The sequence below is a fragment of the Diadema setosum genome, chromosome 8 (assembly GCF_964275005.1).
Source record: "Diadema setosum chromosome 8, eeDiaSeto1, whole genome shotgun sequence".
Lineage (NCBI taxonomy): Eukaryota > Metazoa > Echinodermata > Echinoidea > Diadematoida > Diadematidae > Diadema > Diadema setosum.
In genome coordinates, this window is record NC_092692.1 from 9,199,659 (window position 1) to 9,488,016 (window position 288,358).

At 38.8% G+C, this 288,358-nt stretch overlaps 7 protein-coding genes and 1 pseudogene across 8 annotated transcripts; 3 read left to right on the plus strand and 5 right to left on the minus strand.

Annotated features, from left to right (window-relative positions):
- The first annotated feature begins 25,247 nt into the window (after positions 1 to 25,247).
- Positions 25,248 to 39,046, plus strand: LOC140231583 (putative 3-methyladenine DNA glycosylase). Its single transcript, XM_072311730.1, has 4 exons — positions 25,248 to 25,304; positions 26,109 to 26,165; positions 33,863 to 34,296; positions 36,707 to 39,046. Exons 2-4 carry the CDS (start codon positions 26,155 to 26,157, stop codon positions 37,081 to 37,083), a joined length of 822 nt encoding a protein of 273 aa, XP_072167831.1. The 5' UTR covers positions 25,248 to 25,304; positions 26,109 to 26,154; the 3' UTR covers positions 37,084 to 39,046.
- Positions 39,009 to 66,076, minus strand: LOC140231797 (uncharacterized). Its single transcript, XM_072311951.1, has 6 exons — positions 62,016 to 66,076; positions 45,354 to 45,474; positions 44,091 to 44,154; positions 43,320 to 43,475; positions 42,420 to 42,609; positions 39,009 to 41,637 (listed from the first exon to the last, which is right to left on the minus strand). The coding sequence occupies exons 1-6, from the start codon at positions 66,074 to 66,076 to the stop codon at positions 41,475 to 41,477; spliced, it is 4,755 nt and encodes a 1,584-aa protein (XP_072168052.1). The 3' UTR covers positions 39,009 to 41,474.
- Positions 66,077 to 66,743: 667 nt separating this feature from the next.
- On the plus strand, positions 66,744 to 73,472 carry LOC140231582 (putative 3-methyladenine DNA glycosylase). Of its 2 annotated transcripts, none has more exons than XM_072311728.1 (5): positions 66,744 to 66,769; positions 67,631 to 67,687; positions 68,448 to 68,881; positions 70,381 to 71,670; positions 72,434 to 73,472. In XM_072311728.1, the coding sequence occupies exons 2-4, from the start codon at positions 67,677 to 67,679 to the stop codon at positions 70,758 to 70,760; spliced, it is 825 nt and encodes a 274-aa protein (XP_072167829.1). In that variant the 5' UTR covers positions 66,744 to 66,769; positions 67,631 to 67,676; the 3' UTR covers positions 70,761 to 71,670; positions 72,434 to 73,472. The 2 variants fall into 2 exon arrangements, with proteins under 2 accessions (XP_072167829.1, XP_072167830.1); XM_072311729.1 differs by lacking the exon at positions 66,744 to 66,769 and adding an exon at positions 66,809 to 66,875.
- Positions 73,473 to 74,590: 1,118 nt separating this feature from the next.
- On the minus strand, positions 74,591 to 99,221 carry LOC140231384 (GATOR1 complex protein NPRL3-like). Its single transcript, XM_072311510.1, has 14 exons — positions 99,072 to 99,221; positions 94,045 to 94,144; positions 93,205 to 93,340; positions 92,581 to 92,649; positions 86,930 to 87,083; positions 85,932 to 86,007; positions 84,521 to 84,626; positions 83,763 to 83,954; positions 82,942 to 83,048; positions 82,020 to 82,140; positions 80,831 to 80,893; positions 80,037 to 80,214; positions 79,156 to 79,345; positions 74,591 to 78,397 (listed from the first exon to the last, which is right to left on the minus strand). The coding sequence occupies exons 1-14, from the start codon at positions 99,187 to 99,189 to the stop codon at positions 78,235 to 78,237; spliced, it is 1,773 nt and encodes a 590-aa protein (XP_072167611.1). The 5' UTR covers positions 99,190 to 99,221; the 3' UTR covers positions 74,591 to 78,234.
- Positions 99,222 to 101,888: 2,667 nt separating this feature from the next.
- Positions 101,889 to 199,744, minus strand: LOC140232341 (dynein axonemal heavy chain 3-like). The gene is made up of 69 exons (XM_072312471.1): positions 199,669 to 199,744; positions 198,100 to 198,201; positions 196,056 to 196,278; positions 194,152 to 194,239; positions 193,146 to 193,302; positions 190,209 to 190,398; positions 185,567 to 185,762; positions 184,795 to 184,920; positions 182,520 to 182,715; positions 181,333 to 181,512; positions 181,052 to 181,188; positions 179,439 to 179,723; positions 178,930 to 179,114; positions 175,224 to 175,414; positions 161,511 to 161,742; positions 159,446 to 159,657; positions 158,487 to 158,578; positions 157,797 to 157,911; positions 157,128 to 157,244; positions 156,066 to 156,245; positions 154,985 to 155,121; positions 150,238 to 150,439; positions 148,437 to 148,643; positions 147,752 to 147,866; positions 147,070 to 147,268; positions 146,138 to 146,246; positions 143,973 to 144,263; positions 142,624 to 142,917; positions 141,805 to 141,957; positions 141,351 to 141,573; positions 140,694 to 140,824; positions 139,724 to 139,970; positions 138,244 to 138,383; positions 137,269 to 137,430; positions 136,616 to 136,741; positions 135,490 to 135,647; positions 135,241 to 135,321; positions 134,866 to 135,049; positions 133,974 to 134,159; positions 132,649 to 132,881; positions 131,893 to 132,006; positions 131,140 to 131,363; positions 130,235 to 130,359; positions 129,414 to 129,599; positions 126,234 to 126,401; positions 125,265 to 125,398; positions 124,769 to 124,931; positions 124,073 to 124,195; positions 123,156 to 123,323; positions 122,164 to 122,381; positions 121,259 to 121,370; positions 120,282 to 120,638; positions 119,307 to 119,508; positions 118,598 to 118,800; positions 117,822 to 117,926; positions 116,977 to 117,243; positions 116,307 to 116,468; positions 115,595 to 115,755; positions 114,177 to 114,334; positions 113,094 to 113,663; positions 112,076 to 112,182; positions 111,181 to 111,324; positions 110,263 to 110,426; positions 109,826 to 109,979; positions 108,314 to 108,442; positions 107,063 to 107,328; positions 106,445 to 106,533; positions 105,667 to 105,788; positions 101,889 to 104,876 (listed from the first exon to the last, which is right to left on the minus strand). Exons 1-69 carry the CDS (start codon positions 199,708 to 199,710, stop codon positions 104,580 to 104,582), a joined length of 12,216 nt encoding a protein of 4,071 aa, XP_072168572.1. The 5' UTR covers positions 199,711 to 199,744; the 3' UTR covers positions 101,889 to 104,579.
- Positions 199,745 to 213,875: 14,131 nt separating this feature from the next.
- Positions 213,876 to 216,044, minus strand: LOC140231463 (uncharacterized). The gene has a single exon (XM_072311593.1). It carries the CDS (start codon positions 216,042 to 216,044, stop codon positions 213,876 to 213,878), a length of 2,169 nt encoding a protein of 722 aa, XP_072167694.1.
- Positions 216,045 to 225,975: 9,931 nt separating this feature from the next.
- On the minus strand, positions 225,976 to 228,144 carry LOC140231729 (uncharacterized; annotated as a pseudogene).
- A 9,920-nt stretch (positions 228,145 to 238,064) lies between these two features.
- Positions 238,065 to 241,369, plus strand: LOC140231954 (uncharacterized). Its single transcript, XM_072312102.1, has one exon. It carries the CDS (start codon positions 238,163 to 238,165, stop codon positions 240,314 to 240,316), a length of 2,154 nt encoding a protein of 717 aa, XP_072168203.1. The 5' UTR covers positions 238,065 to 238,162; the 3' UTR covers positions 240,317 to 241,369.
- Positions 241,370 to 288,358: the final 46,989 nt, after the last annotated feature.

The following is a 288,358-nucleotide window of genomic DNA, read 5'->3' on the forward strand; positions in this document are numbered from 1 at the left end:
CTTATTATTTAGAGAAAAATTTCTTGAAAGCGTTAGTGATTAAAACCTTTTATGGCAAATTGAATAGTGCATATAACCGAAAAAGTAAAATGCATGCATAAAATTGAAGAGAACACATAACACTGATCCTTCAGCCACTTTGCACTGAGTATTTATGTATAGTTTTAAAATTCTTTTAAGTGCAAAATGTTGCCCGGCACCCGCGACACGGACGCAGATCACATAATTCATATTATTCACAGCAGTTTTTGTTTTGTATTAAAACTCCGCACTTCATACGAGAATAATGTATGGACATTTGCTTATTATTTTGGATGTGTTTTCTGTAATATTTTACATTTTGAATAATATCAGTAGATAGTGATAGATGATAGATTGCTGTGAAGTATATGATGGGTGCTCTAACTTTGAGCCTGTTTTTTATTTTAACACTTGAAACATGTAAGTAGAAAACAAACATCAGTCAAGAAAAGAAAAACACTTTTAGAGAGCTTTGTTACATGGTACATGTACAAGCTCCAGGCATTTTCATAAAAAAGTAGAATTAGATACAACACAAAGTTTTGTTGTTTCATACAGTATAGTATCACTAAAAATGGCAGTGAACTGAAAGTAAGAAAAGTAAAATAACTGTTCTTGTATATCAGTACACCAACTTATATAAACAGCGATAGAAAAAACAACAATAGAAAACTACTTGTTCTTTTGTATATATGTGAACAGTATCTTATTATAATGATACCTTGGAATGAAGTAAGCATAATAAAAATTTACATGACACATTGCATTCATTGTCATAGTTCTTGGTAACACAGAATCAACTTAGGGCATTTTTATGAAAAAGAAAAATTGATAAATTTAAATGTACATATTAAACTTTTGTTGTAGTTTATATACAGTATCTTTAAAAATTGTCAGTTGAAAGAGAAATAAATGATTGGTTTGTACTGTACATATGAAAAGCACTAAGCAAAACTGAAGCAGACACCTTTTTCTTGTATGCCAATGGTATTTTATTACAAAGATATTACTTTTTCATAGCAGTTGTTGTTTCATATTAAGGCTGCATACTTCATACAAGAATAATGACATTTGCTTATTATCTTTGAGGTTTTTTCATGTTTTGAATAATATCAGTGGACAAGTGTTTTTAGGTATGAATGACACATAATACAGTGGTGTTATATGATAGATTTCTATGAGTTATATGATGTGTAGCAAATGATTCTAACTTTAAGCCTATTCTTAATTTGAAACACTTGAAACATGAAAGTAGATAACAAATATCTGACAAGAAAAGAAAAACATTTTTAGAGAACTTTGAATTTCCTATCTTATATTTCTCTATTACATAGCACAAGTACAAGCTAGAGGCATTTCTATAAAAAGCAAAATTAGATACATTAATTAAAAATTTAATTAAAATCAATTAAAATTAGAACACAAAGTTTTGTTGTTTTATACAGTATAGTATCACTAAAAATGGCAGTGAACTGAGAGAAAAGTAAATTAATGTAACTGTTGTTGTATAGCTGTACACCTACAGATATAATAGCAATAGAAAAAACAACATCAGAAAAGTACTTGATCTTTTTGTTTATAAGAACAGTATCTTATTATCATAATACGTTAGAATGCAGTAGCATAGTAGAAGTTTACAAGACACACTGTATTCATCGTCATAGTTCTCGGTAACTCAGAATGAACTTAGGGCATTTACATGAAAAAGAAAACTGCATACATTTACATGTACATATTAAACTTTTGTTGTAGTTTATATACAGTATCTTTGAAAATTGTTAGTTAAAAGAGAAATAAATGATTGGTTTGTACTGTACATATGAAAAGCACTAAGCAAAACTGAAGCAGACAATTGTTTCTTGTGTGCCAATGGTAATTTATCATTACGAAATTACTTGGGGGAAATGATGTAGTGGTATGATTAGGCCAAGAAGAAAGATAAAAATAAAGTGATGTGAAAGATCATGGATGAAAAGGATTTAACTGCAGTACATTATATGTTACTGTTATAGGATGAAGTATAGAAGTATACTCCTATACTTCATAAAGTATTAAAGTATAGAAGTACGGGTAGAAGGAAATAAGGTAATGAGTTGTTAAGTGTTAAGATGGAGTTAAGTAAAGTTTCCATTTTTATTCTTGTGCATCAAAAAGAGTCTGAGATGAGTCTTGGCTGGATTGCTGTGGTGATGCTTCTGGTGTAGTTGCTTGTGCAGTAGTTGCTGGATTACGTGGCGTTGGTTGTGATGCAACTGTGTCTTCAAAATCCAGCATCGATGAATACTCAGAAAATGAATCTTGGCTTCCGCACACTGTGCACAATGTGAAGTTGTCTTTTGTGTCTTTAGGTTTTTGGAGTTGTTTGTAGTAGTCTCTTTTGGCTTGATTGGTTTTCTCCAGTGCAGTATGCAATCGTGCAATTGTACCTTCCATTCTGTCTATGCAACAATCCATTTCTTCACTGATACGGTCGATCATGTCCAGAGCTGCTTGTGGAGATATTTTTTGTGCCTTCATTCTTGCTACTACTCCACTAAGTTTGTTTGTTTGATTTATTTTTCTTCCAACACAATTTCATACATAAATCAAGATTCTTTTCAGTAATATCACATCGAATATCAGTAAGCAGATTACAATGTACATGATTCAAAGAAGGAAAATCGATGTGTAAATTAATTTCATTAACAAAATATAGCTCGTATTACCAAATTTCCAAATAATTATCTGAGAAATTATGCGAAAGAAGGACTGCCACTATAAGCAAAAGCTTGAGCACGTGGCAGCCCAGGGACCTATCTACATAATACACAAACAATTATATTGTTTGCGGAATGGAGAAATACTACAAAAAAAAAAATAAGACACTGTAAATACATTATGTTTTTATATTCCTAGTGCATAGATACGAATAAGAGTAAAGTGAAATATGATGATGATGATGATGATGTATGATGATGATGACAGGGTAATGATGAGGAAAATGTGATAATAAAGATGAAAGTGATGGTGGTGATGCTGAAGATAATGGGAATGAAATGAAATGATAGACACAGAAACATTGCGTATACTTATTGTAGTTTTAAATCCAATTTACAGGAAAAGAAATGTGATCAAACAAAACAAAATACATATTCGAATGCTATATTCATAGATTGTAATCTGACAGTAATGTAGTTTTCAATCTAACCTTGAAAGGATATAAAGTTTTACATGATTTAACATAATCTGGGAGTGTGTTCCAAAGATTTGGTCCATTATGTCTTATAGATTTTTGTGCAATTAATAATTTGGGATTTGCTAAATGAAAATTTTGCGAATTACGAGTGGGATATGAATGAACGGTATAATTCAGTTTAAAGAAATCATGAAAATGTTTGGAAGTAAGTTGTTCAAATACTTAAACATAAAAAGCAAAGAATGAAAGGTATTTATATCAAATATTTTTAGTGTTTTTAACTGATAAAAAAGTGAACTGGTGTGGGCTAAGTATTGTGATCCAGTACAGATGCGAATGGCTTTCTTTTGTAATAAATAAATAGAGTTGAGTTTAGTTTTTGAGCTTGTAGCCCACACTAGATTACAATACATGATATATGGTAGGATTAAGGAATTGTTAAGCATAAAAAGAGTATGTTCAGGAAGATAACTTTTCATTTTTGAAATAACACCTATATTTCTCGAAATACAGGTTGTAACACAAACGTATATGATCATTCCAGGTTAGGTTTTCATCAATAAAAATGCCTAAAAACTTAGTAGAACTTTTACGTTCAAGAAATACATTATCAATCCTGATATTATTTACGAAATCATCTGTGTGAGTTTTCATATGCTTAAAATAAATATAATTTGCTTTATCAATATTAAGTGATAATTTATCATTCTTAAACCAGTTTGATACATTTGGTAACTCTGCATTAAGTGTGGATACTAATGTTTCTATATTATCGTGGGAATAAATAATATTCGTGTCATCGGCATATAATATAAATGATAATATAGACGACGAATTAACAATATCATTGATATATAACAAAAAGAGAAGGGGACCTGATATTGAGCCCTGGGGCACACCACATTTTATCGGTAAAAAATTTGACGACATGTCATTATATACAACATATTGTTGTCTACATGATAAATAATCCCTAAACCACGAGAGTGCAACACCGCGAACACCATAAAACTGTAACTTTTTGAGTAAAATATCATGTAACGTATCAAACGCCTTAGATAAATCCATAAAAACTCCTATAACATGTTTTCTATTTGCCATTGCGTTTGTAATTTGATCATACAACTGGACCAAAGCCAAATCTGTAGAATAATTCTTTCGGAAACCATATTGATGTAAATTCAAAACTGCATGATTATGCAAAAATTTATAAAACCTATCATATATCATTTTTTCAAGAATTTTGGAAATACTGGAACGAATAGAAATTGGTCTATAATTACTAATTTGACAAGGATCGTCTTTCTTAAACACTAGGTTTACCTTAGCAATTTTTAAAGAATTGGGTCATTTTCCAGACAATATGGAAAGGTTGAATATGTGAGTAAGTGGATCAGCAATTTGATATATGATTTGTTTAAGTACTAATGTGCTTATGCTATCACATCCACTTGCCTTGCTAGAATTCAACTTTTTCGTAATATTAATAATTTCTGTGGGATTTGTAAGGTTTAAAAATAACGATGAAGACATAGGTTCTGGCAAAAAATTCAAAAAATCTTCATTTACATCAGCAAATATATTTGCCAGATTAGGACCAACATTAACAAAAAAGGAATTAAATGCATCTGCTACATCTCCCTGATCAATAATACAATCGTTTAATTTAAAGTTTGTTTTTGGTAATTGTTGTTCTTTCTTCCCAACCAAATCATTTATAGTTTTCCATGTGGCCTTCATATTTGATTTAACTTGATTCAACTTATCAGAATAATATACTTTTCGCGAATCTCTTATAACAGTTGTTAATCTATTTCGGTATATCTTATATTTTCTCAAATTAAAATCAGTAGGATCATTTATATAAATCTTATAAAGCCTATTTCTTGTATGTATTGAACGTAATATCGATTTTGTTGTCCAAGGCCTCTTCCCATGTTTATTATTCTTTTTAAACTTTACCAATGGACAATTTTTATCATAATAAAATTGTATTTTTCTATTAAAATTATCATAGGAGGTGTTCACATCAAACTCACTGTAAACATCAAACTACTGTTCAGATGTCAAATCTGCTTTAAATGATTCAATATTTTGAGGCGTTTCCTTTCTGTACATTACAGGTTTGGATGAGTTTTCAACAAAAGACTCATCATAACATATAACAAATATGGGAAGATGATCAGATATATCAAAATATAATAAACCGCTAACAATTTCTTTATCAGAAATATTAGAAAAAATATTATCTATCAAAGTGGATGAAATATTATTAATATTTGTTGGTTTTTTTATATGTGGATAACATCCATTTGAATGCATCAATTGAAGAAACTTTTCAGAATTTCTATCACTGTCATAATCACATATCAAATTTAACATTAAAATCACCCATTAAATATATCTGCTTATTTTCACGTGATAACGCAGCAAAGCATTTTTTCAAATCTTCCAAAAATAATTCATTATGAGTATTCGGGGGTCTATAAATCAAACCGACAATCGTATTTTTATTTTTAGAACGTTCTATTTCTAGAAATAATACTTCACATTCTTCAAAACAAATATCAGCTCTTACTTTCTATTGCAGGTTTTCATGAATGTAAAATGCTACGCCTCCACCTCTTCTTCCTTCACGGTCTGCTCTAACCATATGATAATTTGTTAGATTAAAAAGATTTGTTGAAGTAGAATGCAGCCAAGTTTCTGTGATACCAATAACTGAAAAAGGAAAATCATCACAGTATGAAAAAGGTTTCAAAAGAATCAAAGTTCTTATTCAAACTCCTAGAGTTAACATGTAACAAACTAAAATTCTTCGAGTTTTTGAAATTCTCAACGAATTCCGTAGTTGTATAATAATTACTGTCAGAAGTTGAATTGTTTAACTCAAAGCATGATTGCTGTCTTAAATCCATTTACACAGTACGTAGCTGTATTTTGAAATCTTTTCAATTTGAATTGAATTCAATATGACGTTACACAAGAGGTTTCTGTGTGTGAAGGATGAATGAAAAGAGAAGTGAGTGACAATGATGAAGATGATAATGATGATGGGGATGAGAAAAGAAAACATGTATGGGATGATGAAAATGAGAAAAGAGAGGGAAATGACAAATTCGTCACTATACACGTCAACGAGCATATCAAACTTCTCGACCACTTAATGACAAAATGAGGAACCAGTTATTTGTTGTAATTTTTTTTTTTTTTGGTAGTCGGATCGTGTATCCAAAATAACTAATTCTATACCATTGGGATTTATAATCAGTACGAACAATTATATCAAAGTAATGCAAAAACACATACACAAAAAAAAATGCAGTTCCATTGTTATTGTTAAAAATTTCATCAAACTGTTATGCAAATACAAACAAAATTGCCCAAAATACGAGTACACAATGTGTAAATATATGAAATAATAAATAGCCCAATCTGTCTCACGAAGTGAGTACCCTAGATAGAAGAGCGAGGGAGGGAGAGAGAGAGAGAGAGAAAGATAGAAAGAAGTGAGTGAGAGGGGGAATGAAAAGAGAATCTAGACAACGAACCTTGACAAACTGAACAGAACGGCTATACAATTAACTAATAATATTCGTAGGTATACATGTGTCTATAGGTGTGTGTGCAAAAGAAGGCAAAAAGCAAAGCCGAGAATAGATGAAAAAATAAAGGCGAGTTGTCACCTGGGAAATATTTACACATTACCTCATTACACTCTTGCATAAAAATAACGTTGCATAAAAATAACTAAGTTGGAGTGTGCATGACCTCATCTTAGTACAGGTATCCATCTTATGCTAAAAACACAACAAATAACTCACATTTAGGCCCATTATGAAAAGACAGATGAATTTTTTATGCGTTTTCATTTCTTTCCTTTTTAGTTTGTCTTTCCATATGATCCTGTTGTTTGTTGACTAATAAAACAACAGAAGATAAGGAAAACTCATGGAATATAATGGTTGCAGGGGCAATGATTAAAGATGTGGGATTAGACTTTTGATAAGATGCCTAGTGTAATGTTTTTGTACACTTACAAGACAGTGATTTCTTAGTGTGAGCAAGCCTATTTTGATTAGATAAAAGTAAGGGATTCATCTGTCTAAAAAGTTACAAGAAATGAGATATAGTTGTATGATTATGCATACAAATAGAAATAAGAAAAAAAGTAACAGAACAACATACTAAACATTTGCCTTGGAATAAAGTACTGAATGTTGGTGTTGTTTTGAGTTTAAATTGTGGTCTGGAACTGTCCTGGCAACTTTGTAGTTTTGTAAGCAGGATCCTGGCTTGTTCTTATTCCAGGAAGAAAGCGTAGAATGATCTATAAATAACTATTCCATAGTATACAAATAATGCATTTGATTGGTTCATTATATCCATGCGAACGAAGCCAAAGGCTGAGTGCAATAGATACAGACAATCTGAACGAGAATAGATCATAAAATAAATGAATGAAGAAATGATCATGTTTTATTCAGCGATGTTTGAACATCCTATTATTTGACAACATAAAAAGCTATAAGTACATCTATCCTCAAACATTTCTTCTCTTACGGAAGATTTTTCAGAGACTTGGCAACCTGTGAAGGGTAAAGTGAAAAATAATAATATAGAGCTTAAAAGCAGCAATGTTTAAGAGATATGAGTAATTCTTATTGCAGTGATATTGTATGTGTGTGAAGATTAAATGTGTACTTCTGGTTGCAGTCCAGCTGAGGAGTCGTAGATGTTTTTTTTTTTTATAATGCACTGTCACAACCAGCCTGTTATTGTAGAGAAAAAATAATAAAACAAAGTTATTGGAAGAAGAAGAGTTAGTATCTTGTGGTAATTTGAATGTTTACTATAACAGTAACAGAATAAAGCATGCAAAAAGTTGATGAAAACACCAGATTTGAATGCTGAACATAATAACTGTAATAAGGCACGCACATAAACTGAACAAATTGGAATATTTTTTAGGAGACTTGGTAACGTGTCAGGGGTAAACTGAATAATTACATGGAGCTTGAAAAGTAAGCAGGTTTTTTTAACAGATATGAGTACTTTTCACAGCAGTGATACTGTATGTGTGTAAAGATTAAATGTGTTTGTGGTTCTGGTCCAGTTGAGGGCTCCTTGGTGATTTGTACAATGCAATCAGTTTATTACTGTAGAGCACAAAATAACAAAATAGAGTTTGTGGGAGAAACATAAGAAAACTTTTTGAAGATGAGTTAATGTGCAAATCTATGATGATATTTTGAATGCTGAGTATAACAGGAACAGTAAAAAAGCATGCATAAGATTGAAGAGAACACAAAACACTGTGATCCTTCAGCCACTTTGCACTGAGTATTTATGTATAGTTTAAATATTCTTTCAAGTGCAAAATGTTGCCCGGCACCCGCGACACGGACGCAGATCACATATCATATTATTCACAGCAGTTTTTGTTTTGTATTAAAACTCTGCACTTCATACGAGAATAATGTATGGACATTTGCTTATTATTTTGGATGTGTTTTCTGTAATATTTTACATTTTGAATAATATCAGTAGATAGTGATAGATGATAGATTGCTGTGAAGTATATGATGGGTGCCAAGTGGCTCTAACTTTGAGCCTGTTTTAATCTTAACACTTGAAACATGTAAGTAGAAAACAAACATCAGTCAAGAAAAGAAAAACACTTTTAGAGAGCTTTGTTACATGGTACATGTAAAAGCTCCGGGCATTTTCATAGAAAAAGCAAAATCAGATACAACATAAAGTTTTGTTGTTTCATACAGTATAGTATCACTAAAAATGGCAGTGAACTGAAAGTAAGAAAAGTAAAATAACTATTCTTGTATATCAGTACACCAACTTATATAAACAGCAATAGAAAATAAAAACAATAGAAAAGTGCTTGATCTTTTGAATATATGTGAACAGTATCTTATTATAATGATACCTTGGAATGAAGTAAGCATAATAAAAATTTACATGACACACTGCATTCATTGTCATAGTTCTTGGTAACACAGAATCAACTTAAGGCATTTACATGAAAAAGAAAACTGCATATATTTAGGTTTACATATATAGTATCTTTGAAAATTGTCAGAGTTGGAAAGAGAAATAAATGACTGCTTTGCACTGTACATATGAAAATGAACTTAACAAAATTGAAGCAGGCCTTTGTTTGTTTTATGCCAATGGTATTTCATCATAAAGAAATCATTTTTTTTTTTTGTAACAATTCTGGTTTTGTATTAAGACATTACATGTTTAGAATAATATCAGTAGAAAGTGGTTTTGGGAATAAATGACACATAGTAAAGTTGCAATATGATAGATTACTGTGAAGTACATGTATATGATGGGTGCCAAATTGCTCTAACTTTGAGCCTGTTTTTCATGTTAACACTTGAAACATGAAAGTTATACCACTCTGTTCATTTTCACAAGAGTGTTTCTATTGCAATCCATACTGGCTTGTGGTAGGAAAAATATGACTCCAATGTGCCATATTGGATGTTGTCTTCACTCAGTGATGTGTAGATATGATCTATTGTTGTCATACCTTTAGTAGTAGGTTCTTTGATGCGTTGTAGGCAGTCAAATTTGGTCATGTGTGTCTGCAGGATTCTATATGACGATGATGAAGGGTCAGCATCAATATTGAAGTCACCCACTATGACAGTTTTTTTATGAGGTGACAGATAGTCTTTCAAATTTGTGAGAGCCATCTGTATGTTTTTCATACGTTCCTTTGGCCGACAGTACATGCAGATGACTTGAAGGTTTACAGGACTGGATATGGAGGCTAGAGTGACTCCCACATTATTCACATTCAACGATTTACATGAACATGCAATGTTCTTTCTGTAATACACAATGCTTCCGTATGCTGTTCTTTGTGAGGAAAAATAATTCCGATGGATGAGGAACTCAGGAAGCTGTACATTACTATCTGGATCAGATGAACAGAGTCTTGTTTCAACAAACACATTCATATCTGAGTCATTGAAGTTCATATCAGCTTGCACATCCTTGGCATGTAGATGAAGACTGTACATTGTGAAAGCATATCTTAAACAGACTTTTGTCTACGTTGTAAAGGGGGGTAAATGACAGCTGAAGTCTGGCTTGTGTACGAAGGCGCTTCATTTCTGCTTGAACTTCTTTGGAGACCTGAATCTTGTCAGCATAAACATCATTTGGTACAAAAACATTGTCCAAATTTGTGACCCTACTAAAGGCTACATAGTGAAGGTGTTGTCTCCGTTTACTTGGCAACTCTATGACAGCGTTATTCATGGAATCTCCTTGACATCTGTGGACAGTTTTTGCAACTGCTAATTGAATTGGAAATTGTCGACGAAGGACTTTCGCATTCTTATACTTTCCAACTGGAAATTCTCTGGTAATAGTAAATATAGGTGTCCACATTTTCTCTATATGTCCCTTATAAAGATGTTGAGACTCTCCTCGAAGTTTCATTCCAATTTGGCTGTCATCAAATTCTACCCAAATGATTGAGGGTATTGTCTTCCCTTCTACATAATGGAAATGTTTGGTGATACATCCTGCACCATTGACTAAGCCATCAGCTGTATCTATATTTACTGTCATCTAATTCCGAAGACCAACAGCAGTTTTGACAAATTTACCTAATCCCATGGCTTGTCCTGGAAACACTGGAGCCCTTTCCTTTATTTTTTTCTTTAATGCTATTTGGAACATTTCCAATTACAATGTCTGCTGCCTCAACTGCAACCTTTTCAGTTGTGGCTGTGTCATAAGCATGGTCATTGTGTTCCTGGACTCCTTTATTGAAATACTTTATGTGTGTTGACTGAGGTGGGTAGTTTGAATCTGCTGAAGGAACAATTCTGGACCTGAGCAGGGTAATATCCTCTTCTGTTTGAAGACCTTCTCTCATACGATTCAAGAGCTGTGCAAATCAACGGCGTAAATCCATACTGAGGAGTGGGGGGGATGATCGGCGATAGTCACCATCACCACGATTACAAGCCCATAACCGAACCGGCGCAGCCTTGAGGGGGACGGGGGGTGAGAGAAGCTTGGTAACCCCCCCCCCCCCCACACACACACACACACACACACACACACTTTACAGGGATCGGATGTCTCACTCTTTTGCATGAAATATAAAGTGGGAGGAGAGTGATATATTTCTGACAAACTGTTACAAGCGAGCTTGAAAATTTTGACATTTTACAGACCCAAAACTGCAGTTTGTGACCGTATTTTGTCCGCTTTGGAAATTATAAGGGGGGGGGGGCACCGGGTGAAACTGCCGGCAATTACTGACAGCAACATCAAGAGAATGGCATAACAATTAAATGCGAGCGAGCGAAGCGAGCGAGCTTGAAAATTTTGACATTTTACAGAAAAAAAACTGCCGTTTTGGGCTGTATTTTTTCGCTTTGGAAATTAAGGGGGGCGCACAGGGCGCAATTGCTGGCAGTTCGTACTGGCAGCAACATCAGGAGAATGGCATAATGATTAAATGCGAGCGAGCGAAGCGAGTGAGCTTGAAAATTTTGACATTTTACAGTCCCAAAACTGCCGTTTGTAGCTTTATTTTTAGCTTGCCACCGGGCGAAAACTGCGGGCAATTACTGGCAGCAACATCATGAGAATGGCATAATGATTAAATGCGAGTGTGCGAAGCGAGCGAGCTTGAAAATTTTGACATCTTACAGTCCCCAAAACTGCCATTTGTAGTTATATTTTTCGCTTTGGAAATTAAAGGGGACGCACCGGTCACAACTGCTGTCAATCACTGGCAGCAACATCAGGAGAATGCCATAGCGATTAAATGCGAGCGAGCGGAGCAAGCGAGCCTTAAAATTTTGACATTTTGCAATCCCAGAAAATGTCGTTTGTAGCTGCATTTTTTCGCTTTGGAAATTAAGGGGAGGCACACCGGGCGAAAACTGCTGGCAATTACTGATAGCAACATCAGGAGAATGGCATAATGATTGAGCGAGTGAGCGGAGCGAGCGAGCTTCAAAATTTCGACTTATTACAGTCCCCAAACTGCCGTTTGTAGCTTTATTTTTAGCTTTGGAAATTAAGGGGGGGGGGCACCGGGTGAAACTGCTGGCAATTACTGACAGCAACATCAAGAGAATGGCATAACAATAAAATGCGAGTGTGCGAAGCGAGCGAGCTTGAAAATTTTGGCATTTTACAGTAAAAAAAAACTGCCGTTTTGGGCTGTATTTTTTCGCTTTGGAAATTAAGGGGGCGTACAGGGCGCAACTGCTGGCAGTTCGTACTGGCAGCAACATCAGGAGAATGGCATAACGATTAAATGCGAGCGAGCGAAGCGAGTGAGCTTGAAAATTTTGACATTTTACAGTCCCCCAAACTGTCGTTTGTGGCTGTATTTTTTCGCTTTGGAAATTAAGGGGGAGCACCGGGCGAATTGAGTGCTGGCAATTACTGGCAGCAACATCAGGAGAATGGCATAATGATTAAATGCGAGCGAGCGAAGCGAGCGAGCTTCAAAATTTTGACTTATTACAGTCCCAAAACTGCCGTTTGTAGCTATATTTTTCGCTGTGGAGATTAAGGGGGGAGCACCGGGCGAAAACTGCTGGCAATATAGCAACATCATGAGAATGGCATAATGATTAAATGCGAGTGTGCGAAGCGAGCGAGCTTGAAAATTTTGACATCTTACAGTCCCCAAAACTGCCATTTGTAGCTATATTTTTCGCTTTGGAAATTAAAGGGGACGCACCGGGCACAACTGCTGTCAATCACTGGCAGCAACATCAGGAGAATGCCATAGCGATTAAATGCGAGCGAGCGGAGCAAGCGAGCCTTAAAATTTTGACATTTTGCAATCCCAGAAAATGTCGTTTGTAGCTGCATTTTTTCGCTTTGGAAATTAAGGGGAGGCACACCGGGCGAAAACTGCTGGCAATTACTGGCAGCAACATCAGGAGAATGGCATAATGATTAAATCCGAGCGAGCGCAGCGAGCGAGCTTCAAAATTTCGACTTATTACAGTCCCAAAACTGCCGTTTGTATAGCTTTATTTTTAGCTTTGGAAATTAAGGGGGAGCACCGGGCGAAAACTGCTGGCAATTTATGGCAGCAACATCATGAGAATGGCATAATGATTAAATGCGAGTGTGCGAAGCGAGCGAGCTTGAAAAATTTTGACATCTTACAGTCCCCAAAACTGCCATTTGTAGCTATACTTTTTGCTTTGGAGATTGGGGGGGGGGGGCGCACCGGGCGCAACTGCTGTCAATCACTGGTAGCAACATCAGGGGAATGGCTTAGCGCTTAAATGCGAGCGAACGGAGCGAGCGAGCTTTAAAATTTTGACATTTTACACCCCAAAGACTGCCGTTTTTAGCTATATTTTTGCGATTTGGTTTGTCCCACTTTTATGGGGGAACCATCCCCCCCCCCCCATCGACGCCTCTGCATATGAGGGAGTAATTTGTTAAGTGAAAGATATGCTGCACACTCTTTGACAAATTAGGGAAATATACGTCAATCTCAACAGTGTACTTATCGAAAGGGATCCAGTATAGCGGAGCTTTTGCATGTTTATGATTGCAATTCAACGATTTGGTGCATAGTTCTGGCGGTATTTGGACAATAATTCCATTAAGAAAGTTCGAAATTTGTCCTCATCTGGGAAATTGCTTGGGGGATAAATGATTTGCCTGCCTAAACACTTTCGTAGGGGCGGGGCGAATGCCCTTTGCCCGCCCCCCCCCCCGAGATATTTTCGACGCCCCTGATCTTCCTTGGGTATACCCATAGATGTATCTTGACTGAATTATCAGTCACTGTCGTTCCTCATGAATGATTCAGGAAATGGAGGGGGTTCAATTATGACAATATAGTTTTGTTATTGTTTGTTTGTTTGTTTTCGTACATATTTTGCAGATGGTCCCAAGTTACTCTCGCCTTAGCATGTTTACACGTAGGCCTACACTATTTGACGTTGTCAACGTCTGAGCCATACCTTACAGTGTATGTCCATGTCCGCGAGCGAGCGAAGCGAGCGAGCGCTTGAGCAAATTATGCATTCGATTTCCTACAAGATAGAATACTGTTCAGCTCTGTTACCTCTCTGAAGGCCGGCGTACAAACGTCATGCAATATGCCAAAATTGATACAATCACATTTCTGCTTCCTCCATTTTTTTTTCTTCAAAATTCAGGGGGGGATGATTGTACAGGCCATCCCCCCCTCCTCCATTTCAGGGGGGGATATATCCCCCCCATCCCCCCCGGGATTTACGCCCATGGTGCAAATGACCAGTCATCTCGCTGCCTCATGATGTCTGTTAATTCATATAGTTTGAAATTATCAATCCAAACATTTGGAGCTAAAGCATAGTAATCAACCGATGATGTTTGAAAGAGCCACTTGTCCATAACTGGTTGTAGCTGAAAGAGATCCCCAACACATACTACATGAACACCTCCAAATGGAGTCTTGGTGCCCATGATTTCTTGAAGTCGCAAATTGATGAACTGGAACATGCTGGAACCACACATAGAGATCTCATCTATGCACAGAAATTCTAGATAACGGAACTTGCATCTCAAACTGTTCAGTGTGTCATGATTCAACTTCTTGTAATTGAACGACTGGTTGGCTGGTATGTTGAATGTAGAATGAAGTGTACTTTCTTTTATCAAATATGCTGCCTTCCTCTAGGAGCTGCTAGAAGAACACATACTGATTCAGGATTTTCTCCTTCTGCTGTGATGTAATACATGGCGAGCGCTTGATAAAGTGACTTCAGGACACGGGTTTTGCATACACCTGCTCCACCACTGATGAATATGAATTGTTGTTCAGCTGAAACTTTAGCAGTATGAAGAACATGATGAAAAATTTCTCTCTGCTTGGTGTTGAGGGATCTGACTATAAATGCTCTGAATTTCTCATCAGAAAGCCAGTTTCGGAGTGTCTCCTGGATTGTATCACAACTTGGTATTCCAAGATCCTGCCCCAAGTCATAGTGCTTATACAGATCCTCTGTGTCAGAATCATTGTCTGTATGTTTTTCTTTTGGATCAAGATGGATAGTGCATGGTGCAAGGTCATCCCATGGGGTTTCATCTTCCTCGTCTCTTTTTGATAACTGCTCTTCTGCATCATCTAAGTCTTGTGCCTTTTTTTCGTACTCTGCTTTCTTCTTGTCTATGTGTTCCTGAACTTCTCTGTATCTACCTTCAAATGTTTCACATTTACCAATTATTTCACCCTCTATCCTCCATGGAAAGAACAGCATCAACATTTCCCGATAGTAATTTTCAGGATCCTTTTTCACAGATATCTTCTGTAACGAATACATTTTGTTTGTTTGCGCTTCCTGACATATGTTCCATCCTTGAGTTTTACTCTATTTGTGCAGTTTTCATCATCTGCATAATTTTGTACATCATCATCAATGTTTGGTTCGTAGTCACTTTCTGGAAGTTCTTGTTCTGGTTTTTTAGTTTTCCTGTTTTGTTTTTCATTTCTCTTCACACAGTCAAATGAAGATTCAAAGTCTGCAAGGCACATATTTTCCAAGCTCTTTGGTCTGAGTGTATACCGTAAGATATTATTGCTACATTTGATGTCTTCAGAATCATCAGGTAAACTTTCCAACTCTTCAGCACTCTTCACGATGAATGGTCGTTCATCCAATGGGGCCGTGTTTATGAAACTAAATCCTCTACTTGACCTTCGAAAAGGAAGCTGCAAGGCTAGATATACTGCTTCTTGAGCACAAATTTCAACATGCCTCAAAAACTTGTTACCGATGCTCCTAACTTGATCTCTAATGGAAGACTTGTGATTCCTTGCCTCTTCACAAGCACTACGTAACAATTCACTCATGCCTTTTTGTGCCTTACTGACATATCCAATGACGTACATGGCACATGAATAATCACTGGTGATATACTGTATATCAATGTTTGCTTGCCACGCTTGCAGTACATGTTGATTGAAGCCATTTACTCTTACTGCATTTGGACTTCGTTTGAGGAAAACTTTGTCATCTTTTATGCTGGATCTCTTTAGAAAGAGACGGAAAAAGGCTTGAACTCTGTGATCAAACAAGCGGGAAGTAGTCACAGGATCTGAGCGAATGAGTCTGCATTTTGTTTCCCAAGTCATTGCCTTTACTTCTTCCTCTGTGTAGTGCACATTGTCTATAAGATATCCAAGAGATGTAAGTAATTCTGTCCATCGAGTCTCGGCAGCAGAGAGGGTAATGAACCATGTTGGTAGTCCAAGCTGACGGACCATAGCAAAAAGGTCACGTTTAGCAGTTTCCCAGTATGGTGGTTTGTTTGTTTTTTGTTTGTTCATTTTCCATCTGAGAAGATGGCTAGATAGCCCATATTCAGCTACGTTAAGCTGGTCTTCCATGGGGTCCAGTTGGATGTGAGGTGGTGATGCACACAAGGTCCGGAATATCTTATAACCCTCATTAAACGTGACAAGTTTCTCAATATTTGATGGATCTTTTAGGTCACCAGCTGTCAGTCTCATCCCTTTAGTCTTTTTCCTTTATAATGATAACCACACTCTGTCCTGAATTTGCTTGTTCTGTAATTTCTTTGCTTTGAGGAAAATGTTATTGATGTTCCTTGCTGCCCTTCGGTCAGATCTCCTAAGTTCACATTTAACTATGTCACTATACTTCAGATTAATACGCCTTTCTGCATTTGTTTGTCTCATTTCTCCACAGTATATTGATGGGAAAGCTAGCTCTTCTAAGTGTGGAGTGGCTAGACTGATGGGCTGATTTCCTTCACTTGGAGCAACAGAAAAGCATTGACTGGTATCAGTGCTGGAAATATCTTCTTGCATCATTGTATCTAAAATACCAGCTGGACCATGTGTGCTTTCTACAGTTTCATCTGTTTCACTCCACTCATCTTCTGAATCAGGTGTTTTGTCATGTCTCAAGTGTTCTTCACGATGAACTTGACTTTTTGTACTTGTTGTATTGTTACACCCACCAATACAACTTTCTTCATCATGCACTTGGTCTTGTTTGTGGGATTTGTCATGAGCAATTATTGCTGACCAATCACTTTTTCTCATGCGAGGAGTATGTTGTGTCAGCCATTCATTGTCTATTCCATTCAGTACATGTGATTTATAAAGTGGCTTCTTCAGGAGATATTTTGTCGCTGCCAGACATTTGTTTGGTCTGATATTTTGGTACATTACATGTGATTTGTATCTCAGTCGTCTTTTGAGTTTTAACAGGAACGGTTCCTGAATCATCCAAACGTCTTGGTAAGGAAGTTACACAATTCAAATTGTTGGCTGGTACATTCACAACATTGCCTGTTAGCCCAAACTGGCCACCTCTTGGAAGTTCTCTTATCTGCATAAATGGATTTATTGGGGAAACAAGCCTTTCTTCCAATGAATTTAGGTCAAGTTCCTGGGATCTATCGGGAAATGGCAGCAAATTCTCCGTGGATAAAGGCGGAAGTTTTTTCCGTTTAATATACAATGCACATGTGATACACATCCACTCCTTATTGTCATGGCTCAGTTTCCTGTTAAAGCACTGTTTGCGAAGCTTCTCATCATTGATATGCACTGTATTAGCAGGAATCACTGACTCTTTGAACCAAAGTTGTGAGCAACAGGTACAAACATAATTGCATCCAGTTTGGACAGCTTCTCTGAATGTTTGTATAGCCATGTCAGTATCTCCCAGTTTCTTCTTTAGGTACTCTTCTCTCCTATGCTTTTTCTTGATATTTTCTTGAGTTCGAAAGTCACAGTTTCTTCTTTTTCTTTTTTCTACCACGTTGCTCTACATGTCTTTCTTTATCTCTGAAGTGATAGTCTAACCTTTTGCTCCTTTTTCGTTTCACAGCTGACTGCCTCTCCTTATATCTGTATTGAGGATCCTTCCTCATAACTTTCTTGGTCACTGTTTCAGTTTGTCTATATATGCTGGATCATTTCTCTTTTTCCTTTTACTTTCCACCTCTGACTGCCTCTCTTTACCTCTGAATTCAGAATCCTTTCTCATGACTTTCTTGGTCACTGTGTCAGTTTGTCTATATTCTGGATCATTTCTCTTTTTCCTTTTACTTTCCACCTCTGACTGCCTCTCTTTACCTCTGAATTCAGGATCCTTTCTCATGACTTTCTTGGTCACTGTTTCAGTTTGTCTATATTCTGGATCATTTCTCTTTTTTCTTTTACTTTCCACCTCTGACTGTCTCTCTTGATCTCTGAAGTCAGGATGTGATCTCTTGAGCGATTTTCTTACTAAGTCTGACTGCCTCTCTTTACCTCTGAATTCAGGATCCTTCCTCATCACTTTCTTGGTCACTGTTTCAGTTTGTCTATATTCTGGATCATTTCTCTTTTTCCTTTTACTTTCCACCTCTGACTGTCTCTCTTGATCTCTGAAGTCAAGATGTGATCTCTTGAGCGATTTTCTTGCTAAGTCTGACTGTCTCTCTTTACCTCTGAATTCAGCATCTTCCCTTTTAGTTCTCTTGCTCAATACCTCAGACCATTTGTATTTGTCACTTTTACGCTTTTCCGACTTTCTTTGTTGGTCCCTCTCCTGTTCTCTCAGCCTTATCGAAGGATTACTTCTGCTCTTTTGCTTTCTCTGAGCTGCTGCTGTCAAATTAGCACTCTTTTTTACTTCTTGTCTCGTGTCTGTGCTAAAATTTCTTTGTACCTGAATGTTTATTGCTGTCGATGGACCTTCTTCTGGAAACTGCAATACCTGCTTTTGAGCAAGGCAATGTTTCAGGTGTGTCCGCATCTTGGATACAGCAAATGCGTGACTCTCTGGTTTATTTCCCAGAAAACAACTGAATGCAAATGCCACAGCAAATGCTCCACACGCTGGATCAGTTGTCTGCTGTTGGACAATAGGATACTGTGTGCACTCCGCAAGCTCTCCATACAATAGCTCTAACTGGGGCTTCATTGTTGTATCCTGTTTACTTGTCTTAAGCTGTCATATACATAAACAGCTTGTCTGTTTGGATCCAAAAATGAAGTGACCCAGTGGTTGTTAATATAATGAGAGTTAATAGGTGATTGTAACCCTGACTCTATGGGTCCACAACAAGTCTGCTCTTGCAGTGCTACTGTCATAGCTGCTGGGGTCATACTTCCAATGTTAAAATCATGTTTGGAGTCTTTGGACTTCATAAGTTTTGTAACAGCATCAATTACATCATCACTTATAAAAGTTCCAACATCTCCTACCAATGCTGCAATATAGTCAGGATTATATAACAACATCTGACAAGTACTGGTAGCCTTTCGCTGTTGAGCTGAACTTCTTCCAGTATTCGTTGACTTTAACCTGAATGAATCCTGACTGTTATGACTTTCTTCTGTCACTGGTTTGTTCTTTTTTGTATTTTCCACTTTATTCAAATGTGCATTTGAAGCTTGTTCACATTGGTCATGGGCATCTCGATTAGCACTTTCTGTGCTTGCTTTCATATTGTCACATACATGACCTTCCTTTCTTTGAAATGAACTAAATTGCTTTTTACACTTTGATTTGATTTGATTCATTTCTGCTTAATTCCGTTACATCAGATATGATTATGTACATGTCATTTATGACAAACAGTATATCGACACATAGTTTTTAGTACAATTATACAAAACAAATACAAACAGCTTATGGAACTTAAACAGAAGGGTATCCAAAATAAGCCGAGGCTTGACGGTATGGAGACTATATGCTTATCTACTCTGGATAGAATAGGGAATAGAGAAAGAGAGAAATAGGGAAGGGTATAGGGGGAAGAGGGAAAGTTACAGAGTGTATGTGTACCACTCCAACTACTTTACAATAATAGTAATGATGATAAATACAATATGATAATGATATTAAAGTTTACACGTTCAGTTGCCTTTGCCGGAGTAATGACCGAATATGCACTATGAAAATAATAATGTGTGAATACAAAGTATCCTATACATATTGTTATCTGATATGGAATGAAATATATCGTGCTTATTTTATGTACGCAGTAATGGTAAGGCACATCGTACACATACATATACATGCTCATATAATATACATGATGTACCTATCCTATACATACATATATATTCATATTCATAATATGGATAGATAAATAAATCGATATAATGTATGCACACATACATGCATCATGTACCACGTACATATTCATATACATTTGATTATAATACAATAAAGGAATCAGAATGTTATCCTGGGGAATACAAAATGTACAAAATGTACAAGAATGGCCATTAAGTCTGACTTCAGAGCAATATGTTTTGTTGCAATGTATACTGACATGAAAAAGAACCTATAGGGCCTACAAGAATGTGAATGCAACATTTGTTTGCTGGTAAACTGCTTCCCACATTTGTAGCAAATATTACATGAATGTTTCTGGAGGTTCGCTCTCAACTGGAATGACTTTCCACATCTATTACATGTATACGCCATGTTGCCATAAAATAAATGGGCTCCTTTGTTGCCTAAGAGGTAGTGCCTGCCTGTAAAACCTGTGAAAAACTGAAACAAACAAATAAGCAACTTTAAACAAACAGCATCAAAATCAGCTGCAAAATAGTGATTTTGAATAAATTTGCATAAATGTGGAGGAGTAATGTTTGTAAATCTACATCAGTAATGCTCACACAATTCTGTGCACAAGTTAGGAAGCCTTCACCTATCTTTATCAGTTGAAGTAATCAGATTCAACACTGGACCAAAAATGACAGAGAAAAAGCAAATTCAACATTTTGAGAACACCCAAACCTATGGATGGACACACCCACAGACACACCCGAGGACATACAGACACACCTGTAGATGCACACACGTACTGAGTCCATTTCATGTTCCCCTTGCCATAACCTCGTTGCATCAAGGGCAATAAAAGAGTTTTGCCGGAAAACTTTAACTCAAAACCTCGAATGACCTTCAACATCACTGCAAAGTTATTTGTCTTAGACTCTTGCAGCTAAGCTTTAATATATGACCTCAAATGACCTTTGACCTTACCATGTCACCCCTGATGGCAACATAATATGCAGGTCCCCATAGTGCATCTACAACCAAAGTTTGGTTGAAAGGGGAGCGATGGTTGCAAAGTTATCTATTATAGGGGAGTCCTGAAGAAAAACTTTAACATTGACCTGAAATAACCTTTGACCTTACCATGTGAGCTCCAACGGCACCATAACATGAATGTATTCCAAGTGCATCCATCACCCAAGCTGGATTGCCATTGTAGCAACATGTGCTGAGTTATGTGTGATAAGAGAGTCTTGCAAGTAAACTTTAACGTATGACCTCAAATGACCTTTGACCTTATCATGTGACCTCTTACGGCACCATAACATGAAGGTACCCCCAGTGCATCTATGACCCAAGTTAGGTTGTAATCCAAGCAACCTATATGTGAAGTTATTTGTCAAAAGAGAGTCTTGCAGGTAAACTTTAACATAGCTAGAAAAGAGAGTCTTGCACATACTCTTTAATGTATGACCTCAAATGACCTTTGACATCATCACATGACCTCCAACAACACCATAACATGAAGGTACCCCTAGTGCTTCTATCACCCAAGTGTGGCTGCCATTACTGTAACAGTTGCCAAATAAGTTATGCATCATAAGAGAGTCTTGCAGGTAAACTTTAACATTTGTGGCGGACGACGGACGGACGACGGACGGACGCCATTTGGATCCCTTAGTTTCGCCTTCACCTAGTGTGGGCGAGACAAATAAAAAAAAGGAGGCTGGCTCATGCACGAGTCCGACACTAACTATATACGTAAAAAGGCCCATATGTACGACACAGACACTAGGCAAACAATTAAGAACTCGAGTCCGACACACAGGCATAATGCAAGTCCACGACTCATTCTACTTAATTACTCTCTCAGAATACAGACTCGCTAATTAAGTGCAAATCAAACGCTAATCAAGCCCTCAAAATACGGCCCCGTAATAATAATAATTAACGATAATAATAATGATACTTTACTTACATTACTTTTCCGGAGCGATGCTGTAGGTCAGATCGAGCCTCTTCATCGATCAGGACTGTATCCTCGGCTGCTCCAACGATCCTTATATAGCCTGAGCTAATCTCATGCAATCATACATAATGTCGTCTTAGAATTCAAAAATAAGAATAAAAAGAATCCAAGGGAACTTCACATGGCAGGGAGGGTGAAAACTGCTTGAGACCAGGGAGGTCGTCACCTCCCTATTGAGACCAAGGACATACGTATAGCACTTACTCGTAATCATTGACACAGTTCTTCCAGTGTTCGTCCAGCTTATTCATAAAAGGCATTAAAGGGTGTGTACAGTTCTGGACGAGGTGAGGATTTAGCTTTTAACGTTTTGTGAGATATTCAGAAACCACTCTATGAGATGTCAAAGAGCATGCATTTCTACGGGGTATCAAAAGTTTATTCGATGAAAATCGGTTTGGAAATGGCTGAGATATCCAAAAACAAGGTGAAACAAAGAGATCCTAATAAAGTTGTGGCATGTCGCCTTTTATTATTAGCACTTTTTTGGATATCTCAGCCATTTGAAAACCAATTTTCATCAAATAAACGTCGAATCCTTCTTAAAATTACATGCTCTTTCATATTTCATTAGAGGCTTTTCATTATCTCACTTAGGAATGTTCAAAACATGAATATCCACCTCAACCAGTACTGTACAGTCCCTTTAACGGAGCACGCCGAGACTACATCTTCCATCTTCTGGAAGAGAATTCATTTCGACCACTCTGTTGGCAAGAAAAAAAAAAAAAAGGATTTCCTCGCATCCAATCTAGCATACCGTATTCCAAGCTTCATTTAGTGACCATGCATGAGTAATTCTCCCACCACTGTTTTTACGACTCAACATGTCAAACTTGATAATAGCCATGCAAATATTTGTACACATCAATCATGTCCCCTCTTTTTCGCCTGTAACTGAGAGATGGTGGGGATAGGTGATCGACGCAGACGAATAGAGTTAAGTGTCAAACTCCTGGAATCATTTTAGTGGCCCTTCTTTGAATTATACTTTCGAGCCTCCTTTGCTCCCCTAGTTTGAATGGCGACCATACCGCCTGCCCGTATTACAAGATAGGACATACAATGTCAGTTTCACTAGTAGTACATTATCCTCATCTGAATGTACAAACGACCTTCTAATGATTCATAACAGTTTGATAGATTTTGCAACAACTTGTGAAATGTGATCCTTATTGGAACGTCAACGTGAGAGTCCACTCATGGCCGGCGGTGCACCACTTACTTGTAAGGAATACAATGAGGTCAGTGAACAAGGGCGCCGGAAGCGTAGGGGTGGCACTTGCCCCCCCCCCCCCCCCCCCGTGCCCCCTGTAACAATCAATTATTTAAAGACCAACATGAAAAATAAAGGCACTTTTCTTGTCTAAAAATTGTCAATTTCATAACTGAAAATGCAAAATTTTCGCCCCGCGAAAATCATAATTCATAATCTATACACTAATATTTATGATACTTATGAGTAAATTTAGTGTATACATGGTAGCCTCGCGTCCTCGAGTTTGCCCTCTGAAACATACCTTTAGTAAACCTTACATTTTCCCTTTCGTCTGTGCTTTTTAGCAATATAAGAATAATTTTCATTGCTCGAACAATGCGATCACGTTTAAGCCTTTGAATGAATACATTTCAGACGAATGGCAAAGTGAAAGTGGCTCTCTGGCTCTGCCCGTACATGTATAGTAAAATGAACAGTTTTCATATTTATAAGTTACGATGATAGTCCTTCGCAGTGATGTTTGTTTTACTACGTTTAATTCCCTAGAAATTTGAATTAAACTGTTCTGTAAACGCAACGCTTATAGGAACCTAGCTATACATTCTGTTTTTACAAAAAGTCCCTACCGTGATACCCCCTCCCACACCCTCCCCGCTCCCTCGCCGAGGATCTCACATCGTCACAGAGGATATCATGTACCCCCGTATGTTATAAACGTGAGTGCTTTACACTATCTTTTTTCCGCCATGTTTAATTCCCTATAGGATAGAAATTTGCCTTTAAATGCTCTATAAACGCGATTTTTGTACTCTGTTTTACCGTACGTAAAACTATGATAAAATCATAAGGAACGCTACAGTACTGGTTGAGGTGAGGATTCAGCTTAACGTTTTTTCGAGATATATTATCAGAAACCACTCTATGAAATGTTAAGAGCATGCAATTCTAAGGGGAATCAAGTTTATTTGATGAAAATTGGTTTTGAAGTGACTGATCGAGATATCTAGAACTGAAGGAAAAACAAGGAGATAGGCCTAGGGTCTAATGAAAGTCGTGACCTGTCAGTTTTATCATGATCGCTTCTATCTCGCAGCCCTTTCAACAAGGCCAATTTTCATCAAATATCTACGTTGAATCCTTCTTGAATCATTCACATCCCCTTTGAGGTTTCTCATTATCTCACTAAAAAAAAAAAAAAAAAAAAAAATATTATTATAAACCTGAATCCTCACCTCAACCAGTATACTGTACTAGGCCTACGTCCAGTCCTGTTAACATGTCATCCCCACCTTGCCTTGAGAACTACCTCCGCCACCCCCCCCCCCTACCAGCCCCATCCCAAGCGGCGCCACAAATGCAAACGTCTACACTTACTTGCATTTTGACAAAGAATTTAATCATGTAATGCCACTGGTTGCATTGTTTAGATTTATCAGCCTTTCAGAATCCACGTCAAATTATTATAAAAATTTGCAGGGAAAATCTCAGTCACTTTTTTTTTTTTTTTGTCTATTAATGGATGTATGAAAAAGACTTCAATAATCATTGTCATCATCGAAGACCAAAGAGATTTTCCCCAGTGTACGTGGGGAGGGAAAAATTTTTGTCGAAGACACCAACGACACACACGGCATGCATACCATAATTCGAAGTTACCCAGCCAAGATCGCAACTTTCAGTCTCGAGATCGATCCCTTCTATACTGATACCCCCCCCCCCCCTCCCCCTCCCTCTCTATTTCTCTGATTATAGCTAGGTCCAAATTGTGAAAGTCTCCCGTCACTTCCTGGATTCGGACAGATAAAGGTAACGTACATTAATGTAGACTTTTAATGTTGTATGGGATGGGGTGGGCGTTTTCAGAGACGAAGCGCGTAGCCCCATGTATGTATTTCCATGACGTGACACTCGACTTTTGAAAACCTAGTCTAACGTTTATAGAACTCTAACTGCGACCAGCAGCCCCAACGTACAACGTACAGTGTTGCCCGCCGCAGAACGGCGGGTCTCCGGGGCTAATAGAACTCTAAAGTTAGTAGGGGGGGGGGGGGGCCTACAGTAATAATGTAGCGTTACAATCATTGCACATTGTATTCACGTGATTATCAGCTGAGTTGAGTCCTAGCCACCTCCATAGTAATCTACTCTCTTCTGTCTCCCTGTTCTAATGCATGTCAAGTCATAATAATCAGTACTAGAATTCTAGTTAACGTTACAGTTACTACTAGCACAGTAATTTATTGTGATTCAAAAAAGTGAATTAAAATTTACTAAATTTTGCCGGTACTTTAGGCAGACACAGACAGTGTAGATCTCTATATGTGTTGGATAAGATCCAAGTGGGTCTACAGGTCTAGCTAGACCAGTAGTACCAGATCTACAGATAAGTTACAAAGAAGAAAATGCAGAGAGAAAAAAAAAATTGTAGTTGCCATGATGCATATATAGCCTAGATTCTATACTTTCACAAATCATTAGGAACAGAATCAGAAAACTTTACACTACAGTGGATACCCAATTAGACACAGAGACTAGGCAATGTTTAATACTGTGATCTAGTATACAGAGTACAGTTTGTCGTAAACTAATCAAATTTCCTTTTCTTTTTAGCTCTGAAAGGAAGATCTCTGGATAAAGCATCTCCAAAAAAGACACAATGAGTCTAAGGCAAGATACTGGATTTTATATTTTATAGCAAATTAAATGTATGACTCATGAGTCATAGCTCAGTCATTTTGTTGAATGGCTGCTGTCAAAAAATATGTTTGATGTCTTAATTATTGACATTCCACAGCACTGCCATCAGTTTTTTAATATGTGTGGCGCTCCGTCGGAATGAGTCAAAAGTCGCAAAAAATGAAATCGTAGTTATGCCTATAAGCGAATTCTACAGACTCTAAGCTTTACACTGATATGTAATACAACTCATTTCGACATCCCTATAGATCATAAAAACGAATATTAACCACGTTTGTTATGTCAGTTGATTTTCTAAATAACGGAGAAAATCGCTCTCAAAGTTCAGGCTATGTTCATGCTCACAACCTGTTTCTTTCACGGGACGAAACAATACAACTGTCCTGCTTAGCGACGGCGTTTACGCTCCATCGCACGCACTACCGTATAAGGCGATAGCTTGGGTATGTAAGATAATCAACCAATCGCAGGACAGGTCTATCATTAACGATTCTGACCAATACGGCAGCCCGAATGTAAACTTCGGCGCGTTTGTGTCCGTGCCGCTGCCGCCGCATGAATGAGTCGGTACGCGTTGTGTGTCGGCTGCGTTGTGGTTTGCCGCAATTTTTAACTCATAAACAATAGGAAACAGTAGAAAGAAAAGAAGGCACGCAATGCGTCTTACGAGAAGCGTCTTTTAGCGAGGGCGTTGATCGCTTCCATTCTCCTCCCATGTTGTTGTCAATGGAAACTAAAGAGGATGCGTTTAGCAAGTACCAATACCTAAATAGAACCTGAGAACCTATTGTAGGCGGGCACGCAATGCGTCTTACGAGAAGCGTCTTTTAGCGAGGGCGTTCATCGCTTCCATTCTCCTCCCATGTTGTTGTCAATGGAAACTAAAGAGGATGCGTTTAGCAAGTACCAATACCTATTAAATAGAACCTGAGAACCTATTCTAGGCGGGGGTTCAAAAGACAGCATCGGCAGAAAAAGTCAATGAAGTTGATTAACGATAGTCGTCTTTTGAGATCGTGTTCTTTGCGTGTACTTAAAACCCTCAAATTACGCACATGGTCGTAATGTTGCAGAGCATCAAAAACTGCTTTCGCGTCTTTTCTGCTGCAGCTGTATACAGCCGTAACATTATGAATTCCCGCCATATTAAAGGCACATTTCCTTTATAGGCGTTGCGTGCACAGTAATTATCGCTTATCACGCTTGCCAATGCTGCACATATTATACATATCAGAAGCAAAGGTTGATGTAGGCTTGACAGCTTCACGTTGGGTTTACAATGATTCTCAGTCACTTTTCAAATAGCATAGCATATAAAAAACAATTAACTTGTAGCTTAAGCGGAATTATTTTTTTTTTACATCACATGTGCAGTTACAATCTTTCTGCGTTTGAGAAGTGGATCATAAATAATAATACTGAAAAATATTCGGAATTAATACTTAGGCCTTCTTCACTTCGTTTTGTATTCACAAACCTTATCAGAAAAAAAAAATGATTGCTTGATTACTTTCGGGTAAAGGAACTACCGGAAAGGAACCGCATTTAATTTTCTTGTTAACGAACCTAAGCTAATGGCAAACCATATTTCATTGTGTGATTAACGAACCTTCAGAATAATCAATTGTATTACCCCCCTCCCCCAAGGAAAAAAAAAGCATTTCAATGTCATGCGCTGCAATAGCGATAAAAGGCCCTTTTTATTTCGTAGTGTGTCTCAGTACTCCTGTGCTTATTTCTAAGGATGTGCCTCTCTTAATGATTGCGATTGATGTTCAACTATTTCTTTCACGCGAGCTTGAACAGGAAGAAGCTAAAATTCAGGCAAGGAGACGAGTTTTCTTCCATGAAATGCAATCATTAAGACACATCTATTCACGAAAGTTGTGTGATTGCTTATGTGCTAAAGAATTGTGTCCATTACATGAATCAGGCACTATACAAAACGGTTGAAATCTATTGAAAGTCGAACTTCGTTTTGTTTTTTGTTTTTTGTTCAATTTCATTTCAATTTTAAGCGGGGATAGACTAGAAATTAGTTTGTCTATACTGGCAGGAGACATTACAGTTTTCCAGTACATGCTCCGCATTTAAACAGTCGCCATATTTTCGTGGTCAGAATCAGATAATGGACACGTGATATATTATAAAAATGAAAATAGAAAACAACGAACACGCCATATGTACAAACATTATGAACTTCAATGAATTAAACTTACCTGTGATATTCTGCATAAAAAACAAGCACGCCGATTAAATGATTTAATATAATTAATAGAGCACACAGCGATATCATGCATGGCAGATCAAATCAAGTTCAATTGGTGAGAAAGCTAAATGAAGTTAAAAAGTTGACTTCTCTTCGTTTCTCTTTCAATTCATGAAAACAGAATTACATTGTATATCTATTGAAGAGGATTGTCTCTGTTGCGAACGATCGCCATATATAGCACTGTTAGTCTCCTGCGCAAATCCGAATCCCTAAATACTTTAATTTTTGCTTGATAATGTAATAGCCCTGCTCATAATTTCATAAAGGACTCGCAAATTCAAAGTTTCAAACCGTATACTAAAACATTATATTGTATACGGTGTATTTCAAACAAACATTTTGAATGCGTTGCGTGTTAGCATGTTAATAGCACCAATCTGCCTTTTATTTTCCGTATACGTAAAGCGCACAGAAACGTAACCAAATGTTACAAAATACAGTGAAATGCATTTTACGGCGTGGTACAATCATTAGAAGTATATCCCATTCCTTTTTACTTTTATTTGCTCGAACCAAACCATGTGTCATTTTCGTAGCGACATCACTAGGAATTAGAATGTATGAAGATAATCGTTACTCATTTTTTTTTTTTGCGCTACTATTATAGCATTTACATTTTCCAACTTTTATTGACATGCAGTACTATGTTACTGTATTATTACGATTACGAATGTTGGTTATGAATTCAAAAGACTGGTTTATTAATCGAACTACAAAGGTAATAGCTGTTTTGAAAGTAGTTCGATACAAGTTCAAAACGCGATCGAAGTCATTGTCATAGGGGGAACTGATAGCTCTAGAAAACTTGTTTAGGCTAGTAAAGATTGCCGTATAGGCAATCTTTGTAGAAAGTTTTGACTTAGGCCGTCTATTGAGTATTTTGAGAAATTTAATAAAGAATTATTTGTTTTGATTATGTCAAGAATTACACTGCAAAAAGTCCGGTGTTAAATAGTGAACACCGAGCTGGTGTTAAATTTTCGGTGCTCATTTATGGTGTTAAATCAACACCCCGGGTGTCATTTCCAAATTTTAAACTGTTTTTTGAAGAGTTTCTTAGTAACTGCACTTCTTGTTGATTTTTAATTTAAACAAGACGATCAAGAATTTTACGTTGAAATACTAGATTTTTGAAAAAATGTGAAAATAATTTTACACCAAAGTAACACCAGCTGGTGTGGTCCCTTATTGAAGCTGGACGGGTGTTAAACCATTGATATTAAAGGGAAAGGCTAGTAACTGATCAGTGGGAATCAGTGGAAATGCTGGGAGATGATTGTTCCAATCCTTATGGGATTCATTCAAGAGTTCATTGTATATCTAATGTTGTGTGAAAATGATTTGCTTCAGAATGGTCTCATATTGAAGTAATGTGCAGTTTAATGCTTCCAGGTTAGCGTCCCTGGTCAGTGACGGAGCATTAATCTGCACATTACTTGAATATGAGACCGTTCTGAAGCAAATCATTTTCACACAACAACAGATATACAATGGACTCTTGAATGAATCCCATAAGGATTGGAACAATCATCTCCCAGCATTTCCACTGATTCCCACTGATCAGTTACTAGCCTTCCCCTTTAACACCAACAAGTATCAAATCAACACCATGTGGTGTCATTTTTTAATTAACACCAGTACAGTGTCAAAACAACATCTGGTACAGTGTCAAATTAACACCACGAAGTGTCAGGTGAACACTTTTCAACACCATCACAGTGCATTTTTAACACCTCTGGGTGTGGTCCTTTATTGAAGTTTGATCGGTGTTAGGTTTAACACCCGTGGTGTTAAATCTAACACCCATGTTTTTACAGTGTAGTTTGAACTATGAGAATAAAAAGGCGCGGTTACCCAAACAATGTCGTAGTTCGATTAGACAGTCATGATGGGTAAAGTGAATTCATGACTTGACTAATCCTTACTGAATTGATGATCACTTCTGTAAACCATCAGTTATGTCTTGTAATCGTAGTCAAAATTCTTTTGAGCGATGAGACGAAAACCAACAAACAAAATGCCGTGTATCATCGCTCGAGATTCCAACATTTGGCGTCACCCGACCAACAATAAGTGACAAATCAAATGGAATATAATGTTGTGGGATAGCAGACTGTGTTACGATTTTTAAATGTTTCGAGCAATTGTTTAAAAAAAAAGAGAGAAAATGAGGGCAAAGTTCAAGAAATTAGAAAAAAGCACGTAAATGCAGGAGATCATGTTTGATAATCAAAGTAAGAGATTACAATCGGCCATGCGGATGTCTATGATTGCCTTATTTACATGTCTGATTTTTGTAAACTATGTGATATTTAAATTTAAGTTTCCTTCCCTCCTTGATAGAAGTTTTGTTGGGTTTTCGCTAAAGGCATTTATTAGGAAACGCTGTAAAAACGACAACAAATGCCTACTATACATCAAGATATGACCTATACATACATGAAACACAAAAAAAATCTCTACGTTCTGATATAAATCAACTGCTTGTTTGTTTGTTTGTTTGTTTGTTTGTTTGTTTGTTCTGAATTACCATGGTCTTTGTCGGGGGAAAGATGAAGAAAAGTAGTAGAGTGTATCACTCTCAAATCCGGATGATTGCGATAAGTGTGTATCCCCGCCCTTTCTATACAGGTAAACGATTTAAGCTTGGTATGCTATTATAAAAGCCTGCATGTGTCACGCGGAAGAACTGATTCCGTGATCACTTTTAGCCTTTCATAAAATTCACGTTTTAAGATGGTAACGATAGCTTGTAGGAGATAGAGTAAGTTAGCATTACTGACTGTGGTTCTGAACACAAAAGGAGACTGAAAAATTCCTTTACAAATTAGCAGACATAATGCCGATCCTCCAACACTGTTGCTCCATTCCGTCATTGATTCTGCTATCAATGGCGAAGAAAGAATACTGGTTGCGTGATTATCCACCCCTTGATAGCAGGAAGTTTACCTTTCATTGTTTAAGGCTTCGTTGATGCGGGGTTTACTCGGATACAAGGCGTGAACATTGCCGTCCGAGTTCTTTCATTCGAAATTCCTCAGAATACGCAATTCAATGGGCAATTAGCGCTGCTACTTGGCAAAGTTGTTAGCCAACCCAATTCTTTGCAGACTTGACCTCTCACATGTCAGCTACACGCAATACACGGCAAACAGCTATCATTACAAACATTCTGATTAAAAAACAAAACAAAATGAAGAAGCACACTTTTGAGTAGCGACACAGCTTTCTGTCCCTTTCTCAAATAGGTCCTACTTCTAAAAAAAATACACAGATGACTAGAGTCAGAATATCCTCCAAAGGGAACACGAGCTATCTGGGCATTAATAATGTTTGTCTTCCGATTTCTCTCCATGCCGTCACGGCCCAAACCATCATAAGTAATAAGGCAATAAGTTTCATTAACCAGGGAAATAAAAGTACGCATTACATACATTTGGCAAATTATCACACAAATTGTCGACTTTATAAAGACGAGAATAATTGACAACTTAGGCCCTACTATATCTTCAGAGATGAACTTTAAACAGCAAGTCACATACCAGGGAACGAAAGTTATGATTATTTGAACAAATTCATAAATGAAGCCAATTAATAACCGTTGTAAAAGTACACACACGCATAAAAAAGGTTTCGAGTTCGATATGTGATCATTGTATTAGTTCATAGATAAAGTATCATAAATTTTGCGTGATCGTTCGTTGGAATTATTTTTTTCAGTGCGATTTGTGCGTCATGTCAATCACCATGTCATTGAAATGGAGTGCGTGTATCAAACGAAACTCGCTGGTCATGCAATCAATAGCCTTGGTCAGCTCACTATTATTGCGTAATTCTATAGCCCTCGCCGCTTGGCCGCCGACGCCGCCGCGCGCACCATGCTTTGTTTTGTCTTCAAAGGGGTCAAGAGCAATGCCTCATTAGCATACACCCTAGCAACGGAGGCGGAGTCTCGATCTGGCAAGAACAATAGGTGCGAAACGCAACGCAAAGGCGAGCGTTCGAAAAAAATGTAACCGAAAAAAATTGTCTCAGAAAAACGGTGATTTGGGACACTTGTACTCATTTTCACACGCTGAAATTTTCTGTACAAACAGATAAAACATAAAGGAATCAAAATCCGTCATAAAAAAATTTCGGCCCGAGTAGTGCTTCCCCTTCATTTTCGGCTCATTACGGGAAAACTCCCCGTGCGACTTATGACTCATTTTGTCGGAGCGCCACACATATGTACAAATACAGTGTACATGCCCCAACCCTTATCTGATTTGCTGCAAGTTCTGGCTTGATCTAGACTAGGGCCTAACTGACGGCAATTCAAAAAGAAAAGAAAAAGACTTTTTGAGTAAATTTCTCCTTTGTCTTTACTCTTTCTAGTGGCTGACTTCAAATGTAAATAGTTGTGGTACAAAGACATCATGTAGGCCTTTACCAGCTGTGTATACAGTTTCACTTTAATGCATTTTTGTGCTTTGTCAAGAATCAAGCGCTACTAACTTTCATTTTGTTGCAGATATAGTGAAGACAGTGAAAGAACGCCATAGATTATAAATCCATTGCATCTTTTTAATACAAAGAGAGGGTAGAGGTTGGGTTTACTCTCATGCTCAAATTGACAAAATGATGTTCGTTCATGCTTTCTTAAAGGTAGGGGATACCTTTTACAGACCTCCCAAAATGCAGCAAAACATTAAATATGAACCTCAGGGGACTTGTTTAGGCCACTGCTGAGAAATTTGGAAGTCAACAGTTATCTACAATTTGAATAATGCACAAAACTCAACTACTCAGTAGTTCTGTGTGTCAGCCACACTTAAGCCTTTTTGTTGCAGTCTTCTGTATTTTTTATCTATAAACACAAATCTAAAAGTATAAGAGCTGACGTAATAGAGTGTGTGGCAAGAATATATATAGAAATGTTTGTAAGTTTTGATGAACTTTCTTCACAAAATATACATGATGGACACACATGCAGAGCATGGGTCTGCAAAGGTAGCCTAGTAATGTACTGGAATTTACGGTGAGCCCCGCAAAAAAAAAATTCAATTCAAAATCTAACGGTCAATAAAAATGTACTAAATGTTACCTTCCACTTTCAATACTTTATGGGAGTTTCTAAAATGATACTCTCTTCAACATACCACTGTATTTATACAACTCTTCATTTAAGGCATGCAAATGGGATTCCCTACCTTTAAGTGATTTTCACCTCAACAGTCCAGTCTCGTGTTCATAAAAATGTGTTGCATATTTATCTGTTATTACCAAGCTAATCACAAAAATAGGTCAGTTGAACAAGTGGAATCCTTCAACCAACTGTGCAAACTTCTCTCTTGATTATGAATACATACCTCAGTGAGTTTGGTGGTCTTTCCCTTTTTCTTCACTGCTGCAGGAAGGCACCCAAGCGAAAAGCTGCTAAGAAAGACAAGGGGACTGTTAGTGGAAGCACAAGTCCGTATTTTGATGCCTCTGTGACTTCATCAAGAGCTAAGATCTCACGAGAGACGCCCAAAGAGGCTGATGATCTGGGCAGAAACCAGATGCTGTCAAAGGGCTCAAAGAAGTTGGGCAAATCATTCTTCGATCAGCAGTGCATCAAATTGGCAAAGCAACTGCTCGGGCAAGTTCTGGTAAGGCATGTGAATGGGAAGCGACTGGCAGGAAAGATTGTGGAGACAGAGGCGTATGTGGGTGCAGAGGACACCGCCAGCAACACCTTCAATGGCCGTCAGACGCCTTCCAACAAGAGCATGTTTCTCAGCCCTGGCCATGCCTATGTTTACCTCACGTACGGAATGTACCACTGTATAAACATCACTAGTAATGGTGAGTCAATTGCTTCTATTAGATCTTCAGAATGTCAGTGATATATATTGATCAATGGATGAACCCACAGACACTGACACTCACTCTTTGAAAGATTGTGAAAGTTGACTCATCTTTCCTCCATAAGAGGTTGATAGTGCTTTGCAACTGCATTGTTTGTAATCAGTTGCTAAAATCTGCTTGGTTTCCACAGAGTATTTTGGGACAACAGCAGTGCGTAACCAAGGCATTATATTCATCCTACCAAAAAAGACCCCAGACCATAAAGAAAATATGGATTTCCAACCATCAAAAAAAAAAAAATTACATTTTGAGAAAATATTGTGTTTGTCAGAACAAACCCAACTTATACATCTACCGGTAGTATCAGTATGCACCAGATTGCATGATTTACCGGTACAGTTTGAAAATGCCAACGATCCTTGCCATGGGAGGACGATACACCCCCTTGCACACTCCCACTTGGTCACTTTGCCCCCTCGATCAGCGTGGACGGGTAATCTAACACCAAGCTGTTCTCCGACCTTGGCATTTCTGATACACACACACACACTCGTACGCACACAATCCTGCATCCTTTCAGTTGTATTTTCAGTTTTTCGAACAGGACCATGTGTCTCTTGTGATCACGTTTAAGACTAAGGGGTGATTTGGTGTGCTGACTGTTGTGAGGATCACAAGCAGGATGATGTGGGGATACAGTGGACTCTCGTTATAACAAAGTCCTCTGGAACGGCAGTTTTCTTTCATTATATCGAAATTTCACTATAACCAACAAATAAACAATAAAAAAAAAAAAACATAGAGAGGATAATGTTGCAGCCTGAATTTTTACTTCGTTATAACCAGAATTTCGTTATAACCGCATTTGTTATAACTGGAGTGCACTGTATTTTAATTTGTAGTCTATTGAAAGCACCAGTAGATTTGTTTTCCAGAAGTGGTACATATAATGGATGTAGTGGAGAATCTTTTTCATCACACACAGATGACAAAGCTTAAATTCTAAAGTTAGGAGAAGAAACTGAGATAGATTTATGACTTAAAGATCACACACAAAAAAAAAAAAAAAATCTAGAGGGTCACAAATGCACATTGCAAATTTAGTGAGGCAAATTTGACCTTCTTCGAGATGGATTATCTACTGGTACTGTATAAATGCTACTACAGTATTTGTCTTACTGTCTATTTTTGTGATATACAGTTAAACTCGCATAAGTCGATCTTCTCGGGACTGAGCAAAACACATCGACTTAGGCGAGTTTCGACTTGTGCGTAAGTCGAAAAAAAATCGACTTAACAACAGTCACACCACACGTACATTATGTATAAATGTACATGTATGTTGTCTACTCTGGAGCCGAGAGCTGGAGAGGCGTGCCGCAGCACGGGTCGCCCGGCAGGGCCGCGGCTAACTTTGCATGGACAGTGCATTAGCATTGGCACAGGTCCGATTACTTTACACCCTTGTTAAACCTTGGGGAAGTGAATATGAACGATATTCGAGCAGTGATTGATTCCAGTTTACCATACCGTGGCTTGAAATGCGTGTAGAGGTGTACTTCTGATTTACCCGTGCCCGTAACTTTCCCCCTACTTTCCGCTTTGAAAACTCAGCAGCTTCATCCATCCACTGCACAGCGCAGACTGCAAAACATACACAGACTATACACAGCCCAGTCGCTGTACGTACGTAGCGCGACAGGGCTGTACCAGCGGACCTCCAAACACGAAGAGAGTTCAACAATCGCATGCGATCGCTTTGAATGTTGATACTTTAGATTATTTTTTTTTTGTCACCTGTCTGGTCGGGCTAGTTCTTATGTAAACAAAAACTGGCGTCTAGTGATTTTGATAGTGATTTATTGCACAATAAAATCTTATTCGACTTAGGCACAGTGAATTTAATGGTTTTTCCATGAAAGTGTTCTTGGAATTTCATCGACTTAGGCGAGTATTCGACTTACAAAATTCGACTTGTGAGTGAATTATTACACGTAAGTCAATGGGGAAAAATCGGGACTTTTTAAAATCATCGACTTGCGCGATTATTCGACATATGCGATGTCGACTTAGGCGAGTTTAACTGTATCTGCATTTAATTAAGTGTGCATGTCTACATTGTATGTAAATTGCCATGTGTATTCAGTATTAACTTTCTGTAAGTGCAATGTTTATACATTAAGTGGTAATGTAAGGTAATTTGACATTATTGTGATAAAATATTTAGGTTTTTTCTAATCTCAGATATCTATATACTTAACTGTGTTTCCCGTAATCATAATTTTTCTCTGTACACATGGCAATATTAGTCTGTGGACTTGCTGTTATGCTCTTTTACTTTGCAATAAAACTGAAATTAACTTGAATTAAATTGTACGGCATTCCTATTCATTTTTTTGTCTTACAGGTAGTGGTGAAGCAGTTTTGCTACGAGCACTTTCTCCCAGTTTAGGAGAGGATGCTATGACTCAGTTCAGAAGTGAAGCCAGCAAACGACAAAATCTGCAGTTTAAGACAAAGGAGGTGTGCAACGGTCCTGCAAAACTCTGCCAAGCCCTAAACATAGACCGGTCCATGGACGGCACAGATTTGACAACCAGCAACACGCTATGGGTGGAGAGCGGCGACTGCGTCCCCGACGCCGACATCGTGAGCTGCCCGAGGATAGGTATTCATTCGGCGACCAAGGAATGGGTGGAGAAACCACTGCGGTTCTACGTGAGGGGAGAGCCTTGTGTTAGCAAGAGAAACAGAGCTGTTGAGGAGGCAACTGATGAGAATTAGTATAACACACACTTCAAGGCTCAAGACAGCCTGTGTCTGTGATGATTATCACATTTGATTCCCAGTGCTTTCAGTGTAATCAAGTTTGCCAAAGTCATTGAAATCATTGAGATGTAATGAGTTGAACAACTACATAATACAGTGTACACACTTTGTATATCAAAGCATATTGGCATATGGAAATGTACAAAACAGAGCCTATATAATGGACCAAAGTATGTCACTTGGGTTGACGTACTCAAATTTTTCAAATTTGTCTTACCTGGGAGAGTAATCTGTTCTCTACCTACTGTCAAAAATCGACAGCTTACAACAAAACTGAATTGTGTTATTAGCACTTTTTCAGAACCATTTTTTGGGGGACAGACAATGCTTCACTAGAAAATTGATATTTCTGCACAGCACGCCTGAGTAACCCTTACCTTTAAATCCTCTAGATCTTTTCTCCCTTTTCTTTAAAACTGCACCTCCCAACTCTTGGTTCACTCACTTTTAGAATGGGTTAGGATTGCCCAGTTTTGACAAGATATATACACATATTACTTTAAAGCTCAGAACCTGCTCTTTTAAACTATGTGGAAAAGAGGAAATTCATTTTGTGGGTTTTGAGCAGAGCAGTCGGGTATACAAGTAGAACCTGCTCATGCTGTCACTCCTTTTAAGTTTGAATTCTTGCCTCTGCACAAAAGGAAGACAATTCAGTGGACGAGTTAGATTTTGCATACATCTCACAATTCCCTTGGTTCACAAAGATTCAACTTCTGCAAGTCTGTCATTGAGTTTGACATGACATTTGTACATGAATGGATCTTAAGCATGAATGTCTAAACCACAGAGCTTAAGACTTAGCCAAGCCATAAAGAGTGAGGGTAAGTGTATGTTGCTAGTTGATAATTGTTGGAAAGGATGATTAATGGAGGTTTAATATGCATTAGTACAAGTGTACATTGTATATTTCAAACTCAGGTAATTACTGTAGTCTAGTACTGAAGAAAATTACCAGTATTGAAATTGTATGAAATACCTATATCCTTAAACGTAATATGCATGAATTTAGCTTGAACTATCCATTTAGTAATGCAATTTGGAAGGAAAACCTTGACTGCGAAGTGGCCTCTTTGAAATTAATGAGTAAAAATTCAAGGTCCAGGGTCAGTGTTTACATTTTATGGCCAAGCAGCTTAATTTTCCCATCATAACAAGAGCTCAAAATACCAAATAGAAATATAATTTGGCAGAAGGAAATCTAGAATACAAAGCAATAGAGTTGATAGGACAGGACTGAAAGGCTAAAGGTCATGGTCAAGGGTGCTTTAAATGTCACCTCAAAATGTCATTTTTTCAGTCGTAATGTCAGTTATGAAAGCCCATTGGATGTAACTTGATAAGTGTACGAGTACATCTATGTATTACACAGGAGATATTGCCCTCGTGCAGTTAGATTGAAGTTTGAACCCCAGACATCATAATTGGTGGACTTTGCTTGCCTCTGATGAAGGGCCTTCTGTTGGCAGAATAGGCCTTTAGTTATTGTATGAGATGACAGAGATGTGCAAGTCGACTGCACATGGCAATCATCATTTTAGATATCTGATAATTTACAATGAAAGAAACACAAAATATTAATGTCGGATTTCATACCTCCATGGAAAATAGATTGTCAAAACTTTTAACGAACCAGTTAAGCCCGAAGCAAATTTCAGTCAGGAATTAGGAAATCACAACTGTTATCTAACTCTGGTAATCGGAAGACAGTACATCAGCTTCAAATGTGGACAGCTTTGCATATGAATTTATAAACCATGTTTCGTGTACAATGTACATTTACTGCCAAACACTGATTTAAGTGCTTCATCGCAACAATTAGCATCTGAATAGATATGAGTAATTTTTACACATGTTAGAATGTTGTATGTGTGACACCAATAAAGACAATCAGAAAGAGTTGTTTCTGAGAAAATAATTTTGCAACATACAATGTACTTTATTTCACTCTATTACTTTAGAATTCCAAGATCTGTAGAGATGTGGAATACATGTACACTGTAAGTAAAACTCTTTGAACAACACACATCAAAATAGACATTGAACTTCCTCTGAAGTTCTTGTGGTAAGTTTCTCTGAAAAGCAAGCAAAAGGAGGGCTTCCTCAGTCAAGAACTGCTTTGATGCTGCTCTCTTAAGTTTCCATGAATATTAAATGTAAAAAAAAAAAAAAAAAAAAAATTTACAGTCAACCTTGCCTAAGTTGAAAATATCTAAGAGAATTAAAGAGGACTTAAAACCTTCAACTATTATTCACTTCTGGAAGGTCAACTTAAGCAAGCTTGACTGCATGCTTGACACAATACAAGTCATTTATATCACTATTATTATTTAATATGTGTGACTGTGTGTATATATGTATACACATACATACGCGATCGAAAGAAAGGTGCTTATATTTGAAATACATATGCCTTTTGAGCCTTAACCCATTGAAGACTAGTTCCGAGTATGCTCGGGCAAGTGTCGATTGGAAATGTGTGTTGTTGCAAAATCAGCCAGTCCTCAACGGGATAATATATCCACTTCAAGCTTAACTGGCTGAGAAATCATAATGATTATCAATCTACAGATTCACATTCATGTAACTGTGGGTCTTGAGAAAACAATAATGTTGTCTCTTTTAACATGTGGCATGAAGCTGCTATTCTGATGTGTCAATTCGTCTTCCTACTTGACTACATTAACTGAAATTAAAGCAGCATAGGTTTTCTAATCTGTTGATTTCTATCTTTTTTAGAAGTTTTCTGAGGACGATAAAAGAAAAAATCATGGGCATACATACAAGGGCTAATCACCAGACAGATGTTTTATTGTCGATGTCAATCAGTTGCAATAGAAACAACTTGGTAGAAGAATTTTATGAATTTGAACAAATGAGTTGTTACTGTATTCCAGACACTGGGACAGCATAATACATACACAACATTATGTGATGAAGTCTTTATCAGTGACAAAGCTGTAACATTTCCATAACAAGGGGAGGAAAACTATTTAACATTGTGATTAGACTCTTGAAATGGGAGTAATCACTATCCTCGACAACACAGGTATGACATCTGCAGACAATTACCAATGGCCTAGTAAGTTAGTACACTTCACATAACATTTCGTTGTATCTCAGCTTCATTCCCCCCCCCCCCCCATATATTCTTAATTATCAACATAATCACAAAATGATTTGTCAGTATGTTGGTAAAACTACAGGTACAGGTACCAAATATTTCACAAAACAGCTTTGGAGCTATGGATGTGCTACAGAGCAGAGTTCATGCCCCTACAACTGGCCTGACAAGGAATATCACGTACTGTATACATCAAAAATTTCAAAGGGTTTTTATTTTTGCGAATTTCGCGAGTCAAGCGCTGTTCGCAAATTTAAAGACACATGAAAATATTGACTCGGATCCTGACATGAAAATGACATGCACGTATACTGTACTTCTTTTCCATTCACGACTGTGTTCCACGATCGCGAATTTAGTCCAGAGGTCCAGATTCGCAAAAATTTAGACTCACTATATATGTGGCATATACTGTACGAGCTGAAATTTTCGCTGTGGTTTTATTTTCGCGAATTTCGCGAATCGCCTTCGAACCGCGAAAATAACAACGCGCGATTAACTAAGTTCAGTTAGACCCTCGTAACCGTGAAATTAACAACACGCGAAAATGTCCTCCAAGTAGCAATTCGCGAAAATATCTGTACGCGGAAATTTCAGCTCGTACAGTACAGTAAATTCAGAATATCAACATTAGGCTAAACCTAGACGAACTCTGACTGGACCTCGGTCCTCACTAAACTGCCCAAGCAATTTAGACTGGATTGTCATATGCCACATACTCTGAAACAGTACGTGTATGTCCTTTCTTTGGTCACGATACAAATTTCATATGCTTCAGTGTGTTTCTTATATGTGCATAATTTTTGAAAGGTGTCGTTACCACACCCCCAAAACCAACCCTCCTCTTTTTACCAGGCTTTACACAGTTCAAGTTGGGGCTTCCAGACATGGATGACTATAGCAATGCCACTCCACCCATAATACAACTTTGTGTGGCGGATGAGTTGTAGGAAGCCATTACGTGACTCGTGTCTACACTGAGGTAGGCTCTGCCAAGGCCAATGGTTGCCTGGCACTGCTACTCCTCCCATCCAGCTTAAACCGGATAAAGATTGACCACTGCCACACTTCTGTAAACTACTTCTACTCTGTCACTCAGAGGAGAGGCATGGCACATTGTATTAATGCCTGCTCCTGAGTAAAAGAATCATAGTGGACTGCCCGCAGTCCATTCATCGTCAGTGAACCTTGACCTTCACACAAGTCTCTAGGATGGCAGAGGTCACAAGAACTCTTTGTATTGGATGCTGGCCGCATCCTGATGGGAGCATGTCACGAGGACGTCCTTGAACTTGTCCAGGAGGGCATGCAGCTGAGACCTGTTCACATTTTCATAGTACATGATCTCCTCAAGATGGTGTCTTCCTCGCATGTAGGGGCACAACCTGCATCGAATGGAGTGTAAAGATTGGAAACAAAGACAAAAAGACTCTATAAAGCAATATTGTTGACTGCTGCACACAGTCAACTGGGATACCTCCACTCCCAGCCAGCTGAGAAACTTTGCATCTCTAATAACTTGTATTACAGCCTCAAATGCTATTAATTTAAAGTTTGATCATGTATTCTTCTCAGTAATCAACAAAGTCAAACCCTGGTCCCCTACTACACAAGTCCCTTTACAAGGCCTACTATCATCCTGACCAAAAAAAAAAAAAAAAAAACCGACAACAACTTTGATCAATTTAATTGAGCATTACCTAAGACTGCATTGCCCATCTTAATACACCATGCCCTCTATTATCATCAATGGTTTCTCTTCAACAAATTCAAGTCAAAATGCACAATTTTGACTGCAGGATAGGTGGTTTAAAGCCATTTAATGTCAAATACCCTTCCTCATTTCACACAATCAGTTACATTTCTAACTGATGAACATAGCAAATAAAGAACACATTGGTGACAATGACTGCCTTTATCAAGTATCAAAATGTAATCTTTGTAGACTTTGATCTGAAATTTAGATGAGGTGTAGCGAAGGACAAGGCTGTTTACAAGAGTGATGCTGATCTCTGTGTACTGTCATTGAGCAAGAATAATGCATGAGACTCCTGACAGGAAAAATACTGACATAATAAGAGTTACAGGATGTCTAAGGAGAAACTTGACAGACTGTGTCAAAGGCTCTGTGATTAATGTTACCATCTCTGCATGGGAAGATCCATACCTGGCAAACAACTTGAGGTCCTCGTTGATGTTGGCGTGGGGTACTGCCAGAACGCTCTGCTTCTCCTCCGCGGTCAGGTGCTCCGTCAGCATGTGCAGCACCCTCCGCCTCGGGTGGCCACGCCCCTCCTCCATCGGGTACGAGTCGTAGCTCGCGAAGCTGGTGCTGACGCTGAATTCGTCGGAGTCAACTGAGCAAGGGAGGAAGCCAAAATGATCTTTTTCCACATGTGAATAAAGCTCAACTCCAAGAAAGGAAATGAATATGTGTGCGCATCATCCACTGCCCTAAAATGCCTGATTAAGACAAGACGTGTAAAAGACTACTACACAAACTTTTCAAAATATATTTGCACCTACTGATGATTTGAAAGGTACTGTTTACCATTGGGAGCAATGATTTAAAAATATTCGAGCTATCACATTTGATGCATATGTGTAGGTCAGTTGCATCACAAAACATCCTATCATATAAACATTTTGCAAGAAAGCCTAAAACATAAGGAGATAGATATCACTATTTTTCTCACTAAACCATAACTGTAGATGGTTTATTTTAGAGACAATTTTATTATGACTATTATTTACATTTTGTACATTTAACAATACTTATGTAACATTTATCATATGATTAATATTTTTACATTGGTTGTTTCTATCCCTAACTCACATTTCAGAACTCTTTTGAAGCACTATAAAGCTGGATTTTTTTTTTTATCTCCAAATGGTAAATAATGCCTTTAATTTCCATCTATCTTTCTGCAAATCTCCCAATCCACCCTAATTAATTTTTGTGTCTAGGATTGCCTTCGTGTAACATCAACCACTTCCTGCATATGACAGTGCAAAAAATTCAGGGATTGGCTCTGCATTGCACTTACATGAAAGGTTTCCCCCTGACCACTGCCCTGACCACTCCCTGACCCAAGGGTGTAGCCCTTGCCCTTGTCCCTGGTGATGACTCCAAGGGTGGGGTGGACAGCTCCTTGTCCGGATCCTCCACAGGGGCATTCTTGTTTGTCACTTGGTTGGCAACAAGGAATATGTAGGTGTGGATCTGGATTCAGGAAAATATCAAACACATATAACACGTCAGCCCATAGATGGATGATACATGTAGTGACAAATGACGCTCTCCATGAAGTAAGTATCCTTCAAAAACAAAAACAAAAACAAACTAGAGAAACACTCTGAGAGCGCAGACCTCTGCCAAGCATGCAGCTCATTTCCACCACTGATCTTGTTCTTCCATAGAGATCAGTGATTTCCACCCATATGTATGTGTGCTGAAAGTCGCCCAATTTCCCAATATAGAAGCCTTTTGTTACATCATAAACCTCCAGCTGCGTGGCACGCCTACCTTAGCAGAAACAAGAGCATGCACTTTAGTGCCCGCATGCAAACCTCAAATACGCACAGCCTGAACTCCCAAATTCATTGACCCTACCTGCCAAAATATCAAAAATCCTTCATAAATTCCCTAAATATTTCCGGATCACTACCAAAAGTTAATCATCTGTTACTTGTGTCATTCTCAACCTTTCCTGTAAATTCATCCAAATCTGTTCACTACTTTTTGAGTTATTTTGCACACGGACAAACAAACAAACCAATGGTAATGAAAACATAACCTCCTCCCTTGGCGGAGGTAAAAATAAGATTTCCCACTTACCTGTACAAGCAGTCTTTTCCTGCAAAAGCCACATTATGATTTTGACCAGCTCTGCTTCAGACCTCTGAAGAGATAAAAAAAAAGTGAAAGAGAAAGTAAGTAAGTAAAGCCTACAGTATTACAATTACCTTCAAAGAGAAAGATATATCCATGCATGCAAAATCAAGGAATGCAGAGAGGCACGTAAAGCCCAAGTGCAGACAGATGAACATATTATATACATGTATATATATATACATGTATATACATAATATATATATATATATATATATATATATATATATATATATACATATATATACATACATATATATATATATATATATATATATATTCGAGGAATATGGCAGTGTAAGAGATAGTAACTCAATTTACATGGTGTCTCATTGCTTATCTGAGAATAGCCGCCCCAGTCATTTGATTGTGATATCATTTACATCATATTTCATGTACATCTATTCACAAGTAATTTCCTGATTTACCTTCCTGTGCATTTTTCCTCTAGTCTGTTAATAAATCTGTTAAAGGCATATCAAGGACCTTGCTGTATAATCTGATATAAGTTAGGCACAATGCAACCTTTACACTATTTGGGGGGAAATAGTTCACATTTATTACATTTTGCTTTTTATGCAAAGCATTATTTTTATTCTTATTATTTTCAACCTAGCCTTGTCAACTGATAAGCATCATATGCCTTTGGACTAACTGTAATGAATATTATATAAAACCTACTTGCAATTGTCTTACAGGAACTTCCCCATAAAATCCCATCACAGTTGCACACTAAAATCACCTGAGGTTTCCCAACCTATTAACAAGCTCTGAATGAATTCGTAGATCTCTAATTGAGAAGACATTAAACTAAAAGCATGACAAGAACTGCGGGACCCATATCTAGTATTTCATTATATCTGGGATAAAAAGGTAATATTACAAAAGAATGTGACCTCCAAAATACCTCATTACATCAGGTGCAACGTATCTAGCTACACCTGACCTCATTATATCAAGGTTTATAGTTGCCAGATGTATGAGCACATGACAGGGAAGAGGGTGAAATGAACTGAATTCTGATTTCTTGTCAAGACATGTTATCTCCAAACTGGAAGAGCTCCCCATGCTACATATTGTAATCACAGCTGTATGAGGTTCTACTGTAGTGGTCAGATGCAAAAGAATAAATAATGAATGGTAAGAGGATGAAATAAACTAAATTCAGATGACCTGGAGGAGAGAGCTCCCATAGCTGCATGGACTAACCTCTTTCTCTGCCAAGCGGCTCCTGTACTCACTGAGAGGAGTAGGAAGAGAGAAGTCTGCCAGGACCTTGAGCAAAGACTCGCCAAACCTCTGCCGGAACTCCCCTGAGAGGGCAGTGTCACTGCATAGGATAGGTGGGGGGGGGGGGGGGGGGGGCAGGAACAGAAAACACAAGGCAGATGTACAGTCACTTGCACTGAATTATTAATTACATGTATGATAACACCATCCCACAGGACCTGGATGCAGAGAGAGCTTTGACAAACTTATCCCCAAAATTGAATAAAAAAGAAGGGATTCATAAGGTAACACATAGATGTACATGTATCAATAGCAATGATTATGAGCTCTAACATACATTACCATCAGTATGCAAAAATTATCATTCTATAAAAGATAAAATACCCTTATCTTCCTAACGTACATTGTACAGTCTTTACAAATGAATACACAATATTTTAAGTCGCATCTTTTTATTCTATTAGAGCACAATGTGACAGCTTCGCAAAATTTTGTGTTTGGTGCCAAACTGTACATCCTCATTCCTGGCATAGCAAATCTACAGTCCATTCATCCCATATTATCTTGCAGTCAAGGGTAGAATCACAGACTGTAGCAGTATCAATGTGTGGTGTTGTTTGTTTCTTTTTCTTCTCCTTTTTGTTAACTCTGTCACAAACTATAAGAAGATTTACGTGACAGACCTTTTTCCCAGCTACTTGTCTGAAATAACAATATTTGTTTTGAATAACCAACAACGTTTAAGACTTTCATGTGACAAGATTGTTATACTACTCCATTTGGCTAAATGCTAGAACTTACAAAAATGTGCACATTCAGAATTTCTTTGCATACCATGTTGACTTGAACAATTCATACTCACGCCGAAGTCGGTGCACTAGGATCCAGAATGTAGACATTGCTTCCACAAATGGGATAAATGACCGTTGCTTTTCCCCAATATACCAGGTGACCCACAAGCTGAAACACCTACCAAAAAGACACCAACACAAAATTGTTCTGTATGTTTTTTTGTTCACTCCTTTCCAAAGATTTTATGTCACTAAAAAAAGTCTGAAAACAAACATTTAGTTCATAGTGTGCATGAATCATGCACATTTCTAATCATGCACACAAACAACCCCATATGATTAAAAATGAAAGACACAGTATCTTCATCATGTTTTCACCCATTCACACGATAACTTAACATTTACAAGGTGTTTGTAATATTGAAATACTTCTTCGTATAAGTTCCTAGCTTCTCAAAGCTCGCCCCCACCCCCCTCCACTTTTTTGCACCATAAATAGGAATACATAGGGTGTCACCACTTTGGACCCCCTCCCCCACTTCTTTTACCTTGGAAGAGCAAAAGTGGCTGTAGAAAAAAAAAAAACAGAAACCTTGAAGTGTGAGTGCAGTAAGGCCTTTGTTTTTGCGCTGACAATCTTTTTTCTCTTTTCTTTTTTTTTTCTTTTTCTGCTTGCTTGTTAGCGCGATTGATGATCGAGGAAGTGGGGGTGGGGTTCGCGACATGACGCGTTCATGAACAATCGAAAATGAGAGAGTGGTTGGATCCACATAGCGTGCACTCTATATAAGGAAAAATTGCCCTATCAAAATGGCGGTGGTAGCAAGTTTTGGTGGCTGCGTATTTCCTGGGTGAACACGCATTCCACTATGTTTTAGTTCGGTGACCCCACCCCCACTTCCTCATCAATCGCGCGCACACTGGTAACACGGGAGGTATCAGGCGCGGTGGAGCACCCCAATTTGCATCTCATTATCGCCCCGTTCTATTTGAATTTCCAACGGGCATCCACGGCTGCCCGAAACTGAGTGCATGAAAAAGTCAAATCTTTACCTTCTCCTTGTGCCGCTATGCGTGCCGCTAGTAAACTCAAACTTCCCACACTATCTAAGTTTTTAAAAATCTTCCTTTTGATGAAAAAATTATGAAATTTGCTGCACTAGAACTTGAGATATTAAAGCTTTTTGAAAATCACCTCTCGCAAAACATGCTCTCTGTTTTTTTACGACTGGACCATGGCCGGGCTCCAATGTGTCCGAAATTGGCAACATAAGTTCATCAGGCCTCAATCCATGTATGGTGAAAGTTTTCGCTTGATTCAACCTGTACTTTTTGAGAAATCAACTTGTTTCTACAGGGTTTGGAATAGAAAATTGTAGTCAGCGAAGCATTTGAAAATGACGTCATTTCTTTTCCCGTAACATGGGGATGCGTGCGTGGATACGTGAGATTCAGGATTTCGTGCGTTGTTGTTGGTTTGCATGTGACGCTGTGCGGCCGCAGTCAATTTTGCCAGCTGGGATTCTCGTGCTGTGTGATTTGGTAAGTAGGAAGTTTGATGAAATTTCATTCGTGATAATCATATTTGAATGTTGTATTTCTTACAAACATCTTAATGTTTCGTTTAAATGAGTAAAATAATCATAACAATGTAACGGTCTGACATGATGTGGTTTTGATCGGACTCTGCGGCGCGTCTCTGTCGAGGCCGAGCTCGAGGTTCGGCCCGGCCAGGCCGGCCCGGGCGGTGGACCTTAGCAGTTGGTAGAAAGCTGAGCGGAGCCTGTGATTGTGTTTGTGAATGTGTGAGGCCCGGGTGTGAAGCTTGTGATTTTGCGCGTTGTTTTTGCGATTTTGGTAGCACATGCGATTAACTTCTTCATAAAAATCATAAGCAGGAATGTGTTTGTTATGAAATTTTCTATTCCTAGTTATGAATTCAGCAATGACCATGGCCAGCAAAGCTGAATGAATAACACCGTATTTAAGTAACACTAACATTTAAACTCTAAATTATAATAAAATTCAAGTAGAAATCAAAGCACTCAATCATGCAGATCATCCCTCTGTTAACTTGTGAACTAGAATCTAATATTACTTCTCTCGGAATTAAAGCTACGGTCACAGATATCCCTGCAAATGCCGTACAAAGATTTTTGTCCATTTGGGGCTGTACAAATCGGTCATTTTTACAGTGTTCGTAAGGACTTCTGTGACCGTAGCTTCAGTGGGATGCATACTTCTGTTTATGCGTTTCTGTACGATTGATGTGCACCGAGTTGGAAGAGGCAATCATTGAGGAAAGTGATGTTGCTATTGGAATGTGTGAGAAGGATCTATGATACATGATTTTGTAAATGTGGACAACATCTGAGAGGAAATATGGAAGGATTTGTTGGAAGAAGGTGCATACACATAATTGTAGCAAAAATTACTAGTACTTAATAATACATAAAAACACTTTAAAACAATGTACGTAGGAAGAAAGACAGTACCACACACATGATAGTGATAAACACACACACACACACAAAATTAATGCCTACCTGCATGTACATCAATAAAGAACATGGCCGCTGAAAATAATTCAGATTTACATAAACTGGCCCCCATCTGCTTTCGTCCAACTATGCCATCCACCCAGTAGAAGGTAATCAAAAAAAAAAATAATGATTTGAATAATAATCATATAAATAAAAAAAAATGATAAAGATTGGATTTTCTGTGTCATCGCATATTTATGAACAAATAGTTTTTCCTCCTCCCCCCTCCCCCTTCCCTAGGCCAAATTTTCTTCTTCCTCACACATGCCATATAATGTGACACAGGAGTAGATTTTTTGCATTTAGATCTATATTGTCTCAGAACACAGTTCTCAGTTTTTAGATTAACATGTCAGCTCAGTTCAGTCTGCATACTTCTACTTTCTCGTGTTTTTGTTTCTGTTAAAATATCTCCTTCGTAGAAGGTAAGAAATTACATTTATTCGATCAAATAAAAGTGCAGTGGCCGAGTGTCGCACGGCGGTGACTGCTGAGCTGCTGCCGCGCACGCTGCATGCAGCAATGCGTTGTGTGTGCTGTGACATGCAACGCTACAGTGACGCGATTATATATACATGGGACCGACCTGTACGCTTAGCGTTCGTGTCATTTTTGACATCACCTTCTGGTTTTTTCCGACACAACCATGGCCGGGAATATTACGGTATGACATTTAAAATGCAAGCAGATAAATAAATGTCGGTGTACTTTGTCCGAATGGCGCTTTTGTTCCGCAATCACACTTCGTGAATCTTAGGATGATTTTCGAGGCATATTTTTGGTAATTTTGCTCGCCAGGTTTTCGCTAAAATTTCACATTTTATCATTGTCAAATCCTTTGATATGTTATATGTGAATATTCGGACATGTTTTCAAATTCAAACTAACCCAATTTTAATCCAAAAATAGGCTTCCTTAAATTGTTATTAGCTTGAGAAGTTGTTTACTTTTTCTCAACTACGCGAGTACATGTTGTTTACTTTATGCAAATGAGGCTCGGCTGCCGATGGATTTCTGCGAGATAATTGGGGTGCTCCACCGCGCCTGGTATATGGTATGATCAAGGAGGTATGCTCAATTCGGTGTAATAATGGCATAGATAAAAATGGCAGTGGTAAAAATGGCAGAGGTGAAAATGTCAGATGTAATAATGGCAGAGGTAACTAATTAAGACAGTGGTACAAATGTCAGAGGTAAAGTTGTCAGTGGTCGAAATGTCAGTGGTCAAAATGCCAGAGATAAAAATGTCATTGATAAAAATTTAGTCGTAGAAATGCAAGATGACGAGGTAAAAGTGACAGATGTTTTATTTTCCTTCATGTTTCTGACACCTTTCTAGCAATACGCGCTTTTCGTGCCTTCTCCTGAAATAATTAAAGCACGGGGGAGACCGAGGAGAAATGGGACACGGGGAGAAATATAAACTCATGTATAAAAGTTGAAAAATGGTCGGCAAGTCAACAATCCAATTATATCAGTATGAGCCTCGGTACACCTGAAAAAGGACATATTGACTACCATACAGCTCTACATGTATCTTGTCAGTAAAATATCAAACTTAGATCTCGTAGGTCCTATACTATGTTGATAGGTATTTTAATAAGACCATAAGTGTACAAACTTCTGAAAATAAAGTTGCTTGATAACAGACATGCAGATATGAAAAATTGGCGGGGATCTTTTACTGTTTTTGTTATCACTGGGAGAAATTTAATCGGGCATAGTGTTACATTTCTCCCCGCAGCACATGTAAATCCTATATACTTTGGTCATGATGGTAATCTAATTTCTCTCCAGGTTGTCTCATTTCTCAGCGCTTGATGTCCCATTTCCCCCCAAATTAGGGGTTAAACAAATCATTAATTACACGAAAATGTATATATATATATATATATATATATGTATATATAAAATAGGGGTATCACAAAATGCTCTACTAATGTTCCTACACTCCTGTGCTACATACTCTCTCTAAAAAAAAAAATCGAGTGAAAATATTCACTCTTAAAGGAGTGAATACAAAAAAGAGTGAATTTAGAGTGAAATTGGAGTGAATTTTGAGTGAAAATGTTCATTTTCACTCATTTTGGAGTAACCTCAGGGATCACTCCTAAATCTTTGAACAATGTAATGAAATATTTTGCATGAGCCTACTGATGTCTGCCGATACATCTAGCTGTAGTTTGTTTTTTGCGTTTTGTATTTTTATGCCTCCGCAACGAAGTGGCCGGAGGCATTATGTTTTCGGGTCGTCCGTCCGTCCGTCCGTACGTCCGTCCGTCCCGTTTTGTTTTTGTCGATATCTCAAGAACCGTGTGGTGGTTTTACATCAAACTTGGTATGAGGGTATATCCTTGGGGGATAATACTTTGTGTGGATTTTAGGGTCGCAGGGTCAAAGGTCAAAGGTCAAAGGTCAAAGGTTATTTTGTGAAAAAAAAAAGAAATTTCATGTTTTTCTCCATATCTCGCAAATGGTTCAAGGTATCTTCATGGAACTTAGTATATATGCTTGTACCGATGGGCAGTGATTATCTAGGGAAGTTGGGGGTCATGGGTCAAAGGTCAGGGGTCAAAGGTCAAGGTCAACTCCTCAAAATATCACTACTTTCCTTATATTTATGCAATGAATGAAGGTTTTTTTTTTTAACTTGATGTATACATGTATTACCCAATTATATTCTGTTGGAAGTTTCTTGCCAAAAGGTCAAAGGTCAGAAAGTCAAAGGTCAAGTGAAAGTGCTAAATTGCACTTTTTCCTCCATATCTCAAAAGTAACTCAAGGTATCATCATGAAACTTACATATTTATGCATGTTCAACCTAACAGTGGTTCTCTTTGGAACTGTGAGGTCAAAGGTCAGAGGCCAGGTTTAGATAATGCTATTTTCCCATTAGATACTGAAATTATACTTTTTCTCAATACCTTGAAAAATTACTCAATGCATAAACTTATAAAAGGGTCAAAAGTCAAGTAAAACTCATCAGTTCCCCCAAATACCTGCACTCTGACATTTTAATCATTCATCCAATTGAACCTAGTTCTAGGAAAGTGAACATTCAGCACATTTGTGTCAAACCTGTCATTTTGATATTTTGCCAATTGTTTGAAACTGTCATCACACATTGTCAAGACATTGTACTATAGACCTATTAGGAGAACCATGCATTATGGCGGAGGCATATCAGTCGTCGTAGCGATGTATCTAGTTACTTCTACATTATGTCGTGATCAGGTCTTGTGAGATAGGCTCCTACGAAACCTGAATGTGAGAAAATAACATAGAACAGGTGAAAAATTAGCGGTTCGCTTCGACAATGTCTCCTTCACTTCTTTACACTAAACAGTTCAAAAAATGAAAAATAATGACAATATACTAGCCTGGAAGTGAGCGGAATTCGTTTGTGTAAGAGTGTGTATGTGAGAGTAAATGTTGTATATCTGCGTATAGAAGTATATGTTTATACCAAAAGTGGGTTCGTGCGTGTGTGTATGTGTTTGTGTGTGTGTGTGTGTGTGTTTGTGTGTGTGATAATTTCATTGGGCGAAACAACGTATAGGATTATATTGTTTAAGGGCTATGCAGCATTGTTGAAACCCCCTTAAGTAATAATAATAATAATGATAATTTCCCATAGGCCTATACTAGGCTCTTTTTTGGCTGGTTTATTATTCCTCTGAACAGACAGATTACGCCATTGCACTTGAATCAAAGTCAGAATAATGAGAGAGCTGTCATCTTTTTAAAACATAATTCAATAAATATTCTTCAAATCTGCAATTTGGATTTGATAATTTGATAAAATACAGTTTGCTCTGGCTATATAGGTCATTATTCAAAACCTCTTCATACGTTTACCTCTGACGAAATCGTTCTCATTACTTCTGACATTTTACCTCTGCCATCCCTTTTTGCCTCTGCCATTTTTACCTCTGCCATTTCTACCTCTGCCATTTTACTATGACATTTTTACCTCTGTCATTTTTACCTCTGCCATTTTTACCAATCAGGTTCCATAGCTAGATAGAGCTAGGGCCTACGACAGTGACACTGACAGTGTGTAAATTTATGATGATTATCGATTGTGATGATGTTGATTCCAGGATATTCTTGTAAATTCCAGGAGTTTTTAGTGTTGATTTCAGGAGGACTGACCTTGAAAAGTGGAAGCACTGATGATATGAAGCAATAAGACAGACGCAGGATCTTGCCTGCTTTTGATGAGCAACTGAAACTCTGGGCCTAACTTCTTTTAGTGGCGAGCATTATGCCTAAATTAAAGTGCTTATTAATGAAGAAACTTGATTTATTTACGGTGCATATGTTATTCTAGAGTTAATAAAGCAATCTAGAAATTCAACAGCAAGACAAAAAAAAAAAAACGCCGCAGAACAAGTTAAAAGAACTAATGTGAGTCCTCCGCATAGCCGTCATACAGCCTACACACAGCGCCCGTGCACACATGATTTCGTCGAGCTCTAGACCCTTTTTATCGACTTTGTCAGACTAGCAAAAGATCGAGAAGTTTAACTCGAAGTTTTGCCAGTGTGACCGCAAACTTTCCACGTAACTTTCCGCCAAACTTCTCGATCTGTTTGCGGGCTATGTCTCCGAAGCGCAAGGCCATTGTCATGTACAAACATGCATTGTTACGTCATAATCACTAGCCACTGGACGGCGTACTCTTGCTTGCGCGCGTACCAGTGGCCCGCTGACCGCGCCTAAGCGTGCACTCCATAAAAGGAAAAATTGACCTAACAAGATGGCGACGCAACACGGTAAATTTGGCTGCACGGTCTCGTGTATGTTGGGAATAGGGACACGCATTCCACTATGTTTTAGTTCGGTGGGTATGTTACGCTGTTGGTGCCCAGCGGGAATAGGATGATTTCATGAATCATTTCGGCTGTAATCCTATACAATGTATGACCGTTGCGCCCGAAGGGATTACAAAATGCGTTCTTTATTTTCTTCCGAAAATCTCTTCGCGTTTTGTACACCCGTTCTTGAAAAATATGCGACAATGTTGAATTTGGAAGGTTGTTATCCTTTTTACGCAAGTCTGTCCCTCGTGGACCATTCTGAAAGAAAGAAAAATCTTCATTGTGAAATGCAGTGGTAAATGATAATGAATAAACCCAGATCTATTCAAACTGTTAAATGCGTTTATTTCTTTCTCTGAACACCAACTCAGTCGATTAACAAGCGCTATTCAACTATTTTTATACGCTACTGTCACCCGGCGGGATCGCGATGATTTCATTAATCATTTCGGCATTAATCATGCACACTCATATTTATATTATGTTTTGTTACATGATAATGAACAATCCCAGATCTATTCAAACTGTTAAATGCGTTTGTTTCTTTTTCTAAACACCGATTCAAGTAGATTAACATACATTATTCAACTATTTTTACGCTACTGTAACCGGGGAGATCGCTATGATTTCATTACTAATTTCGGCTTTAATCATCAACACTCATAGTTACTAGCCAGCAAAGCAACTGGAAGTCGGAACTAAAAATGGAAAGGATAGTTATAATGATGAGTTGCACACGCATTCCAATATTATTGTCCATTTTGGCCACGAGTGTCGCTACATGAAATTTAGTTCTTGAATGCGTTATATTTTTTTTCTCTCGCGTATCTCGCGAAAAACAAAATCAAATGATTTTATTCAATAACTAAATAGGAACGTCGGATGGTATAGGGCCTATTTCTGTGTCTTATCGCGTGGTTTAGAAGAAAACATGAACTACTCTGCAAAACGGGAGGGACATGGATAGCGTGAATTTGGTTTTCAATGTTCCGTTTGTCGCGTGTTTGAAAACGCCAAGTCAAGAAATGGAACTTCGCGAAGTGATGGAATGATTATGATTATGATTATGTTATGTGGTTTAGAAGAAACATGGAAGAAACGGACATCACGTATTGTTCTTATCTTTTTTCATATAAATTTTGGCGAGCGAGCGCAGCGAGCGAGCCGAAAATTTTTGTATTTCAGCTTACAAAACATGGAATTCTTGTCATTTTTTGCTTATTAAATCTCACAATTATAGTGACGACCTTATATAGATAACGATTTATACCAACAAACTGAGGACTTGAAAAAATACTCTAAATTAGTACGAGCGAGTGAGCCGAAATTTGTATATTTCTGCGTCATCATTATGTTTTTTTCTTATCTTTTTTGATTTTTTTTTTGCGCCCCCCTCCCCCGTATGTTCGAAACCGTTGGCATCCTCTTTTGATCCAATCGGCGATCGCTTCAGTACGAATGAAACTGCAGTCGCTGCTCCGTGTAACATTTTTCCTGCTAAATATAAAATGACATGAGTGAACACAATAGACATTATCATTTTGTCCGCGTCATCGTCACGTTTTGTTCTTATCTTCTTCTCTTTTTTTTATACAAATTTTGGCGAGCGAGCGCAGCGAGCGAGCCCCAAATTTTTGTATTTCAGTTTACAAATCATGAAACTCTTGTCATTTTTTGCTTATTAAATCTTACAATTCTAATCAAGATATAGTGACGGCCTTATAGATAACGATTTATACCAACAAAATGAGGACTTGAAAAAAATTCTCTGAATTAGTACGAGCGAGTGAGCCGAAATTTGTATATTTCCGCGTCATCATTACGTTTTGTTGTTATCTTGTTTGATTCGGGGTTTTTTGCGCCCCCCCCCCCCCGTATGTTCGAAACCGTTGGCGCCTTCTTTTGATCCAATTGGCGATCGCTTCAGAACAAAATTGCAGCCGCTGCTCCGTGAAACATTTTGCCTGCTAAATATAAAATGACACGTGTGAACACAATAGACACTGTCATTTTGTCATCATCACGTTTTGTTCTTACCTTCTTTTTTATATAAATTTTGGCGAGCGAGCGCAGCGAGCGAGCCGAAAATTTTTGTATTTCAGCTCACAGAACATGGAATTTTTGTGTGAACACAATAAACATTGTCATTTTGTCCGCGTCATCATCATATTTTGTTTTTATCTTGTTTGATTCGGTTTTCTGCCCCCCCCCCCCACCATTCTCCCTCCCCCCCCCCCCCCCCCCCCCCTTCCGGGCGAGTTTTTTTTTTTTTTTTTTTTGTTTCCTTCTTCTCCTTTTCTTTTCTTTTTTTTTTTCTTCTTCTTCTTCGTTTTTTTTTTTCCTTTTTTTTTCTTCTTCTTCGTTTTTTTTTCGTTTTTTTTTTTTGCGCCCCCAAGGAGTGGCGCCCGGGGCACGTGCCCCCCTTGCCCCCCCCCCCCCCCTAGATACGCCACTGCGTGATGATGACGAGGACATATACAAATTTCAGCTCACTCGCGCGCACTAATTTAGAGTATTTTTTAAAGTCCTCAGTTTTTTTGTATAAATCGTTATCTATAAGGCCGCCACTTTATCTTGATTAGAATTGTAAGATTTGGTAAGCAAAAAATGACAAGAATTCCATGTTTTGTAAGCTGAAATACAAAAATTTTCGGCTCGCTCGCCAAAATCTATCAAAATTAATTACATTTAAATCACCCTCAAAAGATCCCTTTTAAGTGCTTGAAAAAGCATCATGTGGACTTTGTTTAAAGTCCCTACCGGGATGGTGTTGGGGTTGAACACTTTTTTAGAAATTAGGGGCGCAATTTTCGTGCTTGCCCCGGGCGCCGTTTTCCCTAGATACGCCACTGTTTGAGATACATGCATGATCATGTGCTCTCAGGGTATCATTAGTTAAATTACTCAGCGATGTATACAGTGGAATTAGATGGAATAATTATTGTAATTCACAATAAAGATCCCCAAAGAACTATGTGTGCACAATAAGTTTTAGATCTTTTATTATTGATTAATAATGAGCCATTCATTAATGCAACAGTTACTGCTAGCTGAGTAAACAAAGTCCAAGCCAAAGTTGAGATGTCGATCAGAGTGGAGTGTTGTTCTTGTTGTTGACGTGGAGATCTTAGCCCGAGCGCGTATACATACATCGTGCGCGCGCACACACACACTCATAGGGTCCTACACTTTTATCTACACACAGAGTATTACTGTATGTACAGCACACGTTTACTGTCCTTCCGCGCTGACCAACTATTTCAACTCTCCACTCAGAGGGAATTAACCAATCAGAAACGCGTATTCGCGGCAAACTGAAATCTCGTCAAAAATTAACTGTGCAACGCAATGATTTATTCGATCACCTGACCCGTTCCAATAAGGCCAAAAAAAAAAAATTGTTTGTTTGCCCTTAATTGTCAAAACCCAAGAGGGTCGGTAGGTCGTTTTTTGTTTTTTGTTTTTTTTTTTTGTTTTTTTTTTTTTGTTTTGTTTTTTTTTTTAACAGGGTACCTTTTTTCCATGTCAATGCACTCAAAACTCCAAAAGATTCATTCAAATTTACGTCTTGCCAGGGCCCGGTACGCGAGGCAGAAACACTCACTGACAAACACTTATAACGTTCATCTTTGTTAAATTTTGCAAACAGCTCCAAAAAAGTACCTTCCAGTGAGATGCTGACAACTGAACTCCAAACAGTTTTGGTGCCATGACAGCTGGTAACAGATGCTGCAAAAGTAGCCATCTTGTGAAGGGCTGCACACTAACATTTTTTCTGCCGGTCCGACCTGTCTCTGTCGGACCGGTAAATGCCCCGTTTTACTATTTTTTACAGGTCCGAACAGAAAATTTACCGGTCAACAACGACAACATAAAAAACATTAAATGACTTGCAAACTTATTTTCTTGTTTTTTATGGATGTACCCCCCCCCCCCCTCATGTACATTTTACAGATTAATTTCTTTTTTTAAACTTGCATTATTTATTGCACAAGAAATTTAAAAATAAAGACAGGAAAACATTAGAATGTTTCTTTGTGAATTAGTGTAAAATGATAATGAACAAAATCAGATTGTATCAAATGCGTTTGTGACTTTTTCTAAACATCAGCGCACGAACTTGCTGCGTAACCTGCTCTTGGTGGTCAGTTGGATTGCGATGATTTAAGGAATTATTTTAGCTGTGATATTTTCTGATGCACGCGATACAAGGGGTTCTTTATTCTTCTCCCGATAATCTCTTCGCATTTGTGCATGCGTTCTTGAAAGGTACACGACATGCAGGGCCGAATTCGCAGTCCTTTTTGCGCCCATTTCCACCTCAAATATTAGCGGGATTGTGACGATTTTATAAATTACTTCGGCTGTAATATTTTACGATGCACGCGCCAAAAGGGGTTGAAAATTCGTCCTTTATTTTTTCCCGATAAACTCTTCGAATTTTGTAAGTGCGTTCTTAAAAGATGTACCACACGGCCGAATTCATGATACTTTTTTGCGCCTATTTCTACCTCAAATGTCAGCGGGATTGTGACGATTTCATAAATTACTTCGGATGTAATCTTTTGTGATGCACGCACCAGCTAGAATGGTTGAAAATGCGTTCTTTATTTTTCTCCCCATCATCTCTTCGCATTCCGTAAATGCGTTCTTAAAAGATATACGACACGGCCAAAAATCATGATTCTTTTTGCACCTATTGTTTCCTCAAACTTCAACAGGATTGCGATGACTTTATGAATTATTATTCGGCTGTAATCTTTATGATGCACGGGCCAAAAGGGGTTGAAAATGAGTCCTGTATTTTTCTCCCTATAATCTCTTCGCATTTCGTACATGCGTATACGACACGGCCGAATTTACGATCCTTTTAGCGCCTATTTCTACATCAAATATCAGCGGGATTGCGATATTTCGTTAATTATTTCGGCTGTAATCTTTTGTGATACATGCACCAGAAGGGTTGAAAATGCGTTCTTTATTTTTCTCCCGATAATCTCTTCGCATTTGTGCATGCGTTTTCAAAACTATACACTGCATGTAGGGCCGAATTCGAGATTCTTTTTGCACCTATTATTGTTTACTCAAATTTCAACGGGATTGCGAAATTTTCATGAATTGCTACTCGGCTGTAATCTATGATGCAAGCGCCAAAAGGGGATGAAAATGTGTCCTTTATTTTTCTCCCGCTAATCTCTTCCCATTTCGTACATGCGTTCTTAAAAGGTATACGACACGGCCGAATTCACGTTCCTTTTTGCGCCTATTTCTACCTCAAATATCAGCGGGTTTGTGGCGATTTCATTAATTACTTCGGATGTAATCTTTTGTAATGCACGCACCAGAAGGGTAAAAATGTGTTTTTTATTTTTCTCCCGATAATCTCGTCGCATTTGTGCATGCCTTTTGATAACCAACACGGCATGCAGGACTGAATTCAAGATCCTTCTTGCGCCTATTATTTCCTCAAATTTCAACGGGATTGCGTTGATTTCGTGAATTTTTATTCGGCTGTAATCTTTTATGATGCACGTACCAAATGTGTCCTTTATTTTTTTTTTCTCCTCTATAATCTCTTCGCATTTCGTACATGAGCTTTTGAAAGGTGTACGACGCGGCCGGCCGAATTCATGATCCTTTTTGGGACGATTTCTACCTCATATGTAAGCGGGACTGCGATGATTTCATGATTTTTTTTCTCCCTAGTATTATCTCTTCACATTTTGTGCATGCGTTCTTAAAAAGTACACGGAAGGGCCGATTTCGTGATCCTTTTTGCGCCTATCTTCATTGTGAGATCATTCTGAACGAATGAAAATATTCATTTGTGAAATGACTGTGTAAAATGAAACTGAACGCAATCAGATCCATTTACTGTATTGCTGAATATCGAATATGTTTTTACTTTTCTAAAAATCGACACAAGTAAATTAGTTCTAACATGTCAACTGCCACGCTGCTGCGAAGCCGGGATCGGATCGTGAGTAAAATGACCCAGAAATGCGTGAGCTTCTAATTCTATCAATGCTTCTTGTCTGGCATGACCGCCGATCGCAAGCAAACATAAAGCAGTTACACTGTACATGCTTTGCATGACCATTGTATTGCATGGCATGGCAGTGCGTGAGCAGCGCCAATGCGCAAGCTAGCGCGAATTACTGGTCGCCAGTGTGCAGCCATGTACTAAGTGCACATGCATTGATTGGATTTCGTGCGCGTGCACGCATGTGAGCCAAAAAGGTAGCTACATTGTAGCATGCAATGCATGCTATAAAACGTAGCCTGTGGACCCGCGCGGCCCGAACACAATTACGACGGGTCGATGAGATGATAAAAAAAAAAAAAAAAAAATTTAGCCTTTTTTTCATTCTTTCTCTAGCTTAAAATGGATAATTTTGGGTTTAAAACCATTCACAATCTGTAGAAGATGAAATTTGTGGAAAAAAATAAACTTGAAAGAGCAAAAAAAAAAAAAAAAAAAAAAAACGCGACCCGAAATTTCCGTGATTTTCGGTCGGTCGCGAAGGGCAAACAAACCATTTTTTTTTTTTTGGCCTAATCAGTCCACATGAAGTCATCATATTTCCATAGTATGATATTTCCTCTTTCATTTCATACCTCTTCGATTTTGGTCCACGTTTATTTCATTGTTCTAATGTACCCCCTAAGAAAAATGAAAAATATGCAAATTTTATATTTTATAATTTCCTTGTTCAGTATATTTTATATGTCACAACCTTTCAAGTAGTCGGATGTCATCAAAGTACAACTTTTCAGCTTTTTATCGATGTATTAATCAGGAAGATTGGTAATGTCGTTTAGATTTACAGGGACTCTGAAAATATGGTCTTCCAGCTCATTACGTATTCATGTCCGCAAGGTCCATGCATACGCGTACGATAAATGAGAAGGCTTGAACAGGGTGTTACATGCGGTCTGACTGGCATACCATAATTCGAAGTTACCCAGGATCGCAACTTTCAGTCTCGAGATCGATCCCTTCTATACCCCCCCCCCCCTCTCTCTCTCTATTTCTCTGATTAGCTAGGCCAAAATTGTGAAAGTCTCCCGTCACTTCCTGGATTCGGACAGATAAAGGTAGCGAACATTAATGTAGACTTTTAATGTTGTATGGGATGGGGTGGGCGTTTTCAGAGACGTGTTAGGGGAATAGTAGATCGATTATGTAGAACGATCACGATCACGATTGGTGGAGATCGATGTAAGAAAAGAGAGAGGAGGAACGACGATGTAACGACGAATTAGAGGTAAAGCTTGTGTGCCGTGCCGGCAAAAGTAAAAGAGAACAGATTGCATATTCCTGGTGTCGATATCAGTCATTCTGTGTGTTGTCTAACGAACCCTTACATTTTTGGCGCTGCGAGCAGGGTCAAAATGTAAGGGTTCGTACATAGACAACACCAAAGAGATTTTTCCTCCCCACCACTGGGGAAAATCTCTTTGGACAACACATGTAGAGTTGTGTGATTTGTGTCAGAGGCTAATAAATCTACTGACTACCAACTTGGACGACTCAATAAAGAGAAATATCACGGCGAATCTGGCGTTTCACTTCTGGCTATTTATTCTGCCATTTTCTGGTGTTCACACTACATTTCAACAACAGGGGGCGCTAGACCACATTAGTGGTCAACAACACTACATCACCCTTTTCCTTTTTTTTTTGTTTTGCTTTGTTTTGTTTTAACTCCAAACATCCTATCATTTTTTTTGTTTGTTTGTATTAAAACTTATCCAAAACCATTCTTTCAGAAACATATGAAATCTGTGCTGTGTCTGCAATGCACATTATCAAAAATATGGTTTCCAAATAATTCTTGTTCATTTTTTTTTTTCCAAAAGTTTCTTTCGAGATAACTCCAGAATTCCAGAAGTTTTGGCTTGAAACACTTGAAACAATTAAAACATGATAACTCTTAAAACACCAAAATGCTTGAAACACTTGACAGCATAAGGGTGAACTTCACGTTCCAAAAACTTCACAGTCCGGTGATTGTCTAACATAAGCGCCATGTCTTGAGAGTGTAAAAATATGTAACAATCTGGTGAATAAAACAGATTGTTGGGTTCACAGAAAAAAAAGAGTTCAGCATTTTGAGTTCAGAGTTCAGAGTTCAGAGTTCAGAGTTCCTGTGGTATACAGAGCAGGATGCTCGCAACCGGATCAGCATAGCGTAAAATGACCGCGGAATGTGGAGTCCAAAGTTCGTATCATGCAATCGTAAGTCCAGCATGAACTTTCATATAGTTTCTATTCAATCTTCCTGAATGTTCAAACTCTTTAGTTCACCAAATCTTTCCTTATGTTTCTTTTTTTTTTTTTTTTTTTTTTTTTTAGAAAAAAACCAAACAAGTAAAATCAAAAGGTCTAAAATCTACAAAAATAATACAGCAACCGCTCAAGGTTCATGGTCGTAGGATCGAACCGGCATTCGACGTCATCTACTGGATCGTCGCGCTCACATCTCGTAGTCCTGGAATCGAACTGGCATTCGACGTCGCCTACCAGATCGTCGCACTGGGGTCCTCCGGAACGGTCGTTGGGGTTGGTTGACATCGCCTGCGTTGTCGTCTGCAGGTAGGTCATCGATGTCGTCTCGTCGGTCTGCGATGTCGTCGACATCAGAGTCAGGAGGGTCGTCATCATGGCGTACCTCAGCATTCACCTTCTTGAAGAACGAAATGTTCCTCTTTGTGACGTAGTTACCTCTCCTGGCTACGACAGAGTTGCCTTTTCTGCTGACAACGATCAGTGGTCTGTGGTCAAATGGAGAGCTAGCCTTTGACGACTTTGGCTGCCTGACCAGTACAACATCACCTTCCTTCACCTCACTGTGTTTGCTGTTCATAGCTTTGTCAGCATTCTGTTTCATCCTTTTCTTTTGGATGCTGTCTCTGTTTCTCATGAGGCTCTCTGAGTCCACTTCATGCAGGGGGAGTGTGATATGTGGCAGCTCACACTTCATCTCTCGTCTGTTCAGGGCTTGGCACGGTGACAAATTTGTTGTCAAATGGGGTGTAGCTCGATAAGCTCTGAGAAACTTGAAGAGTTGCTGCTTCCAGCTTCGTCTCTCAGTATGAGCTGTTCTGATAACTTTCACAAGGGCTCTGTTAAACCGTTCAACAGCTCCATTAGCTCTAGGCCAGTACGGCGTCACCTTTCTATGGTTGAATCCCAGGTGATCGGCAAATGCACTGAACTCATGGCCACTGAATGGAGGTCCATTGTCACTTTTGACGGTAACCGGCACACCTTGTCGAGCAAATATTGCGTCGAGGGCAGGAAGAGTTGCTTTGGCTGATGTCGAAGAAACTATTTCCACTTCCGGGTATCTGCTGTAGTCGTCGATTACAACTAGCAGGTATTCACCTGATGGTAGTGGACCGAGAAAATCAGCCGAGACTTCTTGCCATGGTCCATCTGGGAGGTCCGTCATTCTGAGGGGTTCTGGTCTCTCAGCTCCATCTGATACGGCAGCTTGGCAGGGTATGCATGACCTCACCTTCTCTTCCACCATCTGATCCAGCCTTGGGAACCAAACCTTTTCTCTGAGGAGGCTCTTTGTTTTCACAATTCCTTGGTGTGAGGCATGGGCCAGGTCTACTGCCTTGTTGACCAATTTTGTTGGGAGTACTAGTCTGTTTCCCCTGAGGATCACGCCTTCATGCACCGAAAATTGCTCTTTGCTTGACTGGTATGGCTTCAGTTCTGGCCTGTTCCAATGTTCGTGTCTCTGTGTCTCAATGGCTGTCATCAGAAGTTGGAGATTCTCGTCTTCCAGTGTGGCTTGCGTCACTTCAGCCAATGTCATTGCTTTGGGTACTGCATGGCTGCAGACATAGTTCAGGTACTGGCTATCTCTGTCTGGTGAGCGTACTTCTACTTTGTCTGGGTGTCTGCTCAAGTAGTCGACTGGGTTTTCCTCATCTCTGCCAGGTCTGTACACCAATTTGCAGTTATACGGCATCAGTCTCAGTCTCCACCGTTCAATTCTGGCAGACATAGGGGTTTGCTTCTCAAAGATCCTGAGCAGAGGTTTATGGTCTGTGATGACCTGGAATTGAGCACCGTACAAGTAGAGGTGGAATCGTTCCACTGCCCACACAACAGCAAGCATCTCTCTCTCCGTCTGGGAGTATCTGGTCTCGGTGTCTGTCAAAGATCGGCTTGCATACGAAATCGGTCGGTTGTTTTGGCAGAGCATCGCACCAAGGCCTTTGGGGCTCGCATCCACCAGTAGTACTGTGGGTTTGGTTGGATCAAAGTATGACATTGTCTGTGCGTTTGTCAGTACCTCTTTCAGTTTCTCAAATGCTCTGATTTCCGGCTCACCCCAAGTCCACTGTACATCCTGATGAGTCAATGCTCGAAGGGGTGCTGTAAGTGCAGCATAGTCCGGGATGAATCTGGATATGTAGGATGCCAGGCCTAGTAGTGACTTCATCTCTTTAGCATTCTGAGGGGCGTCAGCATTGATTATGGCCTCGATTTTCCTGGGGTCTGGGCTCAATCCTTGCCTGCTGAAGACATGACCATAGAATGTCACAGAGGGTTGTGAGAATTGACACTTTTCTCTCTTGAGTCTGACATTGTGGGAGTTGAGTCGATCTAGCACTGCTTTCAGTCGGGAATCATGTTCAGCCTGATTTTTCCCGTAGATGATTATGTCGTCTGACACATTTTTCACACCATCTAGTCCACTCAGGAGTTCAGCCACTGCAGCCTGGAAAATTTCACTAGCCGAGTTGACTCCAAACATCAGTCTCTTGTATCTCCTGAGGCCAACATGAGTGCTGAATGTGGTGATGTATCTGCTGCTTTCGTGTAACTCAAACTGGTGGTAGCCTGCTGTGAGATCTAGAGTGCTGAAGACTGTTGCACCATTCATGTCCTCTATGAGTTCATCCAGCGTCGGCATTGGGTGTCTCTCTCGTTCTATGGCACGATTGGCTTCTCTCATGTCAATGCAAATGCGTACCTGTCCGTCAGATTTCGGTACTACAACAATGGGGCTGATCCAGGGGGTAGGTCCATCGATTTTCTCGATTATGTCCTCTTTCTCTAGTCTCTCCAGTTCCTTCTCCACGTCCTTTCTCGTGTGGAACGGGATACGACGATGCTTCTGTTGCTTTGGTCTCACCTCTTGATTGATGTGTAGCTTGATTTGCTTTCCCTTCACCTTTCCTGTGCCCTGGAATAGAGTTGCATACTTCGTGAAGATCTCGTCAGTCAGAGTGGTAGATACCTGGTTGATGGTGATCAATTTGAGCACAGATGCAGTCTCAAAACTCAGCAAATTGCCTGTGTTGGACTTCACGACAAAAAATTCTGCATCACAGCGTGTGTGTTGTTTCGTCTGGAGAGGCACATTCACAACACCAATGACTGGAATGGGTTCATCCGATCCATACGGAAAAATGTGAGAATGGGCCTTATGCAGTTTGAACTTGTGCGAGGTTTTCAGGTCATGGAATGTGGGTGCGTCCATGATATTCACCGTCGCCCCGGAATCGATGATCACCTCCATTCCTTTGTCACCAACCGTCAGCTGTGTAGTGGGTAAGTGGTTGTGTCTGTTCTGAGCACTGTAGATTTTGTCTCGAATGGTGAATGAATATTCATCGTCTGGTTGGTTGACACTGGTTCCAGTCGCATCATCGCCATCCTTTACATTGTTGATTTTCCCTCTCCGTGATGAGGAACGGCATACTTTGGCGAAATGGCCCGTCTTGTTGCATGCCTTGCACTGCTTTCCTGCTGCTGGGCAGGACGTTTGATGGGGGTATGGGCCTCCACAATAATAACATGTCCCAGAAGGCTTGGGTGTCGTTTGAGGACGTGTGGCATTTTGGTTATGGACATGTTGCTTCTGGCCGTCCTGTTTGTAACTTCTGAATTGGGATGACTTATTCGCCCTTGGGGGTCTGCGGCCTCTATTCCGCTGAAGACTGCGACCTCTTGTAGCGTTGACAGCATTGTGAGTGGTGTCTGTTGATTCGAAAGCTCTGGCCTGTACTTCACTGGCTTCCAGAGCCCGCCCAATATCCAGCAATTTAGTCAGTGTTAGATCGTCCCCTTTGCTGAGGGCTTGCCTACGGAGTTTAGGAGACTGACAGTGGGCGATTACCTGAGCCATTATCTCCCTGTCAGTATCTGTAAACTTGCAATTTTTTGCAAGCATGCGAAGGCGAGTGACATACTGGTCAAGGGACTCGGTTTGTTCTTGCTTTCCCTGGCGGAAGATGTACACTTCATACATCGAATTGGACTTTGGCTGAAAATACTTGTTTAGGGCATCGACAGCTTTTTCATAGTCATCGTCGTCACCTACGTGTTGGAGTGTATCGAAGATTTCGTCCACCTTCGGTCCAGCATAGTGGAGCAAGAGGGCTCTTTTTCGTTTGGCTGATGAGATGTCTAGTGCCACCATTAACCGTTCAAAGCGATTTAGCCACTTGGTCCACTGAGGGCCAGGATTGTTGTCGGTATCAACAAACGGTGGAAAAGCTGGTAAGGCACTCATTCTACTTGTGTAGGCCTACTTGTATTCAAAAACAAACGAAGACTACTGGTACTCACTCACTCACTCACTGCACTGTGACGACGTCATGCACTCGTTGACACCATGGAAGACAATGCATGGGACTACAGGGATGAATTACTGCATTGCTATCACGTACTGGAAGCATTCGTTGGGGCCCGCTGATCTGCAGCAAACATGGGCTCGTAAGCACATTACAAACTTCTCGTCGCCATTGTAGAGTTGTGTGATTTGTGTCAGAGGCTAATAAATCTACTGACTACCAACTTGGACGACTCAATAAAGAGAAATATCACGGCGAATCTGGCGTTTCACTTCTGGCTATTTATTCTGCCATTTTCTGGTGTTCACACTACATTTCAACAACAGGGGGCGCTAGACCACATTAGTGGTCAACAACACTACAACACACAGAATGACTGATATCGACACCAGGAATATGCAATCTGTTCTCTTTTACTTTTGCCGGCACGGCACACAAGCTTTACCTCTTCGTCGTTACACAGTGTCGTTACTTCGTCGTTCCTCCTCTCTCTTTTCTTACATCGATCTCCACCAATCGTGATCGTGATCGTTCTACATAATCGATCTACTATTCTCCTTACAGACGAAGTGCGTAGCCCCATGTATGTATTTCCATGACGTGACACTCGACTTTTGAAAACCTAGTCTAACGTTAGAACTCTAAAGTTTAAGTAGACACTATAATGTAGCGTTACCATCATTGCACATATTGTATTCACGTGATTATCAGCTGAGTTGAGTCCTAGCCACCTCCATAGTAATCTACTCTCTTCTGTCTCCCTGTTAATGCATGTCAAGTCATAATAATCAGTAGCCCGACCAGACGCTGTTAATACGCTACGCGAATCCTGTCGCGCTACGTATGTACAGCGGCGACTGGGCTGTGTGTAAAGTTAAATAATCAGTAGCCCGACCAGACGCTGTTAATACGCTACGCGAATACAGCGCTACGTATACGTATGTACAGCGGCGACTGGGCTGTGTATAGTTAAATAATCAGTAGAATTCTAGTTAACGTTACAGTTATAACCGTGATACTAACAATTACCGATAAAGTAACAATGTTAAGTAAATTTTAATTATTGTGATTCAAAAAAGTGAATTAAAATTTACTAAATTTTGCCGGTACTTTGGGCAGACACAGACAGTGTATAGACTGTGTTGGATAAGATCCAAGTGGGTCTACAGGTCTAGCTAGACCAGTAGTAGGCCTATAAGGCCTACCAGTGCCACCAGTGCCAGATCTACAGATAAGTTACAAAGAAGAAAATGCAGAGAGAAAAAAAAATTGTAGTTGATGCATAGGCCTATAGCCTAAAAGATTCTATACTTTCACAAATCATTAGGAACAGAATCAGAAAACTTTACACTACAGTGGATACCCAATTAGACACAGAGACTATTAGAGAGCTCAGCCTCTTTTTTTTGACTAAGTGTTCAATGTTTAATACTGTGATCTAGTATACAGAGTACAGTTTGTCGTAAACTGATCAAATTTCCTTTTCTTTTTAGCTCTGAAAGGAAGATCTCTGGAGAAAGCATCTCCAAAAAAGACACAATGAGTCTAAGGCAAGATACTGGATTTTATATTTTATAGCAAATTAAATGTATGAGTCATAGCTCAGTCATTTTGTTGAATGGCTGCTGTCAAAAAATATGTTTGATGTCTTAATTATTGACATTAATACAGCACTGCCATCAGTTTTTTAATATGTACAAATACAGTGTACATGCCCCAACCCTTATCTGATTTGCTGCTTAAGTTCTGGCTTTATCTAGACTAGGGCCTAACTGACAGCAATTCAAAAAGAAAAGAAAAAGACTTTTTGAGTAAATTTCTCCTTTGTCTTTACTCTTTCTAGTGGCTGACTTCAAATGTAGATAGTTGTCGTACAAAGACATCATGTAGGCCTTTACCAGCTGTGTATACAGTTTCACTTTAATGCATTTTTGTGCTTTGTCAAGAATCAGGCGCTACTAACTTTCATTTTGTTGCAGATATAGTGAAGACAGTGAAAGAACGCCATAGATTATAAATCCATTGCATCTTTTTAATACAAAGAGAGGGTAGAGGTTAGGTTTACTCTCATGCTCAAATTGACAAAATGATGTTTGTTCATGCTTTCTTAAGTGATTTTCACCTCGACAGTCCAGTCTCGTGTTCATAAAAATGTGTTGCATATTTATCTGTTATTATACCAAGCTAATCACAAAAATAGGTCAGTTGAACAAGTGGAATCCTTCAACCAACTGTGCAAACTTCTCTCTTGATTATGAATACATACCTCAGTGAGTTTGGTGACCTTTCCCTTTTTCTTCACTGCTGCAGGAAGGCACCCAAGCGAAAAGCTGCTAAGAAAGACAAGGGGACTGTTAGTGGAAGCACAAGTCCGTATTTTGATGCCTCTGTGACTTCATCAAGAGCTAAGATCTCACGAGAGACGCCCAAAGAGGCTGATGATCTGGGCAGAAACCAGATGCTGTCAAAGGGCTCAAAGAAGTTGGGCAAATCATTCTTCGATCAGCAGTGCATCAAATTGGCAAAGCAACTGCTCGGGCAAGTTCTGGTAAGGCATGTGAATGGGAAGCGACTGGCAGGAAAGATTGTGGAGACAGAGGCGTATGTGGGTGCAGAGGACACCGCCAGCCACACCTTCAATGGCCGTCAGACGCCTTCCAACAAGAGCATGTTTCTCAGCCCTGGCCATGCCTATGTTTACCTCACGTACGGAATGTACCACTGTATAAACATCACCAGTAACGGTGAGTCAATTGCTTCTATTAGATCTTCAGAATGTCAGTGATATATATTGATCAATGGATGAACCCACAGACACTGACACTCACTCTTTGAAAGATTGTGAAAGTTGACTCATCTTTCCTCCATAAGAGGTTGATAGTGCTTTGCAACTGCATTGTTTGTAATCAGTTGCTAAAATCTGCTTGGTTTCCACAGAGTATTTTGGGACAACAGCAGTGCGTAACCAAGGCATTATATTCATCCTACCAAAAAAGACCCCAGACCATAAAGAAAATATGGATTTCCAACCATCAAAAAAAAAAAAAAAAAATTACATTTTGAGAAAATATTGTGTTTGTCAGAACAAACCCAACTTATACATTTACTGGTAGTATCAGTATGCACCAGATTGCATGATTTACCGGTACAGTTTGAAAATGCCAACGATCCTTGCCATGGGAGGACGATACACCCCCTCGCACACTCCCACTTGGTCACTTTGCCCCCTCGATCAGCGTGGACGGGTAATCTAACACCAAGCTGTTCTCCGACCTTGGCATTTCTGATACACACACACACTCATACGCACACAATCCTGCATCCTTTTAGTTGTATTTTCAGTTTTTCGAACAGGACCATGTGTCTCTTGTGATCATGTTTAAGACTAAGGGGTGATTTGATATGCTGACTGTTGTGAGGATCACAAGCAGGATGATGTGGGAATACGGTGGACTCTCGTTATAACAAAGTCCTCGGGACCGGCACTTTTCTTTCATTATATCGAAATTTCACTATAACCAACAAATAAACAATAAAAAAAAAACATAGAGAGGATAATGTTGCAGCCTGAATTTTTATTTCGTTATAACCAGAATTTTGTTATAACCGCGTTGTTATAACGGGAGTGTACTGTATTTTAATTTGTAGTCTATTGAAAGCACCAGTAGATTTGTTTTCCAGAAGTGGTACATATGATGGATGTAGTGGAGAATCTTTTTCATCACACACAGATGACAAAGCTTAAAGGAGAAGAAACTGAGATATATTTATGACTTAAAAATCACACACACAAAAAAAAGAGAAAATCAAGAGGGTCACAAATGCACATTGCAAATTTAGTGAGGCAAATTTGACCATATTCAAGATGGATTATCTACTGGTATAAATGCTACTACAGTATTTGTCTTACTGTCTATTTTTGTGATATATCTGCATTTAAGTGTGCATGTCTACATTGTATGTAAATTGCCATGTGTATTCAGTATTAACTTTCTGTAAGTGCAATGTTTATACATTAAGTGATAATGTAAGGTAATTTGACATTATTGTGATAAAATATTTAGGTTTTTTCTAATCTCAGATATCTATATACTTAACTGTGTTTCCCGTAATCATAATTTTTCTCTGTACACATGGCAATATTAGTCTGTGGACTTGCTGTTATGCTCTTTTACTTTGCAATAAAACTGAAATTGACTTTATTAAATTGTACGGCATTCCTATTCATTTTTTTGTCTTGCAGGTAGTGGTGAAGCAGTTTTGCTACGGGCACTTTCTCCCAGTTTAGGAGAGGATGCTATGACTCGGTTCAGAAGTGAAGCCAGCAAACGACAAAATCGGCAGTTTAAGACAAAGGAGGTGTGCAACGGTCCTGCAAAACTCTGCCAAGCCCTAAACATAGACCGGTCCATGGACGGCACAGATTTGACAACCAGCAACACGCTATGGGTGGAGAGCGGCGACTGCGTCCCCGACGCCGACATCGTGAGCTGCCCGAGGATAGGTATTCATTCGGCGACCAAGGAATGGGTGGAGAAACCACTGCGGTTCTACGTGAGGGGAGAGCCTTGTGTTAGCAAGAGAAACAGAGCTGTTGAGGAGGCAACTGATGAGAAGACATAACACACACTTCAAGGCTCAAGACAGCCTAAGTCTGTGATGATTATCACATTTGATTCCCAGTGCTTTCAATGTAATCAGTTTGCCAAAGTCAATGAAATCATTGAGATGAAATGAGACGAGATATAATGAACAACTACATTTATATCAAAGCATATATTGGCATATGGAAATGTACAAAACAGAGCCTATGTAATTGACCAAAATGTCACTTGGGTTGACCTAATCAAATTTTGTCTTACCTGGGAGAGTAATCTGTTCTCGACCTACTGTCAAAATTTGACAGCTTAAAACAAACTGATTTGCATTATTAGCAGTTTTCTGAACCATTTTCTGGGGGACAGGCAATGTTTCACTGGAAAATTGATACTTCTGCACAGCACGCCTGAGTAACCCTTACCTTTAAATCCTCTAGATCTTTTCTCCCTTTTCTTTGAAATTGCACCTCCAAACCCTTAGTTCACTCACTTCTAGAATGGGTTAGGATGGCCCAATTTTAACAAGATATAGCTTTAAAGCTTACAGCCTGCTCTTTTAAACTATGTGGAATAGAGGAAATTCATTTTAGCCTGTTTTTGTTGTTGTTGTTGTTGTTTTTTTTTGTGGGTTTTGAGCAGAGCAGTCACATATAGAACCTGCCCATGTTGTCACTCCTTTGAGTTCAAATTCTTGCCTCTGCCTAAAAGGAAAAGTTAAATTTTGCATACATCTCACAATTTCCTTGGTTCATAAAGATCAACTTCTGCAAGTCTGCTATTGAGTTTGGAATGGCATTTTGTACATGAATGGATCTTATGCATGAATGTCTTTTAAACCAGACTTTAAGACTTCAAGCCAAGCTATAAAGAGTGAGGGTAAAAGGTTATGTTGCTACAGTGTAGTTGATAATTGTTGGAAAGGATGATGTATCGAGGTTTAACCCTAAAAAGGCCGGGGGGGGGGGGTTGAATCAACCCCCCCCCCCTCGACATTTTTCACCACTACTCCGCCGCGCGAAATTTTTTGACCGCGCCGTTCGCTGACTTTTTACTTTCAAGTCTCGCACATCTTTTGACACCATTTTCGCGAAAATCGTGCATACCGTTACGACGCTGCATAACGTTTTATACATGCCTGTCAGACCGAAAATGGCTCAAAAACGTGATTTTGTGTATAAAGTCTATGCAAATGGAGTTTTCTCTTCTTATTCATAAAGATATGATTATTTTCACTTTTATAGGCTGAAACTATTTAATTTTAGCATAATTATGCTTGATATAGGTTCTGTCATAAATTTTGCGAAAAAAAAATGATAAAACAAAAGGTCGAAAAAACAATGAAATACATAAGAAATTCATAAAACAATAAAATACATAAGAAATTGATTTTGATACCAAATTTTTTTTTCATGTACATTGTTAGGAATGCTACAAAGAATTTTTTCATCAAAAATTAGGATTCTAGGAGCTTTAATTTCTGATTTAGAGCAAAATGTATGATTTTATGCATATATTAGCATAATTAATCATTATGACGAAAATTTCCATTTCTTTTTGTATAGCTTGGTAGATTACGGCACAGGTAATGCACGTGCTAAATTTCATGGCGATTGCACGATCGACAGCCGAGATCTCGGGGGGGGGTTGAATCAACCCCTCCCCGGCCACAGAACACCCAAAAAAGCCCGGCCTGGTTAGGGTTAACATGCATTAGTACAGGTATATATTTCAAACTCAGGTAATTACTGTAATCTAGTACTGAAGAAAATTATCAGTACTGAAATTGTATGACATACCAATATAGATTAAACACACTGTAATGTGCATAAATTTAGCTTGAAATATTGAATCCAAAGTGGCCTCTGTGAAATGAATGAGTAAAATTTCAAGGTCCAAGGTCAGTGTTTACATATTGTGGCCAAGCAGCTTAATTTTCCTGCCATAACAACAGCTCAAAATACCTAATGGAAATATAATTTGGCAGAAGGAAATCTATTATTAGAATACACAGCAATAGAGTTGATAAGACAGGACTGAAAGGTTAAAGGTCATGGTCAAGAGTGCCTTAAATGTCACCTCAAAATGTCATTTTTTCAGTCATAATGTCAGTTATGAAAGCCCACTGGATATGTACCTTGATAAGTGTAGAACATGTATTACACAGGAGATACTGCCCTCGTGCAGTTAGATTGCAGTTAGATTGAATTTTACACCCCAGACATCATTATTGGTGGACTTTGCCTGCTTCCGATGAGGGGCCATTCTGTTGGCAGAATAAGCCTATAAGTATAGTTATTGTATGAGAAGACGAGAGATGTGTAAGTCGACTGCACATGGCAATCAACATTTTAGATATGTATGTATTTCAGATGAAAGAAATACGAAGTACTAATGTCAGGTTTTATACCTGCATGGAAAATGGATTGTCAAAACTGTAAATAAACCAGTTACACTGTAAGTCTGAAGCAAATTTCAGGCAGAAATTAGGAAGTTACAAATGTTGATAAACCCCAGTAATCAGAAGACAGTACATCATCTTCAAAATGTGGACAGCTTTGCATATGAATTTATAAACCATGTTTCGTGTACAATGTACATTCACTGCCAAACACTAATTTAAGTGCTTCATTGCAACAATTAGCATCAGAATAGTGTATGAGTAATTTTTACACATGTTAAAATGTTGTATGTGTGACACCAATAAAGACAACCAGAGTGAGTTGTTTTTGAGAAAATAATTTTGCAACGTACTTTATTTCACTCTATTACTTTAGAATTCCAAGATCTGTAGAGATGTGGAATACATGTACCTGTATGTAAAACTCTTTGACCAACACACATCAAAATAGACACTGAACTTCCTCTGAAGTTCTTGTGGTAGGTTTCTCTGAAAAGCAAGCAAAAGGAGAGCTTCCTCAGTCAAGAACTCCTTGGATGCTGCTTTCGTGGCTACGAATGTTTAAGGAAAAAAAATTACAGTCAACCTTGCCCAAAATGAATCTATCTAAGTAAATTAAAGAGGACTTGTAAAGACCTGCGACTTAGACAATTATTTTACTTCTGCAAGGTCAACTGAACCCTATTCTAACTGGGGGGGGGGGGTCAATTTGACCCCCCCCCCTCGACGTTTCGCGCCACAATTTCGCAACGCGCAAAGCTTTTGCCGCGTCGTTTCACGACTTTTTTCATTGAAGTCTCCCGCATATTTTGAGACCAAATTTGCGACGTCCGGGTACATCGTTTTGAAGTTACGTAATGTTTTGCATATGCATGTCAACCAAAAAACAGCTCAAATTCATGATATTGTGTGCAAATCCAATGCAAATTGTGTTTTTTGGTTAAATTGATATAAATTAGATTATTTCAACTTTTAACCATTGAAATTAATCAATTCTAGTGTAGATAAGCCTGAAAAAGTGCCTGCAACAAGTTTTGGCAAAAAAACAATAGAAAACAAAAGGTTGAAAAAACAATAGAATACATAAGAAATTAACAAAACAATAAAAAACAAAAGAAATTAATTTCAATTGAGCTATTTTTGTACACGAAAATTGTTTGATGTGTCTTGAGGAATTCTGACACAAAAATTTAGCAATCCTCCAGTCTTTTTAATGGAGTTATAGGTGAAAATATGATTTCATGCACAAATTTGCATAATTAATTTATTAAAAATAGAAAGGCAATATTTTTCTATTGTATGATGATGTAATCTTGTACAGTAGTTGACATCCAGCTCTATCTTCAGGCAAAATTTCGCGGTGATCAGGTGATCGGCGGCCGAGATCTGAAGGGGGGTTCAAATTGACCCCCCCCCCCCCCCCCCCCTCAGTAAAAACTTGGTCTCAAATAGCCCAGTTAGAATAGGGTTAAGCAAGGGTTGACTGTATGTTTGACACAATACAAGTCATATACACTGTATAGCACTAAATTATTACTATTTAATATGTGTGACTGTGTGTATATATGTATACACATTCATACACTGTATGCCTTTTGAGCCTTAAAGGGGAAATCCAGTCCAAAAATAAGCTAGTCTGATAAAAAAAAAAAGAGTAAAATCTTTACGAGGTCAATGGTAAAAAATTGACTGAAATCTGATGAAAAACGAGGAGGTTATGAGATTTTGAAGTTTTGCTAATTTCTGCAAACATTTCTTGTACAGTGGATATGAATATGCAAATGAGTGAGCATGACCATGTCATAACCCCACAATTTTCCATTGATTGTGTAAAAAAAAAAAAAGATGAAAATTTCTGTCGTTGAAATCTGAAACATGATGTTATTTCTGGTTGGATAACTTCTGAACTTTGGATACATCAGGATTTGAGCCTCGGGCAGAATTGCGTTTGAGTGAAAAACTGGAAATTTCAACATTTTATGTACAAACTATATGGCAAGTTGTGAGGGGATGACATGCTCCCTTTGCCATTTGCATATTCATATTGACCATTCAAGAACTGTTTCCTCAAAAATTATCGAAACTTCAAAATGTCATAACTTTCTTTACATTTTTCACCCGATTTTGATCAAAATTTCACTGTTGAACTTGTAATATTTTACTCTTTCTTATCAGACTAACTTATATTTGGACTGGATTTCCCCTTTAACCCATCGAAGATGAGTTCTGAGTATACTCGGGCAAGTGTCTACGGAAATGTGTGGTGTAGCAAAATCAGCCTGTCCTTAACGGGATAATATCCACTTCAAGCTTAATTTACTGAGAATTCATAATAATTATCAGTTTACATATATTCACATTCAGGTCTGTGGGTCTTGAGAACAACAATAATGTTGTCCCTTTTAACATGTGGCATGAAGCTGCCATTCTGATGTGTCAATTCGGCTTCACACTTTACTTCATTAATGAACTGAACTTAAAGCAGCGTAGGTTTTCTAATCCATTGATTTCCTTCTTTTTTGTAAGTTTTCTCAGGATGATAAAAAAATTCATGGGCATACATACACAGGCTGACCACCAGACAAATGTTTTATCGTCAATGTAGGGCAGGTTGTCAATCAGTTGCAATAGAAACAACTTGGTAGAAGAATTTTATTAATTTGAACAAATGAGTTGTTACTGTATTCCAGACACTGGGACAGCATAATACATACACAACATTATGTGATAAAGTCTTTATCAGTGAGAAAGCTGTAACATTTCCATAACAAGGGGAGGAAAACTATTTAACATTGTGATTAGACTCTTGAAATGGGACTTATCACTATCCTCGACAACACAGGTATGACATCTGCAGACAATTACCAATGGCCTAGTAAGTTACACTTCACATAGCATTTCGTTGTATCTCAGCTTCATTCCCCCCCCCCCCCCATATATTCTTAATTATCAACATAATCAAAAAATGATTTGTCAGTATGTTGGTAAAACTACAGGTACAGATACCAAATATTTCACAAAACAGCAATGGAGCTATGGATGTGCTACAGAGCAGAGTTCATGCTCCTACAACTGGCCAGACAAGGAATATCACATACTGTATACATCAACTAGATATATCGCTACGGCGACTGATATGCCTCCGCCATAATACATGGATCTCCTAATAGGTCTATAGTACAATGTCTTGACAATGTGTGACGACAGTTTCACACAATTGGCAAAATATTAAAATGACAGGTTTGCCACAAATGTGCTGAATGTTCACTTTCCTAGAACTAGGTTCAATTGGATGAATGATTAAAATGTCAGAGTGCAGGTATTTGGGGAACTGATGATATTTACTTGACTTTTGACCCTTTTATACGTTTATGCATTGAGTAATTTTCAAGGTATTGAGAAAAGTATAATTTCAGTATCAAATGGGAAAATAGCATTATCTAAACCTGGCCTTTGACCTTTGACCTCACAGTTCCAAAGAGAATCACTGTTAGGTTGAACATGCATAAATATGTAAGTTTCATGATGATACCTTGAGTTACTTTTGAGATATGGAGGAAAAAGTGCAATTCAGCACTTTCACTTGACCTTTGACCTTTTGACCTTTGACCTTTTGGCAAGAAACTTCCCACAGAATATATGTTGGGTAATACATGCATACATCAAGTTAAAACAAAAACAAAAACTTTCAGGCATATTGCATTTTAAGGAAAGTAGTGATATTTTGAGGAGTTGACTTGACCTTTGACCCCCCTGACCTTTGACCCATGACCCCAACTTCCCTAGATAATCACTGCCCATCGGTACAAGCATATATACTAAGTTCCATGAAGATACCTTGAACCATTTGCGAGATATGGAGAAAAACATGAAATTTCATTTTTTTTTCACAAAATAACCTGTGACCTTTGACCTTTGACCCTGTGACCCTAAAATCCACACAAAGTATTATCCCCCAAGGATATACCCTCATACCAAGTTTGATGTAAAACCACCACACGGTTCTTGAGATATCGACAAAAACAAAACGGGATGGACGGACGTACGGACGGACGGACGGACGACCCGAAAACATAATGCCTCCGGCCACTTCGTTGCGGAGGCATAAAAATTTCAAAGGGCTGTTCGCAAATTTAAAGACACATGAAAATATTGACTCGGATCCTGACATGAAAATGACATGCACGTATACTGTACTTCTTTTCCATTCACGACTATGTTCCACGATCGCGAATTTAGTCCAGAGGTCCAGATTCGCAAAAATTTAGACTCACTAAATATGTGGCATATACTGTACGAGCTGAAATTTTTGCTGTGGTTTTATTTTCGCGAATTTCGCAAATCGCCTTCGAACCGCGAAAATAACAACGCGCGATTAACTAAGTTCAGTTAGACCCTCGTAACCGCGAAATTAACAACACGCGAAAATGTCCTCCAAGTAGCAATTCGCAAAAATATCTGTACGCGAAAATTTCAGCTCGTACAGTACAGTAAATTCAGAATATCAACATTAGGCTAAACCTAGACGAACTCTGACTGGACCTCGGTCCTCACTAAACTGCCCAAGCAATTTAGACGGAATTGTCATATGCCACATACTCTGAAACAGTACATGTATGTCCTTTCTTTGGTCACGATACAAATTTCATATGCTTCAGTGTGTTTCTTACATGTGCATAATTTTTGAAAGGTGTCGTTACCACACCCCCAAAACCAACCCTCCTCTTTTTACCAGGCTTTACACAGTTCAAGTTGGGGTTCCAGCAATGGATGACTATAGCAATGCCACTCCACCCATAATACAACTTTGTGTGGCGGATGAGTTGTAGGAAGCCATTACGTGACTCGTGTCTACACTGAGGTAGGCTCTGCCAAGGCCAATGGTTGCCTGGCACTGCTACTCCTCCCATCCAGCTTAAACCGAATGACGATTGACCACTGCCACACTTCTGTAAACTACTTCTACTCTGTCACTCAGAGGAGAGGCATGGCACATTGTATTAATGCCTGCTCCCGAGTAAAAGAATCATAGTGGACTGCCCGCAGTCCATTCATCGTCAGTGAACCTTGACCTTCACACAAGTCTCTAGGATGGCAGAGGTCACAAGAACTCTTTGTATTGGATGCTGGCCGCATCCTGATGGGAGCATGTCACGAGGACGTCCTTGAACTTGTCCAGGAGGGCATGCAGCTGAGACCTGTTCACATTCTCATAGTACATGATCTCCTCAAGATGGTGTCTTCCTCGCATGTAGGGGCACAACCTGCATCGCATAGAGTGTAAAGATTGGAAACAAAGACAAAAAGACTCTATAAAGCAATATTGTTGACTGCTGCACACAGTCAACTGGGATACCTCCACTCCCAGCCAGCTGAGAAACTTTGCATCTCTAATAACTTGTATTACAGCCTCAAATGCTATTAATTTAAAGTTTGATCATGTATTCTTCTCAGTAATCAACAAAGTCAAACCCTGGTCCCCTACTACACAAGTCCCTTTACAAGGCCTACTATCATCCTGACCAAAAAAAAAAAAACAAATTGATCAATTTAATTGAGCATTACCTAAGACTGTATTGCCCATCTTAATACACCATGCCCTCTATTATCATCAATGGTTTCTCTTCAACAAATTCAAGTCAAAATGCACAATTTTGACTGCAGGATAGGTGGTTTAAAGCCATTTAATGTCAAATACCCTTCCTCATTTCACACAATCAGTTACATTTCTAACTGATGAACATAGCAAATAAAGAATACATTGGTGACAATGACTGCCTTTATCAAGTATCAAAATGTAATCTTTGTAGACTTTGATCTGAAATTTAGACGAGATGTAGCGAAGGACAAGGCTGTTTACAAGAGTGATGCTGATCTCTGTGTACTGTCATTGAGCAAGAATAATGCATGAGACTCCTGACAGGACATAATAAGAGTTACAGGATGTCTAAGAAGAAACTTGACAGACTGTGTCAAAGGCTCTGTGATTAATGTTACCATCTCTGCATGGGAAGATCCATACCTGGCAAACAACTTGAGGTCCTCGTTGATGTTGGCGTGGGGTACTGCCAGAACGCTCTGCTTCTCCTCCGCAGTCAGGTGCTCCGTCAGCATGTGCAGCACCCTCCGCCTCGGGTGGCCACGCCCCTCCTCCATCGGGTACGAGTCGTAGCTCGCGAAGCTGGTGCTGACGCTGAATTCGTCGGAGTCAACTGAGCAAGGGAGGAAGCCAAAATGATCTTTTTCCACATGTGAATAAAGCTCAACTCCAAGAAAGAAAACGAATATGTGTGCGCATCATCCAGTGCCCTAAAATGCCTGATTAAGACAAGAAGTGTAAGAGACTACTACACAAACTTTTCAAAATATATTTGCACCTACTGATGATTTGAAAGGTACTGTTTACCATTGGGAGCAATGATTTAAAAATATTCGAGCTATCACATTTGATGCATATGTGTAGGTCAGTTGCATCACAAAACATCCTACCATATAAACATTTTGCAAGAAAGCCTAAAACATAAGGAGATAGATATCACTATTTTTCTCACTAAACCATAACTGTAGATGGTTTATTTTAGAGACAATTTTATTATGACTATTATTTACATTTTGTACATTTAACAATACTTATGTAACATTTATCATACTGATTAATATTTTTACATTGGTTGTTTCTATCCCTAACTCACATTTCAGAACTCTTTTGAAGCACTATAAAGCTGGATTTTTTTTTTTATCTGCAAATGGTAAATAATGCCTTTAATTTCCATCTATCTTTCTGCAAATCTCCCAATCCACCCTAATTAATTTTTGTGTCTAGGATTGCCTTTGTGTAACATCAACCACTTCCTGCATATGACAGTGCAAAAAATTCAGGGATTGGCTCTGCATTGCACTTACATGAAAGGTTTTCCCCCTGACCACTGCCCTGACCACTCCCTGACCCAAGGGGTGTAGCCCTTGCCCTTGTCCCTGGTGATGACTCCGAGGGTGGGGTGGACAGCTCCTTGTCCGGATCCTCCACAGGGGCATTCTTGTTTGTCACTTGGTTGGCAACAAGAAATATGTAGGTATGGATCTGGATTCAGGAAAATATCAAACACATATAACACGTCAGCCCATAGATGGATGATACATGTAGTGACAAATGAAGCTCTCCATGAAGTAAGTATCCTTCAAAAACAAAAAACAAAACAAACTAGAGAAACACTCTGAGAGCGCAGACCTCCGCCAAGCATGCAGCTCATTTCCACCACTGATCTTGTTCTTCCATAGAGATCAGTGATTTCCACCCATATGTATGTGTGCTGAAAGTCGCCCAATTTCCCAATATAGAAGCCTTTTGTTACATCATAAACCTCCAGCTGCGTGGCACGCCTACCTTAGCAGAAACAAGAGCATGCACTTTAGTGCCCGCATGCAAACCTCAAATACGCACAGCCTGAACTCCCAAGTTCATTGACCCTACCTGCCAAAATATCAAAAATCCTTCATAAATTCCCTAAATATTTCCGGATCACTACCAAAAGTTAATCATCTGTTACTTGTGTCATTCTCAACCTTTCCTGTAAATTTCATCCAAATCTGTTAACTACTTTTTGAGTTATTTTGCACATAGACAAACAAACAAACCAATGGTAATGAAAACATAACCTCCTCCCTTGGCGGAGGTAAAAATAAGATTTCCCACTTACCTGTACAAGCAGTCTTTTCTGCAAAAGCCACATTATGATTTTGACCAGCTCTGCTTCAGATCTCTGAGGAGATAAAAAAAGTGAAAGAGAAAGTAAGTAAGTAAAGCATACAGTATTACAATTACCTTCAAAGAGAAAGATATATCCATGCATGCAAAATCAAGGAATGCAGAGAGGCACGTAAAGCCCAAGTGCAGGCAGATGAACATACTATATACATGTATATATATATATATATATATATATATATATATATATATATATATTCGAGGAATATGGCAGTGTAAGAGATAGTAACTCAATTTACATGGTGTCTCATTGCTTATCTGAGAATAGCCGCCCCAGTCATTTGATTGTGATATCATTTACATCATATTTCATGTACATCTATTCATCAAGTAATTTCCTGATTTACCTTCCTGTGCATTTTTCCTCTAGTCTGTTAATAAATCTGTTCAAGGCATATCAAGGACCTTGCTGTATAATCTGATATAAGTTAGGCACAATGCAACCTTTACACTATTTGGGGGGAAATAGTTCACATTTATTACATTTTGCTTTTTATGCAAAGCATTATTCTTATTCTTATTATTTTCAACCTAGCCTTGTCAACTGATAAGCATCATATGCCTTTGGACTAACTGTAATGAATATATATAAAACCTACTTGCAATTGTCTTACAGGAACTTCCCCATAAAATCCCATCACAGTTGCACACTAAAATCACCTGAGGTTTCCCAACTTATTCACAAGCTCTGAAGGAATTCGTAGATCTCTAATTGAGAAGACATTAAACTAAAAGCATGATAAGAACTGCGGGACCCATATCTAGTATTTCATCATATCTGGGATAAAAACGTAATATTACAAAAGGAATGGCACCTCCAAAATTACCTCATTACATCAGGTGCAATGTATCTAGCTACACCTGACCTCATTATATCAAGGTTTATAGTTGCCAGATGTACGAGCACATGACAGGTGAAATGAACTGAATTCTGATTTCTTGTCAAGACATGTTATCTCCAAACTGGAAGAGCTCCCCTAGCTACATATTGTAATCACAGCTGTATGAGGTTCTACTGTAGTGGTCAGATGCAAAAGAATAAATAATGAATGGTAAGAGGATGAAATAAACTGAATTCAGATGACCTGGAAGAGAGAGCTCCCATAGCTGCATGGACTAACCTCTTTCTCTGCCAAGCGGCTCCTGTACTCACTGAGAGGAGTAGGAAGAGAGAAGTCTGCTAGGACCTTGAGCAAAGACTCACCAAACCTCTGCCGGAACTCCCCTGACAGGGCAGTGTCACTGCATGGGATAGGTGGGGGGGGGGGGGGGGGGAGGGTGGAGGGGAGGGGAGGGGGGGGGGCAGGAACAGAAAACACAAGGCAGATGTACAGTCACTTGCACTGAATTATAAATTACATGTATGATAACACCATCCCACAGGACCTGGATGCAGAGAGAGCTTTGACAAACTTAGCCACAAAATTGAATAAAAAAGAATAAAAAAGAAGGGATTCATAAGGTAACACATAGATGTACATGTATCAATAGCAATGATCATGAGCTCTAACAACATACATTACCATCAGTATGCAAAAATTATCATTCTATAAAAGATAAAATACCCTTATCTTCCTAATGTACATTGTACAGTCTTTACAAATGAATACACAATATTTTAAGTCGCATCTTTTTATTCTATTAGAGCACAATGTGACAGCTTCGCAAAATTTTGTGTTTGGTGCCAAACTGTACATCCTCATTCCTGGCATAGCAAATCTACAGTCCATTCATCCCATATTATCTTGCAGTCAAGGGTAGAATCACAGACTGTAGCAGTATCAATGTGTGGTGTTGTTTATTTCTTTTTCTTCTCTTTTTTGTTAACTCTGTCACAAACTATAAGAAGATTTACGTGACAGACCTTTTTCCCAGCTAATTGTCTGAAATAACAATATTTGTTTTGAATAACCAACAACGTTTAAGACTTTCATGTGACAAGATTGTTATACTACTCCATTTGGCTAAATGCTAGAACTTACAAAAATGTGCACATTCAGAATTTCTTTGCATACCATGTTGACTTGAACAATTCATACTCACGCCGAAGTCGGTGCACTAGGATCCAGAATGTAGACATTGCTTCCACAAATGGGATAAATGACCGTTGCTTTTCCCCAATATACCAGGTGACCCACAAGCTGAAACACCTACCAAAAAGACACCAACACAAAATTGTTCTGTATGTTTTTTTGTTCACTCCTTTCCAAAGATTTTATGTCACTATTTCATTTCTGAAAACAAACATTTAGTTCATAGTGTGCATGAATCATGCACATTTTTAATCATGCACACAAACAACCCCATATGATTAAAAATGAAAGACACTGTATCTTCATCATGTTTTCACCCATTCACACGATAACTTAACATTTACAAGGTGTTTGTAATATTGAAATACTTCTTAGTATAAGTTCCTAGCTTCTCAAAGCTCGCCCCCACTCCCCTCCACTTTTTTGCACCATAAATAGGAATACATAGGGTGTCACCACTTTGGACCTCCCTCCCCCACTTCTTTTACCTTGGAAGAGCAAAAGTGGCCGTAGGAAAAAAAAAAACAGAAACCTTGAAGTGTGAGTGCAGTAAGGCCTTTGTTTTTGCGCTGACAATCTTTTTTTTTTTTTTTTTTTTTTTCTTTTTCTGCTTGCTTGTTAGCTGAAGAAACCTGGAAGTGCTGAAGTGGAACCAAAAGTTGCACTGTACCTGTAGGCCTTTTTTTTTTCGCTTGTTAGCTGATGAAACCCGGAAGTGGCACCGCAAGTATGAGGTGCCCCCCCCCCCCACTTTTGCACCATGCTACAGCCTAGTAACTATTAAAACTATTGTATGGCTGCAGCTCCTAAAGGGTTAATTAATTTACTCACTTGTGAAAGGGCCAGGTCGGCATCCTGTGAGAGTTGCTGGAGGCGTTTCATAGGGGTGGCCAGGTAGATTACCCGGTGAAGGGCCGGAGAGCAATCCTTTGGCAGTGAGGCACGCAGGGCGTTAGGGTCCTCCAGCAGTAGCATGGCGTGGTACGGCCGGATGGCCCTTAGGCTCTTCTCTATCGCATTGTGCTGAGGGAAGTTTTGAGGAAGGAGTAACAAAGGCAAGTCAAATTTCCTGCATTAGTGCAGTGTGACATAGATATACAAACATTTGAGGATTTGCCCTGGGCTTTAGTCTGTTGATAACAGATCTGAAGTTCATTTGCTTGAGAGCTCCATCATTTTCAAACTATTCTTAATAAAATATTTCCTTTACATGATATACACCGAAATTCTTCTTCATTCAAATATAAAACACTTATGTTGAACTCTATTGCTTATGATCATATTCCATTATTTCCTACATAAATTCACTTCGCTATGAATATAAGTTTTGATCAAAAAGAATGACTTAACTCAAACTGCTGTAAATTAGGCTACACTCAATATTATTTTTATATTTACTACTTAATGAAGAAAACATGATAGTGGGGCTTTTTTCTCCACACAAAGACTTTAATCCTACAATTCTGATGAATTTCTTCATGGAGTAAACACGCCTTTAAGCAAGTTCCATTTGATTCAAATTTCACTGGCAGTAACATAATCCCATCATTCTAATTGACAGTGTTGCAACATGGAACATGTTCAACTACCTTGATTGTCATGAATTCAGAGACATTGTGCACTTTGTGAGGGAGACAGAAACTGACTTCAATCCAGTTGTTGATGTACACCCTGGCAATGCCATTGCTATGCAATCTGGAAAAACAAAAACACATTGTGAAAGGTAGCAAGAAGTCATACAGCAAGGTCAGAATAAGTGAGATATCATATCAAGATGTATATAAGCTGGCAAACACCCTCATCATCACAACAGGTCACATTTAGATCTAGATGTGTAACAAAACATATCTTTCACCAAATCAATCTCTGCAGCCATGTTATCAATAAATTGGAATTATAAATAAGCAAAATCTAACGACAGTGTCTGTACAGGCATACACCTTGCAGCTTTACACTAAAATTGCTTTCTACAATACCCAATCCGTAACCAAATATTTTCCACTACATTTGCTTTCCACAGTAATACACACCTGCACCAACAGCGGATTTTGACTAAATAAGACATGCTTTCAATGGCACAGGGCATATGTCAGTGCAAATTTTCACAAAAATTGCTTTCCTCACTTCAAAATATCTTTTTTCCCCCCTTCAGATAGCAGGCACATTCTAGTTTCTAAATGTGATCAATTTTTTAGCGATAGACACGTTTTTCATCCCCCGTGTGTATGGTAACCATGAACTCTGCCTGGCAGGAATGAAACCTCTGCTATCACACTATAGTAAATTTAGGGCATACTGTACAAAGTCGTAATCTATTTTTGCAAATGGTGGTTGATCAGACAAATTCGCAAGTTAATTTTGCACTTTGTGGTCTTCTCATTACCTTTAAAAAAAAAAAGATAAAATAGAAAATAACACAAATATTCAGAAAAACATGTGACTTCTCAACCACATTGGCCCAAATTCACGAAGGTGGTATAATTGAAATTATTATAGAGCGCCAAAGTGTCGCATGGCCTATTTCGCTACGAAATCAGTCATTTTGTCGACGAAATGACCATGTCGTTCACAAAATGAACATTTCGTCAACGTAATTGACTGATATCGCAAAGAAATAGGCCATGCGACACTTGGCGCTCCATACAAATTGTCCATGGTTTAAACCATGGTTTCAATTGTACCACCTTCGTGAATTCAGGCCTTAGTTTTGTTGAAACACTGCTTATGAAATTTTACAAGTATTCCAAGGATTTGAGCAGAGTACGCCATAGCATGCCGTGAGGGCCACTTCTAATAGTCACATCATATTGCGATGCTAGTGTACTGGCCTGGGACTGTGCATGCATGGCAAATGTTCGTTTTCATTTTTATTAACATTTGAGCAATCAAGAGCTTACTTGCAAAATTCACAAATATAAAACCACAACACTTTCAGCATACATAGAGTATCATGCACACCTAGAGCAACTCAATGCTCTCAGTGGCAAAGTCTCTTCCTACCCTTCATAGACATCCCTGAGATCCTGAGTAAGTTTGCTCCGACTCAGCATGAGCTGGAATGGGGACTCCTTGCAGTCTGTAGGGGTGGTGGAAGGGGGAAGAGAAGATAATAGTAACTCCCAACACCACCAAACCAGTAGAATTCAAGCTGTAATGTGTAGTGCATTGACAATGGAACTACCATCAGCTCATTAGTTTCACTGGTTTGTGCAGCACCACTTGACATTACTTCAGTTCTGGAGATAGTCCATCAAAGTTTTACTTCAGTTTTATCTCTTTATACACCGTTACAAATTAGACTTTGTGTACTTGCAGAACTACAAGAAATAAAACTGCATCAGCTTCAGGATATAAAATGAAGCTTGTGGCATTATCATTTTTTTTCAAAGATTTTATAATCAGAAAACAGACTGAAACACAAACAAATCACACAAAATGTCCTTAAACATCAGCTAAATACAGACAACAATGACCACTGAGATATTTATAAAACAAAGTACTTCAGGTATTAAGTATGACCAATCAAATACACACAAAATCTATCAAAATGTTCAAAAACATTTATATATCAGAATTTACATATTTTCAGACTTTCGGGTCACTCATTTCACTTGATAGCAAATCTACATGAGGCATGAATCTGCATGAAGTTATTCACAACTGTTCAAAAAAAAGGAAACAATCATAAGATCTTGTTGCATTGTGTCAATGCCCCCTTCACACTGCCCACTTGCTTCACACTAAATGCATATGACCTCCACTTTGTCTCTTTACCTGGGGAGGCACAATAATCAACCATTCTTTACAACACTCTCTTGCCCGGTTGAAAGTGAGTATAAAAAAAAAAAAAAAAATAGTTGAAATCGATCCATACTGCCTGATCATTCCTAGCTTTGACACAGACAAATATCTGAATGAGAAATGGGAGCAATCTGTCAACAAATTATAACAAAATGTCCTGTCAGCGTTAGCACACCATGACAACCATGTTATCATACCTTCCGGCTGGCCTGCTACTTCATCCTCTGCCCGCACCATTATTAAAGCCTGGTGAGACAGGTAACCACATCTCTTCTCCTCATGCTTCAATGCTAATGCTAATCGCTTGCTGAGGTCTTGGTAGCAATGGACCAGGGACCAGTCTGCACTGGCCTGCAAGGGAGTGAAAAGGAACAGAAACATGTTCTAGTGAGAGTGGGTTGCTCGTCGTAAAAATCCCTTTCTTCCACAACAAAACAAAGAAAGAGTTTGAAATTACCAAAGACAGTTAAATTTAATAATATGTTGACAAAGACTATTCTAAGTAAAGATATTCCTCTACAACTTTGTACCATGATATACACATTTGTGATGCACTCCGTCGGAATGAGTCAAAAGTCGCAAAAAATGAAATCGTAGTTATGCCTATATGTGAATTCTACAGACTCTAAGCTTTACACTGATATATAATACAACTCATTTCGACATCCCTGTAGATCATAAAAACGAATATTAACTACGCTTATGATGTCAGTCCGTTTTCTAAATAACGGAGAAAATCGCTCTCAAAGTTCAGGCTATGTTCAAGCTCACGACCTGTTTCTTTCACGGGACGAAACAATACAACAGTCCTGCTTAGCGACGGCGTTTACGCTCCATCGCACGCACTACCATATAAGGCGATAGCTTGGGTGTGTAAGATAATTAACCAATCGCAGGACAGGTCTATCATTAACGATTCTGACCAATACGGCAGCCCGAATGTAAACTTCGGTGCGTTTGTGTCCGTGCCGCTGCCGCCGCATGAATGAGTCGGTACGCGCTGTGTGTCGGCTGCGGTGTAGTTTGCCGCAAGTTTTGAACTCACAAATAGGAAACAGTAGAAAGAAAAAAAGGCACGCAATGCGTATTACGAGAAGCGTCTTTTAGGGAGGGCGTTGATCGCTTCCATTCTCCTCCCATGTTGTTGTCAATGGAAACGTTTAGCAAGTACCAACAGCTAAATAGAACCTGTGAACCCATTGTAGGCGGGAGTTCAAAAGACAGCATCGGTAGAGAAAATCTATGAAGTTAATTACAGACTGTAACGATAGTCGTCTTTTGAGATCGTGTTCTTTGCATGTATTAAAAACCCTCAAATTATGCACATGGTCGTAATGTTGCAGAGCATCAAAGACTGCTTTCGCGTCTGTTCTGCTGCAGCTGTATACAGTCGTAACATTCTGAATTCCCGCCATATTAGGCATATTCCTTTATAGACGTTGCGTCCACAGTAATTATCGCTTATCACACTTGCCAAAGCTGCACATACTATACGTATCAGAAGCAAAGATTGATGTAGGCCTGACAGCTTCACGTTGGGTTTATATGATTGTATCATAAATATACTTCTTATTCTCGGTCACTTTTGTAATACCATAGCATATAAAGAACCATTATATTAACTTGTGGCTTAAGCTTAATGTTTTTACATCACATTTACAGTTACAATCTTTCTGCATTTGAGACAGATAATTATACTGACAAATATTCGGAATTAATACTTAGGCCTTCTTCATTTCGTTTTGCATTCACAAACCTTACTGAAATAAAAATGATTGCTTGATTTCTTTCGGGTAAAGGAACCACCAGAAAAGGAACCGCATTTGATTTTCTTGTTACGAACCTTGTCTCAGTACTCCTGTGTTTATTTTTAAGGATGTGTCTCTCTTTATGATTGCGATTGATGTTCAACTATTTCTTTCACGCAAGGCTTAAAAAGGAAGAAGCTAAAATTGAGGCAGGGAGACGAGTTTTCTTCCATGAGATACAATCATTAAGACATACATTTATTCCCGAAAGTTGTGCGATTGCTTATGCGCTAAAAATTGTGTCCATTACATGTATCAGGCACTATACAAAACGGTTGAAATGTGCTGAAAGTCGAACTTCGGGTTTTTTTTTTCTATTTCCATTTCAAGCGGGGATAGACTAGAAATTAGTTTGTCTATACTGGCAGGAGACATTAGTTTTCCAGTATATACTCCGCATTTAAACAGTCGCCATATTTTCGTGGTCAGAATCAGATAATGGACACGTGATATATTATAGAAATGAAAATACAAAACAACGAACATGTCATATGTACAAACATTATGAATTTATACTTACCTGTAATATTCTGCATAAAAAAACAAGCACGCCAATTAAATAATTTAATAGAATTAATAGAACACACTGTACACAGCGATATCATGCATGGTAGATCAAATCAAGTTCAATTGGTGAGAAAGCTAAATGCAGTTAAAAAGTTGACTTCTTCACGTTTCTCTTTCAATTTATGAAAACAGAATTACTTTGTATATCTATTGAAGCGGATTGTCTCCGTTGCGAACGATCGTCATACATGTATATAGCATTGTTAGTCTTCTGAGCAAATCCGAAACCCTAAATACTTCAATTTTTGCTTGATAATGTAGTAACCCTTATAACTTTATAAAGGACTCGCAAATTCAAAGTTTCAAACCGTATACTAAAACATTACATTGTACACGATGTATTTTAATGCGTTGTGCGTTAGCATGTTAACAGCATCAATCTGCCTTTTATTTTCCGTATACGTAAAGCGCACAGAAACGTAACCAAACGTTACCAAATACAGTGAAATGCATTGTACGGCGTGGTATTATCATTAGAAGTATATCCCATTCCTTTTTACTTTTATTTGCTTGAAGCAGTAGTCAAACCATGTGCCATTTTCGTAGCGACATCACTTAGGAATTAGAATGTATGAACATAATCGTTACTTAATTATTTTGCGCTATCATTATAGCATTTACATTTTCCAACTATTATTGACAGGATTATGTTACTGTGATGGTTACGATTACGAATGTTGGTTATGAATTCAAAAGACTGGTTCATTAATCAAACTATAAAGGTACAGTAGCCGTTTTGAAAGTTGTTCGGTACAAGTTCAAAACGCAATCGAAGTCATCGTCATAGGGGGAACTGATAGCTCTAGAAAACTTGTTTAGGCCAGTAAAGATTGCCGTATGCAATCTTTGTAGAAAGTTTTGACTTAGGCCATCTTTTGAGTATTTTGAGAAATTATATAAAGAACTATTTGTTTTGATTATGTCAAGAATTAGTTTGAACTATGAGAATAAAAAGGCGCGGTTACCTCAACAATGTCGTAGTGCGATTAGACATGATGGGTAAAGTGAATTCATGACTTGTTGACTTATCCTTACTGAATTGATGATCACTTCTGTAAACCATCAATTAAGTCTTGTAGATGATACCTCTGTAATCGTAGTCAAAATTCTTTTGAGCGATGAGACGAAAACCAACAAACAAAATGCCATGTATAATCATCGCTCGAGTTTCCAACATTTGGCGTCACCCGACCGACAATAAGTGCCGAATCAAAACTTAATGGAACATTATATTGTGGGATAGCAGACTGTGTTACGATTTTTAAATATTGCGAGCAATTGTTACAAAAAAAAGAGGAAATGAGGCAAAGTTCAAGAAATTTGAAAAAGCATGTAAATGCAGGCGATCATGTTTAATAGTCAAAGTAAGAGATTACAACCGGCCATGCGGATGTATAATATGATTGCCTTATTTACATGTCTGATATTTGTAAACTATGTTATATTCAAATTTAAGTTCCCTTCCCTCCTTGATAAAAGTTGTGTTGGGTTTTCGCTAAAGGCATTTATTAGGAAACGCTATGAAAAACGGCAACAAATACCTACTATACATCAAGAGATGACCTATACATACATGAAACACAAAAATTCTGTACGTTCTGATATAATGCAACTGCTTGTTTGTTTGTTTGTTTGTTTTGAATTACCATGGTCTTTGTCGGGGTAAAGATGAAGAAAAATAGTAGAGTGTTTCACTCTCAAATCCGGATTATTGCGATAAGTGTGTATTCCCGCCATTTCTATACAGGTAAACGATTTAAGCTTGGTATGCTTTTATAAAAGCCTTGTGTCACGCAGAAGAACTGATTCCGCGATCGCTTTTAACCTTTCATAAAATTCACGTTTTAAGATAGTAACGATAGCTTGTAAGAGATAAAGTAAGTTAGCGTCCCTGACTGTGGTTCTGAACACAAAAGGGGACTGAAAAATTCTTTTACAAATTAGCATACATAATGCCGATCCTCCAACACTGTTGCTCCATTACAGTATGTCAGTATGCGGGGTTTAATCGGATAAAAGGCGTGAACAGTGTGGCCCGAGTTCTTTCATTAGAATTCCTCACAATACACAATTCAATAGGCAATTAGCGCTGCTACTTCGCAAAGCTGTTAGCCAATTTCTTTGCAGACTTGACCTCTCACATGTCAGCTACACGTAATACACGACAAACAGCTATCAGTACAAACATTCTGACAAAAAACAAAACAAAATGAAGAAGCACACTTTTGAGTAGCGACACAGCTTTCTGTCACTTTCTCAAATATGTCTTACTTCTGAAAAATACACAGATGACAAGAGTCAGAATATCCTCCAAAGGGAACACGAGCTATTTGGGCATAATAATAATGTTTGACTTCCGATTTCTCTCCATGCCGTCACGGCCCAAACCATCATAAGTAAATAGGGCAATAATTTTTATTAACCAGGGAAATAATATTACGCATTACATACATTTGGCTAATTATCACACGAACTGTCGACTTTATAAAAACGAGAATAATTGACAACTTAGGCCCTACTATATCTCCAAAGATGAACTTTAAACAGCAAGTCACATACCAGGGAACGAAAGTTATAATCATTTGAATGAATTCATTAATGAGGCCAATAACCGTTGTAAAAGTACACACACGCATCACTAGAGAGGTTTCAAGTTCGATATGTGATCATTTTAGCTCATTGATAAAGTATCATAAATTTTGCGTGATCGTCGTAGGAATAAAATTTTTCAGCGCCATTTGTGCGTCACATCAATCACCACTTCATGAAATGTGGTGCATGTATCAAACGCAACTCGCTGGTCATGCAATTGATAGTCTTGGTCAGCTCACTGTTATTGCGTAATTCTAAAGCCCTCGCCGCCGCCGCCGCACGCACCATGCTTTTTTTTTGTCTTCAATGGGGTCAAGAGCAATGCTTCATTAGCATACGCCCTAGCAACGGAGGCGGAGTCTCGATCGGGCGAGAACAATAGGTGCGAAACGCAACGCAAAGGCGAGCGTTCGAAAAAATGTAACCGAAAAAAATGGTCTCAGAAAAACTGTGATTTGGGACACTTGTACTCATTTTTACACGCTGAAATTTTCTGTACAAATAGATAAAACATCAAGGAATCAAAATCCGTCATAAAAAAATTTCGACCCGAGCAGTGCTTCCCCTTCATTTTCGGCTCATTACGGGAAAACTCCCCGTGCGACTTATGACTCATTTTGTTGGAGCGTCACACATTTTGCAACACAATGAACAAACAAAAATGCAATTTTCGTATTCTCCCATTTCAAGAAACCTTTGTGTTCATTGCCTTTGTGTGAAATAGTGTCTCAAGTAACAAAAGTATATCTGTGCAGGGAGTTTTGCAACTGAGCAAGGAGAACAGCATGGCTTTTTTAAATGCACAAAACAAGTGTTTGTGACATTATAAGGACAATGGCAAGGCAACACAAGAAAGACATACGAACAGGCATAAGTCTTACCTGTAATACAAACACTACGTTGAACATGTTGATAGTTGAACCTTCCCGCGTTGAAGAGGTGCTCGCCCTCTGGGCATTTGAAAGTAATGACATAATTCCAGGATCACTGAGTGAAACATGGTGATAACTTCTAGTCTATCAAATCGACAGCACGAGCCACAGTCAGCAGTAATGTGAAATTGTTCATTCCTTCACTTTATTCAACACCATATTCACCCATGCACTTACTAGTGCAACTTGCTAGGTTGTTTTCTAGATTAATACCCCCCCCCCTTCCCTTCACCATTATTCAACTTAAACAAACTGCCTTGCATCAGATTATAACACATTGTCATCAAAATACAGAAGGGGTCATGTGGATAATAAAGTATGGTAGTCACTTTTCCAATTATTTTCTGGATATTTGCCCATCGAAAACAAACAAAATCATAGCAAATTAAACAAACCTCTACTGACCAGTTTGTAAGCTAGCACTCAAATATCCAACAAGTAATCCTAATGGGCATTCAATTAAGCATTACAATCAAAATTTTCATTCATTGCCGACGGCAACAGTGCAACTTTTCACCAACATGAATACGATTTACAGAGCTGAATCCGTGAGAAAACTAGCTCTTTTCTCACCCATTTTGCGTTCACATCTTGCACCAAAAGAGGATGACCCACAAACTTGTCGTCGTCCACAGTCACTTCAAACCGCTGGTCACACATCTCATGGTTGCTGGGTGACAAAATGTTGGCCAATATATTGTCCAGATCTCTATGGAAAACAAAGTGATATCATATAAACCTCCTGAAAGGAAAGGAGACTTCACACTTCACTGCATGACTGAGGGAAAGAAAGGCCATCATCAAAAATGAAGCAATCAAAATCCTTCTCTTAGTGAAGTATACGTAACTTATTGATGAATTTTTGAAATTTGTCAATTATCAATTTCCTATGTCCTGTTGAGGTCATTATAAACATACTGTTGTCATACTGGTATCAAACTTAAAACTTTCTAATGATGCATTCCAGGGCCCTGTTGCATAAAAGATGAGATCAAACACAAGTCTCTGAATACTCAATTCTGATTGGCAGATACCTGACATACATTTGATTTTCTAACCTTTGTTTAATTGCATCTTTTTAAGCAATAAGGTCCAGGACTGACCTTTTGTTCTTGACTAATCCAGACCCCTTAGTTATGCACAGCTTTTTTCAAAAATATATGGATGACTTCTAATTTTCAAAGCGTACCTGAAAAGAACATGCCGAATAAAAATGAAAGACCCAACTAGCCATAAGGCATGAAATTTTAGATTTCTTTTTATTTCTTGCCACTGCATTCCTTTTTCAGGCCACCAGAATTGCAAAAAGTTTAATGATTTCAGTGGCCCAGATAAGCTACCAGAGAAAAATTTTGGTGTTGAGCCATGTTTATCTATTACCAGTAGCTATGCATCATTGACCCCATTACCAACCCTGAAACTATGCATGACTGCCTTCTTGATGACTGGCTTGTAGAACTGGAATAAACATCATCCTCGGTAGCATGAAGGGCAAACGGGTTGTCAGACTGATCTGAAGGCAGTACATATTTCATGTTGGAAAAACAAAACATGAAAAGAAATTATTAGTCAAGAGAGCACAAATGTGTAGATTCTGATTGCTTTTGTAGAGCAGGGGTTAAAGTAAAACGACCTCCCTCCCCAACCCCCCCCCCCCCCCCATCACTGGTAAATGTTCAAAGTATCTGTAGTACATGGTAATGCTATTCAGTGGAACTGGACATATCAACCTGCCCAATAGGGGTACATCAACTGCTAAAACAGAAATAAGTATTTTTCTGGAAAAACAAACAATCACATCCTGTGGCATAATCATAGGTATACTAGATAGGGTCAAACAATGCTGAGTAAGTACAGGTAGTTATAAATAGGATGATTTCAAGAACAGAGCTCGTAAAATTGTCTCCCAAGCTGCTCCAACACCAACAGTAATAGTCTGACTAATGCAAATGATTCCAATCGCATCTACTAAGCACAGACACCTTGGTGTTATCTTCACACCACTGGGCACTGTACAGTCTGCAGGATCACACTAGGATGGTTGGACAACAACGAAAAAAAAACAACAACAATAACAAAACAGCAATTAAAACATTTGGTCCATGTCAAATATATAAAATGCAGCCATTTAATACTTTGCACTAGACAAAACAGTTCATGCTGAGGAAGGATTAAAGTGTCACAAACTTAAATATGTTGAGGAAGGATTAGTGTCACAAACTTAAGTGGACAACTTCAAAATACAATGATCAATTATGAATATTGCTGCTAGGAATAGATTAATGTGATCATGTCCAGAGAGTTTGTGTATTTTCTACAAAAATCTATAGGGCTAGGAGTACAGCATATTTAAAGCATTTAAATTATGCACATACATTGTACCTGATGGGAGTGGGGACAATGTGCAGTCATGGCATGGACATTAATGTGCAGTGGGTTTCTTACAGTGTATGATATATGAGTAGCAATATTTTGGGCATTAACAAATTTAAAATGAACATTCAATAAATCTGAACATTATTGATGAGAATGGTGAAGGCAAACGGGTAAAACTAAAAAGGCACAGAAACAAATTGCTAAAATGAATCCAAATAGTGTTATGGAGGTTAGATCGGTGGATGACATTCAACACTGGGCCCAACCCATTTACCTGAACTATTCTACATCTCTGCTGTTGAAGTTCGGTACCGTATTAATGCTAGTGCCATTATTGAGATAGCATTGACATTGATCAGCACTAGGCACTAGCACCATCTTGAAATCACACATGATCTACATACATGGGACATAGGGCTAGTCTATTAAAGTTCAATTGTGTTATTCTCCTATAAAATAAGACTCCAGTCAGTGTTACTTCAACCCAGATGCAAGGGATGCTCCAGTTTCATATTAGTAACTTCGGTATCTTAGCCCACAAACACACACAAAAAAAAAAACCTCATATGGAGTCATAAGGAGCGATGGGGCACGCAGAACATCCCCAAACCAGCCAAATTAAACAGGTTATAGATTCCAGACTACACACGCTCAAGTTAAACGTTACTGAAAACTACCTAGCCTAGCTCTACTAACTCTAAATCAGATCTAGAAGATCAGATCTAGATCAAGAGTAAAATACCCCAATTGCAGCAGTTTAAGGGTTTTTCCACACTGTAAACAAATCGGGCAATTTATTTTTCATTCAGCCATTTCATATAACATAGACAAGACTATTTATAGACGCTATCATAAAAATATGACCAATGACAAACGTAGTGGTCGAGATTGGCCAGGGCCAAACTCGGCACATTTTTCGCCGATCTGTGCCGAAGTAGCTCGGCTTGCGGTGTGATGTAAAAAATTCCTATGCAATGCGCGTGTGCTCAGCGATCTTCAGCTGAACGCCTTCACATGACTCACGAACGTTGCATATAAGGGCCAATTCCCACTGCAAAAGCATATGAAAACAGCTGACACACATGCACCAACTGCAAATAGGGATCACAATTCTGGCGGTGTTGTTGATGTTTTTTCTCATGTTTTTTTTCTGATTTTTTTTATGGTTATAGAACCCACTTCCTGAAAAACAAAAACAAAAAAAAATGGCAGCCCACATCGCATCGGAATATCGGCTCGCCAAAGTTCTATTTTACGTGAGGACACGTTTCCAAAATCCATGAACATCGAGAAAACAACAAAACATCCAGTTTCTTAGACCCCCGTTTCTTAATTGTCATCTTAACTCTTAACGTGCCATGGTCGTTGAACGGCGACCTTAGTCCTGACGTGCCATGGTCGCCGATCGGCGACTAAGAAGAGCGCGAAAAGCATTGATCATTTAAGTTCTTGTGGTACCGTAATGTGTTACACCACGAAACTGCCATGATATGTAGTGGTAGCTGATTAGCATAGCCATCGTGTCCACTAAAAATATGAGCATGCTTACATTGGAAAATTTTGAGTAAATACATGATTTTTCAGCTAAATGTATTTTTTTCGCATCGGGAAAATCCGCAGCGAACGCACCCCCTGCGAGATGTGTATGGATCAAAAGTCTCATTGGTAAACTACACGTGTGTATGCTATTGAATCTGCGTGTATTGTCTGTGCAGTTCCAGTCGCATTGTTCCACTTGGATGCTGTCCTGCGGGAAGCTGCTTTGATTTTGTCCCTCAAAGAGGATCAACTTTCGTTTGTCGGTCAAGTCTTTCATCCTTTTGTTTTGGTGAATGTCACTAATCGTCCCCACGCTAGCATAGGAATTGCGCGCGGACAAAGTCCTGCCGATTTCAATAGAGTAGGCAACCTACCCCCGCCCGCGGTCTGCTTAGACAAAAGAAGGATTGGTAGGCTCTTCCTTCTCAAGTGGACAAAAGACACTCTTCCAGGGCCCGGGACAATTACTTTAGTTTCAAATACAGGATCTGGGACTAAAGTACTCAGATTTGGGAATGAATTACTGAGGCAGAAAGAGAAATTGCTAAGACAAAATAAACTGCTAGTATCTTTGGAATCATACAATTCTAGAAGGCAATTTCGTTATCATTTAAAAGAGGAGATGTTGCTCTTAAACTTTCTCACAGAATCAAGGGAGCGTTCTATTGAAGAAAAAACACGACTGACTCTTTTTTTCCATACTACACAAAAATTTCTAATAATTTTTTTGATGTATCAATTATTTCTGCAATATTTCAGGTTCAGATAGATATTATGGCAAACTGACTACATGACACAAAAGAACAAACATTTCTTGATATACTTTGTGTAGAACTCAATTCAAAACAGTCAATAGTTTCAGAGATATGGCGGTTTTAAATTTAATTTTCAGTCCAGATTCGAAACGTTCTGGCGTTAGGTAAAAACCTCTGGCACGTTAGGGGTTTTGGGCCTGGCACATTAAGAGTTAAGAAGTACCGAAAATAAAATTTTGGATGTGATGTGTTGTCATGTGTTTACTAGAAATGTAGGTGAGAAAAATTCACTTAGTCGGAGACTGTGAGTGTGACCATTTATTATCGTGTTTTGTTTTTGTTTATATTTTTTATTGTTAATGTTAGTGTCCTAGTATTAAGTATATGTGTGGTAAACATGTATAGAGTGTGTCACTGAGTTTAGCGGTATATTTATTAGATTACCGAATACAAATGAATATGTTGTAAATTTACCTGCCCTGAACGGGCTCACGGCCGCATACTGCCACTAGCACGACTGCCGCACGGCTAAGTTTGATTTACTCTCTAACGTATAGTTTTCTAGACATGCTACTCTAGAGTAACTGCGTCAGTAAGCGGCCGTGCAGCCGTTCGCGGCAGGTACAACATACGCGGTAATATACAGCTAAACACAGCATTGCACTGTTACATGCACACTACACATATACTAACACACTAGCAATCAACAAAAACCAACCGATAAAATGGGCACGGTCTCTGACGAAAGTGAAATTTTCTCACCTAAATGACAACATATCGCATCCAAAATGAAATTTTCGGTACTTCTTAACATAACAGTTAAGAAACAGTGGTCCAAGAAACTGGATTTTTTTTCGTTTTCTCAATGTCCATGGATTTTGAAAACATATCCTCACGTAAAATAGAATTTTCGCGAGCCGATGTGGGCCGCCATTTTTTTCAGAAAGTGGATGTTACCATCGAAAAAAATGAGAAAAACGCGAGAAAGACATCAACAACACCGCAAGAAGTGCGATCTTGTTTGCGGCCAAAGCATGTGCGCACGCTATTTTCACGTGCCTTCGCAATGGGAATTGGCGCTTACGCAATGTTCGCGAGACATGTGAAGGCGTTCAGCTAAAGATCGCGGAGCACGCGCGTATTGCATAGGGATTGTACATCGTGCCGCAAGCAGAAATACTACGTCGCATATCGCCCTTATCGGCGAAAATTGTGCCGGGTTTTGCCATGGTAAATCATGAAAACTGCGTTGGTCAATGGTAAATTTCTTTCATGAAAACAATTGCGTTAATGAATAATCTTGTCTATGATATATGAAATGGTTGAAAATAATTTGCCTGATTTGTTTACAAGTTGGAAAAACTCTTAACAATGCTTAAACTGCCGCAAACGGGATATTTTACTCTAGAAAAGTTTTTCTAGTTCTACTTTCTACTAGACTTGAAAAAAAACAACAACCGTATTTAACGATACTGAGAAGACTAAAGTACAATGCACATCAGGTTCCAGAACTACTATAAACCATGTGACACACATCAGTGTTCTTGTGGCTTCAGTCTTTTCGGTCGATACGATCTTGCCGGTTATTTCAAGAAACTCATATCTTAACGTGTGGGACTACAATCTCACTGGGCAGTGTCAGTCCCACTACAGTAGCCACACCGTCGGAGAGCCGTGGCGTCTCGAGTCGCCGATGCGCGATGCGGTGCGGTGAGTCCCAGAACAAAGTTTTGTTGTGGTTTTTTTAGCCTGATGCAAAGATTAAATTACCTCGTTTTACAAGTTCTTCGTGTTCTTCTGCCTGAAATGGGTAGCGAAACAATAGTCGGTAACCTTTGGAGCCAGAGGACACCAAAATGATGCTCAAAGGAGTAACTTTCGACGACATTCTGCGTGTCCCCTTCCTCGACCTCACTAGTATCTACACCAAACACGTAGTTAATACCAGATAGCCAGCTCCCCGTTGTCGTACCGACCGTGTGTGACGTAGTGAGCAGACTGGCTCCGAGTTCAGTTCAGTTGGGGATGGGGGGGGGGGGGGGGGGGGGGGGGGAGGGGGGGGGGGGTAGGCCTACACCATGTAGTTTAGTTTATTAAAACTCAATCACCCTCCCAGCTCCTAGGGTATGCGAGTACAATATGTAACAACTTTGATACAAAATGGCAGGAACAATAGTATATAGTAACAAGACATTTCATGAATACACGAAATGGAGATGAACAGATAAAACACATTTTATACAACAGGCACTGTAGGCCCTAACACTAACAGCAAAAAAAAAAAAAAAAAAAAAAAAAAAAAAAAAAAACCTCATAAACATCTATCTGTAATTAAGGTGAGTTGCTTATATACAATTGTTTGTCAAAAAACAAACAAACAAACAATCTTCCTAACAAAATTCCACCTGTCTCAAAATCGTACTTGCCGGTCGTCGGGAGTGATTAAATTACAGATATCCATTTTGTATACATACACTAAGTCATGACCAGAAACATTTTTCTTTTTCATGCTTGCTTGCTGAAATAGTTTTCGAAAACTGGGAACTGGAAAAGACAATGAAATTCATCTCCAATCTGGTTTCGGGAGCAGTGTCCACATATTCGATCCTGTCAGGCAACCTGTATTTGCAATACGTACCTCAATCCCAGCCGCTATTGGGAGCTTATTATTCAAACATAGAAATTGACAAAACCGTTTCCTATCATCTGGATTCAAATAAACCATGATATATAATTTTCAAACTCCAGTTTTTGCTTGTTATATTTTCAATAAACAGTTATTAAGGCCTATACATTGAGAATTAGGATCATATTAACATTGTTATGCCGATCTTAATTGTTGGCATGTACTCTATCACTTAATATCCTCTGAGACACAATCTACTATTATAAAAAGCAGAAAATTCCATATCTTTTGCTTCCGGATCCCATAGATATGAAACCATAACTTATCAAAAAGGTCTTTGATCTTTCCAGAAGCCATGGTAAAGAGCTAGTGACTATACCTCTTTTATGAAAAGAAAAAAAAAAAGGGTACAATATGCTGGCAAATTTCTGATTATATCACAGGCAGGCCCCTTTGGGTAGCTAGGCCTATCCCTTATTGGCAGGCACTAAACGTTGGTACTATATAGATCTAAAAGTTAAAATGTCATTACTATATAGTATGTCATTTGATTCTTTAGACGGACTAATAGGGGATATATCAACATTAATTCACACACACACACACATACAATTGTACACACACACACACACACACACACACACACACACACACATATATATATATATATATATACATTGTACATATGTATATAATTTACAATTAGGAAAATATATATTTCTTGATATGTCATGAAATTTGCCCTTCTGCAGGGGGTAGCCATCGCCTATTGAGTTCCACCAAACATTAATAGATATGGGTTATATACTGGTATGTGACCGTGCACCACAAAACGAACAAAAAGTCACACACACTGATTCTGTGTGAGGACTGAAAATAGGTGAAATGGGTCAACCTAACCGATCTTGACTTTTTCATTATTTCTAAAACAGCAAGTCTTCTTCTACATTATGCTAAAACTTGGGATCATAAAATGGGCAGGAAAGTGTGTTTTTTAGCAGTTTATCTTGAACATATTTTGGTAGAATAGTGTGATTAGGTGTGTTTTTAGAGTCCCCTTTTCATTTCTTAAAAACCTTGTACACACTTCACTTTCAACTCTAATAACTTTTGAAAGGATGATGCTACTGCAAGTTTGAAAGTTAGCATCAATTATGAACAGAATGTGTTAATAATGCACGCTCAATTTCAGTTTAATCTGATCATCCTTTCATTGTTGTTACTCTGGTGGTTTACATCCTGTTTTTTGTCCCATTCATTGCACAGCCAGCACAGCTTGGTAAAGATTTAGCGCTTGAATAGACACTGCACTTCAGAGCCTCTTTTCCCAGTTCACACTTTTCATGAGTGTGCGTTTTCTTTCCGATATTTAGATAGGTTAGGAGAGTCCAATTGATTCGAGTTATACAATGTACATCATTTTAAAGCTTAAAGTCTGCTCTTTTAGAATATGCTCTTAACTAAAATGTCATGTCTGGCGACTTTCTGTGCGTTTTGTGATGCAGGGTCACATATGTCAGTCATATCAAACGTAAACTCGCCCAAAATGTATGACAACATTATTTTGCCACCTTTACAATCTTAATCTTCATTACAAAAAACACATATTTTTCCCCTGTCCCCTACTGGATATGACCAAATGTTAGTTAATTATCACTTGGTTGGCCTAAATATCAGTGAAACTGGTCAATCGGGGATGGCAACATTACAACAATTTGTTAATTGGTATTCCATTTTAAAGACAGAAAAACTTCCTAAGCAAAACATACAATCAATTATGTATTTTACCAACATGGCAGACATAATAACGCTTGAATTTTAGTTCTTGCATTTCATTTCTGTTTTGGTTTTGCTGTTTTAGTTGTTCCTTGGAAGTCAAGAAATTAGATACAGGGGAGATTACAGGTAGAGGATATATTACTCCAACCACGACATGAAACGCAACAGTAACTAACACAGACTTATGTTATCAGTAACATTTATTGTGGTTCAGGTATAGCAAGGCACAATCAAGCATCAGAACAGTTCCATTTTGCATAGAGGCGCTACACACATCAAAATATTGCTATCTTCAAAAAAAAAAAAATACAACAGTCGGTGAGTGATTAATAGCTGCAATTTTTGCTAGAAGAGCAACTGAAAAACACTTTGCTTTAACACATTAGTGTAGCAGCTTGGAGGGAAATCTATTTCAAGGTGATGCCTCTTAGGACGGAATATATATCATCTATCAGTAAACAAATTACAAATAATCAGACCTTTCTGTAATACCCAAACACCAATGAATAATGATTACCTGTAAGTATGAATATAATAACTCTTAAATAAATTCACACGAAATACAATGTATGTACATCTTTCTTCTTTGTTCAGTTTTTACAATTTCTACTCATATAAAATGTTGACCTTGTTCAAGAATACACAAAAGTTTGTCCAGGTAGGCTGTTGGTTGTGTCATACAGTTCCCCAGCAGATATAAATTGTTTTGTAATATTTACAAGTGCTTATTTACAAGTACATATCAACTGTTAAACAGCATAATATCAGTGGGGAATGTTTTCTTTCTTTTTGTTCCAATGGGAGGTTGAATACTGGCACATATCTATAAACTCTGAGAATTTTTTTTTTTTTTTGTGACAATGCAAAATCAGAAATACAAACTAATGTATATCTACACATACGACAGTTTGATCAGCTCTCATCTCTTCTTATATACTCTGTTTATGTATCCATTTCAAACTAAATGTACGCTGAACAGAGAAATGCGAGGAGTTATCATACATCTACGAGAGAAGTATACACTGCACAAGTCACGCACGTCATCAGCACTGTGCCTCTACATCTGTGACCCATTAGACCACAAAAGTTTGCAAAGCAAAACAAGGAGTCACAGCAAGGAAAGTGTCATTTAGTTGAAATCCATTTTGCGCTTCCTTTGAAAAGATAAATTCACCTTCAATCACATTCAGCTTATAAGTAAATGCAATGAAAAGCACTTAGGAAGTGAAACATTTACATGTGAGCCAAATAAGATGTCAGTGTTCACAGGACAAGTATAATACTTCCAAGTACACTAAGTAATGCTCTGGTCCATGGATGGAGTAAATGTTGCATCGCACAGCAGCATAGTTACAATTGCCATCAAGTACTAGTTATTTTATGTATTAAGGGCAGCTATTCAGATCAGTCACTAAGCAAATTACACTTTTATATTCCCAAAATGCTGAACAATCAACTATCATATTGCCACGGGCTATCTAGATGCTGTTTGTAGAGAAGGAAAGACATGCACACTCATGTACAATATGGAAATTTTTGTGCATTTATAACTTAAAAACCTGCAGATGTCTTTACACATTCTAATACGCTATTATTCCAGTGAAAACTTTATGCCGGCAAGACTGACAGGTGTTTTCTTTGATTTGAAATCATTCTCCATCAATCATACCTTTAATTAAAACTACATCAATTTCACTAACACACTTCATGACATGTATGTCTTCTTTGAAAATAAATCACTGCATTGCATGGGAAAGTTAGTGATCACGTTCTTTTGATTGGTGTCATTGGTATTAAAACAATCATTAACATCAAAAAATCTGACATTTCATCAACCATGTACTGCTCTCAACTAATATCATCTCATTTTCTCTTTACATCTACATTCATCATTCAGTCACTTTAAGTGCCTTATTGAAAAGCTGCTTGTCCACATAATGTAATGCTTTTCATAAGCTGTCATAAATATTTCATCCACAAGAAAGATATATGGTAGCTGTTGCATATATATGATTCACCCCACATTACTCTTCTACAAAATTTATTGCTAGTACATTTCAAGTAATCCTCCCTCTAGGTATATATTTTGCATATATCTCATCTTCTCTCCATAAATACTCTCATCAGTATAAAAATTTTGCATACTATGGACTACAGCTATAAAATATTTTGATCGTTGATATCAATTAATCACTTAGACCAAGATGAATTAGGGAAAATATGTTACATGTAATTTCATATTACTAAGACACAACTGCATAGCACAGCACTATTGAAAGCCCTTTTATTGGTTATATTTGAACAAGCTTGCATAAATATCTAACAGCTGATTTCACATTTCAAAAGCACTTACAGAATGTGTAAACCAATATCAAATGTAAGTAAAGTGGCCCATAAGTTACAGAGAAATTTCAGACATTTAACTCTCCTGTAACTCTGCAATACTTTAAGTTGACCACTATGATTAATTGCTTTTTTGTTCGCTGGGATTTAATGTTGATGCGTGTTTGTTGTTGCTGTAGTCGCTGTCTTTTACTTTGATATGCCCGAGTTCATCTTTGGTACATTCAAAAACATGGCACAGTTTGGGTGTTACTTTACATGTATGTAATTTGATCGTCAGATACACTGCGTGATATGCAACCGGGAATGATTTAACAAGCGATGTGGCATAATATTGTCTCTTTAAATACTGAAACAGTTTGATCATTCATTTGACACTTCATGACAGAGATTGGACAGATAATTCAATTTAGTAAAAAAAATTGGCACCGCCTGCATAAACTTAAAATCCGTAGACCCTTCACATGGGGAGTGCGCATCAATTTTGTTGATATTGCTATAGTCCTACATGACAGGCTAACGGCAGCATTCTAGTCGTCCAACTGGCAGAGGGCAGCCACACCCCGGTTGATCCAGTGTCTCTGGGTCTTGTCGGAGGGGAGTTCCATCCACATGACAAAGTTGGTGGAGTGGCCGGTGGTGGAGAGGGTGCCACGGCGGGCGCTGGTCTTGTAGACGGGGCAGTTGTAGACAGAGGCTGGCTTGAAGTCAGCCTTCTTGCCAGGCATGAGCCAGATGATGGGGATGGTGTCGAACAGGACCTTGGGCAGGGACTCGGCCAAGACCATGGCCTGGCGGTCCCATCGGCACCCTTCAAGAAACAGTCCCTGTGTACGGTGGCAGAAAAATTGAGAATTTGATCTCAAGCACAACAGTGCCCACAATATCTGTATCAAGAGCAGACGAATCTCTCCCAGAAAAGAATGACGAGCATATCAGTGCAGAAGAGACACAGATTTGTATGTCAACATTTGCATAGATCATTGTACAGTTACTGCACTGGAATCATAAAAGCATGTTTGATAAACATCTCTTCACTGATCGACAAATTGCCCTACATCGACGTAAATATTTGTCAATCAGCTGCGATGGAAAAAATTCAATGCAATAGTATTCACTATTTCAGAAAAAAAAAATCAAATCAGTTTGATATCTCTGCATAAATCTTCGGTATATATTCAATCAATTACATTTCAAAAGCCTTGGGGAAGGAAAACAAGTTTGTAAACATGTGAGTATGCGAGTATCAGCATCACATCATTTTGCATTTCTCACTTTCTCTTAAAGTACACTGTAAAGACTGACACAACTTTATAAAGCATATACATCACCTCCAGCAAGAGCACTAAATCACTTCAGCATAAAGATGGTGCATGTCTTGTCTTAATACCATCCAAGGACTATGTATTGTACAGAAATGCCTTGATCAAAGATTCAAAGACTTTGAACCCTACCAGAAGGAAGACCCCTAACAGAAGAAGGGTGTTCATGTATGTTCCTATAGATATTGTTACCCTTCCTTTTAAATCTAACACTCGGGACATGATGTACATATACCAAAAGTGATACCCTAGGCTGCCTCACACAACATGGCTTCAAACCGGTTGGCATTCCTACCTGGATGAAGGCACCATCTTCTGGCTTGGTGTTCACTGTCTCCTCATAACTGGTGACTGAAAACTGGAATCCAAGGTGATCGATAGGGATGGTGTACTTCCTGGCATAGTTCTGACTTACACCTGTAATGGGGGGTGATAAACACACATCACAACCAGAACAAAAAGGGTAAGAGAAGATTTTATCTGATCTGCCTTAATAAGCACAATGCACATCTCAAGCAAAATTGTGAGGATACGTATACAAGTTACAGTCACTGAATACTGAAATTATAACAGCATTAGTTGTACACTTCGGGATTGCAACTATGCAGTGGAGTTGAGGTAGCAATGAAATCCTTGTGAACTTTGTTAACGACATGAAAACCTTTGTTGATGAATTGACCATTCATGTAATCATACACATCTGTGTAAAATCACATCAACTACCTAACACACACTTCCTATCTTCTTATCTATCTATCTACCTATCTCACCACCTAGCAATACATCTATCTATCCATCTGTCTATCTATCTATCTATCTATCTACAAATCTATCTGTCAATTCTGTATGCATACATATTAAATTCATGTTGGGCATATTCAGCAGCTCGGTTTTACTACTGAGATGAAAAGCATGAAGCAATCAAATATGATTGCATTTTTGTTTTTCATTGTCAAAATATCTATCAAAAGGTGTTAAGAGCTTTCATCGTAACATTAATGACAACAGTCATTTACACTACTACCCATGCTATCAAAAAAGTATGTTATCCTACAGTACACAGGGTGGCTTACCAGTGAGGAAGGAATGTGTGAAGTAGAACCCAGAAACCCAGAACACATCAGGAGCGCCAGTGTCAATCCAGTCCTTGAAAAACTTCAGTCTGCAAACATAACAATTTGGCATAATCAAAGTAGGGAACCAACATAAACACGATGGGAGAGGTACAATCACAGGTACAGTGGACTCCCAGTGTAACGAAGTCCTGGGGAGCGGCAGTTTCATAAATCCACAGACTGACATTACTTTAAATACTCTGTAATCTTTCTCTAGAAGCCATTGTTCTTCAGGGTTTATTACTTGCTCCAAAGCAGAAATTGCAATCATAAAAACAGTCATAAGCTCCACATTTTTGGCAGCACATTGATTGGCTTTTTGTTTTTTTTTACCTGATCCTTTTTAACTCTCCCCATATCCCCTCCACCACCCCTCATCCCCAATAAACCTTTCAGGAACAAAAGGGAGAAGCATTGCTTACACTAGTAGGTAATATGCCCAAAAAGGCTGGATTGCCAAATAAGTTTGGTGGTGTGTTTGTTTGGGTTTTGTTTTTTCAGCATGGTGGCAAAAAATGTGAAACCATTTTTGAAATCTTTTCCAAGAGTGGATTCTAGCTCCACTTGACAACTCACCTGGCCAGCAGGTCAGTGATGTAGCTGCCCATGGGCTTCAGGGAAGGGTAGCTCTTGGCTGCCCACATGGCAGGCACCTTGCCAATCAGCATGCTGTTGAAGACATCCTCCAGCTCCGAGGACATGACCACCAGACCCTTGATGGCCTTGATAATGTTCTGCAGGCTGGAGCGCACCACGCTGGTCAGCCGGTTGAAGCGAATCAGCTCCTGCCGAAGCACGGTGTTCATGGATTCCTCATAGGTCACCGGGTACTTCTTGATCACCTGGTTACGATGCACAGGGTAAGAGAGAAACAATGATAACCTATCGGTCAAGAACGGTAATGAAAATAATGACCCATCCGTGATTTACCCCTCTCTTACCCAGGGACTTTCAACAGTGTATACAACGCTACTGGATTTTCAGTGCTGATCAGCACTCATAGCATGCAAAGGGTTTATTATGATTATCATATCATCTATGATGATGACAGTATACACTAAGTGCACAATTGAATGACAATTATGACATCATAACAATGATATAAAAAAATGCTTCCTGTCTACAATATCAGTCACCTAGCAAGCATCACAGCTTCAAAATTGTTAAAGTAACCAAAGATTGCACATATATCAAGTACATTAAATAATTTTGTAACTTGAAAAAAAAAGGAAATATATTAACTGCTACACATTTTTGTGTCACACATCATAACAGACAAGCAGTTTTGTATGAGCGATAAACAGAATGATAGCGCACAGAGTGCTTTCAAAGGACAGATATCATTTTCATGCAAAACCGACACCTCGGGCATAAAAACAGCTGTAAAGTAAAGTTCTACAGGCAGCATTATCACCCGTTGGCATGCTTGGTGGGATAACAAAAAACAGCAACAATAAAAAAAATAATAATGTTGATGTATATTGCAAAAAGGGAAAAGTTGCTGAGGCTCTGTGGATAACACTAGGGGCTATCAATCACAATGTCTCTGGTTCAAGTCCCGTGGCTGGAGTGGTTGCGCCCCTGAGCCAGGCACTTTATCCTCATTGCCTAGTTCTGTGGAGGGGACATGAAGTCCTCTGTCCCAGTGTTGCTTGCTTAAAAGCATTCAGTGTTTTCATAGTGGTCACATGCATATCAATTCAAATTAAATTTTCACAAAAAGATTGTGACATGTGTCCCTTCTTCCAATCCCCCAACTGTCACTCAGACAAAATGCATCTCAACATCCCCAGATGTTATGCTTCGCAGCGGTAACAGGTCACTCACAAATTCAAGGTCAAAATCTGGAGGCAGTTTGGACAAGATGTCGCCGGACAAGTCCTGGATCTGCTCCGCGGGGGACTTCCCTCCTCCTCCAGCCTGGCGAGGGAGGGTAAGCAGGATTCCGTCAAACAGCTGCAGGGGGAAGCAAAGGAAGAGAAGGAACATTGAGCACACCCCATAGCACCTCCTTTCTCTGAGAGTAGAGGAAGGGTCATACAATTTGATTGAACCACCAAAAGGTACAACGTATGGCGGTATTTACACAGAGACCAGTGCCAAAGTGGTAGATAGGGGCAGTTTTCATTTAATTTCATTTATTTTCACTAAACAAAACATGCATACATAAAAATGTGACAATAGTATAACAAGTATAACATGACAATGTGACAAAACAAACAAAAACAACCAAAGTAATCAAGTGAAGGGGTTACTGAGAAGGCAAAAGGCCTTATCTAAAGTTATAGTATTACTGATAGAATTTTGGACATGATCTGCCATATCTACTGCAGCAAAAGAAACTGCTGCAACATCACACACACAAAAAAGAAAGAAAAGAATTATCACAGGGGTCCAATGTGCTAGATGAGGGCAGGTACATTGTATATCATTACTGTGACAATTTGTGCCATGAATTGTCTACTACAGCAAAGGAAACCGCTGCAACATTAGGGGACAAAATCATATTCATCACACAGTTGATGACGATTACTGAAGTAGTAACAGTTAAACATAAAGTGTATCAATCGCAAACAGAAGGTGAGCAAAGCAGATTTGCTTAAAGGGACTGTACAGTACTGGTTGAAGTGGGGATTCATGTTTTGAACATTCCTCAGTGAGATAATGAGAAACCTCTTATGAAATATGAAAGAGCATATAATTTCAAGAAGGATTCAACGTTTATTTCATGAAAATTGGTTTTCAAATGGCTGAGATATCCAAAAAAGTGCTAATAATAAAAGGCGACATGCCACAACTTTATTAGGATCTCTTTGTTTCACCGTGTTTTTGGATATCTCAGCCATTTCCAAACCGATTTTCATCGAATAAACTTTTGATACCCCGTAGAAATGCATGCTCTTTGACATCTCATAGAATGGTTTCTGAATATCTCGGAAAACGTTAAATGCCAAATCCTCACCTCAACCAGGAACTGTACACACCCTTTAAAACTTCAGTAAACATAGGTCAGCTGCTGAGAATATCTATACTCAAACCTGTGCGCCATGCCTTGAAGCCGTATCAGAGCAATTAGCCCCTGAGGGCAATTACCACCCCCCCCCCCCCCCCCCTCCCCTGGCTAAATACTGGGTAGCGATAAGGTTAGAGTCAAGATTAGGATTAGGGTTAGGTTTAGGGTGAAGAGTTTGGGTTAATTAGGGTTAGGATTAGGTTCAGGATTAGGATTGTGGTTAGTGTCAGGGGGTGGGTCTGGGGTAATTGCCCAGGGGATAATTGCCCTAGACCCCTTGAAGCTTCAGAGGATGAAAACCAATTCTAGCCTTTCAGATGTCATACCTGCTGAGTCTCCTGGTTGTCCTTAGTGATGTCAGCATTCTCATGGAGACCAAACACCTCAGGATGAGGAATGAGAGGAAGGCTTCGCAGGTAGTCCAGGTAACTCTCATAATCTCCATGAACTGGACAGTAGTAGTCTCCACTGTCTGAGAACCTGCATCACAAGGGAAAAAATGGATATGTGCTTTAAAAGGTGTCTCATTATATCTAGGCCAGAGAGAAGCACAGGGGTATCAAACACTGGGCAGAATCTATGAAGCTGGGGTATTTTCTGGCTCTCAGCTAACTATATGTGATGTGGCATCCATCTCTTGTTGAAAGTTGGAAAATCATGATCAGAAAGTGTTTTCATGAAATGTATGCATCTATGAAGAAGGTGTATGTATTCAACTCTGCAGACCCAAAACACAAGGTGGGGGGAAGATATAGGGACTTACGCAAAGTTATCCTGATCCACGGTCTCTGGCGTGTAGAACTTGGAGAGGATTGACAGCAGTAGGCGTCGATCCTTGTCGTCGGTCACACGGCCACCATAGTTACACTCTCCGGTCAGATAAGTCAGGGCATCGTACGGTGTGTCATCATAGTTGTTTAGGAACATCTGTCATCAAGAAATTGGAAAATTCATTGCAACTAAGTGATGGTTTCACAGGAAAAGTAATGACATATTGGTGCAAGGCCATTTATCAGCTGCTTGTGGTCGGAACTTCTAGACACAAGCTAAGAGACTATTACAACCTCTATTATGATTTCAAAGGATAAGCAGAGGTGTGTCATTCATAAAATACAAAGCAAGCCCATCTACTTCCTCGAAGCAAAACTCCCAGCGGCTCAAGTTGATAAGATCTCACCAGCACCGTGGTGCAGTGGATACATTTCTGGACTCTACAGCCAGAGATCTTGGGTTCAAATCCTGCCTAGTGCTTGCATAAATTGTAGTTACATACTGTCCCTCTTGGCATTAGTGAAAATGATAGGTAATGCTACTAGGACAATGCTATGGTAACAGGAATGGCAACCTGCAAACAGCATGTAGTATTCTGAGGGATAAAATGACACTTTTGGTTGAAAAACAAAATTTTTTGCCTTTCGCACAATAGACAAAACGCTGCAAGAGTAAAAGTTGGCATCTCCAAGGGGGAAATGAAACAATACAAAGTCATCCCAAGGAGTAAAGAAACTACCCAGAGGAATGAGACCATATCACTACCATCATTACTATGATCTTCACCATTGTTATAAATAACCGAAGTATTTCCTTCCACTTGGTGCAATGTCAAAGTAATAAAATTCTAGCCTGGCAGAATATCTGATTTAAGAGGTGGTTTCTTCCTTCGGGCTTGTTATATACTCACACTCAGCTGTGTCATGCTGATACGCAGGTCAGACTCATTAAACTCGTAGGGGATGTTCCAGCCTAGGGGCCCAAACTTTCGCCTCTCCTGAACCAGAGCGTGAAAGAAGCAGAGCCCAAAGAGCAGCTTCTGCCAGATCTCCGGCTAGAAAAAAACAAACAAACAAACATGCAAACAAGATAATAAGTGGTAAGTCAGACAGCATGCAAATGCTTTTGTCTACCATTTGAAGACACAGGATGTGATTTTAGTGGCTTGAAATCGTGTAGTGGTTCAAATACCTTCTCTTTAACTTTGAATTCAAGGGGGAAAATTATGCTCCTTCTCTTTTAGTTCTTTCCAGCTGTGCTGTATGCAAACAATGTTTAATGCATGCAGTAGGTCAGATACTATTTTCTTCTTTAATTGCATATAATTTTTTTTTTTATTAATTCTGCAAGTCAATATGACTACAAAATTTCATCATCATGGGTCATGGTTTCCATGTTTCTGCACTTAATCTTTCCAAACAAAACCACAGTAGCAGTTATGTGGACACAAACAAACTATGTGTATGACAAACATTCTGAAGCACTGTTCAGAAATATTTTTGAAATAAAATTCCTGCAATCAAGATCAGTCATTGTCATGCATAAAAACTCATGAAATCTTCTTTTGACACTTGATTGACTGGTATAGCATAGATTTGACAAAGCAAATATTATCAGCATTTACATGCTAATGATCTCATAAGATGGTTTTTTTTTCCTATTTTAAAAAAAGAAAAAAAAAAAATCAAACATGAAATATGATGCTATGTGCTCAGATGAAGACTGTCAGTCACTAAGTACATTGTTAGTGTGGTTATAATGTTCTCCGGTATAAGAGAGTGAAGTTGAGTCCCAGAGTTTCTCACCTTGTTGCATCCCTGGAAGAAACTGGGGTCAGAGATGGGGTCATTCAGGTAGGAGCGGATGAGGTTGGCTCGCAATCCCTTCGGGGGCTCGTTTGTCATTTTGACTCCTGTGGAAGGAGAGATGGGGAGAATTGGTTTCCATGAAGTTTTAGATGCTGAACTGAATTGCATGAGATGTACTAGGCTTTTTATAGAGCATATGGCTTGAAAAATTGAAAGCAAAAATGGCATTAAACTGACATGACAATATGAAGCATAATTCTAAGATAAACTTGCATCACCTCAGCACAGATTATCTCTAATACTCCTCATGTTCATGTTAATAAGTATTTGAGGACAAGTCAAGCATTATACTGCTGCTGTAATTGTTGCAAGTTTCCTTTCTTTAGATTAATGTAAGATTCTGTAAATTTTATCAACCCCCTCTCGGGGTATGAGAGTACAAACATATTTACAATGTATGAATACAAAAGCATAAGTGATAATGTACATGTTCATGTGAAAATAACAGATATAAATATGTTTACAAAACAAGGCGTAAAGGACGTTTAACTACTCTACCACTACGTGTACACACATTCACATCTACTTTACTTTCTACAAAACTACTGTCTTTCTTCTTTGGTTTTGAAGAGAACTGAAACATAATCATTCTGACAAATTTGGCTAGTTTTTTCAAATGGCAAGCATTAGCTGAATTGAATAGTTTGGCCATATGTAATGCACTTCGTCTATTGTCCGTCAAGCTACTTGTTAAATACAATAATCTCTCTTTGTGGAAAAAGGGACAAACAAAAATATAATGAAATTCATCTCCTATATCTTCAGATGAACATATAGTACAATGCAATTCATCTGTCAGGCTTGCATCAAACCTGCCCTTATTAACGGGTAATTCATTAGATCGACATCTGAATTTACTTAATGCAATATAATAATAATGTGATCGACAGCTCAGTATAGTACTAAAGACATCCCTACAATAAACCAAGAGTGGCCAGAATTAAGCCGTATGTACCATTCTGGAGGATCGAGACAGGGAAAGCATCTGACGGGTAGCTGGTCAGCCAGAGGCGGAAGTCATTGTGGGTGTTCTCTGGGATGAGGACCTCCTCACAGATGAACTCCAGGCGTGGCATCCAGCTGGTTGCCAGGTGACAGTTCTGGAGCACCACCCACGTCCCGCCCACGCGGGCGTCCTCGATCATCTTCTCAGCGATGGGACCCTGGCCCTGGCCCAGGGAGATGGTGCTGATGCGATTTCCACCGTAGCCATGATCGTCAGCATACTTGAGCAGCCCTGCCATGGGGTCGGCTCCGGGCGAGAGCACAAAGATGAGCGGGGCACAGCTGTAAGAGTCTGCGAAGCTGCCAGCAAGGTCAAAGGTCGGCGGCTCAATATAGCTGCGGCCCAGATTGTCCACAATGTAGTTCTGGACAGCAGGCACCATCTTGTCTGGCCGTAAGGAGCGGAGGACAATCATCCTAGGCATGCCGGTGGCCATGTCGAAGGGTGCAGGGTATTCAGTTTCGTGTGGTGTGGCAGAATCATATACAGCTTTCCATGCAGCGCCATTATCTTTCACATCTGCAAAGTGAAGCAAAATGATTCTTTTCTTTTAAATTGCCTCAGCATCCAATATGGCATTCATCTACAATGTGGAAACTGACAGTATCGCATCCCTTATGTCAGTTCATAATACTTCACAAACTGAAATGCACAATAAATTGTTCAGATACTACAACAATACACAAAACTTCTGCAGAATGAATTTCCTTCATATATTAAAAAGTAATCATTATATAACTTATCAGTTTTAAGGACTAAATATTGACAGTGCTGTGTCTATGCCCTCTTTTGAGGGTGACATAAATCACATCGAAAATGTCCTGCACAGAGACCTGTAGTACTGTACAGTATGCCCTGCATCAGACTGAAGGTAAAATATACAATGCATTCAACTTCACAGGTCCCAAACAGCAGCATACACAGCTATCTATACCCTCTTCAAACAAAATGCAATTATATATTCACAGTTGCTGCATGTGTTGTAAAGGGATTCCTTTTCTTTCTCACACAATATATCAGAGGCATACTCACGGTCCTTGAAGCCCTTCAGACATGGCAGATCAGAGGCTCGTACCATCTCCGCCCACGCCTTGTCTGTCAGCCAATCAGGGCAAGGATTAGGGAATGGGTTGTCAAGGGCAACCCCACCCGTCAGGAGGAATCGCCACTCGCTGTCATCTACACTTCCACTGGAAAAAAAAAAGAAAACCAAAGCACTTGTAAGAAAAATGTAGAAAACCAATTTGGAAAGCACTTGTAAGAAAAATGTTTTTATAAAAAATCATTCTTTCATTTAATAGAACTCATGGATTCGAAAGAAAGTCTTTGTCATTCCACTGCAATATACATGTAACAGATATATTCCAGGCAATATCAACATTCTCCCTTGTTTTCTCTTATTCTGTCTATCTATCATTACTTTCTTAAATTCCATAGGGACAGACAGTTCCTGCTACAATAGAAATTGACACAACAGCCACATTATCACCAGACAGATACAATAATACAGGTCAGGTGCGTGACTTTCAGTTTCTCAAAATGCATGCTCTAAAAATAAATCCCTACTTGGCTAAATGGGCGGGAGCATGCTAATAGCATGTCTGTATTTTAATACAATCAAGAGGTTCCTGGTTCCATACCCAGTACAGTTCGACCTCGATTATCTGGCCAGTTCGACCTCAATTATCCAGCTATGTTGGGACTGGCGCTCATCCGGATAAGCGAATTGGCCGGATATGGGAGACACAATGTTAATGTATATAGTTTCCGTCCAAGCTGCCGTCCCAGTGCACTGGCAGCTAGGCAGGTACCGTACCCTGCAACAGTGGTGTAATCTATGCTAGCCTGCGCAAAATTGTAGTCCCTTCTTCACAAAAATAAAGTATATCTTTATGTTAGTTCTGTCAGGAATATTTTCGGGTATATCGTGTGAGTTTTGTAGAAATTTTAATTGAGTTTAAAGTCACTGTTTTTTCTCAATTTTTGGATGAAAAAAAAGTCCCTCACTGCATGAACGCGTCCGGATAATAGAGATTTCTGGATAAAAGGAGGCTGGATAATTGAGGTCAAACTGTAACACCAGCTCAGCCAGCACAGAGTGCTACCATGCCATCCCCTCTGTAAAGAAGCAAAACACTCTGTCCTATAAACAGGACTTAAGTGGAGGTCCCATATAAAGTGAGAAAGTCACAACTCACAATTTTGCAAAGATCCATTCCATTTCTAGCAACAAAATGGGTGAAACCTCATGAAGTGGTTAATGCCCACAAATCTCCCTAGAAATTGGTGAATGATAATGAATTATTACGATTTTCACCCCATGTGACATATGATAGTCACTGGACCTTTTAAACTATGCAGATTTTTTCATGTGAATGAAAAAAGAAAGAAATTTTGCTCAACCACTATCATGAATCTGGCAACATTTTGCAATTTCCTGGCAGCCTTACCGACTTGACATGATCCCAACACACAGGATGGTGGAGAAGAGGAGTTTGTCCTTCTCAAAGAGAGAGCGACAGACGTTCTTGTAGATGCTGTCGGTGAAGTGGTCGTTCAGGTTGTCAATTCTCTCCTCCAGAACGGCCGACTTGCGGCTGTTTTGAATGGACTGTGGGGACATGGGACACAAACGATGCGAGTATGAATGACCAATACTGGACGCTCTCATTTAGAATATTGTGGGAAATTATACATGTACTTTTTGCTACATATTTTGTTTTGAGCATGATTTCAGGAGACAATTGCAGCCAACAATTAGTACACATACATGTACTGCAAATCATTGTTGGACAAACCAGTTCACTAAGATCTCCAACATGAAATTTAGCACAATCTACATGTATTCATAAAAATGCAAGGCCTTGGAGAAATACACGTGTATGGTACACTTTTTACTACACTCATGGATATCAAACAAATAAAAAGAAACGCTGCAATTACGAAAACATATATGGGAACAAGAAAGTGATGTAAAGTGCACAATTGGTATCAAAATTGGCACATACTTTACCTGTAGCATAATCTACCAAACTATTAAAAAAAAAAAAAAAAAGCTTTCTAGCTGAAATCCTTCATGCTGACTGTATACACTGCTGTCTGAGCAGGGCAGTGCTGGGAAAATCTCCATTCACGGCGGCTTGGGGAAAAAGAAAAGCTCACCTGCACATAGAGATTGATGAACCATGTGAGCGAGTACTGGTACATGGGCTCAATGTTAGCCAGCTCCGATATACAGAAGAAGAGAGTAGCGGAGTGCACGGCCACCGGGTGGTACCCATTTCTCGTCTCGTCAATTTCCTTCTCTGTGACAGATGCAATTTCCTGGAATTGAGATCAAGAATACGAGCATGCCATCAAAACCATCAGCATGACTGATGGGGTGGCAGTATTTTGAATGCCAAGAGGTCCACATGGTCTACCCAAATTCATGCAATGCAAAATTTACATAATCAATGCAGCACCATCAGTATTATGATTTAATGTTCTGTTTCTATGGTCTCCACTTGAAGGTCTCATTCAGTCAAGTTATTATGTTTCCATCTATCTAATGAACAACATGCATCAACACACAACACCTTCATCTCTTTGCCTGTCCACCTCGCTTTTAATACTGTTAGGAACAAGTTAAAATCTTAGAAGGCTTCCATGGTAGAGGAATGTTGGGTGGTAGAAGGCTTAACGGTGCATCACATATTCTTTCTTGGGTATGTATGTGGCCCTGAAAAGGACCCACCCATTCTCTGACACTGCAGTATTTTTTTGACTGACATAATCACGTTGTCACATTACGACAGTCGCTGCAAAGCAATGGGCGAACCCAGCGCCTCACCTGCTTGGCGGAGATCTCCTCCGAGAGAGTCTTGGATGAGGAGAGGACCTTGATGGCCGTCTCATCTTCCAGGATGTTGCCCTCGGAGGAGGAGAGCACCTCCAGGATCTTGTCCTCGATCTCCTTCAGCTGCTTCTTGTTGGCGGCACTCTCGATGATCAGCTGGTTCTTCTTCTCCTCCAGCTCCGGCTTTTCCTTGGCCGCCACCAGCCCCAGCAGCTGGTCCTGCAGACCCAGCGGGGTGATCATGAAGTTCACCAGGGCCACCTTGGACAGAGGAGATCAGAAATGGTAATGAAGTATGTGCTTCATTTTTGACGGTACCCCAGTTTCTCTTTTTTTGTCAAAGCAATCCCTAATGGATTATGTGGTGAATTGAGAAAGCCCTACACATAGACACATTTTTCAGAGAAGGAAGCATTTCAGTACAAAATATTTATCTCCACCTCTTTACTCTAATTGCCATTATTTTCCAGAAGAATGAGAAAGATGATGTTGGTAATGATGAAAGCTGATGTAGCTGGTATGACAAAAACATCCTTAAATCTGATACTGCTAATTCTGCTCACTGTAGTTTTGTTTTCAATCCTCACTCTTCTATGATTATTTCTCCGCTTCCACCAGAATATCAGTTTTCATATATTGGGTGTTTCTCTATGGGAGTCTTTATTTTACTCTTTTTATCTACGACTGCAGTATTTCAAGAACTTTATCTACAGACCACTACACACTATCCAACACATCTGTACATCATATGACCACAAACTCTACAGCAGATTCAAAAGGCATACTGTGCCCTCAAATGCACTGTATATCAGCTATATGAGGCATTTTGTCAATCCCACCTTGACTGAGATCTCAGGGAGGTAGTGAGGATTCCTCAGTGAAGTTGTGATGTAGAACCTGAAGTCTGGTGACCATTCAATTACATTTTCCCCAAGCCTGATGGACTGTAGCAAGAAAGATAAAGAAAAATCATGAATCAGCAAAATATATCAACAAAAACTCACTAGCTGTTCATGTATTTACAACGTGCCTTGCATCATTAGATACACCGTGATACACTTTCAGGACCATTCGATACCACATATGCAGAAACAAGCTCATCAAACATCCCAAGATGCACTGCAACAAACAGTGTTATCATACATAATCAGATACAACACACGGGGGGAAAAATGAATATACTATACATAATTTGTTACACTATACATTGTCAGGTACACCACTACAAACTATGACATCCACTTCATCATACAGACAAGACACAATTGTAATGAAATACACCTTTAGATACACCAACACTATCCACAACATCACAGTTCAAACTCCACTAAACCTTCCACAAAATCACAAACAACATGAGAATTTTTCATCCTACACAAATTACACAAACACTAATTATAACACCATATTTTCCCATATAAAACTTTACAAACCATTCCATAAACAACATGAAAAACTTAACATCCTACATAACCACTATCACACCATAGTTCATCATATAAAACTTGATAAACTCTCAACCTGCACACCAAAAACAAACAATATGAAACATGCAACATGCTACACATATACAGACAGACAGACTCATACATCACAAAAACACTACTACACTTACCAGAACACCGGAGACCTTGAAGGTCTGCTTGAGCAGGATGGACTCCAGGAGGGGATCCAGTTCCTCCCCGACGTTTTCCAGCAGGACCGGCTTGCCAAACTGGATGCTGTTCTCCAGGGTGCGCACGTAGTTGGGGTCCGAGAGCTTGATGATGGAGAGTTGGTTGGCTTTCTCCATGTTCTTCACCCACTTGTTGGCTTGACCTGATAATGTGACAGAATGGACAGAATATGAATATAGAAATGCATGAGGTACAGGATGCTGGGATGGAAACCTTGTAAATCTTTCTTTAGTATTCCGATGGCTGAAAAAGGCATATTTTTGGTGGACCTTTCCTGCAATAAACATGTGTTGGAATACAATTTGGGAAAAACAATATTTTCTATGAAACCTGCAGTGCCAAAATGTAACTGTTGGCATTTCTGAAGACTGCTCTATCATTACATACTAACACAGTTTTGATGGGTTTGGAATGTTGTTGACTAGACTTCCGTTCTTTGTCATGTCATTATCTTTGGTGTATTAAAATTATTTTGATATCACCTTGATATCACCTTATGAAAGAAAGCAAATCTTATGAGAAAAACAAAATCACAATGTGATCGGGGCAATGGATTAATGTCACCCATTTTTGCTTTCTCTGCCATACTGATCAGTTCTTCCTCCTGCTGTAATTGTCCTGAAGTGGGCGACAGCACGTCATGCCTACCTTGAGGATCAATCATGAGGGGCCACCTGCGGGAGTTGGAGACGATGATGCCATTGTCGATGGAGAAGGAGTCGACGGGGAGGCCGGCGATGTTCCAGGCTCTGATCTTGACCGGTTCGCCCAGCGTGGCGCTCAGGGAGAAGTTGTCCGAGCACGGAATCTTCTTTACCTGACACAGCTTCTTCCATTCCTCTGTCGCTTTCTGTTGGATGCAACACAAGGTTTTAACAAGGTTTTAATGTGGCCATACCCGGTGCATCCCAGAGCCAACTCTGCTTGCACACATATTACTGAAATTGTTACTGGAATTCAATAAACTGTGAATTTGAATAACTACGCAGTACCCGCTGCATGCTATAAGGATTAGAACCAACTCTTGCTGTCGGGCGCAAGCTCGAGCTACTACTAAAACACTGATCAATTCAGTGCTTATTTATGTCGATGTAGGGCAATTTGTCAATCACTTGCAAACTGTGGACATATTTGCAAAATGAATTAATGACTAATAAAGATAAAATGCCATCATGGCCTCTGACTGTACACAGAAAGACAAACATCCTCCAACAGACAAAAATAGCTACCAACAGTGGATGTGGCATTATTACTTTCAATCAAATCCAACATGTTTTCTTCCGCTAAAATGAAGAAGAAAACCTTCCCCCCTATAACAAGCTTTCAAGACTACTACATCATTTTAGGACTCTTGTTTTAGCTTAGCTCAATAACACATTTCCTCACAACGTCGTTTTATATCTGACATGACAAACAAGTTCATCTAAACTGGAAGGAATATAAAATCAGCCATTATTGTGGGGTACAATGACAAAAGACATAAAAAGACTTATAATAGACATACAACATAAACTCATGATAAGCACTCCATGATATTTTTTTGCCACATAAAGTGCTCTTTCTGCAGAAAGAAGGCAGCCTGGTTAATAACTTTAGAGTGTATTGATGCAAAGCTTCATTCACCTGTCTGTAATCCACAGTGAAGGTGCCGAGGTAGGCGACCACACCCGACGAGATGAGTACATCGCCGGTGATGGAGATGAACCTCTCGCCCAGCTGGTTGGCCGCTTTCTCCCAGCGGTCCTTCTCCCCTCCAAGCCCACCGATCAGCTTCTCCGCCCGGTCCAGCTTCTGTGAGCAGATCTCGATGTTGGCCTCTAGCTCACCCTTCTTCTCAACCATGCGGTCAAGCTCGTCGTTAAGGGCCTGCAGCTTGTCGGACACCTCCTTGAGCTGGGCCCGCTTCGTGTTCAGCTTCTCCATCTGGACAGCCAGCTCCGCCTCGGCCTCTGCCAGCTTCTTCTTCTTGGGGGCCACGACCTGAAAGATGGTGTCGTTTTGATGGGAGATCAGCGCAAGGTTATTTGGAGGTCACTCTGATAAGAACTTCCAATGTTTCCTTCTTCCTTGCTATGATATAGTAGATAATGGCATCTTGATAGAGGGCCAGACTAGTTTCAAATGCTACATCTAGGGAGCAGGGTTGCAAACATTTCCAGGGAAGGGGAGCAGTGTTGGAAATGGAGCCATTTTCAAAGAAATCCAGGGTTTTGATTGGAGTGTTTCACATACGGCAGACTTGCCAACACTTAAGCCTGGCTACCAAAAAACATCATTCCACAAAAGGAGAGTATGTGGACAATGTTATCCAAAGGTCAGATTCCAAAGCCCCTATTGGGTATTGGAGTTGCAGTCGCATTGCTACTATACGCACCCCTTGATTTTACAAATGCAAGAAGACGGAATCACAGAGAATGCAGTCATTTGTGAATATTACAGGACTTTGTTGATTATGCCGCTTTCTCAACTTGTACAGGTATTACTTTGACATTACTTTTACCCATCATTTCACTGAAATCCATTTCCTCTGTCGTGCTCACATCATCATTTTTTAGTCCCAAGTGACTATTACTTTCTACATGTTGTAGTGGAATGTTTACCTTGGCAACACGGTCATACACGTCCATAGCCCTGACCCATTTGCACAGACCCTCACAGGCAGTGGAGATGTTCTTGATAACTTCTGGCTTGAAGTCTGGGTTCGGGATGTACCTGAGAAAAGAATGTGCATTAACATGACATTAATATTTTCAGACCTTCTTCTCTGCAACAAACACTTATCAGTGAAAGGACTACAATGACAAAGTTTTGACCCTGACTCTGCTTTTCTAATTTCCAGATTTTGTGACATGGCATCCTGATGTGAAATGTGTCACATGGCATTAAAAATGGAAGAAGAAAAACAGACGCAAGCAGTTTGTATGTTAAGGTACGGTAGTCCAGACTGATATTGGTAGTGCTGACTGGTAGCAGGCTGATTTGGGGTTCAAGCCCTGGTCTTGACATTAGCATCACAAAGCAGGACAATTGATAATCACACTGATTCTTCCTTTCCTGGTGTGTAGGTGGGTGCCCATGCAAGTGAAAACACCTAATGAGGAACAGTTAGACCATCCCAGAAAAGCAGTCTATTCATCAGCCTAATGAGTGAACATGGTGTACATTACTGCATGCACATGCAATGTATGTTGTGACCAGTGAGTACAGAAGTCAGTTGTGCAATATGCCTGAAGGTTTCTCCGCATTCTAGATAATTAACAAACAGCAAAACCTTATCTTTAACTGAAAAGTAAAAATAAATAACTTAATGCTTGAAAAAGATAATTATACAACTATAAATCACATATCAATCATCAGGCATAGACTGTGTGACACGTAAGAATACAAAAATTGAGTCTGTTTATTGGGATCATTGAATAATTTTCTTTAATGACATAATTTTTTTCACTTTTACTATTAACCTCACAGACAAGACTCCCAAATTAAGCCACTTTTCCCCACTCACTTGTCTCTGATCTTCTTGATGACAGCTGGCGCAATGTTGTCCTTGTCATAAGACTTGAGGGCATCAAGGAACTTCATATCACCGAGCAGCTTCTGGGAAGGTCCCCAGAAGTCCTCCACCATCTTGCCACTGCCCTGGGGGTCAGGCTTACGCTCTGGCTTGACGGACCGCATAACACACACTGCCTCCATCACTAGCTTCACACCAGGAGGTGGATTCTATTGACAGCAAATTGGGATTGTTTATTGCTATCAGAGCTTTTACTTTTGTGATTCCCTGCTAATGACATATTAATATATTACAACTTATGGCACAGACATCAAAAGAAATTCTGAGAGGCATAACATGTTTTCACAACACAGATTTGTAAGACTCTACATTTGACGTTTCAATTGACTCATTACTTTCTCTTGCCACACAATGGTATGTTACATTACCTATAATGACAAGACTCTTATGTCTTTTGCAACACAATATGAACTGCCAGGACAAAGAAAGAAAATGTGTTTCCCCATTGTGTAACATTAAAGTCATGTCTCAGTTAACTCCAATCCTCAGTGAAGATTGCTTGGTCACAAGTTGGTGATTCAGTCTCATTTAAAGGCTGAAAACTTGACATAAATGAAGCTTATGGTGAATGAATAAACTGTTCCAAACATTGTATGAATTGTTATAAATTAACATTGATTTCACCAAGTCTATTTCTCAAGTTAGCCACTATAATACCTTATTAAAAAGTCATATTTGTGAACCTCTGGCAAACATTTCAAATGCATGTTCAAAATTTTGTACAATCACACAAAATATTCCAATCTATTATACACTGCACAAATACTCTGCAAACATGTTTGAAATTACTCAAACATGCCAAGAATTGTAGCTTTATTAAAGGTACTGCAGCTTGATTATGCATAAACAGAATTAAACAGAATTAAGATGTGTAAAATGTGTAGGAAATGTGTGAACAGGATGCTCAAAGTCTAGCCTCTTACCTTCATGGCCTTGACCATGGAGATGTCGTTGGGTTTGAGGGTGTTGAGAGCACTGAGGGCTGCCTCCAGGGCTGGGATGGCTTCTGCCAGGTCAGCCTCACAGTCTGTCTTGATTCCCTGGGCCACGTCGGCGGCTGCATTAGCAACTGCCTCGTCTGCAGCTACAACCTGCAAACAGCAAGTGATGGAAGAAAGCCAGTGAGACATTTGTGGGGAACAGTGGGCTGTTAAGTGTGTTGGGAATTACCTGCAAGTGGCTTAGCATTTAATGCAAAGTGAAGCCTGAAATCGAGCATGCTAATACATCATATTCTCTAACTTTCAAACGGTCAGAAACGAGAACGAAAGTTTGAAAAGAATGCATGTATGTCAGTTTTGATGTGACTCTCTATGCAAAAGCAATAAATACCGGCATATTAAATGAAATGAGATGTTATAATACAATTTTCTGAAGTGATTATGGAGAAATACCCATTGAGGTACTGGTAGTACTCACGTCTGTTGCTTCATGTTCAAAATTTTGTGGCAGGATTCAGGCACTGTCCAACAAGCTCTCAATTTTAGAATTGACACTAAGCTAGAAGCTAAAAGTCTAACACTGAGAAAGAGAGAGCAGTATGACAGCTAAAGACTAGTAAACTACTATATTGCTCTTGACCTTGTATGTACCCATAAGTGCATGTGTGTGTTTGTTATGTTCTGTGACAGAATAAGACTGTGTATGCATTGTATGTATTGCCAAATGTCACAGCAGGCCAATAGTTCATCACAGTGGGCAAGTAATTAACCCCTTCTATGCCAGGGACTTTTGACAGTGTGTACAAAGCTATGGGGTTTTCTGTGCCAATCAGAATTCAGAGTACAGAGAGGGTTCACTGGGGCGATTGTGTGGTCCCTTGTTTGAGGGGAGAACTTACCTCCTTCTGGGCCTCCACCTCCACCGTGTCCTGCTCAATCTTGGCCATCAGCTTGACCGTCTCCTCCGAGGTCTTGATCAGCTCCGGCTGGAGGTCAGTCAGCTCCTGCTGCATGACGGACACCTGCAGGACACAACAAACGGACAATCGAGTTGACCACATGTGACAACCCAACAAGAATTTTTGCAGCACATGTAAGTAGTAATGGTATACGTTCTGTTTCACAAATAACGCACATGAAAAAAAAAATCTGACATCACTGATGATAGGGAGAGCAAAGCCATACAAGCAAACAAATCCACGAGCATAAAAATACTACATATCATTAATTTCATCCCAATCTGAATAAGACTTTCCATGCTGCATTACAAAAAAAAAAGGTAATGGGTGTGCATACCACACAACCCTTCTGTTGAAGTCCCATGCTAGTGAAAATATTGGTAAGCCTATTAAGTAAATGAGCCTTCCTTGGGCCATTGTAGATTTTAGCCCCTCAACACAAACTATGCTTGTGATATTAGCTGGCATACAGATATTTTTCTCTTGGTTTTTTTTTTTCCAAGTGTGGGGGGAGAGAGAATAACAGAAATAGATATGTTGCCCTTGCAATAGCAAACATTAAGTATATTCCCCTCAGAGCATGGTGATACTATCATATACTAGGCCTACATTCACCAACATGTTTAGCTAGTTTACCTGTGAAGCAGCAAAGGCAAGCTTCTCCAGACCAACGACATATCTGTTCCTCATAGTCTGAATCTCATTACGTTTGATGCCCAGGAGGTTCTTGAAGGTTAGGATCAGTTCAAGATAGCTGGTGGGGGTCACGTAGTTGTGTCGACGCAGCGTGTTCAAGAACCTGTTGATGGGAAGGATGAAATATTTCAATAACAGCCATACCTATACACAGACATGAATCTACAGAATCATCAGAGGGCAGTTAGCTTGCAACTCTCACAAACAGTTGGTCCTTTGGGGTCTGTGCCTCCTGCCACTTACACCGTATTCTTTCCATTGAGTGTGATTTTGTAATTCTGTTGCAGAAAGTAGAACATGCACGTACATACACAAGGCAAAGATGTCAAAGCAACCTCTAGGAATCTGCTTGGACAAGTGCAAAAAAGTACTGAACGTTCTGGGAAAAGCCCACTTCAATCAATTCAATAAATTTACATCTCTGGTGAACACTCACTCTTCCGACATCTTGCGTACGCTCTCGTGGAAATGCTTGCACATGTCGACAGACTCCTTTCGGACGTGGTCGTCCAGGTCCATGTCTTCAAAGAATTTCTCTGCCACCATCTCAAGAGCATCCTCTGGCCACGCCTTTAAATTGGAAAAAAAAAAAAAAACAAGAATGAGTCCAAGCAAAGTGGTAGGTGGATCAGGTTCGGGGCTCAGAAGAGTTACCACGTTCAAATCCTGCTCAACACTAATCCCTGGACAAAATTCTGTACTTAACCCACTTTATGCCAGGGACTTAGACACTGTGTACAACACTATTAGGTTTTTCTGTACTGATCGGGACATTCAAAGCACACAAAGGGTTAACCTACGACGTCCCTTTTGACCATGGTGTAAATTGATACTAAATAATACTTAGGGGAATAATGATAAAGAGCCTCCTTGAAGAGCAATGCTATCCCTGAAGAGGCCATCCTAGGTGAATATAACCGTATTGTTGTTATCAAACCAAAACATTTGTATGTTCCATATTCCAGGCAATATCATGGTGTGAGAGCTATGTTTTCAGCAAGCATGGTTCAACAAAGATATCAATTAGCATAGCTTTATGCAATGGTTTACAAGCTTTCCGATAGTGGAATCTGAGGAATTGAATAGATTTATCAGCAAATCTAGGCCTCCAGCATTTGGTAAAGTGGATCACTCAGTGAATAGGTCTTCCTTTTCTCTGTGATAGGGGAGTATACAACAATAAAGCATTGAGCTATAAGTGTAGGAGTGATCTGATACAGTTGCTAACAGGACAGAAAACTTTCATAGCGATTATGGCAAGCTTGTCTGTTTTCCCTCAGTGATAATTCAGTGATTGCAATGGAACGAACAACCAGCATCATCGACATCTGAAATACATCTCTGCAACACTCCCCAATACAAATCTCCCCCACACTATCCCCCTCGAGACTGCCGAAGGACCAACCTGAAACCAGTCAATGGTGCAGCAGTTGATGAGAGAGGGGAACATACGGAGCCTGTTCCTGAAGGCGTCACCGATGGGGCTCATCGCCAGCACCACGTGGAGGTGTTTGCGCACCCTCTCAATGAAGTAGTTGTACATAGCCATGGGTGTGGCTTCAATCTTCTTCCCCTGCAAAAGGAAGGAATGGGTTTGTTTTTATTTAACAAGGAGTCTTTACTAAAGACCAATAATTACATTACTGGCCACTTGAAACATGTATAGTTTTGTGTTAGGGTGTGGAAGAGTATGTCTTTTCATAAAATCTTAACCAACTCCTTCTAAAACAAGGCTGTACAGATGTAGGCATTCACAAATTAAACTTTTTTTTTTTTTTAATTAGGCCAGTATACAAATACAACCTGTATCAATCTATCTTCCTATATTACATCCAAAAATAGAATCAAAATATGATTCAGCAATTAATCATAAATCTGCAGATCTATGGCATCTTAAGAGTCTTTTTCAAAGAAAACTCTTTTTTTTTTTGGGGGGGGGGGGGGGCTCATAGCAAGCTCAAGGAAAGTATTGCTTTTTCTCATCTTGTGCTGCTGGCTATGGCATCATATACACATGCATGGTGCACAATGGTTTGAATGAAGTATCACCATGAATAAACAAAACATACTTAATAGCACTGCTGGAGTGAAACAAATCAGCCTGCAGCTCACGCCAACAAATTGACATAACTGAGGTACATGCATTGCATCACTCTGCTATTTGGCAGCAGTCGGTGACTATCCAACAGTTTGAGTTTGGTATACATGTACATAGCCCTTTCACATGAACATGTGAAAGAAACGGCTCTGAGCGTTACATGTACATGGCATGTCAAGATCACCACATATCAGTGATGGCACATGCACATTCACAGACAACATAATCATACTCCCATTTCAATACTAATGTAGTGATTGTATTATGGAATAAATTCTGATTACACTATATATCTGAATATGAGTAGGAAACTGGCTAATGTATTGGCCTGAAGTGTGAATGGTATTGAAATGTATGATAGAAATTGGCTACATGAACTGGATGATGCAATGTCAAAATATGTGTGGATCTCATCACATTGATTCAAATGGCTGTAAACACATATAATGTAATGTTCTCAAGAATGCTGGAGTGGACAGGGAATTATCTGAATGGGTAACATCTCTGACAAAAGAGTTTGGACATGGAAAGGAAAAAGGATGAGAGTCTAATTTCCAATACTTTTTGCATCATAACCACAAGGGGTTTAAGCTAAATATGGATCAAAATAATGGGAATGTCAAATCAAAATCTGCAGACATTCTAAATATAAAGATATAAAGAAATAATATGCATTACACATGTGAGCCATAATGCACTTAAAGCATTTCTCTTAAAATCATACAAAATATTACACACAATGTACATCATGGGTTTCAACTAGTACAATTTCAGCATTGGAGATTTTCTTGATTACTTTTAAAACACAACTTTTATGAAACGGGATCCAAATATGATTTGACAGAAATTGATGTATACTATTCATATGGAACATTAATACTGACATTACACATTTTATATCTACCTTCAGGTTGTTAGGTCTAGGAATCTAAAATGTAATGAAATTACCACAATCAAATTTGGGTAAAGATGTGTATGGAACTTGTAAGAAACTACCTGAAAATGTCAGACTCCAATATTGGATGTGACGATTATGAATGATGATCGACTACCAGTATGTATACGATTATATAGAACCTCGGGGGTCAAACTTCTAAATGTTAAAGTTTAAGTATGAATGCCAGGGATATGTCCAAAATGGAAGGTACAGAGGTAATGTTTGAACTGGTCAACATGGAAGTGGTCACTCATCAACAGGACAGCTTCGTACATTAGAGCGAGACATCCGATGACCAAGTGGATATACACATATATATTCACGTAACGACTGAACATAGAGGGTGGGTGATATGCTAATTGTCTCATGCAATAGTGCAGAAAAGTCAGAGCAGGTTGGCTGATAGCAAATAAAAAAGTGCACTCACTAGTCACAGAGAAACTTTTGAGCACTGGGAAGATCAGGGAGCAGGGGGATATGACGTGGGGAATATGCAAATGATAGCAATGCATAGGAAAGATAGCGATAGTTGATGCTTGAATGAAATGCCATGGCTGATAATGAATTGTACGATACAATTCACACTGGTTACCTTTCCATACTGAATGGAGAACATTTGTTCCTTCAGAAAGTGAGGTCAAAAGGTAAAGCATCATCTTTACACAAATATATCATCATTCAACTGTAAAAATGATCAATTCATGAATCACATTCATTCATTTTCAAAGGAATATACACTGTGATTGAAGGAATTACATGCCAAAGAGATGATTTGTCAGGCTATTGAAGACACTACCTAATTACATAACCATGTCCTTTATCTCATCAAAACCAAATTATATCAAACTAACAAAGAATGTTATATGCTTCCATATTGAACATCTATCAAAATGGAAATCCAGACAATGACTTTTCTGTGGCATTCAAGTAGCTGATATTGCAACAACTATAATGATATGCACAGAGGGCTAAAATCACATTCTGACCAATGCCTTTTCCATTTTGTGCATGGTCAAGCACAATGGATGTTGGATGCAGGTGTTACAGAGGACATCCTATTTCTATAAAGTGGCAGCTAAAGTTCTTTAACAACCAAATGAACAAACCTTGTTACAATACTAAAGACCCTGTTGCGTGGGAATACCATGGAGGGGGATGGCTGCCCAGGCTTGGATATATTTGAGAATCCTCGTAATGTCACTGCGTACAGCTTTATCAATGATCTCATCTGTGTGAGTACACACACAGCCAAATAATCTCAACTAGAATAGACCATTACCGATGAGCGTACACTTCGATGTACATATTCGCTGACTGGTGCTATCTGTGGTTATTGAATTCACCCAGGTGAGCAGCGAATGAATCGGGCCACCCATGAATCCCCATGCTACCGGGTCTTTAACCCCTCGAGGACGAGTCACGAGCATACTCGCATTATGGGAAATGCGTGTTGTCGCAAAATTAGCCCGTCCTCAACGGGTCAATACAAACAAAACCTACACTATGACACTAATGCCGGAAAACGATTTAGCACATGACTGTCACCATACCTCATTCCTGGCCACGGTTTGCATCTTCTCAATAATCTCAGCCTTCTCATCAGCCGCATAGAGATTGGGGACATCACCCGTGTTGAGAATCATGTTGATGTCCTCCACGAAAGATTCATCCTTGATTTGGTTGTCACTGAAGAGGAAGGTGGTCTGCTTGCCCTCTGCTCCAGCCTTCAGAAGGAGCTGAGCATAGGAAAACAAGTCAACACCAGAGATTTTTTTTTTTTAATGTGATGCCTCTGTATAGAGTAAATTGTTTATACAGTGATACTAAGAAATTGCCAAAATTCCATCATTGCACAGGACCTGTATTCACTCTAAGAGCAGATACATTTCTATCACACTCAAGTTTGTATTTCCAGGGATAAAATTCATGAATAATTGTTTTCCCATCAACAATTATCCTACGAAAATATTCCTGTTTGTTCTTTAGTAACCATGTCTGAATAAATGCATTCAAAGTTTTATCTAATTCCATTTACCATTTTCTACCGATTAAATTTAATTTTCTTTCTAAGAACTGTCACTAAAGAACTGATTCACTTATTTTTTTTGTTATACATCAAGCAATGGGTAATCAGCACTTTAAGTTTCATTATTATAATATTTTTTCCATTTACCATGATGTCATGAATGCGTTCAAGTTTTGACCTAGCTGCAGGATCCTACATCGAAGAATAATCTTGTCTAGCATGAAGCAAAGCCAATATTTTGTGATTGCCCAATTCGCACAAGTCTCCACACTTCAGACAACCAGTGCAATGCCTGATTCTGATAAACTTTTCATCCCGACCAACCCACAGTAAGACAAACGGTACCTTCTTGATGTCTTCCCTCCATTCATTCTTGGTGTAGTTCTTGGTGATTTCAATCATGAACAGCTCATAGTCAGCCATGAAGGTGGACAGCTTGGCAGCGCTCTGACGCCCACTGCCTCCAATACCTGTGGGATGAAAGATTTGGCCAACTTCTTAACCCTCTCTGTGTGTCATGGACTTTGGACAGTGTGTACAGTGCTATGGGGTTTTCTGTGCCAATCCATACTCAAATCACACAAATGGTTATCAAATAATCTTTAAACAAGAGAGTTCCAGACTTCAGCCTTTACTAATGTGCTATGAAAGCATGGCATATTGCTATGTGGCAATGGTTGATGAAAATAAAAGAATGTTATCTTCACATTCCTCTTACAGTGTAAAAATGGCTATGCGCAGCTAAATCAGCTTCATTCTACAGAATGTACTCAATTCAAACCACCTCCAGTGTGTCACCTGTGGTCCTTTCCATGAAAGTTTTATGAGAAACACACTTATGAGAGACCTCATAAAATGGATTTTACTTCTCTTTAAAAGTCTCTCAAAGGTATATATGAGCAACTTGGCCATTCCAAGATTTATACAGGTATAAATACTTTTATGTGATGATCGACTTCACGAAACGAACCCCTGTTGATGTCCACTGTGGTAGCCAGATTATTAGTTCAAAAAGTCCATGAACAGTGCATTCCCTTGGACTGAAACCAGAAAACTTCAATGGCATGTAACAGAGGAGAAAGCACTTTTTAGGCTATGTAGTCAAGCTGAAACACACATGCACTGGAATATGCGCTGAAACTCATACATAGAATGTAACCAGTAGTTTCTCAAAAAGCACACTCCCAGCTGGTCCAAACATTGCTTCACTAAATCCACTTCTCGAGACACAACCAGAGAGAGGCACCTACCGATGAGGAGGGCGTGGCCATTGTCCTGCTTGAGCACACGGCTGACCCTGGAGATGTGCTCGATGGCGAACTTGAACATGACCAGGGACATGGGCGTCTTGCTGATCTGGTTGTACTCGGCCAGGTAGAACTCCATGGTTCCAGTCAGCTCCTTCAGGTTGGTGATCTCGTTGTAAGTCTTGTCGTCGCTGTCCGGATTGCCGAAATCTCCAAAGAAGAGCGATCTGCGGAACAACAGAATAAAACTGGCACATCAAAGTACAGCCACGATGAAGGCACCAAAATATCGCCTGAAGTGGAATTCAGTTTGTGCTTACTAAAATCAAAGATGTATTGCAATTACTTGCAGAGTGGTTTCATAAAGACATCGAATGAATGTGATGAATTAGTTTGTTTGATATATTTGCACTTCTGCCACAAGACTGCAATAACAAAGATGACAAATGGGAGTTTCCCATATATTTCTTTTAAAGGAAAGGATGTGACATCATGGAAACAGGACACACTGTATCACAAATCACTATGCTAATCATATTTCATTTGCCTTTCAATGATCTCGCATTAGCTCTTCTAACTATGAATGTCGGCTTTCCCCATGAAATACTTCTTGGTCCTTTCCAAATACCATGGAAACCACCAAAAACTTCCATATTTTAGATCTGTGATGAATCTACACACAAGACATGTGAAAGTGCAACAGAAAACAACACATCGTATATGATTAGAACAAATTCAAAAGTGTTCTTCTATTACCTGATGTTATCGTCGATGAGCTTGCCAGAAGGAGTGAGATGACTCAGGACCTTGTCCATGCTCTGCTTGAACATTGACTGAGTGGTCTCCTTGACGATCTCAAAGAAGGTGATTCTGCGAGGAATAAAAGAATAATGCAGCATGGTTATTAAGGTTTTCCCACTGCACTTGAATACAATGCACAAGCTGCATGGATGCTAGCTGAATTGCGTAGTTGGCAAGCCGTCTTCATGGACTCTATTTCCTTTCACTGGCTTCACTTGCAAAATGCTGTATGCTATACCACTTGCCTGGCAGTTGGAATTGCAGGTTGGGTTATAGAAAGTGATGCATGTTACATCATCAAGATCAAATCACTAATTGCATTCATTGAACACAAGCTAATATTCAAGTGTGTACCATGAAGCAATGGCAAAGAAAATATTTGACCATATAACAGAAGCATGCAGCACAGACATAGTATTGAAACAACAATCATGTGCATTACCATCAGCTTTCAGAAGGTAGACTGCCTCGAGTCCTTATGACAAGTCATGGTGAATTGTATGTAAAGGATTACAGAAGGATTATCAATGTATGAGATCATATGCACATAGAAAACTTTTGATTTTCCAGTTGTAGTTTTTTACGCATTCTTTCATTTTCTCTGAACCATTTTTTCGAAAATGCTTTCAACACTGTATACAAACAGACTGCCATTGGAAGAACTAGGGTTAATGTGAGTTACAGAAAAAAAATAAATAAATAAATGCTGACCTGTCTTTGTCATCGATAAGCCTGTCATAGAAGACGCGATAGATCTCATGAATCCACAACCTGATCAGCTTGTCCTTGTCATCCTCCTTCAGCGCCGTGGATGGGACGAGCAGAACGCCACGGATGACACGGGCGAAGTCTCGCAGGTTGAAGACGTAGTGGGACTTTGAGGGTGTGGGCAGGAAGTGGTCCATGGCCTCCTTGTATACTCCTAGAGTGGCTTGGACCATGATCTGTGGTAGAAGGGTAGGAGTGTGGAGACAGTCATGAGCAATGCTACGAAATTGTCAATCTTGTGTCCAATTCAATTAAAGTTCCTTAGAGTGATCTGGGCCCCGTTTTATCAAAAGATATAATCGACTGTAAATTTCCTTACCACACAGGCTGCCATAGACTTATGATAGAAATCAATCATAACTCTTGCTTGAACATGCAAGCAATGATGAAAACTAATTGATATCTCTAAATGTCACAGCCAAGACAGGGAATACATTGTACAGTCTTACAATTGTCTTATCTACCAAAATTAGCCTTTCTTTTGTTAGTATACAAATGATGCACAGGATAGAGTGTGTTAGTGAAGGTGCGGCGCGCTCGAGAGTATTGACAATGGTGCGACATGCACGAGGCGCAGCTGAGTGCATGTTTCCAACCGTTGTCAATACTCGAGAGTGCGCCGCACTTTCACTAACGCCACGAAATAATCCTGTGCATCATTTGTTTTATAAAATGGGTCGAAAACTAACAGCATTATTCACGTACCTTTGTGGGTCAATACCAGTCAGCTACATGTAGCACTCGCTCAAAAGTCAAGATGTCCGAAGATGTTCGTCCCAAACATTTACGCACATCGCACTCGGAAATCCCGCAAATAAGTACTGTACGTACGTGTAAGAGTATACGTACGTCACGTGTTATGCACAAGAAAGGCCGCCGGCTGTTGTGGCAGCCCGCGGCCCGAACTAGAAGTTGTTTACAGGATTGACAGCGCGTATAGTAGCGCGTGACGCACTTGTAACAACTGATTGAGTGCGCACTGCTAGTGTAAACATTGTGACGTACGTCAGGCCAGGGAGGTGGAAGAGAGACTCTTCTTAGTGCATTTACTAAGAAATTAATGCACGCACACGTGACTCATTTCAGCGCTTCCAATTGGCTACATTCTTGAACCCATTTTATAATACTATTTATTTTTCCTAGAGGGCCCTGCCAATAGGCAAAATCGCCTTATACACTGTGGAGGCATATTTTATGTGAATTGCACAAATATACATTTGTACTTTTAACACATCAACAGCAGCAAAAACATTTTGAAAATACAGTACCTTTCCAAGACGGGAGAAGGCACCGTCAAAGCCCTGGGCAAAGTGCCAGTCACTGATGGCGGTGAAGATCTTCACCATGGTGTCATCATCGAAGGAGTCGATGGAGACGATGTTGTAGTGGCGGGTGAAGCGTCCTGTGATGTGGTTCCTGCCTCCACCGGGAGGACCCATAGCCGAGACTAGGAGCTGTTGGAACAGAACACATCATTTTCACGCTAAACTCAAACTAGTTTTAGGAGGCATAGGGCAGCACAAGTCATTAATGCAGCTACAATTGACAGCTATGCATGTATAGCATTATGAACAAAAAAAAAAACAATCTAGTTTTTATGACTCATCTTTTATCTACCTAAGTGACAAAAGGGGGGGATATAGCAATTGGTAGTGAGTTGGCTCAGTCAGTCACCTGTCTGCTTCACAATCAAGAAGGATTGCATTCTTGTCCTGTGAGATTAACCGAGCAATGTTGTGAGGCAAATATTGTGTCATTTACCTGTACTGTTACAAGGCAAAACTTTATGAATGTAGTAGAGGAAATTGTAAACAGAAGTCCAATGTGTGTGAGAGTCAAATATTCCACCCATGATGGACCCCACTTCTCTTCTTTCTTAAGAGCAGGCTTAAATGTGGTGAAGTGGTCTGTCTGTAACCACACTTTGGAAAGCTGGCATGGACGATACCAGCCCCTAACAGTTCACCCTGGGTGATCAGCAAGTAGCCAGCACACCGGTATCACCAAATGGGGTATATTTCGTGTCACAAAGAAAAAAAGGAGGGTGGAATTGTATAGCTTTAACTCTCACATTACCAATGACAACTTGGTTCACGCCTGTGTCAATGGCATATTGAGCTGGCAGGGTTGGCTGGGTTAAGGAAAGTGAAGAGTGCTTACCGCATCCACAATCTCCAGCTTGGATGTGTCCTTCTTGTCGTACCAGTGCCAGTGGTCGATCCACTGCCTCAGCAGTTCGATGGGTGGCTGGGCACCGTACACTTCCTTGGCAGGCATGTTCAGGTCATCCACGAACACGATGCACTTCTTTCCCATGGGCGGTCCATACACACCTTTCCTACGTCTGATTTTGTACAGAGCAAAATAGAAATTACATCATAAGCACTCATGCGAGTCTCCAGAAGCGCTGAGCAATGCTTCAAATCTGCACTACAGGAATTCTGTGCTACATCATTTTTTAATGCATTTTGCAAATTAAGATGAAGGGAGGAGAAATTGATTTGGTCAAAGAGTCAATAATTGGGTAAAACTCACCTGTCCAGCTTGGACATGATGATGTCCTGGGTTTGGTTGGCTGATGTCCTGGCTGAGAAATTGATGTTGTTAGGAACATATCTGCAGAAAGAGGCCAAGAAAATGTGCACGTACTGAGAATTAACACCGAAGGATATTAATGAAACAGAGGAAATATACATTAGAAACTAACTCTCGTACATGTATGTCACAGTCACACAGGATCACAGGCACTACAGACACACACATGCATTCTGTGCCCAAACCTACCTGTCCTTCGGGAGGCTGATAAGATAGTCGTTGGTGATAGCTGACTTGCCCGTGCCAGTGGGCCCTACAAACAGCAGGGGCACCTCATGACTGATGTAAGCATCCATGAAGAAGATCTGCCTCGCTGTCTCGTTGGTCTGGATGATCAGCTCGCTCACCTTGATGCACAAATTATCCAAAAGGTGGATGTTGCATCAAACAGTTTCATATAAAATACATCCTACCCATAACTAATACTATGCTATGCATTTTGACACTATTGATACAAGCAGTTAGGACTTGGACCGTTTTTTGGGTTTTTTTTTTTGTTTTTTTCATGCAGGGATTATTCCCTGTAGTCAGTTTGTTGTGTTTATGGAAAACAATATATACAATAACTAATGTGTCTTCTGAAAAATAATTTGCCCAAGGCAACGCTAATTACATCAAACGATAACATGAGCAACTAAAATGTACTTGCTACTATTCAAACTCATGGTAATGAAAATATTGTAAGTTGCCTGTGATTGTTATCATGGAGCTGACTGAATTATGTCCAGGTTATTGATGGTTGCCTAGTCCCTGCTACAGAAACTTTACTCACTTTTCACAACATTTTTTCATTTTCACTCATGATGCCCAACTGTGTGACAAAAGAAAAAAAAATGATTTACTAATAAAGTGAACATATGATGAAAAGAATGAATCAAATGAGCAACCTTTAGATCCACACATCAATCCTACAATGAATTGATTATCCAGTCAATCAATCAATGAATACTGTAAGAGCTGAAATTTTCGCGTACAGATATTTTCGCGAATTGGTCCTTCGAGGACATTTTCGTGTGTTGTTAATTTCGCGGTTGCGAGGGTCTAACTGAACTTACTTATTTGCGCATTGTTATTTTCGCGATTCAAAGGCAATTCGCGAAATTCGCGAAAATAAAACCACCGCGAAAATTTCAGCTCGTACAGTAAAAGTCACTAGAGCAAGCAAACATTTTGCACGTTCTGTAACCCAAGACTAACACATTGAGGACGGGCTGATTTTGCTACAACACGCAATTCCCATAGACCCTTGCCCGAGTATACTCGGGACTCGTCCTCAACAGGTTTAATCAGCATGTATTTGAGTTGCATCACCCACCTTGGCACCAGCAGGAATCACCGACTTGGACTTGTCTATATAGGACATCCAGTCATTCCACTGACCACTGGCTGCCTTGTGGAAGTAGTAGTCAAAGACTGTGCCTCGTTCTGGAAAGCTATTGCTCTGTCAGGTTTTTAAAGGAATGGGAAGAAAGACATTGCATGAATAGATAATTAAATTCTGAAAATCAAATGCAGGCCAAGCAACAAATACAAACATATCACAAGCTATCCTTTCCAAAATGTCTGTACATTTGGCTTAGTTTATTCAAAATGAGGAAGTTTGAAGAAACCATTCCTATGCAGTTTCATTCATGTTTGCAGGACAGTACTATACAAAATGTTGTATGGAAATACAGCAATGAACACATAATTCCAACCTTCACAACCAATGTCGCTGTGTTTTAATTATTCTCTTGAGAAATTTGCCATTCACCAATCAAGACTATAATTTGGAACTGCATTCAGAGTGAGGAGTACATTAAAAATGTGCAAGAAAATCTATATCTACTGACTACAAATGGAACAATTTCATATAACAGAAAGGCAAGATAGACCATCTGACACCTGCAGAAAAAAAAAAAAACTTAATAGTCGATGAGAGAAAGAATCTAGTGCATGAGAGCTACAGGATTTGTGATGGAGGCAAACCTTGGTGATCTTGATGCTCTTGGGCTTGGGGTGGTCTGGGTGGGTGCCGCTGATCAGCAAGCGGAAGAACTGGTCAAACTTCTTGCGGCTGTCTCCGTTCATGGTTCCCCCAACGGTCCACACCATGCAGAACAAGAACAGACCTTGCAGCCACAGGGTGATCTGAGCAGATTTTGTATGTGTGTGTGTGTGGTGAGAAAATGACTATGTAATCACTTATCTGCCACATTCCTGCTTCATGATGGGCAAATGTCAACACAGCAACCACAGCACAATTATAAGCTGCCTCGCATGTAATCCCTAAAAACGATATATCCACATACAAATATATACTAAAGAAGGTACAATGAACACGATGGGTGGATATAAAATCACCAAAATGTTACACAGGGCATATTGTTTTATCATCTCCCAAAACACTGAGTACATCACAACTATGCACACATGCTCGCATCCACATAAAAACTTCCCTTGCTATTCCTCAACTGGAAACTAGTGAGCCAACAACAATGTGTATAATAATTTTGTGATTGTGATCAAGATATCACTGCTCTGACATGGAGACCAACAGACAAAACTTTAAAATTCCTAACTTTTTCAGACTTTTGTTTGAGTTCCTGAAACTTCTACTCGTTTTTTGGGGGTTTTTTTTGTTGTTACTGTATAAGCTGATATTTTCGTACACAGATTTTTTCGCGAATGGGGATGTCACAGACATTTTCGCGAGATGTTGTTTTCGCGATTTGACCCCGAGGCTTATCATAAGTGCACTATTAGCCTGGCATATGGCAACATTTTTGTGTGTTGTTAAATTTACAGTCCAGCAGTTATTCTGAAACTCACAAAAATTAAACCCTCCCGAAAATAACAGCTTATACAATACTCTACTTCTTTTTTTCTTTTTTTTTTCATTTCTGTCAAGTTGACCGTGGAATTTTATGTACACATTGATGGACTAGATGCCCATGATATTACCTGCTGGCTGCTCATCTCACTGCCCTCTGTTGCCGAGGCAGCAATCTCATCCATGAGGCAGGTATAGAGCCTCATGAGGGAGTAGGACAGATGGATGGCCGACGTCTCCACAAACAGCTTGCACTCGTGTCGTAGGAAGTCTATACAGATTGGCAAGAGTGGGGAAAACAAAGAGGTTTACAACAACAACAACAACAACAATAACAAAGACTGGTGACCAATTCTTCATGATTAGTGACCATTTCTCGAGGCCTTAATTACATTATGCACAGCTAAGTATGTTTTTGAAGACACCTTTATCTCCTGTCCATCATAAAGCCATTACCAAGGACTGGAATAAGTTCTGTCTTCTGTCATCAATATAACCAATCTTTGTTTTTTAATTCAACATGATTTTTTAATCAAATATCAGTCATGTAGATATAATTACTGAAAACTAGCAAAGACCACCTACTACATTAGCACAAATACAAACTACAGACAAGGTTCTCTGTAAATCAAAACGTTCTGCTAATATACAGTCACATTCATAATGTCTTGATTTTCATATTCAATACCCCAGATCTGTCTCTCAAGTAATGAACACTTTGTTACTCTCAAACTATATGCCTCTCTCCTCCCACTTCCACGCAAAGGTCATTAATCATTTGACAGGTTAAATTCAAAAAAAAAAAAAAGTGCAGCTGCTGGCATGTTCATGGTTGACGAAATAATTAATCAATCAAGTAAAGATATCAGCCTTAAAGATATATCTGTCAGTGATAGTGACATTTCTTCCACAGAAGGATTCAGCATCTGAAAGGCAAATTCCTCATTTCTCCTTGGAATAGGTTTCGATTAACAATTTGTCTCCCTTGGGTCACCCTTCAAAATATTTCAGAGTGAAATTGAAAGTTGATAACAAGCAGTGGAAACCAAAACCACGACTCCTCAAAAAGAACCTGGACAGTACCGTTTGTCCATTATTTACTCGCTGAGAAAGTTTCAAAATATTCTTTTCACAAAATCTGGTATTCAAAAGAGTGCTCTTCACAAGAGAGTAGTTCATTACAAGGAAAACTTCTGATAACGAAAAAGGTAAAGTGACTGCGGCTAGCTGAGACATTTTCATTGGTCAGTTATTCAAGTTGCACTCGAGCCATTGATATCTTCATAGTGCAATGATCTTCCAATTGAAGTGTATCTGCTCTCAGTTATTGCATCATACTGATTTTTCTTTTCAATTTATACAACACACTGAAGAGTGCAACTACATATTACAGATTAATTCAGTAGTATTCCACCTTTCTTTATGCACACAAAATGCCAATTTAATGGCTATGCACTTTTTAATTGTAGCTGTTACTAAATACATTTACATCGGTAGGTATAACATTTCATCATCTTTAGTGGTGCTACGATCGCTCTCTGCCCAGAGCATGCGGTTGTGACAGGTGTAAAAACTGCCCCCCCCCCCCCTCTCGGATTGCCTCTTTCTCACCAAGACATGGATCCAGGAGCCACTCAAAGAGGTCATTGACCAGTTCCTTGTGCTCGGCGGTCAAGCAGGCGGGCAGCTCGTCCATGTAGGAGGTCTTGAGGGGCCTCCATCCCAGCTGGTGTGGCTCCATGAAGATCATGCCGCAGCGGGAGACGGTTGCCGGGGACGCCTGCTCCAAGTCCTCTGGCTCAAAGATCAGGTTCTGCTTGCTGCTCATCTGGATGATCTCTCCACTCATCAGACACAACTGGTGGTGGTGGTGGTGGTGGTAGGAAAGGGGGAGGATTGGGTGAGGAAAGCATGCAATTCATATGAAATTTGCTCAATTTAGAGGCTGTGGATGGGTTTGCAAAAGTTCATCCGGTGAATCATTAGGACTTTACCTCACCAAACAACAAATCAAGAGAAATTATGCTGCTCTAAAAACTATGAGAATATGATGATGATAATGACAATAATGACAAACCTAAAGACAATAATAATGATACAATTGATCTGCTACTACAGTAACTACTATCAGTAGCACTGCAGTGTTCCAGTAGTAACAAAAGAAGTGATAATGATAGTAATCAATGTCTATCACCATCATCGACATCAATATCATCATCATCATCATCATCATCATCATCATCATCATCATCATCATCATCATATCAATAAAAATGAAAAAAGAAATAAAGCAATAGTATGGTCCTATATGCATGGGATAGTCTGATCACATATAAACATCACGCACTCAACAATGGGTCTTACTATCTTACTGTGATTATCATTTACACTGGTCTGCAAAAAGCCACAAAATCATGAGCTGAAGATTTAAAGCAGGAAAGTTAATATGCTTTGCAGACAAATTTTACACCTATGGTACTGGAATAGCAAAATCTGTGTGGTGATCCAGAGATGTGGGACACCACTAATAACATGGGAAAGATTCAAAACTAGAGAGTTTTGCTATTGGCAGAATCTTCACCTTTTTGTTGTCGTCCAGAACTGTGTTCATGTTTTCGATCCAGACAGCATCAACGGGTCCATCAAACAGGAGCCACTTCCTGTCTTCTGTGGTGGAAGCTGCTTGCTCTCGGAACGAATTGGCCAGAACACCTGAAAAAAGAATCAGTGGCTTTTTTTTTTTAATGATCAGTATTGCAGCATCTGGGTCACGTTTGTCAGTTCACTTATATGACCCCATGCTTGAATATGTCACGGCTGCAAATTATCTCAAGTTAATCTAAAAATCTAAAATAGTAGTAGGCAGCAATATCACACAAACTTCCAATAAAATGGACTAAATCAATGCAGATGCAAACATCAAATGACCTACAGTCACAAGGTAATTGCATGGATCAGTACATCTTGTACATGTCATGTATCTTAGAGTGCGGATTAAGAATACGAATAAAGCAACAGCCTAAGTTGCCGTATCAGAAAATTCTGTGGTTTTGAGCTCTACCAGTCACTCATAACTATCACTCACTTCTAGCATAGATATGCACATAATTTGTGCATGCTTTAAAGTCTTGACTGATATGCATTGTTGTGCACGTGCACTTGACTGCAGATGATTCCATAACCCCTATGTAAATGAAGAGATATTTTGTTTGTTGCTGATGTTTTTCTAACTGCTTACCGTCCGTCCACTCATGAGACACAGGGTCAAATGAGCCATAGAGCTGACCCATGGTGATACTCTTGGGGTTGATAATGGTGTAGATGACCTTGAATTCCTCCATGAGGCCTGCGGCATGCAGGTCCCCCAGGGCCCCGGCCAGGACCCTGTAGGCGCTAGACTTGCCTCCCATGGGCTCACCCACAATCATGAAGCCGTGGCGCACAAGCATCATTTCGTACACCTGCGTATGGTTGCAACAAGAGGGAACAAACGCTCTATGATGAAAAAAAAAATGTTGTGGAGGGAAGGCCGTAACTTTTTTAGGATTTGATCTAACAACAATATATCCTGTTTTGTAAAACAGTGAAAGTCATATATCTTGTAAGAATTCTTGCCAAATATCTCCCACTGCACTTGATATGATTGACCCACATGTCAGATCATCCCCAAGGGAAGTGGAAATGCGACTCACCTCAATGATCTTGGTGATGAACCAAGGCACCGGCTGCAGCTTCAGCTTGGAGATGTTCTCTTTGAGTGCCTCCAGAAAGACAACGTAGTCTGGCTCGGGTAGGACCACTCCCGGGAACAGATCACCGATGATGCCTTCAAAGAGAGGCACATCCTGGAAGGGAGAAAATTATTTTTTGAATACAGATGGAATTACATAACAATACCTGAAAGGACATGGTGCTAGGCTAAATGACTATAACAATCATGAAGGCAAGGTTAAAATTATATCTTACACATTTCATTTGCATGAAATCAGGAGTCATGACTCACAGGTTCAAAGTTCATGGCCTGAACTGGCGGGAACCAGACTATACTAGTGCACAGCAATTCTTAACATCATTTCTGTGACTGAGAATCATATACACTGTCCACCCAACAATTTGATTCCAGCATGAATACTGTGATAATGACAACAAAACAATATTGTAAGTTCCTTATATCACTCCTATCACTCAAGAAGTCCTCACACAATTAGACACCTCAACAAACAGACACAAATTCTCTTGTAAAAGTAAATTTCTAATTGCAAAGTTTCTGGGCTAGGTGCATTAAGAGTTGTAACGACCATTGCCTCCACCTAAAGTCAAGATTAAGAGATGCACACAGTCACTTATTATGTATATTTGACCACCTACGAGAGTGACTTTTGGTATGAAGCTGAACATTGCAAACCTAAGCTAATGAGAAAAATTATTTGCAATTGGACATTAATGTGGCTTATGAGATGGGATGTAATCTATTAGGGTGTTGCATCCAAAAAGCTGATATCTTGCTTTACCTGGGCCAAAAACTTTGGCAAGTTGACGTCCTTGATGGCACGGAGGACTAGGATGCTCTCATCCTCATCAGTGTACTTCAGCTTCAGGTTGCCAGCTGCCGTCAGCACCGACTTCACGGCCCGCATCCCGTAGTCGTAATGATGCTGGGAGGAGAGCAGCTCCGAGCAGAGGCGGTAGGTGGCCACGATCTTGCCCGCCAGGCTACGGGCGTCGACGAATCCCATGGAGTAGAGGGAGATCTCACCGATGAGGGCGTAATCAGGCACCATCATGGCCACAGTACGGAACAGCACCTTTACGAAACGAGCGCCATGTTGCACACATGCTCTTTTACTTTTGCGTAAACACTTTCTGTTGGCAGGGGTGTTGTGAAACACAACTTACGCACTCAATTACAGTTTCCATTGTTTTGCCACATTTACAACAAATGATTATAATACTCTAAACACTACAGAAAAGATGAAATATTTACAAGCCTTACTATCCAAGAGCTTGGCAAATGATGTCTAATATATACCATCTTCCCCAACAAAGAAGCAAAGGATAACAAGGGGAAAAAAAGAAGTGTTCTTTTAGATACTACTTCCTAAATGCTGTGGGACTGATCCCATGGAACTAAACCCCAATCAAACAAAGACATTGTATGGCGCTCTGTTAAATCCCACAGAATACACGCTTCAGTAAAAAAAAAAACTTTGAGAATGAAAATCCCTGAATAATGTATGTGTACACTCTCTGTTAAAATTGTCTCATCTTACAAAACACATGACTCTCCCAGAATAATTGAATGATATACCCATTCATCATACTTAAAGGGACATTCCAGACGATTTTCATAATTTCACATCATGTAGTACATAAATCGACAACTCCATGATTAGATTTGTGGAATTTATTGTGGTTCTTGAGCAGAGAAACAATACTTTGAAAAACCTTAAATAAATTACACTGAACAAGGATGATGACATAGGAGGTTCACATATTTCAGAAATGTAGCAGTGTAATTCCAGTACAATACCGCTTGCTTGCGAGTTCACCTGTGTATAATCTATGCATGCCTTCTTCTATTGTTCTGCTTCCTTGAGCCCCAACTCATGCATTCTTATGGTGACTCTGCCATGTCATCATCCTTGTTCAGTGCAATTTGTTCTAAATTTTGAAAATATTCTTATTCTTCATCCCGATTATCACAAATTCTGAAACTCTGTCCTCAGCATAAATAATTTATAGTTGTTCAAATGTAAAAATCTGAAAATCATCCGGAGGTCTCCTTTAAACTGGTGGACAAATATACAGTAAAACTATACAATCACAGGAAGGAGCCACACAGCCTAAGCTGGGAGCTCACCTTAAGGTTATCCGGCAGCTCAGAGCGACCTGCGTAGCCGGGGTTCATGGTGATGAACATGGTGCATGTGGGGTTGAGGGTCAGCTCGGTGCCCTCAAAGAGGAACTTCTTCTGGCTGGTCTGGATAGCCCGCTGGATGCTGTGGATCTGCTGGGCCACCACAGACAGCACCTCCAGCTCAATGCGGTTGAACTCATCAAAGCAGGCCCAGGCACCGGCCTGGGCCAGCCCCTTGAAGAACTTGCCCATGGCCTTGTAGTCCAGACCGTCAGAGCAGTTGAACACCACACACTGCAGTGGGATCGGTACATACACTGTACATGAATAGCCAAGACACATTGCTACCCTAATACAAATCACAGGATATGAATACCTACCCATGACCAACTAGTGTAGACCATCACAGCAGCTTAGGAATACAGAGTGATTTTTTTCCCCTTATTTTTCACAAAGGGATGAATTTAGCCCCCAACTGAATTAATCATGGACTGTCACGGGTGGTTATGGGTTTACCAATCTTCAATAATTGGCCCATGTTTACAAATTGTACCATGGTTTCATAAAATTTGCCGCAATATTTCAGAAAACACAAGAGAGAAACTCATAGGTTGGGGTCAAATGAATGAATACATTATATTTTCATCTCAGTCTCCATCAGCAGTTACATTTGTATTAGCACGTTTCTAAAAATCTTTGGCAATGCTTTACATTTCAGTAATCTTTCACATTTGACACACTGTACTCTGCCCTGAGTTCCTGCCACTTACAATGACAATCTTCCGTGATCTGTTAGTATCAGTTGGCAGCTTTCGAAGCCAAGCCTTTTTCGGCTGAAGTGCGGAGTAGATGACTTGTTAAGCTTTTAAAAACTTGGCAAGAACTGGTGTGAAAATGAAAATAAGCATGCACTTGAGAATGGCAGCTCACACTCTGGAAGGAGTATGCCAGGTCGATCTCACAGACAAGATTGGCTCAGTGCCATAAATATTCAAATTTTCAGTATATCACAGGTTCATGACGAAACATTTCGTGAAATTCCCAAGGTCTTAATGTTTTCGAAATATGAATATAATTCATCACTGGCGTAACAAGACCACATATCTCAAATTATGGAGAAAAACACTGATTTATATGAATTATCAGACAATCGGTTAACAAAGTCCTGTCAAATCCAAGCAGTCTTACCCCCAAAATAAAGCCACCAGGGCACGTCTAAGAAAAGGTGATCCCAATCGTTAGAGTGCTTTGGCTGCCATTTTTTTTTTCACTTTCCTGAACATTTGACATTTTTGAGATACAAGGTTTTGTCACCCCAACAGCAAATATGTACTCAAGAACTTTAACCCTCTGCAACATGGAAATAAATGAAATAAAAATGAAATCACATTCACACAGAGTCACAGCTACAATTGTAGACTGCTTACGAAAACATCTAATTTCAACCATTCTTGGCCATTGAAATTTGATAAGATGGTAGATGAGATATCAAACTTTCACACTGTTCACAAAGATTTGTTATTTGACACTTTTCACAACATTACCAGGATAACATGGAGGCAGGTGGAATATTGCATCAGATCATCATAATATTGATATTCCATGATTTCCACCAATAGGGCAGAATCGACAGTTTCGTGGTTCAGTTATGGCCGACACCGAGTAAACAAACAACCATGGCAACCAGTAGTTAAAGTTCCCAGGGTAGCAGCAGCAGCAGCAGCGGCAGCAATAACAACCAATCAGCTTGAAGCGACAGCAGCCACTGAAATCATGACTTAACCCTAATTCCTCTGCTTTGTTTGCTAACTGGCAGGCGTGGTGGAGTCCTTTCTTTGCTGATTGGCACACTAAGTTGTCTGGAAACTAATTGTCAATGAAAAGAGATTACCCGATCCCTTAATCCTAATTGTGTCACTGCTGCCTTCCTGTAGGACTGAGGCACATTGCTACACCTGAGTGGGCTTGCTACATGTAAGTTTACAATTACCCTGGAGTAAGTGAAGTTTAGAGAGATTAGTGCAATATGCCAGAGTTAAAAAAAAAAAAAAAAAACATAGCAAGTTAAGTTACACTGTAAGTGCCTTGACACATAAGGATTAAACAATACAAGTGCATTGTAAGTCTGAACAGACTTTCATAAACAATGGGTCCCTGGCAAAACTGACCTGTTTGGCCACGGCCTTGGCCAGATCCTTGCTGGTCTCTGTCTTCCCAGTGCCCGCTGGCCCCTCTGGGGCCCCACCCAGATTTAGTTTCAAGGCACCCATCAGAGTTCTGTGAGAATGAAAACAACAAAACTTTCATCATTTAATCTTAAGATCTCAGACTGTGCATCCTGTCAAGGATAAATCTAAATATATGTGATGCACACACTCATGCATGAGTACACACATTTGCCAACATAGGCAAACATCCACCAATAGATACATGTTGTGTACAAAACTATAAAGGGATCGTATAGTTTTTTAGTTTTGGTTGAGACCTAATTTCAGGTTTCTAACATTTCTTGATGAGATAATGAGAAACCTCTTATGAAATATGAAAGAGCATGTAATTCTATGAGGAATTCAACGTTTATTTGATGAAAATTGGTTTTGAAATGGCCAAGATATCCAAAAAAGAGCGATTCTAATAAAGTGAGGGACCCACACTTTATTACAATTGCTTTGTTTTACTTTGTTTTTGGATGTTTCAGTCATTCCAAACCCGATTTTTATCAAATAAACTTTGAATTCCTCTTAAAATGGTATGCTCTGTACTATATCATAAGTGTTTTCTTGGTATCTCGCAAAAAGTAAAAAGCCAAATTCTCATCTCCACCAATACTGTACCATCCCTATAAGCATGCACGCAAACACATACATAATATTACATCTATGTCTATTACAACTATGTCCATGTATACACACAATTTATAAAACTAGATTAATGTTTTACAGTTTTGTGTGGAATGCAATTATATTCTCCATGAAAGGCCAATGCCTGTTTACTTTCATCTTGAACCAAGGGGTAAATATTGGGTTTAAGTCTTTGAACTTGTTAAGTGGGGACAAGACGACCGCATGTAAGTTTTTCAAACACTAAAAGGAGTCCTCACCTGTAACATCTATCTGTCAGTGGGGTAATGACCAGACGCCCCGAATTGCCCAGATACTCGTATCCGTATGGCAGCTCAGTAGTGATCATGTGGACATGGACAATCTCGCCGTTGAAGTAGTAGCGGAGCTGGCTGATCCAGTTGAAGTCGTTGGTGCTTTCGACCCCAAGCTCATCCAGGTTCTGCACGACATCGCGTGCTACAAGAGAGAGAAGACCACACACATACAAGAGCATAAACATGTACATCAAAATAGCAAGATCCAGCACAGGTTGACAAAAGACCATCATGTCTTTTTTCTTTCGCTTAATGAGTGTCCTAATTCGAGACAATTTGACCACACATAGTAAAGGATCTCAAAATAGGTAATCACTAAAAGATAAATTGTATGTGTAAAAAATAATCTAAATTACGTATAGCATGTACCTAATACGACTACTCTGCAGAAAGTCATTCAGCATGCGAGGTGTAGAAGTGCCTACCCAAGTAAGAACCGAAATCAAAGGACTAATGACGTGCATGATTTACATCATCAAGCAAACTTTCAATTCACACATTAATGATATTGGTTTGAAGCTAATCACATTGTAGAAACCAATACACTTTGGCAAAAATGCTAAAAACTGCCTATCAGAAGCTTACTTTACCTCAGTCGATCACTGGTATTGTTATCCAGCCTTACCATGAACATCTATAACTGTGAGAGCCCCAAGGGTGACTCGGTTGCCCTTCTCCAGCTTGCCTCTGACCAAGTCTACAATCTGCTTCAGTTGGCCGTTACTTTGCTCGGTGTACCTCTACAGATGGAAAGAGAAGGCAGTGAAAAGGAGTGATAATGGTGCATATCTTCATAACACCTTCAGAAGTGCATATCTACAAATTCTTAGTCTTGTCTCTAGTACCACAGCATGTGGAAATTGCGCTGTTAGGGTATAATCAAGCATGCAATACAGCTGCTATAAAAATACAGAGTTTCAAAGAATTACAAATTACAGGAAACATCCTAAGCAATCATGAGTCAGTGCCCGACAATGTATTCAACAAACTGCATGTAGGTGACTCATCAGCTACAAGTGGCATGTTGTTACACCAGACATACACTACTTCAACATATAACTTTACCACGACCAAAGTATTGTGGAATGAGGGATTATTGATTATGTCTCCCATATTGAGAAACAAGACAGGATAAAGCAAGCATGTTCACATCAATATTTCATTTTTGGAATGATCATGACACCCATTTGACACCAAATCAGGCGAACTCAGTGTATGACAGGCTATGATTTCTTCTGGCTCCTTTGATTAAACGATGCCCTCTGTAGGTGGGGGATGGGGGGGGGGCGAAGGAGGGGCTTGTGACTTACCTTCAGTCCACCGGGTTCCTTGATGGCCTTGGCCACTTCGTCCGTCCAGTAGATCTGGGAGACGCAGAGCACCACCTGGCCCGGCCACTCCAGGACCCACTTGTTCCGGGGGTTGGCCGCGTAGGCCGCCGTGCCGTCCTTGCACACTTTGGTGACGCTGGAGATCATGACCTCCTCGACCTGGACGAGCCATTTCTCCACCATGCCCTGATGGAGCACATACACGCAAGAATTATTTTTAACCATGTTCATGTTTCTAACAATACAAAAACAGGCAGCTTCTCGTGCTTGTTAATCTTGGCAGACCATCATGAAAATACGACTGATTTCACCATTTGGGTTTTTTTCTCCGAAGTCCCAAGTTTCACTTGTTTTGCCCATTCATAGGGCTTTTACTGGAGTCTACAACCGTTACATGGCCCGAAGTGTGATTAGTGAATAGCACGGGTTGCGGAACCTGGGGAGGGGGGCATCCCCCCCCCCCCCCCCCGCCGTTTTCATTCTTAAAAAACCAAACAAACAAACAAACAAAAATAAACAAAAAAAATCACAATAAACCCTATGAAATCCCAAGGAGATTCCTCCCATCTAAACTGAGAGGTTTGCTATTGACCCTTCACCTCACACACTAAAAAAACATTGTGTAGCCCCTGAATAGGGTGCTGGAGAAAAAGATCATTGGCAGTAGCTAAAGATCAGTGGGCACATTGAGTATAAAAAACAAATGACCAGCTGAATTACAATTTGTTCAAGATAAAAGGAAGAGGCTTTTGAAATCACTTATCATGCATTTTATGCAGCATAATTATCTCATTTTGATGTCCCCATGGAATTCTCAAAAATTCATAAAAACCTGGGTGATAAGGAGGTGTAATTTATCATGTGCAATTTGTGTGATCCACATCAAAATCCCATTTGAGCACATCTATGGCCCACTGAAAAGTGCTTAAAGGTTTATACATTGTAAGCTTCATTTGTATCAGATTACTAATTGCCACCATTGTCCATTGTTATTCCGTTTTGTTGTGTCGGTTTCGTTTTTCCCCAGAACAAACCTATCAAAAGTAGTAATGTCCTGTTTATTTCTACATCTACGAACAACAGTTACTTATACAAAACTACTCTCTAGGGTGCCTTGTTGATATCTGAATAACAATGGGATCGATAGCAAGTCAAAGAATTGGCAGATGCCTGGCAGTATGCCAAGCATAAGACCTTAATGGGAGATAAGGGTCTGGTATTTACATTGCTATCAATCACACTATCACATCAATACATTCTACCACAAATTAGTTAGATCACCATTTATTCCCCTATCCCGAACAGCTCAAAATCAGTATAATGTAAAAGTGGAAATTTTCGCACAGTTCGCGCAATGAGAAACTAGCGCGAAAATAAAAGTAAGCGAATATTTTTGCATGCTATATGTTCCAGTAGTTGAGGTCTTGATTCCACAGAATTAGAAACACGCAGAACTCTTTTTATCCGGCCGAGCACAAAAAATTAGTCACACAAAAGTATCCACTTTTACAGTATCTTACACTTCTGTTTAATATCAGACTGTTGCAAATGTAATCTGAATTACATTGACATGTTTGAATGTACCCACTGCATGTTTGTTTTTTTTTACATTTGAAAAAAATGACTGTATTTTATTTGCGATGCTCAATGCAGAAGACTCTGAATAGATCTGAATTTGAATTTGAATATTTGTGTGTGGAATGGCCTTTGGTGTGATGAATCGTGAATTGAAGAACAAGAAGATATAAGGAAATGTTTTTGTTTTGTTTTTTTAACCTACCCTGGCCTTGGCGGGATAGACCTTAGTGGCAAAGGGAACAACTTCCTTCTCAGCGCTAATCATGCCGACAATCTCCTGCTGTTCGGTGAACTCCAGGCTGGCGATGCCTTCAAAGCACTTCTTGAGGTGTGGCTGGACCCGCAGCGGATCCTTGGTCTCCGACAGAATCTCCAGCAGCTCATCGTTGGAGAGGAAGAAGAATCTGGGGGGGGGGGGGATGAGCAGCATTGCACCCATGAATGTCCAGTGAATCATCGAATGTGATACTAGGCATCCATATTAATCAAATTTGGTAGTTACTTCTAGAAACCATACATTTTCATGTACATGAAACTTTCGCAAATTTTGCCAGGTGCCAAGATTGGTGAAAATAAAATGCATGCGAAAGTTTTTGTCTATGTGTAATGCACTGAATGCTAGTCCCCAATTCACAAAAGTTTAAAGGGATCGTACGGTTTTGGTTAAGACCTAATTTCAGGTTTCTAACATTTTTTGGTCAGATAACGAGAATCCTCTTATGAAATATGAAAGAGCATGTAATTCCATGAGGAATTCAATGTTTTTTTTTTATGACAATTGGTTTTGAAATGGCTGAGATATCCAAAACAGAGCAATTCTAATAAAGTGTGGGACCCACCATTTATTGATACTTTGTTACCTATTGTTATTTTGTTTTGGGATGTTTCAGTCATTCCAAACCCGATTTTCATTAAACCAACTTTGAATTCCTCTTAAAATGGTATGCTCTGTTCTATTTCATAAGTGTTTTCTTGGTATCTCGCAAAAAGTTAAAAGTCCAATTCTCATTTCCACCAATACTGTACCATCCCTTTAATTCTGTGAAAAAGGCAGTGGGCTCCAATTCGCAGAAATTTCATGCCGCAAATGTTTTTGGTTTTACAGTAATCAAGCAAAACGTAAGTGCAATGGCAAAACATGCAAATTCAACGAAGTCACAAACAAATTAAGCGTGGGATATAAAACAATAAATTAACTTGCACTTTCACACTTTTTGACAGAGAGGAGTAAAAGAATAGATTAACTTGCACTTTCACACTTTTTGACAGGGAGGAGTTTTAATTTCCTCCTTTAAAGTCAGTCATAAAGTACATACTGACATTTTGTAAAATGTATAAGATACAATGAACAAAGGTATCCATAGGGCACACCAAGTATCACTGACCCATGAAATTATGTTTTGTATGTGCATGAAGTCCTAGTACTGAATCGTTATTTGATTTTTTTTTTTTTTAAAGTATCATATGAAAATGACATGCACTTTTCTCTTCATATCCATGCTATGTCTTCAAAATGGTTGGTGACGACTTGATGAAACATCACTGTTAAGACTCATGGTATTCTGATGTTACTCTATATCACACACAATCAATGCAAAGCGTGGTTTAAAGTAAATATGTTGCGTTCTTACATTTGCCCTCTTTGCCATATATCCAAAAGCACTCAGAAATTTCACCTAATCATCATCCCAAACCATTTCCTTGAAAATTACCTCTTAGTTGACATTCTCTGCTATGTCAAAAGCCTGGGGTTTACCCCTCCCCCCCCCCCCCCCCCAAAAAAAAAAAAAAAAATTCTTTCTCTCTGACAAGTAACAGACAGAATAGAATAAAAAAGTGAAATGAAACGCCTGATACCATTCAGCTCTCTTGAAACATCACTCAGCTCTCTTGAAACATCACTCATATATTAAAGGCACAATTTACCATTTGCAGATAAAACAAAAACCCAGCATTAGTGCTTCAAAATAGTTCTAAAATAAGAGTTAGGGATAGGAACAAAAAATGTAAAAATTTGAACCAGTATAATCAATGTTAAGTATTGTTAAATATACAAAATGTGAACAATAGTAACTGTTATAATAAAAATGTTTTCAGACTAAACTGTCTACAGTTACAGTTTAATGAGAAAAATAGTGATATCTCCTTATATTTTAGGCTTCATTGCAAAAATTTCATATGGTAGGATATTTTGTGATACAACTGATAGACACATATGCATCAAATGTGATATCTTGAACATTTTTTAAATCACTGCTCCCAAAGGTAAACAGGACCTTTAAGTGGAAATGCCGCAAACATGTCCTATCGAAATCTCACCAACTTCTCGTCTTCCCACTTTACAACACATTCCAAGAATTATGCTCTTGCAGCTTTGATTTATGAGTTCTGTCTCCTCTCATTGCCAATATATGCAAGGATCTTAAGAAGTGCCAACCATACAAAAATGCCTTGCTGTTTTGTTGCAGTTGTTCAAATTGATGTGCACAAAAGGAAAAAAAAAAAGAAGGAAAAAATTCCATATATATGATAGAGAAGGTCTTCAACAATAATGTCTTTGCATAAAATGAATAGATGAGCTGAAACTAAAACTGCCCTGCTCAGGAAAACAAAAGTAAGTAAAGTTTACTGAATATTTGAGGAGGCCTCTAGAATTCTTTCTTTGGTGTTTTTCTTTCCTTTTTCTTTTTCTTACTATAATATCACATTTCTTTCATAACCTGCCCTGAATGATTTCATTCCAGTCTTTGAGTAAGTGTTTACTCATTGTTAATGTTAAAAACAAAACAAAACAAAACAAAGATTGCTGACTCAATAACTTCACACACACAAAAAATAATAATAATAAAAGAAAGATGGAAGAAGTAATACCCTCATTTGCAATCAGTCACAAGTTACCATATTTGTATATTAGAAAGTGCATACGCCTACTGTGTATTTCCCTTTTGTGTATTTGTTTGACTGATATGATTAATGGGTGTGTACAGTTCTGGTTGAGGTGAGGATTTAGCTTTTAACGTTTTGCGAGATATTCAGAAACCACTCTATGAGATGTCAAAGAGCATGCAATTTAAAGGGGTATCAAGAGTTTATTTGATGAAAATCGGTTTTGACATGGCTGAGATATCCAAAAACAAGGTGAAACAAAGAGATCCTAATAAAAGGTGTGGCCTGTCACCTTTTATTATTATCATTTTTTTGATATCTCGGCCATTTGAAAACCAATTTTCATCAAATAAACGTTGAATCCTTCTTAAAACTACACGCTCTTTCATATTTCCTAAGAGGTTTCTCATTATCTCACTTAGGAATGTTCAAAACATGAATTTACACCAAAACCAGTACTGTACAGTCCCTTTAATCTCTGTACATCCCAGAATTTGCTTGTCAAACCACAGACAGCCAAGAGTACTGGGTGCAGTTTGTAGCAGAATGCTACACATTCCATTTGCCAAGCTACAAGGGGCAACCAAAGCAGTCACGCTTTAATAGGCAAGATGCTTGCACTACAGCACTTGCATGGTAAATTCATCATACACTCGGGCAATCACTTTTCCACTTTAGGTAACCAGGGCATATACATTTTCAATTTTTCAATGCATTTTCACACTTGACCTAATCAGTATTCCATCAAGCGCACAAGTGAAGAGGATCTGCTCTCTTTGTTATTGCAGTGAGTCACCTACTCTACCGGAAACTAAGTGGTGGCTCTCATTTGCAAGAATCATAAAGCTGGCAGGAAAATCACGTGCAGGCACATGGACAGACGCTTGCAAAAGGGAACATGTAGTCTATACAAACATGTCTGACACTGATTGGAGCATGCACAATATTTACATACTGAATAATTATTTCATTAGCAGTAAAGCTGCTGCAATGGACACAGGAAATGCAAGAAGATTTGATAAAAGGTATCACCTGGTACATATTCTGTTTTGTTTTGCATCATATTCTTTCCACACTAAATGAAAGTACTGGCATATTTCATGAACAGCATGCCTGTATGTTTATTCTTTAGTTGGGCCAGAAATGATATCTACTACAATAATTTAAAAAAAAAAAAAAATTATGCTTACCAGTTACACGACAGCTGAAGTAAGATAAAGGGGAGGGGGGTCAACATCGGGCAGACTTCCTACTCCCCTTACACAGACACAGATACACACAAACAGACACACACATGCACACACACAGACACACACACACACACACACAGACACACACACACTCTCTCTCTCTCTCTCTCTCTCTCTCTCCTACAGATGGACCAATCAGCTTGGAGCAGAGAATCAACTACACCTTCGTAAAGGAGTTGTTGACAAACTATGCCCTATACATACTGTTTGCCCTCAAAATCACTTCCAACATAGTTAAACTATATCCTATACAATCTAAATAATGCTAAAGGGAAGGCATCCTCACTTGTAAACTTTGTATTTTACTTTTTTATCAGTCTCCACAATCAGCGCTGCACAACACTTACCCAGGAAGTTATTCAGGGGGAAAAGAGCCTAAGAACTACTCGGCAATTTGAGCTCTAAGAGGTAATGTTTACACCGACGCAATCTTCAAAATACCAAGTACAGTCTTATCAATTACATCCGGGAAACACACTCGGGGTAATTCTATGTCAGCTGTTCATATCTGCTTCCTCATCATCCAAGCTTTTAAATTCTTTCTCACGTTTTGATAAGGGATCAAGGTAACTGAGCTTGAAACCGATATATCACAACACTACAAGTGCTATTTCCTGTAGATGAGAGGGGCGGAAGAGATAACCACTTGATTGAGCTCATTTATCATGATTTTTAGTTTTTTCTTTCCTTCTGACTGCTTAAACAAAAACTTGCAAACTCTGGGGGGGGGGGGTGTCAGGGTAGAAGTCAGATGAAATCACAACAGACAGAGTACAGCTGAAGCTAAGTCTTGTTGCTGGCAAAATTTCATACCTTGGGAAGTAGAGTCGCTTCTTCTCCAGGTAGTCATTGAGCCCCTTCTGAATCTCTTCCAGGAGAACGTTGGACTCCTGGAGCCTGCCCAACATGTTGGGCTGGCCAGTACACACCAGGGCCTTGGTGTCTTTCACCTGGGGGTCAGAAGGTGAACGGCAATGCATTTGATAATCAAAGCCATGTTTACAGGCTTGGAATGCAATGACAATTAATACCACCCTCATCAGCAGTAACAAACACATCTTTATTCTGCAATTACAAGTATGTGGCAGATCTCAATCATAAATCACATTCGGGCAGGGCTAACAGATCTAAATCATTTCATCCTCTCAAAATCAAAATAGATTCAAAAAAACATAAGACAAAAGAATGAAATTTGACAAAATTTTAAAGGTAGGGAAAAAAATTATTTCATACAGCATCGATCTCCCGTGTATTATATTACTAAACACACATTACCAGTTCTTTGTATAAATAGTCATGATCTATTTCTATAGTTTCTTTGCTTTTAAACTGTACTGGTAAAAACAACTCAACACAAACTTCTCAAGTGGTTGTCCAAATAACGCATGTTTTCTATTTTCAAAACTTGCTTTGAACATGCACACATTTAGTAACCATGTGCTAATACATATATATATATATATATATATATATATATATATATATATATATATATAATATATATATATATATATATATATATATATATATATATATATATATATATATATATATATACATACACTGCATATACTATATACTATATACACTATATACACTGTAAAAAGAGGAATGTTTGAGTACATTTGAATTTTCCGAATTTCGCGAGATCTGAGTTTCGCGAAATTAAAACACACACTAAAGATCTTGTCTACACTATATGGATTGAATGTTAGAGGCAACTCGCGAAAATTTCATGCTGCGAAAATGTCATGCCGCAAAAATATCATGTTTTACAGGATATATATTTGAAATACAAAAAAGAAACAGTTGGCATCTCTAAACCTATGACTAGTAGAACAAGAAGCTTTCATTTGCTGTGCAACTGTGTCACTGAGAAAAATTTTCCACTCACCGCCTCCGTCATGATGTCCCTCCAGTAGCTGTCCACGATGCCAAACTTGCGGCCTTCCTCCGGCATCTGGGCGATGATGTCCTCGGAGCTGAAGATGGGCTCCAGGTAGAGCCAGGTGGCCTGGCACTTGAGCCAGGAGTCCAGAATGTCCTGCATGGTCACCAACTTCTCCTCCCACTCCTGGAGAGAGGGGTTACGGGGGAAAGGAAAAATTTGGAAGGGGGGAGGGGATGGGGATGGGTGGGGGGGGGGGAGGCAATGATAGTCATGATAACAATTATCATTATCACCATCATCATCATCATCATCATCATCATCATCATCATTATAACCCATCATAAATAATACTAATATAATATCTACTATCACTCTTATTATCTCAATCTAAACGACCATACCTGCCAACCTTGAAATTCAGGAAATTCAGAAAAATGTGGATATTTTAACTCTCTCCCATGCACCACTCTTACCAGGCGTTGACATAAATAGGAACACAAGGTTGAACAAAGCTTCTGCCTTCCTATGAAAGAGGAATATTCCTATTCAACAGGAACATTTAACAGGTGTGAATTAGTATCACTGAAATTACAAAAGGACACTTCCATGCTTTCCCTTCTAACTTTGCTTAACACCATTCCCTATTTTATCACAGAAACATCTTTTGCTCTCATCCATATCACAAGTGAAACAGTTTTTTTTTTCTTTTCCTGCCCCAGAACAGTCTCGCTACTGAAAAAGAAAGACAGGCGAAAATTCAATTCACACCAAGAATGCTAAGATATACCTCAAAATATGTCAATACACATGATTAGATTAGATTTACACACCTTGCAATCTGTCCATATTAATTCTAAAACTCCTTGCAGTCATACAAACTGTCACACTTCCGATCTAACACGCATGATTTGCTTTCCACACAAACCCATTACACAGAATATTCATTCATCTTTTTTTCGTTATTGGACTGTATTACATGATAGTTAGGCTTTACCAGTGTTCATCAATGCAAGCAAACACCTGGGAAGGACATGTGGGAGGAGGGAAAAGGGGGCATGGACTCACCCTAACTTCATTCTCAAAGGGCTTGACGAAGGGCGATCCTCTCATGGTCTGGACCTTGACGATGTGGTCATCCAGAATGAGCTGAATGTCATCCACACTCGAGAGGATGGACACACCCTAGATGAAAGGATACACAGAAAAAGAAGATGTTGCATCATTCCTGACAGTTGGCGCTATTCAAGAGGATATTGATCTCAGCAGCCTACGTGAGCAGTGAACATTGCATGGACACTGTCCAGAAACAGAAAGTAATTTTGACAAAGATCATGTTTCTCTGAACACCTACCACATTTCAGTGAAATTTCAATGGCAGTATGACAATTTGCAAGAATCACATTACAGTACTTTCACTACTTTCTGGATTAGCAGTGAGAATTGAAAGTATTTTCCATCACAGCTTCACACATCTCATAGAGAATTTTTGGTTTTACAAGACTATATTTGAACGAATATTGAGTGAATGGCATGAGGCAGTTCATTAATGAGCAATCAAGTGAAGCCTGGAGATAAATAATTTGTTAAAACAGCAAATAAACAAAAAAGGCACAAATTATTTGTTCAAACAACAATAAAATAACAAATAAAATGAATAAGGCTAGCACTGGTTTGCAATTAGTATACATCATGTCAAAGTCTCGCTGCATGTGACTGTACTTGAGAATAGCTCACCGAGTCTCGATATGGAGTGAATTCGAATTCGATGTCCTTCCACTCAAATTTCATCTTCTCCATGGCCTTCTCCAGTGAGTACTCCTTGCTGGCCGCAGCTCCAACCTCCTCCAGTCTGTTTGAGATTGAGGGAGTTAATGTTTACCACAAGTTATGCAAGGTCACAGAGAAAACATACTCCATCGACTACCCAGAATGACTTCAGTCCCAGAGATTTTACACTGAACGTGCATGCCTTCATGTGAGCAATATCTTGAGCTAACACTATTATTCACATCATCTTGATGAAGGAATTCATTTGAAATTACAATTGGTCATTTAATATTTCCAACTGGGAAAGAAGGATGCACCTATTTTCAGGGCATTCAATCATTATCACAAAATTTTTTAGTGTATTTTCTCTCACTTTACTTTGTCATTACCACTGGCCATGTGATATCTTTTAGTGAGCTTTAAAGAAATAAAAGAAAAGATAGCAGACAATCTAAACATTGAGAAGTCATTGTTACTCTTGGGATAACAATTGATTGTGTAAACATGAGCAAATGTTTGATAGTTTGTTCCTGTTCTCTTTTTTTTTTTTTCTTCTTCTTCTTCTTTTTTTGTTTTTTTTTTAGATTGCAAGCATTCCATCACAGACTGTGGCTGGCATTTCAAACAAACTGTAGTCTGAGAAGATTGGACACTCACTGCTCACTCCATTTGGAGAGTCCAAGTTCTAGCATGTGAAGGAGAGATGTTTCCTCTTTGGGTTGCAGTTCAAAGCCAACTATGTTGCTCATCTGGAAAGGAGAAGGTAAAGGTACAACCAAATGTCAAATATTAACTAAATATCGCAATAATGTAAATAATATTGAATGTGAAGGGTTACACTGCAGGTCATTGTATCTACTCAAACAAGGGGTTCGGTGCTAACAATGATACACATACTCAAAGGAGTAATCTCAGAGGTAAAATAAGAACAGTCATATTTCTAATCACCTTTGAAACAGTGTGTATACGTAAGCCAACATCTCATTTCAAAATAGGGCACAATGTAGTAGAAAATATGTGCTTATGAAATGTGGTACATATCCCACAACAGTAATACTTGGCGGTGTATAAGGCCATGCACCGAAAACTAAAGGGCTTTGATATCTTTCAAACAATACAGCATTGTATCGTCATCTTTTTTAACCCTTACTACAAGTATGCTATGTCTACCGATTGGCATGCACACTGCAGTAGTTTTTGCACTGTTCAGCACGGATGTCTGGAAGGTACTTGTCAATGATATAGAAATCAACTAATCCCTCTAATCACTATTGTGTCACTCTGGCCTTCCAGTTGGACTGAGGCACACTGCTTCATCTGAATGGGCTTGCTAGTAACTTTACTACTAGCTCAAGTTCTGTTTACTGAATACTGATGAAATAGCTTTGCAAGTTAAGCTTAGTACCTGGGTACAGAAAGGGTCTTTTAATGATATTTGTTTTTCATGCTGTGGATAAAGCAACAGGTAAGCCTGCAATTCTTGCTTAAAAGACTTTGTGCAACAGCCAGAGTTGAGGTTAGATGAGAAAGGCGTCCATTACATAATCAGAACTGACTGCCTTTAGCACTGTGATAAAAAAGGGTGACATTAAAGAGTGGAGTAATCTAATCCTTACCCTCTCCCAGTGGCGGTCCCTGATGCCAGGATTACAGATGATGCCCAGGAGTGGAAGGTGCTGTTTGAACTTGTCGATCTTGCCCTTGACGTTGTTGGCGATGCGCTGCGGGCCCTGCTGGTCAGAAAAGGAGCGGGAGAGCTTGTACATGGTGCGGAACATGGAGTCCACCTCCTCCGTCACCACCTCGGCGTTCAGACCCAAGAAGGGGCCTGGAAAGAGACAGAGGGGAGAGAGAGAGAGACATCAATGAGGTTAAAGGTCAAATAATGAGGACAGAATGTCGACAACATGGGGGGAATGTCTGCATCTTTGGGCTTCCATTCACATGCCATGCAGGATCCCCACGCTGAGGCATTGAAGGACTTAAAGAGATCAACTCTGGTTCAACAACTGCCATTTCAAAACAGCCGTGAAAAAGGAATAACACTGACGAGCTAGAGTGTTGTTTGTTTAACACAATTCATGTTGACTCTATTGCAGCCAATTTGAAAATAATGCGAAAGGAAATGAGGTAATAAAGTTAAAAATGAAAGTACATTGTACCAGGGAAGTGCCTCAACCATCTGCACAGCTTGAAAACATGGATCAGTAGCAGAGATACTTACACTTTAAAAAGTTTTGGCAAATACATCACATACACACACACACGCACACACACACACACACACATACACACACACCCCATAACACATGTGTATGTATATATATATATATATATATATATATATATATATATATATATATATATATATATATATATATAAATAAATATACAGTTAAACTCGCCTAAGTCGACGTCGCATATGTCGAATAATCGCGTATGTCGATGATTTTAAAAAGTCCCGATTTTTCCACATTGACTTACGTGTATTAATTCACTCACAAGTCGAATTTTGTAAGTCGAATACTCGCCTAAGTCGATGAAATTCCAAGAACACTTTCACGGAAAAACCATTGAATTTACTGTGCCTAAGTCGAATAAGATTTTATTGTCTAATAAATCACTGTCATTTATTATTCATTATTTATTACTCAATCATTATTTTATTTGTCAGATGAGTTTGAGGTGACAAAAAAATGATCTAAAATCAAAATTCAAAGCGATATCATGGGATCGTTGAACTCTCGTGTTTCGAGGTCCGCTGGTACAGCCCTGTCAGCTGTCGCACTACGTACGTACAGCGTTCGTACAGTACACATGCGTTCATTTACATGTACAGTATTGAGTTTCCAGTGTAGCTTGGCATTTGCAGCGCTGTGCAGTGGAGTGGTATAATGGATGAAGCTGCTGAGTTTTCAAAGCGGAAAGTAGGGGGAAAGTTACGGGCACGGGTAAATCAGAATTGCACCTCTACACGCATTTCAAGCCACGGTATGGTAAACTGGAATCAATCACTGCTCAAATATCGTTCATATTCACTTCCCCAAGGTTTAACAAGGGTGTAATGTAATCGGACCTGTGCCAATACTAATGCACTGTCCATGCAAAGTTAGTCGCGGCCCTGCCGGGCGACCCGTGCTGCGGCACACCGCTCCAGCTCTCGGCTCCAGAGTAGACAACATACATGTACATTATACATACATGTATGTACGTGTGGTGAAACTGTAAGTCGATTTTTTTCGACTTACGCACAAGTCGAAAATCGCCTAAGTCGATGTGTTTTGCTCAGTCCCGAGAAGATCGACTTCTGCGAGTTTAACTGTATATATATATATATAAAATGAATAAAAGACCACTGACAGCCTTTTTCACTTCAGTGCAATTTTCAGACACCAATTACTATGTATCATATTCAACAAACACTGGTATTTTTCAATGCATAATCAGAGCAAAAAGTTGGCCTAAATTTGTGTTCTTACATCAAGTATGTTCTTCAGACAAAATCTAGTAAAGAAATGGAAAGGCTTGTAAAAGAGTACCACTATATTAAAAGAGACTTTACAGGTCACTGTCAGAGAAAAAGAGAGAAACCTCAGAGAACAAGAAAGAGAATGACTAAGAGGAAAAGAGGGAGTGAGAGAGAGAGAGAGAGAGAAGAGCTAATAAGGAGTATTTGCTCACCATTCAGCCATTCCTCATACTTGGTGTGGAAGTTGAGGGCAGTATTCCAGAGGCTGTCGTACGGCTGCTTGTTCTGGAACATCTGCTGGAGCTGGGGGAACTGGCTGGGCTGCCATTCCAGCAGCTCCTCCTCCTTGTTCAGCCCTTCCAGCTCGTCCCGGGCCGCCTCCAGCTGCAGCTGCAGCTCGGACAGCTTGTCCACGTTGGTCTTCATCTCATCCATGCTCAGCATCTGGTAGGAGAGGGCGTGGCATGGTGGGGCAAAGAGAGAGAGAGAGATGTGTGAGAAATATCTAAAGGTCCTGTTTACCTTTGGGAGCATTGACTTAAAAAATTTTCAAGACATCACATTTGATGCATATGGGTACATCTGTTGTATCACAAAACGTCCTACCATATAAAACTTTCGAAATGAATAAGTCTGGAAACATTTTCATTATAACTATTGTTCACATTTTGTGTATTTAACAATACTTAACGTCAATCATACGGATTCAAATTTTTACAGTGGTTGTTTCTACTCCTAACTCACATTTTAGAACTTAGTGTATTTTAAAGCACTAATGCTGGGTTTTTGTTTCATCGGGAAAAGGTGAATTATGCCTTTAACCCTTTGTGTGCTCAATGAGTGCAGTTTGACACAGAAAAAACCCACAACATTGCAGGCGCTGTTCAAAGTCCCTGGCATGGTTCAATGACATTTGTGACCCGCTACAACAAAAGGATCCTAAAGTCGCTGACGGGTGAGCCGAGAAAATCGAGTTTGAAGTCAGATCACCAAAATCTGTCAAAACGTTCGGATTTCTGTTTTTAACATAATTTTGTAGTCTAATGTATCTTCTATCATCTGCCGAAATTTCGAAACTAAATGATCAAAGGAAAGGCCTGAAAATAGCATTTTTCTGGGCCATGTTTGGCTCGCCTGTCAGCGACTTTAGGATCCTTTTGTTGCAGCGGGTCACATTTGCTCCTGCGACAATTGCTCCCATGAAATAATCGCTCACTATTCACAATGCCAAACATAAATTCTACCCACAAACATAACCCTTACCCTAATCATAATCATCAAGTCAAATTAAACCCATAAACCATATCACAATCCTAACCATAACCCTATGCCCCTGGAGAAAATAAGATCGGAGCAATTGTCGCAGGAGCAAATGTCATGTCATCCCCTGGCCTCTAAAGGGTTAATCTTTCTTCCATGGCATGGATGTGTTTGGGGTATGGTATTTGAGGAAAAGACATTTGAATGAAAACTAGATGTTGATCACCAAGATGGCAGCATCTGACAACAAGATTTGTGAATACCAGTGCTGTTTATCAGTGTGGTAAAGATGTGCCGTTTCTGGAGATACACGATAATGGAACCTCATTTTTCTGGTGTTGGCAGGAGTGTAGCATTTGAGAAAAGATGTGTAAATATTCCAATTTACTGATGTGGCGAAGCAGTGCACACATGAAATGTTGCCATCATCATTTGAAGCACATGCCCATCGACAGCCCCTCCCATTCCTTTATTCAGAATTCAATCATGTGACTTTCATCATGTGTTATTAGTGCAGACAGATTGAGAAAAGCTACATGTACCACCATTGCACCACTAGCTATATCAACACAAAAAAAAATGTATATTTTTTTTGTGTGTGGGGGGGGGGGGGTGCTGGGTTCTTGTCGATATTACCAATTACCAGACTTTATTTTATGAGTAGATTCCATAAGAATGCAAACAAAACCTCAAGCAATATGCTTTACATTTAATCAACTTATAGAAAGTTGTAACAAAAATGTGTACTTGGGCAATTCAGAAAAAAAAAAAATGATGGATAGATAAATTACTGCCAGCAAAACAGTAACAAATTTCCAGACAAGGTAAAAGATGAAATAAAGGGGAAAAAAAAATCCTGTGAGAAATGATCTTGATGTCGTGCCAAAGATTAGATATCAGTCACGTATCGCAGATACAACAAGAAAGAAAAACCACAAACGAAACTGTTTGCTGCCCATCAGTCAAAAACTTTGTTTTGAAGTTTTATTTTAATATGACACTACCACAGAGCCTTGAGAGAGCTGCTTGTTGTAAAAACACGCATTAAGGGTCCAAAGTGTTTTTCATCATACCCAAGTTTCATCTTATCAAGTAATGGTCATCCAAACAGGGAGACAGTCAAAAGAGATAAATCACTTTAGTTGGTCACTTGTGGTTTAAAGGGATGGTATAGTAATTGTTGAGGTGAGGATTCAGCTTTTAACGTTTTGCGAGATACTTAGAAACCACTCTACGAAATGTTACAGAGCGTACAATTCTAAGGGAAATCGACAGTTTATTTGATGGAAATCAGTTCTGAAATGACTGAGATATCCAAAACAAGGTAAAACAAAGTGATCCTAATTCAAATCGTGGCTTGTCACATTTTATCATAATCACTTTGTTTGGCTAGTTCAGTCATTTCAAGACAAATTTTCATCAAATAAACTTTGAAATCCTCTATAAATTGCATATTCTTTCATATTTCATGTAAGAGGTTTCTCATTGTGTCACAAACACACACACACACACACACACACACACACACACACACAAAGTTGGAAACCTGCAGCCCCATCTCAGCTAAAATTGTACCATCACTTTAACTGGCAAAGGAAACCCCACCGCATCATGCACACTGTCCGAAATCCCTGGCAAAGATGGGGTTAAGCATACAATTGAGCTGTATTCGTCGTGCCCATCGCAGAATGTTGTTAACCCTATGCGCCTTCCAAAGCCTAGCAACAATCTGCCATGCATAGGGAAGCGCTGTAATGACAATATGCCATGCGCACGATGAGTTAAGTCCACTTAACACATCTCTTACAAAGAGTAGATTGGTGTTTGTTCTGAAACCAAACACAATGAGCTACAAAGACCCACTCTCCCTCTCATACATTGTACTTTCCCACAGTTGATTAATTGTTTTTCATCCTTCCTATGGTAACACAGGCCAGTGGTTTAATGGAATTGAAAGTTATTTCATTGTCTGCTCAGAAACCAAATGCAAGCTGCCAAGAGCTGCTTTCTTTTCTCTCTCTCTCTCTCTCTCTCTCTCTCTCTGATCTGATTTGCTGTTTAAAATCTTTCCACAGACATGCGCAAAAAACAATTGTCATACAGTTTCGCTTAACAAAACACAATATGCACAAATAGTTTGGCAAAAAAAAAAAGACAAAGAAGAAAACAAGATATAACAGACATGCATGGCATATTTCTGATTTTTTTTTTCTGTGAAGGTGCACTTTCAATTCAAGTGCACTAAATCTAGGTATGAAGATGTAATCTATCCAATGGAACAATAACATGAAAAATTTACTTTAATTATATCTCTCTTTGATTTAACTCTTCAGCAAGAGCTTAAAGGGCAAATCACCAGCAGCAGAGAGGGAGTGGGGGGGGGGGGGAGTCTAACCTCTTTTAACTTTGACAATCACATCATCTGTAGAAACAAAAAAATATTTGACACATATGAGAAAAAGCTGAGCTGAGAACATTACCCTTTGAGTATTCTGACAGATTACTTCATATAAACTTAAAACATCTGTGTTACATTTTATACCCAGCAAAGAGCACAAATAGCCACTAAATGACGACAGTGCATTGTTTATCCATCCCATGCTGAAATTAACCTCATCAAATCAACTGAAATCACATGAAAGTTTTAGCAAAACTAAGTCCTTCTTTTTTGTTTGATTTTGGTGTAAATATTCTGGCCTTAGCATATTTCATTTCCAACATGATTCATTTAAGGTACAATGTAAGCCTTAATTCAGTAACATTAAAAAACTAGAAAAGCACTCTGAGAGCGCAGACCTCCGCCAAGCTTTCCACAGATGATCTTGCTCTTCCTAAAGAGATATTACTTTGTATTACTTTATATGGAAATAAAATCATTTTAAATTGAATTGAATTGAGATTTTTCTCCTCTCCACCACTGGGGAAAAGCTCTTTGGGCTCTTCCATAGAGATCAGTGATTTCCACCCATAGGTATGCATGCTGAAAAATTGCCCGATTTTCCAATGTAGAAGCCTTTGTTACGTCATAAACCCTCAACTGCACGGCGCGCCTCGCCCTGGCAGAAAGTGGAGCACGCACTTTAGTGCGCGTATGAAAACCTCAAAACTGCACAGCTTGAACTCTCAAGTTCATTGACCCTACCTGCCAAAATATCAAAAATCCTTCATGAATTCCCCCAAAATTCCCGGATCACTACCAAAATTTAATCGTCTGTTACTTGTGTCATTTTCACCCTTTCCTGTAAGTTTCATCCATATCCGTTAACTACTTTTTGAGTTATTGGCACACGGACAAACAAACAAACCAACGGTAACAAAAACATAACCTCCTCCCTTGGCGGAGGTAAAAAAAAAAAACAGGAAACTGAAATCCCTCTTGATCTAGACAGTCGGTAATTTGAGCACCTTCATATGAGTCACATTATCATACAATTGCCAATCAACCACTCAAGCACTGGACAACCCTTCTAGGGAATATCGCTCCACATCTAGCACCCATCCTTAAACTGCGTGTGTGTCTGTGTGTATTATGCACATTCCTTACCTTGTTTATATCATTCCTCAATCACCCTATTCTGCATGCTGATTTCCTCCAAATATGCATTATTGTAATCTGGTATGAAACCCGTATGGGTCTTTCCATAGGGTTGGGGCACATAGGCAAAATCTCATCACCTGCACATACAAATGCAACTTCTGTAAATATACACTACCCAAAGCTCAATGTTTTTAGTAATTATGGTATGTGTGTATGTATGTTACAACATGTGGTACAGAAATTGAATCTTCTGTTTTTGTTGTTGTTGTTGTGTTCATTTAATGTTTGGTGTCCTACCCTATTTTGGGGGTACCAAGTGTAACACAAATGTATGTTGGGTTCAAAACACTGATACACAGAAGTGCCTTGTGATAGATCATATTAGATCATTGCAAATACACTATTATGAGTTGTCTCACTCACAATAAAAATTCTATTTGGCCATCAGAAAGTTAATATTAAAAAATTACACATGAAGATTGGTGTACCTATGTGATGATTCACATTGATCCTTTGAATGTAGCATCACATAGGTATGCTGGCTATCCCTTCAGAAATGTTGCATTGTTCAGAGCTGCAAAACCTATTAATGAAATCACCCCTGGGCCATAAACATATGTGCCAAAGATGGAAGTGATTGGAAGCTTAATGGTTTCATAATTGCAAGAAGTAGAAGCCATTTTGGGCTTTGGTGTCCGCATCACATAGGTACAAGGAAATGTCAAAAGTCACTTTTTACACCAAAGTCTTCAAAACTGACTAACTTCATACCCCTCAAGGACTGTGGAGTTGGATAAATTTTTAGACTACAATTACCGGACATTTGAAGAACGCTGTAGTTGGGACCAGGGCAAGTTTGAGGGTTTGGTGTCCGCATCACATAGGTATTCTAGTCATTTATTATTGCTTGCTGGATGCCAGATTTCACTATTAAATTCAAAACTATTGCTTTTTAACAATGTTTTATGGTAGGATAGATCAATTGAATACAGAATTATGTGCACAAAAATATTTCTTCTCAGAGTTTGAATACCTATGTGATGCGGACACCGTGTCCTAGATTTTTGCATCACATAGGTAAATCCTGTTCATGTTCATTATCGATCACTTTAAACAAATTATTAAAAAATAATACTCAATTTCTAGTCCATTCCTAATGCTTTTCAGTATAACAGTCAAAGAATAATGTTTTAGCTCAAGAAAACACACACGAACCTCTTTTTATCCAGAAATATGTACCTATGTGATGAGGACACCAAAATTTGGTGTCCACATCACATAGGTACATTCATTTGTCAGCCATGGCATGGTTACTGCAGATATTGCATTGAGTGTTTCTCAACTCTTTGTTTCTAGCAGTTTCTTCAAACATAATGCATTTTATGGTCAAAATAAGCATATTTAGGCCTCCTTTGAGCTCATTTTAGCTCAAAATAGTACCTATGTGATGTAGACACCATTGTGCCAATGGTGATCCCATCATCCTGACATCCTTGCATTTCAGTTCTATTCATGACTCTTTGCACTTTGTGACTTGTATTCCGAGTCTTCAAGAACCAATTGCTACTGGAACAGTAGGACTCTGTTAGCTGTGAATTTCTTCAAAAATATCAAATTATACCTATGTGATGTGGACACTGTGTCCACATCACATAGGTATCATCTTTTCATATCCGTTACTACAAAAAGGACTAATGAGACAAAATTCATCCTTCTCAAAAACTTGCATAATTACATTTTGTTCATTCTGGTCCATTCAAAATGTTTGTAAGGCAAGTTTATGACATTTTTTTTTTCTTAGTCAAATTTGACCCTTAATGAACCTAAAGAGCACTAATACTACTCCTATGACAGGTTAACTTCAGTATTTTGTGAAAAATAATGATGTTACTCAGGAAAAGTGCATCTAATGAGGATGCTACATTTAAGAACTTGTATCGCTGAAATGGTTTGATGTTCTAAACTCTTTTAATTGGAATTCTCACTAAAAAATTCCTCAAGAGCTCAAATTTGGTGTCCGCATCACATAGGTATTCATGATTTTTAACATTTGGCCATAAAATTCTAAAATGACCTTTGTTGTCTAAAATTTTTGTTGAATCTATTGTTATAATGACTAATAGTTTCAAAGAACTTCATTTAACTTGAATAAAATGATGATGAAATTTTGACCTCTATGTTACATTTCGTGCCCCAACCCCATGGAAAGACCCATATAAATTTGAGAAATTTAGGTTGTCACTTTAAGGACCATCAATGTGCTAACAGGTTGTTTTGTGTGTGTGTGTGTGTGTGTGTGTGTGTGTGTGTGTGTGTGTGTGTGTGTGTGTGTGTGTGTTTGGGGGGGGGGTAGGGTTATTAACAGGTGTTGATGGAAGAACCTCTGAACCAATCATTACCTCTACATGGGGAGAGGCAGGCATATGTAGCAGATAGCAAATAAATATTTTATGATAAGTCACATACAGTGCTTCACTGCTCAAATAGTGTGTTTCTGATGTAAAAGTTGTGCAGTTAAGTAGACTAAGTGAGTCAAGTGGTGTACGTGGATGAGAGCAAGCCACACATCGATACTCGTGGCAAACTTGCAAACATTTGTGTGTAAAGACAGCTACCAAATTGTGGATAAATACTGGAAGAACAGATTATTACATGTACTTGTAGAATGTAACGTTGCATTGATAACTTGAGGGCAAAAAGGAGATTGGGGAGGGGGAGCCAATGGTTGGAAAACTGACTTGTGTTTGACAAAACCTGAGATCAAATTTAAAGTTTCAACTTATATTTGATCCATATATTCCACTGCTGAAAGAGGTTTAAAGTTTAATTGAAATTTGCAATTGATTTTTGTTCAATATCTAGAAATAAGTCATTGTGGACTAGCCTAATTCTAAAATTAGATTTTTTTTTATAAATCCCTATTTGCGCAGTGTCAGTGCAGTGTCTCTACACGGCAGTACATAACAACACAAGTACTGAAAAGTAAGCTAAAATATGTGATGGGTGCCAAATATATCAGTGAATAAATTTTTACGGAACTCTAATGCACGACTGAATCAGCTAGGCTGGCTTGCTTTCTATATGACTTCGGTTGGTTGATAAATCAACTTGTATTCATGCTGATATGGGTCCTTAAAACACAATTCTTAATTCAAAACAGAAATTAGTTGGATTGTGAGATTACCAAATGCTGTCATAACACAGAGTTAAGGTAATTATTTTCATCACAGCTAGTCACTTATATTTTGATGAATTTCAGACATGTATAAATTATGATATATATATCTTATATTTGATCTTAAAATTAAATAGTGCAAAAACAAATTGGTGGTTGCAACAACAAATAGATATGACTCCAATCTCTGGGTGTTTTCATTACAAGAGCTGTGTGTATCGCTCAGACACAGCATCAAAATCCCCTGAGTACTAGCTACTTTACAAAGAGAGGTAAGTATGCTCCACCAATATCTTTGTGTAAGCCAGTTCCTGGAATACTATATTTGTATGACAAGCAATAAGGATATTTGTCATTCTCTTCCCACACTATATTCATTTACAGTCTACATACATTTCTTTTGCTGATGCAAAAAAAAAAAAAAATACTTTCACTTTTAGTTTCATTTTACATTGATTTCACAAACAGTTATTGGCTGCATGAATCTTAAATATTTAAATAAAGTTTTGTTGAATTTTGATTGTGATTACGCTCAGTCCAATCATTCTACATTCAATATTAACTTTGTTAAATTCTAATGAGGCTTGCATTTAGTTCTTGATAATCCACGCAAACCTTTTATTTCTAGATGATGTACTGGTTGTCTTACACCTTAAAATAAATACTACACTCAATTCTAGGACTAAAACTGTTTGGCACAATGCCTCCTATATGCAATGGATAACTTAGATGGTTGTTGCATAATAAGATCAATTGTACTACAGTTGCAAAAAGTGGGGAGTTTTAGTGGCAGTTAGTAGTAATAGTGATAATGACAGTGAAAATCAAAGTGTGATTCACCCTAACTGAGCTCTATTAGTTAATTCGCACAAATATTAGAGTGCTTTCCTTGCCCGATTGACCTAATCCCTATTACTGGGGCTTTCTGTTGGACTGAGGCAAATTGCTACACCTGAGTGTGCTTGTTACGTACTATACAGCAAGGTTAAGTTTGGATGGGGATAGGTCAAGTTTTGATTACTGAATGCCGATGGAAAGGCTTGGCAAGTTTAGCTGCCTGTCTCGTAAAGGGTTAATACTAGTATGGCAACTGGTATGGCCTTGTTTCTTAAAACTGGGCGGGCCCTGTCATTTGCAATCAAATCAATTATGTGTTATGATTGTTTGTCAAATTAGGTAGTAGTACTTTCAATGATTTCTGCAGCACTATTAAAACTCCTTACGATGCACATTGTACATACATGTATGTCCTATCTCAGATTTTTTATTTTTGTTTAATGCAAAGAATGCCAGCATAATGGCAGTGATGTATTACTTATTTACTTATTCAATTTTTGCTTTTTTTTTTTGTTTTTTTTGTGCGTGTGTCTACAATGTAGGCAGTTACAGCATTTTGGATGTATCAATTGCAGCTAGCATATTAATCTCTTGAATGGTATGCCAAGTTGAGTTTGATTCGTACAAGTCATATTTAGACATGAAGTTTCTAGCAACAGGGCCCGAGTCCAACATAAACTTAACTGGAGATTCTTGAATTACACCAAACCTATGCAGTCAGAAGCATACTTGTTCCTGAAGGGGCACTCAAAGCTGTTTAAGATTGCAGCAATTCTGTAATTTCACACTTCAGGATGTACAAAGACTTTTCGCTATTCCTGCTGGATCACCACACCTCACTCATGGTCTTTCATGCATGACAGCAAATATGTCACTACAGGTTCTTTAAATATTTATTGTCCAGGTCTTGTGTTTTCTTTATTTTTTTTTCAAATACTTTGTTGCATATATTATTACGGTATTGATTCAATATCAACTCTGGAAGACTTTGAGCAAGTCTATCACATTCACATTTCAGTCCTATACACACCTCATTGCTACAGAGAACGTGACTGTAACTACGAGAGAGCTTGCTGCTCCAAAGAACGTGACTGTAACAACTAGGCAATCATGAAATAATGGGAGTATTATGCAGAGAAAGTGGCACCGCTTTAAAGTTGCTTGTTTGTCGTAAGCGATTCTCCCCTCAGGAATGACGCTCATTTCGTGAACATTGTCTGGCCACTCTCACTTTCAATATTCCCTGGATAAATAAAACTGATTACAACAACTGCAAAAAACAAACACACAAACAAACAAATATCAAATGTGTGGGTGGGGGGGGGGGGGGGTGGGGACGGGTAAACAACCAAAACTACATCACACAAGGCAGTGCCGAGGAGCAGAATACATCTCATATGGTTGTGGGGTGGCGGGGAGGATCACATATCCACTTGTCATTTGTGCCAAGAGACAACTCCCCTTCAGGCGGTTCAGTTAGTGCTGCTGATCAAAGCAGTTCCAAGCGTGTGCAACATACATTCAAGCATTTTATGTTGTGGGGTAAATGTTTAGAGAAAACTAAAACTCATACATGGCTTCTTTATGTGGTTGTATTGCTGGTAACAGCAATTTTCAACGGTGTCGTTAACTCTTTATGTGCCACGTTTGTATGCCCAACTCGGTCATCGGCTTGCCAAGTTCACATATTTTGCTCATTAATGCACAAATCCGCCCAAACTGATTGATAAATCGACAAATGCCAGCGTATGATTAAAGCAGCACATGGGATTTCATTTCTCATGCATGTAGCTTGCATTGCAGGTGATTGAATTGCAGTGTTCCATAGGAGTTTTTCAAGTACATTCTATGTTTCTGCCGCAGTTACGTCTTCAAATGTTAAATTGTCCAGAACTGGACACTAAGGTAACTACTAGCTGTTTCCACGGAAAAATAAACATTAGCGCTTTGCCCAAATAAATCATAGCAATTAGGCTTAGATTTTTCTCTACAACTTTGTTCATTGCTCATGTCCAGCATAAACATTTCCATAAGACACTGCATGGTTTAAAAATAAAGAAAGAATGTTTTCCAAAATCATTTGTGCATTGCAGTCTCAGAATAATGTGGCACATTGGGGTTTTACACTTAGCACACAAAGAGTTTACATTTCAGAAGTCTGTGGTTAAGGATGTTAATGGGGCAGGGCTGGTGTAGTCAGGCAAATAAAAAAGCAGTGGTTTTTTTTTTTAATCTATATTTATACAATGTGTGGATACCGTGTATCTCTTTCTATTGCCTCCATCTCCATAATTGGTGTTCACAGCAATACTGGATAAACTGTCAATGAAACGGCACCTTAGTGTTGAAAGCATGGTATTCATGCATCTTGACAAAGGTGCTATGCAGTTACTACTTCACCAGTGTTTTGAGCTGTGGTGAGTACAATCTGGGCTGTACATAAGATACCCAGATTTATTCTTCAAGAGAATGCCTTTGCATACAAGTTTGAAGGAGGAAATGATTTGAGATGATACTGAGGCTCCTGCTGACAGCATAATATTGCACATACATTGGATAATGGATCTATAGTGTAACTGAAAGTGTGATATCCATGACCAGGTGAGTTTGCGGTCATGTCTTTGGTTCACAAACTATGCAGCGCTTGACACGTCCTTCTCTCCATGCAGACAGAAGCAACGATAACCAAGTAAAAGCCTGGGAGCAGTAAAGACAGGTTTCAACAGAATCTTGATCTGGGTGTCAGCACTATTTGAAACCTGAAGAGCACAGTTCCATTGCAGAATACATAGTCATGTAAATGAAACTTAATTAGTCTTTGCCATACCAATTCCATATAGATTCCTTTTTTATTTTTGTGAATTGCTGATTTAGAATCTTATTTCATGTAAAATAAAAAAATTTTAAGCTGCTGATTTGTTTCAAGATGTTCATGTATGCTTACTACATTCATGAGGATGTAGAAATATTGAGGGGAAAAAAAAGTGAAATAATATGAATGTATAATCTACAGCACCTTGTTCCTTGTTCATGCGAATCTGTATATCATTCTATTTCTACTGGGATGTGTTAAACTTGCTACAATGTATCTGAATGGGATTTAGTAGAGGGACAATTTCTACTTTGTACTGACTTTCACTGATTGGTCTATCACTATCATCAGCTGCAGTTTGGGTCTAAGCACACTTATTTTTTTATACACGTACTTCAAATGACCTAAGCAGTACATACACGAAGGGTTAAATTCTTAGGAGGTTGTTCTACATATCTCCTACAAGATGACATGACTGAAAAGTCTTTTCATCACTGAACATTCCTGCCATTAAAAACAAACAAACAAACAAACTTGGTTAGGGTTGTGTCCACAGCAAACTAAACATTCAAACAAAATGCAGCTTCATATCTGATTGTTACCTTTCCACGGGGCTACACGAATACATTTGAGGGTGAAAGAAAAATAGCAAAGTTTGAATGTGAGGAACTAAAAGAAATACATGCTGTGCAAAAATATCTAAATGCTGAATTTTCTTTTACCATGCACGTCACAACTTACGTGTCTCAGAGAATGAAATTGATACTATTATCTTAAGTGAGGTAATGAAAACCTAAGGGAGAAAGGTTAGAAAGACAGTTACATGAGACAAAATCTTATTCCCTATAAAAACAAAGATATTGAAAAACTTCATTCAAGCTCCTGCATTCATGTGGCACCCAATGCCACATGCTGTATTCTGATGAAATATGAACAGAGAGCACAATGCCTTTACAACTCTCAGCATATGCATATCATGATGATCATAATTTCTATAAGGAAGTTATCCTGTATGAACATTTCAAAGCTGCATATTTTTCACTCCCCAAAGTGAGGCACACTGACCTAGACTTATGTTTCATTGTTGAGATTTGGGTTTTATATTATAACAATGATACCTTGAATGAACAAAGGTCAGATAGCTCCCACTGGCTAGTAATTCCATATTCATCAAAATGCTAAATTTACCCCCTATAATTGGAGCTTCGTAGCGAAATAGTATCAATAAAGTTACAGTTCAGGCCATGGACTAGCCTACTAATGAGAAAACACAGAAATTTCTTGACAAATGTATATTCCTACAAATTTGATTTGAATGCTTCAGGCATCAATTTTCATGTTGCTTTTATGATGCAAGAGTCTACTGCGTTGGATAGCATATTGTGCCTCTTGTGTGAGCTGTCCTTTTAATTTATATGAAATGTGCCATTTCTGCCAAAGATGACTGTGGAATGTGTGGTGACAGACAAAAGATACTGTAGCTGTCATCTTCTCAACAGACATGGCTGATAAACGATGCAAAAAGAGCACATTACAATATTCAGGTCATGTCTACAACACAATTCTAATGGGAACATACGGAGTAATGCAGTCATAATTATCGCATGTTGCCTGTTCACCAGCATTATGAAAATACAATACTGTAAAGCAAGAATTTTTTGCGGCATGAAATTTTTGCCAATTGGAGCTGACAGCCTGTTGCGGCACGAAATTTTCGCGAATTTGAGCCGACGGCCCTTTCGCGTAATTAACTTCTCACAAATTGCCACTGCATTTAATGCATACACACGTAGCCTAGAAAAGAACTTCCTCACGCATTTTTATTTCATGAACCTTGCCTCCCACAAAATTTGCAAAATTGAAATGCACACGAAAATTTCTGATTTTTACAGAAATTCCCTCTCTTGCATTTGTCGTGAAGTTTATTTGATTTACACTTTCAACACAGCATAACTGCTTCACAAAAGATAATGATAATGCTGATAAGAATAATAATAGTTTTGAGCATTGTGTGATATTTCATTTAATTTTCCCCACTATGGGACAGAGCATCATTACTTAGTTCCTGGAATCACATCCACACCCTGAGTGAACTCATTAAACTCCCTGGGAGTAACTGAGCTTGGTTTCTGATTTTAGACCCACACAAAATTTGATCACATGGAAGCTTAACTTCCTTTCATACAATATGAAGTGACTGCTAGGATATGACCAAGAAAGTACAGAAGAATTCCATGAAATCGCAGTAGGAAAATAATGTAGCATGGCATGTTAGGAGAGCAATCCTGGATACTGGCTCTTACCTCCTTCTTGCGGAAAGAGTCCACCTCCCGGCCGTACTCGTTCAGCTTCTCTTCGAAGCGCTGGACCCGCCGCTTGAGCTCGTCCTCGGCCTGCTCGCGACGGGACATGAGGCGGTTGCGGCAGACCTCGAAGATGGTCTGAATGTGGTCCGGCCAGTGGAACACCGTGCTGTTCAGTTTGATGTCCTCATCTGTGGGCAGGGTGGGGTGAAATGAAGAGGTACCACAGGGGGGGGGGGGGGGTGCAGAGAGAAGAGTAGCACAAGTGCATCAAACGGAACAAATCATGTAGAGCATCATCATATGTCATGCCTGCTTGTCATAGTTTGTGTGGCAAAGACATAGTGTACCACCTGGAACAATTAACAAATAGAGTAGCATAATTTCTGCACAGGAGGTGTAGTATTTCACAGCATTCTCGTCTCTTGAATTTCAAAATATTAAATTCATATGTATCATAAATACCATATTGCCTCCCACAACACAAATTTGTAATCATAGCGCAGGGGCGAGATCCCAAATATTTCTCTCTTTTTTTCTCTGTCAATTGCTGATTCAAACAGTCCTAATTTGCAAAATATTACACTGCCAAAATATATGGTATCTCAAGCAGTTGAGAATCAGTAAGGCGCACATGCTGAACACAGTTTACAAGCTCTTCTCATTCTCACAATTCTAAACTAGAGATAAAATCTTAATGATTACCAAGTATCTAGCCACAAAACTACAGGCTTCCTGTCTTTAACTGACACAATCTATGTGCAGCAAATCTGCTGACTGAATATCTGCATGTTGCTACCACTACCATGGTTACATTTCACAATGAATGGGTGTATGGAGCAATCTGGTGTTTTTGTTAGCATTTGTTTTGTTTTTTTTTGTGGAGGTGCTTCTCAGGCTGCGTTTATCAACTTTCCCCTGTTTAAACGGCTTTCGATAGCCCTTTCGATAGCCCTTTCGAAAGCCCTTTCCGTAGCCCTTTCGAGAGCCCTTTCCAAAGCCCTGACTGCCTGTACTATTAATGTGCCGCTTGTTTTCTAAGAAGGGACGGCGAAAAGCAATTACCATAATAAAGACATATCTTCCTTTGAGAGTGACGAGTCATGATGCAATGCCACATGAATCAATTGTCTTCCTATCTGTGAGGCAGCTCCAGTTTAGCACATACTTCAAATATTTCTGAGTGGCGGCATGCGACTTTGGCTGCGTTTATCAACTCTCCCCTGTTTAAACGGCTTTCGATAGCCCTTTCTAAAGCCCTTTAGAAACGGCTTTCAAAATAGTTGCGTTTATCAACTCTCTTCGCGAACACAATTTTTTTAACTGGCCTGTCACTGCACAGCTGCATTGCGCAATTCGACCAGAGGAGAAGAGGTCATAAGGCGTGCCTGAAGTACAAGACTACAAAGCCGTTTCAAAACAGCTTTGCGTTTATCAACTTCCAAAAGGCTTTTACAAACAGGTTTCTGAAAACCTGTTTAGGAAAGCTGTTTGGATCGCCACAAATTTGGGGCTTTCGAAAAGGCTTTCCTAAAGGGCTTTCAAAAGAGCTTTGCTTTTATCAACTCGTTAAAATTCCTTGAAAGCTGTTTGGATAACCTGTTTCTGCCGAGAAAGGAGAGTTGATAAACGCACCCTTTCGTAAAGGCTTTCCTAAAGGGCTTTCAAAACAGCTTTGCGTTTATCAACTCATAAAAATTCCTTGAAAGCTGTTTGGATAACCTGTTTCTACCGAGAAAAGGAGTTGATAAACGCACCCTCAGTTAAAGCATTTCAAAATTCAACTAGAAATGTCGCTATGGCGACCAGTATGCCTCCGCCATAATGCATGATTCTCAAAATAGGTCTACAGTACATGATGTGGACAATGTGTTGAAAGTTCACCTTCGAAAGCATGTATTTGGAGATTTGAGGACTTTTACTTGACTTTGACCCTTTTACAAGTTTATAGACAGAGTAATTTTCAAGGTATGGAGAAAAAGCGCAAGTTCTGTATTGAATAGTAAATTGTTACCATTTTCACCTAGCCTTTAACCCTTGACCTTTGACCCTATGATCCTAAAATTCATAAGAGAATCACTGTGAGGCAGAACATATGTACAAAGTTTCAAGATGACTTGAGCCACTTCCGAGATATGGAGGAAGAAGTAAAGTTCAGCACTTTCTCTTGGTCTTTGACCTTTGACCTTTTTGGGAAAAAAAAAAAAAAAAACTTCCCAGAGAATCTTTATTGGGTAATACATACATGTATACACCAAGTAAAAAAAAAAATCCTGCAGGCATCGAATAAATATGAGGGACATAGTAAAATTTTGAAGAGTTAACCTTGACCTTTGACCCTGACCTTTGACCCCATAAACCCAAAATTTCCTACATAATCACTGCCAGTCAGTACATGCACATATACTATGTTCCATGAAGATACCTTGAACCATTTCAAAGATATGAAGAAAAAAGTAAAATTTTAACATTTTACTTGACCTTTTGACCTTTGACCTTTGACCTTTGACCTCATGACCCAAAACTCTCACCAAAGAATCTTACTTGGGTAGTACATGTATACACTAAGTTTCAAAAAAAATATCTTCAGGCATTGCATAGATATGGGGGAAATAGTGAAATTTTGAGCATTTGACCTTGACCTTTTGACCTTTGACCTTCAGCTTGTGCACCCAAAAGTTGATAGGCACAACTTCACCCCCTCATACACACACATGCCAAGTTCCATCAGGATACCGCAAAAGGTTTTTTAGTTACGGCGTCCACAAAATTGATTATGGACGGACGGACAACCCGAAAACATAATGCCTCCGGCACCACTTCGTGGCGGAGGCATAAAAAAAATCTTACATTTGACTGTATAACACAGAGATAAAATTTTGAATTGAAGAGCTCCACATAACAGATCCACTGAAATCATTATCACCCTTTGCCAACTTCTATATCCATCCCATCACACATTTTGACAGCAAAAATATTTTTTTTTTACAAATTTAAGAGATACAAAACAACTGTGTACGTGACCTCTACACTGAGAATCTGCCTTGCTATAATTCTGAAAATGAAACCTCTGCATAAAAAGTTGAAAATTGACACCATGCTGAATGTTTACCAATCTAAAAGGAGAGAGAGAGAGAGAGAGGATTCCGATGATTACATTCAGGAAATCATAGCAATCAAATATTTTCACTTTCCTTTCCTGGCTGGAATCTTTCTTTTCCTCTGGTCACTCGTAATGGCTATGGCTAGAATTTCACTCTCACTCTCTGTTGATCTTCACAGTATGCAATCGACATATATATGCAAACAAAAACTGACAATAACAATTTGATAAGTCTGAATGCAGAGACTCCAACCCCAAGCACCTTCTCATCTAAAGATTCTCCCGCCTGAAACCCCTAGCAAACATCACGAGCACGAAGCGTGAAGTTCCTTGCGGCCAGGGTCCGTCCGGGGCCCGTTTAAGGGCCCTGGAAGCTCTAGGGTTCTAGATGCTCTTTCCTGCTATCTAAGGCTTATTTTTCAACATACGATGGCAATAAGTAAGAAATCATTTCAAGCGGGAGACACAGAGCCAGGGCGGGAGAAATTAAATCTCAAGCGGGAGAACGGGAGATTTTGCAAAAATGGGCTTTCGGCGGGAGAGTTGGAGTCTCTGTGAATGGAGCAGTCATTCCACGGACATAGCTCATAGGGTTTCCCTTACATGGTAAGAAGGCATAGTCCAGCAGAAACATGAGTCGGTTTGCCGCTTCATCAACTTCATCCTTCAGTTTGTACACAGTGACCTCAGACGACTCCCTCAGGAATTCCGCCAGGGCCACAATCTCTGCCGTGGTGGTTGGCGTCTCGCCAAGGCGCTCAGCGATGTCATCATAGCGACGGCAGATCCTATATGGAATGAAATATATGCAATCATCTCCACAGATACCAATCTCAACAAGTGACCATCAAACAGGGATTTTTTTTTTTTGCAGTTTTATCATATTAGCACAAACAGGATATCCCTGCAAGAACCTACTATTTCTAACACTCTCGAGGGAGAAAAACACATCAACTCAATGAAATAATCAATGTCACCTCTGATGTGAACAAAAATACTCAATGAAGAGATGACTTTGTTATAACACATTTGCATATTTATATCAACTTCTACTGCATTCTCTGAAGCCATTCCGTAGTGACACGAGGGGCGAGTGACACATCGCTGCTTACCCTTTGTTGAGGGTGCGATTCTCATCCACCTCGAAGGTGATGAGGCGCTCCTTGAGTTTCTGCGCCCGGTCGCACAGGTCCTTGTTGAGCATCTTGCAATCCAGGCAGAACATGCTGAGGGGGACGGTGATCCGCAGGGACGAGATCTCGTCCTTCAGCTGCTGGTAGCTGCCGATCTTCTTGATGAACCCCTGCAGGGAATGTGTCTCTTTCAGGAAGGCTGTGACATCGGCGTCAGCCTTCTGGTTCAAGAGGTCGTTATACTTTTTGTACATGTTCAAGTACCTGTGGAGAAAGAAAGACAAAAAAAAAAAAATGAAACAAAAAAGGAGGTTTACTCAGAGTCATGGCGCAGTAGATGTATTCCCTCAATTGGAAGTCATACTTTATTGAGAACGAACTGCTTCAGGTTACGAGCTGCAGCGCATGGATTTCAATGTTCCTACATGTGTACACTTTAATACACCCACTTCTTCTTATATTCGCAAGGACACTTGCGGAAGTGTGACACCTGGATTAAAACCATCACCATGCTTGCGAGGACTAGTTCTTTACCAAGTGATCAAAGGGTAGATATGTAAAGTCGTGTTGTGTGGCAACTAGATGCACCTGAAATTGTATCCCAATACCTTCATTTATTCTCTAAATAGACTCAAATCATAATTTTGAATGCTTTGAAGAATGTGGCTGCTTACTTCTTTAGCTATAAACAACTTAGAAATACAGTGAGTCCAAGACTCACTCTGTTCTTAAAGGTAGGGAATCCCCCATTTGCATGCCTTAAATGAAGAGTTGTATAAATACAGTGGTATGTTGACGAGAGTATCATTTTAGAAACTCCCATAAAGTATTGAAAGTGGAAGGTAACATTTAGTACATTTTTATTGACCGTTAGATTTTGATTTGAATTTTTTTGGGGGGCTCACCGTAAATTCCAGTACATTACTAGGCTACCTTTGCAGACCCATGCACTGCATGTGTGTCCATCATGTATATTTTGTGAAGAAAGTTCATCAAAACTTACAAACATTTCTATATACATTCTTGCCACACACTCTCTATGTTATTACATCAGCTCTTATACTTTTAGATTTGTGTTTATAGATAAAAAAATACAGAAGACTGCAACAAAAAGGCTTAAGTGTGGCTGACACACAGAACTACTGAGTCGTTGAGTTTTGTGCATTATTCAAATTGTAGATAACTGTTGACTTCCAAATTTCTCAGCAGTGGCCTAAACAAGTCCCCTGAGGTTCATATTTAATGTTTTGCTGCATTTTGGGAGGTCTGTAAAAGGTATCCCCTACCTTTAACTCTGTTACTATAAAAGTGGAAATTTTCACGGTGTTGAAATTTTCAGGCATTTTGCGCAACCAGAAACTAAGTACACAAATAAAAGCATGCAAATATTTGGGCTTGCCATACAATTGTATGTTCCAGTAGCTGATGTCTTGATTCCACAGAATTAAAAACATGCAAACCTCTTCTTGCCCAGTCGAGCATAAGAAATAAGTCGCGCCGCGGAAATATCCACTTTTACAGTATCCAGCCACATTTAATGAAAGAGGAGGGCAAGAGCTTAGTAATAAGGGAGATATCACTAGCACACATACCTAGTGGGTCCCACGGTGTTGTGCTTAAAAATCTCCATGGCCTTGTCGATGAAGTCGGTCACCAGCGGCTCTTCGAGTTTGACGGGGCGGAGCAGGAGCTTTTGGTTAGCCATCTGTGGGAAGATGGCACACTCGACCTGCGCAAATGAAAATTTCATTATAAACAGCTGTGATAGGTCAGGTATTTTGTATTTACATTACACTTGAACAAATTTGTGATATTGGAAATAAAATTTGATTTGATTTGACTTGAATTGACTAGCACAGACAGCGAAACCTACCCTCTGCAGGCCCTCGGCTGATGTGATGATCTCAGAGAAGCAGCGGAGGATGATGTTCCGGCACTCCACAAACGCCGGGTCAAAGGCAATCCTCGGCTCCTCCACTCTCAGTTTGATGATCATGATCTGAGGCATCACATACTGCAGCTCCCTGTACTCATCCTCGAAGTCATTTCCAGCCTGGCAATAATCAAACAACAAATACGAATAAATGAATAAGTACTTGAATACATATGCAGGTTTGAAGGAAACACATAAGCAAGTGAATATATAGATTTCTGAATAATTGTTGAGAATGCTTGAGTAATAGGTATACAAACAAGCAAATATAAGGAAATGAGACAGATGAAAATATGACTGATCATATAAATCAAACTGCAGATGAATAAAAAAAAACCATTACATGCAGTTTTAACATACTCTCAAAAAGACTGGCCATGAGACATATTCTTGAACAGTTATAGTACAAATTGAAATATTTCATGGTAAAGAAATTTTGACCAATATTGCACCACAAAGATCTCCTGCAAAAAATAAAAGCACATAACTTTATTTGCTATATGAAATTATATACAATACCTCATCCAAGAATGACAAATTAGTGAATTTCATTAGCCTTTTGAAAAAATTTAATTATTTGAAATTTTACACTTACACAGTCAGAGGAATTTTGAAGACTTTACACCAAACATTTCATTGACGCAAATGAATAATGTTTTCCAAACCAGTAAATATGAGGAAAAGATATAAATATATGATCTACCACATTAATCAAAATGCATATATTGAAAAATGAATGATTACATGCAATGCTATATGATATATTAATGCATGTATGATCTATGCTTTTTTCTGTCCATGTCTATGTTTGTGGCAAAATATATGTAATATGATACATAGTATATCTGACAAAAGTGATTCTATACAGTACACTATTAGAAAAAAAAAAGTAACTGCAGGTAAGAAATACCAAAGTCTATAACAAAATTGGAAATAAAAGAAATGTGATAACAAGCTTAACAGGATGGAGAGAAAACAATCCTTATGTCTAAAATCATTCAACTTGTTGAAAACACAAAGGAAACAATAGTGTGCCGGGTAAAATCTTTAAGAGTACACAAAGACAGAGAAAACCATCATGAAGTGCAGATAGTGAATTGAGAAACTGAAAGAAACAAATAACTGACCTCGTGTATTTTGAAGAAATCCAAGAAGTCAGCCAGAGAGTTGATGACCATGCTCCTGAGCTGGATAGACATGAGTGCAGCGACGCAGGCAAAGAACTCCTGCACCCGCTGGGTGGAGTCTGTGTCTGTGGACGGGACGAGGTGGGCCCACAGCTCCTTCTTGTCCATGAACATCTCGGCACACGTAGGGATCCACCTGCAGACCAGAGATGCATACCGGGGCCAAACAATCACACAGAAGACGCACGAGTCAAATTGGGAGGGTACAGTAGGCAAACCACTTCAGAATTTTCCCAGAGCAGCAGATATTGTGCAGAGCACTTGTCAATGCTGTCTCCAGCATTTTGATATTAAGGAATGCTCATCTTTTTAAAAACAAAACAATATTTCAAACGTTGCATGGAAATTTATCAGATTTGGTACAACCCAAAGAAAGAAATCTTATATATCCTCAATTATCCTAAATCCATTATATGAGTGCAGATAGAATCAGAAAGAGAGCATGGAAAACATAAATTTCACAGTCACAAAAAAAAAAAAAAAACCCTTCATGCTCCCTCAAGTACGTTCAGTGTACAGAAATAACAGTCTCTTTAAAGATTTGGAAGTGTTGTTTACATTGGCAAGTCTAGTGAGGCTATGTCCAATCATGGAGGTACAATACTGACATTATATCACAAGTAAACATTGTTGGATCAATCGCATCAGGGGGGCATTTCATGAAGTGTTTTGTCAGATATTTTTTCTGACAAACTGTTATCAGCTACTGAAATCTCCTTGCATCTGATTGGCCGAGAGCAAATTTGTCTGACAAATTTGTGGGAAAAAATGCTTCATGAAATGCCCCCAGAGCTGCATAATGCAAAGTAAGTATTCTCACAGTCATTGCTCTTAATTACATACATTATGCAATTTCTTGTAAGTAGATTCTCTAATTAATCCACAATAGCCCCTTCTCATTCTACAACTGGGGCATCTTACAAGAGATACACCATAATTATATTACTATTAAAGCACCATCATGCTCCCTGGGTGTGAATTGTAACTTTTAAGCACAACCTTTGGAAATGCTGGATAATTTCAGCTGCACGACAACCTTGAAATTAAGACCCGATATAGTACAGAAATCCAACTCATTCACCACACGCCAGATCTATTTTGTCCAATGCAGTAAATGTGCACAGTGTTTTGAATGAGCAAGTACATGTGTAATCTTAATTTGACAAATGGGGAAAGTGTCTCTATAGCATATACATATTTATATATGCAACACTCACATCATGTTATGTGTTGACATTTTGTTTTATTTATTGTTTTTTAGGATGAGTCTTTTTTTTTCTCACATTTTAGTTATTGCCAGTTCTGAGAGGTAAAGAGGTAAACAATGCCTTGGTTAAGTCAAGAGATCCCAAGCCAAGGCTAATTTTTCATGTGTGGCTTTCATTATGATACACTAGGAATTCATTTTGAGTTCCAGTGTGAGTAACCATCATGATAGCAACATCACCCTGAACACCTACATAATTTAAGCCTCTGATATGAGATTGAAGTGAACTACACTGCAAAAAAATTAATAATAATAATAATACAGAGTGGACAAAAAGACCTGCATGTTCCTATCCAGGATACATGATGCCTTATTTTCTCTGCCAGAAGACTTTACAAAACAAAACTACATTATAAAAGCAATGGTAATGGGTGCAAAAGAACCATCAAGTGATAATGAGTATGGAAATTGGATATGAGCCTAAAGTGCTTCATTTTCACTTTAACAAGTGCAAGAAGGGATCGTATTACCAAGACAATTATGTATCACACTTACAGATTTAGTTTCTTAGAGGATTTCTTTGTTCTCATATAGTTTCTTTCCTCCCTTCCTTGTCCTAAGGGAGAGTGGACATGACGTCCCTGGTTAGATTGTTTATTTTGTTTTGGTCCAATCAGTGTGAGCTATCAAAAATACAGTGTACCGATAGAGATGAGAGACGGAAAAGTGGAGAAGACGTCCCTGGTCCGATTGTTTGAGTCTTGTTTTACTTTTTGTCCAGTCAGTATGAGCTACCAACCATATCAAAACAGCCGAGCGAAGGAAAAATGGAAATGGCGTCCCTGGTCAGATTGTTTGTTTTGTTGTCAAATCAGGGTGAGCTATTGGCCATATGAACAGAACTGAGGGAAGTAAAAATGGACACTGCATTCTCAGCCAGAATGTTTGGTTTTTATCTGTCCTAGCAGTGTGAATTATCAGCCATACGAACAGAGCTGAGCCACTTACGAAGTTTGCAGGATCTTCCTTGCATCAGCACAATGCTGTTTGATCAGGGACTCAAACTCGCCCGGCAAGAGAGGGAGCTCTGTGTTGAGGAGGTCCTTCAGGCGGACAAACCGCTCCCTGCAAAAGCTACAAAACACAAACAATATACGACATAACTTAGTATGTAGCTGGCATAATACATGTATATATCCCAGCTGACCAGTTATACAGGTACATGTGCCATGGTTTTCCGCTAAATTTCTCAAAAAGATTCCAGTTAGACCTGGAGGATGCATGACACAATAGTGCTTTTGATAATCTTTAGTGTAAAAACGATATTCCATTCATGATTATATCAAAAAGTGTTATTTTCACTGATGTGACCCTCGGGGAGATTAAGAGTTAAAAATATCCACACATTGCACAATTTGCAGATACTTAGATTGTAAAAAAAAAAAAAAAAACACCTGTCTATCACTATCAGTGATATATTGCTAAAATTTTTACTGACACATTAATTGCTTTGTTGAACCATTCAAGGATGAGATAACTCTTCCCACTGCATCATACAACATCTCACTCCAAAGCATTATTTTGTAAAGAGGTTTTGCACTGATGCAATAACGGCAGCTGCCACAGCTGCAGGCATCCCGCTAGCAATCCATCAATCATGACCACAGATGTTGCTGGGGAGGTCATCATGATCTTTTCAGCGCACAGTAACGGCAAATACGTGTCTTCATGTCACGGGCCCCCGGGAGAGTCCATCCTCTGAAGGAGTTCTAGTACTCACCTGTCATACCACAGATTCTGCAGTTCTAACATGATGACGTTGGTGATGAAGAGATGCTGGCAGTTGATCTCTTTGTGCGTCTGGTAGGAGTGGTGCCAGGGGACGGGGGCGCGGATGATGCGGTGCGGGAAGGGCCGCGGGATCCAGCTGATATGTAGGCGTGTCTTCTCCTCCGGGTCTTTCAGGATGTAGTCGACTGCGAGATTGCAAGAATGGGTGCATGCGTTTGTGTGTAAGCAGGGGACAGTGAGGATGATGCAAAGATGGTTACATCAACACTGCCTATAAAAAGCTAAACCAACTGCATTCCACAGTGGTGAAAAGCCTGATACAAGCAGTTGTTGGTAAACTGGATAAGGCATTGTATGGGAGAATCAACAGCATGGACTGAACACAGGCTGCAAGAATTTGACTGCTTTGACAATATTCATAAGTGTATGTATACACAAATTTGATATTCCCTTGCCTATCCTGAATAGGTATCATACATTTGTACACATGTACATCATTAATATTTGTAAATACTCCATCAATCATATGACTCATTAACAGCTGTAGTCTAACAGGAATGAACTGTCTGATCCTTTCAGGATAAAAGTAAGAGAAACTAGAAATGTCGCTACGGCGACTGATGCCTCCGCCATAATGCATGATTTTCCCAATAGGTGTATAGTACAATGTCTTGACAATGTGTGATGACAGTTTCACATAACTGGCAAAATATCGAAATAACAGGTTTGTCAGAAATATCTTGAATGTTCACTTTCCACGAACTGGGTTTGCTATAATTGTCTATTAAAGAGTGCAGGTACCCATATTTGGGGAATTGAAAATTTTTACTTGACTTCTGACCGACCTTATTATAAGTTTATGCATTGAGTATAAATTTCAAGGTACATCTTGTATGAAGAAAGAGTGTAATTACAGTACAAAATATTTTTTTTTTCATTTAAACCTGACCTTTGACCCTTAACCTTTGACCTTTGACCTTCTGGCTGGAAATTTCCAAGAGAATCTCCATCAAGTAATACATGTACATATATTAAACACTTTTAAAACTAATAATGCAATCATTGCATATATACTAGTATACATGTATGAGGGAAATACAGTAGTAACATTTTGAGGAGTTGACCTTGACCTTTGAACCCCTGACTATTGACCCATGACCCCTAAATTCCCTAGATAATCCCTGCCAGTCAGTACATGCATATGTACCATGTTCCATGAAGATACATTGAACCATTTGCGAGAAAAGTGATATTGCAACATTTTCACCTAACCTTTGACCTTTTGACCTTTGACCCTATGACATGAAACTCTCTCTGGAGAATCCTTATGCAGTAGTACATGTCTACACTAAGTTTCAAGAAAATAACTGCGGGCATTGCATAGATATGGGGGAAATAGCAACATTTTTAGCATTTGACCTTGACCTTTTGACCTTTGACCTCTTGTCAATGTCACTAGAATCTACTCAACTAATTGTCCCATCATACATCATCCTTGGACCAAGTTTGGTGAAAGCTGCTTCATCCAGTTTTGAGTTATCACATAAACAGATAAATTTTAGGATTTGACCTTGATCTTTGACCTTTGACCTCTGTCCGATTTCACTGAAAAACTAATCAAGTAATTGTCCCATCATACATCATCCTCCAACAAAGTTTGGTGAAATTTGCTCCATACAGTCTTGAGTTATCGCGTAAATGGATACAATTTCATGATTTGACATTGACCTTTGACCTTTGACCTTTAGCCGATTTCACCCAAAATCTTATCAAATCGTTGCCCCATCATACTTCATACTTGGACCAAGTTGGTAAAATTCCAGTAAATATTACTCAAGTTATCGCGTAAACGAAAGCGGACGGACGTACGGATGGACGGACAACCCGAAAACATAATGCCTCCGGCACCACTTCGTGGCGGAGGCATAAAAATGCAAGGGATATTTCTGCTTGTGTCTGAATGCAAATTCAGGCAAGGGTTCCATACTTTCAACAGACAAATGCCCATCATACATGTAATTAGTTCCAGAAGCCTCTAGCAAGCATGGAACTACAGTAGCATCCAGGTGAGAATCATATTTGTGTGAAAGAAAAGGAAAGATTTGATTCTAGTAGTTCTACTTTGACCTCACATCTTATAAAGGGGAATTCTAGTACAGTGAAAATTAGTCTGAAAAGAGGAGCAAAAAATTTTCTTGGCACAACAATGAAAATTTAATAAAAACTGGATGAAAAATAAGTTATGACATTCTGACATTTTGCTATTTTTTCAGTAAAAAGATCTTGAATGGTCAATGTGAGTATCCAGATAGGGAAGTGATAATGTCATCCCCTCACAACATGCCATAAAATTTTGAAATTTCCCATTTTCCATTTTAATGCAATTACCCTGGACAGAGGGATGGACACCGCTATCAACAAGTGATAACTAGTCCATCACAATAAAGAGCAGATACTTCTCAAGGCAAACCTAGAGAGAGATACATACAAAACAAAGTAAAATAAAACACACGAAGGAAAAGAAACAGCTCATAAGAAATTGTCTTATGGCTGACTGGAAGTACATGTACTGTGCCAACAAAAGCACGTAATATGTGAAAGCCAGGTATTCAGCTGTGTGGTTGTAACCTCCTCATTAAGCTTCTCCAATATCTTAATTACAGTCATTCTAGCATTGCCAGGGATTCTCCCTCTTAATATCCCTCTCAATATCGATCTCAACCTAAAGGTCTTTATAGCCAGCTCTAGGTTGAGATTGGTGTCAGCACCACAAGGACCATTTAAGTGCAGGGCTATCAATAGTTATAACTATGCCAATCGAGTGTAGAAAAACATTTTGATTTTATTAACTTGTTTACAACAAGTGGACAGTTTAGAAGGTGCGGTTAATTTCACTCTCCAAATCAATACAGAGCTTTGGTTTGAGGAACTCTCCATTGGTTTATCAGCTCCTAAGTGTCATGTTGGAAGGCCCCTAAAACAGCAAATTAATTCAGAAAGATTAATTACTCTTTGAAGAGATGCTTACAATCAAACATTCAAGACAATTACAGATGGATCTTTGAGCAGACCTACCAACTGCTGGAATTCAAAAACTGTGTTCTTCAAACCCACAGTTGTATTTTACTGACAAAAAAAAATAGAAAAAAATGTATTTAAAAAAAAAACAGAAGTGATATGCAAATCAATGCTTTTTATAATCAGGCATTGCTGAAAAAAAAGGACCAACGTTGGTGGGTTACAGTTAATTCTGAGTATACCGACGGAACCAGAACAGAAGCAGAAACAGACCAACAACTGTATGATATCTCACCTGGCTATTAAAAATCTGTTCAGAACTCCAGCATTAATGTAATCTCTCAACTTTTCCTTTCACATACACCACTGTAGCTTTTTATCAATTAAGTGATAGGTGTATGGCTGAGCAATACTTTCTGTTTGAAGATATTGCAAAAGTGAAAGGTAGGGCTTGGAAAGAATTGATTATGTTCAGATGTTCATTGAATAAGAAAAAGGCACATACATTTTTTTCACCATGTAAATGTTGCTGTCCTCCTTTTGAATTTCAGCAATTTCACAACAACAAAAATGAATGATGAATAGTGTCAGCTGCCATTAGTGAAAAATTAAATATTTTTTTTTCCAAGTCAAAAAACTTGATGCCTCAATATTCCTGCATGGTTTGTTGTTCTTTTTTTTAATGGCCTATGACAGTTTCTGCTCAGCTAAAAAACAGAACACTTCATAAATCCAGTAAATTGTTACCAACAATCTAATGCTTTAGCATTTTCACAAAACAAATCACTATTCTATATCAAAGCAAACAATAGCCCTCTATCTCTCTGGCAAAACCTCACAAAGTGACATGTGGGAATCAAATCATTGACCCTCAAAGTAAGTAGGGTCATTTATACACTCCATGTACTCTTGCAGTGAAAGAGGTCTAGTGCACTTTCATATGACGACTCCCTTGTAAACATGTTCAATATCTATTTCAAAGTTGCAGCATGTCATTTTACAGGATACATTTTGCTCTGTTACAGCAAAGACTGGAAATTTGGGGTAGTTACTTCAAAAAGTGCTGCAGGAAGTAAAAAGAATTGATTGAGGAATTGATTGATCCCATATGCTAAGTATAAGTATAGCCCAATATTTACACACACTGTGTTTTGGGAGGTTTATTCATCTCGACCTAGACATATTGGCTGGCCCTTTGACATCCTGTACATGCAAAGGGTATTATTCCCAATGTATTTTTAGCCATCTTATCACATGGAAACTGAGCTAGTTTCCTAGTTCTAGGCTGGAAATGCCATACATGTGTTGTGACCTAAATACATACTATATGCAGTAAGTACATCTGAACTTTCTCTAGCATATCTGTGTTGCAACCTTGTTGCATCAACAAAGTCCTATCACGCTAAGTTTTGTATTGTTTTGTTTCGGGGTTTTTTCTCTTCATTGGGCGCATGGAAAACAGATGCAATGATAACAAAAACAACTTAAAATCCCATTGTCTTTCCTCCTTTGGAAGGTTAAGGTACACAAAGAAAAATTAGGTCATCATTTGGAACAGGATAGCATTCAAAACACATAACTCCATTTTTTTCCCCTCTTATCGATTTGCTCACTTATAGCTTTCCTGGAGCTGAAGTCGTAATCTCTTATAATCTCCTCTTGAAGCTCCTCCCTCATCCTGCTCAGCTGTGCCTCCTCCAATAGGAACTCAGGAATGTGTTGCTTGACATTGTCCATCATAGCTGGAGGGGGTGGGGCCACCATGTGCTTCTGTATGCCCCTGGTGATGTAGTAGTAATATCTCTGCAGAGAGAGAGGAAGTGGACACATCTTTGCAGCAAGCTGAAAAACTGGATGATATTTTAGCGACTTTTTAATTCAATTCATAATGAACTCTTCAAACGAGCCACCCCCCCCCCCCCAAATAGTTCACTCACTCTCCCTTTCCCAGGATTAGAACAGCACCAACACTGGAAAGGTACAGCAAAGTGGGAGGAGGATACTGTAAAACATGATATATTCGCGGCATGAAATTTTCGTAAATTGGAGCCGACGGCCTTTTTCGTGGCTGAAATTTTTGCGAATTGCCACTGACGTTCAATGCATATAGTGTAGACAAGAACTTTCGTGTGCATTTTAATTTTGCAAATCTTGGTGCTAGCAAAATTTGTGAAATTAAAATGCACGCGAACATTCCTTGTTTTACAGTAGTCAGGAGGAGGTAAAAACAGGCATGTAATATGTACTCTATTTATACCCTTTTGTCCACAGTGCATCACAGCATAATCCAGGTCTTGCCTGGTCTTATCATGACCAATAGCCACAACCCTGGATGGCTCCAAGCTGAATGAGGAAACATGACCAAAGCACACAAGCTGTATTGTGACTAGTCTCAACAGATCAGATCATCTTTTCCCCTCTACTCTAGATAATCTTATTCCAGTATTTCCCATGACATACACCTCCAGAGAAAACAAAAACAAAAGCATTGCTGCATCAGATCTTAACCCTAACTAGGCCGGGGGGGCCTCCGAGAACCCCCCCCCCCCCCCCGACGTTCCGCGCGATGTATCGCTAACGCGGAAAGCTATCGCCGCGACGTTTCATGACTTTTTTCTTTCGAGTCTCCCGCATCTTTTCACACCAAATTTGCAATGCCCCGGCGCGCGGTTCCGAAGTTGTGCATAAATATGTACACGCATGTCAGACCAAAAATTGCTCAAAAACGTGAATTCGTGTACAATTTCAATGCAAACTGTGCTTACTGGCAAATTTCATAAAAGCATGATTATTTTGGGGTTTTATTGATTAAAATCAATTAATAACATATTTTCTTGTTCGGAACAATGTCGCGGACAAGTTTCATAGAAAAAACAACGAAAAACATAAAGTCGAAAAAACAGAGAAATACATAAGAAATTCAAAAAATAACAAAATACTGAAGAAATTTTTTGTGATGGCACAGTTTTTTTCTCTTATATTTGCTCAGGACACTAAAAAGAATATTCACACAAAAAATGTGCCCATTTTGAGCTTTATTTAGTGATTTATACCAAATTGTCTGATTTCATGCATCATTAGGCCTATGCATAAATTAGCATAATTTAGTATAAATGATAATTTTTTTTTAATTTAACTTCGTGGTACTTCAGATTATGTCATAGGCAATGTGTGTGCCAATTTTCGCCGCGATCGCACGGTCGACAGCAGAGATCTGGAGGGGGGGCCTGGGAGGCCCCCCCGGCTCTATGATCTACCTAAATAGCCCGGCCTACAATAGTTAGGGTTAAGTTAATCGCTAACAATGCTTTTCTCAATCAAAACTATGAAGCTAGAGTATACCAATCAAGCATCTATGGGCTAATATACATTTGTATGTGATCACATGACAGGGAAAAACAGAAATTTGTGTAAATATTTACATTTCCTGGCGCAGCCATTGTACGAAATTCCATGTTGTGCAAAATACTAACACACCATGTATAAACATGCACAATCAAATTCCCTCTTTGAATGTTCAGACACTCTGAACTTACTTTCGCTACTTGTGGCCAGACATACAGAAATGGCCTGACAAAACTACTCCACTTCAACGTCTGCATGAATTGTAACAGTCAAGGCAAACCAGAATATTAGTTTCTTGGCATGCTTCCTGGTTGAATGTACGACGGTGCTCTAAAAATATCAGACATTTAATTAGATGTTGGCTAATATGTAAATGCTATTTATGGCAACAGAAATATCTTGGTATGTGTGTCCTCTGAAAATAAAAAATACACTATTTACCAGGTAGGGCGTCCTATTGCTTTTTCTTTTAAATTCTCCCTCCTCCCCCCCCCCCCCACCCCTCTTAAATGCATACAACTACGTATCCACCCCCAAACCCATCCACCAACACACACACACTCACACACAAACACACGCACACACACACACACACACACACACACACACACACACACCCCTTGTATCTCTTCTACAGGTAATAACCCGTTGACGAGTCCCAAGAATACTTAGGCAGGTGTCTATGGGAAATGCGTATTATAGCAAAATCAGTCCGTCCTCAATGGGTTAAGAGCTGTCACAGACTTCCAAAGTTTGTTTGCCACATCCAAAGTGTCTCCTGCCATGACTAACCATCACATCCAAATTGGTGTAGGATCCCCAATCACAAACCAACTGGAAAATGGGAGAATGATATGGACCCCTCGTGGTCTGCCCCAAGGTACCATGTGATAAGAGTGAAGTGAGCAATGGTGCTACATTCATCCTCAGCAAAATAGAATGTGAAATTTCCTCCTCTTCCTTTTGAATTCAAAATTCTTCCCAAGGCTGTGATATCAGCTACCACTAAACCTCTGGTTGAAACCGTCTCTCAGAAAGAAAGGAAGAAAAAAGAAAGAAAAAAAATAAATATATACATTGTATATATATATATTTAAGCATCAAAAAGTTAAATCTATTTGAGTGTCTGTCATTCCTGCTAGCACAACCAGAGGAAACGTCTATTAAAATGAAAAAGAAAAGTGAACAAAAACAACTGTACTGACCTCCAGGTCTCTCTCAGTAGGGTTGCCAAGCGACCTCTCTGCCTCCTGCTCCACACCGAGAATGACAGACATCTGCTCCTTTGGGGTCATAGGTCGGCTAGGTGGCAGCTGATGTGCGTGACCATTCGCATGTCCATTAGACTGGCCATTCTGTTGTCTGTGTGAAAACCCAAAACAGAGGGGCAGTGAAGAGAAGACATTCATACAAATCAATTCACATATGAATTTATTACGGGAGCAAAGCACGAGTAGTTCGATCAACAAACAAAAAATCTGAAAGCTTTTGAATGTAGCCACAAATTCCTTCAGCACGAAAGTGGTACGCCATAGGCTTGCTAGAGAACATTTATCATGTGGAAAAAGGTCATTCACAAGGTTAGCTGAAAAAAAAAAAATATGTATATAGATATATATATATAAATCTTTCACATCCTCATCTGTTTCACCAATGTCAGTTATGGCTGCATCATCTTATCATCATTAAAGGGGAACTCCAGATGATTTTCAGACTTTTGCATTTCAACATCTGTGAATTGTTATACTGGGACCAGAGTTACAGAATAAAATGATCGGGATAAGTAATAAGAATAATTTCAATATTCATAACAAATCACGGAGAACAAGGACAATGACATAGCAGCTTCACCATCAGAATGCAGGATCGGGTGCTCATGGAAGCAGAACAAAAGAAGAAAGCATACATAGATTCTACACTGGCGAAGTTGTTAAGCAAGTGGTATAACTGTAATGGAATTCCATTGCTACATTACTGGAAGCAGATGTGATGTCATCATCCTTGTTCAGTGTAATTTGCTTTGGTTTTTAAGAGCATGTTTGGTTTAATTGCCCAAGGACCACAATAAATTCCTCAAATCTATGCATGGCACTGTCGATTTTTATGTACTACATGATGTGAAATTATGAAAATCATCTGGAATTACACTTTAGCCCTGACAAGAGGTGAAAACCACTGTCACTGAAAGCACAGAGTAAAATGAGCACTCACCCATTTTGGTTTGCTCTCCTGCCAACAAATGTCTTGGCCCTTGGAGACATATCTAGCATTGTCCCATTCCTAGGTGACTTCGAGGAGGCTAGTGATGCATTTAGTTGTCAAGGAAAAAACTTGGCAAGTACATGTACATGGTATCTCGTAACATAAACATCAAACTAGAGAAAATAGATTAATGAAAGATAAGGAAAAAAAATATCCAAAAAGAAAACATTGCTGTCTAGTATGCTGTGTCACTGTCTGGTGATTACATGGGATGTGATGGTAGAAACATCACACCAGAAAAGCAAAGGTCCCAATAACATGATGTGGAATGAAAGTGCGAAGAAATAAACAAATTAATGACTTGGATTAAATCTACTACTGTCTCTTCTATTATAATGAAATACTTGGGACCAGCAGTTTTCTTTTGTCATACTGAAATTCAGTTATAGCCTAACAAGTATTCTAAATATAGCTACAATGTAGAAAGAAAATAATTTTGGGACATTAATTTTTACTTTGATGTCATGCAATTTCGTTGTAACTGTGTTCATTATAACAGGAGTGCACTGTACAACAGATACTCAAGGCATATATTGCAGGGACAGCAAACAGTATTGATAGCTCTCTAGGTAAAGAAGCACTTCCTCGGTCTTGGAGCCGATGTACAAGGGTTTGTATGGGAACATCAAATTGCCATTCTCCTTGATGACATGATGCAACATTTCATTTTGATGAGTTGACTTCATTAAAAGTCCACATTGTCACGGCAACACAAATTATCTAATACTGAGTCCACTTCCCACAAGTACACTGTATATTTCGTCATTTTCATTCATCATTTATCTTGCCGAGTTGATTTTGTAAGGACATATTGTCATGGTTACATAGAATACAGGGCCAAGTCAACTTAATACCAGCAGGGAATAAATGCTCACTTTGACTTAGTTTAAAAAGAAATAAAGTCAAGCACAATCATGTGTTTGGTGTTAGTTCTCTGGCTGAGGAATTCAATGAAATTTGTATCATATCTTGGTTAAACTTCAAAAAAAAAAAAATCAAGCAATGTGGTTGACTTGGCAAGATAAGTTCTGTCGCTAATGATGACATGATTTTTTGCACAGTCAAATTAGCATGTAGATGTACATTGTATGTCACAAAGATTACTTAACTTTCAGGTAAGTCAACTTGGCGCGATCATTTCTGTCAACATGATGTTTTTTGGGGGGTTTTTTGTGGGGGGTTGAAGATTGACTTGGCAAGAGAATGAGTTGCAATGATGAAATACCTTTTTTAAGAATTTGACATTGCAAGATGACTAATGTTGCCGTGAAAACATCAACCTTTTCATGAAATCAACTTGGCAGGATTACAATGTATGTCATCATGAAGATATCATTTCTCAATTGGTAAGTTGATTTTGCAAAATGATAATACATACAGTCACACTACTGTACATTGAATGTCATACAATGACTAAACTTTGAATGGAATGTTTGTCATCCCTAAAGTATGGTTCCATGACATTTGCTTCTGTGACAATTGCTCCCATGAAATATTTGCACGCTAAGCCAAACATAGAATCAATCCACAAACATAGCCCTAATCCTAATCGCATCAAACTAAACCTAAAATCCTATCACAACCCTAACTCTAACCCTAACTCTAACCCTAACCCTAAGTCACAGGAGCAATTGTCACGGGAGCAAATGTCTTGTCACCTCAAAGTACAGCTATCATTTCTCAAACACTTGCAAGATTGCATGTATGTGCATACATCATCATCAAATTCCATGTCTCATGTATACTTGTACGCATTCACAAATCAAGTATACGCTGAGCGAACTGGCAGGTCAGACCTCTGATTAGTGGTAACCAACCATTTCTCATTTCAGCAATGAAAATGCAAAGGATACGGGGCGAGTGACTCCTCTTGCGCGTCATGTGAGCCTGGGTGGCAGCACGGCTCAGCGTAGCCTTGGGCAGGCTCTTCAGCTTGAGGTGACTGGCGCTGGGCGTGTAGTTGTTGGCAATGGACTCGCTGGGCGTGCGGTGGAACTTCTGCTCCTTGAATGGGGCAGCCAGGGTCCACGAGTTACCTTGCATTATCGGTGGGTGCTCACTGTGCTTCAGGACAATCTGCCCAGGCGTAGCAGAGTTAGCAAGATACAACAAGATGCATGGTTTCTAAACATGTTCAACTGCTGAGACAAATTACTTTTGCTTCCTTGAATAAAGGTACAGAGCTCTGTGGCAGAGGTAATATCTATCACCCAGCATTGGTTCCTGATAAGTCTGCACACATTAATAATTAAACGTATGCATGCATATGAGACATATTTCCTAATAATTTATTTTTGAGCGCATAGTTCCGGTGGGTGTGAGGGCGCTGTTGAATGATACGGCGATTACTGTTAACATTGATATGAACATTGCCGAAGTTGAGCTGTCATCAAGAGTAAAGCACGTAGGTGTTGCAAGGTAATGTTGCCTTCGTTCGTCTTTTCTGCGCGTCATGCAGTCTGTAGTGATGCCAGGAAGCGTGCCTATGTGCTTTTAGTATGACATCAAAAAAGAAGTTTGCTAAAGCTGCCATCCCCCTCAACGGAATCATGAGCCGAACTGTGATCGGACCACTGACTACAGTGGATCGGACTTCTTGGGACTCGGGGAAATGGGTCAAAGCGTAAGCGCTAAAGAGGAGTCGATAGCATAGGTCTCTATAGGAAACTTGCGCAGTGCGCCCGCACACGCATTCAACTAAACCACCGGGACCATGTGCCTTTAAGCCACTGTACATTTCATATTGTATCAAAAAAATCTGTAGAGACGCAAGATTTTAAAAAGATTTAAGGGGACAGTTTGGTACCTTACGTTTCCTGAGGTATCTAAAGATCTTCCAAAAATAAAAAAAAAATGACAGAGAAAAGAAAAAACACAGGAAAAAAATAGTCTCAAACTCAAAATTCAAAAGGTTAAAGGGTATGTACAGTTCTGGTCGAGGTGAGGATTTAGCTTTTAACGTTTTGCGAGATATTCAGAAACCACTCTATGAGATGTCAAAGAGCATGCAATTCTAAAGGGTATCAAAAGTTTATTTGATGAAAATCAGTTTTGAAATGGCTGAGATATCCAAAAACAAGGTGAGACAAAGAGATCCTATGTTGGGTAATAAAGTTGTGGCCTGTCACGTGGCCTGTCACCTTTTATTATTATCACTTTTTTGGATATCTCAGCCATTTCAAAACCAATTTTCATCAAATAAACATTGAATCCTTCTTAAAATCACATGCTCTTTCAAATTTCATACGAGGTTTCTCATTATCTCACTTAGAAATGTTCAAAACATGAATCCCTTACCTCCACCAGTACTGTACAGTCCCTTTAAGTGTGATTGCAAAGTTTTGCAATATTGTTGGTGCACAGACGATACTTGTAAAAGAAACAGTAATACTGATAAAACTGAATGTAGTTCTACCTGCAGATCAGTTACCATATTCTTTCAATAAAGCAGTTGATCATACCGGGACTTTTTTTTCTTTGTCGATACACAAGGTTGTACATGTAAATATTGTGTTGAAAAGTGCAGATTACACTGCAGGTGTATATCATGCTGGTAGCATTCTTGAAACATGTCACCAGGACTACAAAATTCAATTTTCTAAGATATATGCAGTGTGTATCAGTCTACCTGCTGTACTCACTTTATCTGTGTGCCTCAATTCTTTTTAAAGCTGTCCCACTGTAATCTACACCTATTACCTTACAGTTTGAATGTACCTTCAGCTTCATTCATTCTTTCAAAGTACACAGTGTAACTTAATAGTTTCAGTATGAAAAAAGCATCCAGTCATGGCTGTATCCGTACATTGTACATTACAATCTTCAGGTACATTGTATTTGTATGTGCCTGCCAACAAAGTGGCAAAGGGTTGATTGCCATGATTACACAATAGTTACCTGGTACAGGTCAGAGGGCTTATCAGCAACCTCTGAAGGGAGAGGTGGGAGTCCCGGCAGACCCCGCGTCTGACTGCAGCTCAGCATGGGTGTATGGGTCAGCTGGTGAGAGCAGAAGCAAAAACATACAAACTTAAAGACATTGCTAATCTATTCTGAAAATACTGTTTATTCAGCACAAAAGAACTTTCCAAGGCAAAAACAAATTTCTTTAAAGCTCATTGGCTACACGTACATAGGTACATCAATTACTTTTGCTGTAGTTGCAGGCAAAATCCGCTGTACAGTCTTGCAGGGGTTGCATCAGTTGATACCGATGTTCAACATAAAGCTACACTTTATAGCACTTTCTTCCTGCAGATCTATCTCACTCCCCCTCCCCCACTAAAAAGGGGGGAAGTATAGGTACCTCAATTAAGAAGGGGGAAGGATAAATACGTCGCACATGGGAGTACATTTACTGCCTATACAATGTACAGATGTTAAGTACATACATGTAATGTCTAGTGTAAGTCCTTCTGACCACAACTTTTCTTCCTCATAGTCATGCTGGGATTTTTTTTTTTTTTTTTTTTTTTAGGTTGTACACTGTACAGTCCAGATTCTAAATCTAGACCCTATAGATTCTAAATCAAATTTACTGTGGCAACTGAATCCATTCAACTGATATGAAACTGAATAAAGGCACATTAAAAAAAAAAAAAAAAGTATGAAAAGACATGAAGATAAAAGGTAAAATCAGATCTCCTAGCCAACGTGGCCCACGACATGATAACATACACGTAGATGCTAACTTTGTTAGAAAGTTACTTTACAGTTGGTAGGTGTCGAACACATCGACACTGTATAGACTGTCTATTGTCATTGAAACCGACGTCCGACACCCCTCTATTTGATAGCATTGCCAGTAAGCAGTGCATACGGAACGATCAATGCAGGCATGAGAATATACGCATTATTTTTTATTCTTTACTGGGGACTTGATACATTGTATATATCCAGATATCACTGGAATCGTAAACAATAGCAGCACTAACCTTAGAACAGAAAAAAACAAATGATAGGCCTGCCAGTACCACAGAATATAATGCAATTGCATGTTAATTGATTGTTAATATTAGAAAAGCATTACATCATACATGTACATGCACTTTGCCACACGTATTGGCAATACACAAGAGTAAAATTTCATGCAAATTGTGAGATATCTTAATTTTCTATTCTTGATACTATAAAAAAAAATGATAGGAAAATGTTTTAAAGGGTGTCGATGTGTATGAGTAAAGCAATCTGTGCGCCAAAACTACACGGTCGGTTTCAAAAAGGGGGTCGATGAGTTCTAGAAGAGCTACCAATTTCATAAACACTCAACCATACAACATTACAAGATCAGCCATATTAATAACATCATTGAACAGTCAATGATGTCACTTAGCCTAGATCCACTGGAGTCTTACAGTATTAACACGTTTAGTTTTACGTTAGAACTCTAGACTTTTGGTGTTAGAAACTCTAACGTTTAGACTAACTTGACTTTGAAAAGTTGATTAGGAATTCCACATTTTTTACCCTAAATCTTTCAGCAACGGTAGCATTCCCTGATCTTTCCATTTTGAAGTGTGGGCGGACTAAATGACGGGGATAAATGCCGGATTCGAAATGTCGAGGTGTTGACGCTATCGATCCTACTGTAGAAGTAAATTTGACAAATTTTGTAGCGGCCGGCTCGAGCTCGGGTCACAGCAGCATAACCATAACACCATGGCAGACGCCGCGATCGCCCACCCAGTACCCGCGGCGGTGTGTAGGCATCAAACCGACAATACCGATGACGAAAGTACACACACACACAGTGTAGAAAAGGTAGATCTGCGCAGTCTCTCGACCAGGTGACTGTAAAGACGGTTACAAGGAAATTTTCCGGTTGTTATACTTAGTCTTATATCGTGTAATTAGCTCTTTAGCTTTGTGAATCCCTGCTGCCACATCCCATGATACTGATCTCCTCGAACGAATCTTTCAATCATCTTTCATACAAGGTCGTCGTTGTGTCTAAGTTGGTATGTATGGCGGCGTCCATCTTGTCCGTCGATGGCGTCCTTGCACTAGGTTATTTAACATCCGGGGATGTTGGTTGCCATGGGCCAGAACCAGGGCACGGGAGCCAAACAACTCGTCCTTAGTTGGCTCAGTTGACCAACCATTGTAGAATGCGCGTCATTCCTATAGATTCATACGTATTCCGAATGCACAAGATTAATATACCTTTGCCGGGGGTTTCACTTTGAAAATGAACTGGGTTTTCTTTATTCGAATGTTAATAGTGTTGATTCGAAAGTTATGTTATGTGAAAAAGACAGAAAACAAAACAAGGTTTAATTCGAAAACGCAATGTGCAGGGTTCATTAATCAGAAAATGAAGCAAGTTTTTTTTTTTTCTTTACAATTTAAACAGCCTAATTATCATCTTACAAAAAAAATGTACAAATATAGAATCAAAAGTGCGCACAATGTAGTTGAGTTTCTATTTCTAAAATGCAAAATCTCTCATGTTTGGGAGGGCTACCATATTATCTAAAGGTAGGCCAACTACCCCTCTAAAACCTTCGCCCAGTGTCGCTCGATTGCTTTACAATATAATGTGTTGCACGTTTGGATGGACGAAAATCATTTCAATTTTGAACGAACAAGCCCTTTTCACTCTATCGGAGAATTTTCGAACCCTATTTGATTTTCAGATTAAACAATCCTATTTATTCGTAGTGCACCAATTTTTTTTTTTTATTCAAGCACAAGGCAAACCTTGAAGTAACGAACCTTCGGGGGGAATACTCTCGGAGTTATAACGAGCAGTAACCGTTTGACGCCGGGAGTGTGGGCTAAAGAATTAAGACATTGCTTTATATGCTGCAGAAATATGATATCGACAGAAAAAAAAAGAAATGTATAGGCCTATCAGCTATATGAAAGCGTGAACAAATAACATTTTCGGTTGTGGAATTTCTCAAGAAAGCATAGTCGTCACATAAAATTAATGAAACCTATCCGTGTGATAACATAGATGCAGGGGAAGAATCTATACATGTCGGATTATCTTGATAGGCAAATATTAACCCTCCCCCTCCCCCCCCCCCCCATAAAAATAATAATAATCATGGCAGTGTTCCGCAACGTGTGTCAATTAGAACATATTTCAATATTATACAAAACAAAACAACAGAAACTGCATGGGAAGGTCTCATGATCTAAATATGAATTGAAAAACTTTGAAAATATTTGTGCATAAAAATATCAAAGTGAAAGAACTCAAGGTGTTGATTGATTAACTGATTGACTTTATTTCCCATAACATAAAAGACAATAAAGACAACTGGATAGTCCATTTTCAGCGATTCCATCGTGACATCGCTGCAGTCTAGTCCATAGGGTCCAGAACGTCAAAATTACACATACAATGATATAAAATAGGCCTCTACTTAATAAATTGCCAATTCAAAGATATCAAACATGAATGATATTTCATGAAATTGCAAGTAGAGTTTAAGCCAGCCCCATTATTACAATTCCCGACCACAAGGAAAAGATTTATGCAACATAAAGCGAAGAGAATCATATGAAGTGTCCCCCCACTCTTGAAAACACTCCGCCGGCCCTGAAAGCTACCGAAACTCGCCAAACACGTTTGATGTTTGTAGGTCACTGAATGGTCCATTTTATGACGTCAGTAGAACCTTCGCCGAATTTTCCCGATTTCATCCGAAGTGCTTGCATTACCGCAGACTAGTTATCGTGTAAATTTTCTCTTTGCTTTTGTTGCATTCCCCGTTGTGGAATGAGGAAAAGTCTTGCTGTACATTTTGTCCTTTGCAAGATTCTAGCAGAAACACAGCATATAAATTTGTGCCAAATGGTAATATTCTTTGAATGTTCAATTTAAATTGGAAAAACGAATATCATATTGGAACATGCAAATAACGGAAAGAAAAAAAATCAATGGAAAAAAAGTGAATAATACATAAAATAAGCAACCCATATAGCTTCTATTACCTGTAATGATTGAAATAAAACATTCATTTCTTATTCACAAAAAAAAAAAAACTATAATGAATGAGTGGGCAATGACCTCACCGCATACCTATTTCAGATTTGAATAATTATATCAACACTGGGATGGGGTCATTGCACTCCTTTGCTTAGTATATCTACATTAGTATCTTAAGTGATCGCTTCAAATATTCAGTTCTTGGTTTGGATATAAATCTTAACCCTAAAAGGGCCGGGGGGCGGAATCCGCCCCCCCCCCCCCCCCCCCGACGTTTCGCGCTATAATTCTGTAACGCGAGAAGGCCTCGTCGCGAGGCTTCTTGACTTTCTTCGTTCAAGTCTCGCGCAACTTTTGAGACCAAATTTGCAACGTCCGCGCACACTTTTGCGAAGCCACGCCCATGTTTGTAACGGAATGTCACCCCAAAACGGGCACAATTTTGTACTTTTGTGTACATTTCCTATGGAAAACAGTGCTCTGTCATGAAAGTCATAGAAACCTGATTATTTTTACAATTAATCACTTTCATTGATTAATTTTGTGCTAATTATGGTAGAAAAGTGGTCAGTGACAATTTCCAATGAAAAAACAAAGAAAAAACAAAAGTTGAAAAACTGAGAAATACATAAGAAATTCTGAAAACAATAAAATACATAAGAATTGAAATGAGTTTTGGAAGTTTTTGTGATGTACAATTGTTGAATATGCTAAAACAGATTTACAGATCAAAAATTAGACTCTCAATGCTTTTGATTAGGCTGAAATATCATCTTGAGCTTAATTTGCATAATTAATTAATTAATATTAGAAATTGATTCTTTCAAAAAATCTTATGACACGATCTTGTAGATTATGACGCAGGTCTCACGCATGCAAAATTTCATCGCGATCGCACCACCGATGGCCGAGATCTCAGGGGGGCGGAATCCATCCCCCCCCCCCCCCCCGGTCTGAGCATAGCCAAAAAAGCCCGGCCCCTTTAGGGTTAATGTTTGTCCGAAACGGTAAGGGTAGTGAGTTACAATTCAATTTTCATTTTTTAACAGAAATGAGTTATTTTATTTATTATTTCAAACATAGAGAGTGATCACGTCTCCTCTAATCGAGAAGTTGTCGATTTAAAGCGTTGTGCATTTCAAGAACAAAAACATGACAGTCAGGTTATAATCTTGATGATATGATTGGACCAGCTCTTTTCTGTATTTTTTGGAGTTTATCGAGATGTTTCCTGAACAATAAGCCATATAATCATGATGTCACCATAATCAAAATGAGGAAGATTGAAAGATTTGTAAGTCAGTTTCAAATTTGACTTACTTACAGATTGTCTTAGTCTTCCGAGAAATCCGAATATCTTTCCAATCTTTTTCAACATGTCCAGTTTTCAATATGAAATTGCCAATTTAAATTCTCATCGCATAACAAACCTAAGTATTCAAAATGATGAATTTGATTCAGAGGGATGTTGTGTAACGAGACTAATGAGACATTTTGCTTGTGAGACATCATGTGGTTACTCCTTTATTAGAATACATAATTCACATCCAGTTGTACATATTTTCTTAACTCGCATTAAAAGCAAGTGCAATATTGGGTACAAAGGAATGAGAAAAATACAAAACCCTATGACATTAGCGTATAATTGCACATTACAGAATTTGAAATATCATACGAAATTGTTGATATAAGTTATAAAGAGCAGTGGCCGCATGTGATAACCGATTCGGAAAAAGTTTGGAATTGATCATTGTCTGACAAACCCTTCTGTCATATAAATAACTCTTCAGCCAATCACAGATGAGTATACCAGCAATGCCTAAGTTTCTTCATCAAAATATCACTATTCACTGTGTCGAAAGCTTTTTTGAGGTCAACAAAAACACCTCCAGTGTATTCATTCCTATATCAATAATGAAATGCGTGGAGCCAGTCATATTATGCTACTTTTATAATCGTGTATAGTAATCGTAGAGTGTTGCGGTCGAAGCGGGGTTCCCACAATCGTACGATCTATTACGAACGCCACGATTGGACATTCGTAACTGATCGTGGAAGTTTCGTTGAACTCGTCTGAAATTTCACGTTTGGATACGAGGTTATGCGAGTCAATACGTGTTGCTTCGCTTCGATGCGATATGGTCACGATTGATCTAGTTCAGGCAATACGATCTGTCCATGATTGGTTCCGATCTACCACTTTTTTTATATCGTTACGATCGGGATCCCCGATTTGGTGCGTGCACCTACGTTCTGATACGTTCCAATACGAATACCGCGAACCAATGCGGGCTGTTGAGATAAGATATCTTTCACGATCGGGATCAAAAGCGACCCCCAAAGATGCGATTGGGCCCGAATGGGAATACTGTAGTCCGGATGACGATGGATTTCATTGTTTCCTCAACTTCTGCAGAGGGATTAGGCCTACTATCCACCACAACCATTGATGATGGCAAGGTTTGACAGGTTAAGGATGATGAGAACGTGACCTTTGCAGTATTGCGAATGACGATAACGTTGTCATCAGATAGAAAGCATCACCTAGGCCAGCCACAACCTCAGATAGTCCCTCCTGTAATTTAACCTAAGAAATTAATAGATTATTTTATCGACGTGCTCATCCTCCCCCCCCCCCCAAAAAAAAAGAATACACAAGATCAGATCATTGCCCCATCTTCTCCAGAAAAAAAAAAAAAGATCAAGACAAATGTTTTCACCTTTCTCTAAAATACATGAAGAAAATGTGATGAAATTGAAGCTAAAAAAAGAAGGATGGGATCTTTTTGACTGCTAACACCGTATGTGTTATATAAGTGTTATATATTATGCATTTTTATTTCAAAATGTCGTATCTCATGGGGTATTGAAAGTTTGGTTGGTTTGGCTTCATTTATTATTTTATTTAACAGTGCTTAACAAAACCGACATACACACACAACAGAAAGGTAACTCCCCTAAAATACAGTAATGTCACTTTTTAACAACAACAAAAAAGTCTTAAACAAAATTATTTCGCAGAGGTATTGCTACACTTATTGGATATGTGAAAAATAATGACAGTGATCTTTATAGTCATCATCCACGAGTGACCTCACATCCACGACAATGGTCACTTTCCAAAAGTCACAAAAGTTACTTTGTGGGGTATGTGGAACATTCTGCTTCTGGTGGATGTTTCAGTTGTGTTGTTATATTATATTTCATTGTGCCACCCCTCCCTAATTTAACCTCGCGGAATACAAAATGTATACGATTTGCGAGTAAAACAAGGGCAAAATGATGTGCAAAATAAGCAGAAGGAAAGTGAAAAAGTCGATCCCGATCAACACGATTAAGAAGCATGATTAGATATAAGATTTGATGCGTTTTGATACGATCCAAGAAAATCTGATGAGATGATCACGATCAAAAATTAATTGTGTTAATCGTAGAAAATTTTTGAATCGTCCAAAAATGTTCTATACGATTAACGCGATTGCCACGATTGACCTCAAGATCTGATACAATCTAATACGATCTGATAAGATCACCACGATTGCTTCACGATTAAGACCACGATTTCAATCGTGGCGCCAATCGTGATAGTGGGAACCCCGCTTAAAATAAGACTGCACGGGCGTCAAAATGTTGTTTTTATATAAGCATGCATGCTAAAATCTGTCTTTGAACAACTCGTTCGAGGATTTTGGAAATACACGACAAAATTGAGATAGTTCGATAATTTGATTGATTGATTGATTGATTGATTGATTTGATTGATTGATTTGATTTTATTGGTTCCTGCATTATATCATTGCTCATGCAGATACATAAACATATATCATATACATTAATGGTACCATACATATAAATGGATATACATGAACACTAATTGCTGACAAAATGAGTTTTTTCATTACCTTCAGGATATACAGCAATACATTTCTTCATTGCCTGTACATAAATGTCCAACAGAACAGTGATGCAATGAATAACGCAGAAGGGCTACAGCATAAGCATTGCTTGATTTGCATGCAGCCCTCGTACATAATACATAACATATAGGAAAATAGGGAAGGGATGACTTGCATAGAGATAGGGATAGGAGAAAGGAGAGAGGAGAGGTCTGTCTGCTTTCACTATTACACAAAGTTAGAACACCTGGATCTCTGAAGAGCAAAGCATGGCAAAGTATTTTCTCACCGAGGTACAGGTGAACAGTTACAGGTCATGGTCGGTTACATAACATTACGCAATAAATTCAGAACAACGATAATTCCACGAGGGAATTTCATATACAATACAATTGCATTGACATTATAAGATCACTGATATCCAGAGAGCAGCATTGTCTTTACAGCTTTCTTGAAAGAATACATAGACTTTAAAGTTCGAATTTCTGAAGGAAGAGAGTTCCAAATAGCAGGTCCAGTGTGTCTGATAGATTTCAGAGCCATCACTGTTTTAGGATTTTGTAGATGAAATTTATCAGATTGCCTTGTGGGATAAGAATGTATATCCTTGTTTAAATGAAATAATGAGAAAAAAGAAAAAAAGGGATGATCTTTATCCCCACTTTTATGGATTGAGATAATCTTTGCCCTTTCCTTTGCCGAGGAAAATTACTACTTAGCAAAGGCAAGTTAATCAAATAGGCAATGCTGTTTAACATTTCGAAAGCGCATAGCTTTAGCATATAAACAGAAATCTTATCAAAACCGGCGGATTTTTATCCTTCAATCCGGGGCCTTCAATATACGAATAATGTTACAAACATCAATGTTGTCCTTCACTAGAGTCACTTCAAATATATCATTTGAATGATGATCATTTGAATCATTTTAAATCGGGTTTAAGTTGACAATTAATCACAGAGTTAATCCAGAGGAATGTAATGACGGAATTTTCATCAAAATCAGTGTCTCGTGATTTCACTATAATTATGCACTTAAAACTGGAAAAAGCAATGATTTTTTATTTCGTTCACCCGCAAATCATACTATTTTTGGTCGATGACTTTCTAGACTTCTTTCGTCCAATAAAATAATTATGGTCATTAATAACTATTCTTGCTATATGTAGGTTATTAAACTTATGTCTATAATATATTATAATATAATATTTATTATTTTTGATGCAAACAAAGTGAATAACTCTGTTCAGTTCAAAAGTGGAATTGTGTGGTGATGACATTTCAGTGATTATCGTTATCTATATCAATATTTGGGGAAAACACGGGAAACATTACGGGGTGACGTTTGTTTTTTTCCGATGGTTCATTGATCCGAAAATGAAATAAGGTTGTTCCGAAGGTTCGTTATTCCGGAACACATAAATTCCCGATGACCAATAGATGTTCGTTAGTCCGAAAATGTACAGGAATCGTTCATGCGAACGTCATGGCGTCATTCCGAAAAGTTCATTATCGTTAACGAAATGAAAGTTCGTTCTTCCGAAGGTTCGTTAATCCGAAAATAAAATTAAGTTTCGTTATGTCAAAGGTACGATAGTCCGACAATAAAGTTCGCTTCATTTGATTCGTTGATCCAAAAATGAATGATGGTCTCGTAAATCCCCATCCCCCCCCCCCCAAAAAAAAAGAGAATGAAATAAAGTTCTTTATATAGTCCGAAATGAAAGAAAAAAGGTTCATTGACCCGAAAATTTAATAATCTGTGGCGAACCCGGGAAGGACAGGAATGGGCACTGGGGGTATCCCCGTTTCTGTCAGTAGTTAAAATATGAGGGATAGAAGTTGCTGATCTATCATGACTATTGGTCCTACGCCTGCAGGGTTCTTTCCAAAGGGTATGATCAGTACACGTACATGTGTGGGTTTTTTTTTTCTGCCATTGAATGACCTCTTTCAATAATTACTTATCGTCATGCATTGCTCATCCTGATGATGATGACATAGCATTGTAGAAGAGGGGCATACATAGCAGGAGGGTACTATGCCTCTTCAGGTTTTGCTTTTTTATCAATAATCAGAATAAATACAATTACCCGCGAATTATTACGATTGCGGTTTGTTGTTCCGAAAGTAAAGTTCATCCGAAAAAGAGTTAAATATGCACCTGTTATTCATTTTCGGATTCACGAATCTCATGTAATTTCCGAATCAACAAACCTTCGGATACTCGCCTTCTCCTTCCCTTAGTCTTTTTCTGTTCTTTCTTGTTTTCACGTGCGACGCGATACCAAGCTATACCCATCCGTTCCGTACATTGGTACATACAAGCCTGACTCATGCAGGAGTCACACTCTCCCGAAGTAGAACAAAGATGGACAAGCGATGAAGGAAGTGTTCAAATTCAGCTCTGACGGTATAAAAATTGGGTCTTTCGTGATAGTATCGGTTGAGGTGAGGATTCAGCTTTTAAATTCTTTTGTTAGATAATTACAAAAAACTTTATAAATGTTAAAGAGCATACAATTCAAAGAAGAACTAAAAGTTCATGTCATGAAATTCGGTTTTGAAATGGCGGAGATATCTAAAAACAAAGTAAAACAAAGTGATCCTCTATCAGGTTGATCCCACCTTTTAATACAATCGCTTTTTTTTTTGTGATATCTCAGCCACTTAAAAACCTATTTTTTTTTTGTCAGATAAACTTTGAATTATATACTTTTCATTTTGGGATTAACGAACCTTTGGAATAGCGAACCTTATTTCATTTTCATACTAACGCACCTTCAGAATAACAAACCTTTGGAATTACGCCACAAAATGTTCGGATTAACGATTCCTTTTTCATATTCGATATAGATCTCAGAAATTTGAGTGTTTCGAAATAACGAACCTTGGAATAACCAATATCTCCCCAAATTACACTTCCATGCAACCATGTGTTAGGATTTCACCTAATTCCAAAGTTATATTATATTGATCCTTTCGCTGAAAAGTAAGGAGTAGGCACTCATAATGATGATACTTTCCACCTGAGAACGAAACATATCGGAATCGAAAAGCATCCACTGGAGGGATTTTTTTTTTTCTTTTGACTCGGCAGTGTAATTCAGGTTTTGTTATGGTTGTTGTTGCTGTCTTCGTCGTTGTGAATTGTTGTTGTTTGTCTGCTGGTTGGTTTGGGGTTTTTGATATTTGTCCTTTTTGTTTACATTTGCTTGTTGTTATTATTATTATTGTTGGTGTTGGTGGTGTTTTGTTTTTTCTTGTGTGTGTGCGATTTTGTTTTTGTTTGTTTTTGTTTTTTTTTTCTTTTTGGGACAATGTAAATGCTCTCTCCGCGGCTCACCGGTTTTATTCCAGATTTAGGTCAAGTGACATCCACCGCCCGCTGATCAGTGACCTCCACTCAAAAACATCGACGAGTTCCGCACTTACCAAACTCGTTACCCGAATAATAATATTCCACATTTCTGAAGCATGCGCATTTCCTGAAAAATAAACAAACAAACACACACACACACACACACACACAAAACCGGAAAGACAACAATTTTTTCCTTTCCTAGCTTTTCTGGCAGGGTAAATGGTATATGGAAAAACTACATTTGCCGATTCTTGTTTTTTTGCACAATTTAAGTGTTACAAAAAACATTTCCCACTTTTGATGCTTAATAGAGCATAGTTTTTGAAATGTTAAGGATCAAAAGTGGGAAATGTTTTTTGTAACACCTAGTAGATCATCTGGCAGGAACAGAAGCAACACACAGTGGTGAACACACACACACACACACACACTGACACTGAAACAGACACTGACACACGATACATTTACAAAACAGCACGAAACCGTGCATACTAACTGCTCAAACCCACCCTGTACATATCACTTCCAACGAATACTGTCGACATTTGGAGAATAATGAAATTCAAATAACAGACTGCGTTTCTATGTGTTCAATTTATTAATCACGACACAGCTTAGCATTATACAGCAGTTGCTTAAACTATTGTGCAGACCGTAGCTAAAATACTGTTAACTTCGTGAGAATTTGTACTTACGTCTTTTTTTCACAAATTACTGCACCTCTCTAAAAACAATCCTTTCAACTCAAACAATTAGTTATAATTCATTGCGATATATGTACGATATAGTATGCCTCTGAAAATTACAATAACAGTTTTGCGTGTATCTTATCTGATTACATCCTCATGTTTGTTTTCCTTTGTTCTCTTTTTTTAATTGCTGAAAACATAACTGTGCAGGAGAACTGAGAGTTTAGCAAACTGTCGATTTCAATGCCTATATACGATCGACGCTTTTACGCATGCGTACGCATAGTACAGCTGACTTTGTTATCATATATTGTAATTATTGTTATCTAATAACTTACAACACTACAAATATTCAACACACACACACACACACACACACACACACACACACATATATATACAAACACGCACACACATATACCCTCACGCACACAAATTCCGCGAAAACGAAAGAGAAAACTCACGAGATTAATATAATTACGAAAACATTTCCGTAATAGATCTTCTGACCTTGATAATAGTAATGATGAGGACATGATTGTAACTTACAATACTGGTAAGCACGCAACATCTATAAATGCTTTATCAAACTCTTATTGTGGGCTTTGGTGTAGATAAGAGGTAGCAACCTGGATACCTTTGAAAATTGCGAAAATATCAGATTTAGAAGCGAAACAAATGACCGACGACCAGGATATCAAAAGCAGGAACGATAGGTAAAATGCTAAACTGATTCAAACAACTGCATGATATTTAGTCGAAGTCACAGTAACGTCAACATGCATTCTCTCCTCCCAAGAACAATACCGTGGTTTTGAAAATGAAAGTTGTTCATCACAAACTTCATCAAGTAGGCCTTTTCATAATTAACCATATTGACCTCTTGATTCAAACAACTGATATTTAGTCAAAGTCACAATATCGTCAACATGTTCTCTCCTCCTAAGAACAATACCGTGGGTTTTGAAAATGAAAATTGTCCACCACATACTTAAAAAAGTATTATCACGTTTGAGGGCAGGATGTCCCATAATTCATATTGACCTCCCATGGGGTTGCTATACTACTTTCAATACGTAACAATTGACAAGAGTCGAATATTTTCTCTCCTCCCAAGAACAATACCTTGGTTTTTAAAATGAAAGTTGTCCACCACATACTTAATCAAGAAAGTATTATCACGTTTCAGGACAGGATGTCCCATAATTCAAATTGACCTCCCATGGGGTTGCTATACTACTTTTCAATAGGTAACAATTGACAAGAGTCGAATATTTAAAGGAATGAGAACAACATCGACGTGTTTACTTCCTTTCAAATTGTCTCTACGATACGGGCAAATTTCCTTCCGAGATCATGTATCATGCATTTTGTTTGGGTTCATCTTTTCTTCACTATAACACCTCTCATGTATCGTCTTGCCAAATGAAAATTGGCGAAGACATTTAAACAACACCGCTCTCTTTCCGCTTGGTATCAACTGATATCTCACAAAACTAATTGTAACTTTAAACCCAATTATCCTCCAAAGAAAACCATCTCTCTATATAAAAAGAAAATAAGATGTATTGATTACATTTGGTGACAATATGTACCAACATGTTCACATGAAAATGAAAGTATACCTTGTCTCTCCTTTTCTTTGCTATGAGAAAAAAAAAATCACCTACTCCAATTTTCTTTCATGCTAATGCGTCCATATTGTGTATTTCTATACACGTGCTCATTTGTATCATATTTCGTTTTCTTGATGTATACTTACATGTACAAAATACAATGAAGATAGAAGTTCAGTAAAACGAATGCGATACTCAAATGAAGTGATTCGCACATTTTTTTAACACTGATATAACAACAGTGGGGCCGGAAAGTTTCAGGTGGAGGTATACCGGCTTTGAAGTGAATTGCACGTTGATATCCCTCAGTTCTTTTCATATCATCGTTATGTACACTATGACAGGTATATCCTACCAGAAAGCTTGCATCGAAAACTTGTACAAAATTAATTTTAGGCACAATCAGCATTGCTCCGCGTACAATTATCAGGTTATCGCTCCAGATGAACTATCAAGGCTTTCCCTCCACAAGGATTGCGCACACAGGCAAATCTGCCGTACAACATAATGAGAATAATTATACAAAACATGAAATGAAATTGATTTACCCCAGTGCTATGGATACCGAAAGAGAAGACCCTGTTAAGAACACTATATGAACATGAATAATGTTGCGTAATTTACATTCAACACAACTGCTACATAAGCGCGAAATGCAGATTGATTTCTCATTGTTTCTCAGTTCTGTGCACTTCAGCGTATTTACATTAGAACGACTCTATTACTCTTTTCGACTTTACATCACTGATAGTGAAGATACTAAATTGCTATCTCGTGATATGCACGTTTTCTTTAGAAATGTGATACACCCTCTTACTGCTTTTTCTCCTTCTTCTATTCTTAAGTTTGAGGAATATTTTGCTTACAGCACTACGGATATTGTGGTACCTCCCTCTTTTTGTGAAGGGAACTTAAAGGGATGGTATAGTTTCGGTTGAGACCTGGCTTCAGGTTTCTAACTTTTTGATGAAATAATGAGAAACTCATATGAAAGAGAATGAAATTTCAAGAGGAATTCATCTTTAATTGATGAAAATTGGTTTTGAAAAGGGTGAGATATCCATAACAAGCGATCCTGGTAAAAGGTTTCTCTTTTTTAACTTCATCTTCTTCTTCTTCTTTTTCTTCTTTTTTTTTATCGCAGTCATTTCAATACCAATTTTCATCAAATGCACTTTGAATTCCTCTCAGAATGTTATGCTCTGTAACATTTCAGAAGTGGTTTCTTAGTGTGTTGCAAAATGTTACAAGCTCAATCCTCATTTCCACCAATACTATAACATCCCTTTGAAGCGGTCGGTCCTGTGACTTGCTTGCATGCAAACACTCGCTTCTTCCTTTAAAGAGGCCACGTAAAACAAGTCATTTCAATTCAGTTGCCTCTGTTATAAACGTGTTCATGTTTCGAGTTTTAAATCACAAGATCGCCAATGAAGTTTCGTGATTGCTCATATTATACATTTGCGTTTCCATGTAATCCTTAAGAAGAATTTACAGCATGTACCTTAATATCCTCTTCAGTCAGTTCTTCTGTAGAAAACATTAAAGTGAGATACCGATGGACAAACTGGACAAACAGAATGGTGAAAGTTTCATCGCAATTACACTTGAACCAGAAGTGTTTTAAGCTTGTAGAAGTTAACATATTTTCTAGGACGAATGATATTGATCGCATCCACAATGAAATATGCAGATCACCACCGAACCCATTTTTGTATAATTTGTACACGAAAATATCATAACAGTCATATTTTAGCTCATAACTGCACGAAACAACACTAAAAAGACTAGAAAAATAATATCATTGCCTGTTGATTATAATACAAAAATCACTGAATATGAAGGATTCAAGTTCTTTGTTTTGATCTCATTTATAGATAAGAAGAAGAAATTTGGTGAAGATTAGTTTGCATGTCTCTCGGAGACTTGTGGGCCAATGATATCAGATTCTCATTTGATTTGCAAAAAAAAAAAAGATGAAAAAAAAAAGGTTAATGAGTAATATGACTGTTTCATGAAACATGCGACACTAAAAGAAAAATAATCTCACTCTTACTGCCCGTCCGAGTTTGCTGGAACTTGTACTATTTTGATTGGGTAATCATGCTCTACATCAACATGAGGATCGAATGACATTCTGTCTATGCTTACGATACATTCAGCATGGAGTTTACTCCTGTTCAACAGAAGTGTTTGCGTATTGAGAAAGGACAGCATTTGAATTCTCTAATCTGTTGCTAACAGGCTGTTGGTAGTCGTTGCTCATAGACCTTTGCAGTTTTCGACGTTCTCGCATGACGTCAGGATCCTCGTAATTCTCATCGATTTCACAATGTTGTGACTCACTCATCGATCGCTGGACACGGCGGTGACCGGTAGATGTCACCATGGTGGAAGGGAGAAATCCGCCGGTGGGGATGGGTACCATGCCGGATGCAGGAAGGGTAAGCGAGCGGCAGAGAAGAGGGTGATGTTCCGAGTGGGCACTGCTAGCGAAGCTACCCTGGCGAGATCGCATCACGCCCGTGTCCCCGACCATCGGCTGATACTGGGAATCCTTGACAATCGAGGCAGAGCTTGCGTTGGACTTGTCAAGTGTTCCGGTCGGGTTGAGTACTGGTGTAAGTGTTGCAGAGATGGATCCTGCTGCTTCAGTCGGCTCAGCAGGAAGCTCCCGTTGGCTCTGAATCGTTGCCCGATTCTGCCCGCGAAGAAAAAGTTGACCATTCGTCAAGGTGTTCGAATCCGCGCGAAAAGAGATCTGGGGACTTAAGGGAGCCTGGTAGATAAACTGGGGTTCATGATGCTTTTTTCCCCTTCTCTGTAAAAGCAGCAGGAGAATTACGATCAGGAGCACTGCGACGGCGACAGAAACACTGACGATGAGGGCAATTTGTGTGGTTCCATTGAATTTGTCCGTTGGTTGCCCTCCCTTGCTTTCAGCCAGATGTGGATAGGACACACTCCCCGGATGGACCCGAACACGAAGAATTGTCGGTTCACTTCTACCAGAGATATCGATGTCATCTCGAAAGGAAGCGATGCACATCACAGACGCTCTGTCATCTTCTTGTGAGATATTTCGAACAGTGAGAACATCATCCTGCACGTCGAATTTTGAGCCATGCACGTCCTCACCGTTGAAAGTCCATCTGATATGAACTGTGTACGTTGTAAAAAGAGTGTGCAGAGCTGACCTATAGCTGCATCCAAACGAGACACTCTCGCCGATGTACACAGTAGGGTTCTTGGGCACGATAAATGCAGTAATGGCGTTCTCGTGATACATGTTGGTCACGACTGACGGCAGAGTGGTTTCGTCGAGTGAGCCGTCGCTGTGACTGTACACAGTCATTTTCGTTTCCGCAACGCCCAACGCGTTTTCTGCTCGACACGTGAGGACAGTACCGTTGTCTGCAGGAGCTATCGGACCGATGGTCATGACGCCGTAACCGGGAAACTCGGGTTCAAAACGTCGGCTGGTTGCATGGGAGGCTGTCAGGTCGCAGGATATGTCTGAAATGAAAGGAGGATTCGAGTGCACGAATGCGTGGTACTTGCTTTCTCCCGAGTTTGCCTCGGGCAACCTAAGAATTGCGATGTAAGGTCGGCTGAAGTAACATGACCGGCTAACTTCCGGTTCCACATCATCGTTGTACGTCAGCCGACATTCAAACGTGCTTGTCAAGTCTTTCCTTTGAGCCCGGTAAACTGCTTTCATCTTATCTCCAACTGGTGTATCGTCTGCAACTAACGAGTCATTTCGATACCATCGCAAGGTTAAAGGCGGTGTGGTTTTCTCTGACATGCAGGTAAGACTTATCTCATCTCCAGTCTCATCTGGGAGTGCCGTGCAATGTGGAAAGTGCTCCGCAGGTGGATACCTGACTGTCAGCTCATAATTTGACGACGGCGTCTCAGTGCCGGACGTCTCGATGAGGACGCACCTGTACCTGCCTCTATCAGCCTTCTGAATCTCTCGAATGGTGAGAGTCTGAACAAAGAGACCATTTCTGGAGACCTCTCCCGCCGATCCTAAGGTATATCGAGTAGCGTCTGCACCGTCCAGGAGTTCACTCCCTGAGCCCTGTGACCATCGTCCGATAGTCTGTGCACCAGTCATCAAGGATGATTCCCGCCGCCATTCCACTCTCGCTCCAGTCGGGAATCGCCGTGCTCCGCTGTAACATTCCAATTCCACGGTGGTTCCCCGACTGACTACCGTACTTCGGGAATCGATATGCATGCTATATGGCTGTACAGCATGGATGTAGGAAAATAGAAGTAACAGCAGACAAATGTCACACCTGGCCTCCATATTGATTCCACTAATAATCATCTCAACCTTGCATGTGCAATGTCTATACAGGACGATGTATTGAAGTGGGGGTTAAAGAAGGGAATAACCAGCTGGGCCGAGTTGTTCGATCTGTTCTGATTACCTCAAAGCAATTCCATATCAGTATATATTAACTTCGCAGAAGGTACCTCTGGTGTTTGCGAAATAATATAGGAAAAACCGCTGCTGTGTCTGATTGGTCAATCCGCGTTTCCAAGAAACAGTAATGAATTGAGTGAGTGTGTGTGTGTGTGTGTGTGTGTGTGTTGCGTGTCTTTATCGCTTTTTTCTTTCTCGGTTGAAGATGAGAGGGCGCTCATTAGGTTATATCAGTGTGATATGATTTTTGCAGCTTTGATGTCTGTGACATAAAAACAAAACAGCTGCTGCATGTTTTTGATTGGCTACTCCGTGTTGTTATCAAACACACCCACTTAGATGAAACCGATGTCACGTGAGCAAGTACTAAAGTGAGGGAAAAAAAGTGAGCTCCGAGATGTGCAACAACACTGTTTGCAAACTCTTGACAGTCAGCCGACCGTGGCAACAGAGGGCGACATTGCATCTGAAAATACATTGCGTGAAACATGAATGACACCTTGCCCAGGGGTGATCGATATTTCATGTATACAAATGCCTCAGTTATTATCGGTCAATACAGTTAATCTCGTGTCCATTATTGATATTCTCCATTAATTATCTGATATTCTCTACCGCTTTCTATGGTAGCTCAGTCTCCTCAACCATTTTCAACCTTTCTACCACAAATCATTGCTTTAAACTCCCAATGCGAACAATTTACTGGCAATACTTGTTTTAAAGTTAAAAGGGCAGTGACCGATGCATTTTTACAAATTCTAATTCTTCTGTATTCTCAGTGAATCCTTTCCTTGATTTACATTGTTTTTTATTGGCCCTCATGCATATTTCGCATTCATTGTGATCCAAACTCAGAACCTGTATTATGATTTATGTATGATAATGATACAGACTCATAAAGCTATGTCGAGCGTCAAATTTCTCTAATTTCCGTACTTTGTTTACATGGAAAAGATGAAAAACAGTGAGTGGTCATGGTCGATATAATTGAGTATGTTCACAGTAGTAATGAAACTTTCTGCAAAAATGAAAACGATACTATAGTAACAATATCAAAACTATTTGAATAGAATGTATCGATAAACATAACTAGACACCTCAGGTTTTCGATGCTTGTCTATCTAAAAACCAAGAGATCTCAATTTCTGTGGTTTTGCCGCACTTCTGAGAGTTTCCAACTCAGTTGTAGAGCGTAATTCATTGTACTTCCTCATTACAGTGCTTTGAAATTGGATGAATTACGATTCATGGACATACTTCTTACCTTGTAAACGTCATAAAATGAGAACTGGGAAATCAAAAGAAAACAAATAACCCCATATCTTTAATGTCTTTATAAAACGGTTCGTCATGGGTTGGCGAAGTTGCCCGTATAAAATTTAATAGAGTATACCCTGCACTATATTACTACCCATTATAACTATGTGTGTGTGCGTGTGTTTCTCTCTTTCTCTCACTTCTTCTTTCTTTTCGCTATAGAACATGAGAGGGCGCTCCATTAGATCCTAAGGCGGGGGGGGGGGGGTTCTTTGTCGTGGTTGAGCCGAATTATTTTGTTCCCAGTGTCTCCAATTGAATATCGTGGTCAAAATGATAATCAGAAATAGATTGATGTGTTTTGTTTCTTTTTTTTTTTTGTTCTCTTCTCTTCTCTTTGCATTTGAAAGATTAAGGAAGCATGGAAACAATAATTTCGGATCGTTATTTTAATTCTTCATGGCATACTACTTTTCAAAACGTGTTTTAACAGTGAAACAATTCAAATCTAAATGAGTATGAAAGGAGAAAAGACACTAATTAGAAGTTGCATCTGGGTAATTTTTTCAGGTTAAGGTTTTATTTTGTTTGTCTCTTTGTGTGTGCATGAATGTGTTGGTTATAGTTATTATTCCGAAGGTTCCTTAATCCGAAAATCCTTAATCCCTTAATCCCAAAATGAATATATACATATATATATATATACATAGGTGTCTTGAAAAAACTATACACTTTTGAAATGGCTGCCAAATAAGAAATAAATGATTCTGGGGGGGGGGGAGGTTTATATGTATTGATAGCTTATGGACTCAACTTTCATATGACATCAAAAAGTCTAAAAATAATTCATGCTTGAATGAGTATGCTCACTTTTGTAAAGGTAATGAAAATTAGGCTGCGCAGGAATTTGCCTTTTAAATTTGCGACATGTGAGTCGGTTGGAGCTTACAAAGCTGAAATTGATATGATAAATTTATGATTAAATTTGCGATCATATTGGGTTTCCTGAGTGAATTTTATGGTTTATTAAACTAAACTTTTATGCGTGAGTAAGCCCCAGTTGCATTTATTTTATTGTAGCATTGCAAATTTCCCTGGTAGACTCAATGTTGTGTTCATATGAGTCAGGATGAGGTGATGGTACATGTTGCAATTTTCATGTTACACACTCTTATTTTTTACATCTGTGACTTGAATGAAAACCTTCGCCCCACATTGCAGTTATTTTCAGCTACTGGCTACTTATTATTCAGGTTACCCATTGACCTAAAGAATAAATAGCTGACATCTTTGACATTCTTTTTTTTTTGACAATCCATAATTGAATATTCAATGTTACATAATTCCTACGTGGGTATTAAGTAAATCAATGAGATGTTCAATGTGGGGTGGAGGTTTTTATTCAAAGTCAGTGATGTTAAAAAAAAATCTAACAGTGTGTAACAGTGTGTCACATGATCATGATACATTAAGAATAAATTGAGAGCTGTAAGTTGTTACTCAGCCCTCATTCATCTTGGAGTCTTGGACTGACAACCATAGATGGAGAGGCCTCAGTTCACATCGCAGCAGGGTTCTTTTATGGTAACAGAATACCACTTTGTTGTCATATGAAAGATGAAACCATATTGTTACTATCCTTACAAATAAATCTTTTCCCACGGATTGCAGTTGATCATGAATTTATCATATCATGGACCTACGTAGATTCATGATCATATCAACTTCAGTTTTGTAAGCTCCAATGGACTCATCTCTCGCAAAATTGGAAGGCTAATTCCTGCGCAGCCTAATTTTCATACCCTTTACAAAAGTGAGCAGTGCTTATCTAGCGTGAAATATTTTCAGACTTTTTGGAGTCCATAAGCTATCCATACATATAAACCTTCCCGTCAGAATTGTATATTTTTTCATTCGGCGGCATTTCAAAAGTGTACAGTTGGGGGGTTTTTTGAGACACACGGTATATATATATATATATATATATATATATATATATATATATATATATATATATATATATATTTGTTATTCCAAAGGTTCGTAAATCCGAAAAAGAAACAAGGTTCGTAATTTGGAAGTTTCAAAACGAACGCATTTTTGCAGTTTTTATTCAATTTGGGAATAACGAACCTCGTTTAATTTTCGGATTAACGAATCTTCGCCATTACGTACCGTATTTCATTTTAGGACTAACAAATCTTTTGAATAAACAACATTTGGAGTAATGCCACAAATAATTGGATAAACAATTTCATTTCCGGATCAAAGAACAAATGGGTAGGCCCTTATGGATTTTGTGTGTTTCAGAATCGAACGAACCTGCGGAATAACGAATCTTACTTTAATTTCGGTTTAAAGGGCTGATTTCAATTCAGTTTCAATTTTATTCCCGATTTGATGTGAGCAAATTGTATAGGGCCTACAAACGTACAGATATAAAATTTTGTCGAAGAAGGGCAGAATATATTTCCTATTCTGTGAAAGTCCCAGAATAAAGTCCCGCTATATGTTGAAGTTTATTGCCAATGGATGCCAAGAGTCAGGGAAAAATAACAGTCATCAGGCAGAAATCACGGTTACGAAGTTTATTATGATGAATCACTCAAACACATTTTACAGCTAGAGATGGATATTGAGAATGTCGCGCCCGGCAGAGAGGTGACATACGGTGAAGAAATTACAACTTGCTAATACAATAAGCTAACATGACTGGAGACCGTTTCTGGACTGGTTGACTCTTTATCTCTTTCGTTGGTTACTCTCTCGCTGTTCAAACACGGGTTTCACTCTTAGCTGACAAACTCTTCACTCCATCTCCTCTCGATAACTTCTTCCAAGAAAGTGAGTCTCAAGATAAGTATAAAGTCTGTCTTATATACCCCTTTCAAACAAGCTCCTCTTGTTCGAGAGAGATAGAGAGGACCAGTCATGAAGGTCACGAGAGAGACGTTTATCGCGCTGCGGAGTATATAGGAGAAGGATGTCTTTGAGCACATAGATAAGGAGCTCAAAGTCATAGGGAAGGAGAGGATACAAGGACAGGAGAAAGTCAATATAAGAAGCAAGCACAAATGACAAAGGCCTGAAGGACAGTGAGAGTTAAGGGCGAAGGGAGCAGGCTGAAAAGGCTGAAGGGCAGTGAGAGGCAAGGGCGAAGGGTATGGGCAAGGACTCTAACAGTCAAGACAAAGTTGAACTTAGGAGAGCAAGGCAAGAGTTCTGAAAGATCAAGCAAAGTCAAAGTGAGAAGGGACAAAGCAAAAGTACTGAAGTGAGAGCAAGGTCAAAGCAAGGGAAGCACAGAAAGGACATGTGAAGGTCAAAAGAACAAGTGAGCACAAGGTCAAAGTGGTGAGGGCGTAGAATAGACTTGTGAAGGTCAGAAGGACAAAGGAAGATGAACAAAGAGAGAACTCCGCTGAATGCAAAGCAATTGAGATTGGGCTATGGATAGCTGAACTAGTAATTTGCAATAGCGTTAGCGAGACATCCTACATACACTAAGACAATGATCATGAAAGCAATGGAAAACATGTACATAATGTTACATCCAACATCTCAACGAAAATGCGTGACAATATCATAGTTCTCTGTGCGTAGTTGATCGAAAAATGGTACGGTTCGTAGAAAGCCCACATAGGCTTGTTATATGTTGCACCAGTGGCAGATCCAGAGGGGGCGCACCGGGCGTGCGCCCCTCTCTATTTTTTGTTAAAACAAAAGAAACAAAAAGAAAAAATGCGCCTCCTTTAATTTTGTAAAGGCGCCTCCCCTTAACGGAATTCCTGGATCCGTCCATGGTTGCATATACCCTAAAATATCAATAACAATTCAAAATGAATAATAGATACTAAATTATTTCACGGAGAACGCTTTCTGAAGGACGCGAATGTCGTAAAAATGGCAGAGTCCATGCATCATTCGGCATGTTTTTCTCCGAATGTGCACCCACAATCAGGCGGTAAAATATTGAATGTAATTGCGCAGTTTGTGCGTAGTTCTCACAACATATTATGTGCGAATGTCGTGTGTACCACTGCTGATGGCTGAACTACACCCAGTCCACACTCACGAAGAACATTTGACTTTAGAAGACATGAGGGCGTTTCACGAAGAATTGAAGTCGAACTTAAAAGTTGAGATCGACTTATACTTATGGTATAATATGCCGCTGGCTTCTCTTTTCAGTTTTATCTTATGTTTTCAGATTCCTCTTCAAATTGTTATCAAAATTGAAAGGAAAAAAAACTTTGTCCCTTACTTTATTTTGTTAATTAATGCCTGTACGAAAGTCTCCGAAGTGTTTTTCATATTTATATGAAAGTTCGAGTATTATTGGAGTCACACACAGCTTGCCATTATTTTAAGTTGAACTTCACAGTTAAGATCGACTCAATTTCTGTGTCAAACACCCCCTCCCCGTAGCGTGGGGATTCGTGGGTGCTGCCTACCGGGGTATACTCGAAACCCATGCACGAATAGCGCCAGGCAGCGAATTATTTTCGCGAGGGTTTAATTTTCGCGAATTTCGCGAATTGCAGTTGGATCGCGAATTTAACAACATGCGAAATTGTCTCCATGCGTTTTGTTTATAGAGCATTAACGTGAGCGTCGGCGTCGATTCGCGAAAACAACATCTCGCGAAAATGTCTATGACCTCGTCATTCGCGAAAATATCTGTACGCGAAAATAACGGCGTATACAGTACGTGCACCGATTACAGCGTAAGCTCCTTGGTAACGGTCGACTCCAGTCAAGAATCTTCGGCTGTGTGAATACTGACATACTATGCAGAGCTCAGTAATAAAGCTGTTCACATTTTGTTACGGAGATTCTCGAATACTAGTAATCCGAACCGGGCGAGTCCTTAATGCGAACAACGTAAATGTTCCAATAATCGGGGACAAAATGTTTCCAAGGGAGTTGGTAGCTGTCTTGAGTCGAAGTCAAAGTTGTTCTCTTCTCTTTCTTTTCCTCTTTTTTTTTCTCCCTCTCTCTTTCATTTCTCCAGCATTGTTAGTTTTGTGCATATACGTTTGTTGTTGTGTAAGTGTGTGTGTGTGTATACCGACTTCATTTCCAAGGACCTGCCTGCACCGTGAAGCATCTGCTTTTCTGTACAAAAGGTTCCCTCATACATTACCTTAATTTCCACATATGGCGTACTCCAGACTAATTTTGGTGTAATTTGTAGCCTCAATCATTACATAAATTCAATTCTTGACGCCCATGAATTGTTGTAACGTGACGGCGCCTCCGAACCCCCGCGCCGGTTTGACGATCATTTGCAGACGAGCATACGAATGTTGACGTTTGTCATTTTTTCGATATTAGCATCCCTAAAAAATTGCTCACGTGATCCGTGAAATTAGCCCCTAGAAGGATGGCATAGTTTTGGCTGAGATGGGGGATTCACGTTTCCAACTTTTTGCGAGATAACAAGAAACCACATAGATCTATGGAGTATGAAAGAGCACACAATTCTAAAAGGAATTCAAAGTTTATTTGATGAAAAGTGGTTTTGAATTGGCTGAGATATCGAAAAGCAGAGGGCCTAATAAAAAGTGGGATCCACCTTTTATTAGGCATCCTCCAGATAAAATGATAGTGATATAATACAAGAAAATGCAAAACAATATGGGCAAACGAAAAAAGAGCCAAAATATAACTATACTGACAATATTGATTAGATTTTTAACAACGCACTGTATCAATAAAACCTTTGATGACGAATCAACTTAGGACATGTCTCTATAAACAATATCGTTTCGACTTCAACAATTGCTCCAGCAGATTTGCAGCACTTGCATTCCGAGTGCAGTTGTTACCATTCGACTCGTTTGTTGCATGCCTACAATCAATTTTTGCTGCAAAAGTGACGTCAAACGATGATCCATTCAGATTGCTGCACACGGTGACTAAACTCCCTCTACGATGCTTCTTGCGTGTCAATACCCTTTGATTTCGCTTGCGTGTTTGCTGGCTTCATGGTTCGCGATATATCACGCAATTATAACACAGCTTCATTTCAACATTCTTACATGTAATATCCTCAATGGAGCATCTTATGTTCTATCCAGATGTCTAAGAAAGTTGACACGTTTTGTATTAAAAAACATTCGGGGAACTCTGTTCATGTAATCATAATGAAGTATAGGTATAATCACAAATATCAAAACCTCAAATATAAGTGTAGTCACAAGGGAGTACTTAGGAGCTTACATAAGACGTCACCAGGGAGTTCTATCACCCTGTTTTCACAAAACATGAAGAAGGCAAAGGAAACGGGTGTAGAGAGGAATGGAGAGAGTAAAACGAAAGAGTATCAATCAGCGAGGATTGAGAGAACAAGCACACACTTTTTCGCAGAGTGCCGAGACAGAGTGGTTGGAAACGTAGTTACAACTGTAGTATATCCTGTTCTTATACTAAACGAACAAACTCTTAACACAAACATACAATATACGAATGATCTGATGCACATGACAGAATGTATCGATGAGAATTGGATTCGCAAGTTTAACTCTGGAACTGTTTAAACCCACGAGTGCAGCAAGTGGATTTTAGACTGAAGTGATTTTAGAATGAAGTGATTCGCACCATTTTTTTTTTTTTTCATAATGATATAACAGTGGGACCGGAAGTTTCAGGTGGAGGTAGATACCGGCTTTGAAGTGAACTGCACCTTAATTGATATTCCTCAGTACTTTTCATATCGTTATTATGTACACCACACATGACAGGTATATCCTATCTGAAAGCTTGCATCGAAAACCTGTACAAAGTTTAGGCATAATCAGCATTGCTCCGCGTACAGTTATCAGGTAATCGCTCCAGTTTAACTATCAAGGCTTTCCCTCGATAAAGATTGCCCTTACAGGCAAATCTGCGGTGGAACATAATGAGAACAGTTTTACACAACATGAAAATGTAATGGGTTTCACACAGTGCTTTGGATATCGAAAGAGAAGACCCTGTTAAGAACACTATGCTGAACATGCATAATGTTGCGTAATATACATTAGATAAAACTGCTGCACAAGCGCGAAATGCAGATTGATTTCTCATTGTTTCTCAGTTCTGTGCACTTGAGTGTATTTACATTAGAACGACTCCATCTATTACCTTTTTCGACTTTACAGCACTGATTCTGAAGATATTAAAATCAATATCTCATGAAATGCATATTTTCTTGAGTGAATGTGATACGGGCTTCTTACTGCTTCTTATCCTTATTGTCTATTCTTAAGTGGCGGAACATTTTGCTTACAGCACTACGGATATTGTGGTACCTCCCTCTTTTTGTGAAGGGAATTTAAAGGCATGGTATAGTTCTGGTTGAGACCTGGCTTCAGGTTTCTAATTTTTTGGTGAGATAATGAGAAACATCATATGAAAGAGTATGAAATTCCAAGAGGAATTCAACTTTTATTTGATGACAATTTGTTTTGAAATGGCTGAGATACCCAAGCGATCCTAATAAAAGGTATCTCTTTGTTTACTTTGTTTTTGGTTATCTCAGCCATTTCAAAACCGATTTTCATCATATAAACTTTGAATTCTTCTTAGAATGTTATGCTCTATAACATTTCACATGTGATTTCTTCGTGTGTTCAAAATGTTACAAGCTCAATCCTTATTTTCACCAATACTATATCATCCCTTTAAAGCGGTCGATCCCGTGATTTGCTTCCTTGTAAACACTCGCCTCTTCCTTTAAAACGGCCACGTAACACAAATCAATTCGATTCAGTTGCCTCTGTTATATGAATGTTCGTGTTCTGATTTCTAAATCACAAGAACGCCAACGAAGTTTTGTGATTGCTCATATGCACTCGCGTTTCTATTGAATCCTTAGGAAGAATTTACAGCATGTACTTTACCATCTTCATTCAGTTCTTCTGTAGTAAACATTAAAGTGTGATATCGATGGACAAACTGGACAAACAGAATGGTGAAAGTTTCATCGAAATTAGACTTGAACCAGAAGTGTTTTAAGATTGTAGAAGTTAACATGTTTTCTGGGAACAGTGATATGATCGCATCCACAGTGAAATAATATACATATCACCACCGAACCCATTTTCGAATTGTTTGTACATGAAAATATCATAAAAGTCATATTTTAGCTCATAATTGCACGGTGACAGACTCTCCCCCCACAACTCGCGAAACAACACTAAAAAGATTGGAAAAATAATATCATTGTCTGTTGATTATAATACAACAATCACTGAATATGAAGGATTTAAGTTCTTTGTTTTGATCTCATTTATAGATAAGAAGAAGAAATTTGGTGAAGATTAGTTTGCATGTCTCTTGGAGACTTGTGGGCCAATGATATCAGATTCTCATTTGATTTGCAAAAAAAAGGAAAAAGTTAATGAGTAATACATGTATTACTGTTTCATGAAACGTGCAGCACTAAAAGAAAAATAATCTCACTCTTACCGCCTGTCCGAGTTTGCTGAAATTTGTACTACTCTGTTTGTCTAATCGTGCTCTACATCAACATGAGGATCAAATGACATTCTGTAATCAATTTATGCTTACGAAACATTCAGCATGGAGTTTACTCCTGTTCAACAGAAGTGTTTTCATATTGAGAAAGGACTGCATTTGAATTCTCTAATCTGTTGCTAACAGGCTGTTGGTTGTCGTTGTTCATAGACCTTTGCAGTTTTCGACGTTCTCGCATGACGTCCGGATCCTCGTAATTCTCATCGATTTCACAATGTTGTGATCATCGATCGCTGGATACGGCGGTGACAGGTGGATGTCACCATGTTGGAAGGGAGAAATCCGCCGGTAGGGATGGGTATCATGCCGGATGCAGGAAGGGTAAGCGAGCGGCAGAGAAGAGGGCGATGTTCCGAGTGGGCACTGCTAGCGAAGCTACCCTGGCGAGATCGCATCACGCCCGTGTCGCCGACCATCGGCTGACACTGGGAATCCTTGACAATCGAGGCAGAGCTTGCGTTGGGCTTGTCAAGTGTTCCGGTCGAGTTAGGTACTGGTGTAAGTGTCGCAGAGATGGATCCTGCTGCTTCAGTCGGTTCAGCAGGAAGCTCCCGTTGGCTCTGAATCGTTGCCCGATTCTGCCCGCGAAGAAAAAGTTGACCATTCGTCAAGCTGTTCGAATCCGCGCGAAAAGAGATCTGGGGACTTAAGGGAGCCTGGTAGATAAACTGGGGTTCATGATGCTTTTTACCCCTTCTCTGTAAAAACAGCAGGAGAAGTAAGATCAGGAGAACTGCGACGGCGACAGAAACACTGACGATGAGGGCAATTTGTGTGGTTCCATTGACTTTGTCCGTTGGTTGCCCTCCCTTGCTTTCAGCCAGATGTGGATAGGACACACTCCCCGAATGGACCCGAACGCGAAGAATCGTCGGTTCACTTCTACCAGAGATATCGATGTCCTCTCGAAAGGAAGCGATGCACATCACATACGCTCTGTCATCTTCTTGTGAGATATTTCGAACAGTGAGAACATCATCCTGCACGTCGAATTTTGAGCCATGCACGTCCTCACCGTTGAAAGTCCATCTGATATGAACTGTGTACGTTTTAAAAAGAGTGTGCAGAGCTGACCTATAGCTGCATCCAAAAGAGACACTCTCGCCGATGTACACAGTAGGGTTCTTGGGCACGATAAATGCAGTAATGGCGTTCTCGTGATACACGTTGGTCACGACTGGTTGGTCACGAGTGGTTTCGTCGAGTGAGCTGTCGCTGTGACTGTACACAGTCATTTTCGTTTCCGCAACGCCTAATATGCGTTTTCTGCTCGACAGGTTAGGACAGTGCCGTTGTCTGCATGAGCTACCGGACCGATGGTCATGACGCCGTAACCGGGAAACTCGGGTTCAAAACGTCGGCTGGTTGCATGGGAGGCTGTCAGGTCGCAGGATATGTCTGAAATGAAAGGAGGACTCGAGTGCCCGAATGCGTGGTACTTGCTTTCTTTCGAGTTTGCCTCGGCCAACTTAAGAATTGCGATGTAAGGTCGGCTGAAGTAACATGACCGGCTAACTTCTGGTTCCACATCATCGTTGTACGTCAGCCGACATTCAAATGTGCTTGTCAAGTCTTTCCTTTGAGCCCGGTAAACTGCTTTCATCTTATCTCCAACTGGTGTATCCTCTGCAACTAACGAGTCATTTCGATACCATCGCAAGGTTAAAGGCGGTGTGGTGTTCTTCGACATGCAGGTAAGACTTATCTCATCTCCAGTCTCATCTGGGAGTGCCGTGCAATATGGAAAGTGCTCCGCAGGTGGATACTTGACTGTCAGCTCAAAATTTGACGACGGCGTCTCAGTGCCGGACGTCTCGATGAGGACGCACCTGTACGTGCCTCTATCAGCCTTCTGAATCTCTCGAATGGTGAGAGTCTGAACAAAGAGACCATTTCTGGAGACCTCTCCCGCCGATCCTAAGGTATATCGAGTAGCGTCTGCACCGTCAAGGAGTTCACTCCCTGAGCCCTGTGACCATCGTCCGATAGTCTGTGTACCAGTCATCAAGGATGACTCCCGCTGCCATTCCACTCTCGCTCCGGTCAGGGATCGCCGTGCTCCGCTGTAGCATTCCATTTCCACGGTGGTTCCCCGACTGACTACCGTACTTCGGGAATCGATATGCATGCTATACGGCTGTACAGCATGGATGTAGGAAAGTAGAAGAAACAGCAGACAAATGTCACACCTGGCCTCCATATTGATTCCACTAATAATCATCTCAAACTTGCATATGTAATGTCTATACAGGACGATGTATTGAAGTGGGAGTAAGAGAATAACCAGCTGGGCCGAGTTGTTCGATCTGTTCTGATTACCCCAAAGCAATTCCATATCAGCATATAACTTCGCAGAAGGTACCTCTGGTGTTTGCAAAATAATATAGGAAAAACCGCTGCTGTGTCTGATTGGTCAATCCGCGTTTCCAAGAAACAGTAATGAATTGAGTGTGTGTGTGTGTGTGTGTGTGTGTGTGTGTGTGTGTGTTGCGTGTCTTTATCGCTTTTTTCTTTCTCGGTTGAAGATCAGAGGGCGTTCATTAGGTTATATCAGTGTGATATGATTTTTGCAGGTTTGATGTCTGTGCAATAAAAACAAGACAGCTGCTGCATGTTTTTGATTGGCTATTCCGTGTTGCTATCAAACACACCCATTTAGATGAAACCGATATCACTTGAGCAAGTACTACAGTGAGAAAAAAAGTGAGCTCCGAGATGTGCAACAACACTGTTTGCAAACTCTTGACAGTCAGCCGACCGTGGCAACAGAGGGCGACATTGCATCTGAAATGCATTGCGTGAAATGGAAACAGTTTTTTGAACATGTATTTAACAAAGTAGGAGGGAGACTAATTTTTCATTGTAATTATGATCCCCGGTTATTAAATATTAAAGCGCCGAAGTTGTATTTAGAATTTTTAGATATCTGGGATTATTTGAAAGGAAAAAATGTAATTGTTAAAGAAACGTATAATGAAAATCAAATAATTTTTAATAATTTTTTTATTTCAGGTAGGAATTTTCCCTTTAATGAAAAACTATTTAAAGCTAATGTTTTTCAAGTTAAACATGTCATTGACGCTGGTGGAAAAATTAGACCAGGGGCTTATTTTATTAGAAAGGGCCTAAATGCAGACGATTTAATCTCTCTTTATGAATTGTATGATAAATTTCCAGCAGAATGGAAGGTGGCGAGAAAAGGTAACGTGAGGGATCATATTTTGAGTGATAACCCTGCTGATGTTTTTGAAATTAGTCTTAATATAAACAAAAAAGTGTACCCCTTATTGTCAGTATCTTCAAAAATGATATACAATATTTTTATTGGTACCATTGAAGATTCTTTTCTTTCAAAACACCCAGAAGTATTAGCATTAAACATGGATAGATCGGCTACTGCAGTTTGTTTTTCTATTCCTAGAATTTCGACACTAGACTGGAAGCTGAGAGAATTCCAATATAAGCTTCTGCACAATGTTATTTTTTGTAATGATAAACTTCACCAGTTTGGAATAACACAATCAAATCTGTGCTCCTTTTGTAGGGAAGAGGTTGAAACATATTATCATATATTTTATGACTGTCCTTTAGTTTATCGAATATGGAACGAGGTAGGAAATAAACTAAAATTTCCTCAGTTTGTTAATATAAATTGGCTTGACGTTTTACTTGGATTCAGGGAAAATATCAAACTCGATGCTTTGTTGAATCATGTGTTAATTTTGATTAAGCATATGATTTTTGCTAACCGTAAAAGTGGAAGAGTTCCAACCTGTAAAGAAATATCTAAGGCAATTGCCACCTCAAAACAGTCTGAATATGAAAAAGCAACTTTAAAGGATAAATTGATATCACATTACGCGAAATGGGAAAATTATACTTCATGAAATACCGGGTTTAATTATTGCATCCCGTTTAAGACATATCTTTTGTATTTATCTCAGTCAATCTATTTAAAATGAATGGAATATCCTGTGTTTTGCTTTGCCCGCTCCATATACTGGTTCCTTTTCTCTGATCGTCATTATTAAAGCTTAATTATCTGGTTATCAATCTCCACTTGCCTATGACCCAGAGAGATATTAGTTCTCATGATGTTTATAACTGGTGAATAGATTACATTTTAAAGATTTTGTAATTCCATCACCTCTCATGTTTCTTGTACAGTGTATTTGTTTTAGATAAAATCTTTATTCAGACTGGTGACTGAATCATGTCAAGTGTGTACAATTTATTAATGTTCAATCTATATTTTGCACAAACCTTTTTGTTGTCCGTCAAACAGTGTAATATAGATATTTTGTGTCACTACAATGTAACAATGTTGATTGGTCTGAATAAAGGCTATAAAAAGCGTCAAAAAAAAAAAAGTGAAACATGAATGACACCTTGCCCAGGAGTGATCGATATCTCATGTATACAAATGCTTCAGTTATTATCGGTCAATACAGTTAATCTCGTGTCCATTATTGATATTATCTATTGATAATTGTCGGATATTCTCTACCGTTATGGTAGCTCAGTCTCCCTCGACCATTTTTCACCTTTCTATCACCAATTATTGCTTTAAACTCCCAATGCGAACAATTTACTGTCAATACTTGTTTTAAAGTCGAAATGGCAGTGACCGACGCATTTTTACAAATTCTAATTCTTCTGTATTCTCAGTGAATCCTTTCCTTGCTTTACATTGTTTTTAATTGGCCCTCATGCATATTTCGCATTCCTTGTGATCCAAAGTCAGAACCTGTATTATGATTTATTCATGATAATGATACAGACTCATAAAGCTATGTTTAAGCGTCAAATTTCTCTCATTTCCGTACTTTGTTTTCATGTGAGTGCTCATGGCCGATATATTGAGTGTGTTCACAGTAATAATGAAGCTTTCTGCCCAAAAAAAAAAATAAAAATGAAAACGATACTAGTAACAATATCAAAACTATTTGAATAGAATGTATTGATAAACATAACTAGACACCTCAGGTTTTCGATGCTTGTCTAAAACCATGAGATCTCAATTTCTGTGGTTTTGCCGCACTTCTGAGAGTTTCCAACTAAGATGTAGAGCGTAATTTATTGTACTTCCTCATTATAACAGTGCTTTGAAATGGGGCGGATAACAATTCAGGCGCATACCTTGTAAACGTAATAAAATGAGAACCGGGAAATGAAAATCAAACAAATAACCCCATATTTTTAATGTGTTTATGAAACGGCTCGTCATAGGCTGGCGAAGTTGCGCGTATATAAAATTCAAATAGAGTATACGCTGTACTAGTACAGTAGTACAGTATGTCAAAAAAAAAAAAGTTACAATTTAATTTTCGTATTGATAGTACCCAATATGATTAAACCGTCTAAATGCTTCTTCAGGGTCTTAAGATATAACATCTTAACTCTGTTTGCTGAAAAAAAAAACCCTTCAATTTGGTTATTTGGTTAAGCGGTCACAGAGAAATGTGGATTGATGTAAAGCATGTCATGAGTCTGATTCTTCCGAGTTTAGCACTTGGATGCTCATGGAACTGCATATTAATGTGTGAACACAATAGACAGAACTTGGAGGGAAGATATTCCTGACATGCTCTACAAAATTCCTCATTTCTCTTTGACCACTGAAGCAAATCGAATGGGGTTTTCTATAAGATGTGGGCAATGAGTTATAGTTTCATACCCTGAAACTGTATTTGGATTGATTTACTATTTTTTAAGTTACCGTTGCGGAATGTACCGTTGTAATTTTTGGGACATTCGGTACAGTACTACTTTGTTTAATACACGTCTACGACATATGATTATTATGTACATTTATTACTATTTGTGTGTGCGTGTGTGAGTATGTTTATCTCTATCCTTGTTTTCTCTATCCTCTCCCTCTTTCTCTCAATCCTTTCTTTTCGCTGTAGAACACGAGAGGGCGCTCCATAGGTCTTAAAGCTTGGGGGGGGGGGGAACTCATGGTTGAGCCAAGATTATTATAATGTTTGTTTTTTTTTGTGTGTGTGTTTTTGCCCAGTGTCGCTAATTGAATATCTTTGTCAAAATGATAATCAGAAATCGATGTGATGTGTTTTGATTGGTTTTTGTTCTTTTAGATACCTCTTTGTCTTGTTGCATTTAACAGATAAGGGACCATGGAAACAATGATTTCGAATTGCTATTCTAATTCTTCATGGCATATTACTTTTCAGAACATGTTTTTAGGAGTGGAACAATCATTTAAATCTAACCAAGGAAGTACCGAACTGAGTGTAAAAACAGAAAAGGCACTTATTGGAAGTTGCATCGGGGTAAATTTTAAGTTTAAGTTTTTATTTTGTTTGTCTCTTTGTGTGTGCGTGAATGTGTTGGCTACAGTTATTGTTCCGAAGGTTCATTAATCCGAAAATGAAATGACGTTCGTTTTTCCGAGGGTTCGTTAATTCAAATGTGGAATAATGTTCACATTCCGATGGTTCGTTACTCCCAAAATTAATGTATATATATATATATATATATATATATATATATATATATATATATATATGTACAATTTGTTATTCCAAAGGTTCGTTAATCCGAAAGAAAAACAAGGTTCGTATAATTTCGAAGTTTCAAAACTTACGCATTTTTAAAATCTTTATTCAATTTGGGAATAACGAACTTCGTTTCATTTTAGGACTAACGAAACTTTATTTGGAATATAGCCACAAATACACTGTAATTAGATAAACAATTTCATTTTCGGATCAGTGAACATGTAGGTGGGCCCTCATGGAATTTGTGTGTTGCAGAATCGAACGAAGCTGCGGTATAACGAACCTTACTTCATTTTCGGTTTAAAGGGCTGATTTAATTCAATTTCAATTTTTATTCCCGATTTGAGCAAATTATAAAGGCCTACCAAAGTATAGATATAAAGCAATTAAAACATTGGCGAAACAAGGCGAGATTGCGAGAAAGAAACAATAACAGCATGGGGAAACAGATAGTATAGGTACTTACAGAACACAAGCTCAATAACATAGTTCTCTGTGCGTAGTGATCAAAAAATGGTATATTCGTAGAAAGCTTCAGGCTTGTTATGTTGCACCAGTGGCGGATTCAGGGGGGTGGGACGCACTGGGCGCGCTCCCCTTTTTATTGTTTGTTAAAACAAAAGAAATAAAAAGAAAAAATGGGGGGGGGGGGAGAGTCGCCCCCTGTAATTTTGTAAAGGCGCCTTCCCTTAACTAAATTCCTGGATCCGTCCCCGGTTGTACATACCCCCAAAATATCATAAACAATTCAAAATGAAATAATAGATACTAAATTATTTCACTGAGAACGCTTTGCGAAGGACGCGAATGTCATCAAAATTGCAGAGTCCATCATTCGGCATGTATTTCTGCGAATGTGCACCCACAATCAAGCGGGACTTATATTTATGGTATGCCGTTGGCTTCTCTTTTCAGTTTTATCTTATGTTTTCAGATTTCGTCTTCATCTTTATCTTTATCTTTATCTTACGTTTAGAGATTCCTCTTCAAATTGTTATCAAAAATTGAAAGAAAAAAAAAACCTTTGTCCCTCACTTTATTTTGTTAATTAATGCCTGTATATGAAAGTCTCCAAAGTGTTTTTCATATTTATATGAAAGTTCGAGTACTACTGAAGTCACACACAGCCTGCCATAATCTTAAGTTGAACTTCACAGTTAAGATCGACTTAATTTGTGTGTGAAACGCCCCCTCTCCGTAGCGTGGGGATTCGTGGATGCTGCCTACCGGGGTGTACTCGAAAACCACGAACAGCGCCAGGCAGCGAATTATTTTCGGGAGGGTTTAATTTTCGCGAATTTCGCGAATTGCAGTTGGATCGCGAATTTAACAACACGCGAAATTGTCTCCATGCGTTTGGTTAATAGAGCATTAACGTAAGCGTCGGCGTCGATTCGCGAAAACAACATCTCGCGAAAATGTCTATGACCTCGTCATTCGCGAAAATATCTGTACGCGAAGATAACGGCGTATACAGTACGTGCACCGATTACAGCGTAAGCTCCTTGGTAACGGTCGACTCCAGTCAAGAATCTTCGGCTGTGTGAATACTGACATATGTAGAGCTCAGTAATAAAGCTGTTCACATTTTGTTACGGAGATTCTCGACTACTAGTAATCCGAACCGGGTCCTTAATGCGAATAACGTAAATGTTCCAATAATCAGGGACAAAAATGTTTCCAAGGGAGTTGGTAGCTGTCTTGAGTCAAAGTAAAAGTTGTTCTCTACTTTTTCGTCTTCTCCTCTTTTTTTCCTTTCTCTCTTATTTTTCCTGCATTGTTAGTTTGTGCAAACACATTTGTTGTTGTTGTTGTTGTTGTTGTGGTGGTGGTGTAAGTGTGTGTTTGTGTACCGACTTCATTTTCAAGGACCTACCTGCACAAGCTTCTGTCTTTCTGTACAATAGGTTCCCTCATACATTATTTTAATTGTCACATATATGGAGTACTCCAAACTAATTTTGGTGTATTTTCTAGTCTGAATCATTACGTAAATTGAATTTTCGACGCCCGCGAATCATTGTAATGTGGCGACGCCGCCGAACCACCCCCCCCCCCTCCCGCGCGTCGGTTTGACGATCATTTGCAGACGAGCATACGGATATTGACGTTTGTCATTTTTTCGATATTCGCATCCCTCGAAAATTGATCACGTGATCCGTGAAATTATCCCCTAGAGGGATGGTATATTTTTGGCTGAAATGAGGAACTCACGTTTCCAACTTTACAACGAGATAGAGAAACAACATAGATCTATGGAGTATGAAAAAGCACACAATTCTAAAAGGAATTCAAAGTTTATTTGATGAAAATTGGTTTTGAAATGGCTGAAAATATCCAAAAGTAAAGAGGGTCTAGTAAAAGGTTGCATCCACCTTTTATTAGGCATGCTCTAGATAAAATGATGTGCAGTGATATGATACAAGCAGATACAAAACAATATGTACAAACGAAAAAAAAAAGTTAAAAAGGTAACGATACTGACAATAATGATTAGATTTGTAACAACGCACTGTATCAACCTCTGATGACGAATCGGCTTTGGGCGTGTCTCTAAAAATAATATCCTTTCGACTCCCTTCAACAACTGCTCCAGCACATTTGTAGCACTTGCATTCCGAGTGCAGTTGTCACCATTCTACTCGTTTGTTGCGTGACTACAATGATGGAGGTAGCTTTCTACATCCATGCTACAATCAAGCTTTGCTGCAAAAGTGGCAAACGATGATCCATCCGAATTGATACACGCCGTGAACAAACGCCCTCTACGATGCTTCGTGCGTGTCGCCTGCCATCCTTTGCTTTCGCCTGAGTGTTTGCTTGTTCGCGGAATGTCACGCAATCATGACACAGTTTCATTTCAACATTCTGACATATCCTCCATGGAGTATTTTATGTTCTTTCGAGGATGTGTAAGAAAGTTGACATGTTTTGTATATAAAAAAAAAAAACACATTCGGGGAACTCTGTTTATGTAATCATAATTTTATGAAGTATAGGTATAATCACAAATATCAAAACCACGAATATAGTAGGAGCTCACGTAAAACCACACTAGGGAGTCCCATCCCCCTGCTTTCACGAAATATGAGTGAATAAGTGAGGGAAGGGAACGGGTGTAGAGAGGAATGGAAAGAACAAAACGGAGGAGCATCAGTCAGCGAGGACTGAGAGAACAAGCACACACTTTTTCGCAGAGTGCCGAGACCAAGCGGTTGGAAATGTAGCTACAACTGTATCATATCCTGTTCTAACACTAAACGAACTCACTGTCAAAACAAACAAACAAACAAACATGATCTGATGCACAGGGCAAAATGGATCTGGGAGAATTGGATGCGCGAGTTTAACTCTGGAACTGTTTAAACCCACGAGCGCAGCGAGTGGATTTTAGACTGTTTTCAAAGCTAAACTAGGGCATCCAATTCTTACTGATCCACGAAATAGGCATGTGCATCATTCGTTTTATAAAATGGACCCGTAGATTCATGAAATGCAACTTTTTTCCCTCATCACGCGTCCAGTACACTTACAAATACAAGGTTTGATCCATGCTTTCGGATTTTACCGGACCCAAATTGCCATGGTCATACGTTCAGATTTTACCGGACGCATGGCTTAGTGTAGATCAGTAAAAATCAATGCATGATAATTGACCAATCAGATTGCAGAGATTCTAAAGCCCATTCTATGAAACAAAACAAAACATTCTATGAAACAAAAACAAAAACAAAAACAACATTGGAGGAAAAAGTATACATGTATTATGTCTAATGGCGAAGGGAAGGACAATGCTAAGAGAAGGAGGGAGAGTTAAAGGGGCATTCCAGACGATTTTCATAATTTCACTTCATGTAGTGCATAAATCGACTGCTCCATAGATTTGTGGAATTTATTGTGGTCTTTGAGCAGAGAAACCATTAATCTGAAAAATCTTAAACGAATTACACTGAACAGTGCTGGTGACATAGGAGCCTCACGTATTTCAGATATGTAGCAGTGTAATTCCATTACAATATCGCTTGATTGACAAGTTTACCTGTGTAGAATGTATGCATACCTTCTTCTTTTGTTCTGTGTCTTGAGCCCCAACTAATGCAGTCTCATGGTGAGGCTGCCATGTCATCATCCTTGTTCATTGCAATTTGTTATAAATTTTGAATACATTCTTATTCCTCATCCCAATCACTATAAATTCTGAAACTCTGTACTCAGTATAGGTAATTTATTGTTGTTCAAATGTCGAAATCTGAAAAACATCTGGAGGTCTCCTATAGAGGCGATTTTCTCACGATTGGCTTTCCTTTCATACGAACTATAAGTCGGGAGCCCTCTTGCGTCCGTATACAACGATTAATTTTACTGTGACGGTCTGCTAGATCTATCGATTTGCCTTCGCAGTACAGGAGTATGTACCAGTCGTGATAGAAGTTAGCATCCATTTCCAACGCAAGTTCTCGGCCCCCTCTTTTCTCCAAGTAGGGACGATGTGACGTTAGCTATTTTTGCTCGTTTTAAGATTTTTTTTTTTGACCTCTGTCCCTCCTCTTCCGGTTTTACTCACACACTCTCTTTCTTCTATCTCTTTCAATTTCTCTTTCACATCCCTCTCTCTCCCTCTCTCTCTCTTCATCTCTCTCTTTGTGATATGTATGCTACCCAGAAACAAACTAAACGCCTAATTTTATTGTACGATCTTAATTGTTGTCCGTGTATGCTTTTTTAGACCAAGGCATTGCAAGAGTATACCAAATCTGTAATTCTTACATGATTGATGTTCTCATGCATTCCTAGCCGGTCAAGTTATACCACTTCTAGAAAAAAAAAAGCAATAACAATAGAACAAAGAAACAACTCCTACACACACACACACACACACACACACACACACACACATGAAAAACTAAAGATAGCATCTGATTTGGGAACATCAATGTTCATACGACGATCTCATCTCCAGAAAAGTAAATAGAAAAAAAAATGTAAGAAAACATTCATATTTCGGCACAAATAGAATGCCACTGTGAAGCCTTTATTAAATTCATCTCTAAGTTGTAAGTTGTATTCAGTTGCAAAAACTGGACCATGTTAAAATAGCTTCGAAAAAATACAATATCTTCGATACCAGTTAAAACTGCTGCATCCAGCTACTAATGGCGAAAAAGTGAATGACTATTTTTATTCTTAAACGACACTCTTAACGTCAATTTTAAAGTTTACAGTGGACTAATAATAACGTGCGCAGGCGGAGTTGCAAACATGAAACTGGCGTTTCACATACAGAAGAGAGAACTGGAAGGAGTTGCCAATTATCTAGTTCTTCCGTATCCTCTTCATTATTGTGAAGGGTGTGTGCGAATGTATGAACCGGCTATTCTATTCGTCAGCGACGCAGCATGTAGTGCGCATGCCCGATCACGACGCCTGTGCTCCGTTGGTGGTGCGTAGGAGTACATAGTATCAAATATCATAACTGCAGTACCCTCGAACTCGGCACTAGTGATATCGTGTTTTTTAGTGGGTTCCCGGTCAATAATCACTCATTAGCTCACTCGATGCAGGTGACAGGAACACAACGAAGAGCTCTGCTGGTACTCACGGTAAACCCAAGACAAACCTAGGTTCCACGAAGCTTTGGCTGATGGTCTTTCCCTTCCGGGCAAAGGCTGTATTGACATTATACTCTTTTTGAGGAATTGATGGTACAGAAGAGCTACGATGAATTATCCAGCTTCAATCATGTTTTCTCTCCTGATATTCTCATCGCTAATCATAGCTCACGTATCAGCGGCAAACGAACTTTATCTCAATGTTAACTCAAGAACTGTCAGCCAGGGTACTGCAAACACCTTCACTTGCTACAGCAACCAACTCTCCGATTCGAATATCTTCACAACCGGTGGGATGATAGAGTGGTTTCGCTACCCGCAGTTTTCGTCCAACCAGCAGCTGGTGGCCTCATGGACCAGAGAAGGCGGGCCCAGGTATTTGCTAACTGACCCTGCCGATGTGGATCGATTCACTCTCGTAGGCGCACTGAGTGGCTACGACAGAGTCAACCAGCAGCTCAAGATTCGATCTACGACCAGGTCTGACCAGGGGGAATATTACTGCGTGGTGTATGATGGGCAGGGTTCGAAGTTAATGCAGTCTCTCCCTGTGCAACTGACGGTGAAGTATCCTCCGGCAGACCACTTTCCTCTCTGCACGGCCACGCCCCTTGGGGGTACCCTGAAACTGCGTTGTGAGTCCGAGAATACAACCCCAGACGTGGTGGTGCAGTGGTATAAAGACAACAACAAAGTCGCCGATGGAGTAAAGGAAACAGTTAACACAGTGTCTTCATACACAGCAGATCCTTCGGAATTTTCGAGTCAGTTCGAGTGTCGCGTGTCGTATGATGACAATCTCGGCATTCAGGAGACTCAAATCTGTCGATTCAGCTTACCATACGTCATGATACTCAGAATGGTAGGAGAAAGTACCAATCAAGAGATTACGTATTACGCCTTTGCTCACTCTAGCCCGCCGTTTGTGTCCGATTTATCGTGTAATCTCGAAACACCTACTTCGACTCCAAACGACTTCCGGCTGGAGTTTCCCGGTTACGGTGTGATGAAAGTCGGTCCCGTTCCGGTTGCCGATAATGGGACTCAACTCGTTTGCCGTGCGGAGAATGTCTTTGGCGCCGGCGAAACTCAGATGACTGTTTACAGCAATGGCGACGGATCCGTTGGGGTGGCAACGTTACCGTCATTGGTCACTAATTACGTGAACAACGAAGGGTCTCTCGTCGTTTCTATCTGGCCCGAAGTCCCATCAGTTGCTCCAGGTCAAAGCGTGACGTTTTTCTGCAGTCACAGCCTGACAGCCGTTCATGCTTCTTCTCACGCAAGAGTCAGTATTAGCTGGAGGTTCAATGACGTTCCCGTAGATGTGACGTCATCGGATTCTAGATTTTCGATGGAGGGGAACACTCTCCGTGTCGATGACATAGAACAAGCAGATGATGGAGCCAGGGTGACGTGCCGAGCTTCTGTGGTCGTAGAGGAGATGGCTTTCATCAACATCCCTGGAAAAGAGTCGACAACCACCATATCGGTGTCTACGGAGATGGGATGTCAAACGGTGAACGGTGCTGATACCGCTATTGGAATCAGCCAGCCAGGTGGAAACTCAGTTCTGCACAACCAGTCGTTCGTTATCGGGGTCCTGGTTTTAGCTGCGGTAGGTTGGCTAGCTCTGATCATAGTCGTTCTCCTCATCGTCACTCAGAGGAGGAAAAAGAATCGATCGCGTTTTGCAGGTGCAACCACTACGTCTCAAATTACATTTCGAGCAAGCAGCAATGGTGTGTCCCACAGAAATCAAGTTCGCGCCGAAAATGTGATTCCAAGCCCGGTTCAGCGTGCGTTACCGATGCAGCCCTCTCAGAAAGAAGCTCAGAGCGACACTCAAGTGAATACGACGATGGATGTTCGCATGACAATGTCAAACGGGGCCTCCAAACCTGCAACTACCTATGAGTCGATGGTTGGGCACACCGGAGTGACAAGAAGCCGCAATCCTCCCTCCTCCAATGGTGTTACCAATGCTGTTCCTAATGGCCATGGTATTGCCAGATCGTTGCAGACATCCGCTCCCGTGATGGTGCCGGGACCACAAGGGGGATTCGTTCCCCAGAGCCTGGCGAGCACGCCTAGTGAAGCGAGCGGTGAGGAGGAGTGTGGAGACATGAAATACGAGGAGTTGGACTGCATCAAGCAGCAACACGTTCCCCTGGCAACGGGCAACGACTACCAAACGTCCGTTTCTAACACGCCTCGCATGCACGAGCTAGATGAACTTCTCCCACATTACGCTAATTCATAACAGTGGAATCTGTTCGGAAGAATTTCTGCTGATTTTTGCATGGTCTAAAAATATCGCAGAACATCATTTGGTCGTCTGAAATGTGTTTATCTTCGAATCGCAGTCACCAGGGAAGGGGGATAAGCGCGACTGAATCCGTGCATTATGAATACTAAGATAAAGCACAGGTGCAGATGACTGGTTTTGAACAGTGATGTCGAACATTGACACGGGTATTGAAAATGTCGACCCAAAGACCATGCCAGTGACTACATTGTATATTGATTTAAATCCGTCTTCCCCATCTCTATATATTATGTTTGAAAACAATTAGATCAAGGAATAATTACATAAATATTATCAAGAGTTGTTGTGTCCTTATATCGTCACATATATGGTGCATTTGGCTGCATGTTCGCGACTGCGTTGTAACAATGGTACATGTCCAGCTATTATTTAAGAAGCTTTATAGATATGAAGAGTTGAGATTGTGTACGTTCAATGTCACGTTTCGGTGGGGGATTTGTTAATTTGCCAGCCGTTACGTTATCTGATATCAAAGAATGAGATGACTATCACTAAACTCAGACTCTGCGGAGTTCGTTGCAATGGTCGTGAATAATTCGTGGTCGTAGGTCGTAATTAGTATATCTAATATGAATCTACATGATGCCAATCAGGATGTAATATTTGAACTATAAAATGTTCTTTGCATATTTGTATTCTTCAAAATTGCTCTAGCGTAGTTACACATATTTTGAGTCTTTTATTCTTCGAAACAAGTGACTTCAAAATGGCTGTTGGAAGAGCGGTTTGAAATGGGAGAATGATCATCATTAACTATAGGGCTTTGACTGGTAAACGACTGTTTACTGACTCATTGTACACCTTAGTTTTTTTTTTATTTCTTACTTTAAGAAAAGCACAACACTACAACCTTCAAAACCGAAGTGAAAAAAAGGCCGTGTGATGAAGTAAAATCTCTTCGAACAAATTATGCAAAATAAACTACTTAGTGTATCTCCATTGAAATTACCCTGTTAATCGAGAGTGTATGGCATATTGTATACACAAACAATCTTGTAAAGGGATTCAAAAATTTACATGAGTAACACTTTGTTTCCTGTAAGTCCCGATGGTCATTTTTCCTACCATTCTTTACATTCTTTTCTTTCCTCCTTTATTTCTTTCATAATTTTCTCCTTTCGTTCTTTCTTTTTTCTTTCTTTGGGCGTATCATTGGTAAGTTTCGATTGCGTTTTCTGAAGAGAAGCAGGCAACAGGTGTCAAATCAAATGTATTCTTTATATTGTCACTGTACTACATACTTTTGTGTCTGTTCCAGTATGCATTCATGGTGATGACCCTTCTACTGAGAATGACTGCAGTTCACAAAACAAAAATATGGGTACCTGCAACACCCCGATGTTTTGTCTTGATAAACAAGTACTAAACTGGGAAGACGTGTCAATGGGTATTCACGACAGACCGATGTACATGATGTATTGGTGACCGATAGTGCAGGTTGTCACTTAAACTGAGACTTACGAAATGGCATGACATTTTACTAGAGTGTCTCAAGAATAGAGGTTGCAAATACGCAATACATATACGTCACAGTACATTTTGTATTTGTAAAATACCCAGTGGCGGCTGCCCAGGAAAACCCTTTGTCTGTCCACTTGCATATTCAATATTTGCTGTGATTGCGGTCTGTCAAAAATATCTTCTTTTTTTTGGTCATATTTTACCAGGCTTTTGTCTCACCTTAACTTTTTGTTTTCGATGAATGGAATGTGATATTTATACTTTTTTATATGACCATCAAATGCAAATGTTCACCCACACAAAATGACTAAAAGTAATGGTGGTATTCCTCGACCCCCGCCAGATCCAGACGTTTCTACGATGTCAGTATGTACTGTATCTATTTACAAGTGAATTTTGTATTCATAATTACCCAAAACCATAACGATTTTCTGTTTGATCACACTATCATCAATACGAAGTTCTGGATTCACCCTATTTAATCATGGAATGAGTGTTATACATTTAGGCTGTGGGTAAAAGGATATATTTAACTTTTCGCTGAAGACTGATGTTGTCAAATTCGGGTTGCAGTAATCGTGTCTTGTGTAGAGATGAATGTACTCAATGGCTTCATAGTTTTGTACAAGTAACTATAGAGATAGATGCATATTTTCAGAGAAGTATAGTTGCCTTTCCTTGTAGTATGTACAAAAATATATCCAACCACAACCATGACAACCAGTGAAACTCAATAGCGTAGAGACACTGATTAGTCAGGTGTCTGAAGTACGACGATTTTTTAAATATCTTTTTTCCCCGTCACAAAACACTCACAAGATTCTCTTAAAACACATTCAATATGAATTTATCTAATTCACTTACTTTCTTAGCACACGATGAGAGAATGATCAATTTTACATCGAATTAAAGTCGAATTTACGTCGAATTATTCCGTGGTTATATTGTATATGTTTGCATCACTAATCTATCGTTTTTGTTGTGCACGTGTGATGTGTACTACACAAGTCGGTAGCAGAGCTTCATATTGATTTTAGCCATAGGACTCATTTTGTAAAGTGGAAACAAAGCGCCTTCTCCAGATCACTCTTAGAGCATGAGCTGATGGGAATTAATAACAAGAAAATGCTTTTGCGTTATGTTCCAGTCATTTTAGTGCCAAGTTTGAAAGATAATATTATGTAAATACACATGTATCGCAATGTATAGGAAGTTTGGCATGTAAGTTTTAACTTATGCCGGTTACAGACACGTCGTAACCCCCATATTACCCGAAGACGGTGATGATGAAGCATTTATATCGGGTATGATTGTGCATTTGACTTGAAAACATTCTGTCATTATTTCGTCCGTATGAACCGTGATCAGATTGTCGTGTGTGAGAAGAAGCATATTACAGTATAACGGGCAAACAAAACTCAGATAATTTCAGACAATCGGAGAAGACTGCACACCTGCTCAAGCACAAAATCAATGTTGACTAAAACACTATATACTTGCTTTGAAAAGCAAGGATGTAAATATTTTATCATCTTCATGATTACAGTGTAATGGTGTACGCTATCAGATGTATATCTAATGTATATACTGCTATAAGCATTTTCCGTGTTTTCTGACATGCGAAGCCTTTTGTTGTTGTTTTTTTAAGAAATAAACTGAATGTTGTTAATGCTTCCATGACAAATAAACGTGTTCCGTGTATTTTTGATTTTATCTGTTTGCTGGTTCATTCAAAAACTATAAGTCCAATGCATGTAGGCCTACTTATAATCATTCGTGTATGAATTAATATGCGCATAAGTAAACGTTTATGTACATTACCTATATATAAACATCTACCTGTATATATATATATATATATATATATATATATATATATATATATATATCATAGGTAATAGTATGTCACGATGAAGGAACGCATTAAATGCCAATTGGTTTTTATTCAAAATCCAAATTTTCGGGGACTTCCCCTTTCGTCAGGGATGAAAATGCCTAAAAATCTTCACAAAATTGTCATATGTACATACGTATATATATATATATATATATATATATATATATATATATATATATATATATAATGTGTTTATGTGTGTGCCTGTGTGTGCGTTCTTTCATTTACATTCTGTTGATACAATTTGTCTGGAGATGAATATTGGAAGATTATCTTAACATATCAGCTGAACGAAAATACCCATAGCCACCGGTAACCGATGTAGCTCTGAATACTCATTAATCTTTTACTATAACCAGTTTACCATTATGTGTCTGTCTCATGGAACATGGCCGGGGGGCGTTTTTTTTAAGACGGCACAGATTGGGGCATGGCGCGTGTTAAACCTATGGGAAAAACGTTGGGTTAGGGTTTTTGGTTATGGTTATGGTTAGGGTTAGGGTTAGGATTGGGGTTAGGGTTAGGGTTAGGGTTTGATGGTTAGGGTTAGGATTAGGATTAGGGTTAGGTTTAGGGATAGGGTCCCCGATAGATTTTTAGTTTCCCCAATCTGTGCCGTCTAAAAAAAAACACGCGGCCGGGGGGGGGGGGGGGATGGTGATGTGATACAGATATATAGTTATAGTATAGTTCTCTATACATGAGATTGTGTTATTAAAATAGGGTCATACTAGTATATATTACATGGTATCCGCTTCTTCCTCCCCGATTACAATGTGAAAGATAGACTTAAAACTCGGGGCTTCCATGTTTGTTTGTTTGTTTGTTTTCAGGAGTTGCATTGGAGTAACATACGAGGAGCACGTGAAAAAAAAAAATGGTCCTCCATATAATTGTATTGCATTCACCCGAAAGGAATTGAATGGGAACAAGAGTCTTGATGCCCGCTAGGGAAAAGGGAATGACAGAATGATACCTGAGATAGTAGAGTAGAAGCTTCTTGATTAATGAAATAATATTAATGCGCTCACACGGTGAGATATAGTGGTTCCTATATGGTTTATCTGCGAGTCAAAGGGCAAATTATGACACCATCGATACTTAATAACCCGATATCTCCTATTACATTAGATTGAACATTATCAACGGGATTAAGTTGGGCGTGGAATAAGTCTGGATGAGATCTTGTTAACCATTAATGAAAAAGGCACATACTCTCGCGGTCAGCGTCTCTTAACCTTTGCCGGGTAAACTAGTTTTGTTTTGTGTTTCCTTTAGGTGGTTGTCCTATATTCTTTCTTTCACTTCCGCGAGCTGATTTTGTCGGGTATCGTTCGAGCTAATCCAAGGTCAGTCAATACAATTGCCCTTTAGTCGGTGCAAAACATGACGATGCAATGATCTCCCTCAAAGGACGGAAGACACGATTTTTACCTGCGCATTGGTGTCCGAGGTCCGGGTGTATGACTTGACAATGTTGTTCACTCAGATTTTACTGCCAACCGGACACTCACACCAAACGTCCCTCCATACCACTTGAAAATAATGCTGGTAAGCAATGCCCACGTCGTCGAACGTATTCTACAAAAGCAAGGAGATCTGTTTGATATTTTGACTCTGTTCTCGTCTTATGATGCTTATAACAAACTTGCAGTTGGAGGCCCTAAATTAAAAACAAAACAAAACAAAACAAACAAAATAAAAAATGACGTCAGGCCTGACGTCAGGCCCCGGAGATTTATGTGTTTTATGGTTGCTGCCAATATTGACTGCTGGTTTCATTGCAAACTTAAAGGAGAATATATATTATATATATATATATATATATATATATATATATATATATATATATATATACATATAATGTATAAGAGAAAATGATATACACAGGTAAATCAAGACGAGAATAAGGCAAAAAGAAACAATGAACCAAAAAGTTCTTTTCTCCGTATTTGAGGGTTTGCTTTGGGTTGATTTTCCCCTGATTCGTACATAGTCAAGTAGGCTGTCCCATGTCGTACTCGTGCCATTCAGGGAAGTGAGTAGAGAGAGTCTTTTTCCTGCTACTATATAGTGTTACAAAAAACATTTCCCACGTTTGATCCTTAATATTTCAAAAATTTATATATCAGATAACACTGACATTGATATGAGCAATAGCTGAATAGTTTACAATTTTGCTGGAGTCAATATCAAAATGACAGCATAATTCAGTTTCATTAAATTAAACATTAATTTTTCAGTTAGGTTTCAGATTTTGCTCTATTTTCAACCCTCTGTACAAAACTTTAACTTTGCACTGAAGTCAATTGTTGTGTGTGGGAGTGTGTAGTTGACACCAAGACAATGGTCCTGGACAATGACCAAGATTTTTGAATGCCATTATTTATTCATGAGAAATCCCACTATCACAGCTAGTCTTTATTCATTCTGAAATGTGGTGTATGCAAGCACGTGGAAATATGTGCTTACTTTTTTTCATGTGCATGCATTTCACCCTTTGCTAGGAATTCAGACTAGCAGTTGCCAGACAATCCATAATGAATAATTAATAAAGCATTCATGTGCCTTGGAGCAGAACTCTGAACATTGAGGTGGTATCCAGGTCCATTGTTCATTGTAAGTACACACTCACAAACACATCATTAGTTCCTGTGTAAAGTTCAGGTTTTGTACAGAGGGTTCAAGTTCGACCAAAATCTGGAACCTAACTTTGAAATTAATCATGGATTTCATGATACTGATCTAGGTTTTCATATTCAAATCACCTCCAACTAAATTGTACACTATTCAGCTATTACTCATATCAATGACAGTTTTATCTAATATATAGTTTTCGAGCTATTAATCATCAGAAGTGGGATTTTTTTTTTTGTTACACCTAGTATAACTTAGTACACTGGTAGTTAAATTTTGTTAAAGAGCTAAGGGCAGTGACCTCAATATTTCAAATATCTTGGTTGCCATAAAACCAAACAAAAAAGAAAGAAAGAAAGGGAGAAAAAGAATTGTTCTATTTTGAAATATTAACAACTGAGACAACTAAAAAAAATTAACATGGATCGTGATCAATGTGCTGAGCTTGCAATAATCATGGCAACCTTTCTGCAACAAGGGCACAATCACTGAAACAACTAGTCAGTCAAAGTTAAGTGAGCAGTAGAAGACAAAGATTGAACACGTAGTGACAATGTTGATTGTTGGTAAATTATCCAGTCGGTGGAAACAACCACAACAGCCGATTTGGTGTTGTCACAATCAATACCTTATACCATCCATAGCTTGTCATTTTCTTCCTTCTCGTATTCATTCTTTCTGACTATCAAATCAAATGGAGGTCATGTGGGCCAAAGCAAAGGACTGAGAGGAGGAGTTTCTGCATCCTTAAATATTACCCGGATGGCTCAAAGGTTCATGACATGTTACCACTCAAATCCACGCACAGTTCCCACTACAAGGCTGCTCGGCGTTGTCACTTCCGCTGGTTGCCATAGCAACATCTTGCAAATCCAAAGAAAAGGAATATTTGGTCATTTCCTTCCCGACGAAATACTCATACAAGAAGTCAAATTGTTTAAACCATTTAAAAAAAAACCTATTTTTGTTAACTATTGGCGGTCAGTGGAATAAGGTTCATCGTTGTCAACTTATGAATTTCTCCATTTGCCGTTGACGTAGTGTTCTATCTTCATGGGTATACTAGTAGTGTCACTTTTACATGATGATAAAGATAACAGTAGCGACAATAACAACAATAACAACAATAATAACAATTATGATAATAGTAATAACAATGATAATGATGATGACAATGATGATAATAGTAGTAATATAGGTTTTCCCATCCATTTTCGCACTTTTGTCATTCAATTTCAAAGATTTATTATTCAATTTTGTCCGAGAAGCAGGTGGAACGCAAATCCTAGCTTCAATTTCGTCAATTGTCATTGTAATTCGTTTTTCGTCAAACATTTTCGAAGACATAGCATTCAGAATCGTCAATTGTTATTCAAGTTCGTCCCTCCCGCTGACGGATCGCAGAATGTGAAGATCAAATTCGTCTTTGTTCACACAATTTCATGAATTTTTCATTCAAATTAGTCCGATCTTGTCAATTCTTTATTTTGATGGTGAATCCACTTTAAGCCGACATATTTTTACTTTCTCTCGTAAACTGTATCGTTAACCATTTGCTTTAACAATACAAACGAAAAACAAGACTGCCAACGGAAATGATTGAAGGATAAACGACAGTCAAACGTCATAGCCCGGGACAGTATGTCAGTGTCACATTTTGAACTTTAACTCGTAATGTTCAGGTTTTCACATCATAATGCATGAAGCAAAGTTTAAATCTTTTACCCTGGAAAGTAGCAAAGATAATTATGTTATCCATTCATTGAAATTAAACAGGCGACAATTCTACACTTAAATTTTGTCTTTAATCATGTTTGCCTAGTTTGTCAGTGTTTTCGTTTGCGAGACGGTATACGTCTGTTTGTATCAGTGTGTACTCGGATTGCTTGTGTGTGTGTGTGTGTGTGTCTGTATCTGTGGTTCTGTGTGTGTGTGTGGGGGGGGGGACACTTGTGTGTATGTTAACTCCTGAATGTAAAATGTGAACGGTTACAGAAAAAAAAAAAACAGCACATGAATGACTGGAAAATCACAACGGGTAGAGATATGAGATGAATATGAATGAAAATTTAACGAAAATGACTGACAAAAGATGAAATCGATCCTGTGAGTGCTGCGAGTGAGACTGACGAATTTGAACTGTAAATGACGAAAATGTCTGCCAAATGACTAAATTGAATGGACTTTATTTGAAAATGAACGACGAAAGACGAATTTGAAAGTAAGATTGGCCTACTCCCGACATTCCGCGACGAAATTGAAGTAAAAATTTGTGAAATTGAATGAAAAAAGTTTGAAAATGAATGGGAAAACCTATAGTAGTATTAGTAGTAGTAGTAATAGTAGATAGTGATAATGATAATAACAATAAGAATAAGAAAAAAAAGAAGAAGAAAAAGAAGAAGAAAAAGAAGAAAAAATGGCTGAGAAGAATACACGCATTAAGAATAAGATATTTTCGGGGACGAAATCTAATTCATACAATGTATAAATACTGGTTACAGTTCGTTATTCCGAAGGTTCGTTATTCCGAAGGCTCGTTATTCCGAAGATTCGATATTCCGAAGGTTCGTTGATCCGAAAATGTAATAAGGTTTGTTATTCCGAAGTTCATTAATCCGAAAATGAAATAAGGCTCGTTATTCCGAAGGTTCGTTACGGACCCTATTTCATTTAGGATCAACGAACCTTCGGAATAACGAACCCTATTTCATTTTCGGATTAACGAACCTTCGGAATAACGAACCCTATTTCATTTTGGGATAAACAAGCCTTCGGAATAGCGAACCCTATTTTATTTTCGGATTAACGAACCTTTGGTATAGCGAATCTTCGGAATAACGCCACAAATGTTTGGGTTAACGAACCCTTTTACATTTTCGGATTAACGAACCTCTAGGTATAGGGAATTTGTGTGTTTCGGATTAACGAACCTTCGGAATAACGAACAGCACACTAGATACTCTTATCTCCTTGGAGGACAACAATGTTTACGACTGAAATGAATAATGAGGCAAAAACACACACACACACACACACACACACACACACACAGAGAGAGAGAGAGAGAGAGAGAGAGAGAGAGAGAGAGAGAAAAGCAAAGGCATTATGCAGATGATCAGTAGTTCAGGCAGCACCAGAAAGTAGACCTAGGTCTTTTTCGCGGAAATGCCAAGTGATATATCCTCCTCGAAACCAGATGGTTGGTGGTGTTGGACTAGGGTGTATACCTGGGAATATATCCATTTTGAAGAATATAACAGCAAGACGAAAGTGGTTTCAATTCATTTCAGTTCCCGTTTATTTTATTTTCTTCTTCCGCAGAATATAACGTAATGTACGAAAATTACAAATGATCTCATCATACACAGAGGTTTACAAACTAAATGTAAACATTGTTTCAAAGCAAACTTGTTATCTTATCCATACTTTTGAGCAACAACAAAAAATAATAATAAATGGGTCCAACAAAAACAACAAAAACAGAGCTGTATATGTAGTGTGGACAACTCATACAATCGACTGGGAAAAAAGGGAATATGCAGTTATTTAAAAACAAACATTACAGGGCAGACAAGATAGAAAAACAAACAATTATTTAATATACAAAGCACAAAAAATACAAAGGCACAGCAACATGGCATGGCTGTATACTGCTTCCAAGCTGCTAATGAGGAATCGGAACAATAAGGATGATCAAGAATGTGGCTTGAATAGTTGGCGATTCGGCGCGGCTTTAAAGCGTTGCTGATAAAAATGAAGTATGAATTTCATTATCTCGGTATGATGATATTTAAATTCTTTGTGGTTTGATTAGAAACATACTGATGGAAAACAACTGGAATGTTACAATACTAATAGTAGACGGCCCATCTTGCCAAGAAGGGGTCCTGAAATCTGATTTTATCACGGGACCTGCGGCTCTACACAAGCTTGCTTTTACGCAGGCCCCATCATATTTTTTCGCATTATGATCTCAGTTTAACTCGCATGTATACAGACCTTGTGTATACCAAGACAAACTTTTGAACATTCCGGTGAAGTTCTATTTTGAATTATGTTCTGTATAAATTTCGCATCAATTTACTTATATTGTGATATATGTGAGAAAATATGAAAATAAATTGAAATGAAAAATGAAATGAAATGAAATGGAGCATTATCACCTTCTGTTACTAAGTTAGGTAATTCAGGAACTCTCTCAAAATTAACGTTATAGGCAGCATAATGTTGATTTCGTAAGTTTGATACCCTTTTTGGATAATCCTTTTCACTAATTCGAGTCTGTGAAATCCATGCACTATTGGAAAATTTAACTGGGCAAATGAGGAAAAGGAATAGTGATGTGTGAATTCAGAAATAAATGTGTATGATATGCAGTAAATACCGGTATCCGATTTCATTCATGCATGGGAGAGTAGCAAAAGAAAAGGAAACAAAATAGTACTTTTTTTTTTTTTTTTTTTTAGATAAGTGACTTGAATACAGTATTGAGTCTGCTGTTAGTTTTGTCGTCGACAGCGAGAGTGCATGTATTCAGCCATGCAGAGCACACATACACACTCACATACACACATGCGCGCACACACACACACACACACACACACACACACACACACACACACACACACACAGTCCCCTCCATTTCCAACAACTCTGTTTCCTAGTTTACCATATAGTTTACCATAAAGATTATAGCATTTATTCGTATCTCCTGTTAACAATTACCTGTGTCTTTATTACATGTTATTATTTCATTACATTGTTGTACTGATTTCGTGACATTATTAGTATACTCAAACATTTCATGTATCCTTAATTTGTTGAAGATAAAATAAAACAACTTGAACTTGAACTTGAACAAAAGAAAAGAAATATGAATACATTCCTCTCTCGTTAATTCAAGTGACATCCCTCATTCTTTTCTGATGACTCGCCTTAACTTGCTCACAGCAGCGCACAAGCCACGACATCGCGTTTATTCCTTAATCAGCGTTCAGACACATTGTACAATTTTTCTATAAATATGCAACATCTGTCCAGATACCCCACGCCCCTTGACGTCCAGGGTTTCATTTTACTGGTCACACTTTTCTAATTTTGAAAGGGGGAAGGGGGGGGGGGGAGTAGGGAAGAAAGGGTAGGCAGAGAGGGTAGGAAGTATACATGGAGAGTGATAACAAAAACAAAAGATGGGTCTATATTATGACTACTTGGTGTGGCGCTTTAGCGACTCCAATTACAATCCTTGGCAAAAACTGAAAAAGTTGGTGTATATAATTATTATACTGAAGACATGGCGCGACTTTAATAAGCACGGCTACCCGCCGATACGCTCTTCGGAAATGGTTAACAGTTTCACGGTCGGGCGAGCCCACTGTGCGCCCGGTATGTTGCTCCAAAGGCATCGCGCGTACGACCGTGACGGGTATGAACGCGCGGATGAAATTTCGTTAATAACAGCGCTCGAGTTTTATTAATTGAATCATAAATCAGCCTTTAAAATGAACGCTGCCCCCCTCCCCCTCCCCAAATAGATAAGAAAATGAAGCAGAGAGAAGAAGGAAGAGGAGATGTGGTCTTCTCCATCCATTTGAAGCTGTACCTTCATGTCCTTTTTGTATAAGGGCTGGGATGATAGGATGTTTTTTAAAAATGCACGTAGGGTGGTGGGAAGGTGGAGTGAACAGAGAAACATCAAACTCGTAGTAAACCTATGGGGGTAATTTGACGTAGTGTGGAGCTGACGTGCTCACTGGGCGTGATGAACACTCTGACATTTCTGTATATCATCTCAGTTTGGCTCACAAATCACGTGGAAAGGAAATTCAAATGACGAAGAGAAGACGTTGCCGAAGATGATAGAAATCACAACAGAGAGGAAAACAATCCTTCTAAAAAAGAAAAAGAGGAAAAGAATCAGATAACAGATATGCAGAAGGAAACATACAAAGCAAAGGACAGAAATATATATATATATATATATATATATATATATATATATATATGTATGTAAGGAATATAAATATATATATGTATATATATATAATGTATATATAATATACATATATATATATATATGTATATAAGGAATATAAATATATATATATGTACATATATATAATATATATATAATATACATATATATATATAATCATATATAAGTATGTATATATATATATATATATATATATATATATATATATATATATATATATATATATATATATATATATATATATATATCGGCAGACATCAACTTGATAGGTTGTCTGACCTGATGTGTGCTCCATTGATCAAGTTTCATCCTCGTCTTCGTGGTTGTCTCACTGCCAAAAATGTGCAACGTAGTACCATGCAGGCAGATATGCAGGCAAATGTATGCCCCCCCCCCAAAAAAAAAAAAAAAATAGTGAATTAATGCAAATGCAGTTTCAGTGTATGAAACTACATGTTATTACCTATATCTGACAGAAACCAAATCCAATTTGCTTCGGTGGTCAAAGAGAAATGAGTATCTTTTCAGAGCATGTCAGAATCCCTTCCCTCAAAGTTTTGTCCATTGTCTTCACAGTTCCAAGAGGATCCAAAAGTGCTGATCTTCGGAGAAGCGGACCCATGACATTCTATACCATGATCCACAATTCTCTGTGACTATGCATTAAATTAGCCAAACTGAATGGGGTTTTTTGCAAAATGTAGGTAAGAAGTTGTAGTTTCTTTCCCTGAAATGTAGTATTCAGATTGTTTGATCATTTTGAAAGTTTTCAACGCGGAAATTCGATTGTCGGGGGGGGGGGGGGACATATTGTACAGATATATTTCATTGTGAGTAATGCAGCACGTCTGTACATAATATTGACGTTAATGCATGAGTGAATAATGATATATATATAGATGAACATATCAAGGAGAGAGACGAAGAGACATACACAGAGAGAGAAAGGGGTGGGAGGAGAGAGCATTTTTACCCGTTGTACAGTTTCGGCTGTTTCGGCTTGAGGTTTTTTAATGATGCTTTTTAGAGATAATGAGAAACCTCTTATGAGATATGAAAGAGCATACATTATAATTCTAAAAGGAATCCAATGTTCATTATTTTGATGAAAATTGGTTTTGAAATGGCTGAGATGAGATATCCAAAACAAAGCGATCCTTATAAAAGGTGGGACCAACCTATTATTAGGATCGCTTTGATTTATTTTGTTTTTGGATATCTCAGCCATTTCAAAACGGGTTTTCAAAACAAATGAACTTATAGTTCCTGTTAGAATCGTATGCTTTATAACATTTTCATTACGTGGTTTCTAAGTATCTTGCAAAAAGTTAAAACTCTGAATTTCCACCTCAATCAATAATGCTATCCCTTATTGTAACATTGTCATCAAGCGAAAAACTATTCAAATTATATCAAATTTGGAGGCAACCTACAAAATGAATACGTCCCTCACTGCATTACAATCAACAGTTCTATACTCGAGCTGTACATGAACAGATTTTGGATGACATTGTATTGTTATTTACAGACGAATTATTAAGTGATCCACGTTTCACAAGCTCAGCTTTTCAATAGCTCAAGCCTTGCAATCATTATCTTTTGCTCTTTATTTTCCAACTATGCAAAGTATATATTGTTTCTCTTTTGATTCAATATTCATTTGTGTGCATAATCTGTATCATACTTCATGAATTAACCTTGTATCAAACGTGTATATCTTACAAGTCATTAAAACAATACAACCCGTCAAAATGTATGCATCCTATTTTATTCCACCATTTTGTTGAATGAAAATGAATGAACTGAAGTAAAGCAGGCCTATATACATTTACATCTGAAATCATGAAAATAAGAGAAAATAAGGACAATGTATGAGGAGCAAAGTATAACTAACAGCCAAACTAAAGCGGTATCTGTTTATATGTGGAGAGGCAGTTACGCCCAGAGGCACAGCGACCGTTTAGAGTAAAGTTAAAACAATGGATGAACGGCAGAAAGAAGGAAAGAAATAAAGAAGTACAGAATGAAAGAAAGTGGAATATATATAAGCAGTGTATGCTCAGCTAATGCTAGGCCACCCGCACATATTACCCCGTCATGCGTTTGAACACAAGTCGTAAACCCTAAAACGATTATTGAAATGCATGTACGTCTCGTCATGCATATACATGTAATAAGAGGTGAAAAGGGTGTGCTGCTATAGCTAGAATTTCAAATGGAAGCAGGTACGCTTTTTCTACTTCACTCCAAAGGTCAAGGGAAAGCCTACTTTTCTGTCTGGGCACCACTGTGATTAATATTCACCCCTATCTCATACATTGATTCAAAACACAACCATTAAAATTTATCATTCAGTTTGTCTTCTTGTCGACACAAAATAACTTAGACAATAATCCTTGCTAAGTCTGAAAGTATGCCTGCAGGCTTTAAAGGGAACATTGTGTTCTTCCGACGATCAAAAACTCTGTGTTTCGAATAGTATGATAGAACTGTGACTATGACCCCAATTAGTGAGGTATAATTGGAAACATATAAATTTGACGACATGTAAAGAACAATCAGCTTAACTGCAACACCGATTTAAAAAAAATGGAGAGCTTTATACTTTATAACTTTTTATAACTTACAAAAGTACTGAAGGGACATTGAAATGGTGTGCGTGCAATCATATGATCACACGGCTTTGAACAAAAAGACCGCCACATGCTTACATAATAATATAGGCAGTCAACGAATATTCAGGATATCAGTACAAAGACTAACTTGTTATAGACGCTAGTTTTTATACTACGAGACAATACCGCTGTCAGATAAAGCTGACAATACGTACTTAACAATATTATCTGAATGTATAAAAGCCGGGCATACCACGTCCCAACGTCAAATCGGTTGGTTTGTGGGGACTTACAAAACTATATCATGGACTAGTAGGTCCATGACAATATCAAGGGTATGCAGTAATTGTATAGTGCTATCATTGTGATCATCCTTCAAGTTCCAGGAATGTCCCCTGAGGACAACACAAAATATTCCTGTCAACAACGAAGATTACATGAATAGAAATATAGAGAGATAAATAGATAGATAGATAGATAGATAGAGAGAGAGAGAGAGAGAGAGAGAGAGAGAGAGAGAGTGAGATAGAGAGATATAGAGAGAGTGAGATAGAGAAATAGATAGATATCTAGGGATGGATAGAGATCGATAGAGATAATGTACAGTGAGAGAGGGGGGGGGGGAGATATATCATTAGATAGAGGGATAGATAGAGATAGATAGAGAGATATAATGTACAGTGAGAGAGGGGAGAGAGGGGGAGAGATATATCATTATGTAGGCGTATACTAGTATGCCATATATCTCCACTGTGCCCAAGAGGCTTCTGGAAAATAATGTTTTGATGTTTGATCACTATAATGGCCTCATGATGCCGAGCATCAAATAAGCCGAAACATGCCTACAAAACAAGAAGATATGTTTTTAATGAAGAAGAAAATCTGACTGTAAGAAATAATTGCCAACCGTACCATGTTTGGAGCACAGTTCAGCGAGATTTTTGTTTTTCATGACAGTTAAACTGTAGTTGGCATAGTAATCGTGGTAATAGGCGACTTATTTTATACTTCTGAATCACTATCAGCTGACAATATTCTGTATTTTGTTTACACATGCCTACACTGTGAGCCTATTTCACCTATTAATAGTATTTCTATCTATTCTCATTCATATTATCTCATGTCCAGGAAAACAAACAAAAAGCAAAAACGAGATTAACTGAAGTGTAAATTCTGGTCGTTTTGTGAGAAATTGGTGCATGTATGTAATGCTGGCATTAATAGTTGTACTTTATGAGACTTGTTGGATTCTTTGTAAGGGATTTAAAAGAGCCGTAAATTGATACACACCACAAAGCTTAATGAAAAAGAAAGAAACGAAACTAGGAAAGCATACATTGAAATAATTGTCAAGGACATGGATAGCCGCTTACATGAGTGCCGCTCTGTATGCTTTTATGTGAAATTTCGAAAATGCGTTTCAAAAGCAAGCCTTTTATTTGTCGTATGAGTAACCATATATGAGTATCATTTATCTCATTCAGAACAACGTAAAATGAACATGAGACATGTCCATATAAAGTTTGGCGGTCTTTTCGCCGACGAATGGCTCTTGCAGGGTATTACCCTGGGTTATACTGCATGTGTCATGCTGTCTTACCGCGAAAGTTACTGGCTATAGATGGCTTTTCGGGTTCCATCCCGTACTTTATCATCCCTGACTGGAATAAATTGGTAAGAGGTGGTCGTTTGGACCTGCTCCCTCTTGACTGAGCCATTCATTTTCGCTAAGATTGCTAAACTGAATGCACGTGTTACACTATAGCACATTATACATGGACAGCGCAGGTTGATACAATGTCTTCAGTGCCAGATTGATTCAAAACTGAGACTTTGACTTAAAGGCGTTGCACTTTTTGCATCTATCCAAACTGAAAGTCTAGCAGATATAATAGAACACTGGTTTTTAATTACAGCTTATCAAATGTTTCATTTGTACGACTAAGGGTGGGATTTCACGGAGCACGCGAACGATTTGCGAAGGACGCGAATGACAAAATCCAGCATTCGCATTTTGGTCTGCAACAGAGCAAAAGCTCGCCAAACGAACGTGAGGGTTCGGAAGCCTCGTCAATTGTTCGCGAATGTCGTTTTTACTTCGGCGAGAATTTCAAAAAAGTTTGAAATTTTCTGCGAACCTTTTCCGCACACTTGGTCGTGATTTGCGCGTGAATTGTTCTCGAAAGTGTCTTTAAAGCCTCGTCATATGTGCAAGACCTTCGCAAGACACGCGCGATGTTCGCAAAATGTTCGTGAAACCCCAAACAGACTCCGAAACTTTGGAGAATGTCTCGCGTATGTTACGCGAAATCTGCGAAGTTTTTCCGATCATTTTACGACGTAATCGCAAACTGTTCGCGTACCTTTTGAGACATTCTCGCGAACGTTTAGCGCACGTTTGGGGGATGTATGACCTATACGTTTTCTACAAATAAAAATCGTAGCATACACCTAAACATCAAACAATTATTAACAACTATACTAACAAAAGAAATTAAAGGCCAGCAAACAGAGAGAAATGTTTGATATACAAAAAGGAATCGCAGAATACACTTAAAATTAATCTAAAGTATGTAAAATTTCATTTGAAGTATACAGATTATGTGTTGGAGGAACTGCAAAAAAAGAAAAAAAAAGAAAGAAAGATCAAACGCTTTACTAGTGGAGATACGCCCTAGGAAACAAATGTAGGCAAGCACACGATAGAGAAATGAGAGAAAAAGAAAGGAGAAATAGAGGAAAGAAAAAAAGTTGAAAATTTTTCGTTGTTCGCATTTCCGTCGCGTGTTCTGCGTGTACGTAACATGCTGTACTTTAGCAATGATACACACGACATTCGCACATACGTCGTGGAAACTTCGCACAAATTGCGCAAGAATAGTTTTCGGCTTCATTGTCGGAAAACATTCGGAGAAAAACTTTTCCGAATGTTGGATTTTGTCATTCGCGTCCTTCGCAAATCGTTCGCGTGCTCCTTGAAATCCCACCCTTACAGTAAAAAAAAAACCTGTACTTCTCAGTACGCAATAACATCTCTTCGGTTATCAACTATTGCGGATTCAATCAACTCAAATCCTCTTTCTGAAAGTGCAACTGTATTTTAGCCCCGTCCTCCTCCCCTCTCTCCTAATGCGTGATACTGATGAATGTTTTGAGAAACGTCTGTGTAATGACTAACAAGTGCGGAACCAATATTTTGCCAAAGAATCAACAACAGCATTCAATTTCAAATTAGGAGCGTGTGCATAACAGTTGCCATAGTACATTTTACTATTTTCCATCTTAAAAGTCTGCCCGGCAACACCCCTCTCATTACAGGGTAGCTTTTGAAAGGGGGGCATATCAAAATTAGCTTTATGATCTTCACGTCGTTCACAGAATTCAAAATACCTCCTTGGTTTATAAGAGATGGTATTTGCCCTCATATATCAATTATGCCAACATTGAGCAGAATGAGGGCGGATGTTTGGTCTGCGGCGGCGGAGTAATTTAGCAAGCAGATGTTGAATGAGAGTTTCATGGATCAATACGATTTTTTTTTTTTTCGAAATAAATATTTGTGCTGACACACCCTCGCTTTGTTACTTGTATTCCCTTTCAACAACATGACTAATTCTTCTCTACAACATTACTATCAAATAACTACGTAAAAAAAAAACTACGTAATAGGCGTGCATAAAATAATATATGTATGAAGTTTTGTAACAGAATATAACCTCTAAATATACTATGTATCTGGATGGAAATAAGAGAAGGAGATCGTTGTTAATATCTGGCCTGCCCTTCTGATTTTGCATCGAGTGAATGCGCTGCTCCAATTCATTCTTAATTTGTTTTAAGATTAAATTTAATCAGTATAACTTCCTGTGACTATAACCACGCCATATTTAAAGGGATGGTATTGTTTTGGTTGAAATGGGGATTCAGCTTTTAACGTTTTGAGAGTTAATAGATAATTAAAGACTATTTATGAGATATTTAAGAGCATGCAATTTCAAGAGGAATTCAAAGTTTAGTTGATGAAAAAAATCGGTTGTAAACCTCAAGTCCCATCTCAACCAAAATTATAGCATCCCTTTAATGTCCATGTCATGGAATTACAGTTCGGCTTGTGCAAGCGCAGTAAACTGAAAAGAATCAAGCATATCTTGCTTCCGAGTTAGTTTAATCATTCTGTTGACAGTGATTTTTAAGATACTTTTTCATCAACTTTCATGGAGTAATCTGAACCATTTTTTCTCCAATAAGCCAGTTCGGGGTTAGCTCATGGGCACATCGGTACAAATGACCTTTCTTCTTTCTCAGTTGATTAGGCACTCCACGAGTTTTCAAGCGAGAGAAGGTATTTCAGCTTACCCGACGTAACAATTTATGGAATTCATCAGTCAAGTTCAAACAAAGAATGAACTTGCGTAGACCAGGTGACCAGAATGATCCATCAATTAGCACTTTGGAAAGCATCCATTTCATTATTTTACATTGAATGTATGAACAATCTTTTTCTATTGATATTGTCAAATACCACTTTTGCTGTCAGGTGGATGTGCTGGCAAGCACCACTCATAATGATCACTTGAATAATCATTACATCACAGATGCTTATCTCAGTGAATAAAAAACCAACATGCTCTGCCGGTACAGATGACCTTTTTCTGCTCATGCTCAAAGTGGAACCCCGAACTGGCTTATTGTCCTAAACAATTCATAATACTGGAAAAGAGAACAGAAAAGCTCAACAAAGCATTGTTTATCACAATGATCGCGTTCTCTTTACACGTAAATGAGCGCTACAGTTCCGTAAAAATAAACAGGGCTAGCGCAAGTTCTTCAGAACTTTAAAAGAATCATATTTTCGACTTTAGAAAATTATTACCTTGTGTTGCCCTCTCAGCACGTACGAACTTTGCAGGTATGTTGCCCAAAACAAGAGTGTGGACGTCTGGCTGAAGATCATATTGTAAAGCAATCAAACTAGGTTTCAGACTATGTGCCAACGTATGGCTGGAAGAATTTGCTTTTGGGAATTCCCCAAAACATACGGAAATTTCAAAGATTTTTTTTTCTTCGCCTCTAAATCATTAGGCATTGTTGTTTCCGATTATTGTTACTTTCCACATGTGGTATTTTTATTTGTTTTATACAAAGTTGGCAATAAAATTTTGTGGACATTAAGAGGCGGAAAACGGGAGAGCACTTACCATGAAGAAAAAAAAATCCGACTGCGGAAAAAATATAATTATGATTATCTAAAAAAAACCAAACAAACAAACAATGCTACTACGTTGCAAACCCAAACAATTATCAAGGCCGACACAGCCCGTACTCTCGCAGGTGCCTTGATTTTGAATACCACTTTTGATATTTTCACAATTTGCTTATCATCTGTTGGATCATTGTTGCTGTTTTTTTTTTTCTTCGAGTCCTTGCAAACTAGTGAGGAGAACCTAATGATATGAATCTTGCTTTTCCATTTGACTATCTGGAATTTCAAAGTTTTGTTTTGATATTTTGGCAACCTGAATATTGGACATACACACACACAAATATATATGCCTATATATTTATATATGTTATTCATCCTACATTATGTATAATTATTTTACATCATGTCATTAAAAAGATTATATTTCATATGTGTACTATGATAAATATGTTTATGATTATACCAACTCCATAAACATGCTATATATAATTTATATATATATATATATATATATATATATATATATATATATATAGAGAGAGAGAGAGAGAGAGAGAGAGAGAGATGCAAAGCAAGTAGATGCATATATTATTTGCTGCTGCAAGAAGAATGGCGTGGACGATATTGGAATAGATCAAGACTGAGAGAAAAAAAGGCATCGCAGAGCGATTAAGAAGGTCTGGCTGAAGTGTTGACATGAACACATTTATTTAGCACATCTTGTAAGATACGTTACAGATTCGGGGTTGCTGAGATCAGTCAAGGAACAAGTGAGACCTGACACAATGCAATGCGTCAAAACAATGCCCATGAAATCAATGTCAACGTGTCTAACCACATGGGCAGAGGTTCCAGACTCATGAACATTCCCCGCATTTGATTCAAGCACCGGGCCGCGGTCTGTTCAGCCGCACCAAAGAAGTTGCTATGCCTATGATGGAAGAAAGAAGACCAGGACCCCATTTCATAAAAGATGTTAGGATAGCAACTCTTGCTGGAATGGCAACTTCCCTTAGCAACAGCCAATCAGGAAGCTGAATTCTTGTTGTTACCTTGACAATATTCCATTCTGGCAAGAGTTACTATCATATCAAATTTATAATATTATGAAATGGGGGCCCAGGTACTCACGTATGGTTTGGGTTTCTCTGCTACGCAATGATTGTTAAATACGTGTTACAAAAAAAAAACAAAAAACACGCATCAACAACAAAAAGGACGTTTGTGCACTTAGTATCCCCTGACCTACATGAAGCTTCCCGGTGGTTCCTCCACGGTAACACCAGGGGCCGTGCTTGCCAACTCATTCCCTTATAACCTGGCTACCGGACGCCAAAGGTTGTTTTGCTTTAGCTGTGCAACATGAACTTTGCATTTTTTCCCCACATGCCTTCCACTTCGATTTAGACATCGCTTGCGTTGCGTGCTATCATCTAAGAGTTTGGTAGCATAATGGATTTAGTGCCATTGTTATACATTTTAAAGTAAATCCATCATCATATAGACCAAAAAGAAGACTTTCCAGCGATATCTTACTTCGTAATATAACAAGGAATATTCTAGGAATTATGATAGAAGATATTTCATATTTTTATTAATTTCTTTTTTCAGTTTCAATCGCAAATATCTCAACTTAACAAGAATGTACTTAACTCGTTTTGCAGTCAAACTATTCTATTCTTCAAGGAGGAATCACACGGAACATCCTGTGTTGAAACTTGTCGTTGTTGTTTTCTTCTAAATTTGAAACACGAATGATAAACTTTGAACGTTATGAAAACACATTAGCAGGGGCATTAAAGCATTTATTTGTGTTTTTGATTAATTATTGGCATACGAGAAACAATGAGAGAAGAGGCATTTCAGTCTGGTTGGAATAAAACGTTAGGTATCGCAGTGAAAGGAGGTGTATTATTGTAGTTTCAGTTATATCAATTCTTAGTCAGTTACAATAAAATTTGTTAACGGCAGTAACCTTCATTCACAAATTATTTGTGATTGAGAACAAAAACTGACTCACTGCAATAACAACTCTTGTGATAGATATCCCAAAGTCTTCCTCCAACCACAGTTATATTAATTCTCAAGCAGATTTTTCCGTCCTTCATGGTGTCTTCATATTTAGAGAGAACGAAAAATTAAACCGAGTTCGAATACCTCCTATGTTAACATTAATTCAACGGTGAAAATGGCTGGTATTTGGGCTAAAGTTAGGAAATGTTCAAATGCCACTTGGAACTTGCTTCCTAAGTAGGTCAAATACTGGTACAACTATAAGTCATTTCCGCGTACACAAAATACCAGATGGCCTTGTTGACGAACTTATTATACTCACAATCCTTTTATAACCGCCTTCAATCCTACACGACGAGTTGTGTGTGAGACAGGCGTGTTTGTGCTGGCGATCTTACGTTTCAATACCGTATTACACAATACACTCTTTGATGAATGTAAGATATATACAATAAGTTTTTCTTTGTCAATTCCTACATACGACCAATTAAATCCCCCAAACTATATTTCTGTCGCTTGCTACTGTATTTTTTTTTTACATTTTACTATTCATTGTCAATATTTCATAAGGTAGAATGCACAAACAAGATCTCTCTCATCTTATCAAGCACTCTATTATTTTATTCTATGTAATTGTATGTTTACTTCGCAGATCAAAAAAAAATATATATATATATATATATATCTTAAGTGCTAGATTTGCAACTGATTCTTAAATTGCCAACATGTTTTAGAAAATTAATCAAAAAGTGACTTGTTTTCTCTCCAATCGGTTTATTTGTCCAGATTTTTCCCATCTGATTTTGTGAGGATTTAATCAATTAGTACATCACTTCCTGTGTGGATTCATTCTCAATGTTAGGTATGCAGTAAATTCAGAGGGTTCCAATATAATGGGGACAATATGATAAGAAGATAGACGATCATTAATGACCCGTTCTTGCTATGGATATTTCTATTTGTGCTTTGATAGTTATCCCTGTCATCATCTGCATCAGAGGACATAATGCCAAAGGGGATCCCTAAAGTGATTATCATTTTCTGTGCGTGTAATGTTTATTATAATGTATATGCTCTTTATCTAGTCGAACACGTAATAATGATAATAATAATAATAATAATAATAATAATAATAATAATAATAACAATAATATTAACAGTAATGATGATGATGATGATAATAATAATAATAATGATAATAATAATAATGATAATAACAACAATAATAATGATGATAATAATGAATAACACTTATATAGCGCTTGATACTGATGTTTGTAAGCCCATTAGTCCGGGAGGAAAAAAAATATTGAGGTAGGATACAGCATTATGTATACATATAATATAACAACAACAATTAACAACAACAACAACAACAATTAGGATTGCGTAAATAGATACGTTTTTAGCAATGATTTGAACTTATCAACACTTTCAGCATTACGAATATAGGGAGGGAGTTTAAATTCCAAAGAGATGGGGAAATAACAGAAAAAGCCCTATAACCGTAACGGGTATACAGGTGCGGGGACCATGTGATAACTGGAGAGTGAAGGAAGAACGGAGAGAACGGGTTGAAGTGGAGGAGCGGAAGGAAATAAATTCTTTACGATAAGATGGGACAAGATTATTACATATCTTATAAACAATAAGAAGGATTTTAAAGGTGATACGTTGATGTATGGGGAGCCAGTAGAGGGATTGGAGAACTGGAGTAATGTGGTCAGATCTTCTTTAAAGAATCACAAGCCTAGCAGCTGTAATTTGAATTCTTTGAAGTGGTGCTGCAATACTCAAAGCAGGGAGACCAACAAGAAGGAAATTGGAGTAATCAAGATGAGAAGATACAAATGCGTGAATAAGACGTTCAGTGGAAGACTGGTCCAATAACTTGCGGATTTTACCAATTTTACAAATACCCCAAGCAGCAGAACGACACGAGTTCTTAATGTGCTGTTGAAAGTTCAAATGCTAATCTACAATAACTCCGAGATCTCTGACGGACTGAGAGATGGGATAATACTGTCTTCAAGAGAAAATTCTGTGAGAGAACTACCCCGCCTGAACTGAGAATGAACATAAGAATTCTGATTTGACACAATTCAATTTTAAATAATTATCGCGAGACCATAATTGCTTAATATCATCAACGCAACTACTAAGTTTGCAGAGTGCTTCGACTTGGGTATTTGGTTGTATGATTATGTAAATTTGAGTATCGTCAGCGTACATAACATGTAGTGTATCTTCATGAAAGCTGATTACCAGAGACAGAGGGGCTGTGTATGAAAGAAACAGTAAAGGACCAACCACAGACCCCTGGGGGACACCATGTCTGAGAGGGAACGAATGGGAAAAGGCGCCGTTAACAGTAACCACCTGGTGACGGTCGTGTGTAAGATGCAATCCATCTCAAGACGGTTCCCGTAAGACCAAAATTAGTATCTAATCTGTTGAGGAGAATAAATGATTAATAGTGTCAACGCAGCAGAATAATCTAAAATTAGGAGAGCAGCTTCATCGCCTTTGTCTTACTGCTGAGAGGAGGTCATTGAGTACCTTCAATAAGGCGGTTTCCGTGGTCCAGAGTGGAAGTGCCTGTATAGGCAGACTGATTACTAGGAAACAACTGGTGTTTATCACGATTATTTCTTAGTTGGCGAGCAACCACTTTCTCAAGAACTTTGCCAAGAAGAGAGAGATTAGCAATGGGGCGAAAATATTGTTCAAATCATTACGGTCTAAACTAGGTTTCTTCAAAAAGGGCAATATGAATGACCTTTTTAAGTGCACAGGAACTACGCCTGATGATAACGAAAAGTTCAGAATGTGAGTTGTTGCAGGAAGAAATTCATCTAGACACTCTTTTAGTAGCCATGTGGAGAGAGGATCTAGAGAACATGATTTGGACGGAAGAGAATTGATGAGACGTTTCATTTGCGACTCAGTGATTAAAGCAAACGCAGAAAATATATAATGTATAATAACAATCACATTGACCTGGAGACGATCTTGTGGCGACTCGAGTCTCCACGAGACAATCCAGGTCTCCGGGGAGTCGCTGAAAAATCAAACATGTTCGATTACTTTTTTTCTTTTTCCTATTTTTTTTTTCTTTACTTTGGAGATTTTTTCCTGTCTCCAGCAGGTTTCAGTTATGTTTCCGCGACGCCTGCTTCGCGACGTCTCCGGAACGTGCTGAAGACCAAGGAGAAAGTGGAGAGGTTGCGGAGAGGTAGCGGCGTCACTGCTTGCCCCACTGCGGATACCATGCGTGTCACTTTCACGCTGGTCCAAGACGAGTACATTCCGGTGAAGGATCTTTATCATTTGGAAAGTGTTCCTGCCAATCCTCCTGCTCCTTTTATAATTATTGTATCTGGGAAGTGGAGTAAATCTGGGTACCATTTCATGAAAGTTGTCGGCCCTGACAAGTTGTCAAGTCTCAGAGAATTTCTGTAAAATCCTTGGTTTTGATTGGATGAGAAGCTCTGATCACTGACTGTTACCATGTATGCCATGGTAACTGTCAGAAACTGACAACTTGTCAGGGCTGACAACTTTCATGAAACAGTGCCCTGGTCTTGCTAGGGAAACAGTTCCAACTCGAGAGTAGTACTAACCCTTCACCATGCCACCCGAGGGCGCTGGGGGTCGAAAGGGGAAGAACAAGAGGAGGAGGAGGAGGCAGTTGAAGCAGCTGCAGTTGAAGCAGTTTCAGCGCAGTGTGTGGCATCCAAGGGAGGAGTCGATGGTAGAGATGATGAGGGAGATTATTCCGACCAGAAAACAATGCTGGTTGTCACCTTGTCAAGAGACGTCTCGGACGTCGCCAGGGAGTCGCTTTGATAAGAGTACAAGCATTTTATTATCATTATTATTATTATTATTATTATTATTATTATTTTGTGTGTGTGTGTGTGGGGGGGGGGGGGGGGGGCGGGGGTCTCTCGAATCGACCGAGTCGCCACAATTGATCAGCCTTGGCATTCGCGGCGACGTCTCCAACAATGAGATAGACCCTTGAGGTAAAGCATGCTCATGGTAATGCTTCCAGTTTTAAAAAAAAAAAAAATACGTGTGATGTAGAAACGATTAATTCACAGAGTAAAATTTACTGTGAAAATTTGGTGGCCTGACTAATATATATATATATATATATATATATATATATATATATATATATATATATATATATATATATATATATATATAAATCAATAACTAGAGTACATGAACTTTTATGTACGTGTATGTACGTTTATGTACTTTCGGTATTAACTGTCTATCATTTTCTTCCATACAGCAAATGGCAACTGGAGCAGATTTCTGTTCTAATTCCCCACGCCGCCTTCATCAATTAGGACTTGTAGCTAATGCCACTTGTAAGTGAAATGAAATCGCTCTGCGAAGTGACCAAGGCAGGTGTACTCATCACCGTCATGTTTCCTCTTGGTGCTCTTAAATCTTCTAATATAGGTTATACCATAAATATCATATATCGATAATATAATATCAAATGAAAATACAACAGATACATGGATGAGACAAGGATCTTTATTGGTGTCTGGACACAACAACCGCTATTCACGGAAAACCACGGTTTCGGTTCCGGACACAAAGCCACAAGTATCAAAAAAAAAAAAAAATTAGTACCATGTCGATCAGTTGGATGAAATATTGTTGATTTCATTTTCGGATTCAGTTTTCATTTAAATAAAGCAGACCTAACGGCCCTAATATATATATATATATATATATATATATATATATATATATATATATATATATATATAATAGAATCGAGTGAATATATCAAATTTAAAGAAAATTTTATTCGATTTCACATTCCGAGGGTAATATAAAAATAAATTTTACGCCCGAGTGATCACATATATGTTTTTCTCTTCGAAGGTGTAAAAGCAAAAAAATGCAAAACTGTACAGTAATAGTATGGCACTGATGGGTACATGCCCTTTCTAATATCAACGGAAACTGAAGATCAAACTTACAAATGACTTTGTCTTTGAATGAGAGACAGAATAGGGTAATCAATACGCACAATTATGTATGATCTGTTTTTCTTTCACGCGAAGGCGAAATAGAGATGGAGCTCCTACTGAGTCCAAATTTTAAATGGATCTGAGTAGCCACAAGGATAATTAAATGTCCAAACTTTAAGATTGTTTTGAATTGTAGGCTGAAAAAATGAAAAGGCAGTATCTGGTTCCTCAGTGGTGTAACGTGTGCAATTTAGAACAATGTATTGCCAGGAAACGCTATTTCGGGGATCATTTGGGTACCGGCTCCCCCCCCCCCCCCCCCCGCTTTTGCCATTCCTGGTCAGGCATCCGAACACCAAGCATCTTCATTGACGGTAACGCATGCGCCCGAGTTGTCAATTGTCAGTTGTTAATGAATTAATCCCTGGCCAGCTACTCGCCAGATATGAACCCTATTGAGGGACCATACTATTATGGTTGCATCCGACCTGGGTCCCATTTCATTGTTAGGATAGCAACTCTTATTGGAATGGCAACTGTCATGGCAACAACAAGAACTCAGCTCCCTTGAGGCCGTGTCACACCAGCCTTGCGTGCGACTTCCGAAGAACATTTTTGCTCTCCGGAGGTCCCCGCAGATGACCCGCACATGACAGTACCTAGCATGTATCTGAAAAGTAGTTACCCGGAGGTGCGCACGCTGGCTCTTTTTACCCGCTGCCAAAAAAGGCCCTGTCACACCAGCTAAGCGGGCTTATTGCGTATGGGGATTTTTCAGCACGCAGAATAATTTCTGCGGCCGGACAAGGTTTAGGGCGAGTTTGGCGTGGGTATTACATGATAAACGCGTGATACCTAAGTCCTTCTTGCGTGTATTCCGTTGAACTGCATGTTAGGCGCGTGGGTGTCACGTGATAGCTTCGTGATAGCTTCTTTTATGTCAGTTACGGGCGACATACGGGCTCTGCGAAGTACCTGCGCCACAACTGCGTGTTATCTGCGTACTAGTCGCCTGCGAGGTGAGTGCTAGCCTGAACAATAGGCTGGTTCGAGTGGATGGGCAAACAATCATTTGTCAACTAGCTTTCAAGAAGTGAAGATGCCCCGTAGACGGAAAGTGCACAAGGGCAGAGAACGTCCAGTGGATGGACAGCCACAAAGCCCGGAAGATTCACAGCAAATGCATCAAATTGCTGCTGAAGTCCATTCGGCGGATGAAGTCCTGTCCGAAAGGGACCAGGTAGTCCTCGACGCCACAGAGGACAGAGGACAAAGAAGAGAATGAGCCCACAAATGACACGCACTCCCTTCACATAGGCATAGATCAGCGGGCAACTTACCTACTTCAAGTGGGTCAAATGCCTGTGAATTGCGGCGGCTACGGCCCTCCTACGGGTGTTCTGCGTGGAACTCTTCGGGCAATCCTCGCGACTCATCCGGAAATAGTTTTGGTCATGCTCAAAACTTTGCTGCGGGAAAATTGGACTAGCGTGCGCACCTTCGGGCAACTAAGGACGAGATAAGTGCTAGGTACTGTCAAGTTCGGGCCAACTGCGGAGAGCTCTGGGTAGCAAATTTGTTTCCCCGCAAGTCAAGCCGCAAAACTTCCCCAGATACGGTATGACAAGGCCTTGAGCATGCTCAAAACTTGTTCCGGAAGAGTCACGGGAGTTGCCCGTAGAGGTACGCGCAGAACACAAGTAGGAAACTCTTACCGGTAGCACCTCACAGGCAACTCCAAAACAGGTACTTCGCAATCCCCGTAAGTCGCTCGTAACAGAAAATGGATCGTTTCAAAGCTCTCACGCGAGTCACACGGAACGCACGCAAGTAGAAGCTAAATAGCACGCGTCTAGTAAGTAAGAAACAAGTGCAAAAATTGCAAACATTCTTGCCCGCCCGCGGAAAATCTTCTACGTGCTTTAAACTACCTCCTCGCCACAAGCCCGCGTAGCTTGCCCGGACAGGTGTGACACCGCCTTAATTGGATATACTATGGACACTGATGGAAAGTTGCAATTCCAGCAAGAGTTGCTATCCTAACATCTTTTATGAAAATGGGCCCTGATGACATTAATTTTTGAGACCTGGATCGCAACCTGACTGCATTGAGGGGTATAGAAAGCTTCTATACAGGACAGAAGACCGCGAGTGATATTCAGCAATCAGCATGGCCATCGATGCACTGCATAGCCTTTTGTCAAGGCCCTCCCGCTGTAATGGGCGAGCGAAGCGAGCCCAGCCGAGCGCGACAGCGCAACCACACTCAGCCGGGCTCTCTTCACTATACAGCGAGAGGGCCTTGACAAAAGGCTATGCTTAATAGTGTGACGGAGAGGTGTATTTGAAATGTTTCCTTAGATCAGAAGTCTTGAGAAAAAGACTAGCCATATGTTTGTGTGGTCAATACACTGTGATTTGCGGATAAAGCAAGTACATGAATTACAATAAATGGGACTACTAGTATAATACGAGGTGTGAACGATCGAGACCTTTAGATCGATAGATAACGTATAGAGGCACGCTAAGCAACAGAGAGCTAGTCTAAAGTACCAGACTTCCCAACTTTGGTTGTGTGGTCTCTACTAGATATTTTAATCCCCATTTGGGAGTTTCCCGCTACAATATATATATCTTTTATTCGCACAATTAAAGGCAATCAAATAACATAGAAATCACATATACAATAAATAAACATGACAAAAAAAAAATATTGACAGATTTAAAAATCACGTTTCAAGTCAAACACAAAGAATCAATAATTTCACATAATTCGGTTCGATTAAAAAGATCACAATGTTTGACCCCATCCCTAATGTCTACTAAATCCCTCACTGACTGGGCTTTACACTGTAACTCACTGTCTATATTTAAACTGATATTGTTATACCCAACATTAAGGCGCTCAGCCTCCTTCACATTACTACAAAAAATAGAATTCGGATTTAGGCATGCAACCCTAATGGTAGATTTCAGCAAATTTGAACCAAAATGAAGTGCTTTGCTATGAAATCTCATAAAAATCTGTACGAGCTTTTGCTCAAGGGGAACACTATTAGATAATTCAGCCACAAGATCACAATGAGTTCTATTACTTATCTTCCATATCTTTCTCAGAGCCTTTCTCCATGCAATACAAATATCACTAAATCCCTTACTCAAAATAGACCAAATAGGTGAACCATAAAAACTACAGCAATATTGCTTAAAAAGCTGACACTGTAAAGATGAGTAAATATGTCCAAAATCCGATCTGAAAATGTTAAAACTTCTCCAAAACTGAGCAATGGCTTCATGTACACAACTTTCCTGATCAACAGTACTCAAACAATGTCCCAAATGAGTAGCCCTTTGAATATTTGAGACAGAAGTACCATTCACTGTAACTTGGCAATCAATAGATGGGTTGCCTTTTCCCTTAAAAATCAAAAACTGACTCTTCTTACCATTAAATAATATATCATGTTCTTGAGCATAATTTTCACATATATCTATCAACTTTTGTAAACCCCTTTTTGTTGGGGCTAATAGTGACAAATCATCTGCATAACCCAGACAGCCTGCATAACTGTCACCCATTGTACATCCAATTCCACTCTCCTGAAGTCTTAAAAACAAATCATCAACATATACCAAAAACAATACAGGGGACAATACCCCACCCTGTTTTACTCCATTCTGCACAGAAAATCTATCTGAACATTTTGAACCCCATCTTACATATAACTTTTGATTAATATATAAACTCACCAACACCCTCAAAATTGCTGGAGATATATTCCTTTGCAACAGCTTTCTAAAAAGTACTGAATAATTCACCCTATCAAATGCCTTAGATGCATCTAATAACATGACATATACATCACTTCTGTTGTAATTATAATAAGAGATAACCTCAGACATAACAAATGTGCACTGAGTTGTTGATGAGTGCTCTTTAAATCCAAATTGCATATCAGAGGTTCTCAAATGATCTTTTTCCAAAAATAAAATCACCCAATCAAATACCTTTCCAATAATACTGCTGAGAGTAATGGCTCTATAATTATCTGAACAAGCCAAAGATTTTCTTTTATCCTTCGGTATAGGAACCATGGTGCCCCCTGACATGCTGGTCGGACAGACTCCATGAACTACCATACAATTAAATAAACATGTCAACCAAACAATCAAAGAGTTTGTTCCATTTATAACATGATCAGAATACATACCCTCATCGCCCCCATCGCCCTCATAGCTTTTGTTGGTTGATAAGATCAGCGATGTTGATCTCAAAGACAAAGACTGTCAGGAAAGAAGATATTGACACTGAAGGAAGAAAGATCAGTTCTTTATTTATATAATCACATTCTTTTCAGGTGCAATGAACCATATTAACGTTTTAATGCGTGCAGTTGCAGTAATTGAATTTCAGTGGGTTTGACTTTAAAGGAGCAATTTTGCATTTTTTTCTTTTGCACATTGGAACAGTCGAATGACTGCGTTTACTCATGCGCATAACATTTGACTCTGAGCTCACCTATCCAGTTGAAAGACATAATACATTCCCTTTTATTTGATTTGAAATTTAGTTTAGTTTAGTTTAGTTTAGTTTAGTTGATGTGAAAATTTGCAAGGAAACACTCTTGGTCTTACTGTCTTACTGTCTGTCTTACGTCGAGCAACTCTGATAAGTTAACCTTTTAATCGCCTGGTGACGTAAGGGTACCTAACGTTCTATACAGCACTTTCTGTCTAGTATTTGCAGCAAAATTAGTTATGAATTGTCGATGAAAAGATATGTATTCTTAAAAAAAAAGTGAGAGCGGAATAGTATATATGGGGAATGATATATCTATATAGAGATTAGTGAAGCTTAACAATCCAGTAATCCCATCGTATTGAGAGAACTTCTATTTAAGCGCCCTATAAAAATTGAACATTTTATTTTAAAGATATTTTGTTGCAATGCAGAGTGTTCCCATTTGTATGGATATCTTTCAGTGCTGATAACAGGTGTAATAATAAGTTATTGTCCCCATCACTCATATTGATTAGGACTACACTGGCCTAATGTACCTATTTTGGCGCCGCAATAGTAGCAAAAATAATAAAAAATGATAATAATCAATAATCTAAGTCTTTGTTGCACTAGTGTGATATTCATCGTATATCTACTGGGCCATAAGGACCATGAAAAGGAGCTACAATTACACATCCATCAAACGACTCATGTCATTGTTGCCATAGGAGCGGGTGTTACGAGGTACGGCTGACCAATGGGAGACCTTAATCACGTGTCTGCTTTCAAGAAGCCAACCAGACTGGATGCGAGGTGGAGCATAAGGCTCCGATCCGCCAATTAACCCTCCACGGACAGCTATCTGTGATGATGCCATTGATATCTTGTAATGTATCGTTGCCAGGGGTAATGATTGAGTTAATTAACCTGCGTGAGCTGGACCGGGTCAGTGAACACCGGTCGATTGGATCGACAGGGGGTGTAAACATGGAGGGCAGGTATTTCATTCTCATCGAGTACATGATGGCCATAGGCGGATTATGAATAGGCGGAACTCGAAACGTAGACTGTGTCGATACTGAAATATGAGTTGTGTCGACCATTTTTGGTGATTGCTGGACACGGTACACTATTATTATTATTGTTATTATTATTATTATCATTATTATTATTATCATTACTGTCATGATTATGATGTCATTCTTATCGATCATGCTGTTGTCAATGGTAGTACAAGTATTAGTGGTATTACTTGTGGCAGAAGAAAGATTTTCACTTTAAATAGCATGTAGCATATGAAAACTCGAGGATAAGAATGAGTACGGAGAAAGAAATTGCAGAGGCTATACGGCTTCATCGGAGCCGTGGATAAGCCTCAACGACATCACAGAACTGCCGAACTCTCGAGGGAGAGTGCAGGTGAAGGTCAACGTGAAGGTGAAATGATATACATTGTAATAAGATAATAACCGTATGTAAATCAGAATGATATCATACTCACCTATCCGAACCGCCTTACTGCAGACACACAATGGTCGCAGCATGGGGTCTCTGGGCAACCCTCCCCACACCAAGGCCAAGGCAAAACAAAAACAACAACAACTAATACCGGAAGCACTCGGAGAGGGCAGACAGACCACAAAGGCCATGATTAGGTCGCCAACGCCACAGAACTGCACACACTTCCTTTCAAAGATCCTATAGATCCGGATCATGATCCGGGTCTTCATGAAAAAAAAAATCATCTCTTCCTTTCATAACTTTTCGAGCAAATATTGGTAACAGACAAACAAACGAATGCCGACAAAACATAACCTCCTCGGCATAAACAAACAAACAAACAAAAAACACCCCTCACCCCATCCCTTCGAATAATTATAAGAAAGCGATGTCGTATCGAACGCTTGACACGATAGAGCTACGCAAATACGTTCAAGTTAAAAATACGCAAAACACACATACGAAAAAAATTGTAGAGTACAAACAACGACGATGGCAACAAATTGACAAATTGTTCAACGCAAAATTACGTTGATGCAGGGCAATTTGTCAAACACTTGCAATAAGAAAAACTCGACGCAAGAATTCAACAATTTGAACAATGGCAACACCAACGAAGCATAACCAATCATCTCAAGAAGAATGGCAGCAAGGATGAGACTTGCTTGCAAGCTAAAGACCATTACATCAAAAGTGCAAATCCCCACTTTTTTCAAGTTCACTTTGACAAAGAGAGTAAAATCAAACGAGCATTACGGTAGGTTTATAAAAACGGAGAAGTTCGTTATTCCGAAGATGGGTTATTCCAGAGGTTCGCTGTTACGAAACACACAAATTCCGTATACTGTACCTAGACGTTTGTTAATCCGAAAATGAAACAAGATTCGTTAATCCAAACACTTGTGGCGTTATTCCGAAAGGTTTGTTATACCGAAAGTTTGTTAATACGGAAATAAAAAGAAAGTAAGTATACTAACGAACTTTGGGGATTACGAACCTTATTTCGTTTTCGGATTAACGAACCTTTGGAAAAACGAATTGTAACCGATAAAATTAGAAAAAAAAATTGGAAAGTTGCCGACCTTTTAATTTTCTTATGGTCTCTCGGAATACAGAGATATCAGTTACAACCACATGCAACTGTGTCAAGAAATCAAACGTATATCATAATTAATATTTCATATTCGATAAAACAGCGGTGTGATTTGGTATACAACTTTGTAACTATGACACCACTTTCCTGTTGAAGACATCATAGCAATTCTATTTTAAGCCTGGAAAATATTTGACCCAAAGGACGCCAGGTTTTTATGCTGATGTCATACAAAGATACACATACAAAAAAAAAAAAAAAAAAACGTGAAAAATGTGAGGGTAACGAAATAATGCGAAAATAGTGAAGTGATGACATCATCACTCATTTTTATGTTGCACATGCGCGTTCCAGTTATTTCTTTTTTCTTCTTCTTCTCCTCCTCCTTCTTGTTTTTCCCGTTCACCTTCCATTCTTCTCTTCTTTCTTCTTTCTTCCTTTGTCTTTTCCTCCTCCTCCTCCTCCTTCTTCTTCCGCTTCATCCTCTTCGTAATTGGCTATCAATAAGACTGTAATTAGAATGGCGAATCCCTTCTTATTGTTATAATACCTAATCGGGAGAAACGATTAAAAAAAAAGTCAAGTGCCAAATCCTTGAAACTGACTGAGAAGGAAAGTTGCAAGCGCCCTGTAGTATTTTGTAGTTAACTCCTTGTCCTTTTGATTTGTATTGGACACATAGCTCGTAAGTAGGGAAACTGCAAATAATTCACGATCTGTTGCAGAAGAAAAAGAAACGAAAAAGCCAAGGATGATCCATTTTGTTCCGGCAGATAATGCCTATTTATATTCATCACATCGATTTAGATATCATGCAAGCATCATATAAATGAAGTATAATTCTGAAGAGCCTAACAAATCTTCGTCTTCTTCTCCTTTTTCTTTAAACGTTCTTACTTTAGATCAAATTTCGATGAAACGACTACAATTCTGTTGGTTTGTTTTGCTCTATCTTCCCTCAAGCCATGTACCTTGGAAATGGTTTGGGACTTCGCTTGAAGACCATCGAGCAGCACAGCTTGATGGTATATTATGCTAATGTTCATAGCGAGTTAACGAGAACATTAGTGTACATGCAAGGATGTAATTAAGTAGTCAACTTCCCAAATTAAGTCCAGTTGTTTTGACTGGCCATCAACAGAAAAAAAAAAAGGAAGCTTGGGTCACGCGCTGTAATGTCGTTGGTAATAATGATTGTTCAAGCAGCAGTTCCCAAGCAGGGTGCAGGAAGTTGTACAAAAGTCACTGCATTTGGTAGGAAGCACAAACATTTACTGCCGAAGCAACCATATATACACACACACACATTTTTCTTATTAGATTTTGGTTCAAATTAATTTCATCTATCTTACATAATGCAGTGATACAAAACGAATTAAATAATTTCACTACAGTGGGCCTACATTTCTTTTTTGGGCCACCAAAAGTTCAGGTTTAAGGAGTTCATTGGACAAAACGGGCCCCCAGGAAAAAAAGTTAGTGTCAAGCTCTATATAATATTGTATATGTATAATATGTTTATGTATATATATTTGAGAAACAGAAAGGGTTTCAGCTCGGAGTCAAAGAAGATATTGGTTCACAACAGTAAAGTAACTATAAGGAAACACCGTGAAAGATTGAAAGATGTTCTTTTAATGAATGTTCGCCCATTTCATAGGGCTTTGTCGAGTTAACTTATACACTTCATATATATACATGTATATATAATTTATATATTATATACAAAATCATAATGAGTTGAGTTCAGTGAATGTAAAAGTATTATCACAAGACTCAAATGGAGTTTAAGGAATCGGACGATCAACATTCGGTAATTTTTGAAGTTTTACCTGTATCCATTCCTCGTCATCCCTGGATGAGAAGCTCACAAGACAAGAGGTCGTGACGTTTCTGTATTGGAACGATATGGCAGAGCACTCTACTTACCCTCTAAAGTAGGGGTTACGATATTACTCTCAACATACTATTCATCAGTAAGTTTCAGATTTTTTTTTCAATGAAATGAAGTTTCCCGGAATTCTCCTAATATTTTCTTTTTACGACTGAACATCATGAGCCATTGTAGCTTTCGTATATCCAGCGATGATATGACCAAAACTTTCACAACAAATTCATAAACGTTGAAAGAATTTTCCTCGAATTTCACTGTTTTCACTGTTATTGGTGTTATCACTGTTCTACTTATTATTTATGTATTCGATAAATCAACAAAATATAACATGTTTTGGGGTAAATTCCCCTTTACAGATCATACGCTTGTATAGTGATATTCATAATCAGTGATTAAGATAAAAGTTCTTTTCTCCTGTGTCTGAATGTGATTGATTGATTGATGTCGCTCGCCGGCTATTGCTGACCATTCTGTGTGTAACACTGGGGTCGGCAACTTATGGCGTGTTCATGTTGGTTCACTCACTTATGTGTGTGTGTGTGTGTGTGTGTGTGTGTGTCCCTATGTTCATAAGTATGTCTTGCTGAAGACTTCACCAGGTTTCCTCACACCGGTGTAATCATGAGCTTTACAGGAAATACAATAGGATCTCCCTCGTGTGGGGTGACTCGTAAATCACGGAATTTCCTTTTATTGGAAATCCTGTTGTATACGGAGAGATACTAAACAGTTGTTGTTGTGCGTGTGTTGTTGTTGTTGTTGTTGTTGTTGTTGTTGTTTTTTGCTCCTTGGAAAGAGGGAAAAAAGCAGATGAAATAATATTATGTTGTATTTTGTCTCTTCGAGCCCTTTTGGGACTTGAACTTTGCGTGTCTGGGATAGGTTGTACCTGTCCACTAACCACTTGACAACATTCCTGACTTCTACGAAGTTCTTTCAGTCCCTCGAAAAGAAGCAGGTAACAGGCCTACCTTAATTAGCTATGGTCGAACGGCTTTGGATATCCCGTCTTGCCACTTGGGAAAACACGGATTTATCCATCACACAGTGCACTCTTGGGAGGGATGAGCGCAGAAACGAGATCCGTGCCTTGTTCCGCCCTTGAAAAGCCCGGAACTGCAACGGATGGATTTATACACAATATCCTTCAATCCAAGACTCCTTCCACCACGGATGGGAAGCCTTGCGGGCGTTAAGGATGGACTGGGTTTGCAATTTCATTCACTTCTAATGTGTAACCATCTTTGTTTTTTATTCCTTTTTCTTGATTCCTCTGAAATTGAGGAAGAGTAAGAACAGCCGGTTTAACGGAATTATGAAAACGAGAAATAAATAAGCTCGTATGTCCGTCTGATCTGTTTGACACATTTTCCTGTTGCATTACCTCGAGAACAAAGTTCGACTTTACCATTATTAATCTCAGTCTGTGAGTCATTGGCGGTTTTTTTTTTCGGGGGTGATGGTGCAAACAACAAAATTATCAGGGTTGCTAAATGCAACTGTGGATAACATCGAAAAAAAGAAAACGAAAATGATTGCAGATTCCATTCCTATATACCAGCGTTTAATCTCGGAGACTGTAACAACACCACAACGAACAGAGAAATGAGGGCAATTGCGGCCAATTTCACTGAATGCAATGGACATGAGCTAGCAGCAGCAACATTGTATCTCTGAAAGAGGTTATATAGGAGAAAGAAGGTATGTGGGTTTTAAATTTAGGCTCAGTCAGCTCTTAATATTTCCCACACGCACCTTCACTACCTCATTTCGTGGTCCTCAGTTACAGTATGTTAATATGATATTATGATTTTACAGCCCTATATACTGATATAAACATCACATGTCTATCATTTCTATAGTCATGACAGCGCCATGCAGTACGGGACATCTTGATTTAGTGTTCGGACGGTACAGGCCGCTGCCAAAGCTCAATATTAAGATTTCGAAATATCATATACATAATGAATTATTAATTCTAGACATGATTATGAAAGGCCAATATTCTCTGTTCTGCCAGATAGGGTATAGAGACACCTCGTGATATAGCCAATGACGAGGCGTGGTAGGATTGAATTATTTGAATCCATCGTCACGAAAGTGGTAGACCTGTGAGGGGGAGGGGGAGGGGGAGGGGGAGGGGGAGTTGTAGATTACGACCGGTATAACGTACCAAAATACTCGCGAAGAAAAACAAAAATCGAAGACATACAGACAGAATGATGAGGAACAGACAGCCAGAAAGGAGTTGGAAAAGAGTCAGGGAGAAGGAAGAGACTTAAAGTTGCATAACAGAATATAAGGGTCACTCTATACATACTTACAAAATAGAGTATAGAGGAAACTCGGAGCTAACCATGGCATTGGATAAGATATGTCTAGAACAATGACGCGGAAGTAATGAGAAGATAGAAATTGACCGGGAAATATTATGGCGTGACAAGTACCAAATGAGAGATATAGGAGAAATTCGAAGGGGGTGGAATATAAGAGCCGTAAAGAATAGGAAAGAGGAGTGTCCTTCTATTCTATTATCATCAGCGTCTTATCACTATATGGGCAAAGGAGGCACAAAAACATTTCAGTAGCTTGCTTCACTGTCTTGGCTTTGGCATTATAATAGCTCATGTTGACTGACTGCGTGAAGTATTTAAAGCTGATCGTCTGCTCCAAACAAATAAATTTATGTATTCCGTGCTACTCCCATTATGATAAACAAAATGACATTGCAGGGGAACATGCAAGATAATATGCTCAGTCTACGAAAAAGTGCATGCGTTTCAAGGTCCTTTGTTAATCATAAAATTATCATTAGTGCTTAGCAGTGGTTAATCGACAGATGACGTCCTTGACAGAATCTTGGAGAGGTGTTTCTTTTTTTTTTTTATCCAAGCAATTTGAAGAAAAGTGGCAAAATATTATGTACAGTAATATATGGCGCATATTCAGATATTGTTTTGGACACTAAGCGATGATCGGTGTATCATCTCATATTAGTACAAATCAACATGCATGCACGCATGCATGCATGGAAAAAGCAAAGAATAATTGTCTCTAAAACAACAACAAACGGAGTGAGCAGTCGATATCTAAGGAAGGGAACGTGATTATGTAAAACAAGTAAACCGCGTAAGTACTTCATGTCCTGTAATCAAGATGAGAAAATAGCAGTGAATTCGAAAGATACGGCTGCCGTAAAATAAAAGTTGAGGAAGCTAAGTTCTAAGTTAGGATGAGTCGATACAACGTGTGTCGGTTGCACGTGTACACGGCATGAGAAGATGTCTTGGGGGAAGAAACTAGAGCAAAATCTAGTCATTACCCATATAAAGTCACTTTTCAATACCCGCATGTCCTACTGTAGTTTCAGATATTCTACGAGGGTTACAACGATCGTTCACGTTAATTGCCATTTAACTGCAGAACTAGCGCTACTGACGATGTTTATTGTTGTTATCTTATTAGTCCCCTGTTGTTTTATCATGGTTTGATGGGCATTACGTAATTGTTACTGTGCGAAGATTCACCTGTTACTAGTACCCTCATCGATATCGTACCAATCGCGCGAGCGTCATTTTGCTCCATCATGGTATCACATGTCCGTGTCAGCGGCCGATGCAACGCCATCACGTATAAAGAGCCCGCCAAATCGAGTTTGAAGAGCTTGAGATTGTTATGGGTTTCTTCTAACGAGAAGAGTTTATTTATTCTCGCAAAATGTTCTGCAAATCGGAAAAAAAAAAGTATGAACAGATTTATAACGTCCCGTATACTTTGCACAACTCCAAACTCCCGTGTCAAAAACACAAACTGAGTGCATTAGTTTCACACACACACCCACACACACGCACACACACACGTACACGCACGCACAGACACACACGCGTGCGCGCACACACACGCACACAATGAAAGTAACTTGTCGAACATGATTCTGGCCATCGTGAATCTTCTGAAGATATGAAAAGAAGGGATTTTCAGTAGTCTTTTGAGATCGTCGCTTTGTTTTGCTCGACACCGGAGAAGAAGAAGCAAGGTCTCGTTTTTACCTTTAAAATAAAGATGAGTCACCTCGGTTTTATAGACTAAGGCGCCAAGAGGACGTTGCATGGGCCCCAGACAGTCATTATCCTTCTCATCATTTATATCATTCTTTCTGAAAATAGCTTTTTATGTAACTGTGACATTGTAATAAACAACATATCATGCGGTGTTGAGGTTCTTAAGGTTACCTTTGGGTGGCGCCTGTCTCTACTCAAGCCATGTTACGTTCGGCACATTAAGGTAGGACATTGAAAAAATGTCATATCCGATGCACGACATTTCATAATGGATTAAGTAAACCCTCGAACGACCATCAACTCAAAATGTACACAAACAGGTTGCTATCGATATTGACGTATTGACGGAGTTCTGGTAAATAACACCAAGATGGGGGTACTGGGGTGCAATGTAATGACGCCTGTTTGTACGTACTGTATTCGAGCCAGACGCGTTTTGTTGACAAGACTCACCAGCACTAAGTATACATGAACGTTATTCAACCTTGATGACTATGATATAAGAGGAAAGGCGAGTTGACAACGTCTCACATAGCCATAACGTTTTCGAAAACGCAGACATGTAAACATCAGACAGTAATAGAAATTGGAAGCTTGGAAGTATGTGTACATTAAGAATTATGTCAGTGAAACGTGTGGTTCAATTCAAAGCCACTTTTTTTACCTCCCCGCACAGGGATTAAGCTTGAAGAAATGTAAGGTTTGGTTGTTCTGTATCTATGAACAATATCTATGAACTATTGTCGTATTACCTAATGAAAACTAAAGACTTGGTGCCTCTTTTACGCTTCTACGAAAACTATCAAGACTATGGTTTATGTTCTCATTACGCGGTTAAACAGGAAACATGTTCAAGGTAACTGTACAATGTACGGATGAAAGGGGTCAGAAAGAAAATAAGTGCACTGCCGTGCCCTTCACCATAATCATTATTATCATCCTCTACACCTGACGATAAGAGCACAGTCTGAGACAATCTCACACCAAGTGCAAGGGGTTTCAAATTGTCTCTTTTGCTACGGGAATACATATCGGGTCTTTCACTTTGCTACGTATATTTGAGATGGTGTCCTTATCTACAGCGACACCATCTCAAAAAAAAAAAAAAAACCCTCGAGGAAATGTGCTATCTGAACAGTAAAGCTTGCATTCAAATCTTTTAGACGATCACGTCATCAAGTTTTACCGGCACGTTCGTGATGTCCAAACAAACGGAATCACGGCGTAACTTCTCATTGTTAAAGCAACTGGCGTGACTGGGCCTCTGTACAAAATACCAAAATGGCAAAATATTGTCATGTTGCTTCTGATTATAAAGCCTGTTTGTTTGTGCTACATCACCTTCAAAAAAGCAGTCGGATGTTGACTAGTATCAGAAAATAATACATTCAAGCATGAAAAAAGCAAATCAATCTACCAAATTTGGGGGAACTGTCAGATCAAAATTAAGCAAAGGTAACTTTCAATTTAGCAAATTTCATCATTTAGAACTATGCCTTACCGAAGTGATGGTGTCACAGTCTTGTTATCGCTTCTGGTATATAGGGCTGTTTAAAAAAAAATGTATGTAACGCAATACAGGTGTAAATATTGAGGTTTGAGGAAACTCTAGTGATGTAAATGGTCACCGCACTTTGTTAGAGGAAAATTTTGAAAATCAGAGACTTTCGAGGAAGCGAGTGAGCGACTTGTAAGGCCATGACATTATCGCTTTGTCTCATTTGCCTATTATGTGATTGTGACCAAAATCATTTAGAAGAAATGTGAAATTTTTATAATTTCATTTTTTTTTCTTTTTCAATGCGCTTTTTGTCGCCTGACATTTATTCATTTATCAAACATTTATCAAGGTCAACTTGGCCATCGAGTACAGATTTTCAATCTAATCCTTCGTATAGTCATGGACCTAATAACATGGACTATTCACGGCAGTCTTTTTTTTAATGTAATGATCGTAACCGACACATGTGCATCTTAATGAGTACATTCAGGTGTCTTGACAATAACGATTGTGTAATCATGTATCGTCACTAACAAAAGAATCGTTTCCCTCATTTCAGTCTTGTTTCACTGATGTGCCTCTTCAGACGGAAATGTCTTTGAATAAATACAGATGATGAGGAGCAGCAAACCTGAGATCATGACAAATTTTGTGTCAAAAGATGGGCAATTGCTGATTCGCACATTTTCGCACACGCGTAAGACCTTGCCTAATGGCAAGATATACCTGTTCTCTACCATTACCATCTCTTTTTGCTCTGGAATAAGCTGCGGAAAAGTGAAATATTGAGATCACAAATGACAATCATTCTGCAAAAATGTTAGCTTTCTCCTAAAAACTGCCTGCTTCTCCCAAGCGAAATTAATTGAGGCATGATTTCCTAACATACACCACAACTGCACACTCACTTTACTTGATTTTTGTGAGTTATTTTCTTCTGCGCATATAGTTTTAGATTTCTCGAATCTCCGTCTTGTTCTTTTCCCGGCTTGCTGGCGGTGACGATTATGGGATCAATAGTAGACTTGCTAAGGGGGTAAACGCTGCATTTTTTAGTACAAATATCCTACTTGGCACAGATGTTCCCTAGGGCAATTGAAAGATTTTCATCTAAAGAGACACTCTGTATCTATGCAAATAAGCCTTAATTTACATAATTTATGCAAAATACATTAAAAATATATGTGCATCCAGCAGAAATACCTAATTTGGTAGAAGCATTCTATAGAGTATGTGGAAACAATTCCTGCAAAAAAAAAAATGATTTTATATCTATGTAAATAAACGTAGAATTTGCATAGTTATGCAAGTTATTGAGCAAAAATCTGCATTTTTGAAAGAATTTCTTATCTATTAAGCACTGGATCTTGTAGTATAAAGTTTGAATCTGGGATGGATGTTCCTTGGGTCAAAAGCAAATGATCCATCTAAAGAGACAAACTGTCTCTATGCAAACAACCTGTTATTTGCATAATATGCATATCAATACCTATACATACATAATCAGAACAAACAAAAAGCAATCATGTGACAACGTCTTAAATCCCTTTGAACTTGATATCCAAAAAGCTAATAGAATAAGACAATATTCTCGCAACAACACTCTTCAGTTGCCTGAATTGTTTCCATATTATTTAATTAATCTAGGCATTTTATGCATAAATCATGCAAATAAGTATAAAAGAGATGAAATTTCGAAACATATTGATCTTTAAAATCATTTTTACTATCAATTTTCCCTCATTGCATAAATGCTTAGAAGGGTGGGAAGCATAGCAATCGATAGTGACACTCTTTAAATATGATTATGCAAATATACTGTAGGGCCTACATAGGAATATCACTGATATCGTGCAAATCGGAACAATATTGCTTACAAAAGGAACTTTTTCTTTTCCTTGCAAACAGTACACAACTGAGGTCATGGTTAGAAAATCATTACAAAAACACTACCATAGTGAAAGTATAATTCTGATTTTCATTGTATTTTGTAGGCAACCAAGCGAACAAGAGGCTTTTTACATCAAACTGATTTTAGACTTGTGCAAACTATGTGGATGCCAGGGTATCTGCACACATTAAGAACTTACAAGCTTGAGTTAGAAACAAAGGCTGTTTCTGAAAAAAAGAAGTTCCTTCATAACCCCTCAGTATACTACGAGTTGCTATGGCATGGAAACTGTGCTAGGAAATTTATATACAATAACATTGTGAAAAGGCAATAATGTAAGCAAAAATTGTCATGTGAACAATATAGGAGATGTTATTATACTTTAAGTCAAATAATCTTAGTCTCTGACTTAAAATCAGTCAATTTCAACAATAAATCAAAGCAGAAATAATATGTTCATAGCCATAAAAGAGTATATTAGATGGCCTCTACAATTACTAGGATGTGATTTGTCAACAGATCGTCACATGCTACTGTTTGCGAGGATCGTAAATGTGATATTCTCCCGGGTTGTGATTGTTTTCCCTTGGGATAATGTAACTCCCTGGCGGTCCAAGGAATGTTATATTCCACCACATACCAGCTTATACCTGTATAGATGATCATGACCTACATGATCTTGAAGCTTTTTCCAAAAATAATTATGTTAACTGGTTTTGTGTAAAGAGGTCAGAGGTTAAAATAAAAAAAAATACACAGGTAAAAATGTAAAAGGTAAGAATGTCAGAGGTTATACATGTGTGCATCAAGATTAACTTTCATGCGACCCATATATTAAATGCAATGACAGTGATGACTATACTATGTCACTGAATTCCATGTCCTTTCTTACTTATCAAGAGGAAACAAAAACACATGAGGGGGAGGGCTTAACATTTTTTCGATAACCAACAAGGGAATCACTGTCAGGTAGAACATGCACAAACATGTAGTAAGTTTCATGATACCTTGATTCACAAGAAAAAGTGAAATATTGTACTTTCATTAGAGCTTTGACTTTTTGCCAGGAAATTTCCTCAGAATCTCCACTAGGTAATACATGTGTATATATTAAGTTTCATGAAAAATCCTACAACCATTACATAGATATCAGGGAAATAGTGAAATTTTGAGGGCTCAATTGACCTTGATCTTTGACCCCTGACCTTTGACAAATGACCCCTAAATTCCCTGGAAAATTCTTGCCAGTACAAAGTATGAAGTTCCATGAAGATACCTTGAACCATTTGAGAGATACAGAGCAAAAAAAGTAAAATTGTAACATTTTCACCTGAACTTTGACCTTTGACCTCTTGACCTAAAACTCTCTGGTGAATCTTATTTTGATAGTACATGTATGCAGTCACTAAGTTTCAAGAATATACCTTCAGGCATTGCATAGATATGGGAGAAATAATGAAATTTTGAGCATTGACCTTGAAATATATGACCTTTGACCTCATGCCAATTTTACTTAAAAACTGCTTAATTTATTGCCCCATCATACGTCATCCTTGGACCAAGTTTGGTGAAATTTGCTTCATCCAGTCTTGAGTTATCGCATAAGCTGATACAATTTCTTAAGTCGACCTTGACCATTGGTTTCTGGTACATTCGGGTATTACTATGCACAATATGCTATAAATTAGGTGGTATTTGCAAATAGAGAAATAGTATTTTGAGATTACAAACCATTTCCTTTTGACTAAAGGATATGCATACTACTTTGGTAGTTTTTATCATAAAATGCAGTTTTTAGACTGAGAAAAACTTTGAAAATAATGTTTTTACTTCACTTTCTTTAGTAATTATGTAAATCAGCTGGTAACGATGGTTTAATTATTCAAATTCTTTTCTCATTTTGTTTCATAGAGTATTTCTAACGGGTTAAATCTATCTATATTACGATGAGATCTAAGGGTTTTTTTAATTGTTTACAAATCAATTTGCACAACTTGCATAATTATGCAAATTCTATGTATATTTACATAGAGGAAATCCATTTTTGCAGGAATTGTTTCCACATACTCTATAGAATACTTCTACCAAATTAGGTATTTACTGGATGCACATATATTTTTTGATAAATTTTATATGTATTTTTGCATAGATTATGCAAATTTAGGCTTATTTGCATAGATACAGATTGTCTCTTTAGATGAAAAAATTGCAACTGTACCGAGGAACATGAGTGCCAAATAGGACATTTTGTACTATAAAATGCAGCGATCGGCCCTTTTTTCGCCCTTAGCAAGCCTACTACAAAGCAGTGAAGCATGCTAAAAATGTCTTTGTGGGCTTTTTGAAATGTAAAGGTGCATGAATTAATTAACGATACGATGACTGTCCTTGTGTATTAGGTCCATGGTATAGTTCTGAATGCTTGTTTTTAGATTAATTCATATTTTACGCTGTTTGTGAAACGTACTCCGCAGCTGTAAAGTATAGTTCTACATCTGGAGCTGATGTCGATCTGTCTTTACAACCATCACCGTCCATTATTGTTTTGAAAACTGTGACATCGTTACTTTCAATTCATACTCATATGGACCTTACGTAATTCTCGCTATTGAGGGTATGAGTAATCCAAATTAGTGGTCGCTCATGTTAACTAGGCGGTCTTTTCCCAAAATAATTATGCAGCTAAAGAGTAAGCTCACATGACATTTTGATAAAGTCCATTCATACATAATAGGCCTAATCAACAAGTTACAACCTCACTCGCACCAACATCACTGAACAAAGTCGTAACTCAAATAATGTACACACTCTTTCGTTCATTTAATTTGATCGGGTCTCCATCAGAAATTTAATTTAAGGACGCATACAAATACATTTAATGCAAAAACACTACATGGAACATGGGCATCATTATGATATAGAATAATAATTCACGACAATCCAGGTGATCATTCAAGGTGACTGTGAAGTTTTTCATGAACTGACTCGGCAATCCATAGCGCCAAGGCATTACTGTGACTGTGACGCATTCAAATATCGAAGGAAAAGGGGTCATCACAGGAAAACAGGGGGGGGGGGACCTTTAGCGACCACACAGTGACCAATTCCAAAGTGATACTCTAAGGTTTATGTGCCTATACAAAATTCAAAAGTGCACAATTTCTCTGCAGAGATTAACTGCTCGCCGCGGCTGTACGTGCTGTGGACACGAAACACAGATTTCCACTTATGGGCGCGAAGATTTGTGTAAGGGCGTTTCCCCGCCAAGCATACGACATATAATTAAGATCACAGCAGTACTTTGCACTTGCTTTCATAATCCAATTGTCACAGTGTACCGGGTGTATATCTCACATTTAATCTAAGGGAAACTACGAGGTCTTGTATGAAAGAAGTTTAAATGTCACATAGAACTCCCCAAATCAACTACAGTGTGTATAATAATATATTGGATGAGTTGAAGCAATAGCGGTGCACATGATAAGACCAGGAGAGGGGGAAAAATGTGAAAAAAATCAAGGAACATCGAATACTCTTGCAGGTATATTTGCATGCCGATGGGGTGAAAGACGATCTCCATCGTCTATCTCGTTTTAAGTTTTGTTTTGTTTTTTAAATCAGTATCATATATCATGTCTCCATAATAATCCACAATACGAATAACATCAATGATAACCCGTATAAACTAATGATAACTCGTATAAACTAATGATAACAAAACAGCCATGCAGCACGATGTCATTGTTTTTCTCTCTTTCTCTAATATACAAACATGTAAAGCAATGTATAATATCTTTGACGTGCAGTTTGATTCAACGTTCATATCCATTTTTCTTTTCTTATTATAAATTCGATCCTAAAATCAACTAGGAAATTTGAACATTTTATTTGTCTTCACAAAATATTTTCACATGAGTAATAGCTAACATTTATGGATATTAGGTGTCATGAACTCACAAGTTTCCAACAGAACAATATAATCTTCGCTAAATATCTTTTTTTTTTTTTTTACCATGATTCAAATGAAAGAAATGGTATAGTTTGCACCCCTAATGCCTGTTGTGTTGCTATAATGAGTATTGATGGAAGAGGGAGGTTATACTTCTTAAAGGACAAGTTCACCTTCATTAACATAAAGATTGAAAGAATGTAGCAATATTAGTAGAACACATCATTAAAAGTTTGAGGAAAATCGGATGATCCATTCAAAAGTTATGAATTATTGAAGTTTTTGTGCAGTCACCGCTGGATGAGAAGACTACTGCAGTGTATGATGTCACATGCGTACAACAACATAAGGAAAATATAAAGAGAATTTCACAAAATTTCATCTTTTGAAAAAAGTACACATTCCCTTGACTCGTTACTGACATATATTATGGGTAATATCATTCCCATCGCCTTTAGAAAGAGGCAAGTCAAGTGCTCTTTTATTATGCAAAAACAGTGAAAATATGTTGAATTTTCTTTACATTTTCTTTATACTGTTGCACTCATATGACATCACGAGCCTTAGTAGTCTCCTCATCCAGCGGTTCAACACAAAAATTTTAAAAATTCATAACTTTTGCATCGATTGTCCAATTTTCCTCTAACTTTCACTGATGTGTTCTACTAATATTGCTGCATCTTCTCAATCCTTATGTTTATGAAGGTGAACTTGTCCTTTAAATTACTACTGCGTTCGCGTGGTTTTATTTTGTTCAGT

Excerpts from the sequence above, each read along its gene's own strand:
- LOC140231583 (XM_072311730.1), top strand. Across the intron at positions 34,297-36,706 it reads TATAAACATCACTAGTAATG|GTAGTGGTGAAGCAGTTTTG; the intron begins GTGAGTCAATTG and ends TTTGTCTTACAG.
- LOC140231797 (XM_072311951.1), bottom strand. The coding sequence starts at position 66,076 with ATGAGTGCCTTACCAGCTTTTCCACCGTTTGTTGATACCGACAACAAT. Across the intron at positions 42,610-43,319 it reads AGGGAGTGGTCAGGGCAGTG|TTGACTCCGACGAATTCAGC; the intron begins GTCAGGGGGAAA and ends TCCCTTGCTCAG. Across the intron at positions 41,638-42,419 it reads GACCTCAAGTTGTTTGCCAG|GTTGTGCCCCTACATGCGAG; the intron begins GTATGGATCTTC and ends CATTCGATGCAG.
- LOC140231582 (XM_072311728.1), top strand. Across the intron at positions 68,882-70,380 it reads TATAAACATCACCAGTAACG|GTAGTGGTGAAGCAGTTTTG; the intron begins GTGAGTCAATTG and ends TTTGTCTTGCAG.
- LOC140231384 (XM_072311510.1), bottom strand. The coding sequence starts at position 99,189 with ATGTCGTCGAAAGTTACTCCTTTGAGCATCATTTTGGTGTCCTCTGGC. Across the intron at positions 92,650-93,204 it reads AAGATGTGAACGCAAAATGG|AGGGCGAGCACCTCTTCAAC; the intron begins GTGAGAAAAGAG and ends TCAAATGCCCAG. Across the intron at positions 86,008-86,929 it reads AGTAGCAGGCCAGCCGGAAG|ACTGCAAGGAGTCCCCATTC; the intron begins GTATGATAACAT and ends CCACCCCTACAG.
- LOC140232341 (XM_072312471.1), bottom strand. The coding sequence starts at position 199,710 with ATGGAAAGATCAGGGAATGCTACCGTTGCTGAAAGATTTAGG. Across the intron at positions 146,247-147,069 it reads CTGACAGATAGATGTTACAG|AACTCTGATGGGTGCCTTGA; the intron begins GTGAGGACTCCT and ends TCATTCTCACAG. Across the intron at positions 116,469-116,976 it reads AGGAGATCTCCGCCAAGCAG|GAAATTGCATCTGTCACAGA; the intron begins GTGAGGCGCTGG and ends TCTCAATTCCAG.
- LOC140231463 (XM_072311593.1), bottom strand. The coding sequence starts at position 216,044 with ATGATTATTAGTGGAATCAATATGGAGGCCAGGTGTGACATTTGTCTG.
- LOC140231954 (XM_072312102.1), top strand. The coding sequence starts at position 238,163 with ATGAATTATCCAGCTTCAATCATGTTTTCTCTCCTGATATTCTCATCG.